Source organism: Notamacropus eugenii, chromosome 7 (assembly GCF_028372415.1).
Source record: "Notamacropus eugenii isolate mMacEug1 chromosome 7, mMacEug1.pri_v2, whole genome shotgun sequence".
In the NCBI taxonomy this organism is placed as follows: domain Eukaryota; kingdom Metazoa; phylum Chordata; class Mammalia; order Diprotodontia; family Macropodidae; genus Notamacropus; species Notamacropus eugenii.
Window position 1 is genome coordinate 76,062,350 of NC_092878.1, and position 254,676 is coordinate 76,317,025.

At 37.1% G+C, this 254,676-nt stretch overlaps 2 protein-coding genes and 1 pseudogene across 2 annotated transcripts; 1 reads left to right on the forward strand and 2 right to left on the reverse strand.

Moving 5' to 3' along the window:
* Positions 1-9,688: 9,688 nt before the first annotated feature.
* KCNK10 (potassium two pore domain channel subfamily K member 10) lies at positions 9,689-203,695 on the reverse strand. Its single transcript, XM_072622666.1, has 7 exons — positions 203,564-203,695; positions 140,451-140,779; positions 104,709-104,826; positions 79,036-79,196; positions 27,478-27,664; positions 18,797-18,939; positions 9,689-10,593 (listed from the first exon to the last, which is right to left on the reverse strand). Exons 1-7 carry the CDS (start codon positions 203,613-203,615, stop codon positions 9,970-9,972), a joined length of 1,614 nt encoding a protein of 537 aa, XP_072478767.1. The 5' UTR covers positions 203,616-203,695; the 3' UTR covers positions 9,689-9,969.
* LOC140513909 (12S rRNA N(4)-cytidine methyltransferase METTL15-like) lies at positions 38,039-39,569 on the reverse strand (annotated as a pseudogene).
* A 14,559-nt stretch (positions 203,696-218,254) lies between the features above and the next one.
* On the forward strand, positions 218,255-220,064 carry LOC140514234 (14-3-3 protein zeta/delta). The gene has a single exon (XM_072624363.1). The coding sequence runs from the start codon at positions 218,339-218,341 to the stop codon at positions 219,074-219,076; it is 738 nt and encodes a 245-aa protein (XP_072480464.1). The 5' UTR covers positions 218,255-218,338; the 3' UTR covers positions 219,077-220,064.
* The last annotated feature ends 34,612 nt before the right edge of the window (positions 220,065-254,676 follow it).

Below are 254,676 nucleotides of genomic sequence, written 5' to 3' on the forward strand. Positions count from 1 at the left end.
GCATTATTCAGTTCATGTGACCTACTTTCCGTCAGCAGTCTTTCCTCCATAGTCAATTCACCACTTTCTATTGAAATGGAATTCTGCAGCAAACTTAAAAAGAACACTCCATAGCAACCTGATACCCCAAGATCTGTAAGTGCTTATGACCCTAGAATACATTTGATGTACCCTACAACCAGGGGTATGCTGCAGCCAGCTCTAACCTTTGGAGATTCAATTGTCAAATTTTCAGTGTGAGCATTTATACCTCCAAACTCAGCAAACACTGCAAATTAAGGTTTGATTTATTGTTTTATTGGTTATCACTTATGAAAGTGATCAAGAAAATGTTAATAATGCAGATTAAACTTAAAAGTGTATCATGTGCTGTGCACACCTCTTTTTGAGAGTCAGCTCTTAAACATTTATCAGCACAACTTTGTCTAGAACTCATCAATGCCAGGGTGAGGACAATGATCCCCATGACTAGCAAATATCTTGACATCTTCCATTCTATTCTGTAAGATTAGGGGTCTTGCTCAGATATGGCTGCCCTACTTTTGACTCTGAGACAGAGTAATCCCCTGACAACTTGACTTTTATTTCCTCCTCTTGGCTCTCATGTGGGCCTTATGTAGAGAGCAGTGCCACAGGGAAGGGTGCCATAGCAGAAACACGGCTATGATGGGCCTGGTATCAAGATACAAGCTATAAGGATCAGGATCAAGGGAGTAGGGACATGGCTATCACAATGCCACCATCTCTGGTTGTGACCTTGGGCAAGTAATGGGCAAGTCCATCTCCAACTCCTGGTTTCATTTGTTTAATGAAGGAATTCTAAAGTCTCTTCCAACTATGATCTTAAGGCCAAATGAAATAAAAGAAAGATGTCATGATCTTACAACTATATAATCTCCCCCATTAGAATGAGTTTCTTGAGGACAGAGATGATTTTTGCTTTTTCTTTGCATGCTCAACACTTAGCACAGTATCTGGAGCATGGTTAAGTACAAAATAAATGCTTGTTGATTGACTAATTGGTTGATCAAAGATGTGTAAAATCCAGTCATGTGCCAAAGTTGTTCTCTTTGTAATGGTTTTTGCTTGCTTGTATGTTTTTCTCTCAGATCTACTCAATATTGACTTAGCCCTAGCTTGGAGCACTGAGATAATTTCAGAATTCTTTCCTAATGCATGAAACTTAGTTGTCACCATCAACTCTGGATTGCCCTGGCACTGCATTCTAGTTATCATCTTTGATCCTAGCATGGCCCATGTTCTTTTTTTTCCCCCACAGGAGAAATACCTTCTTTAGACCTTGTTAACTGCTATTAATCATGAGCATGTGCTTGACTATAACCTGACTAAGAGGTTAGGATCTCACAGCCTTCTGAAACATTCACAAATGCTTTTATTACACCTCACTCATTTAGTTCCTGTCTTTTCCCCAGCTGTAGATCCTGATGATTTTGGAAACATTCCTTACATAAGTGACCCAGATAAAAGATCATGTTTATAAGATCTTAAAGACTTTTGGTGCTAAAATGTTCCCGACAACCCTTCAGTTTCTGTCTGAGTCTATTTTTGAAGGAGGTGGTGTGGTTGTATTAGAAAGGCACTGGTTTTGAAATCAGTGGAGTCCTAGCTCTTCTACTGTGGGACCATGAGTAAGTTCATTCTCCTCTTCGGTCCTTGGTTTCCTCATTGGGAAAATGAAGGAACTGACATGGTGGATATTTTAGGTCTCTTCCTGTTCTAACATTCTGTAATTCTGTGACTGAATATTTCATAAAGGACCTGATTTTCCTATCCAAGCATGCCAGAATTCTGCAGCATATGTCTCTGTTATCAGAAACCTAACACAGCTACTGTATCTTTTCATTGTTGAAAAACCAAATATTCCTAGGAACTCAATTCAATTAGACAAATTTTACAAAGTCCATGAAGCTCACTGGCTTTATAGTTAGAACGCCTAGTTCAAATCCCACTTCTGTTACTGACTACCTGTATGACTTTGGGTAAGCCATTTAACTTCTATGGGTCTTATTTTCATCATTTGTTATATGAAGAGCTTGATACAGCTAGTTTCTAAGGTCCCATCCAACTCTAAATCTATAATCCAATGATCCTGTCACATGCCAGTAATTGTGCTAGATGCTGAAAAGACAAAAATAAAATGAAAAAAAAAAATGGCCCTTGCCTTAAAGAGTTTACATTCTACTGAAGCATTTAAATTCTTCTCAGACCAGGAATACTGATTGTCTCTATCCACCCAACTAATCCATAGCAAAATTGTATACTTAATTATGAGACATTCAGGAGCTGTTTCATTCCAGTAACTAATTTCAGTCCAGTAACTCTCTCAAAAAAGAAATGAGATTCATTTGCCATGTCCTGTTCTTGATGAAACTATGCTGGATCTTTGTGATCACTTCCTTTTCTAGATGTTTACTATCCTTTTAATTATATGTTCTAGAATTCTTCCTTGAAGAATTGCATTACCTTGCAGACAAATGCCTTCACCGATTCCAGGGAGAATATAATAGAAGTATAATAGAAGAGCACAGTTGCTCAGGGAGTTTCACCATAACTCACCAGGAAAGAAGGCCACCCTGATGACTTGAATAGGGTGGTTTTGTTGGAACCCCAGCTATGCCAACAGGATTTGCAACTTTCAGACCAGCTACCCCCACAAGTGGAATACCTGAACAAACCACCAAAGTCAAATTGGAAAACCCTAACCATTGATGACTTAGTAGTAACTCGCCTGAACTGTTACAGAATCACCTGTTTGATAATTACAAACAGCTAGGTGACATGAGTCAAAAAGACCTGAGTTAAAATCCACCCTCAGAAACTTACTAGCTACATGACCCTGAGCAAGTCATTTGCCCTTCATTTCCTCCACTGCAAAATGGAGAAAATAATAGCATCTGCCTTCACATCTGCTGTGAAGATCAAATGAGATATTTGTAAAGCAATTAATACAGTGCCTGGCATGTAGTAGGTGCTTAATAAATGCTTATTCTCTTCTCTATTACAGAAAATTGGTTCTACTGAACCACAACCTTAGTCTCCATAAGTTAAGAGCTGGAGCTCATCAGTGGTCATGATCCTCCTGTTAACTGATTAGTTCCTTGGTACCATCCTGTGACCTATCAACACAAAGATCTTACCTAGATCCCATGTATCTTCCAAATGAAGTCATATTTCTGAGGTACATCTGACCATGTCACTGCCCTAATGATGGCTTCCTACTGCTTCTATGATAAAATACAAATACTCATTCTGGTATTTAAAATCCTCCATAATCTGGCTCTTGTCTACCTTTATTTCACATGATCACCACCACCACCACTTCACAAACTCTATATTCCACTTAAGCCAGTCTACCATCTGTTTTCTAAATGTGATATTTCATCATCTGCTTCTGAACTTTTGCAAGAGATGACCTCCATATCCTGAATCCCATTTCCTTTTGAAATTCATCTCAGGTCCCATCTCCTATAGATGATTTTCCTGATCACCATAGCTCCTATCCCAACTGGCCAGTTATATGTTCTTTCTTCCTCCTCCTCAAATTATACTGACTTACCTGTCTGTATATCTTATCTCTGTAGTAGAATGCAAACTTTTTGAAGACAGAGATTGATTTACTCCTGCTTTTGGAGATGCTAGGCCCAGCACAACATTGTAAGTGCTTAACTTTGTCAATTGAATTGAATCAGAAGATCTACCCTCCCACCCAGTGACCATGGTAATCATTCCTATGATTCATGAAGAGTGATCTGTTGCTGTTTCTCACTGAGTGGGAAAGATATTATTTGATTGAAAGAGAGGAAAAAAGGAGAAAAGTGGTATAACCAAGAAAGTATTAAAGCCCAAATAAAAGCCTTTTCATTATATGTTATGTTATTCTCTATTAGCACAGTATGTGGCAGACAGTGTTTAATAAATGCTTTCTCTATCTCTGATTTCATGTAAGAAGAAAAACTCCCAACCCCAGTTATTCAAGGCATTATGGGAAGAAAGGACAACAGAGAAGGCAGAAGGTCTTTGTGGCAATATTTTTTCCATCATTGAAAAAAATTACATCATTCGAGAAAGACAATAGCAGCACAGCTTATTGAAATGTTACAAGCAATTTTGCTTTATACTCTTCCTAATAACATTATGAAATCCTCCCTTTTCTGTAAATGCCTTTTTAAAGCACCATGAAATCCTACAGAGAGAAAAAAATATGTAAAACATTTCCATACATGGTTTGAACATCATCACCATCATTTGATCATCTTTCATGTGGTTCTGGGACTTAAGCTCATTAAGTAAAAGGACTGAAGGCTGGTATGTTTGGTTTGCATATCACTTTTAGGCACCAGTGCACTGCCCCTCTTTAGATATGTAGCTGTTACAGCGAAGGAGAGGTTTTGCAGTCATCCCCTGCAGCATGGGTCCACTGTTGGAGATGGACTGTGATGTCTTTCCCAAAAGAATGCACGGAGACCTCTTGGAGATTTCTGATTTAGGAACCCAAGTATGGAAAGTAAATTCCAACTCTCTTAGGCACCTATGAAAAGAACGCTCACTTTCAGTCAAATTAGAAGCATCTATTATTTATCTGAAGACTACAACACTGATATGTGACTTTCATACTGACACGGGAGTACCTAGATTTAAAGGGAAATGTATCATTTAGGCAAGGACAACCCAATTAGTTTTCCGTGCAAAGACTGAGTACATGTTTCCAAATGAAATGTGTGCAGAGTTTTATTTTCAATCATGTTAAGTGCATGTGATTCCCTAGTTCCCACAAGCAGAGTTAATATCTCTGTGTGAAGTCAGATTAAAGTGACTTCTTGGTCAGAGATTTAGCATTTTTCCAATTTAAGACTGTTGCTGATGAGCTCGAGTATTGTATCATGAGCAACTTCATTCATGTTGCCCCAATATTTGTCATTTCCTTCATCATAGTAGTGAGAAAGGGTGACATGTCAATGGTCATGTGCAAACAGTATTAGAAATACAGTTGACCTTTTTCATTGTTTTCCTTTTTCCAAGTGCCCTTTTTTTCATTTTTGTTCATAGCTTTATCATATGGTTAGGAAATGTGTGGCACATGAAGTAGCCTAGGATACTTAGATTTTTATTTGATGTGTTGAGTGAGAACTTGTAGCAATCCAACCTCCATCCACAGCATCATTAATACGAGAAACCAAACATAGACAAATAAATGAGTTGCACTGATTTAGAAAGGAATTAATGCCATTTCAAAAGAAAGGAAAGGGAATTTGAGAGGGCCACAAATAAAGAAACATCTGCCAATACTTTCTCCATGGCATTATATTCCATGGCATTCACCACAGGCTGCTCTTTTGTGTGTGTTTCTATGCTTTAATTTGAGCGTGTTTATAGTACACAAATTAACTGTAGTGTTAAACTGAATTTTCCACTCATTGGGCTGCCAATGAGCTCAAGGTCAAATGTCTCAGTTTAAATCCAAGCAAACGTATGTCAACATGGCATGAAGTCATCTGACTACTGTCTTCTTTAGAGAAGGAGTCATGAGCCCAAGGAAGGACATTATCCTTATTTCGAGTTGGGCCTCCCATATATAGGGGTGGTTTCCATCCATATGCCATATAACAAGTCAAGAAAGTTAGGAAATTGAATCCTTAAGATCACAGAAAATATATCAGAATTACTGCATATTTCCAGATTAGAGCAGTATGATTCATGAATTAGTAGATTAGCCTGTGAGCTCCTTGAGGGCTGGGACTGTCGTTTGCTTCTTTTTGTATCCCCAGCATTTAGCACACTGTCTGGAACACACAGCATTTAATAAATGTATATTGATTGATTAATTGATTGCTAGTAGACCAGGGAAATTTCCCTCATACATTCACATAGCTAGAAGGGACCTTTGGGCGCATCTTTTAGTCCAACCTCCTTATCTTACTGGTGGAAACATTAAGTATAGAGAAGTAACTAATTTGCCCAAGGCTATATAAGTTGACTAGGGACTGAGTCAGGGTTAGAGACCAAGTCTCCTGACTGCCATGCTCAGGGATCTTCCCACTATATTTCTCTAATATTTACTTAGTCAGTGAGGTCATCTGTGCCATCTTCTCCTCCATTCCCAAACTATCTCCTCTAAAAACAGCCATGAATACTCAGTTCATCTGCTAAGGAATATGCCAGTGTACAATCTGCAAAATCACTTTTGTCTTCTGTCTGCTTCTTGCAGGCATATTGGAGAGATTTAAAACTCTAACATATTGGAGGGGTCTAACACGCAAATAAAAGGGGAAGTAAAAATCACTTTGTGGGTGGCAAGTCTAACCATGTGCTTCGTCAAAGTCTCTAACTAAAAGAAATGTCTCTTTTTTTTAGTAAAGGCAAATGACCATTCAGTAACTTTGGTCATTGTGCACAATTTGTGTGTGTTTGTCCTTTGTTGCCAAAGAATACCATGCCAACAGAGAAATAATGACATGACTTTGCTTTGAGTGAGGGAGGGCTGTGCGGGTCACCAGCCTCACTTCTCCTCCAGAGCCATCTGAATCCAGTGACCAGACATTCATCAGAATGACCAGAGATAACCCAGGATAAGGCAATTGGGGTCAAGTGACTTGCCCAAGGTCACACAGTTAGTGAGTGTCAAGTGTCTGAGGTGAGATTTGAACTCAGGTCCTCCTGACTCCTGCACTGGTGCACTATCCACTGCACCACCTAGCTGCCCCTGTGCACAATTTAGCTTGATCTTGAAAAGAAATCATCCTTCACTGACTGTCTCCTTGCCCCACCCCCAAGTCTCCAAAAGAAATGTTACATGTACTTTTGCTAAAGTGTTGTCTTGTGTGAAAAGGAAAGAGATTAAGCCCCTTATCTTGTTTTCAATCTCAGAAAATCTTCTAAAATTTGCTGAGGGCTTTGTGTCTCACAAAGCTCTTTGATATGTAAACTTATTGAATCTATCTACACTGTAGGACTTGTCTTGGTTCTTTTTTTTCCAGGCATTTGTATCTGAGGATTACTTTATGTATTGAGGAAATTTTATATATATATGTATATACATATGTATATATGTATGTGTGTATTTGTGCACATACATATACATACACATACACAATTTTTTCCTATTGCTATACAGTAACTGCAGTTATTTGGGATCTGATGCAGTTAGAAAAGTTTATATTTAGTACTCCAGCAAATGTACATGTTTCATTTGGTGCAAAATGCAATTTTGTATTTTGTATTGTTTTGCTCCTTTCATATACTGTGTTTCTGCAAGGTGAACGATAAAGTACTTGATAGTGTATCCATATGATATTTTAACAATCAGGTGGGCAATATATACAGCATTTCAAGAAGATAAAATATACACTCTGGAGTTTGGGGTAAAATGCGTTAGGCTGGATCTACACAGGGTTAGCACTGCCACATTCCATATTTACCCTCAAATATTAACTTTGTGCTTTTCTCTTGTACCTTTCTTGGTGCCAGACTCTACCTTGTCACTAACACCAATCTTGGTAGCTAGAGGCACATAGTGATAATTGTGTCCTTCATGGCTGTCTTCAGAGACTAAGGTTTGCCTTCAGAGAAGGGTAGAAGCCTCCAAGATGCTGCAGTTTAGGGGACATCAAATGGAGAAGGGCCATTACCAAGAATTCAGAATTTAGATTGTTTAGGAACCTAAGCAATAATGATTCAGGAGGCCTTTTTTTCAGAAAACTTCCCCTGGGCTTAATGTGAATTCATGAATCAGAATTACAAGGTCATCTTAAAACGGTATATGGATATACATAGTAAGAAACTATGTCTATTCTTGTATAACTTTATGTACAACTACATAGTGTTGCCATTGTATAGAGAAAGGGTCTTATGAGTCAAAGTCTTTTCATTTAGACATTTATTTGGGTTGATCATAATCCTATCTGGGGTTGATAGGGCCACTTGGTTCATAGCCATTCTCAAAAGGTCCAGAAGCTTCTCCCATAATTTAACCACATAACCAAGGGAAAACATGAAATGATGCCTAAAGAACAGAGGAGGTAAATTTAGAGAAAGATAACACCAAATTTGGAGAAGGAAAAAACCACTGTATGTGGTACATCTGCCCAGCCAAAATGGTCAGGGAGATTTCCACCCTTAAAAACCTTACCAAATAGATACCCATTGGTCAGGAATATTGCAGTTGTGTCCCTGGTCTAAAACCAGGAAATGGACTAGATCATGCCAAGAGGTCCCTTCTAGTACTATGATCCTATGGAAAATCATCCTCCTAGGTTAATTGATCACACATCCCCAAGGCAATGAATTGAATTGAACTAAATCATGGAAACCATTAACAAAGAATCCTTGTTTGATCTTCTCAAATATTAGAGGATCAGTGACAGCATGCAATTAAACATACTTCATTCTGAGTATATAAAGTTGACAAAAGACAATAGAAAGGATTGAAGTGCAAAGAGTGCTGGGACCTCAAACTCACTAGCATTTCCTTATTTATAGCAAAAATTGATTTAAGTGGTTGTCTCAAGACACTAGCTGGGCTATTTTCTTCCCCTACCCCAAGGGCTTGTGGAACATTCAAGAACATCACATTTTGGTTATTTGTTCATCATTTGGCTTGACATCACCAAACAAGTCCAGGTTCAGGTCTAGGGAAGAAAGTGTGAGATAAAGGGAAAGAAAGGCTGGAAAAAACAGAGCTCTTCAGTAAAGAAGGACAGCCCAAACTTAGAAGTTAAAAAAAAAAGAAAACACTTCTTTGATGGATAACAAAATATAACGAATGGTATTAATGGCACTTAAACTCTAAGCACTTAAAACATGTTGTTCTTAATTGACTAGATTTGGTTGATGGACAGGTTTTCGCCTTGTTTGGAGACATCAGGGTTGGATCTCATATCTCCACCCTACTCCACCCAAAAGTGACAGAGAGCCCTGAGATGCTAATGATGCATGGTCCTCATCTACCTCTAGGTATCAGAAATGGATGATATCAGTTTTTTGTAAAAAGTCATATTCAGCTATAAGTCAACAGCAGGATGTGACAACATGCAAGGCAGTAATTTCCCACCCCTCCCCTAACCCCCACATTAAAAGCAAAGTTCTGCCAGAAAGCATGAAAAGGGAGAATTTAAAACCAGTTTGCCTGACACTGGACACGCTAAGGAAAACACAAGGTTTGCCATTAAACAATACATAGTTGAAGCTAAGCTTTTGCCTATATTATCCAGTTCATCTGGGCTACCCCTCAGAGAATAAAAAGAAATTCAATATATTTTTTGTCATTGGTTAAGGTGAAATCCACAGTGTGATGTTTTTTGCTGTTCTTTTCTTTCTTTTTTAATGAGAAAAGTAATTGCACCTTTTAACATGTTTGCTCTGATCTGCTTCCAACATCCAGCTGGTCTCAGGTTCCATGGACATTCTTTTGGAGTTTAGAAAGACTAGGCATTAGATGATTTAAAAAAAAATCAAGCTCAGAGCACTTGCCAAAATGTAAAATGAATTTCTAATAAGTTACCAGTTCACCCCAATCATTTCCCCTTTTCCTATGTATATACATATCACTATGTATATTCAGGAAACATACAAGATGTTCAGGAAACCAGACTCCACTGATAAGATACATAATTCTCACCATTTTTTTTTTCTTTCAAAAGGCTGGTCTAAAAAATAGCTGCCCTTTTTTTCCCCCCAACTATTATGCCGGGGTGTTAACCTTCCAGTTGTATTGCCATGGTAACTCTCTCCCTTAACATTTCACCATGGTAACCTACTTGTCCAAACTCCCGGTGTGTGTTCTACTGTCACTATTTGAAGTACTGTACTTTGATTCATTTTGGCAGAGCCAGCTTTCAGTCATTTATGGCACAGTGAAATATTCTTCAATGCTATGTAATCAGACTAATTAAAGAGGTTCGTATAAGGCACATGTCTCAATATGTATATAAAAACACTAATATCACATTACATTTAATTTCTGTCTTCAAGTAATGATTTGTTTTCATGTTCCCTTTCTTTGGTCTCAGAAGGTATCACACCGTTCTCCATCTCCGAGTGCTGTTGGATACAGTTAGTCAAAATGGCTGTACTCGAGTTGTCCGAGTTGCACGTTTTTTCTGAATCTTCTTCTTTTTTCTCCTCATCCAGGGAATAATTCCGGAAGGTCTTGTAAATTTTCTGAACATCCTCTGGGACACTCTTTTTAAGATCTTTGTTTTTCCTCTTGGTGAGCTTAGAGGAAGAAGACCCAAACTTATTGATGATGTTATCCTCAGATGCTCCCTGCCCATGTTTGTTCAGATGCTCCGGCCCCTTTAGGCGCAAGTTGTTGGGTCGGTTATTGATGCTTTCCTGAGATGAAGCTTTGAAGCGCCCAGTCTCCAATGCTGCAAAGACTGAGCGCTTCTCAGGAGACAGCATGTCCAAAGAGTGAGCCCTCTGATCCAGGCCCAACCGCCTGCGTTCCATGCTCCGGATTGTGGCTGCCCTCTGAAGCTTATCATGGATCTCCACACTCAGGCGTCTCCGTGTCTCCCTGAACTCAGCTGTCACATTAGCTTTCCACTCGGCTGCATGGGCTTTTATTTCACCAACCTGGGCAAAAACAAAATTCAAAATGTCATGAGTGAGAGAAGGTTTTATTCTAATTATACATTAAACCCTTCTTTCTGGGACACTGGCTTCGCATCTGTCGTCTATGGATAATGGGAGGGGGTTTCAATTTTACAAATGGAGAATTGTGCTAGGGTAACATTAAGGACATATACCAAGTTAGTGATAAAAACCATAATAATAAAAAAGTATGTAGTTGTAATGGTCCTTTTGTGCTGTTTAAACAGGAGTGTCTTTCCAAACAACCCTGTCAGGAGGTGGAACAGAATGCCCTTGAGGACAGGGATTGCTTTTCATTTTTATCTTTATAGTGCTTACATATAATAGGCACTTAATACATGCTTTCTGAATGAATGAGTAAATGAATGAGGGCAGATAGTAATATATGTAGTATTTCTTATTTATAAAACACTTTCAGGTTTACAGAGCACATTCCTCACAAGATATAAGTTAGGCAGGAAAGGTTATTCACACTTTACAGATAAGGAAACTGAGACTCAAAATAGCCAAGTAACTTTCCCATGGTCACATAATTACTTTCAGAGTCAAGATGAGATTATAGGATATGGAAGAATATATTATAATTTCAAACAACTACATCAGAAGGTCAGGATAATTGGGTTCTAATATTTGCTCTGCCACTAAGTAGTCAGTGCAAAGTGTTGGCAAGTTTCCAGATCTCTCTGGGCCTCAATTTCCTTAAGAAGGGATTGGATTAGATGGTCTCCAAGATCCCTTTCAACTTTAAGACTCTAGGAATTTATATTCTTTCTATGAAACCAGAAACTCTCAAATGTAGTAGTTAGTGTGGTTCATAAAGTCATGGGAACTGAAATCTGAAGAGCTCTTAGAAATATTAGATTCAGCTTCTCATTATTGGTTGCCTCCCAAGAGATAAATATAAAGTACATTAGAGATGCATCGTAACACTGTTCATGGGGTCCATGCTATGGTAACATATATGTAAATCAGACTTTGCTATAATTCCTTTGTCAGGATACAAAAACTACCCATTCTAGAAGTAGCATAATACAATTGAAAATAGACTGAGCTAGAATCCCAGAGACGTAAATTTTCGTGTCATTTTAACAACTTTTTATCTCTGTGATCTTAATCCCCATTCACGTATAAAATGAAGATAAATAAACCTCACAGGCCTAGTATACAGCTCAAATGAGAGAATGTATAAAGCAATGCTTCAGAAACCGTAAAGTACTAGAGAAATGAAAGGTTATACATTTGACCTTTCTTTTAATAAACATTAAGTGCCTATTGAGCACAGAAACAGTATGGTAGCTTGTATAAGGGAAGATATAAAACTGAGATAAGACACAACCCTTGCCCTCAAGTAACTTAGAATCTAGTAGAGGAATAAAATATGGATTCTTTGTTATATACAACACTATCTTGGGCAAGTCACTTACCTCTGTTTGCCTTAGTTTCCTCATCTGTAAAATGAACTGGAGAAAGAAATGGCAAATCACTCCAGTATCTTTGCCCCAAAATCCCCAAATGGGGTTATGGGGAGTCAGAAACGACTGAAAATAACTGAACAACATCAACAAAAGATTTGTGAGGTTTAGAGAGATAAAGCGACTTGCCCAAGGTGACACAGGCAGTAAAATGTTAGAGCCAGGTTCTAACTCAGGTCCTCAGGTTTCAACTCTGGTGCTCTTTCCCCTGTATCATGATGCTTCATGCTACAGCAGTAGAGTGAAATTCAAATACATAAAGACAAAGGCTTAGAATTTAGTGAGCCTTGATCAGTAGGACAAATAACATGCTTCCTTAAGTAGACAAGTAACTTGAATCTTTGCTGACAAGAAAGTCGATATTTATACAGTTCCCTTTTCTCTCTCCAGCAGCAGTTTCTGCTGATCTTGTTAGATAACTGGGGATTCCAAATTGAAGTGACATTGACACAGCTATTTTTGCCAACCAGGAAAATGACTTTGTGCCCAAAGCTAGTAAAAATGAAATGGGGAATTCATCTCCTCCGTACTTATCACATTTTATTTTGCATTAAACATATCAGAATATATTTGCATACCTCTATTAGATTGTAAACTCCATTAGGTCAGATGCCATTTCTTATTTAATTTTTGCATCACACAAAGCACCTAGTACTCAGCACAAATTAGGTATCTAATAAATGACTGAATTGAATTTATTCATTCAACAACCATTGGCCTATATAGCTCCCTGTTGATGAGCCACCCTCTTCCAGTCCTGGTTACATTTTCACTCACTGTCCTCAGCTCACTGGAGGAAGAAAGCGGGTTGACTACTGCTTGCTCCCTAGAAATTGTCATTTCTGGGTTCTTTCCCTACTTCCATAATTCATTAATCTCTCCTGTCTTGGAGGTTCATGCTTTTCATATCTACCACTCAATCCTGGCAGCTGTTGCCTATAGACTCCCAGGTAACTCCTCTTCCTTCCCAAATGAATTCAGTACTGGTTCACCATTTTTCTCTCCTCTCCACTTCCTGCCCTCCTGCAACATACATATTGACTCAAACACTAACCAATTCAACCCACTTATATCCCAATAATCTACTCCTTCACCCCACCTCAGTCACACATAAAGATGGTCATACCCTTGATCTTATCATCATCCACAAATGTACCACCTTCATGTTCAAGATTTCTGAAATCCCCTTATGCAACCATAATCCATTGGTTTTTCACCTCTTCCGCTTTCCTTATCAAGCCCTAATCTTCATCTGCACCATGACCTCTAATCCCCTGACCCTTCAGTTCTCTCCCAAACCATCTCCCCTACACTAGTCACTCTCCTCTTTTCCCCATCTTGATCCCTTGGTGAAGTAACTCAAGTCCACATTGTCCTTCTCTCTTGAGTTCTTTATGAGCCTTTATCATTTCTCAGCCTTGGGTCACTTTCATCATTTGCCTCCTTTACTCCTGCGTGGATCCTATTGAAATAAAGGTGCTAAAAATCATGCAAACATTTGGAATCCATTCCAAATTTGCATCACAGAACCTCAACTTGGCCTCACTGCTACTAAGCAATCCTGCTACGCCTCTCTTATCAACTTACTATCCTCCTCTCCATAGCAGCTCTTCCAAACCCTTTTATCTCTCCTCAAACCTCTCATAGTTCCCCCTTCCCCCACTCTCTCAACTGAGAAATCTGTCTCATAGATTTTAGAAAAAAATTATGCTGTTCAGTGAGTTCCCTCTTTCCCCCTCTTCCTCATCTTACATTACTCATACTGCTCCTTCACTAGTAACTCACATGATGAGATAGTTTTGCTCCTTACCAAGGCTAACCTCTACTCATCCAGAAATCTTATTCCATACCATCCCTTCCAATAGACTGCCCCCCTCTTTTGCCCTACTCTATCACTTGTTTTCAATTTGTTCCCCTTCTACTTGCTCATTTCTTACTGCCTACAAACATGTCCATATCTCCCCCATCCTGAAAAAAAATTTTGATCCTTCCATTCCTGCTATCACCCAAAATCTGTTCTGTCCTTTGTGGCTAAACTTAAAAAATTCATTGACAATCAGTGTCTACAGTCACTTTCTCTCTTCTCACTTCTTTTTAACACCTTATAATCTGGCTTCCAAACTTACCATTCCACCAAAACCATTATCTCCAAAGTTACTGATGTTACTTAGTTGCTAAGTCCAATCTTTTCAACCTCTCTGCAGCTTTTGACTCTTCTGATTGATCTCAATAATCTCTTCTCTCTAGGTTTTTGGGACACTACTCTCTCCTGGTTCACCTTCCACCTATGTGATGGATCCTCATCCACATCATGGCTTCTAACTGTAAGTGTACAATAGGTTTGTATCTTGGGCCTTCTTCTCTTCTCCCTCTTATATTACTTTAGTTTGGTGATCTCATCAACTCCCAGGATTTAATTACATCTCTATGCCGATGATTCTCAGAGCTACCTATCCTGCCCCAGTTTCTCTGGTGACCTACAATCTGGTATCTCCAACTGCCTTTCAGATATCTCAAACTGGATATCCAGTAGACATAAACTCAACATATTCAAAGCCTAACTCATCTTTTCCCATAAATCCTGCCCTACCCACTGCACTTTACCTTCCCTAGTATTTTCCAGGGCAACACTGTCCTCTTAGTCCCTCAGGCTTGCAAGCTAAGTGCAATTCTTGACTTCTCACTATCTCCTTCCTCACCCCTCCATAACTGAACTGTGGCCAAGGCCTATGGATTTCACCTTCGCACCACTTCTCAAATATACTTCCTTCTCTCCTTTGACACTCTCAGCATTCATGTACAGGCCCTCATCACCTCATGACTATTGCAACAGATTGCTGGTGGGTCAGCCAACCTCAAGCCCCAGTCAAATTCATCCATTCAGTCATGAAAGTTATTTTTTTTTTAAAGTGATTTTCTTATAGCATTGACCATATTACTCCCTTACTCAGTAAACTTCATTTTCTCCTACTCACCTCAGATCAAATACAAAATCCTCTATTCGGCATTCAAAGACCTTCATAAACTAGCCCCTCCTATCTTTCCAGTCTTCTAATACCTTACTCCTCCCAAGTACTCTTCAATCCAGTGACACTGGCCTCCTGGCTGTTCCATAAATAAGACCCTTCACCTCTGGACTCTGAGCATTTTCACTTACTGTCCCCTATTCCTAGAATACTCCCCCTCTAAAGATCTCTACCTACTGCCTTCCCTTGGTTCCTAACTGACAGGAATGAAAAACCTGAGAGACAGAATTTCTGGGTAATTAATCATCAATTTATTAATCAGGCTAGCTAATAATCAATAAATTGATGGTCAGTGGTTTCTCTGGGCACCCAAAGACACCTAATGGAGACACTGAATGCCTTAAATATATTTTTTAAAGGAAAGGCCCCTGACAGGAGAAGTCAACCCTGGCTGGTAGACATTTAAAGAAGGAGGTGGGCTAAAAGTCTTCAGTTCCTCCTGCTGAGAGCATGGCTTCATCATGAGACTCAGTAGCCTCCAGCAATCTGAACAAAGGAATCCATCTCTACCCAGACTACTCTGGTTGGTTTTCTCCTTTATGAGATGGGTTATCCTAAACTTCAGTGGGAGTAGCGGTGTGGTACAAGGGCATAAACACAATGCTTTGGGGCTGGAATTCTCCTAGATTAGATTCTATTTACATTCTAAACAGAAATAAGGTCTCCTAGTTAGGAAGAGAGTGTTAGAAGAGTTGAGCAGTCTCATCTATCAACCTTGTCCTTCAGAGACTGCCTGACTGGTTTACAGGGGTTGAGTCCCAAATGAAGAAATAGAAAAATAAAAGCCTGGATCCCAATTTAATAATGGGCTATTAATATAATAGAAAATAATAATTTTTCTTATAACTAAATACACATTTTAGGAAGCCTCTTCCAACCTCTCATAATTCTACTGCCTTCTCTCTCTTATTTATTTCCTATTTTTCCTATATATAGCTTGTTTGTACATATTTATTTGTTGTCTTTCTCTTTAGATTATTAACTCCTTGAAGGCAGGGTCTGTCTTGCCTCTTTTTGAATCCCCAGTGCCACGTGCTTAATAAATGTTTACTGACTGATCAACTAACTATAAAGTGCTGTTCTTGGAAATAATGGAGCAGTTGAAAATAAATGAATTAAAATGTCCATTCTCTTTGACTCTGTTATCTCACTGTTACCTACATACCACAAAGAAATCAGTGACTCAAAGAAAAGTTCCAAAAACACCAAAATATTAATAGTAGCACTTTTAGTAGTAGAAAATAACTAGAAATAAAGCAAGTGACTATTGATTGAGGGATAGCTCTTTTAAAAAAAATATGTACATGATGTAATATTACTACTCTTCAAGACATGATGAATATGGAAAAGATAGAGATTTATGGGAAGAACTAATACAGAGTGAAGCAAACAGATCCAGGAAAATGGAATACAAAATAACTACAACAACATGAATGAAACAAAAAAATTGAAACTAAATGCTGTGAAAATATAATGACCATGTTTGTTCCCAAAGAAGATGTATGAGACCGCACTTCTTTCTCTTATTTTTTTAAAATTTTTATTTATTTTATTTTAATTTATGAAATCAAATAGCTATTCGCAGAAGTGAGCAACTCTGGGTGTGCAACACTGCATTTAATAGTTGGTCTTAGATGATGTGTTATTTAATTTTATTAATATGGATTCCTTTTTCTCTCTTTTTGTTTATGAGATATCTCTCTCAAAGGAGGAGAAAGAGGGATATTTTAGAAAATGAAAGTCACATTAAAAACAAGACCTTAATAAAATTTTAGAATAAAAAAGTGATGGGCTTATAATTTTTAAATTAATATTGTCATTATCCTTTCACTTTGAATACTTTGGCTTCTCTTTACTTCCTTCTGTCTGTCTCCCCTTCTCTTTACTCTGCCCTTCTCATCAACACGTAGACTGTTGCAAATGGAAAGGTCTTTGGTGATCACCTAGTCTAAGCTAGACATTCAACAGATAAGAAAACTGAAACCCAAAGAGGTTAGGGAATTTGTAGAAGAGTCACTCAGCAAGCAGGTGGCCAGTGGATACAAAAACTTGTGCCTCCTGAATTCCATGTGTTCATATACCTCAAACTGGGAAGCACCATCTATTCCACTGATTCCCAAAGTGTGTGATACCACCCCCTGGGGGGCACTGGAACAATGGGGGAGGGGGAGAAGCTTTCGGTGCAACTGAAGGGCATTGAATAAAAATAAGGGAGTGGTGGAAGCATAAGGAAAGAAGAGAAAAAACTTTTGAAAAACCATTCATATATATTTCATCTGTTATATGATAGTTAAAGTTGTAGTGATTACATTATTTTCCAAATAAACACACAAAATGCAAGTTATAACTGATCAGTAGTCAAGTCCATGAACAGATCTTAACAAGCAAGTGTTGGTGGGCAAGCATGTAGCAAGCACATTATCAGAAAGTCCAGCTTGCATTGGCAGTTATATGTGTCTGTAATGACTTGTTTACAATATAATACTATATGGTTACATGAGGCAATATTGCATCATCAAAATTTCAATGCAAGAAAAAAATTCATAAATTTAGAACAAATTATTAAATTTAAAATGCATAATTTTAAAAAATTATGTATTTTTTAAAATGATGAAAATTATTTTTAAAAAACATTAAAGGGTTAAAGAAAGTTGATTTATCAGGGGTGCTAAGTAACTTTTTTTTGAAAAGGGAGCAGTAGGTCAAATAAAGCTGGGAACCTCTGATCTATTCCAACCCTCTCATTTTAGATAAAGAAAATGAGACCCACAAACGTTAAGTAAATTGTTCAAAGTCACATAGCTAATAAACATCAGAGGCTTAATTTGAACACAAGTCCTCTGACTCCAGACCCACTGGTCTTTCCATTGTAACATTCTCTGCAACCACCACCCCCATTTAGTGCTCTTGCCTCTCTACCACCCAAAAGACCCCATTTTACTTCTTTCTCCTTTTTATTCTTAATAAAAACATGCCATTTTTAATCTTTTTAAAAATTTTTTATTCATGGCATGGCTTTCTTCTTTTTTTGCCTTAGAATAGGTTTTCCCAAGAAATGATACCATAGGTAAACTATATTTAGCAATTGGAACACATTTCTCTCTACTGATCTAAAGCACAAGGGAGAGAATGAGACTGCTTGAACTTTTAACTCCTCAAGACTGATCATTATTGCTTGACTTGGCATGCAGCATAGTAAAGATTCATAATAACAAATCAACAAAGAGTTTATTTATCATAGCATTGCCTAATCACATACCCGTAAATATAACTGAAGGAATTTTTTTTTTTACTGGGCTTCTTTCTGTCCTCCAGATTTCTTTCTTCGACTACAGATAGAAGACAGTCTCACATATAAATCAACCATGCTTGATCCTGACTCATGCTCTGCTATTCCTAAAGTTTTTTTCTCCCTTTTTCACTGTTGGGAGTGTAGTATACCCAAATACTAGGTAGTCAGTGATAAAAGATTAATAATTGAGTCTCCATCTTTTCTCCCCTACCAGCAAACAACTTAGAGATTACTACTCCATTTGGTATGTTGGTTAAAAATATCATTTTTAAAAAAATGCAGTTTGACAAAGCTTAGTGAGAAGTACTAAGACCAGTATAAGCACAAACACGAGATTAAGAGTATGTTTTTGGTCTGATGTTTCTTGAAATAGCAGGGGGAGAAAAATACCATACCTCTTCTTTTGTCTTTTTGGACAGAACCCGGAGCCAGTCTCCAATCATACTGAGGACAGCAGCGAAGTAGGCAAGGCCCACCAGGATCCAAAACCACACTAAGGGTTTATACCACTCTCGATAATTGATACCGGCATTTCCCCCTGAAAAGAACGAAATGTTAAGTGTGTAACTTTTCATATATATATAAGCCTTGGAGCATCCATGTATTTTAGTCCATCAAATAAAGTACAGTTATCCCTTTCACATTGCAGGAATTAGAGGCAGTGCCCCTGTGACCTGGAAAACCCATATAAAATTCTTTTGGCCCTCCCTGAGTACCAGAGAAGAAGTCTGAATTATTTCTTTCTTTTATGGGGTGTTTATATTGTAAAATTTTGGTTGATATTATACAATATTATTCATATATCTTATGCATTTCTGAGTTTAAACTTTTTCTGTATCGTTTACTGGTCTTTGTTTGTCTTCTGCAGTTTCTGCAAAACTCTCAAAAAATTCCATTTAATTTCTTACCCCAACCCACAGACCACAATATATCAAAACCTCAGTGAGGAAAGTTGTGATGTGGAAGGAATAACTATTACCAAGAAGAGTACTGGACCCTGGCTAATGGAAGTATCCAATGCTCAAGACTCTTCTAGGATAGAATATATTTGTCCCCTAGAAGGATTCAATTTGTGGCTGCCTTCTCATTCATACTTGATAATGTCACAGAAAATTGGATAAGTGACTTTATTATTCACTTACACCTCTTCTTAAATTATTATTATAATAATAAATTAAGCCAAAGAGAGTAATCTGGGCCATTATTTTTAATTTCCCTAATTATTTGAATGTAAAATGAACACTGTGAAATAATCTTAAATGGCTTGAAATTCTTTAATAGACCAATGGAATTCACTTCTATTTTTCCATTAATGCACTTAGCCAAGAAGGAAGAGTATGACTTAAGGTGAAAAATAGTTCCTCAATCCTCCATTCAGGTAGATGTGAGTTAGTATTAATCCTGCCAATTGTGACCACAGAATGTTAAAGATAGGGAAGGAGGAGGGAAAAAAGGCGTCGGCTCGAGAGAGGAAGGGAATTGGAGATCACGTGTTCCATCCCTTTCTTTGCCAATTAGTTAGGAGAGTGAAAACAATTTGACAAATTGAACCAACTAGCTGTATAGCTATATTGACCTTAAACTGATCATTTGATAGGACCAAATTAGCTCATTCAATAATCCCAGATAGTCCCAGATTTCTAAATAGATGTGTAAAATATACACAACCTACTTGCCTGACTTGAATTAAGGAGGGGGTGAGGATAAAGGATTTCACCCAAACATTCAAATGGACCTGTGATTTCATACATTCTGGTGTTGCCTCCAATGATGTGGATCAAAGTTCCTCCATGCTTATCTATTACTATTGAGCTCTTTCCCATGCCTTCCCACACCAGAGAGTCCATTCCAATAACCTGAGGGCCTTTCTCATTTTCTCTCAACACTGCAAGGATAGCACTGGAGCACTCAAGGTGTCCACGTACAAACTCTCACCATGTGACCAGCTCATCTTTTTTCGATCATAGATTTTCCTGGTTCTTCTTTAAAGTTTACAGTTACTCATTGCAACCTGTTCACTATCACTATGAACCGTCTTCTGTGACACTAATTTTTCATTAATTTTTGGAAGGTTGTTTTTGATATATTTTGTGTTTATGTTACTTTCATTTCTGAATAAATACTTTCTTCCATTCTCTGCTCACTGAGCCATCACTTTTAACAAAAATTTGAGAAGAGGAAAAGAAAATTTATTCACCAAAGGCAAACAATGCTGTGTGTTGCACATCAACTGGCACCTAATAGTACATGTAATATTTCATATACTATACAAAATATATGTAATTATTATATAATTACGTTCATAAAATAAATCTCTCCCCTTTCCAGTCTGTCTTCCACTCAACCATCAGATCAATCTTCCTAAAGTGCAGTTATGTCCATGTCATCTCTCCCTATTCGATACACTCCAGTGGTTCCCTTTAACATAAAATGCTGTGTTTGGATTTAAAGCTCTTCACAACCTGATCCCTTACTACCTTTCCAATCTTCTCATACATTACTCTCCCCTACATACCCTGAAATCCAGGGACTTTGGCTTTTTTGATGTTCTTCACACATGGCACTCCATTCCTAATTCTGTGCTTTTTCATTGGCTGTCCACCATACCCAGAATGTTCCTGTTTTTTAATTCCACATCCTGGTCTCCTTAAAGACAAAATTCAATTTAAAAATAATAATAATAAAGACTAAGCCCAAGTCCCACCTTCTACAAGAGGTAGTCTAAACATGACATCTATGTACAATGATTACTGAAGGAAATGAATCTTGACATTTTCCCTCTAAACAGAACCTGACAGAAGAAGAAAATTGGAGTCAAGTGACAGAAAGACTTCAGGTTCTCCTTGGAAAGTCAAATAAAGGAGCTGATGGAGTTAGTTTTTGTTGTGTCCAATGACAGTGAGCCACACATTTCTTAATCATTTGATCATTTTGCATTGTACTACTTATTACAAGTATTTGCAAAAACAGAAATAATTTCAGCCTATGTATCAACATCTGACACAGGAGATGGAGAGGTGGGAAAATTCTAAGAAGAACTCAGTAAGTCCCTCTGAATTAAATATATGTACTTCAGTGCAAAAGGTGGAAACAGTAAAGATGATTAAAATTATATTGTCAAGAAGATGCATCAGGAATAAGGAGTAAGCCAAGTCAAAGATGTATAAACTACACAGAAGCTTCATGACTCTGCATCATCAGCACTTTCTTTGAGGCAGAGAGTGGTTAAATGATTTGACCAGGACCTCATGAACAAAGGTCAATGTCCAAGTCTGAATGGAACTCAGGTCTTCCTGACTGCTGGTTCAAAGTTCTATCTATCTACTGTACCTTGTATGTAGAAAACAGTGAGTAGGCCAGCTTGGTGGAACTACAGAATTCATAAAGGAGAGTAATGTATAATAAGTCTGGAAATGTATAGGCTGGAGCCATATTGTGAGGAATTTGGAAAATCAAACCAAGAAGCTTGCTTGGTATCCTAGAGGCAAAAAAAAAAAAAAAAGAAAAAGAACCAGAAGAGCTTCTTACTCAGAAGGGTAACATGATCAGAATTTAAGATTTTAATTCTGAATTATTCATACAACTTATGAAGCATGAAAATTGAGCACTGGATGGAAGGATTTTAAAATAAATAACATCAGCCATCTTTACTCTTCTTGCTGCAGACATCATTACTCATCACATAGAAGTAGAGAAATTATCATTTCTGGGATAGCATATGTGGGTAATTGTAGAGTGTCTTCATTGTAAGCTTCATAATTATAATTTCCATCATATGTTGGTAATTAAAAAATCCCCAAGGGTCTGGTCACATCTAGTGCCATTAAATTCATGTTGATAGGGATAGAGACTAAACCTGTGATTTTACTGGTGTAGGGAGGGAACTCCCTGGTGAGGAAACTCCTTCTACCAATGCAAGTTAGCACTTGCTCTGTAACTTAGAGACTTTGGGAATTGTCTAGAGCACTGAGGAGTTAAATGATATAACTAGGGTCACCCAGCCACTATACATCATGAGAGGACTTGAACTCAGTTCTTCCTGGCTTTGAGATCAAATGCCTATCCAGGACACCATTTTAAGGGGTGGAGAGTTTAGAGGGTGGTAAAATGAGTGGGGGAGGGGATAGGGAGTAGGGTTCAGTCTGGGATCTTATCTGTGTAGGGAACTTCACTGCAATTTACAATCTTACAGAGTTGCCTGGGGCATCGAGGAGGTTAAGTGGCTTTCCCATGTTCCCTGAGCAAAGCAGAAAGAGCTCTGGACCTGAAATCAAGAAGACATGGTTCAAATCCAGCCTTAGACACTTAACTATTTGTATTACCGTCATCAAGCCATTTAACTCCTGTCTGCCTCAGTTTCCTCAGTAGTAAAATGGGAATAATAACAATGATAGCACCAATAATAGCTCCCAGGGTTGTTATGAAGTTCAAAGGAGATAATATTTTCAAAGTGCTTAGCACTGTACCTGGCACACAGTAGGTGCTTAATAAATGATTGACTGATTGATGCTTCACTTTATACTGGGAAACAATTCTATAACTGCTGCCAACTTTCTAAAAATTAAACATCCAAGCATCCCAGCCAAAAGCCAGAAAGATCAAACAATTTATTTCATCACCTTTTCCTTTTCCTACAACTTTCTCTTTAAGCACTAATCTCAGAAGCACTTGCCCCAGTGAGTAATTCAGCTTCTTGTACTTCATGGCCTCTCCGAGATCCTTCTCTTTGGGGCCATCCCACTCTGACAGTAAACATTGACTTTTGCAGGCCATTTACCCAATAATGAAGGCCACTAGGGTGTGCTAGAGAATAATGCAATTAGTGGCCATTTTCACTATGTACCTATCCTCTAGAATTCTGCAGAGTAGTGTCCCCTCAAAGTCAGGCTGCAGGATGGAGTAACAGCAGCACAGCTCAGCTGGGAATAAATTCAGTAGATAACAAAATCAACCAGCAATTAAATCTATTCAGCCCAGTTAGCAGATGTAGTTTTCATGACACAGCTTAGGTGTGGAGCAGTGTAGTAGACTGGCTACCAGGCCAAAGCAGGCAAGCAATCAAGCATCTGCTGGATTTTTATTTTTAAATGATGTGGTTCCCTGGTGCACTTGTGGTATTACTATAAACTGGCAATAATTAAAATCCAGCCTTTATCAGGCATGTGTTTGTTCTGATAAGTCTGCAGGAACTTTTTAATGGACCCTAGAGACAAAAGGGGTCTTTGTCTATTTAGCGCTAACAAGAGGAACTAAAGTCAACCTCAATCATTGGAAGTTTTCAGAACATAAAGGAAATATGTTCCTTATAATAGTTAAAATGTATATAGTGTTTTAAGGGTTGTAAATTACTTTACATACATTATCTCACTATAATCAGTGCCATGTGTTATTTTCATTAGCTTAAGACCACAGCCCAGGGACTTTTAGCCATGTAAAGCTAAACCTTTAGAGAGCGTTTGAAATAATCATACCAAAAAAATCATACCAAAAAAGAGTCACCAAAGCATAGGTCACCACATCTGTGTCAGCCCACCTGAAAACAGTAAGCACTTGATAAATGCTGGTTGCTCATTTACGTATCTGAAGTTCATGAATTTTAACTGAGGAGGGATTTTTTTTTTTACATTTTTTAAATGTGCATTTGTAGTCATATTAAAAATTAAGCATTTTAAAATATAGGTCACCTTGGTTAAAGAATCAGAGATGTGGGACTAGAAGGACCCTTAGAAGCCTGCTCCCTTTACCTATGAGGAAACTGAGACCAAGGGAATTGAAGTGACTCGACCAAGGTCACTAATCATCAGACAGAGTATTTAGATCTAGTCCCACTCATTCTAGAACCAGCATTTTTTTCCAATGTGACATGTTGCCACTGGCATAGATATATGGTACTGGATAATATAAATACAGGAAGGAAAATAGTTAAGGTAGATGTGTTTAAAGATAGTTATGGAAAAAGGGAAATCTTCCATAACACTATAAAAATGATTTTCTAAAATGATGGGTTGAAGTTCCAAGAGTAAGTTATTTGTATCCTCAGCATTTAACACAATGCCTGGTATTTAGTAAGTACTTAATAGATGCTTGTTGACTATGAACTATCTGATTAATTCATTTCTATTTTGTCAGTGACCCCCCAAAATTTTTAAGACATGGAGGCACCCCTAACATGCACCTGTATTCTCAGGAGAACAATCATTCTAGATTTATTCCAACCATAAATATTGGTCCAACCCATCAACTTAACGATGTTTGTGCTACCATATAAATTGGCAAGTTATTGATATTCCAGAAAATTCTAATCAGAACCACACTCTAGGGTTCAGCTGCTTCGAATCTGGAGACAAAACTGTTATAAGGATCTGTCTTTATAGCCCAATCTCATGCAAGTTATACTTTCTAGTACTTCAACACATTTGTGGGACCATTATAAATTCAAAAGATTGTTAAATAGCTGCATTTTACCTTTTGTCAGGGACATTGATTTTCTTCCCCTAGTTACAAGTACTTATAATTATGAAATCATACTTACATTTATAGTAATTGAAATCAGGCTATAACATTCACAAGCTTTTTTTTTTATCCCGTGCACATTTTCTACCCACTCCACCCCCAGCTTTTTACTATTTATTTCTTATATCGGCAGCCTGGTCCGTATTTTCACAAGTGGATGCTTTCAAATGGATGCTTACCCTGGATACACAAAAGGAAAGAATGGACAAGGGTCCAGATGCCAGTTTAGTGTTAATCACCTGACCTTTCTAATTTTTAGTGATAGACCTAGGCAATTAAGATAAAAGACTGTTATTTATGCAGAGTGGCCTGAAGCTCCATGCAACTCAATGGGAGTAACAACAAAGTAGACTTTCCTGGTGGCTACTCTTGGTCAGAGAATTAGAAAGCAGGCAACAGTGCCATTATTTATTGTCTGGCCTATGGCAGCCTTTCTATAATTCCTTCTGGATAGCTTTCCATAGAACAGATCATCTATCACTGAGTTTTCCATACTCTGTGGAGAAGCCAAATCATTCCTGAAGTCATTCACAAGCAAGCAACAAGCATTTATTAAGTATTTATGTCAGTCATTATCCCAAGTTCTAGGATACAAAGAAAAATTTTACAAGTGGTCCCTGACATTCTAATGAAGGAGACTATATATATATGTATATGTATATGTATATGTATATAAATTGGTATATACAATTAAAATAGGGAGACAGCCTTTGAATTTTCTGCCCAATGTTTATCCAAGGACCAGTAAGAATAGTAACAAACAACATTTGACCAAATAAAAATAAAAATTTAAATCATGTCTATTTTAATGCTGAAAAGTTTCATTTTCTAGTGTGAAATTAATTAACCAACTAGCTGGGTTACCTAATTAGTTAACCAGTTACCTAGTTTACCTAATTAGTTAACCTAGTTAGCACAGGTGATCCCACCCCTGTGGGATGAAACTGAAAACAGAAAGAAGGAAGTAGGTCCAATCCTCCCACAATCATCTTCTAAATGATACTTATGGGAGATTGTAAAGAAAAGAGGTTAAAAATCCCACTTTGTTATCAACCTCAGCATCCCACTTCACTCCCACCCCTGCACTCCCCCCAAGGAAAACCTGATGATGACCTTTTTTTAAATTTCTTTTCACCAGACCTCTTAATAATGGTATTTGATTATGAGAGTCTTCCTGTCCTGCCCACCACAAATGCATATTGGCTTGTAATTCTTTCTTGCTATGACACCTAATGCCAAACAGTCCTCAGAAGTCTATGAGCTGGGTCAGAGAAACCCTCAGATTTTTGTTCATAATAACAGGGAGCTGCTAAAACCAGTCCAGAAGTCTAATGATCTATTGCAATCCATCCTGAAAGAAAATATCTTCCATATATTGTGTCAGCTACTGGCATAGAAAATGAAGGCCATTGTTAATTGATCCAAGGAATACCGAAACATCTGACTTCCAGATATCTTATTCACATTATATCTATATTGAATGAGACTTTCTCTTTCTTATATTTCAGCCTAGATTTGATATTGTCATATAGAAATTCTATTAACTTTGTAGGTTAGTTTGTATTCTGCTATCTTCCTGATGCTATTATCTAAGTTAACAAAATTGATTTATTTGCTGATTCTCTGGAGTTTTCTGAGTAAATCATCATGTCATTACCAAATGCGCACAATTTTATCTACTTTTTGCCTATATTTTTGCCTTTCATTTATTTTTCTTGTCCTATTACCATCTCTAGCCTTTCTATAACTATGTTAAATAACAATGGAGAAAGAAAGCACCCTTACTTAATTACCTATTTTTACTAAGAAATCTTTTAAGGTTTCCCTATTGCAAATTATGGCAGTTTTTAGTTTTCAATGTATACATTTTACCAAATGAAAAAGTGATTCTTCTAGGCCTATGCTTCGGAGGGGGCCAGGGAAGGGTTTCAACATAAATGAACATTGTATTTTGTTAATGGCTTTTTCTGTATTAATCATGTGTTTTCAGGTGTTTTTGACAATATGATTAATATAATTAATTCCAAGAAGAATGTTTTTGCAGATGTTGAGCCATCCTTGTAACCTTGATATAATTTATTTCTGAATAAATTGCTATGGTTTTTTTTCCTGGAATTGTAAATTTTTTAAACAATATTCATTGGTAGTATTCATCTACAGTGTACTAATAGAGCTGGGAATTTAGTGTTTGGAAGGAAATTTATTTCACTCATACATAATTCAGACAAGTATAAGAGAAATAAGCTTTATAAATGTACAAAGCTTACCTCCCTTCTACTGCAAGGACTTAGTACTGTTTGTATCATCCAAACCTATGGATTTTAAATCAAACTTTGGCCCGGTGTGCCACTTTTATTGCTAGCCACAAAGAAGCAATGATATTCTAAGTCACTTTCATTCTTGCTCTCTAGAAAGATATTTCAGCAGACAGGCTGGAAAAACCTCAATATTATAGATGTTTTCATTCCTTCCCTTTAATACATATGCATACATGCATCTACACACACACACACACACACACACACACACACGCACATGCTCACTTGGATTCTAGACTTCTTACCTGCCACATAATCACCAAAACCAACAGTGGTCAATGTGACAACCACAAAGTATATGGATTCCAAGGCTGTCCATCCCTCAATGTACTTAAAAATGACCGCAGGAATTGTTACAAATACAATGCAGCCTGCCAAGATGAATAGTATGGTTGAGATCACCCGGATCTTCGTCTGACTCACTTGCTTTTTCTAGAAGAAAGGAAGAAGGGTAGAGGGTAAATCACTTTCATCCTCCTTGATTCAGATGTCAGATAGATCATGTCTTGCAAATACCCTGAAGCCATCCCACAACTGCTTCCTTTCCCTTAAATCAGATAATTCAGGAGTTAAAAGGGATATTAGAATTCATTCAACCCAACCCTTATCCAATATATTAATACTCTCTCCAAGGACTCTGACTAATCTTTATTCAGTCAATCCTTGACTATTTTCAGTAATGGAAAACTCACAAGGAAGCCCATTCCACTTGTGGACAGTTCTAATAATTAGAAAACTCTTTTCAATCATGCTAACATCCACCACCAATTAGTCCCCTGAGGGCCATGGGGTGTAAATCTAATCCAGGCATGCGGAACCTGCAGCCTTGAGGTCACATGTAGCTCTTTCACTCAAGGGCCTCATTTGAGGACCCAGAGGGCCAAGTATGGCCTTGAGGCCACAGATTCCAGATCCCTGAAATCTACTGACACAATAACTTTTCAAGTATCTGAAAATAGTGAATAAGTACCTCCTTTTCCCCTTAATTCTTCTCTTCTCTGGGGTCTCTCTAAGTTTCAACATTTCCTAAAAATTTTCCTTTGACTAGAAGAATTTCAAAAAGAGAGAGTGTTGTATGTGTGCTATGTATTTCTGTGTTCTTTTTGTAAAAATCAATCCATCATTGATAATAAACAACATTGCATTTATTAACACCTTCTATGAATCAGGTATTTATGTTAGGGGCTAGAGATAAAAAGACAAAAATAAAATTACTTGCCTTTAAGGCATGTGCATTCTATTGGGGAGACAACAGACACATATAAGTAGATAAATACGAGATCATTTTAAGAGAGAGGTACTAAGCAGCTAAGGAAATCACATATAAAAGGTGATAAAACATAAATTTTAGTTTTATTATTTTTTTTTAATCTACGGTAATGGATTTATACTGATCCATCCACCCTCTCTTGACATCTCCTTTGAGACTAATGATGTGAGAAATCAGGACACGTTTAGGTGCTGCCAATATCAATGAAAGAAAAAGGGGCATATCATCTCTCTTGGTTTCAAGCACTTACCAGTCAGTTGTATATATATTTTCTTATGCCATCACTGCCACTTTGCACTTTAACATTAATTTTGTTGAAAGAGAATTCAATGAAATGGTTCATGAGTGTTAATGCTAGTGATATATATATATATGTGTGTGTGTATGTGTGTGTGTATATATGTGTGTGTGTGTGTGTGTGTGTGTGTGTGTGTGTGTGTGTGTATATATATATAGTCAAACATGGTCTGTGTTTTGAATGATTTTGCTTTGTCACAAGGAAGGGTTGACTCTAAAGACTGTTGGTGTAGAAAATAATATATAGTCAAAAGACATAAGAAAACACATTTTAAAAAGCAAAGTAGGGGCAGTTAGGTGGAGTTAGGAGGACCTGAGTTCAATTTCAGCCTCAGACACTTGACACTTACTAGCTGTGTAGTCTTGGGCAAGTCACGTAATCTCAACTGCCTTGCCTTCCACCCTCAGAAAAAAAATTTTTTTTAAACCAAAGTAGAAAAATAGTGACTTGGTATTTGAAGTGAAAAAATAAAATAAAATGAAATGAGAGACTTGTATTAGGTGATTTCCAATATTCTTCCAAGCAATTTTCTGTGGTTCTATTGGAGAGAAAAGCTTAAAGAAATGCCTGTCCAGATAAGACTATGCCTGTTTGGCTAAATTCATAAATCTTTTGCAGAAAGGCACAGGAAAGGTGTTTTATGATTCTAAGAGCAACCAAGTAGTTCAGCAATCAAAATTCTTGCTGAGAGGATGACTATCTCAGAAGCATAAAGTACTAGGAACTGATTTTCTAAAATCTCTTTTCCTTCTTTCTTTCCCTTTTCTCTTATTCCTTATAAAGAAGTCTACCTAATATTTTTACGATGAAAAGATTTACTTTAAAAAGCATGAGTTTTAAAGAGTTTTCTGTACTCATTTCACAAAAGCATCTTATTTTATGCAACAAATTGTAAGTTGTACTTTCTGTAGATAACAATCAATATTGCAATGAAGATGGATATTTTCAATCAGTAGCTGAAAGTAACAGAATATTTGTGTGTTTGACCCATATCAGTTCTGCAAATTCTTCAGTTCCTTGATCTACATTCCTAAAATGATATTTAAAGGAGAAAAAAAGAAATGCTCATCTCCATTAAAAAGATGTTTATAAGGCTTAATAAAGTACTCAACATTTATTAAGGTTCAGGGAAAATAATTTGTCACAAAGAATTTGTCATGGTTGTTGTTCACTTTTTTCAGATGAGTCTGACTCTGTGACCCCATCTGGGGTTTTCTTGGCAAAGATAATGGAGTGGTTTGTCATTTCTTTTTCTGGCTCATTTTATAGATAAGGAAAATGAAGCAAAGAAGGTTAAGTGACTTTCCCAGGTTCACACAGCTAGTAAGCGTCTGAGGCCAAATTTGAACTCAGGTCTTCCTGACTCCAGGTTCAGTCCCCTATCCCCTGCACCACCTAGCTACTTTATCACATTATCTAAAATAATATATTATTTTATTATATTACATATTATATTATAAAATAATATAATACATATATATATAATATAAAATAAACACAAACCCATTTAACATGGCATTGTTATTGTGGATTTAAATTTTTTTGGAAAACAATACTTACCAGAAGTAATAATACCTTATTTTTTCATGGTGCTTTAATGTTTCCATAGGGCTTTTATATTTCACTCGAACCTCACAACAATCGTATATGTAAGTCAGAAAAGGACTATTATCCTCATTTCTAAAAGCTATAACCAGGATGAGGTAAACAGGACTTTGCTCCTAGGCTCAACGAGATGGAAGAGGCAGATTCCCCACCCACAAGGAACACCATCCCTACACTTGGTCCTATACCAAACAATGAAAACTCCACTGGCCAATACCAACATAGCAATACCAACAAACTATTCCACACCTGACCCCAACCAGGGTACCAATGATACTCTGAGGACTTGCTTTCCACCTCATCCTCATGGGGGAAGGGGATGTTAATGGTGAAACCTCCTTCCCTTGTTATTACAGCTTTCCATTGCAATGATGCCACCCATGGATGACTTCCTTCTCTCTCTCTCTCCCAACTTTTTGCCTATTCAACTCTTTTTGTCCGAGTTAAAAATATTCCATGTTACAGTTCTACCTATTACACAAATCAAGAAGCAAGACCCAGAGAAATATAGTGATGTGCCCCAAATCGTGCAGCAAGGTAGAGTTAAGACTTGAGCCACCAGGTCTTGTGATTCCAAGTCCAGTGCTCATCTCACTAGAACACACTATGAAATATGGTAGTGTAAAAGACATAGTAAACACAAGAGAATTTTTCTCCCTTTCAGAAGGTTGCTGAGTCTGCTTAGAAATATGGATCTTCTTTATTTGACCTTAACAAACACACACACACACACACACACACACACACACACACACACAACTCTAGCCAGAGACTTCATCATACTAAACCACAGTATTTATTTACTAAGTGAACTCTAATTATTAGCAATGGGAACATCATCCCATTTTCCTCTATAAATCATCTTCAAACACATAATGAAATTAAAATTAATTAGGTGTTTGGGAGATACTTGCTAAGTAATAAATTAGGACCTGAATGCAATCAAAATCCAAATTAAGTTGAGGCTTGCAAAAGAGAGTTGAAAGAATGGAGGAAACTAACATTATTTCCAAAACTCATCAAGACAATAAAAAGGAAGACCACAGGGCAAAACAGTGGAGGTAATTGTAGCAAGAATTAGGATGTGGTGTATAGTCTGGATTTTCCATTTTGTAGTATATTATCTGCTGAGAACTAATAGCTCGTATTCGCAAAGCATTCCTCTTAGATGCAGGTCGTGCAAGTATTCTTCAACTTTGCAGATAAGGAAACTGAGGTTTGGAGAGATTAGGGAACTTATCCAATGGCACACACCTAGTAAGTGTCATAGCCGATGCTCAAACCCAGGTCTCCTAATTCTGAGTTTGGTCTTTTCACTAGGCAGCAAAATGTTATCATCACTATGATGCTTTCTCCCCAATATCCAGAAAAATTCTAAGCTAACAATGGTTAGTTCAAATGATGTCTGCTCAGGAAAGTTTGAATAATAGTGTGTTTTAAAGAATTACTAAGTTAAATCTCCTGTATATACTACACATTTCTGTTGTTAATACCTGCAAGATGCTCATATGCCCACTATTACCATCCTAATTCAAACCCTCATTTACATTTCAGCTGACTATTGCAATAGCTTCCTAATTATCTTCCATGAGTCTAGACTTTCCTCTTTCTAATCCATCCTTTAGAGTTACCAATTTATTTTCCCTAAAATATAGCTCTGATTATATTATCCCCTCTTACCACTTAAAAATTTTCAAAACCTTCCCATAACCTACTGAACAAAGTCCAAACTCCTCAGCTTGATATTCAAGGCCTTTTTCTTTTTTATTTGTTCTAGCAGAACCATAACTAGTCATTTCTGTGCCCTGGGCTAGGAGCTCAAATCATACTTGGATTGACCAGGATAAAATGCTCCTGCCAATCAATTTTTAAGACAAATTTAGTAGAGGAAGGTACAGGGAAGTAACTGCAGGCCACAAGACTTCATGGAAGGAAGTCGGACAGACAGACACCTTGGGGTTACTTACTGGTCCTGGACTGGAAAAGATTACTGCTGGGGAGGGGCAGAATAGGGCAGTCCAAGAAGGAGCTAAGACAAAGGTGCCAGGATGAGGAAGTTGAGAGCTTTCTATTTTATTTTTTGTTTTATTTTTTATCTTTTTTAAACATTCATTTAAAAAATTATTTATTCTGAATTTAAGAAATAAAACAAGCATTTCCATAACATAGTAGAATAGAAAAAAAGATGCTTGTACATGAAACTGCCCATCTATTATGTACAACTTGCTATTTCTTTTAAATATATAATAAAGTTGCCACGTAATTTTCTTTTTTCCCCTTCCCCCTACTCCCATCCTAGAGACACAGATATGCATATATGTGTAAAATCATTCTATACATATTCCTATTTATCAGTTCTTTCTCTGGATATAGATAGCATCTTTCTTCATATATCCTTGTAATTAATTTGGGCATTTACAATAGTCAAAATGACTTAGTCGCTCAAAATTTTTCTTAAACAACATGGTTGTTACTGTATACAATGTTCTCTCAGTTCTGATTATTTTGCTCTTATTGTTTTGTGCAAGTCTATCCATGTTTTTCAAAGATCATCAAACTCATTATTTCTGGTAGCACAGTAGTGTTCCATCCCACTCATATACCACTTGTTCAGCCATTGCCCAACTGATAGGCATGCCCACATTTTTCAGTTCTTTGCTATCACAAAGAGAGCTGCTATCAATATTTTAGAACGTAAAGGTTCTTATCCTTTTTTTCCCCTAATCATCTTGGGAAACAGGCCTGGAAGTGATATTGCTTTAGGAATATTCATTTTTTAAATTTTGTGTTCCAAATTATCTCCCTCCTTCTAGCCCCTCCTTCAGTCACTGAGAAGGAAATCAATATGATATCATCATACAAACTGACTACCCAATCCAACACAAAAGGCATTGTACTAGGCACCAGAGATCCAAAGACAGAACCAAAAAAGGCCCTTGTCTTCTAGGTTACATGTATAAATACTGTAAAATAAATGAGGATCAAATGAAAAAACAGGGGTAAAGCACTTTGCAAACCACAATGTGCTATATAAATATAAAACATAAAGTGCCATTATTATTATTATTAATTTGATTATCTACTTCTCTAGGTATCCACATTTCTGCTCTCCTCCATAATGCAGAAAGAGCTGATAAGATTGTTAGAGGCTTCATGAAATTTTTTTTTAAGATAAAGCAACAAGTTTATCTCAAAAATCATTCTCAGTATCATCTAGGTGGCACGTTTACATTGCCTCTATAATGGTTTAATTTCCACAGTGTAATACTGTCTAAATATTTTTTCCAATATTGTCAGTCCTAGAGTCAATACCAATATCCGCTTCTGAGGAATATTTCCTGATATCCAGCCTAGAATTTTACCCCTTTGTTTCTGGGTCACTGTTCCTTCTCTAGCCATCTTTCCAATAGACACATCCTCCCCTTTCTTTTGATTCCCTCATTTTCAGTGAAAAACCATGGTTCTTTTTCATCCTTTTTTTTCCTATTATTCTGGCTGTATCAATTGAGACTATGCACAATCTCAGCTCACAATCTCTGAAGCATTTCTCTTTGCCCTTCTATTAATTTTCTCTGCCCCCCTCCCTCCAGCTTTTCATTATCCTGAAACTACAGGGAATTGCAGATGATATACTAGATATTGGCATCTGACTAAAGCATTGCTCTGATAAGCCATGAGCTTTCATCTCATCGTACCACCCATCCCTCTCACCCCCACTCTCTCTACTTCCCTCACCACATGCAGAACTCTGCTGTTTTCTGTGCAGGGATATTGCTAGGCAAATTCACCTCCATTTACTAGCAGCCAGAGCAGGGAGATAGTTTCTCAAAAGCCAAGATACGATTAAGTTTAAAGATCCCTGGACTAACAATATAAAATGTATGTGTTCAAAGATGACCTTTTGATCTTTTCCTGGAGATCTGTCACTCATCTGATTTCATTGTTTATGTCAACAGCACCACCAGGAGCCCAGCCTTCCACAGGAGCATAGATTTAGAGCCAGGAGGGGCTTTAAGGGACATCTAACCAAACCCCTCATTTTATGGATAAGGAAACTGAAGCAAAGGTAATAAGTGATTGCTGATTGGTCACACATGTTCAAAACACTGGTGTTTTCTTTAACCTGCTCCTCTCCTTCACCTTTCATATCCAATCCATTTTCATGAGAGGTGGATTCTACCTCCATCACATTTGTAATATGTCCCTTCTTCTCTCTTCCCAGTGTCATGAACCTTAGCCTATTCTGATAGCCTCTTGATACAACCTCACAAAGAGAGGGACGATGCTGTATCTAAACTCTGAAACTCCTATGCCTCTAGTGTGATTCTCTACACAGTATGGGCACCAAATAAATGATAAATGAATGCATAAATTAGAGGTGACTAGGTGGCACAGTAGATAGAGAGCTGGGCCTGGCATCAGAAAGATTTGAATTCAAATCTAGCCTCAGATACTTCCTAACTGCATGACCCCAGGCAAGTCACTCAGTCTCTGCCTGACTCAGTTTCTCAAAGGCAAAATGGGGATAATAACTCATCAACTTCACAGGGTTGGGAGGATCACAAGAGAATATTTGTAAAATGCCTTGCAAACCTTAAGGGACTATATAGGTGTTACATATTATTATGAATGTGTGTTCATCCTTTGCTGCCAAAGAAGACCATGCCATCAGAGAAATAATGACATGACTTGCACTTGACTTTGTTTTTTTGAGTGAGGGAGGGCTGTATTATGAATGAACGAAGAAGGGAGGGAACATGCATTTATTAAGCACCTACTATGTGCCAGGTACTGTTAAAAGCTTTACAAATATTTGGTCCTCACAACAACCCTGGGAGATGGGTATCATTGTTATTCCCATCTTACCATTCTGCACGCAGGGGTCAAGTGACTTGCCCAGGGTCACACATATAGTAACTGTCTAAGAAAAGTCTTCTAGTTTCCTCTTTTTTCCTTTTTCCTTCCATTTATTCTTTACATTGCTGCCATGTTCATTTTTCTTGCCCATTGGTCTGATCGTATACATCCATTGCTCAAAAATCTTCAATAGCTCCCTATTATTTATCAAGTAAAATTCAAACCCTTTTGTCTGTCATTCAAGGCCCCCCACTCTTTGGTAGCACTCCATCTTTGCAATCTTTGTTATCCCACCAACACCACATAGTACTCTACTATCCAGGCATACTGAAATATTTGCTTTCCCTTAAACATGACTTGCTCTTTCCTATTTCAACGATTTTGGATTATGTTATTCCCCATGCCTGGGATGTCCTTGCTCCCCTTTCTGGTCTGTTGGATTTCCATGCGTCCTTTAAGTTAAATGCAATCAAAAAAAAATTTGGAGGGATGCATAGAAAGTGCTGAAAATGTCCATACCCTTTGACCCAGAGATTCCATTTCTATGCATGTACCCCAAGGAGTTGATAAGAAAAAAATCCACATATATCCCAAAATATTTATAGTAGTACCTTTTGTGGTAGCAAAAAGTCTAAACAAAGTAGATGTCCATCAATTGATAAAATCCTAAGAAAATTGTAGAACATGAATGCAATGGAATATTACTAAGCTATAAAAATACAATGAATACAGAAAAGCACAAAAAGACTTATATGAACTGATGCTGAATAAAGTAAATGAGGCCAAGATTTTAAAAAACGCATAATGATTTCAAGAATGTAAATGGAAAGAACAACCTCAAATTAAAGTGAATTCTGCAAAATTACAAAGAACAAATATGACCACAAAGAAGAGATAAGACATCTTCCCATCCTAACTACCATATTCTGCAGAAGTAGGAGATCCATAGGTGTGGAACATTATATGTATTTTCAGACATTTTTGAGGTATTGATTGATTTTGATATTTGTTTTTTTCCCTTTTTTCCATTAAAAAAATTATTCAGTATTATATTTTTCCCAATTACATGTAAAAAAATTTTAACAATAGTTTTTTAAAATTTTGAATTCTAAATTCTTTCCCTCTCTCCCCACCACCCTCAATGAGAAGGAAAGCAATTTAATATGTAGGTTATAGGAAGGGGAAATTTTCTAATAGAGCTTTCTCAGCAAGTAATAAGTTGCCTTCCACCTCCTTCTCTTCAGTGGTTATCTTCAAGCACATGCTAGATCAGGCCTGCACAACCTGTGGCCCACCAAAAGACTTTGGCTGACCATGAAGAATGTAGAGTGGGCCTCAGGTTGTGCAGGTCTGGGCTGGATGAAGACTTGCCTTGTATATGGTAGAGGAGATTATTATTTAGATATGAATTGGACCAGAGAGCTTGTGAGGTCCCTTTCTATTCAAGATTCTGTGAGTCTCAGGAAGACCTTTAAAACCACTCTTAACACTATGTTTACAAACAAAGATAAACCAGTTTAGACTATTCATTAAAGCAGATTACCAGGGAAATTCTATTTTGCATTTTGCTAGTTTACTAGCAAGTTACTATACTTGTTTGAAAGTAATACCTTATATCTGTATATTTCATAAATCAGACTTTTTTTTAGTAATTAAAAAAGTTTCAGTCTATTTTCTTGGATCTGTAAGAGCTAACATTTGTGTTGTTGTTTAAAATTTCAAAAGCACTTTGGGTATACTACTCTGTGAGGTAGGTGCTATCATTATGCTCATTTTATAGATAATGAAACTGAGGCAGGGAAATAAAGGGTCATAAAACTAGTAGGTACCTGAGAGAGGACTTTAAATCATGTGTTTCTTCCTGGCTTCGTTAGGAGCTAACTATGCTAATGAGCTATCAAATGATCTATGAAATGAAACAGTCAAAAGATAAGCAATATCATACCTTAACAAAGCTTTTCTCTGTTAGTTAAAATACATATTCAGTATTGGCTTGATGAAATGTTTATTTTTCCCAATTCATGAAACTGACATAATAGAAATGATATCATGCCTCACTCATAGTAGGTGTTTAATATAAATATTTGTTGACCTGATATAATAAAAATTTTAGTTTTGTATCATATGGACTAAGTAATACAAAACCTTTATTAATCATTGCAATCGCAACAATGAAATTCATCAGTATAAGGTGATTTCTTAATGAAAGATACTTGATGATTGTTAATTAACTGTTAAGCCTAATACTTGTGTTTGAGAAAGCTAGAGTAATAATTCTTTATTCCTAGTGAGAAAAAAAATAAGTTTTCTCTTACAGTTAGGTCCATTTAGTCATAAAAAGACCGTTGAAGAATTTAAATTTCTAAGTTGAAAATTTAGAACATAAAGATACAGTTATAATTTCCTACTCTTTTGACAGTTTGGGTCTACATATTTAGATAGGTATAGTATTTATTCTCCTTTAAATTGCATTCCCCTACAATTTATTAACCTTATCTGGATTAGGGGACTACTTAAAAAAAAAAGCCCTCGCATGACTTTTTTTTTTCACTAAAACCAAATCATTTTCCAGTCTTGAAACACAAATTCTTGCACTGAATTTTTCTTGTCATGTTTATGTTTCTTGCGTCTTACTTTCCACAAAGAGTGATACTAAGTACCCTCAAATCCTGGGTTCTCTTACATCACTAACATTTTATTTGAGCTGTTTCAAAAGTTCATTCTTTTAAATGATATAGACAGAAATGAGGGGAAAGAATAGGCAATGTTTGTGTTTTTACAGCTTGATAGCTGCCCAGAACTTGGCAGAATGCCCTCGAGGGTTGTCCTGGACCTCCTGGCTTTCCGGAGTCACCACCTTCTTGGGTATCATTTCCCATTCCAAGAGAGATGAGCTTCGAAAGACTTCTTCATTTTCTAGATTTAAACACAGTCCTGAGACTTGGGCTATCTTCTGTTTCCTTTTGGGACTAAGTTTTTCTGCCATGTCTATTCCACGCAAGAAGCACTTGCCAATGCAGTCTTCCAGTGAGTAAAAAGAAAGGGCTACAAGGCGGCCCCCGGCCTCAGGAACTTCTGAGCTGTCTTCAGTCCTGCATAGAGTTCATTCAGCTCATTGTTTACAAATATTCGGAGGGCTTGGAAAGTCTTGGTAGAAATATGGGTGGATCTCTGGAGTAAGTCTTTCCTGTCATACAAAGCAGCAGCAGGAAAAGCACCTGCCACAATGCTGGCAAGCTGCTGGGTTATGGTAATAGAGTAGATCCTGCCTGCCTGAACGATTGCTGAAGCGATTTTGTTGGCATACTTCTCTTCCCCATATGTTCTCAGGATCAACGTGAGTGCCTGTTGATCTAAGACATTCACAACATCAGCGGCAATGGGCATGGTGGGTACCTGCCACGATCCATCCTCATGTCCAAAGGGTCATCCTTTAGAAGGGAAAAACTTTCAGGAGTATCAAGTTGCATGGAGGAGCACCCAAGAGTTAAAAGAACTCCATCAACGATCCCAGGTTGTACTCCAGCTTTCATTAGCATGGCCTCAGCTTGGCTAAACTGGCCTAGCAAAGCTCGAATCTGTTTTGGATATAATTCTGAAAGCTGCTCAGCTATGGCATAAGTTGTTGGATCTCGGTCTAGAACATATAAAGTAACATCCACTTCTTTCTGTAGAATGGCTCGAGTGGCCTCCTGAACCAAATGTCATATCAAGAATATTCTGCCCTTGCTGTGGTGCTAAAAAATTAATAACTTCATTGACCATCACAGGTATGTGTAGTTGTTTTACAATTTCATGATTTCCACTTGGAGAATTATGCATTTCCTGATCTTTGGAAACACTTGCATGTTCTCCATCTTCAAGTTCATTGTGCCTGTCGACTGAAGAATGTATTTCTTTTGGGTGTATGCCTCTATTAAATACGCCAGTTTCAAAACTGTACAGGAAGAATCCTTTGTAGATTCTGCAAAGGTACTGGTATCAAAGAATACCTGAAAGCTCATATGATCTGGTAAAGGCTTTGATTGGGGGGTCGAATTCAGGTTCTGCTCCAAACCCTGGTTTGTTAGCTTCTCTTCTCTTTTTCTTAAAAAATATTCTTTGTTATATAGGACAGCTCTCTGGGAGAAGGGTGGGGTGGAGAAGAATACATGAGGAAATCTAGGGAATGCAAAAATTAAAGATATCAATAAAAATTTATTTTTAAAGAATCACTCTCCCCTTTGTCTCTAGTTCCGTCATTTTGCAGATGAGGAAAGTGGAGCTGAGAGGGGTTAAATTACCTGTCTAAAGTCACATATGTTCATTGTGTGCTCATTCCAACACTAAATGCTCATTCCAGTTCTAAATCTATGGGAAGGCATTAGAACATTAATTTCACTGGGATAGGTAACTCCTTGGTGAAGAAATTTACTTTTTCAATGCAGGTAAGCATCTTCTTGGCAACTTATAGTCAAAGAGTTGAGACCAATATGCATCTGAGTCAGGACTTGAACTCAGGTCTTCCTGACTAAACCTAGCACTCTATCTGTCATGACTACTCAAGTATAGAAGAACTTCCAGGCTCCAAGGTCAGGTCTTTATCCACAATACTATGCCAGACTGACTCTCCTTAAGTCTATAACTACAATATATTCTCCTTCATTCACTCCACATGAAGAAGGTTTTGCATAATTATATATCCATTCCCTATAAAGATAGCTTGTAGGTATTTCTGAAGAATTCAGCACATATTTTCATTTAGCTGTCAAAATTCCATCTTAATATTTTATAGAATCTTTCAAGGAAATTAAAAGGTTACACAAACAAAAGAGGGGAAATTAGCTCCATGAAATGTCTCTTACAGAAGAAATATGAATATAATAGAAATCCTGCAAAAATCTACATTTTCATGGGAAGAGAACTGGTCTGAGAATTAGATGAAAGCTCTCCTCAAATCCTAACCATGCTACTATGTGAGCTTGGACAAATCATTTAACCATTTCAGGTCTTGGTTTTCCTGAATGTTAAATAAATCTAAATCCCCTGGAGGCTACTGAAAATTTCCTCAAGGATGTTTAAGGTTGTTTCCATCTCTAAATGTTATGATCCTAGGACTGAATGACAAGTCTAAGCTTCCTTAAGTATGTTGTCTTTGTTATCTTTTTTCCTTTTTGGTGAGAAATACATAGAATGATTTTTTAAAAAATCAAACCTGAATCTAGGTCTTCCTGCCCCTATGCAACACTGCTACTTTAGATTAATAATTTTATTATTATTTCTTAGATTTATGACTTTTGGTCCTCTAGGTTTTTTTGCTTAATTTTTTATGAGCCATATATTAACAGACTTTGATCCAGGCCCTGGATCTGTGTGTGTGTGTGTGTGTGTGTGTATGTATGTGTGTGTATGTCCATGTGCGTGTGCATGTGTGTGTGTGTATGGTGTTATGCACTTGCAATATCAATGAGATTAATCACAATAATAGCAGTCTATTGTGGACAAGGGGACATAACATAAGAAGCTCAGAGATAATCAAATCCAGACCCTTCCTTTTACAAATGAGGAAACTGAGGTTCAAAGTTGTTAAGGCCATTCTCATAACAAGTGGCAGAATCAGGATTTTAATTAACTTCCTATTAGTCCAAGATTAGCAAGACAGGTCAGCACTCTTTACACATTTATAATAAATCATATTTCCATATCCCTTTACTTTTTAATAATAAAGACCTGGCATTTAATAGAGTATTTAAGGTTTGTAAAGAACTTTATTTCAAATAGGTATCACAACAACCTTGTAATGTAAGGCAAATATTGAAGGTGTTATTAGCCCTCTTTTACAGGTGACTAAAGGTGACTAAAGCTAGTAATGGGTAAGTTACTTGCCCATGGTCATAAAACTAGTGCCAGAAGTAGGATTTTGAACCCACATCCATTTTTCAATTACACTACATTCCTCATAGCAACTCTATGAGCTAGGTTATACAGACTATTACAATTTGAGGGGATCAGACCTATGATTTCATTGATATACAAAATTCCCAAACTTGAACACAGATCTTCCTGACTCTGAGGCCTTCTTTCACGTCCAATAAGCCATGGCTACAGATGCCTCTTAAAAAGCACAAAATACAAAAGCATTATTATCCCACAATGTTCATTATTATCCCACAGTGCTCTTATTGTTTAGTCATGCCTAACTTTGAATGACCCCATTTGAAGTTTTCTTGGCAGAGATACTGGAGTAGTTTGCCATTTCCTTCTCCAGATCATTTTACGGATGAGAAAACAGAGCCAAATAGGATTAAGTGACTTGTCTAGGATCACACAGTTAATTAGGTGTCTGAGACTGGATTTGAACTCAGGAAGATGAGTTTTCCTAATTCCCAACCCAGTGCTCTGCACACTATGGCACCACCTACCTGCCTAGCTAGATAAGGAAAGCAAGGTTCCAGTTCAAACTACTTTCCCATAATACCACAACTAATAAATGGTGGAGTCAGAACTCAAACTGAGGTCTTCTGATTCCAAGGCTAGAGTTCTTTTTACTATAATACATTACCTCCCTTTTATATTGCTACAGGGGGGAAAATCTCTAGGACCTACTTTGGACATTCAGAGCTATGATTTATGGTTTTGTTGAAATGCAAACATATCACCATGGTAATGTGGCTGAACTGAAGATGATTCTTCTAAAAGGAATGGTAATGAGAACAGCCTCAGAGAAAGGTTGACTTTCACCACCATCATTATGTTTACTGAAAAGATCCAAAGATCTGGTTACTGTCTCATTTTCTCAACATCACAAAGAATAACCAAGTAGCACCTGCAGTTCTGTACACTATTAATAGTGCTTTTTAAAGCCTGTTTGCTTACTGTCTCCATGGCAAGGATACTTGCTCTGAAGTCATATTAATAGGAGTCATGCAGTTAAATCCCCATGGAGGCTACTGAAAATTTCCTACTCAGAAATGCAGCACACAAAAGGGGTGCCCCATACTAAGCAAAACCTGCAATCTCGATTACCAGGTGAGAATCTGCAACAGCAACGGCAACATCTACATGAATCTAGGCTTTTCCATTTATTTTCCATTTCCATTTGTGTGGATTTAGACAAATTACTTCATCTCTCTGGGCTTCAATTTCCTTAACTATAAAAAAGAGCGGATTTTACCCTATGACCTCTATGCTCCCTTTCAGCTCAAAATTCATGATATTCTGATCTTTCACCTTGGCAAAAGTTGAGATATGCCATTGTTTTCCCCCAGGAATGTCAAGTAGGTAATTCTTATATCTGAATTACACTGAAATTACCAGTGAAGACATACCTGGTGGAAAGAAACCCAGAGTTCATGGATGCTATAGATTTCCTGATGTCGCTATGCAAGAAAACATAAATGTTTTAATGTATTTAGAAACCTCTTAGAACTTCAGTGAAGGTACAGAGAATAACATTTATATTGATTTATGAATATATTGATTTATGTTTAGGGTACTTTGCATACATACATTCTCTCTCTTTTTCTCTCTCTCCCTCTCTCTTTCCCTCTCCCCTCCATTTTTCTCCCTCTTCTCTGTCTTTTTTTTTTTTTTTTTGAGAATGATCTCCCTTTCTTGCCTAGGTAGAATCTAGCAGTGTATATTCTAATACTGATCAGCATGGAAGCTTTAACCTCACTCCATTTTTCTGACCTGGGTCAGTTCCCTTAGTTAGCTTGGGCACCCTCTGCTCCCAGGAGGTGACTATAGTGGTGCCAGACAATGCATGTGTATACCCTACAGGCATTAGCTCTTCTACAGGTCAGAACTCCCAAACTAAAGCAGTCCACCAATCTCATCCTCCCGAGAAGCAGGTATTATAGAGGTGTTCAACCACATCTGGCCATTATCTCATTTAATCTCCATTTTATATAGGCAGAAATAAAGTCTCAGAAAAGTTAAATATCTTTTACCAGCTATCTGTTATGAACAGATAAAGAAAATATTCATAGAATCATGTGAAGTTGGAGCTGGAAGAATTCTTAGAGATAATATAACCCTATTCATTCATTTTATAGTTGAGGAAACTAATGCCCTGGGAAATAAAAATGGCTTTTTCAAAATCACATTACTTACAAGTAACAATATCAGCATCAAAGCCAATTCTAACTCCAAGTCCAGTACTCTTCTATTCCACTACTCTAAAGCATAATCTGTTCTTTTTTTCTACATTTGTATCCTAAGGAGATAAGGAAACAAGCATTTTTTATGTACCTACTGTGTACCAGACACTATTCTAAACACAAGTATTATTTTATTTGATTGTCACAATAGTCCTGGGAGGTAGATGCTATTATTATTGCCACTTGCAGTTGAGGAAACTTAGGTAAAAAGACTTTAAGTGACTTTCCCAGGCTCACACAGCAGGCAAGCATCTGGGGCCAGATTTGATATCAGGTCTTCCTGACTCCAGGTTATATCCTCTGTGCCATCTCCTGCCTCCAAACTCTAGCTCTGAAGACAGAAGACCTGAGCTGGAAACCCAAATATTCTATTTACTAAGTGTATAGTCCTGGTCGAGTCATCCCACCTCTTTCATAGACCTCAGTTTCCTAATCCATAAAATAAAATGTTGGACTAAATGATCTATAAATTCTCCTCTAATGCTAGATCCTATAAATATTGTATCTAGTCTTGATAATTAAATCATTACTTTTAACCTAAAAATAGGCAAGATTGAGAAGAAGGCAGATGAAAACATCCTGACCATAAAAATCACTTGGGATTAGGGAGGGGAAAAGGAAGAGAAAAGGTTTTGGACTTGAAATATAAAGATAGATCAAATGAAAAGCATGGAAATTTGGCTCCTTGTTATCAGAAATTAACTAAGCATATGTCCAGAAGGTCAAAGAGAAAGAAATTATTTCATAAATACAAGGGGAAATTTTCCCATTTATTTTACCCAGATTTGGGCAGTAGTATTGCTGTTGTCTACAATGATAATTTAGATGACCATCATGGCCTGATTCACTCTTCTCTCTGTGTGAGCAATGGTTCAAAGTCACAGTCTTAACTTGGCACAGAAAGAGACTAGATCAAGATCTGATGACCCATGTAATTTATCCCAAGCCCAAATCCCCCTTTATTCATGTCTTTTATTTTTGGATGGAAGGAATCAATAATGGCTCAAATATGATGAGTAAGACAGGAGTAAGGCCATCTGTTATGGAAGAGGTTTGTCCCAAGGGCATAGATAGTTCCTTCTTAGAATGTATTGATCTCACGGAAGAAAGAGGAACGAAATATGCATATGTGCTAAAAATACAAGTGTGTGGGTAGATTTCTCGTGTACCCTCTGCTGTGTGTGCCTCATGCCAGATGTTCCAAAGCAACAAATAAAAGGGGAGAAGGGGTATTAATTTTGTTATCACACATTCAAGTGGTCTTATCTATGTAGGGACAGGAATTAAATAACTGAATAGTCTTAACATCATTTTGGGGTAGCAAGCTCTATATTCAGAGGACCTGGGTTAAACTCCCATCTCTGACAAACCCTGTGTGAACTTTGGAAAATCATTTAACTTCTCTAGGTCTCCTCAAGAGGGTTCCCTAGGATTCCTTCTAGGTCTAAATCTTTATGCCTATAATAATTATTAAAAGAAGAAAAAATGATATGGTGCTTCTTAATTATCCAGAGTTCAAATGCCTAATTTATGGATCATTCTGGTAACTGTTGTCCCTGACTCCTTGTTTTTCACTTTCTCAGAAATTATCTTGTTAGTTTCTATCTGAGATAAGAAAGGAAGAAAGAAAGAAAGAAAGAAAGAAAGAAAGAAAGAAAGAAAGAAAGAAAGAAAGAAAGAAAGAAAAAAAGAAAGAAAGAGAGAGAGAGAGAAAGAAAGAAAGAAAGAAAGAAAGAAAGAAAGAAAAAAAGAAAGAAAAAGAAAAAGAAGGATGGATGGATGGATGGATGGATGGATAGGTAGATGGGTAGATAGATAGATATACACACTTGCACACACACATATATTCTTGTAAGTGTACATGTTGTCTCCATCAATCAATGTAAGCTTCTTGAGGGCAGGGAGTGAATTTTTACCTTTGTACCACCAGTAGGTCCTTAATAAATGCTCACTGATTGATTACCTGAAAGCAACTAGGAAGAGGGCACAGAAAAAAACTTGCACCTGTCTACGATGTTGTTCTTACTATCAGCTCAAGGGTAAATGTTATATGGTAAAAGTGATTTATCCAGGGTGCAGGATCCTGATACCTAGACCAGAGCTTTATCTACTGCAACACTTAGCTAAAGTGAAGGTTTCTCCCAGATTCTCCATGTCAGAAGGAAGGTACCTAGGACAGCTATCTCTTCATTATCTCACTTGACTATACTCCCATGGACTTTCTCATGCCCTGGTCCCAGGTACCCCTTTTTCTAGCCCCTTTTTATGTGTTGTCTACCCCCTTTAGACTGTGAGCTCTCTGAGGGCTGGAACTATCTTTTGCCTTCCTTCGTATTCCCAGACCTTAGCACAGTTCCTAGCACATAGTAGGTGATTAATAAATGCCTACTGACAGACTAAAAGGGCAAACACAAGTCTTATGTAGCAGTACTAGTCTTAGTTATCAGTTAGTTAGGACAGTGGCCTAGGATCATCCTGTTTTAGCCCAATAACTTCAAAATCAGTTTGAGTTTTCTCATTGTGGGATGAGTGGTCTCTTCTTCAAACTATGGGTGTTTCATTTGCACCATTTGCTTCCTTTTCAGCTGAGAACAAAAAAAAATGTTTTACAAGTGGAAATGGGGCTGATACTGTTTAACCAGAAAAGAAAAGCAATGGAGTAGATAAAATAATGTTGAGAGAAATAAAGTAAAAAAGGCTGAGAAGGATGAAAATATACAATTAGTAACAATACCAGTGAATTTGAGTAGGATGAATTCACCCATGAAAAGAGAGGCTAAAATGGATTAGAAAGAGGAATTGAGCAATATGTTGTTTGCTAGTAATACACTTGAAACATACAGATTTATACAGTTAAAGTCATGGGCTAGAGGAGACTTTTATGCTTTTGGAAAACAAAAAAAGTAGGGATAGTAATCATGATCTCAGGCAAACCAAGAGTCAAAACAGACAGGGTTAAAAACGATAAATAGGGAAAGTAGAAGTTGAATTATGTTTAAAAAAAACATAAATAATGAAATCATAGCAATTCCTAATATACATGTACCAAATGCCACCAAATGTATTTAAGAACTTAAAGAAAAGTTAGTAAAATTAAAGATAGAAATAGCAGAACTATAATAATTGGGAATCTCAGTGTATCTCTTGCAAACAGACAAATCTAACAAAAAAAGATAAATAATAAAGTACTTAAAGACGTATAGAGTTTTAGAAAAGTTATATATGATAGATCTCTTATGAATACTGAAAGGTGAGTTGAAAGGAATATACTTTTTCTCAGCTGTGCATGTCGCTCTGACAAAAAATAACCATGTGCTAAGTTACAAAACCTTCATAAACAAATGCAAAAACACAACATGATAAAACAGTAAAGGACTTTTGGAGAGAGGAGTCAAATGTGGAAATGAAATAATTTAATCAAAGAACTTTAGTCAAAGAACAAATCATATAAATAATAAATAACTTCATTAAAGAAAATAATATGCACTATAAGAGCTGACAAAAGGGAACATTTCAGAGAAAAATGTGAATTTATGTAATAACAAAAATATTATAAATAATAACAGCTTTAAAAGGCTTAAAAACTATATGCAATGCAATGATCAAGCACAGTTCCAGAAGATTGATGGTTCAATATGTTACCTTTCTCCTGAATGAGAAGTGATGGATTCAAGCTGCAGAATGAAATATACATTGTCAGATATGTTCAACGTATAGATTTCTTTGGCATGGCTATACTTATTTGTTATAAGGGAAGGCTCTTTTAATGGAAAAGGATAAACTGAGTGACAAGGGGGGTAATGAGTATGATATTCTTTAAAAGAAAAGGAAGAAAGAAAAAGAACATAAGTGAATTATTAAAAAATAAACACAAGAAAGCATGAAGATTTCAGAACAAAACAGACAAGTAGGACAGTATTGAAATACCTACCATGTTAAAATGAAATATTAAAAGAAATAAAACAGCCATACATAGTGAAAATTAATGGCTTTGTAGCAACTAATACTTATTTATTAAGTGTTCATGGTGTATCAGGCACTGGGCTAAATCTTGAGGATATAAATAAAGGTAAAAACAAGGTCTCTGTCCTGGAGGAGCTCCCATTCTAATGGAGGTGACAATATGTAAATTACTCTGCACATCATGAGATTTATACAGAGAAAATAAGAAGTAATGCCAAAGGGAAGGACAAATAGCAGTCCTCCTTTTCTTTGGATAGGGAAATCTTAATGTTTGTTGATGCATATCAAGTTCATAATAATTAAAAGAGGTTTGTTTTTTTTTTTTGCCTAAAAGAAAAAAACAAAGGAAACTGAAATTAGGCACCGGGGTCTTGTCTGAGAATTCAGAGCCTCAGAAGCATTTTACATGAGTAGAAACATCAGCTGGGGGTGTTCTGGTTACATTCCAGCTTGGATAATGACATTCTGCCTGCTCTAATTCATCCTACAGTTTTTCTGGGGTGCAGTGCTGGTGCTCACTTCCTAAGGAGAGGTACTGCATAGCAGTGCTGTTTTCTAGCAAACAATAACCTTCCCTGTGACTCCTAGTTAGGTAGTTATAATCTGTACAAACACTGATTCTAAAGCTCAGATTAGTAAGGAGAGCAACATCATGGGGTGTTTACAGCAACATAAACATGAAAAATTTACATGAAAATAAAAACAATAAATATGTACTCTAGAAACACATTTTTTAAGTTAACTTGTTTTTGGTTATTCTCATTAAGCACCATTAAAAGAATGTTTATTGAAGGGTTCTGCAGTTTGGCAAGTATGAAGTTTCCAGGTGAGCTAAAAGTCCTTATGCAGTACCATAGATGGCAAGTACTTTTCTGACTTACTAACCACTGTCACATCATCAATACTTGAGTTTCAAGGGACAAAATCATTTTCCCCTCACTTGCTTATAACAAGTCTTTCCATTGCTCCTCTAAGTCATCTTTCACAGTTATGTCTAGGGAGCAAATGAAGGACAGAAGTCATCAAAGATAAAATAATATCATTTATGTTGTTGAATCATTTCAGTCATGTCTGACTCTCCATGACACAATTTAGGGTTTATTTGGCAAAGATACTGGAGTGGTTTGCCATTTCCTTCTCCAGTTCATTTTACAGATAAGGGACTGAGGCAAAAAGGGGTAAGTGATGCCCAGGGTCACAGTTAGTAAATGTCTGAGCTCAGAAAGATGAATGTTCCTGACTTCTGGCCTGGCATTCTATTCACTGCTCCACCTAGATGTTTTTACACTAACAACATCAATGCAGTGAGACTAAAAAGACAACCAATCAAGTAGGGGGAAATATTTGCATCCAATATTTCTAAAAGTCTGCTACACAAGACATATAAGAAATCAACAAAAATATATAAGACCAAGAACTGAGATCCAATGGATAAGTGATCCAAAGATATGAACCACAAATCATCAATAACCATATAAAAATACAATGAGAGAAATTCAAGTAAAAAGAGCTTTGAGGTTTCATCTCCAACTCTGTAAATTGACAAAAATGATAAAAGAGAACAATAGCCAATATCCGAAGGGGCTGTTGGAAGATAATCCCACCAATAAGCTATGAATTGATCCAATTATTCTGGAAGACAATCTGGAAAACAAATGCAAGAAAAATAATTAAACTACTCAGACTCTTGAACCCAGCTGTCTTAGACTCTCAGACCCTAAGGAAGTCAAAGACAGATACACCAAAATATTCATAGCAATAGCTTCCATGATAATAAACAAAAACAACTAATCACAAAGCAGGTATTCACCGATGGAACAACAGATAAAAAATTTTAACATATGTGTAACCTATGTATACTCTGAGCCATCCTTATCCCAACTAGGACTTCCGCTGATGAACTGAAACCTATAGAACTTGGCCAAATGTCACTGTAAATATTCTAAGCATAGATTCCTGAAGTATGATATTACCTTCGGTGGGGCACTGGAATGATGGGGGAGGTAGTAGTAGCCTCAGGTGTGACAGGGAGAAATTGAATAAAAATAAGGGGGCAGTGGAAGCATAAGGAAAGAAGAGAAGAAAATTTTTAAAAAAATATTTGTACATGTTTCATCTGTTGTGTAACAGAGTTAAAGTCATAGCAATTACATTATTCTCCAAATAAACACATGAAATACAAGTTATAACCCATCAGTGGTCAAGTCTGCCAACAGGTCTTAACAAGCAAGTGTTGGCAGGTGAATGTGTCATGCTTTGCTGTAAAGTCCAGCATGCATTGGCAAGAACATAGGTGTGGAATGACTTATTTACAATATGATACTATACAGTTATGTGATGCAATATTGTGTTATCCAAATTTCAATTCATGGGGGAAAACTCCACAAATTTACACTAAATTATCAAATTTTAAATGTATGACTTTTAAAATATATATACATATATTTAAATGATGCAAATTTTTAAAAAACCATTAAAGGATTAAAGAAAGTAGATTTCCAGGGGAACACTGAGTAATTTTTTAAAGGGGGGTGGTGGTAGGGCAAATAAGTTTTGGAACCTCTGTTCCTTAGGGTGGTCAGGCATGTTTCTCTAATGTCATTGACTTGAGCCCATACCACTGTGCTTTCCAACAAGATTATTCAGATGAGAATCAAGTAAGTCATCAAATCCATTTAGCCAACAATCTTAAGTAGCTTTTAGAAAGGGTTATTTATTAATGTGGCAATATAATTTGGTATAAAATATCCTCCAAAACATCTTTAACACATTCTTCCACGAGTATATAAGAGCTCAGGGGAAGGAGGGCTCAAACTTAGCACATGTGGTAAAAAAAAAAAAAAAGTAACTTGTAGCTGTTGGTTGCTAGAAGTCTTTTCATCCTATTTGAGCAATGATAGAGGAATTCTCCTTAAACATAGTGAATCTGTGTTCCTCTGCTCTTAGCTCCCAAAGCAGACATCGTCTCTCATTGGTCTAAGGATGTTGCATGACACCAACGGGAAGAGAAGTTCAATATTCTCTGGACCCTTTGAAGCTAGAAATTCCTATGATCAAAAGTGGGCAGAGATATCTGGGATGGAAAGAGGGGGAGACTAGACCCCTCTTTCCCCTCTAAACAGTTCCTTCTCTAATAGTTCAGCTAGAACTCCAAGCTCATTCCAATTTTTCACATTCTTCCATTCCAGCTAACTCAACCTAGTTTTTTTAAGTGGGTTTTACTAAGGAAGAGATCATGAAGAGGAAAAAGTATTGAGAAACAACTGTGGTATATAAAATAAAAATCATTAATAAAGCATTGTTTAAAAGTTATTAGAGACATTTTTCTGAATACAGACTTTAGGTTCCTCCTGAGAAAGCTGAAATTTCTTCCCAAATGGGAAAATATCATCAGTTGTAAAAATATCTCATGTTAATACAGTGCTTTAAGGTTTATAAATACCTTCCTCACAATAACTATGTTAGTTACAGAGTACAAGTATTATCATACTCATTTTACATATGATGAAACAGAGGCTCAGAGAAATGAAATGAGACACATTTTTACACACCTAGTGAATTAGTTAAGGATCAAACCCCCTTCTCCTGTCTTAAAATAGTCATTTCTCTACAAATACTTGCTTCAAGAAAAATACTACCAGTGGCACATTAAAATCCTTTGACTAAAGGAAACTTTTCAGTAAAGTTGGTGACTGTTTATTTTTAATTGCCATCCCATGAGTCAGGAAAGCTTAATTTGAATGTATTTACAGGATGGTTTAGGAGGTCAATGTGTAAAGGAGCATTAAGACAATTTTATCATGTCCTGGGCAATCTCTCAGTTTTAATGACAGAGTACCCACAGAAGGAGCTATCTCATACATAATGCCATCTGGACAGGTCCTCATTTATCCTCTTTTCCTGGGACCATTGAAGAGTAGACAGGAAATAAAAATAACTAACATTGTTCAAAAAATGATCACCAAGAATTGTTGAAATTTTTTAGAATGCCAAATGAAAATAAGTATAGCATAATAAAGAGGATGGTATCTGGAAGCTGAGGATGCTGATTTGAATTCTGGCTCTGCCACTTACTACCTCTGCCTTAAATTCCCAAGTTATAAAATGAGGGGTTTAGATTAGATGATTTTAAAAAATCCTTCTAAAATTTGAAATTCTTGAAAATCAAAAAGGAAGTTGCCCCAAAATACCATATGACACACAAACATATGTATATATGCATGTGTATATCACAGAATATATTTTACATTCTAACATTTCCTATCTTGACATTAAAAACATTAAATCCTTAATAAAAGAGCTATATATTTTTTAAAAATTCTCTATTATATTACTAAATATACAAATGGATCTTTTTTCTAAAAAAAGTATATCCTATGTCTACTTCTCAATAGCAATTCCTGTCACTGTTAACAGATATCAGAATTGGAAAGGAAAGGACTGATATCTAACTCAAAAAGAGGCACCATCCCCTCATTTGCATATACTCAATGGGAGGAAACTAAGGGAAACTAGAAACCAGGGGAAAGCTTCAGGAATCAGAAAAGGATCATCTGTCATCCTACATCTGCCCTTTCTAGAAATACTTTCCCACACATATAGGTTTGCAATACCTTAGTGCCATAAAATGAAAAACAGGGGGGAAAAATAAAAAGGAACATTGTGAATACATATTAAGTTGAACCAAATTTAATAGCCATATGAATAAGCCCTTTTATTGCTCTGGATCTCAGTTTCCTTATCTAGAAATAGAGATTGTGTCATTCTTTGCATTTATTTATATCCCTAATGCCTAGCACAATTCATGGCACAAAGTAGGCACCTAATTCATGCTTATTGATTGATATAATAGTGAGTATTCGTACATATATGCAAACCAATAATAAAATCTGAAACTTTTATAGTATTATAAAGTTTACACAGTACTTTACATATATATGTATATAAATATATATACACATATAAAAATGTTACATATGTGAGGTTCATTTGAACCTTACAATAACCTATAAGGTAGTTACCATTACCCTCATTTTACATATGAGGAAACTGAGGCTATCAGAAGCTAAATGACCAAACCATGGTCACAGAGCTATTAAGCACCAGAGGTGGAATCTGAACCCAGGTCTTTCCAAATCTAAGTATAGTTCTCTATCTATTTTGACCACACCACCTCTAACAGGACTAGATGATCATCCCTTTGTCACTTACTGCATGGTGACCTTAGACTTATTACCTCATCCATAAAATTATGGAATTGGTCTATATGGCTTCTTGTCTCTTTCACCTTTATACCTACAGTAATACTCACACTTCTGAGGTCCCTTTCAATCCTGAGATTCTGTGATTCTATGACTTGAAATTAAGAATCAAGAAAATAAATTAAGAAATTAAATCAAGAAATTAAATAGACTTCATAGTTCTAGTGAAACACCTCACTGGAAGTGTATGAGATGGATAAATATTTGTCCAGGATCTTGTAGGGAGGCTTCCTGGGTGAGTATGGAAGTTAAGTTATAAGAGATCTTAGAACCCATTTAGTGTGCCCTCAGAAAATAAGGTCCCTTCCAACTGAGCAAAACCAACAACAAAATTAAGTCTAACGAGCATGAATTTGTAAGTGGACAAGGTAAAGCACAGCTCTGATCTTTGCAGAATTCCTCTGCAGTTAGGATTAAGAGTAAGAGCAGAGGAAGCTAAAAGATCCAGGAATATAAACTGTCCCAAAAAATCTTAGTGCAGTTTTAAACTTTAATAGCTATTTAAGTTGTTTAAAAGCTATAAATTAATTAGAGCTATTTAAGTTGTTAAATAGCTATTAAATTAATTTAAGCTATTGAATAAGCATTAATAGCTGCTTCAGTTATTAAGGTTTAAAACTGCACTGACTTTTGGAACATCCTGTATCAGAGCAGAAATGAACCATGGAGGTCATCTAGTACAAACCCTTTATATTACAGATTAAATTAAATGAGACTCAGAGACAAAACGTGACTTGCCCATGTTGGACATGATTGGGATTTAGGTATTGGCAGGTCAGTAGAATACAGAATCCTTCCTACAGGGGAAGCAATTTTCTACCTTCCCCCATCTCACTCCAAGCATACTCCCTGATGGAAGGGAAAATACCAAGATGCTGTCTCAGTTCATTTGTGGGCTATAATTCTGGCTCTCATTATCTCTTGCCTAGACAATTGCAACAGCTTTCTAACTGGTTCCTTCTCTCCAGCCTCTCTGGGTTCCAATCTATCCCTAACATAGCCATCAGTGATTTTCCTTAAGTACAGGGTTTACCATGTTCTTCTTCTTACTAGTATACTAGTGTGTCCCTATCACCTCTGGGATTGAATGTAAACTACTGCATTTGTTATTCAAAGCTCTTTGCAACCTGATCTTAATCTATCTTTCTAGATTTATTAAGCATTAATTCCTTTCCTGTACTCTATGGTCAAGCCATGCTTCTTGCACTTCCTCACACAACACTCCATTTCCCATCTCCATGTCTTTGCATCAGCATTCTCTTTGATCTGGAATATTCTTCCTCCTCACTTTCATCTCTTAGAATCCCTATATCAAGTTGTCTTCTTTGGTTGAATGTAAACTTCTTGAAGTCAGGGACTGTTCAACTTGTATCCACAGTGCCTAGCACAGTACACAGAAGTCATATAATAAATGTTTGTTGATTGATTAATCGATATTCATACATTAATTTATCAACAAATGTCTGAATAAGGATTAGTGCAGTGTCCAAAAGTGCTTGGTTTACAGCAGTTAGGTGACACACCTGAGAGAGCACTGGTCCTGGAATCAGGAAGATCATCTTCCTAAGTTCAAACCTGGTGTCAGATTCTTACCAGCTGTGTGACCATGAACAAGTCACTTAACCCTACTTGCCTGAGTTTCTTCATCTGTAAAATGAGCTAGAGGAAGAAATGGCAAACCATTGCAATATCTTTGCCAAGAAAATTCCCAAATGGGTCAGGAAGAATTAGACACTATTGAATAACAGTAAAAACAACAAGTAAAGGGAAAATCTATTTCAAGAAATGATACGGTAGGAATCACAACTTTACATTTCATTAAAGATGCTACCAATAGCAGAACATGATATGCCCCAGACGTGAAATACAGATAATATTAGCAGGGCTGGTTAGAGGAGGTACTAATAATTTTCACTCAAAGGAAATTAAAATTAGGCAATAATCTTCCAAACAATAAAGCAAAAAATTTCAAGTCCAAAGATCATAATGTGCAGCTATGCAGACAATTTCAGAAAAACAGGTGCCTATGATATTTTCCCAAAAAAATATTAGTGTAGCCTACATTTACTTTTGTCTGAAATACATTAGGCCTTATTGACTTCAATTTTGGAAAGTGTCTTTGGTGTGAAATAAATTTACAGAAGCAGGGGTTGTGAGATATTAGATTTTGAACTAGAAGAGACCTTGGAGGTCATCTAGCTCAGCCCCTTCATTTTACAGTGAAAAAATTGAAGTCCAACGTAACTGGCACAAGGTCATATTAGTAGTCAACGGTAGGGCCAATTCTCTGACTCCCAATCCAGTGTTCTTTCAATTAAGGAAATCAATCAAAACCTAAGAACTCTACAGTATATCTTTTATAATGTCATATCATAAATATTTTTTTTATGACTGGTGTACTCTTTCTTGCCTTCTCAATAGATGGAAGAAAAGAGAGAATATGGAACTAAAAATAAAAACAAAAGTCTTTTTTAAAAATCATAATTTCATACCATTATTTCTCCATGTGAACTGATTGCATTATCTATACTGTCATTTAACTTCTCTGAACTATTAATTGCACATTTTCAATTGATCACTGTTGTACAAATAACAATGAATATATATACTTTTTAGAAAATAAATTAACAAGGTAAGTGTGTCATTAGGATTATCAGAATTGTGAGGATACTCAAAAGCATAGCATTAGAAGATCAAATGAAGAAATTAGGAATATCTATCCCAGAGAAGTATTAGAGTGGAAATATGATAACATTCTTCAAATATCTGAAGGTTTTTCATGTGGAAAGGGAATTATACCTATTATACAGAGGACAGAACTCAGAGCCGTAAGTGGAAGTTACAGGGAAGCATGTTTTTGTTCAACAGAACAAAAACTCTAATAATTTTATTTGTCTAAAGGTATAATGGGCTGCCTCAGGTGGGAAATGAGTTCTTGGTCACTGCAGGGCCTTAACTAAAGCCTTGCTGACCACTTTCCAGAGATATTACATTAGAATAGTGATTCATGTATGGGTTGTAACTAAAGAAAAATTTTTCTAATCAACTCTATGAATCTATGGAACAATAAATTTTCATGTTTTCCAAGAAAATTATAGCTAGGTTTTATACCAGCTGTGCCGTTGATCATTAGAGAAATTCTGAACAAATATCTTGCCCTTTCAGTGACAGACTAATAACTAAAACAGATGTGCTATTATTTGCTTGACTCATAGAAGTGTCAGAAGTTTTACATGATAGATGTAAAGAACTTTTTGACTTTCCAGTAAAGAGTTCTATAAAAGAGGAAAGGATCATTATTCTATTAAATCAGTACATTGTGAGAAACCAAACTAGCCTTGAAAAGCTATGGTTAAAAGGTTGAGAGTGGATGGAAATGATCTGCCCATTAAAAGGGACTTTATAATACTAATAAAACATATAAGTGCTCTTAAAACTCATATTAAATTCATAACTCAAAATTACCCAAACAGTTTTATATAGATGTTACTATATGGCATTACTAAAACATCATGAATTCCTTTTCCCTATATTCCCCCAAATCCTGACAGATAACTTTTAATTGAATGTGGCACAATCCATATACCTACTTTCCCAACTATACAAAATGTTTGTGAAAATAATCTACACATATTCTGATAAAGGTCTGATTTCAAAGTTATGTGAGAAGTTGCCACAAATACATATACATAAGTGTAAATAAGTTATTCCACAATAGATAAGCCTTCAAATATATGAATACTCAGTTTTCAAATAAAGAAATATAAACTATCAGTGAACACATGAAAAACGTTCAAATCATTAACAAAAGAAATGCATTTTGAAACAATACTAAGATTACATGTCACACATTCCAAACAGTTGGAAATTGCAAAAGATTAAATTAGCAGTAGTTGGAGGGGCTATAAGATGATAGGTACACTAATGCACTGTTAGTGAAGCTATGAATTGCTCTAATTATTTTGGAAAGCAACTTGAAACTATACTCAAAGGCAATCATTCAATGAATTGACAAGTATTTATTGAGTGCTAGTCACAGGCACACCACAACCTCTGGGTACTTACAATTTCCTGAAGGGAAATGTGGCTGTGTGTGTAGGCTTAGAGAAAATAGATAAGAAATTTTTTGTTGTTCAGATCCAAAGCAGGATCAGAAAAACTCTACATAAAATGCCTACTACAATGTAAATGGAAAAACTAATAACCACAAAATAATCAAAACTGAATGCTACAAAATCATAAACAAACTTGGCCACCAAGAATTAGAGTCAGCAGGGATGGTACATGACATGAAATCTCAGGTTTTAAGAGTCAATTGGTTTTAAGGATTTTTTTTTTTGTCTTCTTCCTCTTTTTCTTTCATTAAAAAAACTCTTTGTTGCAAAAGACTGGTTTCTAGGAGATAAGATGAGGAAGGAAATGGGAAAATCTAGTTAATTTTAAAACAAATTCTATCAATGAATCTTATTAAATAGATGAAAGGGATTAATGTATGAACAAATATAAAAATTTAGATTAACAGAACAAGAAATAGATAACAACTCAATCTCAGAAAAAGAAATTGGTCAAGCCATAAAGGAACTCCCAAAGGAAAAAAAAACCAGGACCAAAGAGATTTACAAATAAATTCTTTCAAAGATACAAAGGACAGTTAATCTCAATGTTACACATTATTTGCAAAAATAGAAAGAGATTCTACTAAACTCTGGCTATCAGGCTTGATTCTAGATACCTAAGCCAGGGAGATATAAAGCAAAGAAAACAATAGGTCAGTATCCCTAGTGAGCATAAATGAAAAAAAAATGCAATAAATAATAGTGAAAAATTATAACAACACATTAAGAATATTACACACTATGACCAGTCTAGTTTTATACCAAGAATACAAGCTTGGTTCAATAGCAGAGAAACCATTAACATAATATCAATAACAAACAACAAAAATTATTTGATTAAAGTAATAGATGTAGAAAAAGCTTTTGACAAAATACAATGCCACCTTATGTCAAAAACATTTAAAAAATCAAGAATAAACGTACCATTCATTAGTATGATAAATAATATCTACCTCAGTCCAAGAGCTTTCATTATCTATAACACAGAAATGCTAGCGGCCTTTCCCAATAAGGTTGGGATAAAATAACATGGCAGGTGCTTAATAAATGCTTATTCTCTTATTACGCACATAGAATGGTCATTGTAAAGGCAAAAAGATGGTATTGTTGTGTGAAACAAGTAGGCCAGTGTAGCTAAGTCGTAGAATGTATAGAAAGGGAAGTAAGATCTAATGAAGCTGAAAAGATAGGTTGGGCTAAGACTATGAAGACTTTTGAGTTTTATCCTAGGAGCAACAAGAAGCCACTGGAATTGACGGAGTGAGGAGAAACATAGTTATATCTGCATTTAAAGAAAATTGCCTCAGCAGCAGTATGGAGGATGCCTAGAGTGATGAGACACTTGAGGCAGGGAGGCTAACTTGGAGTCTGTTATAAGAGGCAATGAGGACCCAGGGTTCTTGTGAGGACCAAATGAGATAACATTTGTGAAGCACTGAGCCCAGTGCCAGGCACATAGTAGGCACTTAATAAATGCTTGTTTCCTTCCTTTGGAAGAAAGAAATTTAATAAGGGAACACAGACAAGCAAGAAAGGATTGGAACTACAGTGTAAAATTTTAATCATTTTTTAAAAAACTAGCTATATCTAGTAAAAAAAAATTCTAGACAACAAGTTTAAATAAAAATTTCATATAAAGTCTGTTTTTATTTGTACATTTTATTGATATTTATTAAGTTCAATCAATCAATATTTCTTAAGCACCTGCTCTGTGTCAAGCACTCTGTTAAGCACTGGGTAATAAACTTATTAATTAATTTATAAACTAATTTTAACTAAAGTTAAAGAAGTTTTAAGTAATTAAAGTTAAAAATAAAGATTTTTTTTCAAGAGGGAAGCAACTCTCTCCTGAGGCAGCTCATTCTATCTTAGCATACCTCTAGGTATTAGGGAGTTTTTTAGCTTTTCCTTACATGTAATCTATGTCCTGCTAAATCTAATTTTCCCCCTATTGCTCCTAGTCATATCCTTTTGACCAAAATCAGACATATCTAATAATTCATTTAACTGACATTCTTTCAGAAACTTTGGAGACAGCTTCAAGAAATTGTCAAGAAGTATGGTCTCCAGCGATCTGGGTCACTCTCTTGTTTATATAAGGTACTTTATGTACCTCTATAGGTACAGTGACTAATCCTATGATTTTGTTGATACAGGGAGCTTGCTAGTGAAGAAAATCTTTCTTCCATAATTGGAATTTATAATCTAGAAAACTTCCTAGAGCACTGAGAAACCGAGTGGCTGGTTCAGGGAAACACTACCAGTACAAGTCAGAGGCGACACATGAACCCAGGTCTTGTTCAGTCTCTATTCATTGTAAAACAAGCTGCCTGGAACTAAATCCATTGCTGACAAACATCATTAAGACCAGTCAATCTAACTTTCCAAGTGCCTTTTAAAACTGGAATCTTTGTCAATTCTCTCTCCAGTTGGCTCTTCTTTGTAAGTTTTGAATAATCTGGGCTTATTTTAAAATATGGTTACTTGGCAAGGCTTAAACCAGCCAAGTTCATAGCTACAAGAGACTTTCAAAACAACCTACTATAAGGCAGTACAGAGACACTTAGAACCATATAACTTTCAAGCTAGAAGAAATAGTAGACATTATCATCCAGAAAGAAAAAAAAACCTCTGGTTTTCAGACCTAGTTTTTCTCCAGTAAACTGCCTCTTTCTAACCACACCCTCTTTTCTACTCTCGCCTGGCACCTTGTCTTTTTTCTGGTATCTGCAAGGCTAGAAACTTGTACATTTCATGTAACCTTGATGATAGGTGTACATCTCTGCTTGTGATATCAGAAAGAGAAACCCAATTTGACCTTCCTGTGTAATTGTAATAGTAAGCACCCTGGCACCCAAGATGACCTGGGCACCAGGTTCTTGGATCTGCTTTTCTAAAAGGAAAGCAACTTTTTAAGGGGTCAATAATCACTTTAATCAAACACATACATCATTCACTTAGTTCAGGGGAAAAAATCAGCACCCTGAACTTCAAATAAAATACAAACAGAAATTACAAGCAGAAATTACACACAGAAAGACCAACAAACAGGGCTTCCAACTGTCTGACCCTAGGCAATATATCCATCATTGAAAGAGAGAGAAACACCAGCATCTGGATTTTCAAAGCTGGGGGGAATGTGGGGGCTCCTTAATGGCTACCCAGAGTCTCATCTGGTACATGAAACTTCTTCTAAAAACTAAGCCTCAAAGCAAAACCTTACATCAGAGTATATATACATTTTTCAGAGCTGGAAGGTCCATCTCTCTGGACTGAGGTCTATTAATGTGTGGGGAAGATCTTTAACTCTAATCAACATTACAGTAATTCATCACTCCATGTAAAATATCTGGCCCTCTTCAGCACTAGAGAGTTGTCGATGCTGGAGGAGAAGTGTCTAGAGTTTGTTTATTTATTTATATGTGAATTTATAAAGACACTAATTTATATCAAAACTACCTAAATTCTTTAAAATAACAAACAGAGAAATATATTAGTACACAAAGTTGAAGTCTTCCTTCCTATTATATTGTCTGGTTCTCAAAGTACATCTATAAGGAAACTGACCAAGTTTCTTCTAGAATGATTTAAAATGCTTTCTACATTCCTGGACTCCCATGCACCAAGCTCATAAAGTAGTTCACAAAGAACTCTATCATGGTGATCTCTGTTCCCTCCTCTTCCCATAGCCTGAATACTATTCAGGAAACATCTCCAAATTTGGTCTCACAAGGATAGAATGCACTTCTCTCTTACTTCCACCTCTTAGCTTCCTTGAAAACTAAGTTCATATACCACCTCTTCATGAGACTATTGTTGAATAGGCTTGATTCAAGCCATTTTGGTGCTTCAGTTTAGGACTGTAATAAAATGAGATACTTGTAGATCATCTTGATGGTCAATCATGTCAGGAATGTTTGATTCTTTTTGATCCCATTTGGGGTTTTCTTGGCAAATATACATCTCCTTCTCCAACTCATTTTATAGATGAGGAAACTGAAACAAACAGAGCTAAATGACTGCCCAGGGTCACACAGCTAATTAGTATCTGAGGTCAGATTTGAACTCAGGAAAATGTCTTCCTAACTCCAGGTCTGGCATTCTAACCACTGTATTACCTACTGCATATAGACCATCTAACAGTTAACAAAAGGAAGCTAACTTAAATGTAGAAAGAAAAAAAAAGATATTCAGCAATGTTACAGCAATGATAAAATTTAGTACTGCTTCTCAGGCTGTGGCCATGTTGATAGGAAAGTTGAGGAAAAGTAATTCTTGCTTCTTCGAGGGCCTATTTAATTGCATTTAGGTCACCAAGAAGCAATATCAATTGCCTGAGTCCTAGTTTCTTGAACCAGTTAAGTCTTGCTGATGGTTTTAGTGCATTTTAAGGAAAAACTAACCTAGCTTACTAGCAGATCTTGTTCTTAACCAGAGGTACTTCTTGATCTCTGTAGTTATCAGCTCTTCCATAGACCAAAATTACTTTTTCTTATTTGATATAACCTTACATATATACATATTCTCTCACCCAGCAGAATGTATGCTCCTTGAATGCAATTACTATTGTGCTTTTATATTCATAACCTCATTTACTGGCACAGTGTTTAGCACACACTAAGTCCTTAATAAATTCTTGTTGACTAATTGACTGAGCAACGACTGACTTCTAATTCTTCTTTAAAGTCTTTTAGTATTATCAATGGACCCTAATAGACATTATCTAGACCCAACTCTTTCATTTTACAGATGACAAAGCCAAGCCTCATATATGTTAAAATACTGGACTATAGTTTCATGTTTTATAATTTCTTGGTTTCTCATAAAGTCATTAGCTTCCATCTGCTCCATTCTAATTTTTAAAGGTAGTTTTAGTGGCAGAACTGTGCTTTACTCAGATTATCACTATGAATTTTTTTAATAAACTAGGACAAAAACAACACCAGTAATGATACAGAGGACAGTTTGATGGGGAAGAAAAGAGCTGTATTCTTCAATGCAGGTGGTACAATGCAAGAATGACAGTCTTTTCCAATTGTGAAGTGCATGGCTAGTGGTCTCCAGATTGCTATAGATGGGATGCCACACACCCTCCCCAATGCTAGTATCCTGGATCAAAGTCCTACGGTCAAAGCCCTAGTTATAGTTCTGCTCATGATTCAAACTATATGACTAATGAGGAGCAATCTACATGTCCTGAAATCAGAGGTTGGCTAGAAGAACTTCAAAAACCTTATTTAGAAGACATAAAACACAACAGTCAATTAGCAAGTCATGATCAGCATGATATGAAAGGTGCAGCAAATATTTCTCCACATTCAATTATACTGCAGTAATGGCTGGTTTTTTGTTTTTTGTTTTACAACCCAAATAATGCCTGCAGAGTTGTTGGGTTTTTTTGCTCACTGAAGGCAACCAACGCAGAAGCAGTTGTTAAAATAGCTCTCAAGGGGCTATTTGAAAATGGCAGGTAACTAAATAAAGACCAGAAAAATCATGAGTTTATATTCAGGTTATTACTAAATGGTCCTTGAAGGGAGGTGGAATTGAAATCTCTCTCAAACCTTCAGGTTATACCTATTTTTTTTTCCCTCATAGGAAATTTAAATCTGTGTGTCTATGCATTTAAATTTTAAATTCACACATAGTAAAGGATAGAATTGAAGAAATTATCCAGATATATCACAGAATCACATATTTAGACCTGGAAAGGACCACAGAAGTCATCAAGCCCAAAGCCCTCATTCAAGAAATGAATGAGTCTCTACAGTGTTAAGTATCTTGCCTAAGGTCACATAGGCAGTAACAGCAGACATGAAATTTGAACAGTGTCCTCTGACTCCAGAGCCAGTACTCTTTCACTCTACTATACTGCCTCCTTAATACAATGAAACAAAAAAGTGTTTCCACAGAATGCTCCAGATATGAAAATTATTCTGTCCAACTCTACCCTCTATTTTCAATATGGGATAGATCACATAAAGTATGGAGATGAGGCAGATGAATGAAAACTATAGGATGTATACCTGGCAATTCCTTCTTATTGCTCATGAGCAGAAAAGGGGAAAGACAAAGGTCAAGGAGCAGCATGAGCCTACATCATGGTACATTTGTATATTAGGCATCTTGCTTGACACAATGCCTAAGGACAAAATGGAAAAAGGGATATTTACTAATTTAAGTCATGACAGGAAAATAAATCACAGTTAGTCAACAAGCACTCATTGTTCACTATGCTAAGTGCTGGAGATACAAATTAAGGCAAATATAGACCCTACCCTCAAGGAGCTCACATTCAAATGAAGGATATAACAATAACAGTTCTATACAAGATATTTATAGAATGGAAGGTAATCTAAAAGGGGAAAGCCCTTACAACTGGAGAAAGCAGGGAAGGTCTCCTCTAGAAGACAGGATTTGAGGTGAGAAAGGGAAGCCTTCTAGGCAGTGCAAAGGCACCAAGATGGGAAATAAAGGGTTATGTGTGAGAAGGATTAAATAGACCAGCATCATTGGATCAAGGAGTATGTGGAGGGTAATAAAGAGCAAGAAAATTGGAAAGATAAGATGGGCTCAGCTTATTTAAAGCTCTTCAAATGCCTACCAGACTATGTTGTATGGTATCTGGGTGGAGGAAGGATTAGAGTTGGGAGAAAACTGAGAAAGTGAGACCAGTTAGGATATTATAATAGCTAAAGTGAGAGGTCATGAGGGTCTAAGCTATATCTCTGTGTCTGTCTGAGTGAGAGAAGGAAAAAATAAAGGAGAAAGATAGCTGGAGCCATTTTAACTAATATATTAATATATGAAGAACTCATTGCCTGCAGAGAACTGAGCTAGCATAAAGGAGATTTTATGAATCTAGAATTTAGATACAAAATCTAGCCTTTCCAGAGCCTACAGTGTAGTACAGGACATTACGCATACGCAAATAATTATCATGCCAAATAAAAGATAATAAGTGCTACTGTGGGTCAGGATACTGGTAGAATAGGAGCAGTGTATGATTTAACCCCTTACACTCCTCCAATACCAGCTGACATAGTTGTGAACAAGTATGCTGTGATTCAGATCTGGCCCAGAATGAGTTAACTTTACTCCCAGGTAAACTGATCTGGGTCACAGTTATGGACCCTCTGGGTAAAACAGATGGAAAAAAGTTTTTAAAGGATGGAAGAGAGCACTTGAAATCTCAGGAAATCTCCCTATCAACTGTTTTTAACCTCTTTGCTGGTAGCTTTTACTACTTTTTAACTATCTTGGGAACTGCTTTTATTTGAAGTTATTAGAATATATTTTTTTTTTGTTTTTATTTGGTCCTGAAGAAGTCAGATTTTGTGGTGTTCTATTATAGCAGAGTTAATCAAAGAACCTCATTGCTTAAAAAAAGGTTCAACTGTCTTTTAATCCAAAATAATTTGTTATGTTTTCCCCCCTTACTGTCCCAAACAGAAAATGGAACAAACAAATTATCTTCTTGCATTCCCTCTTCACTATTATTCTGGAACAGTTGATTCTAATTGGGCTTTTCTGTTCCTAGGAGGAGTTATTTGTTTTGGGTGATAATTTCTTCATCATCACTTAAAAATGTTATATGCTTTTTTTTTTAATTTAACTTTTAACATTTATTTTCACAAAATTTTGAGTTACAAATTTTCTCCCCTTTTATCCCCTCACCCCCCCAAACCCAAGCATTCTAATTGCCCCTGTGACCAATCTGCTCTCTCTTCTATCCTCCCTCTCTGCCCTTGTCTCCGTCTTCTCTTTTGTCCTGTAGGGCCAGATAGCTTTCTTTACCCCTTAACCTGTATTTCTTATTTCCTAGTGGTAAAAACATTACAGGTGATCCTAACACTTTGAGTTTCAACTTCTTTAGCTCCCTCCCTCTCCACCCCTTCCCTTTGGAAGACAAGCAATTAAATATAGGCCAAATCTGTGTAGTTTTGCAAATGATTTCCATACTAGTTGTGTTGTATAGGGCTAACTATATTTCCCTCCATCCTATCCTGTCCCCCATTACTTCTATTCTCTTATGATCCTTTCCCTCCCCATGAGTGTCGACCTCAGATTGCATTCTCCTCCCCATGCCCTCCCCTCTATCCTCCCCCCCACCCTGCTTGTGCCCTTGTCCCCCACTCTCCTGTATTGTGAGATAGGTTTTCCTATCAAAATGAGTGTGCATTTTATTCTTTCCTTTAGTGGAATGTGATGAGAGTAGACTTCATGTTTTTCTCTCGCCTCCCCTCTTTATCCCTCCACTAATAAGTTTTTTGCTTGCCTCTTTTATGAGAGATAATTTGCCCCATTCCATTTCTCCCTTTCTCCTCCCAATATTTCTCTCTCACTGCTTGATTTCATTTTTTTTTAAGATATGATCCCATCCTCTTCAATTCACTCTGTGCACTCTGTCTCTATGTATGTGTGTGTGTGTGTGCATGTGTGTGTATGTACTCCCACCCAGTACCCAGATACTGAAATGTTTCAAGAGTTACAAATATTGTCTTTCCATGTAGGAATGTAAACAGTTCAACTTTAGTAAGTCCCTTATGACTTCTCTTTGCTGTTCACCTTTTCATGGTTCTCTTCATCCTTATGTTTGAAAGTCAAATTTTCTTTTCAGCTCTGGTCTTTTCATCAAGAAAATTTGAAAATCCTCTATTTCTTTGAAAGACCATTTTTTCTCCTGAAGTATTATACTCAGTTTTGCTGGGTAGGTGATTCTTGGTTTTAGTCCTAGTTCCTTTGACTTCTGGAATATCCTATTCCATTCCCTTCGGTCCCTTAATGTAGAGGGTGCTAGATCTTGTGTTATCCTGATTGTATTCCCACAATACTTGAATTGTTTCTTTCTAGCTGCTTGCAATATTTTCTCTTTCACCTGGGAATTCTGGAATTTGGCCACAATGTTCCTAGGAGTTTCTCTTTTTGGATCTCTTTCATGCGGTGTTCTGTGGATTCCTTGAATAGTTATTTTGCCCTCTGGTTCTAGAATCTCAGGGCAGTTTTCCTTGATAATTTCATGAAAGATGATGTCTAGGCTCTTCTTTTGATCATGGTTTTCAGGTAGTCCTAAAATTTTTACATTGTCTCTCCTGAATCTATTTTCCAGGTCAGTTGTTTTTCCAATAAGATATTTCACATTATCTTCCATTCTTCCAATCTTCTTGCTATGTTCTGTGATATCTGTCTTTCTCACAAAGTCATTAGAGTACATCTGTGCCATTCTAGTTTTGAAAGAACTATTTTCTTCAGTGAGCTTTTGAATCTCCTTTTCCATCTGGCTAATTCTGCTTTTGAAAGCATTCTTCTCCTCATTGGCTTTTTGAACCTCTTTTGCCAATTGAGTTAGGCTAGTTTTCAAGGTGTTAATTTCTTCAACATTTTTTTGGTTCTCCTTTAGCAGGGAGCTGATCTGCTTTTCATGCTTTTCTTTCATATCTCTCATTTCTCTTCCCAGTTTTTCCTCCACCTCTCTAACTTGATTTTCAAAATTCTTTTTGAGCTCTTCCATGGCCTGAGCCCATTGGGTGGGCTGGGACACAGAATCCTTGATTTCTGTGTCTTTGCCTGATGGTAAGCATTGTTCTTCCTCATCAGAAAGGAAGGGAGGAAATGTCTGTTCTCCAAGAAAGTAGCCTTCAATAGTTTTATTTCTTTTCCCTTTTCTGGGCATTCTCCCCAGCCAGTGACTTGACCTCTGAATATTCTCCTCATACCCACCTTTCCTCCTGGTCCTCCCAGCCAGCGTTTGGGGACTGAGATTCAAATGCTGCTTCCAGCCTTAGGGCTTTTGGCGGGGGCAGGGCTGCTATTCAGTGTGAGAATTAAGTTCAGGTGGTCAGGTCAAGGCAGGGCCGCCTCTCAGGCTCAGTTCCCTCAGGGGGTTTATGTACAGACCTTCCACAATGGATCCAGGCTCCTGCCCGCTTGGGGAGCCCCTGTCTGCAGCCGCCTCTCAGCTTCTATCTCCCGGGGGGACCCGAGCCTTGGGGGCACCCCACTCCCCTCTCCACCCCCCAAAGAGACTCTCTCACCGACCCCCATCACCTGTGGGTGGAGGGGCTTGTGCCGCCACTGGAGATCCCGTCCCTGAAGCCTGCTTGGATCTGTACCTCTCAGAGCTGCGGCCGCCGCAGGTCTGGGCTGGGCTCCGCGTCTGCAGCGCGACGGACCTTTTGCGAGAGGTTTGCAGGTCCCTCTGTGGGTGGAGGGACCCGCGTGGCCGCTGGAGATCCCGTCCCTGTAGCCTGCTCGGATCTTTTCCTCACGGTGTTGCGGCCGCTGCAGGGCTGCCCTCTGCTCCCAGTCCCAGCGCTCAGTCTGCAGAAGGGACCCCCCGCGAGAGGTTTGCAGGTCTTTCCAGAACAGAAATCTCCCTCGCTCCAATATTCCGTGGCCTCTGGGTGCAGAATTCACCATGAGTTGGTCCCCTCTAGCTGTTCTGTGGGTTGTGGGTTCGGAGCTATGTGTATGTGCGTCTTTCTACTCCGCCATCTTGGCTCCGCCCCTCAGAATATATTTTTAGTAAAAGGACTATTTGTCTGATTCCTCAGGTTTATATCAAATGTGGAACCACAATCCCAACAGTAAAAATGCTACAGGAAGTCTGAGGAGGCAAAGGTCCTTGTTAAATAGAAGGATAAAGAGAAGATTCACTAAAGAAAGAGTACCTTGTAGGGTATATAGCAGAGAGAAGAGAGTTGTTTTATGTAAAACATCTATAAAGATTTCAGAATTCAGTACTTTATGGAAAGATCTAAAACTAACAAGACAAAATGTAATAGTGATTGATTTTTATTCAAAGACATATCAAATACTATGTACAAGGCACTGTGCTAGAGCTAGGAAGTGCAGAAAACATCTATCAGTAGGGTATACTATGTGTTAGGAATTGTTCCATGCACTAGAAAAAAAAGAAAAAAAGGAACACAGTCCCTCTCTTCAAGCAGATACTGTGGGAAAAGTGCTAGACTTGAAGTCAGAGGATGTGGGTTCAAAGCCCGGCTGTGCTATTTATTCTATTTAGATCCCTATGATTTAAAAAAAGAGAAGGCATAACTTATAACATATGAGATGTCTTGACTTTTGTCTTATCATTAGACTTTAATGACTCTGGAAGACAGAGTAAAGCTGATGACTTCAACTGCAACTCTGTCCCTGGTCCTCCTTGAAATGGAAGGATGAAAAGCAAGAAAAATAATGTGTACACAAAAAAATACATAATACAGCAAAAGGTATTTAAAGAATTTGAGGTCAGAGAGATTATTTTCAATTGGGAAGATTAGGGAAAGTTTTATAAAGGAGCTGGAACTGAGCCTGGAACTGAGCTGGAACCTGGAAGGGAGAGAAGGATTTCAACAGGTGTTGAAGTAGTGCATTACAAGAATGGATTCTTGGGACTCCTACAGAATGAAGTCAAAGAACAGCTAACGGTCAAGTTGGCTGATGTACAAGATATCTGGAGTGGTGCAAAATTAAGGGGGAAAAAAGAGCTAATACATGAACCTTGAGGGAAGGGAAAAATGACAACAGGCAGCAATGAGGGAGTATATTCTAGTCAAGAAGGATAATTATCTCACAATACTGTGTGCTAATCAAACCATACTCTTAGTGTTGTATTCTCTCATGTTATACCTGCAGAGGGGCATAGACAACCTGGAGCACATGCAGAGGTGGAATCAGAGAAGTCTCAATACAAAGTCCCATAAGGACTGGTTGAAGAAACTGGGGTTGTTGAACCTGGATAAGAGAAGGCTTAGAGGAGACACGTTAGCTTTATTCAATGAATATGAAGAGTGATCATGTGGCAAAAAGAGAAGACTACTTTTATGTGACTTTAAAGAGCATAATGAAGATCAAAGGGTATAAATGAAATATTTAGTTCAATATAAGGAAGAACCTTCTAGAAATCACAGCATCTCATCAATAGAATGTCCCCCTGAGATTAGTGAGATGTTGAGGGTTGTATTACTAGACACGTTCAAGCAAAAGGTAACTAGGCAACTATCACAGAGGTTGCAGATGTTATGAAAATTTCAATCTAGCCAGACTCTAATCTCTTATTGGATAGGTAACCACAATGAAGGGTCCCTACCAAAATCAGTATATTCCACTAAATCAGAAGTGGGGAACCTAAGATCACATGTAGCCTTCTAAGTTTTGGAGTACAGCCTTTTGACTGAGTCCAAGTTTAACAGAACGAAATCTTTTATTTAGGGGATTTGTCCTGTGAAGTTTTGCATTCAGTCAAAGGGCCACATTTGAGGACCTAGAGGACCATATGTGGTCTCAAAGTCCCAGGGTCCCCACCCCTGCAACTCACTCCCACAAATGATAATAATAAGGTCTAGCAATAATACCACACCTCAAGGTATACAAAGCACTTTAAATGTTATCTCACTTGATCCCTGCAACAGCCCTGTGAGGTAGGTGCTATTATTATCATACCCATTTTACAGATGAGAAAACTGAAGCTTAATAGACATTAAATGATTTTCCCAGGGTTACATGGCTAGTATCTGGCAAGATATTTCAACTGAGGTATGACATGAATTTAGGATTTCCTGAGTCCAAATCTAAAAATCTATCTACTGTACCACCTGAATGCTCTAAGACCAACCTTACCCCAAGCTTACCCCAAGGCAACAATCCTGGATCCAGATCATTTCTTCAGTGCAAAATTGCCACTAATAAAAGAAAGGTCTAGTAGGGCCATCCTGAAAATGCCATCCCTCCCATTTAAATGTTTTGATAGAAGGGCAAATTCTACAATTTCCAATTCTGTTTTAGATCAGCTGCATGACTATTTAGAGAAGGGTGGGGGAGACTCCTTTTAAAGACCAATAAAATCACTTACAAGTATTTTAGTCTTTACAACAAAGCATCAAAGGTGCACTACTAATCAGTCATTAAAGATAAAGCTATAAAGAGGAAATAATAGCAATATTAGATTACTTCCTGTGTAGCTAAATTTGGGGTTGTGCTGAGATCATATGCTTGTGGAATGGATGGAGGTTAAAGTAATTAGGTTTCTTTTTAAGTGTGTCTCAGAACTAAGTTCCGAGAAATTTCTTATAATGATTACAAAGTGAACTTATGCCCACTTAAAAGAGACCCCAGCATCTATTTTTAAGAAGCTGTCTGAGAGTGAAGTAAGCCGTGAGTAAGAAAAACAATGGGGAATAAGAGTCCTAGATGAAAGATGGAAAAATGGTCACAGAAAACCAAGTCTTTCACCTAGAGGCTTAAGGAGTAACAAGACATTTTATTTTGTTGGAAAGAATGAAAAAAAGAAGCAGAAATACTGACTGTCTATCACTGTTCCCAATTTCAACCCTGGAAACTGTTCTATGGCTTGATAATATGGGATTTTCAGCAGTCTGTTTCTGTATATACAGTTTAAACCAAAATGCAGAAGAAAGATTCTACTATCTGAAGCCTGTCATTTGCTCCCTGATAACATCGCTACAATAATTTAGAATAGTTTTGATTACTAATACAGGAACCTGTGCAGTTATGTGACTTTGGCTTTGTTCCTTCCTCCTCTAGTATTTTAATGCTTCCTTGAGGCTCTCTGAGGTTCAGGGCAATTTTTATGGCCTGTCAGTAGTAGGATAGATGGCAAATGATGGAAATTGGAACAGGAGTGTGAGTAATTCCCCCCTCAACCAAAAAGTCTTAGTGGGAGATGCAGAGAGTGGTAGAGAGATCCTGGGAGTGACCCTGAGGCAGGGAGGAGAAGAATGGAATTTATCTGCCCTAGAATAGCTAGAAGACAAGATTGGGAACCACTGATTGGGATGGGCCAATTGGAAGCTTTTGACAATTATATAAATATCCCTTATATGTGCTGGCTGAGCAAAGCTGCAAATCTGACTAACAAAAGAGTAGGAAATATATGAAAACTTACTGAGGCATGTTAGCCCAAGTGCTCTCATTTTAAAAAAGGAGGCAGAACCTGTGGCAGCAGCACTTTACTGCACCTGCACATGACAGCTATGGAGAAAGTGATTTAGTATAATATGAGCAGAATGTTATGGAAATGTACAAGCTTCAGGAGACTGGGCAATGTTGACTTACATGTGGCTGATACCACATGGACCTGAACAAACTAAGAGGCAGTGACAGCAGGATGAGTGAGTGTCAAAAAAGAAAGAGAAGCACTACTGGGAACCTCAGACCTAAGGACCAGAAAAGGGACAAGAAGTAAAGAGTAATAAGACATAGAGTCACACAATTCATGTGAAGATCCAGGAAGAGAGAGTCGGAGGGGGAGACAGAGAGAGAGAGAGAGACAGAGACAGAGACAGAGACAGAGAGAGAGACAGAGAGAGAGGAGAGAACACTTCTATAATAATTCTGGATTCTTTTTCATCTTGGGCCAAAGGACCTCAACCCTGTGGGTAACAATGTAGATGTCTGCAGGTCAAATCCCACCAGATGGAAACATTTTTTGACTGTTCATGAACTCAGATATGTCTTTTTCATATTCTTTGTTATCTATAATAATTTATTCTATATCAAATGCCTTGTTTGTTAGCTTGATACTTGCAAGGAAACTGAATATACCTAGTCAAGAGCTAAAAAAAACCTAACATGGATATCCCCATGGGAAATTCTAAGTGAAAGAACCATCTAAAAAGTGTAGTCATTGAAAAGTCTTCAAGAAATGAACTTAGGTCCATTTGGTCCACAGTTGCTTTCGGCCACAGGGTACACGACCATTTATCTTCTTTTCTTATTTTATTTGCAAACACACACACACTCACCCTTTTTAGTACTTCAATTTGACTTCTGGTCATATCCTTCAATAGAAACTTCTCTCTCCAAAGTTGCCAAAAATATCCTAACTGCCAAATCTAATGGCCTTTTCTCTACCCTCCCCCTTTCAATCTCTCTGAAGTATCAACCACTGGACCACCTTGTCCTCCTGGATATTCCAACCTCTCTTGGCGTTCATGATACCTCTTTCTCTTGTTTCTCCTCCTATATCTGATTCCTCTTTTGCTAAAGCATAATTCATGTCCCATCAACTAATGCTTCATGCTCTGTCCTAAGTCTTTTCTTTCCTCTCCCTTCTCTGTCTCTGTCTCTCTCTCTGTCTGCCTCTCTGACTCTATCTGTCTCTCTATCTCTGTCTCTCTCAATCTCTCTCTGTCTCCCTATGTGTCTCTGTCTTTGTCTGTCTCTCTCCCTCTGTGTCTCTTTCTCTCTTTTTCTCTCTCTCTCTCATCAGCTTTGTCAGATTCAACTATCATCTTTATGCAGATGACTCCTAGATCCCTAGTCTCTCTATGTCTTGAGCACCAGTACCGACTGGATATTTCCAATGGATAGTCAAAAGGCATCTCGTTTTACACAAAACTCATTATGTGTAAAAACAGACCTTGTTTTATTTCCCCCTAAAAAAACCCCACCCCTCATACTAACTTTCTTATTTCTATCAAGGATATCCCTATCCTTCCAGTCACCTAAATATACAACCTTGAAGTGATCCTCAACTCTTTCTTCTTTCTCTCACTACACCCCCACCCATTCAATCAGTTAACTAATATAGTTAAGTCTAACTCCTTATGGTCTCTCATGGTTCAGCCCTTCTCTTCACTTATACAGTGACCCCTTTAATTCAGGCTTATTACCTTTCACATGGAATATTACAAAGCCTCCTAATTAGCCTCCCTGCCTCTATTCCTTCCCTGCTTAATTCTTCCTTTACATTGCTACCAAAGTGACATTTCTAAAGCACAGGTCTATATCACTCCTCCACTCAAAAAGATACAATGGCCAAATACAAATTCCTCTGTTTGGCATTAAACATCCTTCATAATCCGACTCCTGCCTCCCTTTCCAGACTGAACACACATAATAACTACCTTTACACATTTTATTTTTCAGTCAAACTGACTTATGTGCTGTTTCTCACACACAGGATCCATAGCATTGGAGCATCCTTTATATAAAGCTGCAAGATACTTTCAAAATCATTTAGTCCAACTCCTTTAGTTTATAAATGGTGAAAATAAGGAGATTAACTGGTTTGCCCAAGTCTAGCCAAAAAGTAACTTCAAAAACAGAATTTGAACACAGGTCCTCTTAATCTATCTCCTCCATGCTTTTTCTCAGGCTATCCCCTATACCTGGAATGCATTCCCTCACCTCTACCTTTAGAATTCCTAACCTCCTCCAATGCTCAATAAAAATGAAACTCCTTAGTGATTCCCCTCCTAATCCTCCATCAGTTTTTATGCCTTGTCCTCCACTAGAAATTTTCTTGTATGTATTTCATATTTTTAATGTGTTGTTTCCCTGAAAGAATTTAAGTTTCTTGAAGGAAAGGGCTATTCTGTTTTGCCCCTGTATTCCCAGAGCATTAGCACAGTGCTTGTGTATTCCCAAAGCATTAGCGTAGTGCTTAATAAATGCTTGTTGACTGGTTGATTAATTAAGGGGAGGGTTCATTAAACTGGAGCCATGATTCTCTCTATCATGAAAACAGTCATGTTATTATCTAACTCTAATTGTATTATGGTGTCTTTCAGGATTTTATAACTCTACAAGTTCAATGGACATATACATATATAATATATATACACATATATACTTACACACATATTACATATATGCAAACTACATATAGTGTGTGAGTGTATATATATTTATATAAATATATATACACACACACACATATCTGTATGTTTCTTCAGGTAGTTATAGATACTTTGCAAAAATGACTATTGATACTTTTTTCTTCCACCACTGAAAGTCAGTTATCTCTCAGTCTCCACCAAAGTACACCCAATGCCTATTTGGGTGTAAGATTGATAGTGGTAACTAATATCTGATGAACATTTTTTATTGCTAATGGGAACTAGCAGTTGAAGTCACATAAATGGAGCTGAAAATAACACCCTCTTTCCAAAAGAAAGAGTTTATTTCCATGGAAGAGTAATTAATTTAGGTTAATTCCTTCACTCCTGTGTGCCAGTCCAGAGGTACATGTGAAGAAACTAAAGATTCTTTCCAAGTTCCAGTTCTCATTGTATACCCATGCTTTTCTATATCAAGTATGCCTGGTATAGAGTCTGGAATCCAGCACCTACTCCCTCTTAGAGAACAAACGATTAATACGGTAATTGACTATTAGTAACAGATTGGAATTTTGTCACCATCCATAAGGAGCTGGCAAATTCTGAGGTCTCAAAATAATTATGGCACCAATAAATCTGGTATGATTTATCATTATTATTATCATCATTAGTCAGTCACACCCAGTCCTTTGGCTCAAACAGCAAGTAAACATCTATGCCTCACCCTTGGAGAAATAGAAGAAGGAAAGAGAAAAGGTATCTCTTGGTTTCATAAGAAACAGTTGAAATAGTTTCTCTAATCACTGTGAAGAAGCACACAGCTGCTATTGAATCGAATCCAAAGCCCAATGATGATCAGCAGATTAGCCCAGGAAAGAACACCATCTAGTTCTGTTGGGTTTCCATAGCATGTGATGGTCCACATATTAATATTAAGTCAAACAGATTCAACACTAACACATTAGCTGTTGCCAAACAGCATTCCATCACATGATCCTTCTTTAGAAGAAGTGTTTATATTTTCCCAGGAAATTTGAGGAGTCTTATTTTGATAATTTCTGTGATATAATCATGAATTTCAACAAAAAAAAAAAGTTCCCAAGGTTGTGTTAAGCAGTATAAATCAGCACTGACAGCAGCAGCTGTATTCCAGACTCATACTCAGAGCTAAGAAGTTGATATCGATGACACAGTAGATAAAAGAAAAGCTTTGGACATAGATCTGATTTCAAGTCCTGCTTCTAACAGATACTAGCTGTGTGATCCTGGTCAAGTCTCTTGATCCCTGAGACTGTAAGTTTCAGAAGAATTGCTAATTAACATGAAAAAAAAAGAATTTCCATTCCATTGCAAGAGATCTATGTAATTTGGAAAACCCAGGTCTAGACCAAAAACAAAGTAATAAACCAAAAAACTCAGGACTACTGGGGGCGACTAGTCAGGAAATTGTAGTACTCAACACACTAGCTAATTTTATGGCTTTGGATAAGCCATTTCCCCTCACTGGTATTTCACTTCCTACTCTGGAAAAGGAGAAGGTTGAACTAAATGATGTCTAATCCTGCTCTAATCTATGGTTTTGTGACAAGAAGAGAAGGCAGATTAGGAAATAGTCTTTATTAATAGTGCTTTGCGGTGCAGGCACTTGACCTCCCCGGGCTATTCCTTAAAACTAGGAGCATATTGGCCAAAGTTGCAAAGACAGGACCTTAGATTATCCCAAAACACACCTTGTAGCTCTACTTCATATTTTCTCTAGGTCAATACCTTTTTTCCTGAGATAAAATAAGATTTCCCAGTGAAGTAAATGTCTTCTTACTTCAATTACTGACCAAGTGGAACCAAGTTCTTCTTCCACCCTTGTAAAATCAATATCATGAGCTTGTGAAGATCCAATTAGCATGCATTTATTAAGTAACTACTACGTGCCAGACCCTGTGCTAAGGGGTGAGAATACAACAACAAAAATAAAATAATCCCAGCTCTCAAGGAGAATGAATTCTATTGAGAAAAACATGAAAGTAGATGCAAAATCTATGCAGTTTAAGGGATAGGGGCTGAATCTATGAATTTATCACTATAGGGAACTCTCAGATGCATAAATTCCTTCTACTAAGGAATGTAGGCACTATCGCTCTAACTTATAGTTTTACAGACTTGTCTGCAGCAGAAGTGGCAAATACTATGAACCATACGGCACGTGGACTACTGAGTGAGGCCTCAATTAGATTAAAATGCAATTAGAAAATATTTAAAAACATAACCAAAAATACAATGAAACATAAATAATATTACATTTTAAAACTAAGTCAATCTGCTGCCACAGGAATCCTTATGTGACTCATTTTCTATTTGAGTTTGTCACCACTGGTACAGTGCAGAGGTGAGTGACAAAATCCCCCAATATGGTAGACCCAAGTTATAATGGAATTGGGAAATGTTTAACAAAACAAATAAAAATACAGTAAAGATAATAATTTGTGGTTTTCTAAGTCAATATACAGCCCACAAGGATCTGTTTCCATTTAAATTTGATATCACTGGTCTGAGGCACTGAAAAATAATGAAGTGAACTGCCCAGCCAGAAGTGGGATTTGAATGCCAGCTCTCTATGTGTTACCCTACACTCTCTCTCCATAAATACTGAGTAATTGGAGGGAAGGAAAGGACCCAGTGAAGGGATTAGCAAAGGCTTCATCTAAGAGGTGTCACTTTAGCTGAGTTTTGAAGGAAGATGAGAAAGATAAGAGGCAGAGATGAGTAGGGCTTCATACATTACTCAGTTGTTATTTGCCTTCACCCATATGTGTAGTGGGTAGACAGGACAGCATAATGTAATGAGAAAAGTCCTGAATTTGAAGTCAAGTTCTTGGTTCAAGTCTTGACCCTGACACTTAACAGTTACACAAAGATTTGCAAATAATGGAGAAACTTTCCCTCAAGTCTTCCCTGTGACACTTACTAGCTGTCTGACTGTGGCTAAGTAACTTTCCCAAGTCTTAGTTTCACCATCTCCCTAAAATGGGGATAATAATATCTGCACTACATACTTCTGAAAAACATTTGTGAAGGAAACCTTGAAGTGCTACATTATTATAGAGTTACAACACACCTAGTCAAAAGTATTGGGTCTCATTTTTCCTACCAGAATTCCATATGCCATAAGCATATGTTAGGTGATTTTTTATTTGCATAGCCAGGAAACATACTATTGCTTCTCTCCAATGTTAATCACCAAGTGAGGCCCAACATAATGCTCAAGCATTTTACAAATAGATGTGCTTTATTTATATTAGCAAAACCAGTTTAAGAATGTGAGAAAACCTCATCCTTGTAAATTAATTCAGGTTTTTCAGTAAAACTTCATTTCAACTAGGATGGACCAGTTACTGTCCATACTGCTAGATTGTAAACTTCCATCTCAAATATCAGTTGAACTAGGTATTTTTAGAGGGTTGGGTTTAAGGGGAAGGAGATAATTATTACTAGTGTTTTTTTTTCTTCAAAAATATACTATGGGATATACCATAATATTCACAGAAAAAAAGCAGTTTCATAATTCTTTGAGAGTAGGAATTATTTTACCTAGTGTGTTTTTATTCTAATAATTTAGTACAGTGCCTGACACACAATAAGGCTTAATAAATACTAATTAGCTAACTAAGGAGATGTATTGTTTAGTGATGATTTTAAAAACTGAAAGGGATCTTAGAGTTTATCTAAACTCCTTATTTTTACAAGGAAGAAGAAAGGAACAAGCATTTATTATGCACCTATTATGTATCAGTCACTGTGCTATAAGTACTTTACAAATATTTTCTCATTTGATACTAACAAAACCCCTGGAAAGTGTGTGTTATTATTATCCCCATTTTTGTTTTTGTTTTTTACAGCAGAGAAAACTGAAGTAGACAGAGTTTACATGCCCTGCCCAAGATCATATCGTAAGATAAGGAAGAAAAACTATGAACATCATCCATGTCATATTGAGATTTATTTTGTAGGTATCTGAGGTCACATTTGAACTCATATCTTCCTGACTCTAAATCTGTTACTTTATTCATTGTACCAACTACCTGAGAAAATATAAGACCTGGAAAAAGTAAATGAAAAAGGGGGAGGAAATGGTGGAACCAGTTGAGATGTTTAATTTCTTCCATTTAGAACTCTGATTTTCCAAGTGTTTGGTTACAACGACACATTTTCCAAGTTCAAGATGATTTATGAGTGCTATTATTTGACAAAGAGATGTTTCAAAGGAGTTCAAAAAGACTCATAGATAGTGTCACCATCTATAACTTAGGAAGCTATAAACATCAATAAGAAGGCTTTTAAGTTGAGCTTTACACAGTTTGCACAGTGACCCACTGCAGAGACCAGGTGCACCCCTGATAAGAGCAAGCAGCCCTTCTGGGCAAATACTTTGAGATTTTTTACAAAGCCTCTGTACTGCTCAGATGAAACATGAATGGATGACACACTGAACCAAAAATCTATGCTTAGCATCAAATTCCAAAGCAAGTTCAATCTGCAGAGATTGGCCCAATTTAAAGAAACTGTCTGCGGTTAGTTCTAAAAATAAGACAAGGCCCTAAACTCTAGTAACAAAATGCTTCAGAAAAAAATACAGTATTTCAGCACATTCTAGTATTCTACTATTCAGCACATTCAGAAAACTAGATTTGGCTGCAGTGGCAGAAAACTCTAGTCACAATGAACAACCATTGGTACTCAACGTCAAGACACTGATGGATTCTTGTTAATATCTGAGATCATTTAAAAATCTTGGCTAAGTACAAGAAAGAATGCTTTTAAAAGAAATCCAGAATTATGGTAATAATGGAAAATACAGTAGATTAATAAAATTTAACCTTACACATAAGCAGCCACCTACATAGTGTGACTTGAGGGGCAGTAGGAAGGATCTTATTCTAAAAGATCTATCCTACTTTTCTGTCACTTCAGGAAGTCATTCCCATCTGGAGTTGTCATGTTAGATGAATACTGTGCTCACTTTTGTGTGCCCAGGAATACTACTTAGTGAGAAGGTTGTAATAGGTCCAGGCTTTTTAACATTACTCCCTCACCACCACCACCTCCATTTAGGTTAGACTAGTTCTTTTCTTAAAAGCCAAGAAAGCTGTCCAAAAAGATTTGACTGCCTAGGGAACTAAGGCTCATTGGCATGGTTTTCTATTTCCTGAAAGGTATAAAAAGCCCCTCCTGCAAGATGTCATGGTCCTTCAGATCTGGCTGATGTCTCAGTGATGGGAATCATCATACTCTGCTCGACAAAACAGATAGATGCCTTTCAGATAGAGATGAGGCAAGGCTAAGCAAAGTAGCTTTGTTGAGTATCCTTTCTATATTATGGCTAGGTAAGACTCCTTTTTTCTTGGTTAGTAAAAGCCCTACCACTGTCTCATTTCATTCCAATATCAGACCAAACTTACCAAGAACCTGCCCTGAGTCAGGTTCAGATCATTATGAAATTATTTCTTGAAATGTGATGTTACTCAGTTTCCAGGGTCACAAATATATTGCATCTATTGTAACATCTGTAACCACGTAGGATAAGATTATAAAATTAAATTACTCAATTAAAAACATAACATGCCACTTAAAATTCCTTCTGGATTCTAGGTATGGCAAATAAAAGAGTTGTCATACCAATAAGTAATTCAGCCATAGGTCTAAGAGTACTTACCCGAAAGACCTGCTCCACTCTTGCAATACTTTTCCCAAAGATAGTTCCAAGCTGGTCTCCAATTCCCGCCAGTAAGAAACCAAAAAGTGGAATTCCAAAGATGGCATACAAAATACAAAAGATTTTGCCTCCTTCAGTGCTTGGAGCAATATTTCCATATCCTAGTGTTTTAATAAAAAAGAGAGGGAAATATAAGGCATCAGAGAAATTAAAATAAGGAAAAAAATAGTATTATTCTCTTTGCCCAGTTCTATATTCCTCCATTTTTAAGAGCTTCAGAAATGGCCAATGTCATTTAAAATGTTTAACGTAAAAAATAACAAAACAACATACTGTTTGTGGTTTTCCAAGTCAATACATAGCCCACAAGGATCTGTTTTCATTTTAATTTGACACCACTGGTCTAGAACAGAAGTGGGTGACAAAATTATACGGTACAGTGGAACCAAGCTGACATGCAATTAGGAAATGTCTAACAAAATAAATAACAATACAATATAGATGATGTTCATAATTTTTCTTCCTTATCTTACTTAACAACACAACGTATAGAGTACTAGTTTTAGAGCCCAAAATATCTTGTTTTGGGACCATGGGCAATGTACTTCACTTCTTTTCTTAGTTCCCTCCTCTGTAATTCTGATAACTGTGAAGGCTTAAATGACTTTTTTCAATCAGACATTGGTATAGGGAATATTCAATGAAGAAACACCCTCTTGCCAATGTAGATTGGCACCTAATAATAGGAAAAAAGATGACTGGAGCTCAGCAACCTGTGAAGGACCATAACCAAGACATGTTAAAGGTGGGATGGAAACCAAAGCCTTCCTGACTCTGACTTTGTCCTCTAATTTACATTTCCTCTCTTAGAGATTCAAAAGAGTCAATGTATGGAAAACATTTTACAAATCTTAAAATGCTTTTTAAATGTCAGTTTTGATTATATGTTATCCATACAAACCAAAAGAGATAACATGAAAGAGTATGATGAACTGGTTCTAAATTTGGTGAATTTGAGATTTCACTTCTTTAGCTAGATTATTTAGTGCATTAGTAATAAAAACTTACCTATTTAAGAAATTAAAAAAACAACAACAGAAAAGAATGGTCTCTATCCAGAGTTCTTAACCGTTTTTGTGTCATGGAGCCCTATGGTAATCTGATGAAGACTACAGACTCCTTCTCAGAACACTACTTTTTAAATGCAAAAAATAAAATACATAGGATTACAATGAAAATGAAATAAATTGACATAAAGCTATCATTGTTCCCATCCAAACTCATAGATGACCTCTAAAATCTATCCAAAGACCCAAAGTTCACATAGATTCAGAAGTTTCCTGTCAGTCCTATAAGATGGGCAGCAAGGAGTAAACAGCAAGGAAAATAAGTATTTTGATCCTTAAAGCGGTAAAGAGGTAAATCCCTGTTAAAAACTCAGTTACCAGTACATGCACTGTTAAAGAATCTTTTATGAATAATTCCAAATACAACACTTTAAGATGCTACCTCTTGAAATATAACTAGATCATAAACACCTTGAGGGCAAGGACTGCCTTTAATTTGATCCAATTTGAAAAGCATATATCAAGACCTAAACTATATTCAAAGTACTGTGCAAGGTACTCTGGGGAATGCAAAGATGAAGAAACAGAGTGCTCACCGTTAAGAAGCAACACATCATAGAGACAGACAAGACACATGTGTGTTGTATCCCCTACTAGAATCAGAGTTACTTAAAAACAGAAACCTCTTATTTTTCTATTTGTATCCTCAATGCTTAACCCAGTGCTTTGAACAGAGTAAGCTTAACAAATGCTTTATTCTTTCATTCAGAAGCAAATATCTAGAATTGCAAAACAAGAAGCAGTAAGTTGAGGACAAAGGATCAAAGTGTACTTTTAGCCTTTATATCTCTAATGCTTCTGCTTCACACAGTACATTGCATGCAGTAGACATGTTATAACACTTACTGTTAAATTGAATAATAACTTGATTTGTAAAAAACCCTAATATTCATCTGTTTATATGGTTGGGATCAAATAAGACAATATTTATAAAGAGCTTAGCATACTGCTTGGCACACAATAGATGCTATATAAATTCTAATTCCCATGCTTTCCCTCCCCCGTAGTACTAATATTTGTGTTTTCAAGGAGTAACACTGCATATTCATCTCTATAATTAGCAGAAGTGCCATGAATGCATCAGTCCCCAGGGAAGTTACATGATTTGCAAAAGATCACAAGGTATTAAAAATCAGAGGAGCAATTTGAACACAGAACCTAAGACTCTGGAATATTTTCCACTGCACCATGCTACCTTTTTTTTTTTTTGGTATTTTTAATTACTGTTTTTACTTCTTTTTACTATTTTTTTTATCATTTTGGAGAGCAATCTGGAATTATGTCCAAAGAATTATTAAATGGTCTATACTCTTTGACCCAGCAATATCACTACTTGCTCTATTTATGAAGATAATTAGGGGAAAAGGAAAAGAACTTATTTGTTGCAAAATGTTTATAGCAGCTGTCTTCGTGGTGGCAGATTGCATGGATGGCCATCAAATGGAGAATGGCTGAGCAAGTTGTGGTATATGATTGTTATGGAATACTACTGTACTATAAGAAATGATGAGTTCAATGATTTTGGAAAAACATGGAAAATTTGCATGAAAAAATGAAGAGTGAAATGAACAAAATCAAGAGAATATTATATACAGGAATATTAATATTGTTTTAAGAATGATTTTGAGCAAATAAGCTATTTTGATTATTATAAAAACCCAAAATAACCATAAAGGACATACGAAAAGAGATGCTATCTGCAACCAGAGAAAGAAATGGTAAATAGAAGTATGTATAAAATAAGTTTACACATATATGCCTCTTTGCAACTAATGGTAGCCATCTCTAGGGTGGGAGGAAGGAGGAAAAAAAAGAAATTTACAAGATAATTTTGTTTTATATTTAAAAGAAATAGAAAGTTGTACACCATAGATTTACGGTATCATATGCAATCATTTTTTATTGTACTATGTTAGGAAAATGCTTGTTTTATTCCACAAATTAAGACCAAAAATTTTAAACACAATCATTGTCACTTCTCAGTGACCCTATTTCCCACCATAGAACTCTGATTTATAAAAAGTAGAGTTAAGCAAAACAATTCAACATTTTGGTCATGTCCAAAGAAGCATGTTTCATCCCACACCTATAATTCACTATTCTGTTGAGATGTAGGAAGTATGAACTATTATTGGCTTCCTTAAGAAACCCACCCAAATCCCAGGGGAACCAAGCAGCTGAGTCTAATCTCTTGACAAAGGATTCAGAAGTCAAGTAACTGGCTGGGAAAATGCCCAAAAAAGGGGAAAAAATAAGACCATAGAAGGTTACTTTCTTAGGGAACAGGAGTCTCCTCTCATCTTTTCAGATGAGGAAGAACAAGGCTTACTGTCACAGGAAGTTAAGACCCCTGCTTCCAGATCCTCCAAAGTGAACTTAAATTGGGCTCAGGCAATGGAAGAGCTTGAAAAGCAAGTTAGCAGCTTGCTAAAGGAGAACCAAAAAAAATACTGAGGAAAATAACACCTTTAAAAAGAGGCTAACTCAATTGCAAAAAGAGATCCAAAAAGCCAATGAGGAGAAGGAGACATTAAAAGGCATAATTAGCCAAATGGAGGAGAAGGTTCAAAAGCTCACTGAAAAAAATAGTTCTCTGAAAGACAGAATTCAGTTTAGGGAAATGAATGACTATGAGATAAACCAAGCAGTTAGAAAACAAAAACAAAGTCTGAAAAAATAGAAGATAATGTGAAACATCTCACTGGAAATACAACTGACATAGAAAACAGATCCAGGAGAGACAATTGAAAAATTATGGATCTGAAAGCCATGATCAAAAAAAAAGCCTAGACATAATCTTCCATGAAATTATGAAGGAAAACTGTCCTGATATTCTAGAACCAGAGGGCAAAATAAATATTGAAAGAATTCACCCATCACCTCCTGAAAGAGACCTGAAAAGAAAAACTCCTAGGAATATTGTGGCCAAATTTCAGAGTTCCTAGGTCGAGGAGAAAATACTGCAAGCAGCTAAAAAGAAACAATTTGAACTTTGTGGAAATACAATCAGGATAACACAGGATCTGGCAGCTTCAACAATAAGAGATCAAAAGGCTTGGAATAGGATATTCCAGAAGTCAAAGGAACTAGGATTAAAACCAAGAATCACCTGCCCAGCAAAAATGAGTATTATACTTCAGGGGAAGAAAAGGTCATTCAATGATATAGAGGACTTTCAAGCATTATTGATGAAAATACCAGAACTGAATAGAAAGTCTGACTTTCAAACACAAGAATCAAGAGAAGCTTGAAAAGGTAAACAGGAAAGAGAAATCATAAAAGACATTCTAAAGCTGAACTGTTTACATTCCTACATGGAAAGAAAATATTTATAACTCTTGAGACTTTTCTTAGCATTTGGGTAGGTGGGGGGATTGTACACACACACACACACACACACACACACACACATACATACACACACAGTACAGGTTGTATTGAATCAGAAGAGATGATATCCACGAAAAATATAAAATAAAAATTAAGGGATGAGGGAGGAAAATATTGGGACAAGAAAGGGAGAAATGTAATGAGGCAGGCTATAACTCATAAAAGAGAAAGAAAAACCTTGTTCAATGGAGGAGAAAGGGGAGAAGGGAAAAATGAAGCTACTCTCTCCATGTATGGCTTAAGGAGAGAATAATATGCTCACTAAATTTGGTGCGAAAGTCTATCTTGTAATACCAGAAAGTGAGGGAGGAGGCGACAAGTGGGGTGAGGGAAATGATAGAAGCGAGGGAAAATGGGAGAAGGGAGTAACTAGAAATAAACACTTTTGGAAAGGGACAAGGTCAAATGAGGCAATAAAAAAATAAGGGGGCATAGAGGAGGACAGAGGGCAATATAGTTAGTATTACACAGTATGATGATTATTATGGAAGTCTTTTCCAAAGTGATACATATATAGCCCGTATTGGGTTGCTTGACTTCTCAGTGGGGATGGGTGGGGAGGGAGGAGGGATAGAGGGTGGAATTCAAGGTATTAGAAACGAATGTTGAGAATTGTTGTTGCATATAACCGGGAGGTAGGAAACATAGAAAATGGGGTGTAAAAGTTTGTCTTGCCCTGCAGGAGGAGAGAGAGGATGAGGATAGGGGAAGGGTGGGGTGTGATAGAAGGGAAGGCTCATTGAGGGAGAGGGTAATCAGAATGTAGGATATTGGGGTGTGGGGGAGGGGAGAGGTGGGGAGAAAAATTGGACAAGTTACAAAGTGATGTAAAAGCAATTAGTATTAAAACAACTGACTGAATTAACTACTGAGACTAAATCTGAGACATCTTTAGTTTGGGGAAATGAAGTTTAGTGTAAGTGTCATAGAGGCAGGTAAAATTTGGCATTGATGGAAAAGTTAAGGTTTTAATGGTAAATTTGATTTTATGATTGTTATTTAAGCAGGTATAGAAAGGCATGTAAGCCACTTAAGACTTGCCTCAAAAGATGTTCATTAGCCAATGTGAAATTACAGTCATATCTGAAATCTGGTTATTGGAACTTGCTATTTTAAGATGCTATGGGACTATTAAGGGAGTGTTCTTCTGACTCTAACTCCAGGCATGGATAGCAACAAAGGTGGTCTGAGCCTCCAATCCATGATGCCAGTAAGCCTGTGAGATGCTGGTATAAACTGCAAAAGGTGATCTCACAGGAAGGGTGGGAGAGCGACTGTTCAGCCTGGGCTGAGGTAGGATTCTCCTGACTCAAATTCTCCACTGACACCTGGCAGACTCTAAGCCTCACTGAATGCAAGTTGATAATCTACTCCTGCCCGAAACTGATATGAAGCTGGGGAGATATTGCTTCCCTGCAATGTCCCTACTCTTAGTGGCAATTTCCTATAGTCAAAAGGTTTGTAAGCTTAATACAAGATCTATTATATTATAGATTGTTGGTAGGGGAACATCCGAGATCAAGTCTAAATTTAAGCTATTAGGCTTAGGACTTTAGACCAACAACAATAAGGTAGGGTCCTTTAATTCTTAGTAATAGTGTGGAGACAATTAGGTCAAGAGATTATGATGAAGTCAGCATACATAGTTATTATTTGTGTCTCAGTTGGTTAATGTTAAAAAAAAATCCGTTTGTGGTCTATATTGTAAATGCTTTAAAAGAAATATCACCTGACCAAAAGTTGGAATTGTGTTATGTGATATGAACTGTGTTAAAAAATGAAAAATAAAAAATAATAAAATTCCACTTTCCACAAGAAAAAAAATTTTAAAAATTGAAAAAAAAAGAAACCATTGGTCACTGCAATAACTGCAATTCTGAAATCTTTCATCGTTTTCCTTTTTGTAATTGTGATCATCATGTAAATATTGTTCTCCTAGTTTTGCTTACTTTAACTCTTCATTGGTTCACTTATATTTGCATTATTAGCTGGATTAATAGGATAATTAATGCAATTTTCACCATGATAAATATCATCAATATTTTTTCCTCTATATTCAATACCTATAGCCTTCAGTCATTTGGGATTCCCCTTCAAAGGGAGGGGAAATCCTCATTTAGAGCCTAGAAGGTAGCATGTGTCTGTTTCCCTTAAGCTGTCCATTTAGGGTGTTCAAAGCTTGCGTGTATTTGCCTGTGTCTGCACTTGGTTTCTTCAAGAAATATTTAGACTGAAAAAATAAATATTCAGCAAAATAGTCACGCAGTGGAAGTCTGAAATCTTCCCTTAAATTAGCAGGATGATTCTGGGAGTAACTTTAGTCTTGGGTTAAATAAAAAATATAAAAGTGTGTGTATTATATTTTCAACGGCATTATTTACATTTAAATAGTATCTGCCTAAAGGGAATGTCCAAAGAATCTTTTAGTACATACTTTTGAAGGATATTTTAAAACATAATTTAGAAAAGAAACTCAACCCAGAACTTATGACTAAACTGAAAAAAAACTGACTGAAAGAAGTGGAACAATTATGAAGACTCTTTAAAACTCTGCTTAAGAAATGGAAGCTATAATTCAGAGAATTTGTGATAGGTTTGAATAATTTTGAATGGAAAATTGAATATGAAATAGCCAAATGAGCCAACCCCTAGGCAATAAGAAGTGGCAATTAGTGAGTGGAGGGGGATAGTAGAAACTTCCAAAGTCAGTTTTTGCTATGAGGCTCACATGCTGATAACTAAAATCACCATCAAACACCTGTTTGCGTCAATTAAGAGCTCACTCCAAAATGGAGATTAGTGTTGCATAGTGGATAGAATGCTGGGCATGAAGTCTGGAATGTCTGAGTTCAAATATCATTTCTGACACTATACTGACTCTTATATTTTGCTTAACCTAGGTAATTTTTTAGGAATTGTCTGCTAAATCATGGAGAGGTTGTGATCTGAGTTGGTGGAGGGATTTACCATACTAGGAGGGCCTATAGTTTTAAAGAATAAGGAGGCATTTTAAAATGTTTTTGCCTGGTGGCTTCAAATTCTAGCTAATATCCTGCCTAACACCCATAAAGCTCATTTAAGGTAGTCTTTAAGTAAAGTCCGGAAAAACTGAAAGAATGAATTAATTATTCTGTCTTCTAAGCCTTATCTGTCTTTCTGGCAACCATCTTTGTGAAATAAGTTTCCAAAGGAGTAGCACAAATTGTGAATTTGGTTTTCACATCATTATTCCTTTTGGATAATCCTAGAGAATCCCTTAAGATTCTCTATTGTTATGGCTTCATAAACCCCTCAAAGATTACTGTACATTTGCATTTGTTCCAACCAAAAGTGACTCATCCTAGAATCAGAGCCATAACTAGCAATTTTGATGATCAGGGAAAGTAGCATAAGTTATGGACTCAGCAACCTTTTAAAACAAATGCAGTTGAGTGGAAGTGAAAAGTAACCCAGAGCACTGATCCCCAAGTGTGAAGGGCCAAGGATACCACTATTGGAGACATCATTGCCAAAGGAGAAAGGGAAAAGGTGTTATTGGGAAAGATCTCTACCATGATGAAGTATGGTATTTGTTAGCTAGCCTTCCCCCCTTTTAAGAATTATGAGAAAATAAATTATTTCTACTTTGTCAGCATCCTCTAAATTTCAGTACTCTGTTTCAAACCTATAGTCACCCCCATCCTGGCTATGAATCTGCCTAGAATATGCCCAAAACTTAATTTTAAAAAATAATGCTAAATTTTTTTTCTAGTCATTTCATTTTGCTGCTGTGAAGCAAGTGTACTAGAAAGGTGACATCAGGCCTTCTAGTTATTTTGGCAAGAAAAAACACCTTGCTGACTAACTCTTGACACTGAAAAAACTCTTACTGGAATTAATTGGGGGAAGAGGAACCTCCAATGGATAACATGATTAATTTGTGCCAAAAGCATAAACAAAATGATTTTTATGTCAGTCTTTAGTAAAGTCTCTATTATGGTTCAGTGGGGAAAACAACGTTGCATTTGGATTCAGAACACCTATATTTGACTCCTGGCCTCTGTCTGTGAGAATTCTCCCTCATTTATTGCAACTGAATTTACTTTAAAGGAGTGGATTTTATCCATTTGCTCTGAGAACCAAAATGGGTACTTAAGATTCTATTATTCCAAGATGAGCCATCTTTCGGTTGGTCCAGATTTAAAGCAAGAGTAAATATGAAGGGCCAATGCAAAGTCATGAAAACAGAATTCTAAGGGAAATGTTTCACAATCCAAATAGCAACCATATAATACCTTGTAAATGTTACATACTGACTTAATGGTTCCCATACTTGAGAGCAAAAAGATAGCAAATTACAATGTGAAAAAAGAAGTAGACTAAGGAGTAAAAAAATTCCTTGGGTCACTTAAGCATAAATATTGTGGTCTATTTCACAACTACATATTACTTGTGTAAAAAGACAAGGTATTTGATTAGTGTGAAGGTAAAGCCAAGACAGCAGATTGGAGGCAGCAACCCAGCCAAACTCTCCCAACATTCCCCTCAAAACAACTTTAAAATAGTCCTTCAAATGGAATTTTGGGGTGGCAAAGCCAATACAAAGGTGGATGAGACATTTTTCAGCCTACAACAACTTAAGAGGTTATCAGGAGAAGCCTGTAACACAGGGTGGGCCCAAACCAGAGCACATGGGGTGTCATTACTAGCAGTGGGCCTTGGATGGCCGCCTTTGCTCAGAATCAAACCACTTTGGAAACACCAAAAACTTACAGACCCTCAAAACTAGCTCTGAAAACAGCAGTACAAAAAAAACCCTGAAGCTTGGGACAGTACATCCCAACACCCAGGTGAGCAGAGCCCAATTCTAACATAAAGTTCAAAGTCAAGAAATATGCTGAAAAATAAGCAAACAATAAAAACAGATTTTGACTGTAAAAAGGTACTATGGTGGCAGAGAAAATCAAGACACAAATTCAAAAGAAGATATCAATGGGGAAAATAACTACAAGCTAAGCCTCAAAGAAAATTGCAAAGTGGACACAAGCATAACAAGAATTCCTGAAAGAGTTGAAGAAAAAGATAGGAATGGTTGAGAAAAAAACTGAGAAAAAAGATGAGTGACACAAGAAAATTATGAAAAAAGAATTAACAGCTTAGTAAAGAGGCACAATGATTTACTCAAGAAAAGCAATCCTTAAAGAGCAGAATAAGCCAAATTGAAAGGAGGTACAAAAAAATCACTGAAGGAAAAATCTCCTTAAAAAGCATAACTACACAAATGAAAAAAGGCACAACATCTCACTTAAGAAGCTAACTCCTTAAGAAACAGAACTGGGGGGTAGAGCCAAGATGGTAGAGTAGAAAGACACACATATGCTGGCTCTCCTCCAACCCCAGCCCATAAAATACCTGTAGAGAGGGACTCTCAACAAATTCTGGAGCAGCAGAAGTGGAGAACAGAGTGGAGGAGATTTCCAGCCCAGGGTGACCTGAAAGGCCAACAGGAAACGTCTGTTGCACCAGACGTGGAGCCCAGCCCAGGCTTGGCAGTGGCGCAGCTCTGGGAGGAGGACGTGAGCAGTCCTCAGGGGTGGAATCTCCAGTTCCAATAGCAGTTATTTGCAGATCCCTCAACCCACAGGCGCCAAAGATCAGTGACAGGGTTTTTTTCAGCTGTCCAGGAAGGGAAAAGGGCCTTCTCATAGCTCTAGCCTTAGGCAGTGGCACACAGAGGCCACATGGGGCAGGTGCAACAGTTCTCACAGCAGCCACTACAGCAGCCCTCATCCATTGTTGAATCGTAAAAACCCTGGAGACACTGAGCAGCTGATTCTTACCTCAGCCCTATGTAGAGGCCCTGCAGCAGCTGATCTTTATCTCACACTGAATGGTGTCCCTGCCTATGCAGCTTATCTGAATCTCAGCCCCCAGTGCTGGCTTTGTGTATCTGGAAGCCAGGTGGTTGCAAAGAGGAAACTGCTAAGATTCTGGGCACAAAAATCTCTCCTCCTCCCAGACCCAGTATACACGCTTAATTGTGCCACCTTGGAGGAACTGAGATCTTACAAATTCCCAGAGTATACCCTACTCTTGACAAAGTACCCAAAAGACAAGTAAATGGTTGGGAAAATACCCAAAAAGGGGAAAAAAATAAGACTATAGAAGGTTACTTTCTTGGTGAACAGATATCTTCTCCCTTCCTTTCAGAGGAGGAAGAACAATGCTTACCATCAGGGAAAGACGTAAAAGTCAAGGCTTCTGTATCCCAAACATCCAAATAAATATTCAATGATCTCAGACCATGGAAGAGCTCAAAAATGATTTTGAAAATCAAATTAGAGAGGTGGAGGAAAAACTAGGAAGAGAAATGAGAGAGATGTAAGAAAAGCATGAAAAGCAGGTCAACACCTTGTTAAAGGAGACCCAAAAATATGCTGAAGAAAATAACACCTTGAAAAATAGGCTAACTCAATTGGCAAAAGAGGTTCAAAAAACCAAGGAGGAGAAGAATGCTTTCAAAAGCAGAATGAGCCAAATGGAAAAGGAGGTTCAAAAGCTCACTGAAGAAAATAGTTCTTTCAAAATTAGAATGGAACAGATGGAGCCTAATGACTTTATGAGAAACCAAGAAATCACTAAACAAAACCAAAAGAATGAAAAAATGGAAGATTATGTGAAATATCTCATTGGAAAAACAACTGACCTGGAAAATAGATCCAGGAGAGACAATTTAAAAATTATGGGACTACCTGAAAGCCATGATCAATAAAGAGCCTAGACATCATGTTTCATGAAATTATCAAGGAAAACTGCCCTGATATTCTAGAACCAGAGGGCAAAATAAATATTCAAGGAATCCACAGATCACCGCCTGAAAGAGATCCAAAAAGAGAAACTCCTAGGAACATTGTGGCCAAATTCCAGAGTTCCTTGGTCTAGGAGAAAATATTGCAAGCAGCTAGAAAGAAACAATTCAAGTATTGTGGAAATACAATCAGGATAACACAAGATCTAGCAGCCTCTACATTAAGGGATCGAAGGGCGTGGAACATAATATTCCCAGAAGTCAAAGGAACTAGGATTAAAACCAAGAATCACTTACCCAGCAAAACTGAGTGTAATACTTCAGGGGAAAAAATGGTCTTTCAATGAAATGGAGGACTTTCAAGCATTCTTGATGAAAAGACCAGAACTGAAAAGAAAATTTGACTTTCAAACACAAGAATGAAGAGAAGCATGAAAAGGTAAACAGCAAAGAGAAGTCATAAGGGACTTACTAAAGTTGAACTGTTTACGTTCCTACATGGAAAGACAATATTTCTAACTCTTGAAATTTTTTTCAGTATCTGGGTAGTTGGTGGGATTACTTACACACACACACACACACACACACACACACACACACGCAGAGAGAGAGAGAGAGAGAAACAGAGAGCACAGGGTGAATTGAAAAGGATAAGATCATATCTTTAAAAAATGAAATTAAGGGGTGAGAGAGAAATATATTGGGAGGAGAATGGGAGAAATGGAATGGGGCAAATAATCTCTCATAAAAGATGGAAGTAAAAGCCTTTTCGGTGGAGGGAAAAAGGGAAGAGGTGAGAGAAAAAACATGAAACTTACTCTCATCACATTCCACTCAAGGAAGGAATAAAATGCACACTCATTTTGGTATGAAATCCTACCTTACAATACAGGAAAGTGGGGGAGAAGGGGATAAGCAGGTTGGGGGGGATGATGGAAAAAAGGGCAATGGGAAGAGGGAGCAATTAGAAGTCAACACTCTTGGGGAGGGACAGAGTCAAAAGAGATAATAGGAGAAATGGGGGGCAGAATAGGATGGAGGGAAATATAGTTAGTCTTCCACAATACTATTATTATGGAAGTCATTTGCAAAACTACACAAATATGGCCTATACTGAATTGCTTGCCTTTCCAGTGGGGATGGGTGGGGAGGGAGGGAGGAAGAGAAGTTGGAACTCAAAGTTTTAGGAACAAATGTTGAGTATTATTCTTGCATACAACTAGGAAATAAGAAATACAGGTAATGGGGTATAGAAATTTATCTTGCCCTACAGGACAAAAGAGAAGACAGAGATAGAAGAGAGGGAAGATTGGTGATAGGGGCAATTAGAATGCTCGGTGTTTTGGGGTGGGGGGAGGGGAAAATGGGGAGAAAATTTGGAACTCAAAATTTTGTGGAAATGAATGCTGAAAACTTAAATAAATAAATTTTTAAAAATATCCTAAAAACCCTTAAAAAAATAACAAGAAGAAACAGAATTAGGAAAGATGATGACTTCATGAGTCATAAAGAAACAATAAAACAAAGTCAAAACAAAAAAACCAAAGAAGAAAATGTGAAATATCTTTTCAGAAAAACAAATGACCCAGAAAACAGGTCCAGGACAAATAATTTAATAATTATTTGACTACCTGAAAGCCAAGATTTAAAAAAAGAGAGACTAATCATAATATTTCAAGAAATTACAAAGGAAAATTACCCCAATTTCCTAGATCCATAAGGTAAAATAGAAATTGAAAGAATTTACCAATCTTCTCCTGAAAGAGATCCCAAAATGAAAACTCTCAGGATATTCCTGATATAGTCAAATTACAGAGCTCTCAAGTCAAAAGAGAAAATACTGTAAGCAGTCAAAAAAAAGCAATTCAAAAATCATGGACTTATAGTCAGGTTCACACAAGATTTAGCAGCTTCCATATTTAAGAAGTGGAGGGTTTGAAATGATATTCTGGAAAGCAGAGTCAGGAGTACAATCAAGAATATTTTACCTATCAGATTTATGGAGAAGGGAAGAATTTTTGACTAAAGAAGAGACAGAAAACATTATGAAGTGCAAGATGGATAATTTTGATCACATTAAACTTAAAAGTTTTTGCACAACCAAACCCAATGCAACCAAAATTCGGTGGGATGTAGTATACTGATGAAGGAATATTTCATATCCCTTGAATAAAGTAAGTTCCCTCTGTCCTTTTGGTGACCTCTCAAGGAACATAACATGCGCGTGTTGGCCATGTATTAATGTTTTGGGAACTAGCCACTCCCGGAACACATAGATAATACTTGGAGGATCTGGCTAATCCTCCCACTATATGATTAATTAACTTATATTTTGTGGCCCCTGTATGGTATCTCCTTGATGGACAAAACCTGTATTCCCATGGCCATGTGCCTGAACATCTTGGAACACTGTGTGGAGCCGTTGGCAAAAAGCCTTCTTTGTCTAGATCCCTATAAAGTCCCCTTGTTTAGTGTAAGTCCTTGGAATCTCACCCATGGAGAGGATGCTCTGCCTGGGACCACTTGTCCGCAATTCAGACCCTGAAAGCTGTATCCCGGGATTCCCCAGCTGAAAAAATTCAGGTGTTGGTGCTTCCCTGAACTGGTGATGCTTTTCTATTTCCTCTTATATCTATATTAGTATTGCTATAATTATATTAGTATTAGGCTACATTAATTATTTCTGCTATAGCTCTAAACTGTTCATGCATTTGCTTTTTCTGTAAATCAATAAAATATCCAGCTTTTCCTTCTCAAATGTGTCTTGTTGTAGGTGCGAATCTGAACCATAAATTTCCTTAATCATACAACTGGGAAAAAATTTTTATAGCTAATATCAGAGATAAAGGCCTCATTTCTAGAATATACAGAGAACTGCGTCAAATGTACAACAATACAGGTCATTTGCCAATTGATAAATGGTAAAAGGATACTAACAGGCAATTTTCAGAGGAAGAAATTAAAGATATCTATAATCATATGAAAAAACACTCTAAATCACTTTTGATTAGAGAGATGCAAATCAAAACAACTCTGAGGTACCACATCACATTGATTAGATTGGCAAACATGACAGAACAGGAAAATGATAGATGTTGGAGAGGATGTGGGAGAGTTAAAACACTAATTCATTGTTGGTGGAGCTATGAGCTGATCCAAGCATTCTGGAGAGCAGTTTGGAACTATGCCCAAAGGGCTACAAAAATGTGCATACCCTTTGACCCAGCAATATCACTTCTAGGACTGCATGCACAAGAGATCATAAAAAATGGGAAAGGGTCCCACATGTACAAAAATATTTATAGCAGCACTCTTTGTAGTGGTCAAAAACTGGAAATCAAGGGGATGCCCATCAATTGGGGAATGGCTGAATAAATTATGGTATATGAAGGTAATGAAATACTATTGCATCATAAGAAATGATGACAAGAACACTTCAGAGAGGCCTGCAAAGACTTATATGATCTGATGCTGAGTGAAAGGAGCAGAACCAGGAGAACTTTGTGCACAACAACGACCACAGTGTGTGAAAGTTTTTTTCTGGTAGACTTGGATCTTCATAGCAATGCAAGGCCATTAAAAAAAAAAATTCCCAATAGCCTTCTAAGGCAAAATGCCTTCCACATTCAGAGAAAGAACTATGGAATTCAATCGCAGAATGTAGCACAGCATTTTGTGTGTATGTGTGTGTGTGTGTGTGTGTGTGTGTGTGTGTGTGTGTGTGTGTGTATTATGTTTTGGCTTGTTATATGAGTTCCCCCATTTCTTTTAGTTCTTCTACACAGAATGACTATAATGAAAATGTGTTCAATAGGAACGTATGTGTAGATCCTATATAGAATTGTATGCCGTCTTGGGGATGGAGAGGGTTGGTGGGGGTTAGGTAGGGGGAAAAAAATCTAAGTTTTATGGTAGTGATTGTAGAGCATTAAAAATAAATAAAATGCATATATACATATATATACATATATATATGTATATATAAAAGAATAATCTACCCAGCAAAACCAACTATGATCCTTCAGCGGGGGGGGGGGGGGGGGGGGGAGTAGGGGAGTGGGTTTTTAATGAAATGGAAGATTTTCAAGCATTCCTAATGAAAAGACAAGAGCTGAATAAAAAATCTGACATTTAAACACAAGATTCAAGAGAAGCATGAAAAGGTAAACATTAAGGAGAAATCATTAAAAGCCTCAATAAATTTAACCTTTTTATAAAAATACATGTAACTACTAAGAATTTTATCATTATTAGGCCAGTTAAAAGCAGTCTACATAGACATAGGCATGAGTATGATTCAGTTATGTTGGGAAAATTGGAAAACAAATACAAAGGGATGGGAAAGACAGACACAGTGGGAGAAGGGGAAAATAAAATGGGGAAAATTATCTTACATAAAAGAAATATGCAAGGAAAAGCTTTTACAATGGAGGGGGAAATGGGGACAGTGCTTGAACCTCACTCTCATCATGACTGGGTTAAAAGAGGGAAGGGAAAAATATATATAGACACACTCATTTGAGTTAAGAAATCTGTCTTATGCAACAAAGAAATAGGAGGGTTGGGGAGGAGCCAAGATGGTGGAGTAGAAAGATACACATATGCTAGCTCTGAACCCACAGCCCATAAAATACCTGTAAAGAAGAACTCCCAACAAATTTGGGAGCACCAGAAGCCAACAGAACAACAGAGTGGAGGAGGTATCTGTTCCAGAGAGCCCTGAAAAACCGACATGAAGTTCCATTGTCCCCCGGACCAGGACCCGGAGCAGAGTCCAGCCCTGCCTTGGCCACGTGGCACCAAGAGGAGCAGATCCGAGCAGGCTTCAGGGACAGAGTCTCCAGTGGTCACACAGGTCCCTCCACCCACAGGTGCCAAAGGTCAGTGAGAGGGTCTTCTCGGCTCCCCGAGAGGGGAGCAGGGTGTCCCCATAACTCAGGCCCCCTCAGGAGACAACAGCAGAGGCAGCAGCTGACAGGGGCTCCCAAAGCAGGCAGGAGCTTGGATCCATTGTTGAAGGTCTCCACATAAACCCCCTGAGGGAACTGAGCCCCAGTGGTGGCCCTGCCCCCACCTGAGCACCTGAACTTAATCTCACACTGAATAGCAGCTCTGCCCCCACCCAAAGCCCTGAGGCTGGGAAGCAGCATTTGAATCTCAGACCCCAAGTGCTGGCTGGGCAGATCTGGAAGCAAGGAGGGTGTGGAGAGGATACTCGGAAGTCAAGTCACTGGCTGGGAAAATGCCCAGAAAAGGGGGGGAAAATAAGACCATAGAAGGTTACTTTCTTGGTGAAAAGATATCTCCTCCCTTCCTTTCAGAGGAAGAAGAATAATGCTTACCATCAGGGAAAGACATAGAAATCAAGGTTTCTGTATCCCAAATATCCAAAATAAATATCCAATGGGCTCAGGCCATGGAAGAGCTCAAAAAGGATTTTGAAAATCAAGTTAGAGAGGTGGAGGAAAAACTAGGAAGAGAAATGAGAGAGATGCAAGAAAAGCATGAAAAGCAGGTCAACACCTTGCTAAAAGAGACCCAAAAAAAGGCTGAAGAAACAGGAGGGTTACAGGACAAGAGAAAAGGGAAGGAAATGATAAAAGAGAGAACAGATTAAGGGAGACAGTGGTCAAAAGTGAAACAGACTTTTGATGAAGGATAGGATACAGAGAGAGGATAAACAGAAGAAAATAGGATGGAGGGAAATACAATTAATAATCATAACTGTGACTGCAAATGGAGGATGAGCCCATCCATAAAAAATGGAAGTGGATAGCAGAATGGATTAGAAACCAGAATTCAACAATACCCTGTTTACAAGAGACATACTTGAAACAGAAAGACACACAGAGACAGGGAGGAGAGAGAGAGGGAGAGAGAGAGAGAGAGAGAGAGAGAGAGAGAGAGAGAGAGAGAGAGAGAGAGAGAGAGAGAGAGAGAGAGAGAAGTTAAAATAAGGAGATGGAACAAAATCTATTATGCTTTAAATGACGTTAAAAAGGCAAAGGTAGCGATCATGATCTCAGAAACAGCAAAATCAAAAATAGTCTTAACTAAAAGAGTTTATCAGGGCACGTACATTTTGACAAAATGTAGACAATGAAGCTGTATCAAAAAATTTTACAGCAAATATCTCTGATAAAGGTCTCTTGTCTCCATTACATAGGGAATGGAGTCAAAGACATTCCTCAATTAATAAATTGTAAAGGAAGATGAGAGGCAGTTTTCAGAAGAAAAAAATCATCATATGAAAAATGCTCTAAATCACTAGTAATTAGAAAAATGCAAATTAAAACAACTTTATGCTATTCCTCCACACCAATCAGAAATGACAAGTGCTAGAGGCATAGGGAAAAATAGGTACACTAATGAACTGTTAATTGAGTTGTGAATTGATCCAACCATTCTGGAGAACAATTTAGAACTACACCTATAGGGCTATAAAACTGTGCATACCCTTTGACCCAGCAATTCTACCATTAGTCTGTGCCCCCAAAGAGATCAAAGAAAAAGGAAATGAATCTATGTACAAAAGTTCGTGACAACTCTTATGGTGGCAAAGAACTGGAAATTGAAGGGATGCCCATCAATTGAGGGATGGCTAAACAAGTTGTGGCATATGATTGTAATGGAATAGTAGTATTCCAAAATTTACAAAATGATGAGCAGGATGTTTTTAGAAAAACTTGGGAAAATCTATATGAACTGACGCAATGTGAAGTAAGCAGAACCAGGAGATCATTGTCCACAGTGACAGCCAAATTGTAATGATGATCAACAATGAAAGACTCAGCTATTCTAATCAATACAGTGATCCAGGACAATTCCATAGGACTTATGATGAAAAACACTATCTCCCTTAAGAGAAAGAAGTGATGAACTCTGAGTGAAAACTGAAATACAGTTTTTTCATTTTACTTTTTTTTCTTTTTTGCAATATGATATGGATAATATGGAAATGTTTAGCATAATTTCATCTATATAACTGATTGCTATATAACTATTGCTCACCTTCTCAGTGGGTAGAGATGGAGTAGGCAAGAGAGAGAATTTAAAACTCAAAAATAACTAAGAATGTTAAAAATAAATAAATAATGGATTTTAAGAGAGACAGACAGACAGATTGACACAGACAGAGAGAAGCTACTTGAAAATAAATTAAGTTCATATGAGATTCACTAAGGCCAAAGTAATTCACTTCTATTTTAATTCAACACACTCAACTAACTGTACAGCACTGTGCTAAGTGCTTAGGTGTAGTGTTAATATAATATTAATAAGAGTTAAAGATCTCCACCCTTCCATTAATAGGCCTCAGGTGGAACTCATTAAGGGCAGCTTGATTAGGAGAGTCTTGTTTTGTAGGAAGGTCCACACCTTTTGTTAAGTGTTAATAAGGCACTGGGTCACAAGAGTCATGATGCCCTCCTGCTCTGAAAAGTGTATATATACTCTGAGTTTGCTTTGGGGACTTACTCTTTGGAAAAAGGTTCATGTGCCAGATGAGACTCTGGGTAGCCATTAAGGAGCCACTGGTCTTTGAAAACGCAGATGTTGGTGCTTCTCACTCTGGTCAGACACCTGGATCCGTCTATTGATCTGTGATGTATGCATTGCTTATGATCAACCAATTAGAAGCCCTGCCTGTTGGTCTTTATTTCTCTGTTTGTATTTTCTCTGTGGGTATGTGTGATTAAAGAAGATAGTTGACCCCTCAAAAGTTGTTTTCCTTTTAGAAAAGCAGATCTAAGAACTTGTGCTAGCAGAATATGTCAGGGTGCTTGCTGCTACATTAGGATATACAAAGATGAATAAGACATTATTATACAATTACTATGTGCTTTATAATTAATGTTTTGCAGTGTATCAAACAAGTGAAGAGTAGTGATCTCATAAAACATGAAATTTAAGATTTTGCTTTTCCTTTAACTAGTGGTTACATGTAATGTAAACGCATATGCATTTAGCAATCTTAGGAAATGGTTCCAATTTTCATTTGATTTTAATCATTTGTGTTAGAAATATACGCTTTCCTGAAAGTCAGCATATTTTAAGCTCTAATATATTGTTATTTTAAACTATTAATTTTAAGCTATTAAAACTTAAAACTGCACTAAGACTTTTGAGAAAGCCTGTATTTCTAAAATGAATTTAATATTCCCCTGACTTAATAAACAATACATTAACCTTTCTCTTGGTAACTCAGGTACCTAATTATGGATTTCAGTTATTATACTACTCCATAATAAAATATTATCTTCAAAAATGTATAAGATTTAGAGGATTGTTTGCCCCTAAATAAATGACCCCAGAGTACTGACCTTTCCTAATTAGTATTTCTGAGGTCTTCTTCCTTGTGATCAGCTATCATTTTATGCTATGGTAGCTGGGTTTCTTTCCTAACAGCCCTTACTACTTCTCTTCTGTTACAAACTAGGTCAGAATTTATAGCTGCTGGATAACCCAACTTGGTCTTATTCTGCATATCTATGGTATTTTAGGGGTTCCTTCTGTCTGAAACTATGATTTCATTTATGTAGGAAAAGTCTTGTGAAAATTCCCTCTATTAATATATTTCACAACTCATATGTTAACATATAGTCTTAGAAGCAATTGACAGTTGCCTAGAACACCAAGAGGTTACATTACTTGCTACTATGTAGCATACACACTGTACACATAGCTAGTATGGAAGTCTTCCATCCACTGTTGACCTCACTGTCTCTTGCTATGTCAACTAACTCATTAAATCTGTTCAGTTTTTAAAACACTCCTAAATCTCATAGAGCCACTCATTCTCACAAGGGGCAGCTAGGTGGTGCAGTGTATAGAGCAGGAGTCAGGAGGACCTGATTTCAAATCTCACCTCAAACACTTGACACTCACTAGCTGCATGACCTTGGGCAAGTCACTTAACCCCAACTGCTTCATCCTGGGTCATCTCCAGTCATCCTGATGAATATCTGGTCACTGGATTCAGATGGCTCTGGAGGAGAAGTAAGGTTGTTGACCTGCACAGCCCTCCCTCACTTAAAAAAAAAAACAAAGTCAAGTGCCATGTCATTATTTCTCTGATTGCATGGTCTTCTTCGGCAACAAAGAAAAAATAAGATGGTTGAGTTCTAAGTTCATTTATGCTGCCCTTCCCCTACCCCTGATGTTCTATTTTTTCTAACAAAAACTTAAAAGAAACTTAAAATGGTGCCATGTCATGGCTTTGTCATCACTACTAGACACAGACAAGCTAGTCATGTAGGCTGGGGTTATTTTGTCTCTGTATGATCCTCCAATCTCTCCAGAGATTTAGAGTCAACGACACCCACAAAACTGTCAGGAACCCACATGGAGACTCAAGCACACACAGATTCTATGTACATCCATCATTCTTTCTTCTTGTTCTCAAACTAGTGTTCTCTTTCCATGTGCACTCAAAAACTGATTGACATTCTATCACAAACACCCACCCCTACTCCACCAGTTACCAACAGCAAAATAACATCCTAACCATGCTTTATGAGGGGCAGGAGGCTGAGAGAGAGAGAAAGTAACAAGAGCTAGCAAGATGCTGAAAGTCTCTTCGTCTCAGTTGTCCATTGGCTATCTCTTCAGAGTCTATTAATTAGGACATGGTCTACTCCTTTTCTTTCACTTAAATGATTGGATTTTGTGACATCAGTTTTTCCTCACTGTTCAAATTTCTGTGCTTATTCCCAGGTTCATGTCTTCCAGGGAGTTGTGGTTGCTAGAAGTTCCTATCTGATAAGTGATGAATTAATTTGTTTACTTTTTTAAATTTTATAATTAAAAAAGAGAGGAAAAGTCTAGCATCAGACAGAAACTAAGTTCCATCTCTTAACGTCAAATGCTTTCTAAGAATGTGTTTAGGGAAAGAGAATTCAAAGATCCTCCAAATTTTTTACAACTTCCCACACTGTGTAAGGCTTGAGTCCCTGCAGTGTGAACTACAGGGTGACATAAAGTTTTATTTCCATTTGAACTCATCAAAACTGTTTTATAATCCCTGCTGGGCAGCTTTCCACAATTTCTGGAGTTCACCTTGGATTTTAGCCAATGGCAATGTACTACCACCATAATCTACAGGGAACAAGAAGCTTTCTAGTGAAGGATATCTTTTTTTCCTTCAAAATCCTCCATGCCCATGTCAAAATCGCCATGTCTTCTAACTGCAGCAAGTAATGCTCTTAACTTGGCCGTTGAAGGCAGAGGTCATAAATCCTTCAAGGCTTTTCTCACCAGACTCAGAAACTTAGAATTCACAAACAGAAGAACTTGACTGGGTCTCTGAACTAGCAAGAAGGCCAACCTCCCTCCATTAGTCACTGAAAGGAAAAATATGAGCAGTGTCAGAGGTGATGTGTAGACCCTCTCTTGACTAACAGTGAACTAACAGTGAAGCCTCTGCTGGTGGTACAATGTGATACACTTCAACGTTAAGGCTGCACATGGACCACAAAATGATTGGTAATGTATCTTCCTCCTGCAGGAATTTCAAGGTTTTAAGTTCAACCAAAATCTTTGAGTCTGAATGATTGTTTATACCTATAATCTTGGAAGCAGCTAGGAGACATAGTAGATAAAGCACTGGGCATGGAGTCAGGAAGACCTGAGTTCATGTCTGGCCTCAAATACTTACTAGCTGTGTGATCCTGGGCAAGTCACTTATCCTCCATTTCCTCAACTGTACAACAGGGAAAATAACAGCACCCATCTAGCAGGGTTGCTGTGAGAATTAAATAAGATGATGTTTATAAGACCTGGCACAAAGTAGGTACTGTAAAAATGCTCATTCCCTTCCCTTGTTAGAAATAACTGTGAGGAAAATACTCCTTTAAAATTGTGTTTGCTCTTATTAAAAACTTGACAAACACCAAGGAACATGAACATTTCTATATACAAGGAATAGAAAAGCAGAATTGTATATAAAACTATTAATCTCACAGATGAAAGTATATATTCAATTAGACATGTTAGTTCTAGATATGTCTCGCTTCTTTACGTTGACCTCTAAACTTCTCTCTGATCTCCTTTGCATTTTCTTTAAATATTTCATGAATACCATTTTCTTTCTTCTTTTTGACATTACCATTACTATTCCTCCCTTCTCCTTCCCAGGTCTCCCTCCACAAAAAAAGAAATTCACCTTCCCTTGTGAGAAACTTGCAGTGTCAGGCAAAACAAGTCTCTACATACTGGTCATGTCTGAAAATGTAAACTCATACTGCACCTCTCTTTCCAAGAGGTGGGAATCATGCTTCATTATGAGCCATAATTGTTGTTGATCAGAATTCTTAAGTCTTTTTTTTTATCTTAGATACAAAATCTTTATCTGATCAATTGTACATAAATTTTTTTCTCCATTTTCTGTTTTCCTCCTTCTCTTGGTCACATTTTTTACAAAGTCTTTTTAATTTCATGCAATGAAAATTATCCCCTTTACACCTAACTTTGGTCTCTATCTCTTGTTTCTTCAAAAATTGTTTATCTATCCATTAGTCTGAGAGGTAATATGTTCTGTGTTCTCCTAATTTTCTTCTAAATTCTCCCTGTGTATCTAGGCCACGTATCTATTTGGACCTTATCTTGGTGCATGGTCTAAGATATTGATATCTGCCCATACTGCTTTCCAGTTTTCCCAACAATTTTTTTAAACCAAATAATGAATTCATCTCCCCAAATTGTAGGTCTTTACACTTGTCAAATACAAGCTTATGATGTTTGCTTGCTGCTGTCAATTGTATGTCTTCTCTATTCCACTGATCTACCTTTCTATTTTTTAGCCAGTACCAGATAGTTTTTGACAATTACTGCCTTATTATACAGTTTAACATAGGGTACTACTCAATCTCCTTCCCTTACATTTTTGTTCATTATTTCCTTTTATATGCTTGACTCTTTTTCCAAGTGAATTTTATTATGTTTTTCTCACTTACATTCAAAGTTAATAATTACTATTTGTGAATTACCCTCCATCTTATTTTTATTCACTATTTTCCTTCTCAGCTTACCTTATGGGGTTGCCTTATCTTCTCCCCTTACCCTCTTATTCTAAATTTTAGCTAAGCCTCTAAAAGTCCTAACCTTATAGATTCACACACCCCCATTAATCTAGATACACTTCTAAAAGTCACTCCCTCACCCTATCCCCCAGTTTTCTCCACTCTCTACATGTTCAGAAGTTTTCTCAACCTCTTTAGATGTATATATGGTTTCTTCTTCAACTCAGATGAGAATTAGATTCCAATATGAGCAACCCTCCACCCCCATCTCCTTCCTCTGTATTATTTCTTCCTTTTATGCCATTTTCATGAGATTGTTTCACTTTTTATCTTTTTCCTAGTCAATTTTCTTTCTTAAAATCACTTCATCATACACAACTCAGCACCAACCTTTCTTTCAAACTACCAGTTTTCAGAATTGCCCTCCTCCCCTACTCCTTTTGCTTGTATGTATTCATGTCTTCTCTGCCCTTCAATCTTTTCTTTCTGTCACTTTCTTTTAGCTTTCCTATGTCTGGGCACATCCTGGAATCCTTGAAGTTCATCATCAATCTGGATTTCCAGGATTAGGTTTCTATGCCATGCTGGATTTGGTTGTGGATGGTCTATGACTTAAATGTGTCCACAAGACTGAGACATCTCATCTTCAATTTGTGGGGCTCTTGATGGAGATCAAACCAGAAGGAGAGGAAGGAGCCCTGAAGGCTAGGGATGAACCTTGGGTGGGCAGGCTGTTCTCCAGCTTCCAAAACCCATCTATGCAGGGGTATGCCACAGCATATGTAGCCAAGGAGCCACACACCCACTGAACTCCTTGGCAGGCCTGACTGGGACATGGTGAGGAGCATTGCAGATCTCTCCAGTTCAGAAAGGGTCAGGGGGAGCAGCTGGAGAAGAAAGAGAGATGAGGAAGCCTAGTCTCTTGTATCCCTCCAGATGATCTCTCCCCTTCCTTCCAGGGAGAGAACAGCTAACAGCTGGCAGTCCTTAAACCCTTCCCTTAGGTCTTTCAAAGTTGTTTTTCTTTACAAAGTTATACTCATTGCAGTACAGTGGAAAGATCATTGACTCTGGAGTGAGAGGACCTGGGTTCAAATTCTATCTTCAAATGTTTTACTACCTGGGTGATTTTGGACAAATCATTTAGTCTCCTTTGACCTTACTTTCCTATAAATCTATAAAACCTATAAAATTAGGAGATTGGACTGGACGGCCCCTGAGGTCTCTTACAATTTTAGTATCATGATCTGATATTCCCCTTGTTTTGCATCAGTTCATACAAGACTTCTCAGGTTTCTCTGTATCCTTTCATAGCTTTTGCAGTGAAATAATAATCTATTCAGTTAATGTTCAGTAATTTGTTCAGCCATTCCTCAATTGATGGACACCTCCTTAGAGGAAAGTGTCTAATAAACGGTAAGACATTTTACAAGAATAAGCTATTATTGCCATTGTAATTATTACTCATTCTCCTCTTCATCAGTCTCTTTCAAGTCTTTCCCAAACCCTCTTAACACTACTATCTTCCCTCTGTTGATTTTCAAATTCATCCTACACATAGCTTGTTTGTACGTAGTTGTTCATTGTCTCCCCATTAGACTGTAAATTCCATTCAAGCAGGAAGTGTTTTGTTTTACTTTGTATCTTCAGTCCTCAGCACAGTGCCGAGCACACAGTAGGTGCTCAATAAATATTCACTGATCAACTGATTGAATGTTTTCCAGTTCTCCCTTCTAAAAGGCACATTCCTTTTGTTCTGTTTTTAACTTTTACTGCAAGACCCCACAAAGAATAGGTTTGAATATGTCACACATTTATTCTCACGTTTGATTTGCATAAAACTGAAGTGTGAGCTTGCAACTTAGATAATTTTTTTTGATACATACACACACATAAACATACATAGACAAGTGTGTATATATGTGTATGTATACACACACGCATTTTGGGAAGTATGGTGAATATGTAGAGAATTATGGATTTATAATTAGAAAAAACTGGATTCAAGTACTGTTTCTCTCATTTGCCAGCTATGTAACCCTGAGAAAATTACTTAACTCAACAAGTTGCCTGCTGTAGGGAAATAAAATGCGTTGGCAGAAGGAGTTTCCACAATGGAGAGTACCTTTCACTGATGAAACTGCAGATCATGTATCTATACATTGTTTTTCCTTTCACATATATCCCATTTTAGGGTTGAACCCCACATCTGAGTATTGGTAGAGTATGACAACTCAATATATCTTGGATGACTCAAGGTTTCATGTTTTCATGCGAAACATGAAGGTGGCCAAACTTTCTGTGGTAGCCTGTCACTTGCATCAATAGTAATTTTAATCGAAAAAGGAGTACCTATGGTGGTGATGACCGTCCCAGCGAAGAAAAAGGCACTTCCAAGGTCCCAGTGACTACTGTTGTTGGAAGAATTTCCTATTGGACTGACTCCAGCATTGTCTGCATCAAGTGCATGCTGCAAAGAAAGAGAGACAGAGTAAGCTTTGCTTCACAAAACTATTTCTTCTACATTACATTTTCATTATGCCATGTCAGTGATCCAGAACTCTTAGTAGTTCCTCACTGACTATTAGATCAAGTGCCATTTTTTTCTCCCATCATTCAAAGCTCATTCTGAAGTGGCCACATTTATCTGTCCAACCTCATTTCCCACTACCTCCCCACATGAACCCTCCATTAAAGTTGGGTTGATTTCTACACAGCTTCACATTTATGCTCTATCTGTCCCATCTCTTTATTTTAGCTTATGTCATTTCCCCTGCCTCAGGCTCAGCATGGTCCTTTGTTTGAGCCCTGGACTAAGAATCAAAATATGTGGGTTCTAGCCCTAGTAAGGTTCTAGCCCTTCTCTAGAGAGGCTTCAGTTTCTTTATTTATACAATGAGAGAATTGGATTAGATATTCTCTACAGACCTTTCTAATTATACCATTCTATCTATACATCTAGGGGATGGTTATTTCCTCTCCTCTGTAGCTTTCCAAATCCTACCCATCATTCATGTCTTCTACAAAACCTTCCTTAAATATCCTTAACCCATAACTCCTGTTCCTCTCTTCTGTGGTGCTTAATCTATACCATGACATTATCATTTAATCACAGAGTGTTGATTTCTAATAATTTTGTGTGTTTATAGGGTCCTCAATTTCTGAATCTGTAAACTGTAGACATTGAACTAGATTATCTCTATAACCCTTCAGGTATTAATGTAATACCAACAAGATATAAGATCTTTGGGAATATGTACTGTGTCTCATACTATTTTTGGAACCTCCACAGTATACAGCATAGTGTTCAATGAATGGGTGGATGGATGGATGAAAAAAATGTATTAAGAACTTACTATATACCAGGCACTATGCTAAGGGATGATCATACAAAAACAAAGAACAAGAAAGTTCTTGCCTTCAAAGAACTTATACCCAGTTAGGGGAACACAATACATGTAAGGGAGTGCTGTGCTAGGGTATAGTGTTTTGGGCAAGGAAATCACAGAGATGGTGAATGGAGAAATATGATAGTTGGTTGACAAGTTCTTTTCAAGAAGGACAGTGTTAATTATTGTTCAAATTATAAAGATAATAATTCTGGGAGTAACAAACTCATAAAGTACTCATGAGATCACATAAAATAATGTATATAAAGTGCTTTACAAATTGTAAAGCTTTATGCATCAAGTAGACAGTATGGTATAGTGAGAACTGGCCATAGTCAGAAATAATAATAATAAAAATAATAGTTAGCATTTCTATAGCAATCTAAGGTTTGCAAAATGCTTTAAAAATATTATCATTTGATTCTCACAACAACCCTAGGAAATATTATCCCCATTTTGCAAATGAGGAAACTGAGGCAGAAAAGGTTAAGAGACTTATCCAAAGTCACACAGCTAATAAGTGTGCAGGATTTGAACTCAGGTCTTCCTGACTCCAACTCCAGAGCTCTATCCAACTCACCTGAAAAACTGGTGATGAAGTCTAAAATCTGACACTTAACCTCTCAGTGCCCCCAAGTAACTCTTTAAGACTATAAATTTCAGAGTTGTTGCAAATCTGCATTAGTCAAAAAATTTCCTTATTGGGAGTTCTCTATAGCTATGAAATCAAAAATCTACTTTTTAAAAGTGCTCAGTAAATGTTTGTTACTGAATGGAAGTTCATGAGTATGGGGAGAGCAGATACGATACAAATAAAAAAAATCAAGAAATACTCACTACCCATGAGTTGAAAGTATTATAGATGGAAAATTAATGGGTGCAATCAGGTAAGGATCAAAGAGAAAGATGAAATTTCATCTTTCAATCTAAGTAGAGATTCCTGAGAGATTTCGTTTAGGTATTAGGGAGGGGGGTGGGAGAGGAAAATAAGGATGGAAAGAGAAAAGTGGGAGAAGGATGGGAAGAACAATTAAATTATTAGAGAAAAGAGAGACTTGGGTAGAAGAGGATATGATGCAACCACTGAGCATAACCAAAGAAAACCTATATAATTAATGAATGTAATTAAATGTTGCTGAAATGAGTATTTTTGTACCAAGTGGCTCATAATATTAACAGCTAAAAAAACTATGTATGGTGGCTATGTCTGCATGGTATCAAAACATCTGGGCTAACATGGAAAATTTCAAACTCCTGTATATTTTGTTTATGTGACACTGAATTTCCAGATGTTTGGAAAAAGCCAGGCAATTGACTAAACAGTTTTAAAAAAAACTATGATGGTTAAGTCACTTTTCCGTTGCTTCCTGATTTTAAAAATGTGTGAAATATTAGAAAAGACCATAACCAGCCACCCTTAATAGCATAAATCCTGACTTCCTGAAGCTCACAGTGCAATCACTTAAAATTGCATCAGGTTGTGATTTTTTTTTTTTTTTGTACAGCCTATAAGCTATGTTTTTACTGATAAGAAAGGGCAACTAGGTGGTGCAGAGGATGGAATGCCTTGGCTAGAGTCAGGAAGACTCATCCTCCTGAGTTAAAATCTGGCCTCAGATGCTTACTAGTGTGACACTTGGCAAGTCACTCAACACTATTTGTCTCAGTTTCCTCATCTGTAAAATGAGCTGGAGAAGGAAATAGCAAACCACTCTGGTATCTTTGTCATGAAAACACCAAAAATGGGTCACTAAAGGTGACAAAAATGGTCCCCACAAAATGGGGACATGATTGAACAACTGATAAAAATGATTTATTTACAGAACACAGTTTAAATCACCTTTATGACATAATGCCTGGCACATGGTAGGTCCTTAATAAATGTTGATTGACAAAGATCACTTATTCAAATGGATTACCAAACTTTATTGTTTAAGAAGAAAAGAATGATACGTCTTTTGGCTAGGAAATTAACATTTTTCTCAGTGTAGTCAACATGGCTCTGTGGCAAAGAGAGCTAGATTTGGAATTAGAGGGTCTAGATTCTAGTAGACCTAAATTCAAATTCTGAGCCTCCTGGTGGATACCTTCATGACATTAGGCAAGTCATTTCATCCTTGTGGACTTCAGTTCCTCATCTACAAAATAAGAGATTTGAACTAAATTACCTCAGAAATCCTATTCATTCCAAAAGCTATGATTTTGAGTTGCCAGACAACGAAACACCAGTGCTAGAATCAATATTTTATTGTATTGTGGCTCACAGTACCATAGATAATAGCAGGTCTCTAGGAAGAACCTCAGAGGCCATCAATATCATTTTATTTATGATAAAACATCTCAATTCCTCTTCAGTTTTTATAATTCCATATGTTCAAGTGTGCAAAGCACTAAATGCAACAACCCTGTGAGAGAGGTAATACAATGCCCATTTTACAGATAAAGAAGCTGAAGCTTGAACATTCATATAGCTAGTAAATAATTATCAAAGGCAAGTTTTTACTCCAGGTTTCCCTGATTCCAAATCTAACACTTTACAAACTATGCCATAATGTTTCTCACAAAGGCTCTTGGGACTGTCTTGGGTGTTTGTTCTCTGATCATGGGATCATTACCTATTTCTCTGAAACTGAAATGAATACCTTAATTCCTATGAATTTCTAAGAACTACAACTGTACCTCATAGTAAAAATATTCCTATATGTAAGTCTATGTTTAAAGAAAAAATCAGTTAGAGATATTTATTATGGCTACCATAATATTCCTTCATGTGGTTCATTTTAAAATATTCAAATTAAAACTATTTAATTCACACAACTCTTAAGAAAAGGCATCATAGTACAATGTAAAGAATATTAGATTTGGAATCAGAGAAACTGCATTTGAATACTATCTGTACCATGTATGACCTTGGGCAAATCACTTAAACTCTATGGGATTCTTTTTCCTCATCTGTAAAATGAGAACATTGGACTAAATTAACTCTAAGACCCCTTCCAGTTCAAAATCTGATTCTATGACCCAGTGTCTAATGTATGTATATATGTACTAGCAAATGTATGCACCCAATAGAACATAGTACAACTTAAACTCCTTTAGTAGAGGAGAGAGTAACCAAGAGAAGAGAAGGTAATCAATTGTATCAAATGAAGTAAACAGGTTGAAAAGGATTAGGACTGAGAAAAGCCAATCAGATTTGGCAACTAAGAGATCATTTGCAACTTTGTAGAGAGTAGCTAAATTAAACAAGGTTGAAAGCTAAATGACAAAGGGTTGAGAAGCGAGTAAGAGGAGGTGTAGGAGTTTGAACAAGAGAGGGAAGATATATCAGACAATAATAGTGTGATAGGATGATAAGATCTAGTTAAATTTTCTTTTTTTAGGGATGGAGGAGACGAGCATGATGGAAGGCAATAAAGAAGAAATAAGTTGACAGAAGAAGCTGAAGATTCCACAGAACAGGGGAAGATGACGATTTGAGCATATAATTGGCTGGAGAAGAATGAAAGGGATGGAATCAAGTGCAGATGCACAGGAGTTGCTTTTGACAAGGAGGAAGACTGCTTCTTTGTCAGAGGCTTTGTCAGAGGAAAGGAAGTCATAGGGAAAGAAGATTTCATAGGTTTTAAGTGAAATAAAATAAGAGGAGTTTGTGTAGAGGCAGGCTTCCAATTCCAGTCCAGTACCAGTGGGGGTTGTTTGCTTCTATGCCACATTATTTCATTCATACGGTTGGATAAGTCTAGTGTAACCTACTCCTAAAAGTCCATTTGGATGAGTATTTCCTCAGTGTTTGAGACTGATTATTCAATATTCCATGGCTGAAACCCCACATGGAGATGACTACAGCTTGGAAGAAGAGTATTTTTGGCTCCCTGTTTCAAGAGGGAAGACGTACTTAAAGGCTCTCTTCAGATCCCTTAAGGGAGAGAAAGACGTTGAAAAGAAGCCAACACATAGAGGAACTGGAACCTCAATCATGGTCCCTTATCCCTATCTTACTATACCAGTGACTTCAGGGAATTTCCCTTTGAGTGAGGTTTTCCCAATGGGAATGCTAATTCACTTTGTGTATCATCTGGTATACATTCTCATCTGTATATCGTCTCTGATTTCGATTTGGTATTAGCTTGGATAAATGAGTTTATCTGCTAAATGTGTTGACTGGAAAACTAGAATCTGGTGGGAAGTGAGTCAAGTCTTAGATAAATAGCTTGGGGCACTCTTTCCCCATGAAGGGGAAATTGATCAGGAGGTCAATTTGAACTTAAAAATTATTTCTCCTAGACTAACAATATTTGGAGGAGTAGATAGATATAATTCTATTCTGGAACCCTTCCTCTGAGTAGAGCAGAGCTGTCAGGCTCTGTTCGCAATCTCATGACTCTTTTCTTAATAAGGATAAAAACTCCCTTAGAGAAAGGTGAGCAAAGGAGATACTAGAGATATCTATCTATTCATGCCACTCTGAAAACCACAACTAGACAGACCCATGTGGACACATATAATCTACACAGACAAATACACAATCTTAGACTATCAATAGGTCTAGCTGGTTTCAGGGCAATGAGTCGTAAAAATGCCTCCTAACATCCCTGTTAATTCTACTAGTTCTAAAAGTTACCAAAAAGAAGTTTAAACCTACACTGAGTGAAACATTTCTATAGTTGATTTGAAAATGTCAAGGTGGGGGGAGGAGCCAAGATGACAGAATAGAAAGATACACATATGCTAGCTCCAAACCCACAGCCCATAAAATACCTGTAAAGAAGAACTCCCAACAAATTCGGGAGCACCAGAAGCCACAGAACAAGAGAGTGGAGGAGATTTCTGTTCCATGGAGACCTGAAAGACTGACACAAAAGGTCCGTTGTGCCTGGACCCGGAGCAAAGCCCAGCCCTGCCTTGGCCACGTGGCACTGAGAGGAGCAGATCCGAGCAGGCTTCAGGGACAGAATCTCCAGTGGCCACACAGGTCCCTTCACCCACAGGTGCCAAAGGTCAGTGAGACGGTCTTCTTGGCTCGCCGAGAGGGGAGCGTGGTGTCCCCATTAACTCAGGCCCCCTCGGGAGACAACAGCAGAGGCAACAGCTGACAGGGGCTCCCAAAGCAGGCAGGAGCTTGGATCCATTGTTGGAGGTCTCCACATAAACCCCCTGAGGGAACTGAGCCCTGTGTGGCGGCCCTGCCCCCACCCAAGAACCTGAACTTAATCTCACACTGAATAGCAGCTCTGCCCCCACCCAAAGCCCTGAGGCTGGGAAGCAGCATTTGAATCTCAGACCCCAAGTGCTGGCTGGGTGGATCTGGAAGCAAGGAGGGTGTGGAGAGGATACTCAGAAGTCAAGTCACTGGCTGGGAAAATGCCCAGAAAAGGCAGGGAAAAAATAAGACCATAGAAGGTTACTTTCTTGGTGAACAGGTATCTCCTCCCTTCCTTTCAGAGGAGGAAGAACAATGCTTACCATCAGGCAAAGACATAGAAATCAAGGCTTCTGTATCCTAAACATCCAAAATAAATATTCAATGGTCTCAGGCCAGGGAAGAGCTCAAAAAAGGATTTTGAAAATCAAGTTAAAGAGGTGGAGGAAAAACTGGGAAGAGAAATGAGAGAGATGCAAGAAAAGCATGAAAAGCAGGTCAACACCTTGCTAAAGGAGACCCAAAAGAATGCTGAAGAAAATAACACCTTGAAAAATAGGCTAACTCAATTGGCAAAAGAGGTCCAAAAAGCCAATGAGTGGAGGAATGCTTTAAAAAGCAGAATTAGCCAAATGGAAAAGGAGGTTCAGAAGCTCACTAAAGAAAATAGTTCTTTCAAAATTAGAATGGAACAGATGGAGCCTAATGACTTTATAAGAAACCAAGAAATCACAAAACAAAACCAAAAGAATGAAAAAATGGAAGATTATGTGAAATATCTCATTGGAAAAACAACTGACCTGGAAAATAGATCCAGGAGAGACAATTTAAAAATTATGGGACTACCTGAAAGCCATGATCAAAAAAAGAGCCTAGACATCTTTCATGAAATTATCAAGGAAAACTGCCCTAATATTCTAGAACCAGAGGCCAAAATAAGTATTCAAGGAATCCACAGGTCACCGCCTGAAAGAGATCCAAAAAGAGAAACTCCTAGGAACATTGTGGCCAAATTCCAGAGTTCCCAGGTCAAGGAGAAAATATTGCAAGCAGCTAGAAAGGAACAATTCAAGTATTGTGGAAATACAATCAGGATAACACAAGATCTAGCAGCCTCTACATTAAGGGATTGAAGGGCATGGAATATGATATTCCAGAAGTCAAAGGAACTACGACTAAAACCAAGAATCACCTACCCAGCAAAACTGAGTATAATACTTCAGGGGAAAAAATGGTCTTTCAATGAAATAGAGGACTTTCAAGCATTCTTGATGAAAAGACCAGAGCTGAAAAGAAAATTTGACTTTCAAACACAAGAATGAAGAGAAGCATGAAAAGGTAAACAGCAAAGAGAAGTCATAAGGGACTTACTAAAGTTGAACTGTTTACATTCCTACATGGAAGGACAATATTTGTAACTCTTGAAACTTTTCAGTATCTGGGTAGTGGGTGGGATTACACACACCGAGAGAGACAGAGAGAGAGAGAGAGAGACAGAGACAGAGAGCGCAGAGTGAATTGAATAGGATGGGATCATATCTTAAAAAAATGAAATTAAGCAGTGAGAGAGAAATATATTGGGAGGAGAAAGGGAGAAATGGAATGGGGCAAATTATCTCTCATAAAAGAGGCAAGCAAAAGACTTTTTAGTGGAGGGGAAAAGAGGGGAGGTGAGAGAAAAACATGAAGTTTACTCTCATCACATTCCACTAAAGGAAGGAATAAAATGCGCACTCATTTTGGTATGAAAACCTATCTTACAATACAGGAAAGTGGGGGAGAAGGGGTTAAGCATGGTGGGTGGGATGATGGAAGGGAGGGCAATGGGAGGAAGGAGCAATCTGAAGGGGAGGGACAGGATCAAAAGAGAGAATAGAAGCAATGGGGGGCAGGATAGGATGGAGGGAAATTCCAAGAGAAGATGGGGACAAGGGAAGGGAGGGATGATAGAAGAGAGGGCAGATTGGTGATAGGGGCATTTAGAATGCTCGGTGTTTTGGGGTGAGGGGAGGGGACAAGTGGGGAAAAAATTTGGAACCCAAAGTTTTGTGAAAATGAATGTTAAAAGTTAAATAAATAAATTAAAAAAAATAAAAGAAAATCACAAGGTGGGAAGGGAGGGGATAATTCTTCACTCGGGGGCCAGAAGGAATTGAATAATTCCATAGTGCAATAAGACAGTATTTCATATATCAAGGTCCTGCATATTCAAAGATGACCCTAAAGTGTTTCTGCTATGCTGGGATGAATTATGATGCTCAGGGGAATGCTAACTGTTTCAGGCTTTTCTTCTATGATCTTGTGCATCCTATGAGGTAATTTATTTCTATTACACTCCAAAAAAAAAAAAAAAAGAAGGCTCCATCCCATGGTCAGTTGGCATCAGGTTGACTGAATAATCAAAGCTGTTCACACCACAGGAAAGTGCCTTAATAGCTTTTACTCTAGGGACAAAAGGCAAGAATCTCATTTTGTCAATGAAATTAGAGCATGAAGCTCACAGTGTGGTTTTTCTAAAGAACTCTTGGGAATTCATAATTTATGATTCAAGTATTTTTTTTGACTTGTGGTTTCAACAACATCCTAAAAATGAGAAGATTCTTTCCCATTAGTGAGGAACAAGAATACAGCATTCTCATTGAGGTGGGAAAAGATAATTGGTGAGCTATATTCACCACAACTCAGAAATATGATTAAAGGATCTAAAGGTGGTTCCTACAGATTCTGTGGATCCCCAAGTTCCTATTGATCTCTGGGCCTCCTCAGTGCAACCTACTTAACTATATCATTGTGAGTAAAGGACTTTAAGTGAGGGATAGAGGACTACAGTATGTATAGGAAGCTCAATATTCATCTATTGACCACAAATAGCTTTTCAATAGCTTTGCTTCAACATTATTTCAGTTACAAATAATCCACAAGAGACAAAGTAAAGATCTTCAGGGCTCCATGGCACTAAATTTCAGGCTAAGTTAACAAATGTGTTTGGTAATTGTGTTCAATTCAGTATAATCCAAATCAATTCAGCATTAAGGACCTTTTTTGTACAAGATGATTTACTAGATTATTGGGATACAAAGATGAAGAGCTACTTAGTGTTGTCCTGAAAAAGTTTATAATCTAACAAGGAAGATAAAATGGATTATTGATTCAGAGTTGGAAGGGACATGAGGGATCATCTGTTCCAACCTTTATTTATCAAATGAAGAAATTGAAGCCCAGAGAGGGGAAGTGATTTTCCCAAGGTCACATGCACAGGAAGAAGTAAAGGCAAAATATAAAATCAAGTCCTCTAACTCTCAATCTACTACATCACCTACTCCAATGTTATAGGATAGACCTAGGTACTGGAATTATCATTTCAACTGACAGAGGGAACTCCCAAGTGAGGAAACTCATGCTGCCAATGGAAGTTGGCATCTTCTCTGAATGGTATAGTCTTAGTGAGTTGCCAAGAGAACTTAAAGGTTAAGAGGTTTGCCCAAGAATCACATTTCCAGTATGTGTCAGAAGCAGGACCTAAACTCAGCCGTTCCTGGCTTCAAGGACAATGCTCTATCCAGTATGCCATACTTACTCTCACAAATAAGTACTGTTCTTGCTGTTCAGTCATGTCCAACTCTCCATGGCCCCATTTGGGGTTTTCTTCCTTCCTTCCTTTCTTCCTTCTTTCCTTTCTTCCTTCCTTTCTTCCTTCGTTCCTTCTATCCTTCCTTCCTTCCTTTCTTGTCTTTGCCAAAACCTTAAACCCAGTAAGTGTCTGAGGCCAGATCTGAACTCAGGTCTTCATGACTCTAGGTCCATCACTCTATCTATTCTACCACCTAGCCTATACATGAGAATATACAGAAGTATAATAAGAGGATAAGATGAGATAGAGAAACAGGATATAATCCAATGTGGCTGGGATGTAAGAGGTTCATAAAAATGAATACTATCAAATAAGGCTGGAAAGACCTTCATCTTAAATGCAGGAGACTCATGCTTCAACTTCTCTTTTCCTTTCTTTCCTTCTCAAAAGACTGAAACATTTAGTCTACTCCTACCTATGGCAATGGATAGGCCAACATATACAAATGCTGGGATATCTGAAGAACTTACTGTGGACCAGGAAAGGAAAGAATCACTAGTTCTCACCATTCCCACCCTCATTTTACTCGTTACTCAGGGCAGAGGTGGGGAATCAGTCAGGCCAGCTATTTAATTAAATTAACTAATCTGAGAGGGCCATCTAGACCTGGTCTTTGAGAATTTCATGAAAAATAGACAAACAGGAGGTAACATGGAGAAAGAAAGAAAGAAGACACAATTAAATTTATTTTAGGTTCACTGACCAATTTTATTAAATGATGAATAAAAATATACATTGCATCTACTACTGTCTTGTTTACTGTGGAATTCTCAGTGTATATTTCTACTGTCTCCAAGTTAATATTTGGAATGATAAACACAGCCAACTAAGACTTACCCTGTATTTCTCTCCCTACCCCTATAACCATGTACTAGAATAGAACAGAACACCAGTGTTTAACTGGACCAGGGTATTTCCTGAGCCCTCTTAGAAAAAGGAGAAGCAAGGATATCGAGATGGTACCAGAAAGACTCAGAACCTTTTCTTTTTTTTTTTTTTTGGTCAGAAGAGAAACTATGTAACTAACTCTGTAAGAATTTTTTCAGTGAGATACAGAATGGTCAATGTGAACCGAGGTTCAAATCCCATCTCCAGCCGTAATATTTATTAGCTGTTTCACTATAGTGAAGTCCTTTAATCTTAGTGTCATTTTACTTATCTGTAAAATTGGGCTAGTAGTACTCAACTTAGAAGGTAACTATGAGACTTAAATTATACTTGAAATCACTATATAAATGTCAGCAAGTTAGTTCATCTTAATTTGTAACATGTAATATCTGTTTTCCATATGAAGATAAGACAATTTTAAATGCCACAGCATAGGTAGTATATCTCACCTCCTGGCTTCACTAAGGAAAAACTAAAATTTCACTAAGCCCATGGGAAAATTAACCTCTTCTTTAAGCATTCCTTTCATCTTTTTAACTAGTTTGCAAAAGAAAAATACAAATTTACAAATATAAAAAAATACTGTACTCACAAAATAGGTCATATTTTGTCATAAAATATTAAATTTTAAATGACAGATATTACATATGCTACATATAAGAAAGAAATGCAATGCAACTATGAATAAATAACATGAATCAAATTTATCAGGTTCATAGAAACTGTAAACTGTCTAAGAAATAACAATTGAATTGAATACTTCAATAAATATTTCAATTCCTCATAAAAGGTGGTACTCTATCCAATGGTGCAGATCATGCTTTCTCATCCCATCCAATTCCTGTTCACGTACTTTTCATACATCCTCCATAGTGAATCTACCCAGTGCATCACTCTAACTTCTTTGAATATTCCATGGATACTATATACCAACTGTTATCCTTCATTCTCACTCCATAGTCCCCTTATCCAATTATAAATTCTTTAGCAATATCCCTTACACTATTTTGTGCACAAATCATTTTCAGCAATTTGCTACAGCCTATTGATCTTCTACTTAGGTTTCTCTGTGGCCCATTTGAATCTCAAAATTTTATTCTTGGAAGATTTTGTTGTTCATGATTTGTGAATATATTAGTGTTAAGTTGCTAAATGAGTGTGTATTGTGTGTATGTGAGACAGAAAGTGACACAGACAGAGAGACAGAGACAGAGAGAGCAGGACAATTGAAAGTTCTGCATAATTTTCCAAATGCAAACCAGAATGTAAACTCCTAGAGGGAAGAAATTATTTTATTCTCATCTGTTTTCCTGGAACATAGCAAAGTATATAACATATAGAAACTTTTAAGTAAATAACTGCCTAATTGAATTTTATTTTTAAAAAACTTGTTCTCTTTTTCCTATTCAAGTCTAAATTCAACTTACACTCCAAATGTAATACCTGTTGAAAATATATGTTGCTGCTGTTCAGTCATTTTTCAGGTGTATCTGAATTTTTTGTGGCACCATTTGGAGTTTTCTTAGCAAATATACTGGAGTGATTTGCCATTTCTTTCTCCAGCAAAAAAAAACCATGCTAATAAACTAACTCAGTGTGGCACCTGTTCAATTATATGACATAATCCCACAATATTCACCCAGTTTGGATTTTCTTGTATGTATTTAGGCTAATCTGTTTTTAGCAGCCATGAGTCTCAATGAAGAATTTCTGCAGCCTCAGGATCATAGAACCACAAAATGTTGGTGTTCAAAGAGACTTGAGTGGCCTTTTTGTCCAACCTATACCCAAAAAGAATCCCCACTATAACATAAACAGCAAATAATCCTTTATTCTCTCTGACTAGAGACCTCCAATGAGAAGGAACTCTATAGGTAGCCCATTCTACTCTTGGACAGCTCTAATGATTAAAGTTTTCATGATATCAAGCCTCTTTGTAACTTCCACATATAGTCTCTGGTTCTATCTTCTGAAACCAAATGAAATAAGTCGAATCCTTCTTCCATATGGTGGCTTCTCCAATATTCGAACACAGTGATCATGTTCCACCTTCATCTTCTCTTCTCCAGGTTAAACCTTTCCAATTTCTTCAACAAATCTTCCTATGACATGAACTCAAAAGCCCTTCATGATGCTGGATGATATCCTCTAGATGCTCTCCAGTTTATTAGCATCTGTTATAAAGTGTGGCACACAGGACTGAACACAATCACCTAAATGTGGTATGACCAGGGCAAAATACAGAGAGACTAAAGCCTCCTTATTCTTGGAAGTTATGTCTCTCTCAATGCATCCTAGATTGTAATAGCTTTTTTTAACTGTCATGACATACTACTGACTCACGTTGAGCTTGAAGTCCATAGGAACCCCAGCTTTTTCAGATAAACTGTTAGCTATGTCTCTTCTATCTTTTATTTGGAACATTTTTTTTAAAAAACTGTTAATCTAGGATAAATTGCAATTGGTGCAACAATATTCCAGGAGAATCTGGAGGACCTCCCCATCTACAGATTGGCCAGCTATAGGACTTCCTACATAGGCTATCTTTCATGACAGAGCTGGCCTATACCCCATATGTCTACATTCTTATCTTTACAAAATCTTTAAGAGAAGAATTTATATAGGTATCGTGGATATCTTTGTTGAATATGTGGGAAGGCAAGAACCAGGCTTTACTAACCACTTTTTAACACCATATTTTTATAATCATACAATTAACTGAAAGGAATTAAGAATACAGATATCCCTATGTTTATTTTTCTGGATTTTTAGCTACTCTAAGCAAGCAAAATGGAACTTTAAAGGCACTCCTTCAACAAGTTGTCCCCCAATAAGTCTGTTATGATCATGCAAGATTTTCTGATGGATGCAATAACAGAGAAAACCAATCATCTGATTATCAATATCATGCGAAAAATAAAATTTGATCATTTTAAAGCAGAATAGTTGAAAGATGAGCATAATATCAATATCATATCACTATCAGGCTATATGGGGTACAGTCAAAGAAGTTCATGGAATTGAATTTATAGTATTGAGTGTCTATATTAATAAGAAAGGGGGAAAGGAGACTAAAGGAATTGTCCACAGATAAAGATATTAGAGAAGGAACGAAATAATAACCCAAAGGAAAACAGAAAAAGAAGAGGTGATAAGAGCAAAAAAAAAAAAAGTTGAATAGAAAATTGCTTAAATATTAAAAAAAACATAAACCCTATGAATAAATAAATATGGTGCATTGTCAAACACACTTTGTATTAATTTGTATTAATTCATTTTGATTTAAGAATTAAACACCTGCCTTCTGGGGCATAAAGTAACGGGAAAAAATTAGACAATTATGTATAGTCTAATTTGACTAGAATATAAGGGATGAAGAGTAAAAATGGGAGATAAGCCTAGAACTATAGAATGAAGCTATAGCATGTAGACAATCAAATTAATAAATAAAACCAAGAACTGTTTGTTCAAAAACTCCACAGAAATTAACAAACCATTAGCAAACTTTAAACCACCAAAATCAGAAAGGAAAAAGGAGAGATCACAACAAATACAAAGTAAATTAATAGTATCCTCAGGGAATACTATACACAGCTTTATGCTAATAAATCTGAGACCTTAAATGAAATGGATGATTAGTTGCAAATTATATATTATATATATATTATAAATTATATAAATATATAAACTGACACAAAAAGAAACTAAATTAACCAGTCTCAGAGAAAGAAATTAGATCAATTTTATAAATTTAAGTACCATACCAGAAAAAGTACCTTGACCATAAGAATCCAAAGGGGAATTTTTCCATACTTTCAATGAAAAAATAAACCCTGAAATAAAAAAATGCAGGTTCATACCAAATATTTTTCAATTCAATTCAATTCAATGACTATTTAGCATTTGCTAAGTGGAGGAAGTCAGTAAACATGTATTAATTGTCTACTATGTGCAAGGCACTCTAAGTAACAGGCATACAAAAAAACAGCAAAAGACAGTCCCTGCTCTCACGTCTAGTGTATAGAATGCTGGTGATAAAAAAGATAAAACAAGACAAAAATGCTTTCCTAAAAAAAACTTACAGTCTTGCTAAGGTGATAAGTATCACAAAATAACTACAATACAAAGTACATTATAGTCAATACATTGGTCAGGCCCAGAGAAAAATTAGATGTTCAAAAAGGGAGAGATCTTTTCACTCCTGGAGGATTGTGGGAGACTTCATGGAGAAGAAGACACCTAAAATTGGCCATGAAAGATGGTGGAACTATGGAGGGAAGACGACTTCAAACATTTAGGACAATGTACCCAAAGGTACAGAGGTAGAAAATTTCAGGACAAAATTCAGGACCTGTAAATAGCCTTATTTGACTGAAATACAAAAAAGCAATAGAATGAGATAATGCGATATGTATGGAAGAGCTAAACACATTATGAAGTATAAAATGTTTGCATTTTATTATAGAAAATGTGGTCTTTAAGAACCTACTCCAGAGGCTAAGAAATCAAATGATATGGACAAAACAATTGTCAAAAGAAAAAATTAACAATCCATTAAAAACCACATGAAAGACTGCTCCAAATCACCATTAATAAGGTGCCTCCTTATCCATGAAGCCTTCCATGATCTTCCAGATGTCAAAATAACTCTGAACATTTATTCCACATCCAGCAAATTGGAAGGAATGACAAAAAAAATAGAAACAGTTCATATTGAAGGGGCTGTGGGGAAGAAGTTCCACTAATAAAATGTTAATGGAGTTATGATTTGTTCAACCCACTCTGGAAAACAATTTGCAATTATGCCAAAATAATAATAAACAAGAATTTTTAAAGCACTTACTATGGAGGAGTCACAAAAGAACAAAGGTTCATATCTTTTGACTAAGAAGTTGCACTACCAAGATTCACTGTTGTGTTTGTCCTTTGTTCTCAAAAGAGGACCATGACATCAAGATGATATGACTTTGATTTGAATGAGGGAGGGCTGTGCAAGGTCACCAACCTCACTTTCTCCTCCAGAGCTATCTTGGTCCGGTGACCAGATATTCATGAGGATGACTGGAGATGGCCCAGGATGCAACGTGAGACCCTGGCCTTTTTAGGCTAAGGTCTTATCATATTCTCACTTTAAGTGAGATACATGCATTCAATGAATAGACTTCTTTAAGTAATTACTCAAGGGATGGCCCCTTTAATCAAAAAAAAAAAAATCGGACTGGGAGGGGAAGACCCTCAGGGTTCTTGGGTAAAAAAGAAACAGTTACTATTTAGAAAGGTCCAGTGAGTGAGTAAGTGAATTAAAGTATTAAGCACCTATTATGTGCCAGGCACTATGCTAGAGACTGAGGGTCCAAATACAAAAGTGAGACAGTCCTTGCCCTCAAGGAATTTATATTCTAATGGAGCACAGGGACAGCACACATAGGAAAATGATGACCAAGGAAGGGAAATTTAGTTTGAGGAGTCACATGGTTTGTTAATGGAGTCACAGAATGATTGATTGCCATGACCCTTCCACAAGCAATGACAATATTGATTTGATTACTATTCCCCAGACAAAAGGTAGAAAGGGAGAGAGTGGTGCTGAAGTGACAAAATAGATTGATGGCAAGATATCTAAAGTGGATGATTAGATGGGATATGATCCAAAACAGAAGGGTCTTATATAAGACCCTTATAGCATTCATAATAGCATTTTTTCATGCCAGCAAAGAACTGGAAACAAAGTCAGTGCTGGTGAATAGCTACGGGAGGGCCAGAGGGGGGAAACCTGCGACCTCAAGGCCACATGTGTCCTTCTGAGTCATCGGGTGTGGCCTTTGACTAAGTTCAAGTTTTACAGAACAAATCCTTTTATTAAGGGGATGCATTCTGTGAAGTTTGGATTCAGTCAAAGGGCCACACTTGAGGACTTAGAGGATCACATGTGGCCTCAAGGAATCAGATTTCCCACCTCTGGACTAGACCAACCATGGTCTATGAAAGTAATGGATCATTACTATTTTGTAGGAAAGGACAAATATGAAAAATTCAAAAAAAATCTGATGATTCATATGAACTAATGCAAATGAAGTAAGTAGAACTAGGAAAATAGTATGTATAATATAAACAGAAATAATAATAAAATTGAATGCTACATAATTGTAATGACAAAAACTAGCTCCACAAGAGGAGAAATTCAGCTCCTTTCCTTCATCTCAAAGATGAAGTGGAACTTTATGGGCATGCAATATTTCATATGCTGTCAGAAATGCTCAATATATTGGTTAATTCTGCTGAACTGTATTTTTTTTCCTTTCTTTTAAAATTCTGTTATAAGGAAAGGCTCACTGGGTACAGGACATAGGAGGGTCATATTCAGAAATAAATTAGATTTTTTAAAAAGTGTCAATAAAAATGAAATAAAAAATGTAAAACCATATCTTGACTTTTTAATGACAAAGACAAGATTTTAAAAGACAATTATAAACAAATTTCCCCATTAATGCAGGTGCAGAGCTACTGAGAATATTACCTACAGCAATTCATCTTTTAAAAAAATCCTTTAAGAACAACTAAAGTTTATTAAAAATTAATTGTGTGGTAATAGCAATAGATTCAGGAAAGGTCTTTGACAAGATGTAATATTAATTTATGAGGAAATTTATGAAAAGAAAAGAAATAGAGGAGCTTTCCCCAATACAATAATAAGGGTTTACTTGAAGCCAAAGTCAATATCATATTCAATTAAGTAATATTAAAAATATTCAGATCATAAATAGTAATGCAACAAGAGAGTCTAATTTCACCACTTCTGTTTTATATAGAGTCAGAAACACTAAAAAAATTATGCTAAATTGGAAATGCTAACAATCATATTAATGAAGTAAAAAGAAATTAATATGATTAACATAGAAAGTAGGGGATGAACATATCATTATTTGAAAATGATGCAATGATTTACCTAAAAAATGCTGCTCTCAGTAATAAGATTATTTAAACTAATAAATGAGTTCATTAAAGTTAAAGGATACAAAATAAGCCACAAGAACAATTTGCATCTTTATGTCTATGATTTTACTTGTATTAATAATTTGTCTACCAACATAAATTGCAATTCTACTATGACTTAACAGACAACCTTCATGATTTGATGTGGCCAAAATATTTATCACTTTTTGGTAATGAATCTATGCAAAGTTCACTAGGCTGGTCATTGGAGTCAGATACAGTATCTGCTGATGGACCTGTACTCAAAGCTTTTCCAACTTGACAAGTCCTGCCAGACCTTGAACTCTGTTGGAATCATTTCCATGTCACCATAAAGCACTGAAATAGGACTCAATTGGAGGAATCCTCATACAGTACCAATATTCACCAAGAACACATAGCAATAAATAGATAGGTAGGTAAATAAACAAATAAAAACTCCTTTACCACAATGATAAAACATTAAATATTTGGAAATTAATTTACCAAGACATACACATGATATTTATAGACAATGATAAAACTGTATTAACAGAAGTATGGGACATTCAGTGTTCACAGATCAATCAGGTCAATGTAGTAAAACCTTCATTTCCCTCCAATCAATTTATAGAATTGATGTAATATCAACAAAAAATAATAATGGGTTATTTTTTTACATAGAATTTGATTTAAAAAACAATAGCACAATTTAGGTGGAAAAATGTATTTTTTAAATCAGATTTGTGATTTCATCAATGTGGAGTATTTCACATTGACCAGTTTCATCATTCCTAGTAAGGAACTGCCTCTACCAATGTACATTAGCAGCTATTCTGAAACATAAAAGCCTTTGACCTAAAGAGTTGTCTGGGATACGGAGAGTTTGAATGACTTACTCAGATCACACAACTGGTCTGTGTTGGAGGATGAACTTGAACTCAGGTCTTGTTAAGGCCAACTTTATATTCCCTAGGTCACACTGAATGGACAAGGCATTATAATGTTCTACGACTTTAAACCTTAACACAAAATAGTTGCCCTCAAAAATATTCAGTACTTGAGAGAGAGAAAGGAAGGAATGAAGGAAGGAAAGAAGGAAGGCAGGGAGGGAGGGAGGGAGAAAGAAAAGAAGAAATACAGCAGGATCAGAGATGTCAGAGATACAAAAAAGTAGGTACAATTCAACAATTCAATTCAATAAGCATTTATTAAGTGCTTACTATTCTCCAGGCACTATGCTATGCACTGGGGATGAAAAAGAAAAACAAAACAATTCCTGACTTCAAGGTATTTATATTCTACTGGGGAAAAGAGTAAGTACACAGATAAATAAATGCAAAACATACAAAATAAATATGTAGTAATTTCCAGGGGAGAGAAAGGGAAGGTGGCACTTCAGCTGAACCTTGAAGGAAACTTTGCCAAGAGGCAAATGTCAAAAAGAAAAGCATTCCAGGTATGGAAGGCAATCTGTTCAAAAGCATGGAAGTAAAACAAAAGTGCAATGATATAACAGAAAACATCAAGTTGCACTTTACTGTAAGTAAAATAGTTTCAAAAATAGTTTCAAAAAGGCAAAGTATTGTGTAATCAGTCATCCCTTCTGGAACTCCTATTCTGTGGTTAACTAACAACAGAGATTTCTTTCTCATTCTAGACTTCTTTCTCACTCTTTTCATTTTCTGGCACTCAGAAACTTGGTTGCTCCAGAAAACAATGAATTCCTAGCCACTCTGTCTGGCACTGGATGCGCAGTCTCCTCATACATCCTAAAGCATTTGGTCATAGAGAAAAATAATCATACTCATGGATTTTCACTGACATTTCCAGACTCAGCAACTAAAGAGCCATCCTTCCAGAGAGTCAATCCTATTCAGAGCCTGGTGGCAGTTAACTACTTATTGGCCCTCAAGTTATTCTCCTTTTCTTATGAAATCAGTACCTAACTCAGGGTTGTCTTCTTTGCCTCAGCCCCTTTCCTTTATACTAGGGAACATCTAGGTGTATAGAGCTGTTTCCTAAGTTCATCAACCTCCTCAGCTCCCATGTTCTACATCTTTAAGTCTACTTAAGTCACATATAGGAATGGTCATATCCCTGACCTAGCCATTATCCATAAGTATTCTGCTCCCATGATTCAGAATGACTGAGTGAATGAATGGGAAAACATTCATTAAGTGCTTAGTATTTGCCAGACTATGTGCTAGCTGTTGTTTGTGCTTCCTTCTCAGAGGACCAATGATGTCAGGAAAGTGATATCTTGACTTGCAAGTGAGTTGGCTTTAAATGAGGCAGGACTGTGCAAAGTCATCAGCCTCACTCTCTCCTCCAGGTCATCTGAGTCCAGTGGCAAGACACAGGTCAGGACCGCTGGAGATAACCTCACTTGCAGTAGGAGACCTTGGCCTTTTTAAGTTAAGGTGTTTCCCAGGTCTCAGTTTGTCTGAGGCAACACCCATTCAGTGATTTAAGGCTAGGTAAGAAATAGGCAAAAGATGGCCTAATTTGTTTACCACCCCCTCCAAAAAGTACCCAACATATTGGGAGGGAAAGGACCTCAAGATTTCTGGCCAGAACATTAACAATTGCTATTTCAACTTACTCTGAGTCATCTAAACCCAATGACCAAATGAGGCTACTATTGGCCAGTCAGTGAAAATCTGAGTGATTTGGATTTAAAGGTAGAGTCAAGTAGCTCTATTTGAATTCCAATGGGCTTTATCAAAGGCTAGCTTTTCAGAGCTCTATTTCAAGAAATTACAAATAAAACTATGGGACAAAAGAATTAATTGTTCCAGTTTTTTTAATAACAGCATTAAATAAATAGGGAAGAGAAAAAAATCTACCCCCCAAACCTCAAGACATCTAGCAAGGTTTCAGTGATCAAAACTTGTGTTCCTTTGGCCTTTCTTAATACTCTCTTGAGTCTTGTATATGAAGATCAAATTTTCTGTTGAGCTTTGGTCTTCTGATTAGGAAGGTTTGGAAGTCCCCTATTTCAGTGAATGTCCATCTCTGAAAGATTATGCTCAATTTCACTGGGCAGCTGATCATGGATTGTAATCCAAGCTCCTTTGCCTTATGAATATCATATTCCACACCCTCCAATTTTTTCACATAGAAGCTTCAAGGTCCTGCATAATCCTGACTGTGATTCCATGATATCTAAATTGCTTCTGTCTTGCTGCTTGGAGTATTTTCTCTTTGACTGGTAATTTTGAAAATTGGCTATAACATTCCTTCTCCTTCAAGAGTTGATTAGTGGATTCTTTCAATGCTTATATTACCTTTTGGTTCTAGGACCTCAAGGTAGTTTTCCTTGATGATTTTCTGAAAGATGCTGTCTAGACTTTTTTCATCATAGTTTTCAGGCAGATCAATAATTTTTAAATTATCTCTCCTGGATCTAATTTCCAGGTTAGTTGTTTTACCAATGCAGTATTTTATGTTTTATTCTATTTTTTTCACTTTTATTTCTGTTTGGCTGATTCTTGATATCTCATAGAATCAATAGTTTCCACTTGCCCAATTCTAATTTTTAAGGAACTGTTTTCTTCTATTAGATTCTGCACTTCCTTTTCCATTTGGCCTATTTTATTTTTTAAGGTGTTCTCTTCAGTGAGTTTTTGTGCCTCCTTTTCTATTTGACCAATTCTATTTTTTGAAGAGTTGTTTTCTTACTGGGAAAGAATTTTTGCAACTAGTGTCTGTGATAAAGGCCTCATTTCTAAAATACATAGAGAACTGACTCAAAGGTACGAGAATACAACTCATTCCCTAATTGATAAATGGTCAAGGGATATGAACAGGCAGTTTTCAGAAGAAAAGGTTGAAGCTGTCTGTAGTCATGTGAAAGGGTACTCTGAATCACTATTGATTGGAGAGATGCAAATCAGGGCAACTCTGGGGTACAACATCACACTTATAGGGTTGGCCAACATGACAAAAAGGGAAGATGATAGATGCTGGAGAGGATGTGGGAGAGTTGGAGCACTGGTTCATTGTTGGTGGAGCTGTGAGCTGATCTGACCATTCTGGAGAGCAATTTGGAGCTATGTCCAAAGGGTTACAGAAATGTGCATGCCCTTTGACCCAGCAACACCACTTCTGGGACTCTGTCCACAGGAGATCATGAATCTAGGAGGGGGTCCCACATGTACAAAAATATTTGTAATGGCTCTCTTTGTGGTGGCCAAAGGCTGGAAATCAGGGGGATGCCCATCAATTGGGGAATGACTGAATGGGTTGTGGTATATGAATGCAATGGAATACTATTGTGCTATAAGAAATGATGAACAGGAGGACTTCAGAAAGACCTGGAGGGACTTATGTGAACTGATGCTGAGTGAGAGGAGCAGAACCAAGAGAACTTTGTACACAGCAACAACCACAGTGTGCAAGGAATTTTTCGGTAGACTTAGTACTTCATTGCAAGGCAAGGACTTAAAGAATTCCCAATGGACTCTTGAGGCAAAATGCCTCCTACATCCTGAGAAAGAACTATGGAATTTGATCACAGAATGAAGCAGACCACTTTCTTTTGCATTATGTTTTGTTTTGTTGTGTTTTATGATTTCTCCCATTCATTTTAATTCTTCTATGCAACTTGACTAAGGTGAAAATATGTTTGATGGGGATGTATGTGGGGAACCTATATAAAATTGCATGCTGTCTCAGGAAGGGAGTGGGGAGGGAGTGGGAGGGAGGGGAAAAATCTAGGATATATGGGAGTGATTGTAGAACATTGAAAACAAATAAAATAATTTATTTAAAATAAATAAAATATAAAAGTAAAAATAAAAAATGAAAAAATAAAGTTGTTTTCTTCAGTGTACTTTCTTTTCCATTTGGTCAATTGTATTTTTTAAGAACTTGCTTTCTACAGTCAATTTTTGTTCTTCCTTTTCTGAGCTATTGACTCTCTCTTTCATACCTCTCATTTCTTTTCCCAATTTTTCTTCTACCTCTCTTATACAACTTTTAAAATCCTTCTTGGGCTCTTTCAAGAAGACTTTTGGGGCTTGAAACCAGTTCACAGTATTGTTTGAGGTTTTGGATATGAATATATTGACAATGTTGTCCTCTTCTGAATTTGTGCCTTGATCATCTCCATAATTAGAATCTATGGTCATCGTCTGTTTCTGCTTTTTGCTCATGGTATTCCTGGCTTTTAAAGTTGAGTTCTCCTACTGGAGTGCTGTGTACACTGACTCAAGCTTCTTGTGCTGAGAGCCTAGGACCTAGTCACTGGCTTTATGTGCTGGGCCCTCAAATGCTGGCAGCTGGATACTGTAGGGGTCTGGCAGCTTACCTGGTGCTAAGCTAGGGTCAGCAACACTAGAGGTCTTGGAGTGGGGTGGGGAGTCCAGCCCCTGGGGGATCCCTGCTCACCTAGGCACTTTTGAAAGCACTCAAATGTTTGGCTGCTAGAGGATGTCTACTGGCCTGGAGCTGTGCCTCCGGGAGTTGCTGGAGAACAACACCAACACATGTGGTGGTTCTCCAAGCTAGTGTCTACCAGTAACCCTGCCTGTGCTGAGGCACTGAAGGTCCTAGTATTGGCGCTTGCCCACTCTACCACCCTACAGATCAGGATCTCCCCTTGATTTGCTGAGGTGGGGCTTGCCACTGGTTTGTTGGGATGCCTCCCATCCTGTACTACTCTCCCTCCTCAGAGCAAGAGAGGCCTTTCCCATTAATCCCCCTAGCTTCCTGGGCTACAAGACTGCTGTACCCCATATTTCTACTGGCTCAATTGTTCCAGGGTTATTCCTAGGATGATATTTTCTGGATTTTCAAAGGTCAATAAGGGAGGGTGAGAGCAACCTACTTCTTATTCCACCATCTTGGCTCCTAGGAAGCAGAACTCCCTGGTATATTTATAAAAATAGAATTCATACAGTACTTTACTATTTACAAAGGACTCCGCATATGGTAAGTCATTTGATCCTCACAACTTACTAGGCCCATTTTACAGATGAGGAAATGGAAGCTGAAAGAGGTTAAATAACTATTCCAAAGTCACACAACTAGGAAGTGTCTGAAATAAGACTTGAACTCAGGTCTTCCTGACTCCAACTACCAAGATCTATCCACGGCATCACCTAGATTTCTATACCTAAATTTGTATTTATATTTATTTGCTTCCTTCCAGTAAAATGTAAACTCCTTGAGGGCTCCATTTTCTTCATTGCCTTTGTATGCCCAAAGCATGGTTCAGTTCAGTGTCCATGACAATGTAAGTACTTAATAAATGCTTGTCCAATTAAATTGAATCAGTAAAAGAGAGGGGACTAGATGACCTCTGAAGCCCCTACTAGCTTTGATGACTTGAAGATTTATGCATTTATACAGAAAGATGAACACAAGTATAATTATTTTTCCTGCCTTGATTCCTCATTTGCAATTTCATTTTCCAGAACCATGACCATTTTTCGTATTACCTTTTTAATTTCTGACTTAAGGAGATTTAGTTCTTCTTGACTTCCCAATGACTCAATCAACAGGCACAGGGACCAAGATAATAAGGCTCCTGATGCCACTGGGGACCTAAAAACCACTACAGGCTTAGTCTTGTAAAATACAAATAACTTTCTGCTTGATCACTTCACTCATGATATAGCAATGCTCCTTATTTTGGGAAAGCAGTTAACAGGCATTCCAGCATTCTCTGAAGGCTCAGTCACTTGAAACAAACAAAGCCCCAACACAAGCAGTGGTGTACAGCATGACATACTGCACATCACCTGCTGCTGCCGTATCTGTTATTGAAACTTCCTAAACAAAAGATAATCCACTTAATGTGACACAGATCCTTCCTGTGAGGGGGAGAAAGGAGGACAGAAAGGGAGAAAAAGGAGAAGCAAAGAGAAGAGTGGGATTGTTCTCCCACTATTCTTCCAAAGTATAGGGATTTTCAGTCCAATTAGCAGTGACCTAATGTCATGTTAATTGCTAAATTATTACAGTTATAGGATATTAAATCTATAGAGATCATATAATCCAGAGGTTCTTAATCTTTCTTGGATGCTATGGATCTTTTTGTCAATCTAATGAAGTATATGGACCCCTTCTTAGAATGTTTTTAAATAGATGAAGTAAAATATTCAAAAAAATTCAACTGAAAGACAGCCATCAAACTATTTTTAATAACAAATTCACAAACCCTATGTTAAGAACCTTAATAGCATTCCATCTCCTATGTAACCTTGGGCAAGACATTTACTGTCTCTGAAGTTCAGTTTCCTCATAAATAAAATGGATATGGTGACTGTTGACCTGAAGAGGTTGAAGAATGCAGAACAAAATCAGAAAGCACACACCAGTCTAGCTTGACTGGAAAATAGAGGTGAGAAGAGGAACAGAGTGATATGAGGTTAGATATGAGGCTGAAGTCAGAGGGTAGAAGGTTTTAATGAATTCCATAGATCCAATCCTTGCCATTCAATGAAGAAAAGAACAATTAATTATCCACCATTTATTAAGCACCTACTTCATGCAGGACACAGAACTAGCTGCTGTGAATACAAAGTGCATGTATATATAAACATATACAAAGTAAATACAAATTAAATGCAAGGTATTTTGGGGATACAGGATGCTAGGAAGTGAAGAGATCAGGAAAGGGTTTGAATAAAAGATAAAATAAGTGTAAAAAAGAAATAAGGGATTCTTCAAGGTAGAAGTGAGGAGGGAAAGCACAGGAAAATGAAAAATAACATATTGTGTGTGAGGAACTGACTAGTTTACAGACAGAGAGAGTCAGAGTGATACATAATGAGGCTGAAAAGGTAAGTTGGAGCCAGACTGTAGAAGGGCATTAAAAGTTAAAATGAGGAGTGCAGTGTATGTTTTATCCTAGAGGCAAAAGGAAGCACTGGAATTTATGAAGTAGGGGGATGATATGGTCAGAGTTATGCTTAAAAGAAATAATTTTGACATCTCCATGGAGTGTAGATGGGGAATGGAGAACCTTGAGTCAGGAAGATCAATTAGGAGGCGATTGCACTAGTCCTAGCAAGAAGAGATGAGGGCCTGAGCCAAGGTGGTGGCTATGGGAATATGACGAGATAGATATGAGAGGTAGAGTGAAGGGATAAACAGGAAAATTTGGCAACCAATCAGATATGTGAGATGAATAAGAGTAAGAAATTGATAATAAATGCCAAAGTAACAAACCATTCAATCAGAAAGTTAGAAAGAAACCATTAGTTATAATTTCAATTTTGCCACTTGCTAGCTGCATGACACTGACCAAAAAACATAATAATATTAATAGTAACGGTAACACCAACAACAAACATTCATATAACATTTTAAGATTTGTAAAGCACTTTATAAATATTATTTCATTTATCCTCATAGCAACCTTGGGAGATAAATATCATTATTATCTTCATTTTATGTTTTTCCAATGAGATATTTCACACTGAGAAGTCTTATAGAGCAGCTCATTCCAATTGCTGGACATCTCTAATTGTCAGGTATTTCTTACATTATGTACATATTATGTACCGTGTTAAGACATACACAATATTTTATGTGTAGGTGTGGGTGGGTTGGGTGTGTGGGGGTGTGTGTCTCACCAAGAGTCTTATCACCATTGTCTTTGACACTGCCAAATGGTTCAACATCAGAAACTCATATGATTTTATCAGTGAAAATGATGATTAAAGCTATTGAGGTTTTGCCATCAGCTATGCTTAGAATCATGGGACCCTTCTTTCTGACTGACAGCTGAAACTTTCATGTATTTTATCTCTCTCATTAAAATATGAGCTCCTTGAGAGCGAGGACTGCCTTTTCTGTTTTTATCTTCACCACTTGGCACAGCATTTTTCACACAGTAAGCTCTAGAAAACTTTCCTGATATTCCTTAATGCTAGTGCCTTCACCTTATTATCTTCAATTTTACATAAAATGTATATACATATATTGTTTTTACCTTTCCAAGGTCACAGGCAAAGGAATAAAAGAAACGGTCCCTGACCTGGAGGAATCAAAAATAAAACACTAAATCTTAAAAAAAAAAAAAAAAAACAAACAAACCACAAGAGCATTATTTTAAAATTTTTAATCATATAATGTTGTCACAATCACCTAAGCAACATTAGTTGCCCATAACTTTGGAGTGGTTATTAACCTCTCTCTGTTTCTAAAGTTGTATGTAGCCAGCTTATACAATCAGTTAGCCAAGGCTTCTTTGAGCCACTATTTCTACACTGAGGCAGCTAGGTGATGCAGTGGATAGAGCACCAGATCTGGAGTCAGGAAGACCTGAATTCAAATCTGGTATCAGACACTCATTAGCTGAGCAAGTCACTTAACCTTGCTTGCCTCAGTTTTCTCATCTGTAAAATGATCTGGAGGAGAAAATGGCAAACCACTTTTCTTTGCCAAGAAAACCTCAAATGGAGTTACAAAGAGTCAGACACAATTGAAATGAATGAACAACAAATTTCTACACTGGTCTTCATACTGGAGCGATGACTATATTTTCATGAGAGAAAGAGAGTAAGAGTCAAATGATGCCTCTGTGTGGCAGAGCAGTACAGCTCTAGGGAATCTGGTTACACAAGTGGCTTTTCTTGTGTGTCTATGTTTCTATTCCCCTGTGTCATGCATGTTCCTGAGGATAGTCTTGTGCAGTAAATGTGTTTCAGGTCTTAACACATAATAAACATCAACAGTGTTAGTGATGACTATGCCATGAAGTCCTTGATTATATCTTCTGAGTCCCTACCTATTCTCTTAGGTAACTCTATGTCAAAGCTAGTAGGACCCTTACAGGAATAATATATAAGCACTACTTGTGCTCTGTTTCTCAAGACCAGTATTGTCTCTCTTACACCTCCTGAGGCCATCTAGATATCTCCATTGCCTGGAGATTTACCTGGAGGCACCATCCCATAATAATCCAATTTAATTCAAATCAATTAATTTAAAAGTATTTATTAAGCCCTTACTGTTTACAAAGGACTCCTGTAAGGAAATCTAAAGAGAAATAAGAAATAGATACTACTCACAAAGAGTTTGAAATTTAAAGGAGGGTAAGGTAAAGATACATGTATACAAAAAATTACAATCCAAAAATAAAGTGACAAAGGCAAAAGAAATGTCCAGCCAAAGTACTTTAGAAATTTGAGGACACTGAGATAACTTTCAGTTGAATGGAAGCAAAAACATGTCAGAGCAGGCTTCACAGAGAGGCGGCACATGAATATGGGATTTAAGAGAGGGGGTTCAGAAGGCAAGGATGAAAGAGAGTTTATTCTAGACACTGAAATGGGATGAACAAATCTCTGTTCATAGCTGAAATATGACAAGACAAGATAGAAAATCATAAAATATATAGTTGAAAGTGCTCTTTAAGATCATCTAGTTCTCCTATGCCTATAAATATGCGTGTCTTCTCATCTATAAAATACCTTTATTTCACCCTTAAAGCACTTGTCCTATATTTCTTCTCTTTTTCATAGCCTAACTCCTTAAAAATGTTGCCTGCTCACAGCCTCCACTTCCCCACTTCCTCCTCCCCTACTTACAATCTGACTTCTAATACTACCACTCTACTAAAACTGTTCCTTCAAAGATTATCAGTGGTTTTTTCAATTGCTAACTATGAAGACCTTTTCTCAGTTTCATCCTTCTTGACCTCTCTGTAGCTTTAGATATTGTTAACAACAACAAAACCCTCTTCCAAGATAATCTTTGATTTCAAGGATTTATCACTGCTCTTTCCTAGTTTTTCTACCTCTGTAATCACTTCTTCTGTCTCCTTTGAATTAAAACACTAGATTAAGAGTGGTATTTGGGATGCCCTAATTTTGAGTATCATTCAAGACTTTCCTGTGCCCTCTTCTCTTTTCTTCATCCTCTCCCTTGATGATCTTCTCTGTTCTAATCTGCTCTGTTCAGTGATCATCTCTCTGCATATGCAATCCTAGTCTCTGAATTCCAGTCCCACATTATCAACTGTCTGCTGGACAGCTCCATCCATATGTCCCATAAGGATCTCAAACTCCTTATGTCAAAAACAAAGGTCACTGTCTTTCCCCCTACATCCACCCTTCCCTCCAACTTTTCTATTTTAAGGACATAACAACCCAGGTTTATAGCCTCAAAGCCATACTTGACTCTTCCATCTCCCTCACCACTTGTCAATTTCTACCTTCACAGCATCTCTCATCTCTATCTCCTCTCCTCTTACAAAACTACTGTCCTACTGTAGTCTCTCAACACCTCTTACCATAGCTGTTTTTGCAATAGGCCCATAATTGTTCTCACTGCTTTCATTCTCTCTCCTTTCTAATTTACCCTCCTCAAAGTTTCCAAAATCTTCCTATGGCATACTAGTATCTGCTTAAAAAATTTCAAGGATTTTCCAGATAAAAAATTTTCCTCAGCCTGACATTTAAAGTCCTCCACAATCTGACTTCATCCAATCTTTTCAAAGTTTTTTCATATTGCTCCCTTTTTATACTCTGTGTAGTAGCCAAATCATACTTCTAGCTACTGCCTAAATTCAACATTCCAGTTCCCATCCTTGTGCCTTGGCATATGCTATCCCTCAAACTGGAATGAATAATTTCCTCCTTTACTTCCATCTTTTAATTTTTAAGTTCCTTTCAAGTCACAGCTTAGCAAGTGTCTGAGGTCAAATTTGAACTCAGAGAGGTGAGTCTTCCTGACTACAGTCCTGCCACCTAGCTACCCCTCTTAAAGTATATGTGGAAATTATTCAATTACCAACTGCAAATGTCACACACACACACACACACACTCACCTATACACACTCACCTATACACACCTATACACAGATACCCTCACCCTTGAGTTCAGGTCTGAATTTTCAATACATCAGAAAAAGAATAACTTTTACCTATAGGATGTTGGAATGAATAGTGGCTTTGGAGTTGTAGGATATGGATTATAAAATGTCAGCCCTGCCACTTGTTAGCAGTATCATCACAGAATCACATATCTAGAACTAGAAGAGACCTCAGAGATGAGATTTTTCACACAAGTCCATGGCAGATGAAGATCATTTGAAAAAACTAGAGATGTTTAGCTTTGAGAAGATGTGGGCTAGGAGGAAGATGTGGAGCAGGAGAAATGGGACAAGATAGTTGTTCTCAAAGATTTAAAGACTTGTTCGCATGGAATCAGAAGTAGATTTGTTCTGTTTGGCTCCTAACTAACAGAAAATGGATGAAAGCTGGAAAAGTCCAATTCAGGCTTAATGCCAGGAAAAATTTTTAAGTTATAGCTATCCAAAAATGGAATGGGTTGCCTCAGGCAGCAATGTTCCCCTTCATTGGAGAGTTTCAATCAAAGGATGGATATCCTTGTGGGGATTTTGTAGTGGGGATTCCTTTTGAAATATAGATTGCTGAGGTCCCTCCCAAACTCTTCTTCCTGTGATTCTGTGACTATATTATTGAAATAGTCTTGGGAAGGAAAGATGAAGATCTAAATAAGCATGATTGTAATGGGAATAGAAAGAAGTTGAGGAAATTTGGGGGATTTTACACATGTGAAAAATGTGCTCCTAATAAAAAGAACTCTACCCTGAAGCTTAACTTTGAAAAGAGTATATTCAGCAGAGCTAAGACCCATATTCATGCCATTGTTCTCAATTTATTATTTGCCAGTCACCTCAGAACTTGGTGCATTGCAGTAAGACTATTTTGCCAGCTTAGGAAACATTGAATTGGAAAGTCATCCAAATAAAAAGCCCCAAAGACATTTCAAACTCCACAAAAAGTATTTTAAAGTGCTTTTTTTCTTATGAGATGAGTTATTGCTCTTGTACATGATTGTGCACACATATATCTAGATATACATATACACATGTATATATACATATTTAGAGTTAAGGTTGAAATTGCATTAATGTTAATTATGATATAATTTAATGTATATATTTATGTACTATGTAAAATAACATTAAATAATACAATTGTTTTAAGAACATGTGGTCCTCAGGGAAGGTGCCATGTCCTAAGAGCTATAAGAAACTTCCCATAGTCAGTGATAGCCAGATTATAAAATTTTCAAATCTTGCACAATACCATGCCCCTTTAAATAAAAGCATATATTTGTGAAGATATGAGTGTATATATAGCCATATTCTTGACAGTAGTCTATGAAAAGAGTCATTTAAATTCCTATGAAGTTATTCTTGAATTGAAAACAATAATGATACTAACTCCTTGATCAGTTTTATGGTGTAAGCTTTTAAATCATCTGAATATACATTTTAATAGTCCCTAAATTAATGAAAACAATTCTTAGAATTAGAATCAAAGTGATAAGGGATAAAGGACCCATAAAGAATTCCTAAAAACCCTAAGGAATTATTTTGTGGCTCTAGGGAAAATGAATTAAGAAATGTCCTTTCTACCTGTTAGGAGGGGAAAAGACTTACTTCTTTTTTCCCTCCCCAAAATCTGGAAATATTTAAAGAAGAGGTACGTCTAGTTAGGGAACTCACAGACATATAAGACTTAGAGATCATCTATTCCAACTCTCTCATTTTACAGAAGAGGAAACTGAGTCCCAAAATGGTTACACACAGTAAATGCTTAATAAATGATTACTGATTAATTTCAAAACTGACTCTGCCAGAAAAGTGATAAGATAAGTGATATTAGTAGGGAAAATATCTAGGTTCACCTAATGAATTAGTTTTTCATAAAAGAGAAATTTAGAGCATTGGTCTTAGAATTTAAAAGAAAAAAGTTCTCTCTTTTAAAAACAGCTGTGTAATATAGTTATAAACTCATGTTTAATTCTATGGCAGAGAACATACATTTTAAAGTTAAAGATGCAATTGCAAGTAATTAAGAACTAATGCAGCCCCAGGAAAGGTGCCATGTCATGAAAGCTGTAAGAAATTTCCCATAGTCAGTGACAGTCAAACAAATTACAAGATTTGCAGATATTGTGCAATAATATGCAGATAGTATGTGGAATTTCCAAGTGATGGGCATAAAGAGTCAGGAAGACCTGAATTCCAACCTGCTTCTAACTCATAATATCTATGTGACCCTGGGCAAGTCATCCAAATAAAGAGCCCCAAAGACATTTCAAACTCCCAAAAAGTACTTTAAAATGTATTTTTTCTTATGAGATGGTATGTATACATACATATTTAGAGTTAAGGCCCTGGGCAAGTCATTTAATTTCTAAGTGATTTAGGCAAACTCCCTAAGACTTAGCTACTAAATCACAGATGAAATGTTCTGTGTTGGTAGACAAGGCTCCCATACCAAGAGTTCTCTATGAATAAATAACAGATTTTTCTCATATTCACATATGTGAATTTTTAATATATATGACCATGGGGCCAGTAGGCATTGTAAGCTATCATCTAGTCCAGTGGCGTTAAATTCAAATAGACATGGGGACCACTAAACCATGTGTAAAAATCACTGCGGTCTGAATGCTGACTTAGAAAACCACATTAATATTACTTATGTTCTATTACATTTTTATTTTGTTAAATGCTTCTCAATTAAATTTTAATCTCATTCAAGTTGTACTCAAGAGTGTTGCTGGCTGTATGTTTGACACCTCTAATTAATCTATGAGGTAGCTAGGTGGTAACGTGGATAGAAGTGCCAGGATTGGAGTCAGGAGGACTCATCTTCATGAGTTCAATACTATTCTCAGACACTTCCTAGCTGTGTGACCATGGGCAAGTCACTTACCCCTGTTTGCCTCAGTTTCTACATCTATAAAATAAGGTAAAGAAGGAAATGACAAACCACTCAAGTGTCTTAGCCAAGAAAACCCCAAATGGGGTCATGAAGAGTCGGACATGACAAAAACAACTGAAAAACAAATCTAATCTATCCCTCTGCCTCCAGATACACCCACATCCAGATCCTCCTAGCCTATCTGTAGAGGAGATTCCAAAACCACAACTCCTTCCAGTAAAAGGAATCACTTTTGGGAAATGTATCCTTGCCTCTAAAATCTGAGCTTCTTAAACTACAGCTGAGGTCCACTTCCTCTTATTCCAAGATGAACTTATCAACTTATGGTTTGTTGTCTATTTGACCAATGCCAGTCACTGCAGGGTGATCTTCATATACCTGAAGATTTATATTGAATTGTCCCTCCTCCTGCCAACTTTCCCTTCAGCATATTATTTCCTCTGTCCTTTCTGTGTAGTTATTATACTTCAGTCTCCTTAAGGATCTTCACAACTCTTTTCACATTCCTTAGAATTTCACTGTAAAAATTAAAGAATACTGGCTTGGCAAAAGAGAGAGAACAAATATTTATTCAATCTACCATATGCCTGGTACTGTGCTAAGCACTTTACAAATATTCTTTCATTTGATCCTCACAATAGCCCTAGGAAGTAGGTGCTATTGGTAGCTCCATTTTCTTTTAGAGTTGAGAAAACTAAGGCAAACGGAGATAAAGTGACTTGCCTAGAGTCACACAACTAGTAAGTGTCTGAGACCAGATTTGAACTCATCTTCCTGACTTTAGACTTGGAACTCTAACCACTGTGCAATGTCTGTGAATGAAAGGGTCTGGGTCCTATTTCCAGATCTGCTATTAACTAGCTGTGTAACCTTAGGTTCAAATGAGATAATGTATATAAGCATTTTGCAAAACCTAAAGGACAATATAAAATACAAACTATGATTGTTATTATTTTTATTAATTCAAAAATCACGTGACTTCTATGGGCTTCAGTTTCCTCATCTGTAAAATAGAGGAGATGGGTTGGATGAAACAATCTCTAATGTCCCTTCCAGGTCTAAATCTATGATGCTATTATCCAGTTTCAGAAGCACAACTACCCATCCAGCTATGGGTTTTTCCAAAGAGAACAAGCAACTCATTTCTATTTTGTGCCAAACATCATAGCTGAGATTCCTGGTAGAATAATTTATTTGTTCAGTAAAGCATTTCCCTAAATGCATTTTTCTGCCTCTGCAGTCTGTGTCATTAAGATGCTGTCTTAGTTTTCAAACAAACACCTCAGTGTGGGGCCAACCTCAGGGAAAACTACACTCTGTGAAGACTTTCTATTTGATATCCCTGGAGTTTTACTTCTGCTCCCTGCTCTGAGGTTGGAAGCAGCTGGAGCAGAAGGATTTGCTTCTGGAGAAGCACTGACAACCCCATCACATCAGCTTAAAAGTGTCAGCATAAGAAATAAAGCTCTGACAGCAGCAGTGCCCCTATAGCAGGGGCCCTTAACCATTTTAATAACATAGATTTCACTGGCTATCTAGTGAAGCCTACTGACTCCTTCTCAGACTACCATTTTTAAATGTATAAGATATACACAGGATTACAATGGAATCCAATTATATTGAAAAATAGTTACCAGAATATTAAACGAAATGAGTTCATGGACCCCAGGTTAAGAACCTGGTTCTATAGGATGGGTTCTGGAGGCACATGCTACTATGCCTCTGTTCTTGACATGCCACTATTCAAAATTAGACTTCAGGAAAAGAATAGGTGGTGTATTTATCAAACTGGAGGGTAACACAAAGTTTGAAGGAACTGACAGAATGCTGGATAAGAGAACTAGGACTCCAAAAGATCATAAAAATCTATAATAATTATCTGAACTTCATACAGCAAAATTTAGTAGGGCTTCTACACTTGGGTTCAAAAAAATCAAAAGCACAAATACAAGATAGGATCATCATGACTAAGCAATAGTTCATGTGTAAAATGGGTTAAGAGTCATGTATGATGCCTCAGTAAGGTGGATGAAACATGAGAGAATATGTATATGGCCATAAAAGAATAGATCAATCATAAAAGACAAGAATGGCCACAAAATTGTCCGGGAAAGTAAAAATATCAAAAACTAGGATAAATTAATCAGGCAAGTTAAATTTATGTAGCATTTAATTGTTGCGAAGTGATTTCCAGACATGATGTCATGATTAGAATGAAAATAAATTAAAAGAGAAGGTACTCTCCAGAACATCAAGAAGAAAAGTCTCTACCCTTTGACCATTGATTTGACCCTTGACTTTTCTGGATAGCTCTAGTTCTTCCTGTTAAAACATAGTACTGCAACTTGGAAACAAAGGACCTAAACGTAAGGAGACTCAGGAAAAAGGAAATCACAGGGAAAAAAGAATGGAGGAAGGAGGTAAGGGTCCCATGAGAGAAAAACTTGTACATTCTCTGCATTTCTAGGTAGTATATTGCCATGTAGAACCAGAAGTCAAAATCCAGTCTCAGAGAAAGACACTCCTCCATCTCCTTTTCAAAGTAAACTACAGCACACATGAATTTGAGTACATCCTTTCCCACTTCCTCTAGGGCCTTGGTGGTTCAATTTTTTCCTTCTAAATTGCAAATGACAATTGCAAATATTATATAAGCAATGATTCTGATTTCTCTTTCTTCCAACATGTACAATTCTCCCACATCTTCAAAATAACCTCCATTTTATTCAGATGCCTTCATTTAACTGTCCTAATTTTCTCTTTACTTTCCAAGACTTTTCTAACAGTGGCTTACACCCATTGCTTCCATTTCTTCACTACTTATTGCTTCTTTGACACTATGAATCTTGGCTCTTGTCCCCACCACTTCAGTGGAATTGCTTTCTCAGACATCACTAATGCCAACCAAATCCATTCTCAGTCTTTTTCTCTCAGTCTTTCCTAAGCTCTAAAAACTATTAACCACCCCCCCTTTTTCTTCACAGTCTCCCTTCCTTTGGCCTCTAAAACAACATGCCAGCCTAACCCCAAGCACAGAACCAGTGTTCAAAAATTTATTGAATTAAAAATCTAAGATAATCTTGAATAATATACACTGTTTGGTTATCATAGCCACCCTCTAAAGATGCACAATAGAGTTGACTGACGTTTCCAGACTTGGCTTAGGAAGACAGCACCAACAACAGACATGGAAGGTTCTCTAACATCAAATCCTACCAGATCCACAGCCCCTCCCTCCGCCCAAAAATATCAATCCATGAAATGCAAAACTTAATTATCCAGAAAGTTGACTGCAAAGACCCCTTTCCTTCAGTATAGTTGTTTTATAGCTGACAAACAGAAGAGTCTGTTAACTCACAGCTCACCTGAATCAGTGTATCTAATTCCTGTGGGCCCACACACTTATGATCCTGAAGAAACTCTGCCTTCTCCAAGGCAATTGTATTTTTCTGGCTGCTCTCAAAGGGCTGTTCAAGTGCCCGGAAGACAAGACCTCCTGTGACCAGATAGACCACCACAACTACAAAGATGGCCACAACTGTTTTCCACTTCATGACAGTCTGTAAGCCCTGGGAGGTATTTTCCATGCTGGCAACCACTGTGGCTCGAGAGGAAATCGAGAGGCGTGGGGCTGTGTAGTGCCCGTTAGTGACACTCTTGGGCTGACAAGCCGGTGCTGCCGCAGGAACAGCCACTGAAAAGAAAAGGGAAAGAAAAATAAAATTTGTTTATAAATACAAAAATCAAGATGTGCCTAAAACAAAGCACAGATGTCTTTCTTGGGACAGCTTTCAAACTTGGGAGATTAAAAATTGACTTGACAGTTCTGCAATTAAAGCATCAGATCAGTTACTAGTTGTCTGAGTAGAAGAATGAGAAGTCAGGAAATCTAAGAAAAAATACACACATGTATATAAAATATATATTCTTTATTTTTATGCATCCTCCTACATTAAAACTTTATAAAGCTATTTCTCTGATTTTCCACATTTTCTCATCTTTGGATTTTTATATGATGATAAGCATAACATACCCACAAAAGTATCTCCATATTTGAAAAACCTGTGCCTTTGAGCTCAATTTGATCAAGCAAACACCTGTGAAGAATAAGCATAATGAAAATAATCACCTGTATAGCTGGTCTGCACCGTAGCAAGTATCAAGAGCTGATAGTGAGTAAGAAGTAAGAATAGTTAAAATTCAAGACAAGCTGAATATTCAGACTTTATCCACAAATACAGGTGCATTGTCAAGGAGAGCAAAGGAAATAGAAATCCAAACACAATAAAGAGACGTTGCCCATCTCACAGCAGTTACAAAGAAGGAAGAAGAAAACTGACCCTGGTGAGTGACCTTCATGACCCTTTTCTGAATTCTTCCCAGGGGTCCATGACTGCATACATGTCAGGAACCATGTCTTGTGAAAAGTAGGTAGGCCTTTAATAAAAATTCTTGAACTGAGAAGAATTGTAAAAATGTGAAAATATAGATGCAAATTCCTTTCCATCTATTAGTAATAGTTTTGGGGTTGTTTTGTATTTTTCTGATGTACTATTCCTGGATTTTTCCCCAGATTTAACAGATCTCATGATAGCCTCTAAAGTAAATTATTCCTTGTAGGGACAACTTCATATCTTGAAAATAAACCAGCTCTCCCTAATCCTTGACTATAATGGCAGGAAGTTCATAATAACCTTTTATACATAATTTTATAATGCATTAAAGAAAATTACGCTGATATAGGAATCAATGCCGTGCCTCCTCCACCCAAATTTCAGCCTTTCTTCATTTTTCTCATTCTTTGTAAAATGACTGTCAGAGCCCTTTCATGTTGCTGTGTAAATAAGGTATTAGGAGATGGCAAATATGATTACCCAAAAGGAACACAAATAATTTAACTCCAATGAGAGCTGAGTCGAAACTATCTCGTGTTCTAGAAACTTGACTGGGGCAGATGCTGGGTTATTTGTCATACCGTAAAGACTACCAAAAGGTTGCAAAACCATTCTTGGTATTGTTGGGGGATTTTTTAAACTTCATCAACATAGTAACAAGTAGCTATGTTTCAGAGTCAAGAAGATGGTCTAGGCAGTACTGTGCGTAGAGCACTGAACCTGGAGTTAGAAAGGGAAAAAAGAGATTCAGAATTTATATGACACCTACTATGTGTTCTTGTATTATCTCTTGTGATCTTAACAACCACCTTGGGATGTAGATGCTATGATTATCCCCATTTTAAAGATGGGGAAATTGAGCTTTGTTGTTACTGTTTTGGTACAGTCATTGTATCTGACTCTTCATGACCCCATTTGGAATTTTCTTGGAAAAGAACCTGGAGTGGTTTGCCATTTCCTTGTCCAGCTCATTTTACAGATGAGGAAACTGAGGCAGACAGGATTAAATGACTTGCCTGGGATTATACAGCTAGTAAGTGTCTGAAGCCAGATTTGAATTCCTGAACCACCCATGTGTCCAGGAAGTGAGCTAGAGAGCAGTTAGGTGGCTTGCTCAGAGTCATACAGCTAAGTCACTATCTAAGGCAGGATATGAACTCTTCCTGACTCCAAGTCCAATACTCTATCCACTATGCCACCTAGCTGGACTGATTACCATCTAAGGTACCTCTTAACTCTAAACCTATGATGCCACCATCTTGGGCAAGAGACCTGACTGAGCATGTACTAGCCTCATGACCTTAGGTACTTGCTTAGCCTCTCCAAGCCCCAGTTTCTCCATCTGTAAAAATGGAGGCAAAAATAATGTTACTCGTTCATTTTAAGAATTAAATAAGACAAAATAGTCAAACCCTTTGTTAATCTTAATGGGATATATAAATGTCAGATATTAAGATGCAGGATATTTCAAAGGTATTTTAATCGAGCCACTCAGAATTCTTCAATGTACTGCTATTCCCACAGTGATTTGCTGTGTGACCGAGGCCCCTTTATTTGATGTCTCTGTACCTTAGGACTTTAGATCAAAGATCCAGAGCCAAAAGGTACCTCAGAGGTCATTGACATGGGCAAAATCTCACCTCTTTCTACAAATGAGAAGAACTTTTTCTCAAGTTGGTAAACAACACTTCACAGAGCTGTGAGATCTTTTTCAGCCTTGAAGAAAGCCGATTACTACAATTTTCTTAGCAATTACTTTTTTTTCAGTAAAATGCCTTAATAACTGATGAATCATAGGAAGTGATTATGGCCTATCATGCTTCATGGCCTCAAAAAGCAAAGTGTTTGCTAGAAGCAAAAGTGATGGTAAGAAATGAGCAGAGTGAAAACAATAGGAAATAGCCTATTGGCTAATTCACTTAAATACTCTTTCATTGCCAGGTATTTACCAAATTTCAATTTTCCCTAGCTTTGGAGTGGGGATGGTACTATTCCTGCTGATAGAGTAGTAATGATTTTAATAGATTTGCCTCATCCTAAAACACCATTCTCTTTTTAATAATCTATCCTATTCTCCTTTTGACGCTATCACTTTCATATGTAAAACATATAAATGGGCCTCTTTTTCCTGATTCCTGGCTAGAGCACCACCATCTACAAGAGGGCCACAGTTACTCAGAGGGCATACAGGCAGAGTACAAATAAACCTGCCCTGCAGTACTGGGAGGATAAATTCACTTGCCTACCCTGAAATGTGGCCCGGAGCAAATTGAGAGTTAAGGTTTCCTATGATCAAGACCTCCAACTAGACATTAGTGAGAAGATGTAGGGGGAAAAAAGCTGCACTGTATATAGACAAATTTAGGCATAATTGACTTGGGAGACGGAGAAAGAACAAAGACAGTGGCGAATAAATCCCTAATTTACTCATTGAACAGATATTTATCAAAGATGAACAAATTCTGTACCAGGGTTAGGTGAAAGATTTGCCCAGAGTCACATAGCTAGATTTCCCCAGAGGTACCTCTTCCTGATGTGGGAAGGGGGAGAAAGATGCAAAGCAATCATCTGATTGTCCACTATGTCTAATTTGTCAGTTGCCATAGCCAGAGAATCCTTCAGCGGGTGGTCAAACTTGTGGGATTAAGTCTCTTCATACTTCACTAGGCTGGTATTACAGGCAGCATACAGAGTTGATCTGGGCCTGTACTTGAAGCCTGTCCAACTTATCTGACTCTGCCAGAACTTAGGTTCCAGTGGCACAGACTGCCAAACCCCAGGATCACCTCCACACCAAAATGAGCCATAGCAGAAAGAGACCACGTCAAAGAAATAAAGTCCTGAGGTGCTGTGCTAGTCAGTGGAGGTGTGAATTTCTTCCATCACACATTTCTTTAATTTCTATCCTAATTAGAAAGAGAAGGGGGAGTCTGGAGGAATGAAAGAGAAGAAGAAAAAGGAGGGAGAGGGAAGAAATGGAGGGGAGAGGGGATTGGCTTTGGAGTCAGAGGGCCTGGGTTTCACATTGACCTCAGACACTCTCTACTCGGGTATTCTTGAGCAAATTCCTTAACCTTCCCAGACCCTAGTTTCCTCAATTATAAAATGAAGGGGTTGGACTAAATCGCCTCTGAGGTCTCTTCCAACTCTAAATCTACGATCCTGTTATCCCATGACATTCTCACTCCAAACGCTGATTTTCTAAATCTACCACTTTGCTTTAATATTAAGGGTGGGTTTTCTTTTGTTGGTTTTGGTTGTTAGGTTTATTGGGGGGGCGGAGTGGAGGGGTTGGTTGTAAGGATAGGAGTTCTCATTTAGAGGAACAAGTGGAATGATAATATGTTAGATGCTCAACCCAAGGCTATACCTCCCATAGGCCATGAAGTACAGCTATAATCTTGTCTGTCTTTTCCACAAAGTCTCCACCTTCATAAAGTCAAATAAATAAATATTCATTGCACGGTACAACATGGTTATCTAAGTAAATGATGGCATTTGGTCATAATTGTGAAACTTCAAGAAAGCTGATTTAATGGAATTTGTTTTGTTTATGGGAGAGGAAGCATGGTATACTGGATAGAGGATAGGCCTCAAACTCAAAAAGACTTAGAGTCCCACCTCTGACATATACCAGTTAGTTATATGATCCTGGTCAAGTACCTAACTCATAGTAGCCCAAGGCAGAAGATGTTGTATGATTCAAATAAGATGATGAATATAAAGCACTTTGCAAACCCCAAAGCCTTTATAAGTACCAGTTTGCCATTATTTTTATCATTATTATTATTAATCAGGTGATGATGCATTGCACAAACCTTCTAGTGTAGTCCTGCTGATCTCAAACAATGTTTACAGGGCGATACAAGGGCGTGCTATTCAATATTTAACGAACAGGTTGGTGGGAGACAGAAAATGTATGCACATACTTTTAAGTTTCTTCTATATTATTAAAACTTTCTTAAGTCTAGATAATCAACAAGACAATAAATCAAACTGACGGGTAGCAATTGATTTCTGAGATGTAAATACTCACACTGAAAATTTAACAATCCTGGAACAATCTAGTTAGAGCCGGATCCAGTTCACCATGGCCCAGGAGATTTCTTTAAAACCATATATTATCAGTATTGAACAAGATTCAGTTGAGAGTATGTATAAGGCATGTCCCAAACTTCACAGCTATACCCATGTCAACAATTATTTGAGCAAATTAGGTCATATTGTTCATGCACTCCTCCAATCTGGAGAACTTTCAAAATCTTGATTTGGGCCATTTGTATCAGGAAAAAGGTTAACGGCCTTGGCCTTAAAGCTGCTAACCTTTAATTGCTGAAGGAAGGGGATTTTTTTGTTTTAAAGATTTGGGGATAAAAAGACAAAACCAGCCTTATCCTCAAAGAATTTACATTCTCTCAAAAGAAAAAGAATATGTTGATAAGTAAATAAACAAAAATATATATACTAAATAAATAGACATGGTTGGGGAAGAGGAGTGCCCCATAGGAGTGTCTCTTGCTCATTACACATTACTCTCCTTCACAAATGCCAAAATCAAGCTCAAACCATCTTATTGCCATTCCCCACACACTGTTTTAGGTTCCTCCCTGCCCCCTAGCCTGAAATACTCTCCCTTCTCATTTCCAGCCAGATGTTCTTAATGCCCAGCTCAAAAGCCACGACGCTTTTCCCAACCCAGTTGTTAGAACTCTTCCCCTACCCAATCCCAAAAAAGACATTTTGTATTTACTTGGTATATATTTCGTATTCTTTTCTCTACCCATATTCTTTTCTTTCAAGAGAATGTAAACTCCTTGAAGGTAGGATTGCTTTGTCTATTTATTCCCAGAACCTCAAACAATGTCTAGCATATAACTGAATGAACTTAGTTACGGGAAACATGACTGTGAATTTGGTGTATCTCCATCTTGGGCTCCTCTGGGTTTCACATGAGATGAGGATGCTAGAGGGGGGTGCCTACTGATTCATGCGGAAATCTCCCAGCATCCTCAAGGACCTCTTCCCCTCCCTCACTTCTCAAGATTTGCCCTGACCTTGGGACTCTTGGAGAGGGATGGTTCTGACTGGCAAGTTCTCCCCTTCCATCCTTTGGAATTGGAGAAAGAAAAAAGAGTAAGATGCTATGGGAATTAGGTAGGTGGACGCAGTGAAGGCACTGCTCCCATGAGGAGGAGTCACCCACAGACTTCAGATCCAGGGTGGTGGAGGGATGTCAAGCATCACACCTATCTGGGCAGATACTTAGTTGGTGAAAACCCTTCAGAATGCAGGCTAAAACCAGTGATTCACCTTCATCCTCCCTTTTCACTCTCTCCTAAGAGAAAAAGTGCCCACTTTGGAACCTGATACTTGTTCCAAGAGTATTGGAGTTTCATTATTTAGTCGTAGAGGCCAATTTACTATTTACTTTTCTGTGTTTAAAACTTTGCTTTATTTTCTTAATCCAGTAAATGTGATATAGGTATTAACAACTGCATTCACAGGTGTTATTAAAATTCCTCCTTAAGAGGGGGTGATTAGGATGCCTGAGAGGAGAAAGACTGAAAACTCCCATATTTTGCCAGAAGATGGTTTCTGGCTAGACTCGGAATTTAAAAGAGCATTGTTTATTCATTTTTACAACTTTCTAGGGCAGAGAGAACACATTTACCAGAATTTTTCTAGGCAAGTGAGTCAGCAGCAAGGACTAAGCAGCTGATTGATTGGCCTGTCATTGAGGGAGGTATCTGCCATTACCATAGAGATTGTTTTGAAAAGAAAAGAAAACCACTCCTCCAAAAAGTGGGGGTTGAAAAGAGAGAAAGTCACCTCTCCAGGGTGGAAAAAATAGCCTGACCTGCAAAAAAGAATGGAGAGGGGAGGGAGAAGTGAGATTTGTTGGTGCTTGCCAATTTACCAGCTCCAGAAAGGCATGATACTACATAGCTATGGTTGGTTTTTAGCTCCCCCCTACTATTCCATTTCCTGAACTACCCCCTCTCCCCCTCCCATCACTTCAGAGTACATTCTCCACTATTTTGTAGTCATCTCATGATTTCTTGGTCTTTCCTATCAGGAGGGGAATCTTTGGTAAACGCAACCATATCCATATGCTATCAAATTAATGAGTCATCCTTTCCAAGGAGATTTACTATTCGAAAAAGAATCATGGAGAGAGAGCAATCATTAACACTGAGGGATTATTCTAGAATGATGGAATTTCAGGTAACATGACTGGCACCCAACCAGACAAAGATATTTTTAAATAGCAGGTCGTGGTCTCTGTCAAATCATACCCTGCAGCTGACCACCTGCTCTGCTTATGAATAAAGCTGGCACTGGTCCTTTGTTTGAGAGGCAGAATACTATACTTTAAGAGATTAAGTTTCTGAGTCAAGAGAAATAGGTTGAAATACCACCTCTTACACTTTCTAGATGTGAGACCCTCCATAAATCACTTAGCCATGCTGAGTCTCAGTTCCCACATCTATAAAACAGGGGTGACATCTGTAAAATCTACTTCACAAGGCTATTATGATGATCCAGTGAGATAGTACATAAAAAGCCCTTTTGCAAACCTTAAAGTGTTATATAAATGTTAGCTATTAGATAAATGTAAGCTGTTTACAGTTTTACCCTGCAGTTTCACAAAACAGTCTCTTAACATCTTCTCCCCATTGTTACCCTCTATGGAGAGTTACTTTTGGGAAAAGGTAACCAACTCTAGGAAACCCTGGTGATGAGAATCCTCAGTAATTTTAATGAGGTAAATGAACTCTCCACAGCACAGGCAGCTGCGTGTTGTAGAAAAAAGAAGAAAACCATATCTAATCAGAGGAGCTGAATTCCAGGCCTAACTAAACAGTTGATGCAACAGAGCAGAAAGAGCTTTGGAGTCAGGAGAAACCTGGATTCAAACCCTAACCATTAGCACGTCAGTCCATGTCTTGAAGTTTAATTTTTTTTAATCCTTGAAAATAGTAATAATAACATCAAGTATTTATCCTATACTAATAAAGGGCTTTATAAACCTTAAGCTACAATATAATGGTATAGTACTATTAGCTCTGTGACACTGGACAAGTCACATAGTCATTTTAAACCTACTTCCTACTTCAAAGCCTCATGAAGCTGTGGAAGTGACCATGTGTTCTGAAAGGTTATGTCAGCCCACACAAACACTTGTGGGTCCTCCCAGGCTGGAAAGTTTTCAATCATCCCCTGTCAATGGATAGTATCTTCTGTCTAATGATTAGCCTAGCTTGGGGTCCATTTGTCACAGTTCAATTACCCCATCTTCTGAAGGATTACAACAGGAGACCTGAAATCTCACCACAGAGCATCCTGCTTTGCTTTAATTTCCTATACGGTAGCATCATCCTACTCCATACTTCATCCTAAGAATTATTGTACTTTGAATTTCTTTTCCAAAGGCTTTCACCTAAAGCTCTCTACTCACATCATCCTTTGTGTCTGCTACCTCCTCTGATTCTCATAAGAATCTATGAGATAGGTGGAATACATGTTGCTATCTGCATTTTACAGAGGAAGAAACTGAAGGTCAGAAAAGCAAGTGATTTGGCCTAGTTCCCATTACTAACAAGCCACAAAAGCTAGAATTGAACTAAGGTATTTTTGCTCCTAGTATAATGTTTCATTGTCCTACACTGCTCTTTCAACTATCAGCCTGGAAAGACACAGTAAAACAAAAAATTAAAATGGCATATTTTTTCATATTCAGATTTAACAGAAGCAAAAGTGAATAAGAAGCTTCATTCAGAAAAAGCCATCATGTTTCCATACAGTATCTTGCAAAATGGCTTTTCATTTCAGGAGAATCTTTCCCTTCCTCCCCCCCCCCCACCCCAATAGTCTAACAATTCCGATTCTCTAATGCAGTATTGGCACTGCTGACTTCAGCAGCATTCCTGTGATTTACTGCAAATGCAGTCATCAGTGGCTAGGGATATAGGTTGGTATAAAGATGAATGTAAAAGGAGAAAAGAGTTCTCATGGTATTCCTTAGAGAGTGGAGGGGGGTAGGTAAAGAAAATTAGTACTAATTCACCTATCCAAAATCAGGGAAGAATTCTCAAGGCATCTTTTAACATCTTTCATACAAGTACTGATGTTGTTCAATAGTTTCAGTTGTGTCCAATTCTCCATGACCCCATCTGGGGTTTTCTTGACAAAGATACTAGAGTGGTTTGCCATTTCCTTCTCCATGTCATTTCACAGATGAGGAAACTGAGGCAAACAGGGTTAAGTGACTTGTCCAAGTGACTTACAGCTAGTAAGTGTCTAAGGTTGGATTTGAACTCAGGAAGGTGTCTTCCTGACTATAGCCCTGACACTTAGTTGCCCCTTTTGTAAGTATATGTGGAAATTATTCAATTACTGACTGCAAAATTTGCGCACAAATACACACACACACACACACACACACACACACACACATGTGCGCACACGCACACACAGAGTGGAGACAGCAGAGGGCAAAGATCAAAGCCAAAATCATCTCCAGGAAGTCTGGTTTAGGTTCACAGAACCATTAGAAGGTTCTGAGATTAATGTAGAATTTCAGACACTCTTAGGAGAGAGATTTTAGGATCAGGTTTCATCAGAAGTCAATATTGCTGACACAACTCTAGGACTACGGCTCTATGAAATTTTAAATTCTATGAGAGCATGGACTATGTGTTTATATCTTTGCTGTATCTGAATACACAGGAATGGCTAACTTATGTTATTAGACACAAGGGAAGATTACTGAAGATTAATAGAATTGTGATACATATACATATATTTTTATGTATACATATGGAGGGGGAGTATTGGATTTAAGCATATATGAGGATGGGATATGTAGAGAAGCTGATCTGAGATTCTCTGATTACTTCAGGTGATATAAATGCCTCAGCTCAGTGTTGACGTGTTCTCATTTGGGGATGGTGCTGCTGTTCCTTATTGATCCCTGTGCACTTTAACTTTGGGATGATGACGAAGTCATCTTACTGGCCCCTCCATCGCATGACCCTGGTGCAGTGGATGAGAGACTGATAAAGATGACTGGTGACTGATCAGGAACAGCCAGTCAATCAATAGACTTTAAAAGGATAGGGAATGCCTGCTCTCAGTCTTCTTCCTGTCTGTGGAGCACGTCAGGTGTCTTTGAGGTTTTCCTTGAGATTTCCTTCAAGGTAGAAGAAGGTTTTTCCCCTCTACTCACTCATCCTTTCCTCCTAAGGTAGGACATAAGCAGGAGGGGAAAGTAACAAACTTGATATCACAACCAAATGTGTCTTTTGGAGGAATCCTTAGAGATACCTTATGAGGCCCCGAGATTCCGTTGAAAAGCTTTGACTTAGCACAGGCACTCAACTTCTTTTTATGCCCTGAAACTCTTTCTCAAAATAGTGTTGTTTCGTTTGGGTTTTTTTTTTGAGGGGGTTGGTCATAATTAAATGAAATGCTAAATTTCAGTTAGAGTTTAGTAAAAAAAGAAAAAAAAGAAGATATTATTACTTAACAGTATGTTATTATACTACAATAAAATATATTTTACATATCTTAATATATTAATAAAATATGTTATATTATTTTTCTATATTAATAAAATGTATTATTATATTAAATATATTTCAATAAAGTATTTTTTCCTATACAAACTCACAACCCCCCATGAAATCTAATTTTAGACTTTTTGGGGCTCTATGGAGTTGAATTCAGAAACCACTGGCCTAAATTATTAGATTGATACTTAACATCTTATCACAGAAAGAATACTGAATTTGGAGGCATGGAACCTGTGTTTGAATCCCATGCCTGACCATTCTAACTTCTATGAACTTAGGCAAAATACTCTTTTTAGGCCTCAGTTTCCACCACACACACCCCCCCCCCCCCCGTAAAATGTGGGGCCTACATGAGATGACCTCTAAGGTCCCTTTCCAATGCTATATCTATGATCCTGGGATCATCAATCATCCAGAACTCAGTGATCTCCAAGGTCCCTTCTAGCCCTATATTTGAGGTACCTCGAATATAACTCCTGCCAGGCACAAGATGCATGGCTTTGGAGAATGCCAGGGAAGAACTATTCTGCCTAGCTAATAAAGTCTGATGCTGCAGTTTGTTTCGAGCCAAGAAATATACTTGCTCATAACCGCTTTTTGCTGAAGTGAAGTCAGTCCTGCATCTTGGATTCAACCCATCCTTAATTGCTTTAAAATTATCTGGAAAGAAGAAATTTGAAATATGCTCTTGTGGTTACATTTCTTCATATTGTTTTTTTTGTAACTCTTTGGCAGAAAACAGGGCAAAGGAAAGAATGAAGCAGAAATAAATGAATGTAGCAATAACAGCTGACATTGACAAGCTGATTTAGGGTTTACAGAGCACTGTCTGAGTCTCGCAAGAACTCTGGTAAGGCATGAAGGTATTATTATCCACTTTCTGCTGATGGGGAAATTCTACTAAGAAGAGACAAAATAATTTACCCAAGGTTGTAAAGCTAATAAATGGCAGTCAAGACTCAAATCAAGATCTTCTGGTTTTAAATCAAGTAGTTTTTTCCCCTCTATTTTATGGTGAAGTAAGTTCATTGATTTAACTCAATGTTAAATCATTTGATCAGATCACAGAAAAAGAGGATCTCTAGTCCAAACCCTCAATTTTTGCAGATCATAGGAAAGAAGGAAGAAAACATACATTTATTAAACACCTACTATGTACTAGAAATTTTTCAAATATTGTCTTTGATCTTTACAACGCTGGTAGGTAAGTGCTATTATTAGCCCCATTTTACAGCTTAGGAAACTGAGGCAGACGGAGGTTAAATACCTTGCCCAAAGTCATTTAGTGAGGCCAGATTTGAATTCATTTCTTCCTGACTCTATCTGTACTATGCCACATTGCTTCCTCTTGATCTGCCAATGATAGATTTTAAACAGAAAAAGACAACAAAGCTGAGATGCTGGGAAGTTAAATAATTTGTCCAAAGTTACACGTACTGAGTTATCAGAGGCAGAATTTGAACTCAGGACTTCAGATTTCAGAGCCAAATCTCTTTCTACTATTCCATGCTCTTTTCCATGAGCTTCAGGGGTGGGGTGTGATCCTCTAGTTCCTCAGGTGTGGCCCTTTGACTGAATCCAAACAGAACAAATCTTAAGATTTGAGTGAATGGTCTAGTGGAACGATGCCAATTCAGTTGGATGGCAACCACAAGCGCTTAATGGTAATATAAATATGAGAAAATAGATACAGGTCAAAATTTGCAGGAAGAGTTGTGTTTCAAAAGATCATTTGCAAACTAGCTGTATGGAACTCAGAACGCACCTGCCCAAAGATAATTTAGTTTGCTTCTCAGGCTAACCTAAGAAAGTAAAAGACCTTTAAAATAATCTCATTCATTCACAATCACTCCATTCCCACTGAGGACTCTAATCACCATCTGGGTTACCATTCTTCTACCCAATCCTCCCCACCTTCAGTATCTCCCCAAAAGCCTATCAATAGCACAGTTCCATCCCTAATGCACAATTGTGCTCCCATTTCTCCTCTGGCAGTTACGTGGTACAGTGAATCATGTGCTGGGCCTGGAATCTGGAAGACCTGAGTTCAAATTCAGCCTCAGAAACTTTCCACCCATTTGACCTTGTAAAAGACATTTAACCTCTGCCTGCATCAGTTGTTGCCTGTAAAATGGGGATAATAATACCACCTAGCTCCCACAGTTATTTTGAGAATCAGATGAGATAATATTTGCAAAACACTTGGTGCCTGGCACATAGTAGATCCTTAAAATTTGTTTGCTTTCTTCCTTGCTGTTCAAAAATACTGAATGACCCTCCAGCACCTCCTGTATAAGCATTTAAGTTGGCTTTCAAAGACCTTCATCATTGTGCTTCTAACCTACCCTCTGAATTGTATTTAATGTTGCTCCCCTTCATATGCCTTATGATCTTGCCAACTCAGATTCATAGATATTTGCCAAATACATACTGTACTTCTCCATCGCTGCACCATTTCTTACAGCTTTCTTTGCCCCCATATCTCCATGAAGAGAAACCCTGCTCAGCCTTCAAAATCTAGTAGAAATACCACCTCCTTGATGAAAATTTCCCTGATCCCTGCCTCTTTCCCCAGCCAAAAATGTACTTTCCCACATTAAAACTTTCATCGCGTTTCTTGTGTAGCTCTCAAGCACTGTCACCCAGTTTTACTTTAGTTTTATGTTAAGTTCATGACTTTCTTTTTGACAAAAATAAAAAACTTTTATGCTTTCTCATACTGCGTGAATCTTGTCCATATCTTTCCATAAATCCTCCATAGAAGATGACCCAATATGCTGCATGTCTATCTTGCTTTCAATTATATATACATATATATACATATTTTATTCCCCCCTAATTACATGTTAAATTTTTTTATCATTTAGGTGTTTTAAGTTTTGAGTTCCAAATTCTATTCCTCCTTCCCTCCTTTCTATCCTCCCTCCCTGAGATGGTAAGCAATCAGAGATAGGTTATTCATGTGCAACCATGTAAAAGGTCTCCACATTCATCATTTTCTGATAGAAGACTTGAATAAAAGAAAAAAATGAAAGAAAGTGAAAAATAAACTCCTTATCTATTTTAGTTTATAGCTATGCCATCCGTGTTTTAGGGCAACTAGGTGACACCATGGATAGAGTGCTGGGCACTGGAGACAGAAAGATTCATCTTCCTGAGTTCAAATCTAGACTCAGATACGTACTAGCTGTGTGACCCTGGACAAGACACTTAAACCTGTTTGCCTCAGTTTTCTCATCTGTAAAATGAGCTGGAGAAAGAAATAGCAAACCATGCCAGTATCTTTGCCAAGGAAACTTCAAATGGGGTCACAAAGAGTCAGAAAGGACTAAAAAATGACTAAACATGTCATCCATTCACATAAGTTTGGTCATCCATGTCTTTGATGGTGTCTCTTATTCTACTTCTCATATTCTTATCATCAGTGGTAATGTGCTACAATCAATTCATACCGCCCCCGCCCCCCTGCCAATTTCTTCCGTCACCTTTGGTTTCTCTGTAATTGTGATGATTCTCCTGAGATTTCCATATCCCATGTTTTACAAGTAATTGAGCATCACTGGGGAAACGCTGATATTTTAAGAGAATTTACTTTTGTGGTAAAGAGCACTTCAGGATTACTGAGGATGCTGTGCAATTTCTCAAGTATGTTTTAGCATAATCTCTTTTTCCTACTTAATTCCAAACCCAGTCTACTGTCCACCTTAAGCATTTATCCAAAGTATTTATACTGATACTCACTTGGCAGCTGTGTGACATAATGTCAGCAATACTTGCACTTTATTTTCCCACTATGGTTAGTTGGACCAATGTCTTTTAAACTGTTGTATTACATTGAAGAGGAGTCTTTGTAGTAATGTGGTGCTTGATGAAATTAGGAAATGCTATCCATGACTAGAAAACCTGGAGAATCTCATTATCCATAAGGATTCTTTCTTTCTTCAGTTTTGTGTAGTTATAATTCTCCATTAAATTGGTGAACACAACTCTCCCTGTTTGACACCTCATTCGACATCAATGTATAGAAGATTGCTGCACAATTATCTCTGCAGTCATATCTGTCATAATCTTATATAATTTTAATGTATATATGGAAGATAACTTGAGAAAAGCATTTAAGGTTATGTTTTTCTGTAGTAAGTCAAGTGAGATCAAATAAGAATAAAGTGTCTTGTAAACTTTAGTGTCAAAGAAATGTTAGTTTTATTGTTATTGTAAATGCTGTTAAAATAATATCTTACATTTTTGTAGGACTTTAAGGTCTGTAAAGTTATATATAAATATATATATGAATATGTGTGTGTATATATATATATAAAATCTCATTTTATTTTCATATCTTTCCTGTGAAATAAATGCTACAAATACTGTTTTCATCCCCATTTGATGTGAGGAAATTGAAGTTCAGAAAAGCTGTGATTATTGTTTGTTAAATTCAGCATTTTAAAAATGAATTAAAAATGAGAAGCAAAAAGAAAGATAGTCCCTGTTCTCAAGACACTCATACTATAATTGAGGGAGAAATCATATAAAAGAAATTTTAACATGAGGACCAATGAAAAAGGCTGGAAGCCTTGAAGATTCAGGGTTGATGGTAAGAAGAATGGATCTTTAGGCAGCAGCATCAGTTTATATACAAGTACCTGGGAATCTTAAAGGCTTATCAGCAGGGCAGATGGTAAAAAACGGAGAATCTAAGGAAGTATTGGCAGAGTAAGTGATAAGATTTCCTGGTGGTCCTCCATAACACATGAAGGATTATGGTTGGTGACTCTCAGGGGATCAACCAAGAAGGAAAAAACAACCATAATCTCATTCTGCCTAGCTGTCCCTACAGGTTTTAGGTGGTGGGTAGGAGTAGAGGTGAAAGGAAGGAATGGAGGAACAGAAAACTATCCCTTCACCACCTGCTTGGAGCCCCTCTTCAATTTCAGGTCCTCTGATTCCACATAGGTAGAAGGTGATATTTAAGCAAGATCCTCCACCTTCAAATCCACATTCATTCATGCTGAAATTTTATTGCTTCATAGCAAGGATTAAGGTTGATAGCTAGGACCTAGACTACATGATGTCCCTTCCCACCCTAGAATTCCAGAGTATTGATTTTCCTATTTCCCATATCAATCTCTGAATTTTACTTATCTATATTATTCTCCTTTCCTATTATCCCAAACAACCAAAAGCTGAATATTATAGTCAGTTAAGTGTTTGCTTGCTTTTAAGGAAAAAAATAATGATTATTATAATTCAAGTTTCACTTCTTTTTGTCACTTGTCATCAAAGAAATAGTGTGAAAATGGTAAAGAGAACAACTCAAGACATGTGATCATTTTTTCTGAAACACATTTGCATACTAATTCAGTCAGGTAATCCAAAACAGGCAAAGGCTATACCTGAGAAACTGAATAGACTGTTCTCTTCCTTTCTACAATCTTTCAGTTCTGAAGAACTTTTATTTGTAGGACACCAAGAAGGGTATTTTGTCTATAGCACCAGTAAATGTTTAAAGCAAATTTGTTAGGCCAAGAAAATTTTGCCTTCTTCAATTATTGACCCTAAGGCAATATTGATTACCCTGACACTGTTTTCTAATAAATATTCATGAACATTTTTAAAGACATCTGAAAGCAGCATGATGCAATGGGAAGAAGACTGGACTGTAAGATAAAAACTTAGGTGTTCTGGCTTTGCCATTAAACTAACTGTTTGTTCCTCCCTTAGCGTAAGTTAAGCAAGTTACGTTTGGGAACATGACACAATCATCCTTCCTTCCTCTTTCTTTCTTTCTTTCTTCCTTCCTTCTTTTCTATTCTCTCTCCTTTTCTCTTTCTTTTCTTCTTTCCTTTCTCTTCCTTCCTTCCTCATGAATTTTACTAAAAAGAAATCTCCTAAGAACTTCATACACTCTTCATCATATAAAGCATTTTAGAAGTGCCTTCTAGAGCCTTCCCTTTATTAATCAATAAATTCAATCTCCAATTTACTCAATCTCCAATTTATCTTGTATATTACTTTGTACATAGTTGTTTGCATGTTGACTCCCGCATTAGAATATGAGTTCCTTGAGAGCAGGAAATGTCTTTTACCTTTCTTTGTATTCCCAGCACTTAGCATAGTACCTGGCACCTAATAGGTGTTTCATAAATGTTTTTTGATTGACTGACTAAGTGATTTCCAGAAGTTAGCTAGTCTTGTGCATTTTCTGCATTTTATGCACATTTAGAGCCAGGCTAGACCCTAATCTAAACCAGCCTAGATAAAAGTTCATAAACTGAACCAATGACATAACTGAAAACAGAAGTAAAGAATTCTTTCTATATATGGATCAATATCATTTCAGTTGTTTCATTCGGTCCCTTTGCGACCTCTTTTGGGGTTTTCTTAGCAAGGGTACTAGAGTACTTTGCCATTTCCTTCTGCAGCTCATTTTACAGATGAGGAAACTGAGGAAAACAGGGTTAAGTGACTTGAATCACACAGCTAGTTAAGTGTCTGAAGCCACATTTGAATTAGGGTCTTCTTGATTCCAGGTCCAGTGGTCTATCCACTGCACCACCTAATTGCATTTCTGGATATTGAGAGGAAGTCAATTATAGTGAATAAAGAGTTGACCTTAATGAAGAGAACTCCTGAATTTAAATCCAGTCTTTGAAACCTACTAGTTATGTGGCCCTGGGCAATTTATTTAACCTCTTGATGCCTCCAAATGACTCTCAGATGATAAATTTTCAGAAAAGGTACCACCTAGCAAGTGAAGAGAATTTCCTCATTCAGGAGTTCTCTACATTAATGAAATAACAGGTCAATTCTTTGTCCTTATACTGACCAATAAGCTCATCTAGACCTACTTATAAAATACAGTGCAGTAAAACTGCTACGTAGTACTTTATTCTGTTACTTAGGAATGTTGGGTTGTAGTAAAAGGAAGTAAGTAGACTTCACCTGAGGGACATAGGAGCTCTCCTTCAAATAAAGTTCATGAGGAAGGAAGGAAGGAAGGAAGGAAGGAAGGAAGGAAGGAAGGAAGGAAGGAAGGAAGGAAGGAAGGAAGGAAGGAAAGCATTTATTAAGCACTTACTATGTTCCGGATACTGTGCTAAATACTTTACAAGTATTATCTCATTGGATTTTATCTTTGTCTCCTAACACCAGTACCATAATGTAGTTCTGTTGTAATTATAGTTTTTTATCTACTAGCTTATCTGTAAACATTTCTTATTATTAGAAGTAAAACTGGATGATTGGGAAAAGAGAATTTTCTCCAGGGGAAACTAGAAAATGGGATATTCATGGGGAGCCTCCAATGCTACTCCACCAACACCACCACCACATTGTACCAAACTGTGGTGGTAACCTAAAAAATCATTGCTTGTATACACAGGCATCAGAACATTTCTGGTTTCACATCATAAGGTGAGGAATTAATGGTCCTTGGTTAGTCCCTTTGGAGTTGAAGGAAAAGTCTCCTTGACCTACCCAAGTGTAGGGCATTCTAGTATGCAGCTGCTTGTGATTTTATGATGTCACAGAAAAATTACTGAATTTGAATTCAAAAGACCTGGGTTTGAGTTACAGTTCAGGCTCAGAATGAATGTTTTCATATAAGCAATGGTTTTTTGTTTTGGCCAGAAACATTGAGGGTCTTCCCCTCCCAGACCTATTTATTTAAAAGTCATTTTTTGCCTCATTTGTTATAAAGCATTAATCATTGAATAGGAGTTGCCTCAGTCAAATTGAGATCTGTTAAAGACCTTACCTTGAAAAGGTCATGGCCTCCCACTGCAACCTGGGCTATCTCCAGTTTTCCTGATCCCTATCTGATCACAGGATCCAGATGGCTCCAGAGGAGAAAATGAGACTGGTGACTCTGTACAGTCCTCCCTCACTTAAATCCAATTCACTTTCATGTCATGGCATCACCTTCCTGATGTCATGGTCCTCTTTGAGAACAAAGTTACAAATAACAGCACCAGCAACTTGTTTGACTAAGTAACTTTAAGTAAATCATAAGAACTCTTCTGAACCTAAGATCCCTCATCTGTAAAATGAGGATTGTTGTAAGTTTGAAATGAGATAATATACAGAAAGTGCTTTAGAACCATAAAGCAGAATACAAGTATAAAATATTATTATTATCCAATAAGTGGATTATTCTTTTCAGGCAGCTGCTTAATCTGAAAGGTAGCCTTGATTCAACCTTTCATGCAAATTTTCTTATATCTCTGAAGAAATTCTGGCAAAGGTCAAGAATAATCAATGGTCTTGAAAATGAAAATACTTTTACTCCATCTACACTCAACTAAAGCCATATTTTTAGAAATTTTTAACCATTTAATGGGGCGGCAAATGAGCACAGTGGATAAAGTGTGGATAAAGTCTTCAAGAAGACTCATCTGCCTCAGTTCAAATCTAGGCTCAGATGCTTAGTAGCTGTGTGACCCTGGGCAAGTCACTTGCCCCTGTTTGCCTCAGTTTCCTCATCTGTAAAATGAGCTGGAGAAGTAACTGCCAAATCACTCCCGTATATTTGCCCCTCAGATGGGGTTGAGAAAAGTCAAACATGACTGAAAGACAACAAAACCATCTTAGGTGATGATGAGATGTTTGGCATACTGGAAAGGCTTAAAAAAGGTTGAATATCTATTTGCAGTTTTGGTTATTTTTGAAGTTCAGAGAGAAACAAATTTAATGGACTCTTTTCAGCCCTAGGTTGAAAAAGTGTTAGAGCGGTCAGTAATTCAATTTAACAAAATTTATTAAGCAGTTAGGCCTGGCACTAGTTGTTGGGAACACAAAGATGAAAACTACACAGTTCCTGCCCTTAAGGGTTAAATTTCATAGAGTTTTTGAAGTAAACCAGGAAGATAACCAATGAGAATGAGAAAGGTACACAAGTAGGGTTGAACAGAGGCCTAAGATGGAAAAAGAAAGCATCTCCTCTCTTGATGAATATACTGGGTTGTATAATTAATCTTTAGCTTCCTTCAAGGATGAAATTAGGTCCCACCTCCTATGGGAAGCCTTTCTTGATCACCACAAGTTGTTAGTGATATCTCCCTTCAAAAATAATCTTGAATGTACTAATTTGTGTAAATACTGTCTTCTCCCAAGTAGAATATAACCCCCTTGGAGTCAAGGATTGTCTTACCTTTTGTCTTTCCTTTTGTCTTTTTATACCCCTCAGTTATCACAGTGCTTTGACTATAGTGGTTGCTGTTGGTCCTTCATTTTTGAGGAGGACCAATGACATCATGGGATAATGTCTTGCCCTGAATTGGATTTAATGAATGATTTGGATTTGAGTGAGGCAGAGCTGCATACAGTCATTCGCTTCATTCTCCCAGAGTCATCAAAGTCCAGTGGCAAGATGTAATGTTAATAAGATTTATGTTAATGAAAGATCTTTCCCACACATTAATGGACCCCAGATTAGGGGAGGCTTGTTTTGCAGTGAGATCCACACCTTTTGTTAATTGCTAATGAGGCACAGGGTCAAGAGGGTCATAGCCTCCAACTCTGAAAAGTGGAAATATACTCTGAAGTGAGATTTTGCTTTGGAGAATTGGAAGAAGATTCCTGTGCCAGGTGAGACTCTGGATAGCCAAGCCACACCACCCCCTCTTCCCCTTTAAAACCCAGATGTTAGACCATGGTGGAGTAAAAGCACAGACTTGCTACAGCTCTTCCCTCAAGCCCAGCCAAATACCTATAATAAATGATTCTAAACAAATTCTGGAGCTGCAAAACCCATGGAATGATAGAGTGAAGCAAATCTCCAGCCCAAGACAGCCTGTAAGGTCAACAGGAAGTGCCTATCATGCTGCACTGGGAGCAGAGCACAGTACAGTGTGGGCCATGCTAGCACAGACGGGACCTGAGCAGGCTTTGGGGGAGTGAATCTTGGGAACCTATGGCAGTTTCCAGACTTCATGACCCCAAAATTCCAAGGATAAATTAGAATATAAGTGGAAAAAACCTGTGGGATCTGTGTGAGAAAGTGGAGTGGTCAGGCCCCAGCTCTGGGGCAGCAGAGGGGATGGAGGAGCCCACAGCAGTTGAAGCAGGAGCAATTACAGTCACTGTTTCTGGAGCTCTAGGTCCCCAAACTGTGGGGGATCCAGCAGCTTGCAGTACATCCTCCAGACCTACTGGAAGCAGATAACTATCTTGACAAAGAACTCAAAAGTCAAGTAAATGGTTGGGGAAATGAGAAAAACTGGAAAAAGAATCAGACTATAGAATCTTACTTTAGAGACAAGGATGACCAAAGTATACAAACAGAAGACAATAAAATCAAAACTCCTGCATCTAAAGCCTCCAAGAAAAATATGAATTGGTCTCAGGTCATGGAAGAGCTAAAAAAGGATTTTGAAAATCAAGTAAGAGAAGTGGAGGAAAAATTGAGAAGAGAATGAGAGTGATGCAAGAAAATTATGAAAAATGAGTCAACTGCTTGCTAAAGGAAACCACAAAAAATGCTGAAGAAAATAATGCTTTAAAAAATAGACTAAACCACATGGCAAAAGAGATCCAAAAAGCTAATGAGCAGAAGAATGCTTTAAAAAGCAGAACTGACCAGATGGAAAAGGAGTTCCAAAAGCTCACTAAAGAAAATAATTCCTTAAAGATTAGAATGGAGCATGTGGAAGCTGATGACTTTAGGAAAAATCAAGAAATTGTAAAACAAAACCAAAGGAATAAAAAAATAGCATGCAATGTAAAATATCTCATGGGAAAAACAACTGACCTGGAAAATAGAGCTAGGAGAGACAATTAAAAATTATTGGACTACCTGAAAGCCATGATCGTAAAAAGTACCTAGATATCATCTTTCAAGAAATTATCAAGGAAAACTGCCCTGACATTCTAGAATCAGAGGGTAAAATAGATATTGAAAGAATTCACCAATCATCTGAAAAAGATTTCAGAAGGAAAACCTAGGAATATTGTAGCCAAATTCCAGAGCTCCCAGGTCAAGGAGAAAATACTGCAAGCAGCCAGAAAGAAACAATTCAAGTATTGTGGAAACATAATCAGGATAACACAAGATCTAGCAGCTTCTACATTAAGGGACAGGAGGGCCTGGAATATGATATTCCAGAGGTCTAAGGGGCTAGAATTAAAGCATTCTTGAGGAAAAGACCAGAACTGAACAGAAAATTTGACTTTCAAACAAAAGAATCAAGAGAAGCACAAAGAGAAATCACAAGGGACTTTAGAGTTGAACTGTTTACATTCCTACATGGAAAGATAATATTTGTAACTCTTGAGACTTTTATCAGTATCAGGGTAGTTGAAGGGATTATATGCATATAGACAGAGGGTCCAGAGTGAGTTGAATATGAAGGGATGATATCTAAAATAATAAAATTAAGGGGTGAGAGAGGAATATATTGAGAGGAGAAAGGGAGAACTAGAATTGGGCAAATTATCTCTCACATAAAAGAGGCAATAAAAAGCTTTTCAAAGGAGGGGAAGAGGGAGGAGGTGAGAGGGAAAGAATGAACCTTACTATCATCACATTTGGCTTAAGGAGGAAAAAGCATGCACACTCAATTTGGTATGAAAATCTATCTCACACTACAGAAAGTGGGGAGAAAAGGGATAAGCAGGGGAGGGGGAGGGATGATAGAAGGGAGGGCAAATGGGAGGAGGGGGTAACTAGAAGTAAATACTTTTGAAGAGGGACAGGGTCAAAAGAGACAATACAATAAATGAGGGGACAGAATAGGAGAGAGGGAAATATCGTTAGTCTTTCGCAACATGACTGTTGTGGAGGTGTTTTGTATGACTACACACGTGTAGCCTATGTCAAATTGCTTGTCTTCTCAGTAGGGGTGGGTAGGTGGGGAGGGAGAGAGGAAGAGAAGTTGGAACTCAAAGTTTTAAATATGAATGTTAAAAAATTGTTTTTACAAGCAACTGGGAAATAAGATATACATGCAATGGGGTATAGAAATCTATCTTAACCTACAAGAAAACAGAGGGGATGGGGATAAAAGAAGGGAAGGGTATGATAGAAGGGAGAGCAGATTGGGGGAAGGGATAATCAGAATGCATGCTATCTTGGGGTGGGTGAAGGGGACTCAAAATCTTGTGGAAGTGAATGTTGAAAACTAAAAATAAAGAAATTATTTTTCAAAAAATAATAAATAAATAACAAAAAAGAAAAAGAAAAGAAAACCCAGATGTTGGTGTTTCTCTCTCTGGTAACTATGTACGTATATAATGGTCAGGCAGTTGGATCTATCTGTTGATCTGTGATATATGCATTGTTTATGGTCAGACAGTTAGAATCCCTCTCTGGTCTTTATTTCTCTGTTTGTATTTTCTTTGTTGGCAAATGTAATTAAAGTAGATTGTTGACCCCTCAAAAGTTGCTTTCCTTTTAGAAAAGCAGATCTAAGAACCTGTACAGCAGGGCCTCCTGTGCATGCTGGGGTGTTTGCTGCTTCACAAGACAAAAGTCAAGACAACTGGCAATGGCCCAGGATCCATTGGATGACCTTGGCAACTTCAATGTCTGACCAAGCTCTAATTGCTCCACAGCCCCTGCTTCAGCCACCTTGATGGCCATTGGAACAAATTGTTCTCATCTACCCATTTCATTGGGAGAAAGTCACCACATGATGTTAGACATCCTCCTAATTCACTGACTAGTTTGAGGCCCATCAGTTACCCTCAGTCCAGTTTAGCCTGTCTGCCAAAGTGTGGCTACTGGGCATGCTTCTTAGAGGCACAGGTGAGAGTTGAGTGGCAAGTAGGCACCAAATGTAGATGAGCAGCCTTGACAATAGTAAGTGATTAATAAATGCTTAGGATCATAGATCTAAATTGGAAGAGACTTCAAAGATCATCTAGTCCAGGGTTGGGGAACCTGCAGTCTTGAGGTCACATGTGGCCCTCTAGGTCTTCAAGTGTGGCCCTTTCATTGAGTCCAAGTTTTATAGAACAAATCCTTTTATTAAGGGGATTTGTTTTGTGAAATTTGGATTCAGTCAAAGGGCCACACTTGAAGATTTAGAGGGCCACATGTGGCCTTAAGACCACAGGCTCCCCACCCTGAACTAGTTCAACCCTGTCATTTTACTTTTTAGTCTTACCTTAAACATTGCCTTTCCTGATGCCAACCCCAAGTTCTCTCCTTCACTACCTTGAATCTATATTGCATTTATTCTGCATGTTCTTTATGTACACATTGTCTCCCCTAATAGATCATAATCTCCTTGAGAGCAGGGAATCTTGTGGGTTTTATCTTTGTATACTCAGCTTGTAGCATGTAGCTGTTGTTGTAGTTAAGTTGTTTCAGTCATGTCCAACTCTTCATGATCCTATTTGGGGTTTTCTTGGCAAGGATACTAGAGTGATTTGCCATTTTCTTCTCCAACTCATTTTACAGATGAGGAAACTGAGGCAAATAGGGTTAAATGACTTGCCCAGGGTCATACAGCTCCTAAGTGTCTATTGTCGTTTGTTCTTCATTCTCAAAGAGAAGTGAATTGGATTTAAGTGAGGAATAGCTGTGCAAAGTCATCAGCCTCACTGTCTCCTCTGGAGCTATCTGGATCCAGTGGTAAGATACAGATCAGGACGATTGGGGATGGCCTTGGATTCAGGAAAAGAGGTGTTTCTTTACTTCCCTTCTCACCTAGCCTTAATCACTAAGTACTTGAGGCCATATTTGAATTTGGGTCTTCCTGACTCCAGGCCCAGCACTCTATCCACTACACCACCTAGCTGCCCATCTGGCACACAGTAAGTGTTTAACAAATGTTTTTTGACTGTCAAAGTTCACACAGGGGGTAAGCAACAGAGGTAGAATTTGAACCATGTCCTCCAACTCCAGAGCCAATGTTCCTTAATGAGTGAGTGAACGAAGTACCAGAAAACACAGAAACACTTGTTCTCTTCCATGATTTATGAGATATGTAAAATAAATAAATAAATTTGTGATTTCATTTACATGGGGACTTCCTGTTGAGGAGGCTCCTTTTATCAACATTAACACTTACCCTGCAATTTATAGTCTTAGACAGTTGTCTTGGTTTCAGAGAGGTTAGCTGACCAGGTACCAGGGTCACAAAACCAGTATGTGTCAGAGGCAGGATTTGAACTCAGGTCTTCCTACTCTAAGATCAATTCTCTACCACTAGAGTAGAAATGTTCAGCTCTAGAGAACTGAACTTAGAGTCAGAAAGATGGGGCTCAAGTTCCACATCTGAAAATGTAAAAATCATTCTTAGCAAATGGGCTATAGAAAAACAGGTAGCAGAACATTTTTGACCCATGGGCCATAGTTTGCCTACTCCTGCACCATGATACCTCTCATAGAATCCTATCGAATAATTCCTCTTCTTATACTACTGCAGGAATGACAAGCAGTAGACTGGCTCCCCTGAAAACCCTTCCAAGTAGGCCTACATCATGGGAATTTGCTAGACCAGCTGTAGGAAAAGTAGTCTGATTTTCATGGCTGCTTATCTATGTGGCAGATTAACAAGAATAACAAAAGGAAAACCATTCACATTGCTTATGATAATCCCAAACACCGTTGGCATGGCTTTAGCTCTAATGGATAGACTACTGGACTGGACTTTGGAGTCAAGAAGATCTAGGTTTGAGTCTTCCTTCCAGCACATACTGATTGTGCGACCCCAGGGGAATTCATTTAATCTCTTGGTGTCCCAACAACTCTTTAAAAATAGAAATTACAGAGCAGGCAGGTGTTGATCTCTATTGGTAGAATTTTTTCCCTAGGCTTTCTATTGTGATCACAGGTCCAGGCCAGGAAAAAAAACACGCCTTCCAGGTACAAAGACAAATTCCTGGGCTCATGCCCACTATTTTTACAGAGCTGGTAGTTTTTAGGTGAGGTACAAGGCACCAGGGAATACCAAGAACTGTTGCCTTTTCTGATTTCAGGTGCAACAGGCTGCTGCTACTTACTGAATCAATTTTACCTTCAGCTCCATGAATCTTCACTGGCTGTCTCTCATGTCTGGTGTGCCTTCCCTTTTCATCTCTACCTCCAGTCTTCTTGACTTCCTTCAAGTTCCAGCTAAAACCCTACCCTCTACAAGAAGCCCTTCCCCAGCCCCCTTAAAGTGAGTGCCTTCCCTCCGCTGATTATCTCCAATATATTCCATCTATATCTTATTTGTACATAGTTGTTTGCATGCTGTCTCCCTCATTAATTGTCAGCTCCTTGAGGACAGGGACAGTTTTTTACCTGTACTTGTATCCTCAGTGCTTAGAACTGTTTCTGGCATGAAGTAAGGCACCTAATAAATGTTTGTTGACTGACTGAGCTAACAGCTAATCATTTAATTCACAGAGGACAAGAACACACCAAAATTATGGTGGAGTTTACATAGAAGCACCACCACTGCATGTGGCTTCTAGTTCAGTGAGAGGGACTGAAACCCAACCAACTTCTACTGACTAACTCGAGGACTTTGCATCACTGCCCACGTAGCTCTGGGATTGTTTTCCATCCCACGCATCCTCAGCTAATGGATTGTTTTCACCAGAAGGTCATGAACACTCAGAACAGTTTACCATCAAACTGCATAGCTATAAACCAAGGGCAAAATCCTCCTGGTTGTGGGTAAATTAATATTCAGAATTATAGCACATTAGAGTTTTTAAAAAGCCCTCAGAGATCACATAATCCAGGCCCTTCATTTCGCAGGGAAGGAAATCGAGGGCCAGAGAGGTGGAGTGGTTTACCTAAGATCACATAGCAAATTCGTAGCAGAGTTTACACTAAAACTTTGGGCTCCTTATTTGCACTCCAGTGTTCTTTTCTCTTCACCTAGATGTTTTTTTTCAGAGGTAACATCACTGCAGAAATCTGACATTTCTGAATACCTTAAAATGTCTTTTTTTTTGTATTTATGTGTATTTTTTTGAGGAAAATTATACACTCAGCTTGTTCCAGGGCAGAGGAGGATTGGATTGGATTGTAAGGTTTTCTGGTATGAAACTATTTCTGTTGCAATGAACTGTCATTTCCATGTGGATCAAAACTACAAAATACCAAATCAATTAATTATTGAGCAAGTATAGTAATGCTTCATCTATCCAGAGATCACATATATTAGTAATCCAATTATCTGGCATTCTAACAAAAACCAGAAAATGAGCAAAAATAATTCTATATTTGTGTATATGTGTATATTTGTGACATATGTGAATCTATACACATACATATTTGTATGTTATATATGTGTGTACACATGCAGATAAACATACATTCACATATATGTCACAAATACAGTAAATAAAGCTCATGAGGCAGCTCCAGGTGTCACTGAGATAAAGTATAGGTGCAGGAGTCAGGAGGATCTGAATTCAAATATAACCTCAGACACTTACTAGCTATGTGACCCTGAGTAAATTAACCTCAGTCTGCCTCAGCTTCCTCCACTTTAAAATGGGAATAATAATAGCACCTACCTCCCAGGGTTGTTGTGAGGATCAAATGAGATAATAAAGCAAACCGAGCACAGTGCTTAGCGCATAGTAGGTACTTAATAAATGTTAGCTCTTTTCTTTCTATCTATCTTTTTACCTAAACAAGTTCATAGATTTGGAAGGAAGGAGGAAAAATAGAAAGAAAGGAAAGAAGGAAAGAAAAAGGGAGGGAGAAAGGAAAGAAGGAATGAAGGGAGGAAGGAAAATTACACATGGCAGGTGAGGATACAATAATAAATAAAACAGCTGACCTGCTTTTTTTTCTTTCTTTTTAATTCTTCATAATAAGGAATGACTTACTGGGGAAGAGAGACAGAGAGAGAGAAAGATGGAGAGAGATACACTCCAAATCAGATTAGCGATATTTCTTATTTTTTCAGTCAGTTGTGAGATATTTCCTTTGTAGCATCATCTTTCTTTATCCAATGATTCAAGCACTTAAATCTTCTCAAATTTATTAAAAACTTGTTTACACTTAGCTTATACTTATGGTTGATTGATTTGAGTCAAGCTGTCTGAATCTTCTGTGATTATATAATTTGGGAAGATCTCTGAGGTTCCTTTCAATCCTAAATAACATGATCCAACCTCACAGGTCTCCTTCCCAGGTTCCTTTTACTGGTTTTCATACTCAACAATTATCACTAACATAGCTACATCCCTTGAATTTTAGTAGAGGACCAGAAAGCAAAAAAATGGGGCAAAAATACAGGGGAAGGAAGACCTGGTCCCTCCCCATCTTGTAGGAACTATGTAGCCTAGCTCCATTTCTCCCCGTTACCCTTGTGTCGTATTTAAGTGTCCAGGAGTCAATAAAATTCTTACTGTTACAATTCATCCCATGGTGTCTGACCTCCATAATTCTAGATCCCTGTTAGATCTCTGTTCTCTCTCTATAGATGGATAAATTGATATAGATGTATAGATACACACATATATATATATATATATACAGACATATGTATAAATCTAATGATATGTAAATACATAAACACATATATAATATAAAATTATGTATGTGCATATATATTAATATATTTACTATTTAGGATTTTTATAACTGCAAGTGCCAGCTTTCCTCAGTGAATATAAATAAATTTATATTATTTGCTGAAGGACGATGCATATATATTTGTGCGTATTTATATTGGTAAGTTGAAGTCTTTTCTCTCTAATATTAGAATTTTCATACATTTTCCTCTTCTACTCCTATGTAGGTCAATATTCATAAGTAAAAACTCAATGCAAAGTCATATGTTCCCCAAGAAGTATTTTCCTTGGCAATGTAAGACACTTTCTGTTCAGTTTTTCCAGTCATGTCTGACTCTTTGTGACCCCATCTGAAATTTTCCTGGCAAAAATGCTGTATAGTGCTTTGCCATTTCCTGCTCCAGTTCATTTTATAGATAAGGAAACTGAGACAAACAGGTTTAAGTGACTTGTCCAGGGTCACACCTCTAGAAAGTATCTGAGGCCGCATTTGAACTCAGGAAGATGAGTCTTCTGGACTCCAAGAACAGCACTCTATCTAGTACTCCACCTAGCTGCTCCAAACATAAAATGCTAGTTAGAAACAAAAGAAAGTTCTAGAATACTTAATACTCATTTTGTACTAATCTATGCAATTTGTTGCAATTTCATTATTTTGTCTTGCACCCCTAAACTGCTGGGAAGACCTCTCCCTGTTTCCAAAATCATGATAATGCTCAGCCTGAGTAAAGTAGGTCTTCTCTGGTAGTCTGTTCTATAGATAACAGATGTCCACATGCTAAGCACATATGAGAAAGACCAGCCTTCTGTCCTATGGTTATATGTCTCACTTAGCCAGTCATTGCCCTAGAATCCTTAACAGCTATTTGTTTGAAACATCTCTTGGTGTGTGCAACAGAGATGATGCCTTTTTGTGTAAAAAGAGGAAGCTTCTGAGTTATTTTTGGTGATGCTAACACCCAGAGGTGTTGGTACTCCAACTGAAGTGTTACCACAACCCCTTAGACATTTGGGGAGCTCTTGCTTTTTCCCCTTCCCTGAGACTGCAGTATGACTTGTCTCCAATCTTCCTAATACTTCCAGTGACTGCAAAATATATCCTTCACTAAGACTCAGAGTTTATTCTATGTAATGTTCTTTTTCTTCCCTCTCTATGGCAATTATTTTGTTGTGGTTATTCAGTTGTTTTAGTCATGTCCAACTCTTTGTGATCCCATTTGGGGTTTTCTTGGCAAAGATACTGGAGTGATTTGCCATTTTCTTCTCCAGATCATTTTACAGAGGAGGGAAAGTGTTACTAGCAAGCAGAGTTCTAAGTGACTTGCTCAGGATCATCACCCAGTTAGTGAATGTCTGAGGCCAGATTTGAACTTGGATCTTCCTGACTCCAAGGCTGATGCTTTATCCACTTCACCATTTATCTGCCCATGGCAGTTGTAGTTTATCACAAAATCACTCACAAAGAAAATGAATGATATAGCTAAATGTAATAAATAATATGAATAGATAATCTGATCAGTTCCCCTTTTCATTTATTTTTGAACCCCAAAAATAATTCTAACAACATGTATCCTGAACTTTCTCTGCACTGGCCTTTGGGGTTTTAATCTAATTAAGCCAGTGACTTGGGTTAAAAATCAGAACTCAGATGACACAAAATGAAAGTTTCAGGAGCAGAAACACTTCATTATAAAATGTCTTTCTCTGCCAGAGATTTGGTTAAACAGCATGTCCTGATCAATTGAGCACCAGACTTTGTCCAGTCAGGGAGCTATGGGTTCAAATTCTGCCTCAGACATTTAGTAGTTATATGATCCTGGGTAAGCCACTTAACCTCAACGAGTTTTGGTTTCCTCATCTGCAAAATAAGTGGTTTGAACTGGATAGCCTACAGGCATCCTTGTAGCTCTAAATCTAGGATCTTATGCCACTTATGTAATAATACTGGACACTTAGCAGTGGAAAAAGTACAGGGCAGCTAGGTGGTTCAGTGGATAGAGCACCAGGCCTGAAGTCAAGAAGATCTGAGTTCAAATGTGACCTCAGATACTTAGTAGCTATGTGACCTTGGGCAAGTCACTTACCCCTGTTTGCCTCAATTTCCTCATACATAAAATGAACTGGAGAAGCAAACTACTCCAATATCTCTGCAAGAAAATCCCAAACAGAGTCACTAAAAGACTGAAATGACTCAACAGCAACAAAAGTGTTGAACCTGGAGTAGGAAAGACCTAAATTCAAATTTAGCCTCAGATGTTTCCTAGCTTTATGACTTTAAACAAGTCACGTAACTTGTTTGCCTCAGTTAGTTCAACTGTAAAATGGGGATAATAATAGCACCTAATTCACAGGATGCTATGAGGTTCAAATGAGATAATATTTGGAAAGCACTTAGGATAATGCCTGGAATATAATAGGTAGTAAATAAAAGCTTATTTCCTAAAAAAACTTTTTGAGACAGGCAATAAAAGTATTATTTCCATTTTTAAAGCTGAGGAAACTGAGGCTTAGAAGACCAATTTCCCAAGATCAGAAGACCTAAGTCTGACTTGTGCCACTTGCTACCTGTGTGACCCTGACAAATCACTTTATCTCTCTGGGCCTCACTTTACTTATCTGTGAAATGAGAATTGATCTAGATAAGCCCAAACCTATTGCCTATGACCTCCTTCCAAGTCACCTTCCCCTCATTCCCACTTCTGGCTTGATGTTGGGACAACCTGTAGGATCAAAATACAAATTCTTGAGCATGGCATTTAAAGTCCTTCATAATCTGACTCTAGCCTACCTTTCCAGGTTTACTACAAAATAATTGCTCCTGTTCATGGGCTCTATACTGATCCAACCAACCTCCTGGCTCTTCCCCCAAACCAGTACTCCCTCTCTAGCTCCCATCACTTACTATAAAAACAGTCTTCCTCCCACTAAAAACCTTTCTGAATCTCTTTCTTTGTTAGCACTCTCTCCCTCCTTAAAATGATCATAGACTGTTCTTTTACATATTGCATCCCTGCTCCAAGTAGACCATCGGATCCTTGTAGGAAGGGTCTTTTTCATTTTGCCTTTGTATCCTCAGTACCTGTCACAGCACCTTATATTTACAAGACCAGGCACTACACAAATAATTATTGGACTGGTCACAAAGCTTGCCGAGTTATTTGAACCCAACCTGTACCCTCTTCATTTCCTCATATGTATACAGTACCACAGACAATCTATAGAAGGTCTTCTTGACTGGTAGGTTGGCATAATGAATAACAACACTGGACTTGGAGAGCACAAATCCCAACTTCAGCTTTACTGGGTGTGTAACCATGGACAAGCTACTTAACAGCTGTGAGACTCAGTTTCCCCATTTATAAATTGCAAATTATAAGAACACTTACCTCTCCTTGGGGCTTTTGCAAGAAGCAAATGAGTGATGAAGAGTGCTTTGCAAACTGTTTCAAAGGTTAATTATTCCACAAAACAACAAGGAAAGGTTGATTTTGTAGGAAATAGGGATTTCAGCCTAACAATTAGTGGTAGCATCAACAAAATAAAGGCCTTACATACACAAAGAAATGCTGAAAGTTTAGCATCTGCCTAACAGGTGATTTTTGCATTGGATACAATTTTTATGTGTGCAATATTTAGGGCCATAAATGTACCTATTTAAGAAACATCTGGGATGATCCTTTGGGCATTTTCATTCTTTTTTGCTGGAAGGCATTATTGAACTCTTTGATATTCTGGATTCGAATTCACTTAACAAACTTGTTTTCCTTCTCCTATGGTACTAAGTTGGCTGTAGACTTCCAGTGTCTTCCTGAAACTCAACCAACCCTCTGTGTGGTGCTGAAAATGAACAGAATGAGTCACAGTTTCCTCCACCAACTTTCAGCTAAGAGAATACATCCTCCGCTTTCTGCCCTGAGTTGCTCTGAAGAGCTGTTGTACCCTATTCATTTCGGTTAAAATTGGTGCGTTTCATCCTAGACACTACAGTTAAAGGCACTATATAAATAGATGGATGAAAGAAAAGGAGAAAAACACTAAGACAGAAAGGAAGATGGGAAGCATTGTATTTCAGGGAATAAAGATTTTAAGAAAGTCATCTAGGAAATTTACAGGTTGTCACATACATAGATGGGGAATCATTAGCTTCACTCTGCCCTGAAAAGCCAGGTACCAGATTTTATCCAAGTTAAACCTGAATCAGTTCTTGATTTTTTTCAAGTCTCCTTCACATCATTATCTCTTTTTTTTTTGTAACAGCAAAATGATTTCTAGAGTAACTGTAGTAACATCACTCCCAGAGCTTTCCAAGTGGGAAACACAGAACCTAGGAACCCAAGGAAACAAAGACTTCCTTGTGAGAATCCTTAATTTGAGATTATATATTAATACACTGTATATATTAATATATTATATATCATATTATTATAATTATATTATGTGTGTGTGCATATGTGTTTGTGTGTGTCTGTGTGAGAAGGCGGGGGGAGAGTTATAGAATTGGTCCATGGCTCATTACCAGTGATATTGAAAGACTAATAACTTAGATGCCCTTAAAAAGAAAGCTATAGGTCCACTTTCTACTCCTGGTAATCCCATCACCTTGATCTTCAACAAGTCAAAAGCAATGAAGTTTCAGGCTAACATTTGGTTTGAGACTTAGCATGGAATTTGAATCCAGATTCAATTTCTGGTTCTGCTACTTGCCACCCCTATGATCTTAGACAATTTGCTGAACTTCTCTGGACCTCAATTTCTTCATCTGTAAAATAAGGAAGTTGGATTACATGACCTCTAAGACACTTCAGATATAAATACATAATCTTGAATAAGCGATGTGACTATTCTTAGATAATTTAGAGGCAGACAAATAAACAACAGAAGATCCATGGTGTTTTTCTTCAAGAAATGTTTCCTACAGAACAGGGAATCAGAATTTCAGAGTTGGAAAGGATTTTCAAGATCTAATCCATCCCTCCTCATCTTATGAATTAGGAAACTGAGGTCCACAGAGGTGAAGTGACTGCCACATTGTCAACAAGTCAACAAATGTTTTATTAAATACCTACCAGGTGCCAGGCACTATGCTAAGCAGTAAGAATATTTTTTAAAAAGATGAAAACAGACCCTACTTTCAAGGAACTCACAGTCTAATGGGGACAATGTGCAAACAATTACGTGCAAATGAGACATATGGATGAATTAGATAAGATCTTCGAAGGAAGGCACCAGAAAGGCTTCTTGCAGGAGGTGAGATTTTTAGCTGAGCTGCACATAACATGTACTTGTAAGGCAACTTTCCATGGTTGCTCCTGGTTGAGGTGGGGAAGGGTGGCAGTAGCCTACTCTTTATTACAAGATATGGAGAAATGTCAAAGAGCAAGTTCTCAAGAATTAACAGTCCTAGAGTTGCTTGCTTATCCAACATCCAACTTGCTTATATAGGCCACAAGATTGGCATATGCTCCTCAATTAACCAGCCAGAAATTCCCTGTGTCCCATTATCTGGGTCCACCTTTAACATTCTTCCTCCAGTTAAGTATTTGCTAGCTTAACAAGCTAAATGAGGGTTATTTGGGGGCATATCAACCCATATTCACAATTTTAGAAATGACTTGAGCAGGATCCAGTAGTTCATTAGACATCGTTCTTCATTGCCTCTTCCAATGCCATGCACTGAGTCTCAATAATGTTTTTGTTGAGGACACAGCTAGCAACAAAACCTAGATTAGAAACTAGATTATTTTATAACCCACAGCATTTTCTCCTACTCCATACTAAGTCTTTAACATCATGAGCTCTCTTTCTAATTAGATATCTTGTCATCTAATCCTTAATTTATTAGTAAAGCTTAAAACTACACTAAGATTTTTGAGATACCTGTGTATTAAATATTTAACTCATTGTCTCACCTTTCCTTCTAAACAAAAACCTTTTCCCAATATCTGAACATCATCAATGGCGCCATCATATCTCCTTTCCTTTATACTTATAAATTTATGTATTTTAAACTAATTTTTCATATTTCCCCATATATTCTGTCATTCAAAATCCTCTTCATGTTACCTCAAATTTGGTACTTCTTAATTTCCTCAGTGATCACTCTAGTCCAAGTCTTAGGCATGGAGTACTGCAAGAGTCTACTCATTGTTCCCTCTGCTCAAAGTCTCTCTCTCTCTGCTCCATTTGGCTTACTCTCATTGCATGATGAGTCTCCCTACAATGTGCTTTGATAAGCAAATGCCCAAATATTTGATACATTTTTGTCATTGTCAAGGGCATTTCTCTTTCCATCAGTTTTCTCTATAAGTTGCTCACAAATATAAATTATTTTGAAAGGTTTATCTTATATTCCATTACTTTACTAAAATCATTGGCTATATAAACTAATTCTGTTGTCTGTCTTGCTTTTCTACATGTATAATAGTGTCATCTGCAACCAGAAATATCTTAACATCTTCATTAATTAATGTTAATTCCTTTAATTTTCTTCTAATGATTTAACAATATTGCCAACATTTCAAAGACCATGTCAAATACGAATGGCAAGGATGGAAAGCACTATTTTATATCTGCTTATAACTTGAGAGCTTCTCATGTCTTGCTCATGTAGGTATACAATATTAGCTCAGGATCTGAAATGCATATTTTATCATATTAAAGAAATTTCTCCTTATTTCAATATACTTTTATGTTTTAACATAAATGTTATATTTGACCAAGGGTTTTATCTGTTTCTACTTATATATTCATCCAGTATTATATCAATCATACTTGAATTAGCATCATACAGTAAATTCTGTTTGAGAATAATTGTTAATGTACTGCTAAACTTTTTTTGACAGAAATTTTATCTAGTAGTTTTACATTTATATTTAATGATACTAGTTTATAATTTTTTCTCAACCTTATCTTTGTTCATTTTGGGAATCAATACCATATTTGCCTCATAGAATGAATTACATGGTAGCATCTTTACGTTTTAGAAAAGTATATCTGCATTACTTGTTCTTTAAAAGTTTGGTAGAATATCATTATGAATCCATCTTTCCCTAGTGCTTTTTTTAAATAGCTTTTTGATGATCTGTCAGATTTCTCCTAAGCTCTCTCTGTTTTATCTGTCTACTTCTTTGTTAATTGTAGGGTTTTGTATTTTTGTAAATAACCATCCTTTTAGATTCTCCAACCTATTAACATGTATGTGTCTAACAATCTCTGCAATTTAAAAATATACATATATTTGCCCTTATTCTGATCTCCTACTTCTCATTGTGGTGATTTATGCTTGCAAATTATTTTTGAAAAAAGTATACTAAATGCCTATAAATTTGGTTGATTTTTATTTAAAAATTTAGGATGTATTTATCTGTTTAATTATTTTCTTGCTTTCAATTGAATTGGTATCTCCAAGGACTTTAGTTAATCTTCTTTTTACACTGGCATGTAATTTTGTTATTTTTCCCTAAATTTTTAAAGTGAAAACTCAGTTTAGGTTTCAGTCCCTTTCTTGTTGAAGTAGGCATTTAATCCTATGAATTTGCCTCTGAATACTGCATTAGCTATATCCAATAGATTTTTATATTCAGCCGTTTTGTGTTGTGGCTTGTTCTTTTGTATTCTATTATTATTATATTTTTAATTTTACACAGGATTTAATAAATCTTCACATGAAACTATCCCTTTACTCATATCATTATTTATTGCTAAATTTATTGCCATTATGATCTGTAAAGGTAGTATATAAAATATATGCTTTTCTTTATTTACCTATTTATATTTTTTGACCCAGTGATTATTTTTATTCTCCATGTCTCCTTAAAAATAATGCATATTCTTTACTTTTTCTATTGAGTTCTCTTCATTTAACTATTAGATGTTATTTGTTTAACACTCTCTTTAGTTCTGTGATTTCTTTCTTGGTCATCCTCTTGTGGGATTTCTCATATTCTTATCATGTGGTTCATAACCCACCAAGATGAAAGCATTCTAAATCTGACATCTTAAGAGTTTTTACTCTTCCCTGCAATCATGGAGGCTCAGAGCAGATCATTAAACCTAGGGGGAGGTTCTTTCCTGGGATCTTCATTTTTTTTTAGCTGTTTCTTGTTTTAAACCTGTATGATTTTCCTACCAGAATTTTGCTATAAAATTATTTAGTATATGTATGTGTGTATATATATACATATGTAATTCATGTATAAATTTAAATTGATTTACTCTCATTTTAAATGTATACTTTAATTGATTCTAATCTAAACATGATTTTGACATCATTAATGCCATTTCAACTTTTCCTGAAATAGTAACAGCATGGTAAATTTTATACCACTTTTTTCATTTGAATCTATTTTAACTTAATTTAGATATTTCTGATTGAATATGTTCCTTGTAAAGAGTATTGTTTTTAATCTATCCCATAAATAATTCTCCTCCTTCTTCCCCTTCTTCTTTTTCCTCTTCTTCTTTTCCTCCTCCACCTCCTCCTCCTTCTCCTTCAAAGTTCAACCCACTTACATTGACCTTACAATTAGTAGATATCTTCCATCATTCTTTTGGGAGTGAAATATTATTCAATTTATCAGAAAGAAACATAAGCTTTCTTATTTTATTATTAGTATTATTAACCCAAGTATAACAAAAGCAATATGAATAAATTCTTTTATCTATAGTAACTATATAAGACTCTTCGACTTGAACTTCCTTCTATGATAGATGAGAATTTCCCCTTTGAGATTATTCTGTCTCCATCCATTATTTCTCTTATTTTTTTCATCTACCCATATATATTATACATATATATGTATATATACATGTATATGGACCCTCACAATCATTCATGATGAATTATTTTAAATACTTATGAATTATATATTATATATATAGATAAATTATTATAAATTACTCATTTATCTTAGTTTGAAGAGTGTGAGTTATTTTAATTACTTTTGCTCCTTTTCTTTTCTTTTTGAATGTTCCCTGACCTCCTTGAAGTGTATGTCCCACTTCAGAATGTTCAAATTCCAAATGCTTCTTGAATTTCTATCCTTGCCTTCATAGAGCATAATAAATTCTATTAGGTAGTTAGTTCTGGATTCATGGGTCATATTTCCTAATTTTGTAAATTATATCTTCCAGTTTCTCTGATTATTCCTTTTCTTTCTGGAGAGGTTCATTGTGATACATTTGTTGGGATGTTATTCCTGTCCTTATTCTTGAAATTTGCAGGAGTTTTTCTTTATCATTATGGTGTTGAAATTTAATTAGAATGTGTGTAAAAGCACCGATTTTTGTTTTCTTCTTTGGGCTCTATGGATTTTTACTATTCATATATTGTTACTCTTTATTATTGATTCTAGAAAGTTGATTTTTAATGATGTCCTGCAAAATATTTCAGACTTTTTTTTTTTAATTTTATAGGACATCAATCATTATGAGGGTACCTGGACTCATCAGCCATATCTGTAACTTGAATCTCATGTTTTCCAGTTGTTCTACATTATCTGCAATTTAGTTTCCCATTACAGTAACCCTGATCTGGTTGCTTTCTACCAATTCTTTTGTATCTTCTATGATTCTTCTGTCTTCTGATTCTTTCATATCTTCTATATCTTTCTAATGGTCCATGTTGGTAATTATCTTCATCATACCCTCCTATTATTTTGGTCATGTTTAAATTCTAACTTTAGTTCTTGGAGAGGAAGTTCCTATAAGCTCTTTTTAGATTCACTTTTTTAGGAATTTTTTGTAAGTTTTAATTCTTGATTAGGAGCAGTTAGGTGGTTCAGTGGATAGAGGACCTGAGTTCAAATCTTACCTCAGACACTTGTCACTCACTAGCTGTGTGACCTTAGGCAAATCACTTAACCCCAATTGCCTCATCCTGGGTCATCTCCAGTCATCCTGAGGAATATCTGGTCACTGAATTCAGATGACTCTGGAGGAGAAGTGAGCCTGGTGACCTGCACAGCCCTCCCTCACTCAAAACAAAGTCAAGTGCGAGTCATATCATTATTTCTCTGATGGCATGGTCTTCTTTGGCAGCGAAGGATGAACACACACAATTCTTGATTAACTTCTTTTAATATAACAATTTTACATTTAAAGATGATTTGAAGATATTTTCCATTTTTTCTTTCTTATCTGCCTTCTGTTACTTTACTTTTTCAGTTTCCCCATAATACTTTTTAAATTGTTTTAGTACTCTTCTTTGATCTGCTAATTTTCTGTTTTGGTTTATTTTTATTTTCTTGTGTAATTTTATATTGTTAGTATTGTCAACGGGTTTTGAATCTCATTGAATCGAATGAGATGATATTTGTAAAGTACTTAGCACAGTGACAAGCACATAGTAGATGATTAATAAATGTTTGTTTCTGTCCTTCCTTCCTACCTTTTTTTCTGGTTTGAGGGCTACATGAAGAGTCTAACACCTTTTAAATATCTCCCTTTTCCCTCCAGTTTTGACGAAAACCTACCTCTATCTTTCCCCTGCCACACCCAGTTGACAAATAAAGAGAACAGATATTAAAATTAAGAAGAAAGAAAAGAAACAACCTGTGACATGAATAGGAAATCAGGAGACTAGGTTTAAAATGCAAAAATACAATGAGAATTTCTTAAGAAGAGAATGGAATGAAGAGATCAAGAAAAGGGAAAGAGATGAGCTCCTTTGTCAGCTAGATGGTTACGTGAAATATTTATTCTTTATCACACTAAAAGCAGAACATAGACATTCATATATTCTATTCAAAGACCAACTGTAGATCTTTTAAATGTTTTTTTTTTACCAAAACAAAAGCAGTAGACCATGGATATGGACAGGACAAGCAACTCCTTGGAGACCATCAAAGGCCCTTTAAATCCAATGGGGACCATTAGGCAATATCTTCCCACTCTGAGTATGAATGACTCCATCCTAGGGCTGACTAGATGATTAGTGAATCCTTGCCTAGAACTGCCATAATAATCCCATATCAAAGCCATGTTGTTTACTTCCCTCCTGGCTCATTTTGGCATCTGCCCTGCCTACATACCCCTGGGTGTTTTAGAAGTCTCAGCCTCATCTATCACACTTCCTCCCTATTCAATAATGTCACTGTGACCTTGCACTGAAGGGTGTTGGAGCTTTCTTTGGGGGGAGGGGAGAAATCTGCTGATAGTGTTTGTTGATCAATTGAGGGGAAAATACACGCCCATATAAAATAATTCATTCATAGAGAATTATTTCCCTGTGGCTTCTGCAGACCTTCAAGCTAATTCTGAGGCCAAATCCAGAATTTAGGCATGTCATGTTGACATAATGACACTAGCCTAGGTGATGTTGAAGTCCATAAATCACTTCACGGTTATATAGAAATTTTTTCATAGAAATAATGAGGAAAACACATTTGCATATTAAATAGATTGAGACAAAGATAAAACAGTAAATCTCCCAGCACAGACCAGAACAGTACAGGAGAAAAGGAGACTTATTACAGGGTGGAAGATGACGGTATCATTTTACAAGATGCACTTGCTTCTCTGTGAATGGTCTTTCATACCCTGGTTAGTGCCTGCAATTGGCAAACAGATGCACATCACAGGCCAAGAGCCAACTCAAGTATCCTAACTTTTTTCCTTCACAAAGTGCTTTTATTCATCAAAACAAATGATGTTACTCTATGAAATTTACAGCCTGCTGTAGGAAAAGAGATTGGTAGCTACAGAGTCATTTGAAATGTATGATTGCAGTTCACCAATGGAGGAGACAAGGGAAAAGTAATGCTTGTTTCATATCTGTTAAGTGAATTGCTAGTTTCAGACTGAAAATTTATTTCTCCCATAATTTTCGTTTATGTAACTCTCCAAATTTATGTGTAAAGGAACTGGACTACATAAACTTTAAAGTTTCCTGGCACTAACATTCTACATTTCTTCCTTTTCTTGGCCATGACCTTTGAAGGAAATAGTCAACAGAACTATACTGGTCAAGATGAAGCACGTAATAGTCCACATGTGTATATGCTCTATCTTCATCATATTTGTCATCCTAAGATTTAATGGAAAACATTAGAATTCCTGTGATCAAGGCACCAGTCCTACCTAGGTCAGTGGTCTAGGTCATGAACTCAAATCAAACCTTTTTTTAGGCCAGGCCATTGGTGGGGAAACTTTGGCAGTATGGGGTAGCAGATAGAGTACCAAGCTTGGAAATAGAAAAAAACTAGGTTCAAATTCTGCATGGCCTTTGGCAAGTCATTCTTTATGTTTCAATGCATCAGTTTTCCCATCTGTAAAAGGAAGGAATTGGACTTGATGGCCCCTAAATAAGTTATCTTTTTTGTAACCCCCATCTACCAATGTATATATCTAGGCAATTTATAGTGCTAGAAAGCTGCCTAGATCCCTGAGAGGTTAAGGGAGCTGTCCAGAGTTACCCAAGCAGTGTGTGTTGGCAGACAGATGCAAACCCAGGCCTTCACACTCTGAGACCCACTCTCTGTGCACTATGGTATGTCTGGGCAATAATGCTAGAAACTTGGTGTATAAAGATGAAAAAAATTATATAGATGCTGCTCTCAAGGAGAGAAGCTTGCGGGCTTTTTTTTTTAAATCAGAGTAAGTGTGATCCGAAGTAAAATGTGACAAAGGCAGAGGAAAGATCCAGTCAAAGAGCTAGGAGAAAATGGGAAGAAGGAAAAATTTTTAGTTTCAGGGATGAAGTAAGTCTTCCTTGATGAGATATCATCTGAACTGGGCCTTAAAGGAAGAGAAGAATTTTAACAGAGATTCAATTTCCATTCAACAAGCATTTATTAATCACCTACTGTGTACAAGGCATCGTGTTAATAATAATAGCTAACATTTATATAGCACATACTTTGTGCCATACTTAGCACTTTGTGCTAAGAGCTTTATATTTATTCTCTCATTCAATCCTCCCGATAACCCTGGAAGATAAGTGCTACTATTAACCCCATTTTACAGATGAAGAAACTACGGCAAACTGAGGTTAAGTGACTTGTCTAGGGTCACACAAGTAGTAAGTGTCTGAGACTAGATTTGAATTTAGGTCTTCCTGACTACAGTCCTACTACTCCATCCGCTGTACTCCTGAGATTCTAGACTCTAGGAAAAAAGAGGAAAGGAAAAAAGAAAGAAAGAGAAGGAAGGATTGAAGGAAGGAAAAAGAAAGGAAAGAAGGGAGAAAGGAAGGAAGGAAGGAAGAATCCTTAATAAAATGGAGTTTGCATTCCACTGATGTGAGGGATTTAAGAGATGCAGAGGGAGCACATTTTCAATACAGATCTTAGGGTCATGAGATATAGAATCATTCCCTTTTGTGGTTAGATGAGATAGAGTAAAGATGAGAAAAAATAAAGATGACAGAGTAAAGATGGGATATGGGAGGCTAATAACTTGAGAGGTGTGGGTGTTATGAGTCATTAGCATGAATACTGAAGTCGCTACAGATGACAGAAGGAGTTGAGGTAGATATAAAGGCTATAAGTCAATTGTTGAAATTACTGAAAAAGGTGGGAAAGTTTCCTGAGATCAGTATATGACAGAGCCAATGATAGAAATAATGTCATACAAACATATGGTGTGAATTTCTGAGAAGAGATTGTTGTGTAAAGGTGGCAGAGCAAACATCTGGAAGCCACAAGGAGTACATCAGTGCCTCCTCCTAGGCTTGTGAATTATGGGGTACAAGAAGGGTTGATCAGCACTAGGGAGAGTAATGAGGGATGTAGGATGTCTTCAGGGAAAAACCAGAGATGTTCAGAATCAGCTGCCCAAATGAACAAGGGTCATGTATTTGACAGTTTTGTCTCCAGTCACCAAAGTTTCTCAAAGTTGCTACTGCCTTTTAAGATAAATAGCAGCTCAGCCTTGGGGGCTTAGTTCTATCCTGTCTGGATTTAAAGGGTCCCTGATAGCCTCTAACCAGGACATGGCTCTCAGGCTGCATGTGATCCACCACACTCCTAAATGCCACCCAAACCAGATTAAAATGCAATTGGGAAATATTTAACAAAATAAATAAAAATATAACAAAACATAGATAATATTACATTTAAAAACTAAGTTAATCTGTGATCAAGAGGGGTTCTTATATACAGATTAGTTGCCTGTTTCAACTTGAGTTTGATACCACGGTTCTGAGCAATTGATCTCTCTGGGCTGTCATCTTCAGGTTGTAAAGCACTCTCTTTCATTAACCCTTCATCCTAAGCCCCTAACCCTGCCAAGCAGACCTTTCATAATTCTATTTCTCCTGACCTTTCTATCCGAATTCATGGTGATTCACTCAGCTTTGCAGTTCATTCAACTAGCAAGTCAGTAATCACCAACTATGTGCCAGGTACTGCATTCATTATGTGCTGGGGATGTAACTACAAAGAAGAGCACCATGTTTACTCTCAAAGAGCTTACATTCTTCCCATTCACAATTGTCTTACTCATAGGACCTAAAATCTTAGGACTACAGATCAAAGACTTGGCAGTGCATTGGCATGAGTTAGCACCACTGACCAGATAGCTCAGAAGGAACAGAGAAACTTCTATACACAACAATCAACAAAAAAAATCTATTCCCCTTTACCTTAGGATAGACAAACTTAAGCACATGGAGTTTTGTGTGGTAAAAATCTGAAACCCAAGACTATACTACCAGAGATTTCCATATGGTTCAAACATTTTAGCTATATATTTAGCTTCACAGTTGAATTTACAAACTATTAACACAGAGGAGAATCAAACTATAAAATGAGCAAATCTATTATTCCCAGCTTTTAACAATATAAAACAATATAACTAGAGCTAATGAATGAAAGTTAAGGGAAGATGAATTTCAATACAATGTAAGTTAAAATTTCATAGTAACTAAAGTTGTCCAAAGATGAAATAAGTTAACTCATGGGAAAGTGAGTTCTCCATCAGTGGAGGTATTCAAAGGATGCTTTGTAAGATACAATATAGACAGGATACATACAGTTCATTGACTGCTTATCAATTCTTGCTTTAGATTGGAGTTTTTTAGATGACTACTAAGGTAATGTCCTGTTCTGTAATTCAATAATGTTAGAATTCACAATGAATCATGCTTCATCAATGACATATCTGCTTTGCTGAGATTACCTAGGATCCATCAGAACAAAGATAAATCTTACCCAGAGTCTTAAAATGCAAGTGCTCCTAATAAAATTTTAAAATAAATAGTGTGGATCCGTCTTCCTGTTTGAAATCCATGGACCTCACATCTAACTATAACAGTTTTTTGTTAATTTTGACAGAGACAGCATTCATTTCACAGGGGGCAGTCAAGTGAAGCACTTTTTACAGGCTAAGGAATAAACACCAAATTTATTTTAACCTGTAGGTCTAAGTTTAAAACAGAATCAAGAAATGAAAATAACATTAAACTTTGTACATTGTCAGTAAGATATAACTACTAAAAACTATTAACATTATGTGACATTCAAATCATGAAATCATAGGATCATAGCTCCCAAGTTGGAAAGGACCTTAGAGGCCAACTCCCTCACTTTACAGATAAAGAAACGAAGGCCCAGAGATTAAGTAGCTTGCCCAAGGACAGACAGGTCAGAAACATCATTATCAAGCTACGAACCCAAGTCTTCTGACTTCTGAGTCAGTGCTTTGAGTTACTTATCTCTCTGCGCCTGATTTCATCATCTACGAAACAGAGATAATACATTCAAAATATACTGTACAGGGTAGTTGTGGGGAGAAAAAAACTTTTCCAAAATTTATAGTAGTATACAAGGAGTCCAAAAAGTTTCAGTCATAAGAATGAGCTGTCATTAATAAAAGTTATTATTAATGATAATAGTAGCAAATGAGATAATACAAATTAGCTCTTTGGCTTACAACACTATGTAAGCATATTAGTCTCTATTAGCCAAAATTTTTTTCAACTAAATATAATTTTCCTCAAATCTTTGGAAAAAGAACAACCTGATACTGAGAAAAAGACCTGCCTTTAATAAAACAAACTTTGGTCAGGAGCCTCCATCAATAAATCAGTCAACATTCATTAGGCTCCTACTATGTCCCAGGCACAAAGGGCTAAGGATACCACCCCCCCCCACTCCCCCACCCCCGCCAAAAAATGCAAAAGACAGTCTGTGCCTTCTAGGAGTTTGCAATCTAATGGAAGTGACAACATGCAAGAAAATATATGCAAAAAGGCTTGATCAGGGATATGCTAACCATGATTTTCAATAGGAGGATTTATACCTCAGAAATCAGCACTTGCTACAAATAGGGCTTGACCTATTGTCTTGCTAATTGCCTAGACTTAAGAAAGTTTTAATAAACGCAGATTACATTTAAAAGTATGTGTGCCTACATCCTCTCCTCCCCACACCTTTACTTTACCATTTACCAGCACAACCTTGAACTTGGCAAACAGCAAGTTTGCTACATCGGTTCGCCACAAATATTCATCCAAGAGTTAAACAACAACAAAAAAAAAGCAGAGTTGAGAATCTGGCTTCAAGAAAATGTGGAGAACAAGGAGAATTGTTGAGTGATCAGCACAGGTTGTGAAATTTTGGTCTTTCTATTCAATACCAGGAACAACTATGCATGCACAGATGCTTTCCAAGCTAAAGAAAAAAGTGGATAGAATAAAGGGACTTATCTCTACTGTCCAGATTATCAGAGAGAACAAAGTGATTTTTGAAAGAATAGAATTTCAGGTGGAAAACAGCAGAGAAAAGAGATGTAAAAAAAGGTAGATGGGGAGGATTCTGGAAAGATGGAAGAGCAGATCAAAAAATTCCAAGCTGTCCAGATTTCCTCCACAAACAAGACAAAATAGTGTGTCAGGTGGACGTAGAATGGCAAAAATAAACAAGAATTGGGGCAGGACTATGATCCTCCTGGGACAACTGGAGAAGATGCGAAGAAAGATTCCAGGACTGAGGTTCAGCCTGAATAAAGTGTAAACATCTCCAGATGTTAGTTCTGCAGAAACAGCAAGTGATGAGCACTGGAGCTAGGTGGGTTGGGAGGCAGCCTCAGCCCTAGCCACCTCCAGGACGGTGTGGAGAGTAGGGTTTCTGAGAGAAGGAAAACTGATGGAGCCCCTGCTGACAAGGGATGCCAGACCCTGGGTGAGAAGGAACCAGAATATGCCCAGTGAGTGCAGAAACAGGGGGTGGGGATGCGGCTGACTGTGAGTACTTACAGGAGAGCTGAGTTCTTGATCTCTGTTCCAGGTCAGAAGTGAAAAATGTAGGTCTTAGTCACAGTTCTTAGGGAGTAAGAGTATTTCCAGCATAGTGTGCCAAAGAGCCTCAGCTGCAGCTTAGAGGGAGAAAGGAGCACACAGGTTGGACCCAGGACAAATCTCAAAAAATAACAGCAAGAAGGACCTGAGGCCAGAAGCATCACCCTCACACCCCAGGATTAGAGGTGATTATAATAACAAGAGGCTATTTTTTTTAACGAGCAGGTAAAGGAGACAGAACGAAACCACAGACGGCCACTATGGGAATAGGGAAGACTGGGGTTCATTGCCAGAAGAGGACACTAAGGAAAAAGAAAAAGCCTCTCCCTGTACAAAAATATTTATAGCATCACTCTTTTTGGTGGCCCAAAACTGGAAATCAAGAGGATGCCCATCAGTTGGGGAAAGGCTGAACAAGCTGTGGTATATGAATGTAATGGAATACTATTGTGCTATAAGAAATGTTGAAGAGATGGACTTCAGAAAAACCTGGAAAGACTTATATGAACTGATGCTGAGTGACAGGAGCAGAACCTGGAGAACTTTGTGCACAGCAAAGATCACAGTGTGCAAGAGTTTTTTCTGGTAGACTTCGAACTTCATTGCAATGCAAAGACTTAAAAAAAATTCCCAGTGGTCTTTTAAGGCAAAATGCTTTCCACATCCAGAGAAAAAACTATAGAAATCAGTCACAGAATGTAGCAGATCTTTTTCTTCTGTATTACACTTTGGTTTGTTATATGATTTCTTCCATTCATTTTAATTCTTCTACACAGCATGAAAACGTGAAAATGTACTTAATAGGAATGTATGTGTAGAACCTATATAAAATTGTATGCTGTCTCAGGGAGGGAGGGGGGAAGTATGGGGAGGTAGGGAAAAAAGATCTAAGTTATATGGTAGTGATTGTAGAACACCAAAAATAAATAAAATTTTTAAAAATTTTTAAAAAAAGAAAAGAAAGAAGAAAAAGCCTCTTCCACCCCAAAGAGTAAAGTCAAATGGGCACCTGCCCAAAAAGAATTCAGAGAAAAACTCAAGAAAGACTTCAAAAATCAAATAAGAGAAATTGAGGAGAATTTTTTCTTAAAGTAAGAAAAATGCAAGAAAAACAATAAGATTATGAAAAGAAAGTCAACCAACTGGAAAAGGAGATCCAGAATCTTAAGGAAGAAAATGACTCCTTGAAAATTAGAATTGGGCAAGGGGAAGCCAGAGAAGTTATAAGAGACTAAGAAAAGTATAAGGTAAACATCAAAGGCTATTATCAAGGGATTCAATAAGGATTAATTGTTTACTTTTTATACATGGAAATGTAAACCATATGTCTAAGGTTGTCATTAGTAATTGGATAGTCTGACAGAAAGAGTGAGATAGAGCTCGGTATGATGTGACTCTAAAAAGCAAAATGATGTAGGAAAAGGTAAAAAGAGTAATTATCTCATTCAGATGAGGTAGGAGAGGAAAAACTGAAACGAATTAGATGGGGGAGGAGGGCAGGTAGTTCTAGAATCCCACTCTCATCAAGAATGGGTTAAAGAGGGGGAGGAGCCAAGATGGTGGAGTAGAAAGACACACATATGCTAGCTCCAAACCCACAGCCCATAAATTACCTCTAAAGAAGAACTGCCAACAAATTCTGGAGCAGCAGAAGCCATAGAACAATGGAGTGGAGGAGATAACTGTTACAGAAAGAGCTGAAAAACTGACACGAAAGTCCGTTGCACACCAGACCTGGAGCGGAGCCCAGCCCTGCCTTGGCCACACAGCACCAAGAGGAGCAGATCTGAGCAGGCTTCAGGGAGGGAATCTCCAGCAGCCACGCAGGTCCCTCCACCCACAGATGACAAAGGTCAGTGAAAGGGTCTTCTTGGCTCCTCGAGAGGGGAGTGGGGTGTCCCCATAACTCAGGCCCCCTCGGGAGACAACAGCAGAGGCAGCAGCTGACAGGGGCTCCCAAAGCAGTCAGGAGCTCAGATCCATTGTTGAAGGTCTCCACATAACTCCCTGAGGGAACTGAGCCCCAGTGGCAGCCCTACCCCCACCTGAGCACCTGAACTTAATCTCACACTGAATAGCAGCCCCATCCCCACAGAAAGCCCTGAGGCTGGGAAGCAGCATTTGAATCTCAGACCCCAAGTGCTGGCTGGGTGGATCTGGAGGCAAGGAGGGTGTGGAGAGGATACTCAGAAGTCAAGTTACTGGCTGGGAAAATGCCCAGAAAAGGGAAAAAAAATAAGACCATAGAAGGTTACTTTCTTGGTGAACAGATATCTCCTCCCTTCCTTTCTGATGAGGAAGAACAACGCTTAACATCAGGGAAAGACATAGAAATAAAGGCCTCTGTATCTCAAACAAGCAAAATAAATATTCAATGGGCTCAGGTCATGGAAGAGCTCAAAAAGGATTTTGAAAATCAAGATAGAGAGGTGGAGGAAAAACTGGGAAGAGAAATGAGAGAGATGCAAGAAAAGCATGAAAAGCAGGTCAACACCTTGCTAAAGGAGACCCAAAAAAAGGCTGAAGAAAATAACACCTTGAAAAATAGGCTAACTCAATTGGCAAAAGAGGGTCAAAAACCCAATGAGGAGAAGAATGCTTTCAAAAGCAGAATTAGCCAAATGGAAAAGGAGGTTCAAAAGCTCACTGAAGAAAATAGTTCTTTCAAAATTAGAATGGAACTGATGGAGGCTAATGACTTTATGAGAACCAAGAAATCACAAAACAAAACCAGAAGAATGAAAAAATGGAAGATAATGTGAAATATCTCATTGGAAAAACAACTGACCTGGAAAATAGATCCAGGAGAGACAATTTAAAAATTATGGGACTACCTGAAAGCCATGATCAAAAAAAGAGCCTAGACATCATCTTTCATGAAATTATCAAGGAAAACTGCCCTGACATTCTAGAACCAGAGGGTAAAATAAGTATTCAAGGAATCCACAGGTCACCGCCTGAAAGAGATCCAAAAAGAGAAACTCCACGGACCATTGTAGCCAAATTCCAGAGTTCACTTAGTCCAGGAGAAAATATTGCAAGCAGCTAGAAAGAAACAATTCAAGTATTGTGGGAATACAATCAGGATAACACAAGATCTAGCAGCTTCTACATTAAGGGATTGAAGGGCATGGAATATGATATTCCAGAAGTCAAAGGAACTACGACTAAAACCAAGAATCACCTACCCAGCAAAACTGACTATAATACTTCAGGGGAAAAATTGTCTTTCAATGAAACAGAGGACTTTCAAGCATTCTTGATGAAAAGACCAGAGCTGAAAAGAAAATTTGACTTTCAAACACAAGAATGAAGAGAAGCATGAAAAGGTAAACAGCAAAGAGAAGTCATAAGGGACTTACTAAAGTTGATTTGTTTACATTCCTACATGGAAAGACAATATTTGTAACTCTTGAAACTTTTCAGTATCTGGGTACTGGGTAGAATTACACACACACACACACACACACACACACACACACACACACACACACACACACACACACGCCCCACAGAGTGAGTTGAATAGGATGGGATCATATTTTAAAAAATGAAATTAAGGGGTGAGAGAGAAATATATTGGGAGGAGAAAGGGAGAAATGCGATGGGGCAAATTATTTCTCATAAAAGAGGCAAGCAAAAGACTCATTAGTGGAGAGAAAAAGAGAGGAGGTGAGAGAAAAATATGAAGTTTACTCTCATCACATTCCACTAAAGGAAGGAATAAAATTCACACTCATTTTGGTATGAAAACCTATCTTACAATACAGGAAAGTGGGGGCAGAAGGGGATAAGCAGGGTAGGGGGATGAGGGAAGGGAGGGCAATGGAAGGAGGGAGCAATTTGAAGTCAACACTCTTGGGGAGCGACAGGATCCAAAGAGAGAACAGAAGCAATGGGAGGCAGGATAAGATGGAGGGAAATATAGTTAGTCTTATGCAACATGACTATTATGGAAGTCATTTGCAAAACTACACACATATGGCCTATATTGAATTGCCTGCCTTCCAAAGGGAATGGGTGGGGAGGGAGGGATGAAGAGAAGTTGGAACTCAAAGTTTTAGGAACAACTATTGAGTATTGTTCTTGCATACAACTAGGAAATAAGAAATACAGGTAACGGGGTATAGAAAGTTATCTGGCCCTACAGGACAAAAGAGAGGATGGGGACAAGGGAAGGAAGGGATGATAGAAGAGAGGGCAGATTGGTGATAGGGGCAATTAGAATTCTTGGTGTTTTGGGGTGGGGGAAGGGGACAAATGGGGAGACAATTTGGAACCCAAAATTTTGTGAAAATGAATGTTAAAAGTTAAATAAATTAGTTAATAACAAAAAAGAGTGGGTTAAAGAGGGGACAATATATATACATATATATATATTTCTTTAGAAGGGTATAACAGTCTTCTAAATTCAGAAAGAAGTAAGAGGGTAAGGTGTTAGGTAAGCAAAGAAGATAAGGAAGGGATAGAGAACAGGATAAGAGTGGTATTGAAGGGTGTGTAAATTAATGGGAATGAGATAGAGAGGGAACAACATACATATTTAGAAGGGTATACAAAGTCTTCTAAATTCATAAAAAATAAGAGGGACAGTATGGAAGGAGAGGATAAGGGAGGAATTCTTGGAGGGGTGTAAGTTAAGGAATAGGAAGGCAATGTAGCAGGTGTATATGTATATATATATGCATGTTTATTAATATCTGTGTATATGTATATGTGTGTGTATGTATGTTTGTGTATATATGTATATGTGTATACGTATGTGTATATCCATGCTCAATTGTAGCCTTTGGAGGGAGGGATGAAGGGAGGAAAATAAAGTAAAAAGTGCACAGCAGAGGACAAAAGAAAACACAAGGAAGCAAAGAAAAGATGGAAAGCTTTGAAAATAATATGTAGTATTCATTATATAGGTTTTCTTGAAATGGAAATTTTTTGCTTTATGTTAACTCCTCTTTTATGTTCAGCTGTGTACATAGCAGTGTTTTTCTTTTCTTATTTTGTATTTAGTAGAAAATAAATTTTAAAAATTAAAAATTAAAAAAACAGGTAGAAGGGTGTTAAGAAAGTGGAGGGTAAAAGAATGTGACCTAAAAAAGGAAAGGAAGAAGGACAAGTAAACATTTGGAGCTAAAAAATGGGAATGACGCACTTCTCATACACATTCTCATTCTACCTCCAAACTAAATCATCTTAATAGAAATGTGCTCTAAGAAATAGTGACACATATCCACAGATGCCAGAAGGTGAGAAGTTGCCTAATAATGGTCAGAAGAAGAAATTAATGATAATAGTTGGTGATTCCCTGCTGATAACATCCACGGCAGTTATTTGTCAACCTGATGTATACAACAGAATCTAGGATGTGATAAAAAAAAATCTGAAGATCTCTTTCTACTTCTGGTTATTCCCTGCATGAATCACTTCCAATGATCATGTAGGGGAAAATGATACCACCAGAAGAAACTCATAATGCATTGCTAATCACAGTCTTAGACAAAGAACTAACGAACTCAAGGGCATAGATGATGTTTTCACCACTACTGTCTATTGAAGGTAGGAGACTCAGAATAAAATAGCCTCTGGATAGTCTCTCCCCTATGCCTGGAATGCTCTCCCAATTTTCCTCTGCCTCCCAGAATCCCTATTTCCCATCTCATACCATCTTCTACATGATCCTTTTCCTGATCTTTCAAATTAATTACTGCTCTCTCTCTCTCTCTCTCTCTCTCTCTCTCTCTCTCTCTCTCTCTCTCTCTCTCTCTCTCTCTCCCCCTTCTTCAAAATTACTTTGTATTTACTAATATTTCTACATGTTGTACATAGCAATGAGAAATAATTACTGGATTGTTTGTTTTTTGTTTATTTTTGTTTTGGGCAGGGGTGTGATGTGGCCAGTGCTCTGCGTTAAGATCCTGTTATCTATGGTCTAAGATTAATTTCATAATAGTACATAGGATAGGTACTATATTATTTGTTTTGTAGTCTTAGAACCCAGCACAATGCCTAAATTTATGCGTTTGTTTTTATTTAAGATCATTCTTTATTTCTTTAAAATATTTAATTGGTATATTTTGTTTTTATATTGCCTTCATTTCTGAATATATTTTCCCTTGTATGTAGCAAGGCATCTCTTGTAAGAAAAAATAAAAGGAGTTAAGATACCATCACAATGGCCCAGGCAGGAGGCCATTAGGACCTGATGGACAAAACAGACACTAACACCTATTTTGCTTCATGGGAGACAGTATCCCATAGTTGAAAGAACATGAGGAGCCAAGAGATCTAGATTCTAGGTCTAGCTCTGCTACCAACTCATTGTGTGATCTTAGGCATGACAACAATTCAACAAACATTTATGTGTGAAGTTCTGTGCTAGGCTAGGTAGGCATGATACAAAGGTGAAGAAAAGACAAGATCATAGCTTTAGAGTTGGAAGGAAGTTCAGAGTCTCTCCGTCTCATCTTACAGATGAAGAAACTGAGTCCCTGAGAGGTTTGTGACCGCAGGGTCACAAGGTTGTTAAGCATGAGGGATGGTGAGAGGGAGATTTCAAACCTGAGTTTCCTATATGCCTAATCCAGAATTCTATTAAAAATACTATGCTCTCTATCCTTAGAGACCTTATAGTAGGCAAGCAGCTTCCATCCTTTGGACTTTGATCTCTTCATCTGTAAAATTAAGATATTGCCCTAGATTATCTCTAAGATACCTTCCATTTTGAAAATTCTATCATTCTATGTCTTCCCAACACACACACACATATACAGAGAGAGAGAGAGAGAGAGAGAGAGAGAGCCCTCTGTCTTGCACAGCACCATATATGTGTTCTTAGGTAACCAAAAAAAGACTAACCTCCTCTACCCTGATGTCTATCGTACAAATTCTTCTTTACTACTAGACACCCCCAGGGAATACAATGATAGATTTTGCTGCGTTCATTCTAGACCTGTGGTTTTCTCTTCCTCTATAACTGATAATCTTAGGAAGCTGCCTGGGGCATTGAAGGAATAAGTGATTTTTCATATCTAATTGAGCCTTTTCAGGAGAGTGGAACAGTCTTATTTCTGGTTTGCATCCCCAGAACCTAGCACAGTAACTGAATATGCTCTCATTTGTTTTTTGTTCAAAATCATTATTTCCGTTTTAAAAATTTTCTTTAGTTTTTACTGGTCTCTTGTCTTCATTTCTGAATGTATCTTTTCCCTTTCTATACAATCTCTTTCAATCCAATAAGCATTTATTTAGTCCTACTACGTGCCAGGCACTGTACTAAGTGCTGGCGATATAATTAATAAAGAGAAAGGCAGCCCCTGCCCTCCAAAAGTTGATGATTTGAGGGGTGAGAGGAGGGAACACCAGGGAGTATATTGTTCCCTGGTGTTGAAACCAGGCAGAGGACAAGATACAAAGTGGAATGATCTGCCCTTTATAAAGAAAGGCATTGGAAGGAGTTTGGTACACTCTACCCTCTAGCCCTGCAAATCAGAAGAGAGATGAAGACTTGAGTTAGCAGCATGGTGATGAGGTCAGAAGTGATGAACTTAACCTGGAAGGGGCACAGAAGGAGATTCACAGGCAGACTAAGGCTGGACACATTGATCCAGGAATCATTAGCAAAGAGACCAGAGCTGGTAAGATCAAGAGAACAGATCCTTGGAAGACTCCTACAGTTAGCTGACTTGTCATTAATGAAGAGCCCACAAAGAAGACCAAGTAAAAGAAGCTAGACTAAGCTTATCATCATCACAAAGTTGGCCACCAGGTGATAATTTTTTCCCCACTAAGCAAAATTGGCTAATAAAGTATAAAGAAATAAGTGCCAATACCTCCCCCTCACCTCTAGAACAAATATGAAATCTTCTATTTAATATCCAAAGCCCTTCATAAGCTGCCCCCTCCCTTTCCAGTCTTTTTACATCTTACCCCTTATCTCCACATCTTGACCCTATCATATACTCTAAGGTCCAGTGACACTGGCCTCCTTGCCATTCCTTGAACAAGACTCCATTTCTAGACTACTGGCATTTCATTTCATTGACTCTCCCATGCCTAGAACGCTCTCCCTCTTCATCTTCCCTTCCTGGCTTCCTGCAAGTTCCAACTAAAATTCTACCTTCTAGAAGAAGTTTTTTCTGATGCTCCTTCTTGTAGTGCCTATGTTCTATTGATTGGGGCAGCTAGGTGATGCAGTGGATAGAGAACAAGTGCATGAGTCAAGAGGACCTGAGTTCAAGTCTCACCTCAGACACTTGACACTCACTAGCTGTGTGACCTTGGGCAAGTCACTTAACCCCTATTGCCTTATCCTGGGTCATCTCCAGTCATCCTGATTAATATCTGGTCACTGGATTCAGATGGTTCTGGAGAAGTGAGGCTAGTGACCTGCACAGCCCTCACTCACTCAAAACAAAGTCAAGTGCAAGTCATGTCATTATTTCAGTGATGGCATGGTCTTCTTCAGCAATGAAGGACGAACACACATCCTCTATTGACTGTCTCTAAATTACTCTGCATGTACCTTGTTTGCACATGGGTATTTTCATGTTATCTCTCCCATCAGACTGTGAGCTCTGTGAAAGTAGGGACCACCTTTCCCTTTTTTTTTTTTTGCATCCTCAGTGCCTATCACAGTGCCTGGCACATGGTAAACACTGGAAAAATACTTGTTGACTAAGTGCATTGGTGGGCAGATTCTTGAAGTTTCAAAATGTTTATTTTCTGACACTGTATTATAGTTGATGTGACAGCATTTAGTGAATAAATGACCTTTTCTTTACCCCAACCCAAACTGCCCTGAAAACCACAACAGGGAGTAAGAGGGTAGAACCCACAAGATCATATCCCATCTCTCAACAGCACTATCCTAACCTGGCCTATGCAGATCCCATGTGAAGGTGATCTCCCCTTCTGAGTAGTGCACCCTAAGTACTCCTAGACCTCACCATCAAGTCCTACCTTAGTGCTATAAGGACCTCTACTTTTTCCAGCTGCCCTAGGGTTGATTTATCCCATATGTTATCTCCCCCTAATAATGGTATGAAATCTGAGAAGAGATGATCTCCTTTTCTATTTTTTTCTATTTTCCGTTTTCTTATTTTCTTTTTTTCTTTCTAATTTCTTATTTACTATTCCTAGCACTTAGCACAACACTAAATAAATGTTCTTCCATTATGAAGAAGTGCCTCTAGAATATGACAGAGGCAAATCCTGTCTTCCCAGATCAAAATAGAACACTGCTGATGTTGCTGGTACCATCACATCCACCATCTCCCAGTCCTGGGTCATCTCATTTTAAACAGGAAAGTTGCACATTTTTAGCCATGTCTAATTTTGTATCATTCTTTAGAGTCACTGAAGTTGGAAGTTTGGGAGTAAACCCCAGAGATCATCTAGTCCAATCTGAACAGAAATTCCCTCTTCAACATCCTTGACAAGTGGACATTCATCTTCTCAAGGAAAGACTGCCAATGATGGTCAAGCTCCCAGAACACCTATTGACTTTTGGACTACTCTGACTGTTATGAAGTTTTTCCTTAAATTGAAACAAAATCTATCCTTCTGAAACTTCTCTTCCTTGTTCTTAGTTTACCCTCAGAGGTCAACAGAACCTAGTGAACCCCTCTTTCATAAAGAGCTTTTCAAATAATGAGCAATTGTAGAGAATAATTATATATGATATTTATACAATAGAAACATCTTATATAATGTATAAGCATATAATATAGATTATAAAGTACAATTTTAGAGTTAGAAGATCACCTGGCCCAATTCCATCATTTTATAGAGAGCTTAAGTCATCTGCTAGTAAAGAACTAGAGAGCTTAAGTCATCCTCTAGTAAAGAACATATCTAAAACTATAAGATAACAACAATAACTCACATTTCTATGGTGCTTTAAGTTTTACAAAGTTCTTTCCTCACACACCTAGAAAGAAAGTAGTGCAGATATTACTGTCCCTGGTTTATAAATAAAGAGTTTCGGAGGCTCAGTAATTTAGGCCATAGATTTAAGAATCAAAACCTCATGACTCTCTACCTAGAGCTCTCTCCATAGCATGACACTGTAGCTATGAACTTTTTAAGTTGGCTATGTATTCAGCATGAATAATCAATGAAAGCAAAGGCCAAGCCTGATATCTTTGGAAATTTACAATCCTTTGGAAAACCTCCAGAATACTGTTTTCTGGGGGGGAAAAGCACCCTATAAGATAGGCAGAATGTGAAAAATTCAGAGGAACATGCATCAAATGCTAAAATGTAAAACAGTCAAAACTAAAAGAATAATATGATGATTGATTAAAATAATATAAATGAAAACAACACAATATGGCATCAAAATTCAGATTAATTGCAATGACTAATCTTGGCTCCAAACGACCCATAATAAAATATCCATTCCTCCTCTCCATAGAACAGCTATTTTCTGCAAGTGTGAACTGTTGTGTATAAAGTCAGATGTTTCTTCTGGGATGGTTTATTTTGATTAACTGTTTCTTAACTGTGTGAAGGAAGTGATATTAAAAAGTGATATTTAACCTAAAAAAACAAAAAGTATTAATAAAACTTAATTAAGAAAAGGAGGAAATTGCTTTACATTTGGAATCAGAAGACCTGGATTCAAATCCTATCTCTGCTACTTATTAACTGTAATCTTAAACAAATTACTGAGCCAGCACATCCCAGTGCTTAACATAGTGTCTGCCACATAGTAGGTGTTTAATAAATGTTTACCAAATTAAATTTCCTTATCAACAAAATGGAGATAGTAGTTTCTGTGCTACCTACTCTACAAAGTTGATGTAGGATCAAACAAGGTAATATAAAATACTTTGCAAACCATAAATTGTTATGTTAATAGCCATACTTAGAGCAGTATTAAATGAGGAAATAATCATATTGAATGATGACAGATTCTAGAAAAATATTTACCTCAAAACAGCTTAAGGAACACTATTAATTTGTGACAGGAAAAAACTCAGTTCAGGTCATTAGGGAGAAAGACAGGGCCTGGACATGCACTCTGTGAAGCACTGGGAGCCATGACAGGAGAAGGGCCAACTCAATACCTAGGCACAAGAACAGGGTGAGGAATGAGGGATTTGTAGGAGGTCAAAAACCAATGTTATTTTCAACATCATAGTAGGCCTTATCAAGTTTACACAGCAAAGGACAGAATCAAATCTTGGCACAGAATCACGTTAAGAGAAGACAGAAACTGGCCAAGGCCAGAACCCACACTGGACAATCAGGAAATTGATACAGAAGATAGGCACTTAAGCACAGGGTAGGGCCTAACACAAGATGCTTTATATAAACTGTCAATAAGAATGGCATTCAGAATACATAGTGGAGCAGTACAAGGGGTTGGGGGAAGATCAAACCTTCCAAAAATGCCTGAGAGGACTGGCAAGAGCACATGATCTAAATCTAAAAGCTGAGGTTGGAAGTATGAATACACAGAAGAAAACAAGAAACAAAATTTTAAAAAATGTTATGGGCAAAGAAAAGTTTAAAAGATAAACCCAGAAAAAGAGTACAACAACTACAAGAAAAAAATGGGAAGAAATGGTTTAATGAGTAAAAGAATGATCCAGAGAAATGAAGCAAAAAACAATAAGTGAAAAGAGAAAAGAGAGTTCAGAAAATAAAAACTGAAGGGAGCATAAGAAGCTTATAACAGATAATAGAAAAATGTGCCCAAGTAGTGGACTCCCTGAAAAAACAGAATGAACCAGACAAATCAATGACTCCATGAGGCAAAATGAAATATTAGAACAAAGTCAAAGATTAAAAAAAGTAAAAAGAAAAAGGAAAGTATGTACTCTCAAAAGCAATTGACTTAGAAAATAGTTCAAGGAGAGATAGATTAAGGATCAGCAAACTCTCTAAAAGCCATGACCAAGCAAAAAAATCCTATATACCATATTTCAAAAAATCATCACAGAAACTGCCCAGATCCATTAGAACCAGATAGAAAAGTCCAAAATAGAAAGAATCTGTCAATCACCTCCTAAAATAAATCTTAAACTGAATGTAATATCAAATACTCAGAGTTTCCAAATCAAAGACAAAGAAAAACTGCAAACAGCCAAAAAGAGTTGAAGTATCAAGGAACCACAATTATCATCACAAAAGATTTTATGGAATCACAGAATTTGAAAATTGCAAGGGATTTTAGTGACCCTCTAAAGCAACCCATACTATATCATATTCAGCAAATTATATCTAGCCTCTGCTTGAAGTCCTCCAATGAGGATCACCTCTCAAGGCAGTCTATTTGATTTTAGGACAACCTGAATTTTTCAGAAGTTTTCAGAAGAAGAACAACTATTGTAAAGGAAAAAAAAATCTTGGAATATAATATTCCAAAAAGCAAAAGATAAAAGTTTGCAGCTAAGAATGATTTAACAATAAAACTAAAAATGACTCTACAAGGCAGAAACACACATATTATAAAATTAGAGAATTACTGATAAAAAGACAAGAGTGGAATAAAAACTTTGAAATACAAACATAGGAATCAAAGGAAACCTAGAATGAGAAATACAATTGAGCAACTGAAAGGTCCTAAAATGATGATAAAGAACATATATTATAAGATGAGGGAACAGAATACAAATTCCCTCAGAATTTGTCAAGGGTCATAGAGGAAGCCAAGTAAGGCAAACACAAGACCTGGGTATGGTTTCATTCTATTACGCCTGTTTTAAGAGAAAAGATAAATTGGTTTCTCCCACTCGTTTTAATTCTTCTATGCAACATGGCTAATGTGAAAATATTTTTAATAACAATGCATGTGTTAAACCCATATAAGAGTGCACACCATCTCAGGGACAGAGGGGAAAGGGAGGGGGAGGGGGAGAAAATTTAAAACTTATGGAAGTGATTATTGGAAACTGAAAACAAATTAATTAAATGTTTTAAAAAAGAGAAAAGAAAAAGAAGGGAAAGGCAGTACACTAGGTAAGAAAGGAGGAAAGCAGATTAAAAATGTGTACTCTCAAATATAAGGCATGCATAAAAAGAATATGAAGACATAGAGGAAGTGGTAGAGAGAAAAGTAAAGTAAAGTAAAGGGAAGGTTACACATACACACATTTTGGTATAGAAAGTTATTAAACTCAAGAGAGGAACATGCTGACATAAGGAAAGGAGAACTGTAGGAAAGCACATAAAAAAGGGAATAGACTTAGCAAGGGAATAATCACAAACAAAACAAACCAGAGAGTTGATCAGAATAAGGAAAAGCAAAGGAGCCAGAGATCAGGGCCTAAGGTTGGTGAAAAGGGGGGAGGGAAAAGATTACTGTAACTATAGATTTCTAGTGTTGATCAGTTTCCTTCTCTTTTTTCATTCCCTTCTCTTTTTTATAAAGGGGGAATATAGAGGGAAAGGGAAAAATAGAAAAGATTGTGACAGAGGGAATTATACAACTAGCTATCATAAAGGTGAATATAAATGGAATGAAGTCACCCACAAAAGAGAGGAGAGCAGCACAATGGATTATGAAGCAGAAAACTGATATGTTGTTTATAAGATGTACACTTGAAATAAAGATTCACTCAGTTAAAATGAGGGACTAGAGGAGAATTTATTGCACTTACCTAAAGTATAAAGGTGATTTCAAAAAACCAATCATGATTTCAGATAAGGAAGTAGTAAAAATAGAATAACTGAAGAGATATATAAGAAAACTATATGATATTGAAAGAGACCATAGACAATGAAATAATACAAATATATGCACCCATTACCATGACATCTAAATACTTGAAAAAGTAAATTGAATTACAGGAAGAAATAAACAACAAAGCTATAATATTTGAGGTCCTCAATGTGCCTCTGTTATGACCTACAGAAATCTAACAAAAAGTTAAAAAAGAAAGAAGCTAAAGACTTGAATAGAATTTTAGAATATGATAGATCTTTGTTGATTACTGAACAGGAATATAAAGGGATATATATGTGTGTATGCATGTGTGTGTTTCTCTAATGTGTGTAACAATACTTATGCAAAAGCAGACCATGTTCCAGGACATAAAAAAATCTCATAAAAAGGTAGAAAAGCACAAGTATTAAACACATCCTTTACTGACACAATGAAATATAATTTTGATCAATAAAAAAATTTGAAGGCAGGAAGCTAAATAATATAAAGAATTAGCAGGTCAAAACAAAGTATATAAACAACAAATAATATAAATAAAGAAAATTACAACAGTGAGAAAATATACCAAAATATTTGGAATGTAGCCAAGACAACCTTAGGAGGAAATTTATATCTTATAATCAACAAAGGAACAAATAAATAAATGAATTTTAAATGCAACTAAAAGAACTGGAACAAAACTGAAAATAAAACTAGAAGCTTTTTTTTTAATCTAATAAAATGGGTAAGTTATATATTAAGAGAATTACAAAAATGTGACCCAAGAGACATGAGATAAACACATGCTGTTTGAAAAATTGCAATAATAGACTTGCTTAACACAGGGTTGTCAAAACCTTTCAATTTGTAATTAAACAAACAAAAAACCCCTAAATATCTGTGAAGAGCAATAAAACAAAGTGTAATGAAACTATGTATGCCTGTATAAAGTATATCCTTGAAACCAGGAAAATTAGGATTCCTGTCCTACCATGGACATATTCTGGCTATGTGACCCAGGGCAAACCTTCTTTAACTTCTCAATGTTCCAGGAATCTCTTCATGCATACAAGTTGTGCAAAAGTTGACAACCTGAATCAATAAGAGGAATTTCCTCACCTAGGAGTTCCCTACACAAAAAAAAAACCTTCCTATTTCTTTATTTTGTATACATTTATTTAGATACATAGTCTCCCTCAAAATAATACAAGTTCCCAGGAATGTTTTCATTTTTACCGTTGTATCTCCAGCACAGTACTTGGACCATTAATTGGCTGATTGCAACCATTTTTTAGTTTAATTTAACTAAACAATGGTAAAGAAAAAAAAATCTTCATGAAAACCTGTATCCTTGAACTACCAGTTTTCCCCTCCTTATGACCATCTGTTTCCACTTCAGTCCTTTGAGAATTCTGAATGCTAGAAAACTGAGTTTCCCTGGAATTTATCTCCGCAGTGTCCCTGATAGGCCTTGGCCTCCAAGTTAGTTAAGCCATGTCTCTTATTTATGAGCAAAGAAGACTCAGCTTGTCCTCTACTGCCAACTCCTTGAAATGGAAAACCATCACACTCCACTCACCTCCACTTTATTTACAAGTGAGTAAATGAATGAAGGGCGGTTAGGTAGAAATGGAGTTAGGAAGACTCATCTTCCTAAATTCAAATCTGACCTCAAACACTTTCTAGCTGTGTGACCCTCTGCAAGTCACTTAACCCTGTTTCCCTCAGTTTCCTCACCAGTAAAATGAGCTAAAGAAGGAAATAGCAAACCATTCCTATATCTTTGCCAAGAAAATCCCAAGTGGAGTCACAAAGAGTGAGAAACAATTGAACAACCACAACGAATGAAGAAAAGTTGAGTATGACAAAACAGTTACTTGCAATGTTGGCCTCTACAGAAAGAATACAAAAGAGCACCTTAAGAAAGTACCACTAAATGCTCCCTCGGATCAGTCAGAAGAGGGAGACTGCTGGACACTGGAAGTCTACTGCTATGCAAACCACTTCCTGGGAAGAAGCAAGACAGAGCTGGACCAGAGAAGAATTTTTCTGGCATTCAGCCACAGCCCATGTATATGGAGGAAGCAGGGAGGGGAAGGGAGAGGAAGGAAGAGATGTAATGATACAATCTTTTGCCTTCCTGTTCAATTATTGATTCTTGCTAATTAGTTTCTCTGTTGCTGAAGAAATTAAGGTGCTATCAAAGTGTAAACAAAATTTAAAACCACATTAAAGTTTTGAACCTCCTACACTTCAGCACCGTAAGGGAAAATGGCTATTCACCCAACTGTAGTTACATGTCTGGGGCATGCCACTGCAGAAAAGTTGCCTACCTGTGGCCTAGCATTTATTTCCCCACCAGACTCACTTATGGTAAGATAGATAGATATAGATAGTTAGATGTATGTATGCATATGTATATATGTGTGTACATGTATGTGTATATATGTATATGCATGTGTATGTGCATGTATTACATATTTGTGTGACCATATATACACATGTACATATACACATATTGCAAATATATATTTGTCTCTATATTTATATATGAAAATATATTCTACATAACAGTCATGTAAGCACTAATATATAGCATATGAACATAACATATCAAATTCTATATTAATATTTATATTGCTTTTAATGATTTAATGTTATGATTATATGCTATATGATGCTACATATTACATACTATAATGTATTAATATTTATTTATATAATACACATATTGCTGGATGCATGTAAGCGTCCCACTTAAAGTTTGTTTCTGAACATATATAAAATGGAATATCTACCTACTCCACTGAATGACTAGTCACTAAATATTAATTCAGTACCTACCATGTGTGAGATACTATAAGAATTCAACTGTGTTTATTAGTATCATGGGAACATATAGGACACTGATAATCCATAAATGTATTTTAAAAGACATATTCCAATTTCTAGGGTCAATTTGAAGATCAATTGCTAGGTTTCCATTTATTAAGCTTCCAGAGGAGTTGGTGTAAAGAAAACAATCCCCAAAAGTCAACCAGTTCATGAGATACTTGTTGAAGAGATGAATGCTTTTTTTCTTCTTTACCTCCCTTCTGGAGGAAAGTGGAAATACACTTTTACATGGTGGGAAAAACAAACATCAACAAAAAGCCAACTCTGCTGCACAAACCAAACCCAAAATTAGACCTGGAATACAGGCTAATTGTCCAGATTGTGTCATCTCTCAGACTTCCTTGAAGAACCACTAAAAAGCATTCTTGATGCAAAACTGGACATATGGCTTTAACTTATTCAGCTCCCACACTAATCACTTACGAAGAGATTAAACATCTGTATGTTAATTTCAGGGACAGTTTCCCTATACTTATCAAACACAACTGCGTTTTTACCCTTTCCTTCTTGGGCTGAAGAAGCATTTTGCAATCTTAGTAGTAGCACTTGCTGAGTACACATTTCCACGCCCCACCCTATCGCCTCTTTCCTGAGTGGAGTAGGAGAGGCAATGAAACTAGCAGAACGATAATCACTGCTCAAACATTAATAAGATTGAGTCAAGACTTGGAAAGGTCCCTTTGGGTTCCATTATTTAACGTGTCCTGAGCAGTGAGCCATCCCTGAGGGAAGTGTTACAGCAGATTTTTTTATCCCTGCTTGCTGCCAGGATACCTTGCCCACTGAGGACACCCTAGGCAGACAACCAGATCTGACTCCAAGTAAGTATACCACCCATTTGCCAGAGAGACAAAGATCACCAGAAACAAAGGAGCCACACGAGATCACACACAGAAATGTTAAAAATAATATATATTAGCAGCCATCATTATATACTTTGTTGCATTTCATTCAACTAGCCCTCTACATCTCTGACTAATTCATCTATAAAATATATGTTTTAAACCCTAGAACTTAAAATGCGTATAATTACGGTGTCGATTTTCAGAATGAATACACTCCTGCTTCCTTCCCCCACCTGCTTGGCAATTCCCAAGAGCATTTCCAAGCCTAAGAACACACACTGACAAGAACAAGATTCCTTCCACTCACGGCGCAGGGCACATGGAGAAAAAATTACTCCAAATCCACATGCTGTCACCAATCACTAGGAAAGAGAGAGGAGTTGTGGATGGGGGAGTGAAAAGTAAGCAGCACCAACCTTGAGGATCCCAGTTCACCTGTTTTCTTGGAGTCTCGATTGGAAATTTCATTGCTCCGTTGCCCGAAAGGGAGAGAAAATGAAATAAGGTCCCCAACTTCTCTGTCTCGGTGCTGCAGTTCAACGAAATTAATTTCAAATGATAGGAGAGGCTGCACTGATTTGGCTCAGCAACCTCAGGGAAAGCCCACCAAGAAAAAATGTATACGCTAAAAAGGGACTCCAAAAGGACTTATTCTTTTTAGTTGTATTTATGTGGAAGGCAGCTGCACCCTGGACGGAATCAAAAGTAAGATCTGCAGGGGAATTGTTGGAGAGGAAGACCCCAGTAAAATGAGCCAGGCTGATCCAAAATGTGATCCCGTCAGGTGCGAGGTTCTGCAGCCTGGATGGTCTAGTCCATGTGCTGAGAGGATAGTGAGAGGGAGAAGCCCACTGCAGTATTACTACACACATCGAAGGCGTGTGAGCACACACATACATGCGCACGTCAGCCTGGCACACTGACGAGCACAAATGCAGTCCGTACTCCTTCTCCACCACTACACCCGCCCAGCATCCTCAGCACCAGCCATTAGATAGCCTTAGCGCAGAAAGCTGCACCAGCCCCCACTTTGGGGAGGTCGCAGGGGGCGGTGCAGCCCTGGGCTGATGAGAAGGGAGACCATCCCAGCCGAATGCAGCAGCAGCGGCAGCATCACCACCGGCAGCAGCAGCAGCCCATTTAGCCATGAGAGAGGAAAGGCACGTTAGCTTTGGAGGGAGTTCTCCAAACTAAGGGCTCCTTTGCCTTGACTAGGAGAGCTATTTGGTAACTTGTAAAGGGAGGGTCGTGGGGGGGAGGGGGACCCGAAGGGAGTAGAACCGTGTTATTTGTGCATTTAGAAAAGAGACAAGTTCGTGGGGGAGACTGGACGAGAGACATTAAGAATTAGAGAGATTGCAGGCTGCCTGGAGGGTTGGAAACTGTATCTACTTACTGGCTTTGATATCTGGGCTGAGTGAAGGAGGAAGAAGAAGGAGAAGGAGGATGCAGTGTTGTTAGGCAGTTTGCAGTCAGCTGGAGACACGGTTGGCTGGCTGGTGGCAGCACCAGCAGCAGCTAGAGAAGACGCCCTTCCTTGGGATAACCTCTTTGCAATGGATTCTGCCCCAGGCCCTCTAAATCGCCTCCACCTCAAGCCCCCTTGCTCCTATTCCCTTGCTCGGGATGGTAGGTAGAGTTTCTCCACCTCCTTCTTTCGAAGGAGACCAGAAGAAATCCATGAGCCTTTTGTTTGCTGAGACTACTCCCATATCTGGCGGGCGTGATCTCTCTCTCTCTCTCTCTCCCTCTCCCTCTCCCTCTCCCTCTCTCTAGCCTCTCTCCCTAGACACAGCCCAAGCTCCCTTCCGAAGCTACATACCATATGGCTGGGGTTGCTTCACCTTAAGGACAGGGAGGGGAGTTGGAGAGAGAAAAAAACTCGGGCAGAAGGAGAGAGGAGTTCTCAACAGCCTGGCTACCCCAGGAACCAACAGCTCCAGCTGGCTTCAACACAGCAGTGGAGGCTCCTTCCTTAGGAACTGATGGTTCTTATACATTTCCTCCTTGTAGGTCATCATCTTTTGCTTCCCTGAACAGGACTCGACAGGACATTTGGCATCCACTGCTACATTCTGTTCCACTGACACAACCTAAAGCCAAATATATGATGGCAAAGGTTGAGTGGGTATAGGTATGGAGAAAGGTGGCAGGGCCTTGACTTCTGACAAGAACCTCCCTTGAAGGTGATAAAATGGTCTTGAACTGGATAATCTCTAAGATCTCTTCTAACTCTAATATTCTATAAATCTGAAAGATTATTCACTAGGGAAAAGTTCTATTAATAAGCAGTCTCTTGCATGGAGAGGCAACCTGGGGAAAGGGAAAGAGAAGCTGGCCTCAGAAAAGGTACACTTGGATTCAAGTTCCATCTCAAACACATACTGGTTCTATGACCCTAGTCTAGTCACTTAAGCAGATAGGGCTTTAGGCAATTATTTAAGTTTATTAAGTTGCCTTGGTAAAGTTTTCCTCATCAGGAAGATCCCTCTCTCAATGAAATCACAGGTCTAGTCCCTATCCCTATTTTATCCACTACATGAGGAGGGAACAATTTAAGGATGGATTCTGGGTCCTAAGACTAGATTTCTGAAAGTCTCTTACAGAATATTCAACCTGGAAGGAACCATAGAGATTATTTAATCCAACGTCTCACTTAACAGAGAAGGAAGTCTATTGACAGCAAGTGACTTACGTGTGGTCACATAACTAGTAAGTTATAGATCTGGGACCAAGCTGCCTAACTCCCAGGTAAGTGCACTGCATAGGCTACTATTGGTTATTTTGGTTATTTTACAGAAAGTTACTCTGTTTTTTATTCTGATGTCTCTCTGATGGGACCCTAGAGGTTTGCTTGACTAGAGAAGCTTGAGGCTCCTGGGAAGGTTTCTGTTAACCTAGGACTTACTCTTTTTTTATATTCCAAGTGAGATACTGAGCCTTCTAACTCTGATCAGAAAAGATATCCCTGCAGAAAGTCACCTTGATCTGTACTTTGTCATTTATCACCAGGTTTGGTTTACACTGGCTGCCCATGTTGGAGTCAAAAGGTCTTTGTGGCAAGGGTTCTTAACCTTTATGTAAAATGGATCCCTCTTTGGCAATCAAGTGAAATGTATGGACCCATTCTCAGAATGTTATTAAATGCATAAAATAAACCAGTTACACTGACATGCAGTTATCAAAATAGTAAGAAATAGATAAGTAGTAAGTATATGAAAGTATAAATAAGTATATATCAAAATAGTACCATTTTGAGAACTCCTGATCTAGAGATATGATTGCTGGTCTGTCACCTCTTGGTGGAATAGTAATGTTGGATTTGGAGTTAGAATGCAAATTTACAGGATTCAAATATAAGCTCTTCTCTGAGTGACTTTGTCAAGAGGAAACCTCTCTGGGCTTCATTTCCTTCATCTGTAGAAAGAAGGGTTTGGACTAGTATTTCGATTATCTTCTAGCTTGTGACTCTGTGATTAGATGGAGCACTTCACTGTCAGTCAGGAAATAGATATGGCAATAGCATAATATAAAAGAAGACTAAGTGCAGAATCAGAAGACTTAGGTTTGAGTTTTGGTTCTGGCCAATTACTTATGATTCATGTGACCTGGGTGATCATTTCCATCCCTTTGTGCCTCAGTTTCTTCCTCTATAAAATATAAGTAGCAATACCTGCACTATTTACTTTACAGGGGTGTTGTGTCAAAAGTACTTTGTATTCATGCTACTGAGCCATCCTCTTAATCCAAGTTTCCTACCTATTCCCCCTTCCACATAAGAATACTTTGAAAACATGAGAGATTACAATGGAAAAAAACAAACACAACCTATTATTACTATGACACATAGAGATCCTATGTTCAAATTTATAAGGAGGTGTTCCAGAGGTCCTTTGGAAGGAATATTAAATTCATACTCTTCTCCCTCTCTCCATCTTCCAGTGTCCTTATTGTCTCTATGCAGAATTTGGAATCCAGCTAATTGTTTGACTTATGTTGGGACATTAGACTGGAGGAAGAAGGAAATGTCAGATAAACAGAAGGAAATAATCAAGATGGAACACTGATGGGAAGTGTAATGCTGGCCGCTAGTATAATAGTTACAGACAGGCAAGTTGATGTAGATTATGGAGAGCCGGCCAATGCATCATCCATATGTTGAAGTGTAGTTGAAGGAGCATTGGATAAAGAATCAAGAGATCTAGATTTAAATCCTGTTTCTAACACTTCCTAGGAGGCAAGTACTTCACCTTTTTAAACCTCAGTTGCCTCATCTATAAAATGGGAATGATAACTACACTGTATGCCTCATGGAATTTTACTTTTGTGCACTGTGAAATTGCTGAGAAATAAGTTTTCATTTGATTCCCTTCTTTTTTGGCATAAAGTACGGTGCCATTCAGGTACTCTGGGCTCTTGAAGTCCTAAACTATTTGTGTCAAAAAAAGAGAAAGAAACTGCCCATGGCAAAATAATACCCAAAGATTTGTCTACTGAATTAGAGCCTGAGGAGAGGTAATCATAAAGTTGAAGGATCTTTAGAAATCATCTAGTACTTGGTATCATGGTATAGGGTTCAGATCCTCATAAGAAACCCTTTCCAAGAATCCACTGCAGTGTACGGTCATAACTAATAGTTTAGGAGAGTCAGTCATTTGAGATAGACTAGATGAGATTGAAAAGAGAATAACAGATTGCTGAATAAGGGGTTCAAAGAAGCTCCTACTTTATTTGGCAACTAGACCTTCAAATGATCTTTCTGTTCTCTTCTTGGGCATCAGCTCTGCCAAATCATTCATCATCTCAACTCCTCCTGATTCCCTCCAACTCTGTATATTTCCTTCAGAAGCTAGACAAAGCTAAGTTAGTAACAACTCCATGGATTGAGTCAAATAAATCTTAGCCCCCTTTCATCAATGACATAAAGTCCAAGTCTTGAACTATGTATATGAAATGAAATGTACAAATCCCCCTGGAACTGGAACAAAAACTTAGGGGATTCACCCTTTGTGTTATTTGAACTCTCCCCTTCTCCTCTCCTGCCCCAGCTGCCTCCCTCCCTCTGTCCCACCTTTTATCCACCCCCTCCCCACTTCCCTTTTGTTACTGGTAACTTAATTTCACTTACCCAAAGTAAGAAGAAAGTGGTGGTCTGTACTGAGTAATAACATCCAAAAAAGATGCAATACAGAATGATTCCCTCCCCAGCTGTTCTGCAAGTTCCATGGTCATTGCTGCTGGTGTGTTAAGTCTTGTGGAAAGAAGAAAAAAGGCAGTCTGGGCTTCATGCGGTAGGAAAACAAAGCGCGGTGGAGCCAAGTATCCCCCAGCCTTTCTGCAGCTGCAGTTCTCTTTCAGGCATCCAGGATCTCAGAGTTTTGCATCCTCCCCAGTGAAGTCTCGATTTAAATAACGCTGTCCCTCTCAGGAAGTTATTTCCTATCATCCAAGTCTTTTCTGCAGTTTAGTACCTTCTGTACCAAGAGTAAATCAATATTTGCGGCACCGCTTTAATTGACGTGTTGTGTTGATCTAGGAGGGGGAGGGGGGAATCCCCAACATAACAGTAATCTTTACTGTCTGAGTTAGAAAGGCAAGTTTTCTTGGAGTTCATTTGCTTTCTTCGCCCCCCCCCCCCCCATTTCAACCCTAACACTGCAGCCGTGGGTTTGTGTGTACAGAAAGAGGGGGTTGCTGTGCAGGGAAAACATGGACTGAATGATAATGAGCTGCTCAGTCAGATCAGAATTTAACATGATGGCAATGATGAGGCAGGAGTATTTCCTAAGAAAGCAATTCCCAAGGAGTGATAGAGAGGCTTCAGAATTCCTGTCCAGTGTTATTTCAGCAAACACAAGAAATGGGGGGAAAAGAAAACTTCATGAGACTGGAGATTTAACTTGCTAAAAATCATAACAAAATATGCCTGAGGTAATACAATCTTTGATGCACCGTTTTGATTTATTCATGTGCCTATGGAGTCTACGAAGGATGCTAATCCCTCATATGCTACCTGACCCCATGCTTTCTCTCTGAGAAGCTGTAGAAGGTTTTCAATAGCATTTTCTCAAGACTTTGTATATGTTCCTGCAAGTGTGTATATGAACAGGGTTAATGGTAAAAATCAATAGATGTTTATATTGGTGGTAACTTCAACCTATAGTGCTAGAAATATTTTCTTCGTCTCATGAAATTTCTACATTTTTTCTTACTTCTATGTAATTCTATGTAATTATATTTTGCTACTTCTATTAATTAGAATTAATGAATTAATTATATTGATTTCTTCTATGCTTCATTTTTAAACTGGGCATCTACAAACATGTTTTTTTATGTATATACATATACACACGTGTGCGTGCCTATGCACATGTAGGTATAGATAGATTCCTAACTTCAGGGTTTGAAAAGCTAGAGACACATCAGCAATATTCACACACCAGGAAAGGGCAGAGAGATGGCCTGGTACACCATTTACCAAGTTATCATTCTAATAATATTATCAATTTATATAGTGCTTCAATATATCTTTTCACAACTCTGAGACAGGTAGAACAAGGACTATTATTCCCATTTCACAGATGAGGAAACTGGGGCTCTAAGAGGGAAATGACTTTCCCAAGGTCATACAAATAGTATCTGACAAAATGAGGACTTGAACTCAAGTTGACCGATTCAAATTCTAGCACCTTATGTGTTCAGATCCTTTGCATTTATTTCAGTGACTCAATTCTCTAATTCCAGATCAATGGAAGCAATATACAGGTTTCATAGAAATTAATATAAAAACATCTAGCTGATTGATGTCTTATCACTAAGAACTACCCCTTTACTTTGTAAGTTGTTTTTTTATTCAGTCACTCAGAAAACATTAAATACCTAATGCTCAAGGCACTGTGCCAAGAACTGTACAGGGAAGGGGAAAAATACACAGACAAAATCACTGCCCTGTGGGTAATTATAGTAACTTCTTAAAAGAAGTCCAGTCTTGCTCTAAAGTGCTTTACTAAAGTAATATCTCAGGTTGACATAGAGGTCATTTTACAGAGCATCAGTAAACTGAGGATAACTTGAGTAAAAACAAAATACAGCTGCCTATTATAATAGCATAGTGCCTTGCACGAAACATAACCCACCCCCTCTGATACCCCTAGCCACAGTTTAGTAAAAGTCAGTTGCATTCATTCTCAGTCAAGTCGTCTTTCATGAGCACCTAGAGGAAGATTGTCTTTGCAGTTCATTCATCCTAAATGTAGTCACGTTTCATTGGTTTGTGAGCAACTTCATAAATATTCACCATATTGGTATGTTTAGATTTTTGTTGTTCAGTCATTTCAATCATGTCCAACTCTTTGTGACCCCATTGAGGGTTTTCGTGGCAAAGATACCAGAATTGTCATTTCCTTTTCTGTCTCATTTTACAGATGAGGTAACTGAGGCAAACAGGGTTATGTAACTTGTCCAGAGTTACATAGCTAGTAAGTGTCTGAAGCCAGATTTGGACTCAGGAAGATGAGTCTTCCTAACTTCAGGCCTGACCCTCTATCTACTGTGCCACCTAAAAGCCTGGTATATTTAGCTACTGTTTTACTAAAACTAAAGATTTGTCCAATTGCTCGTTGCCTGTAAAGAATAAGACCTTGTTTTCATATCATTATAGGAGAACTCATTTGAAATATAATTTGATTTTAAAATGATAAACCACTCTGGGAAGCTTAACTGTTTTCAAGGACTTATCTTTGGGCAGCTTGTAACTTAGCATGAATCTCAGTCTGGCAAATATCTTGAAAAGCACTTAGGTTGCCCCACTGCATAGGAGTTTTGGCAAGTAACTCAGCCAGACCACCAATGAAAACCTGGAAGTGTCTGACCAATAGGAAAGCTTCCTGGGGTAGAATTTGATCAGTTGCCACTCTGTTAGTATCATTTGAAATAAACTTGCTTCATTTCTTATGTACTTAGCCAATGTTGTCTTGCTAAAATGATTGAAACAAACAAAATTTGAGAACTTTTATCAGGAAAACTTTGTTGCATTGTGGTATGCTTCCATTCTAATCTTTCTGAAAACTTAGCTTTCTTCAATATTCTCAGGGCTGTTTCCTCCACAAAATCATGTTATTAATGAAATTATCTATCTTCAAATTGCCTTATATTTCCTTATTGTGCTCATGTTTTATTTCCTCAGTAATTTCAATTCCTTGAGGGCAGGAAATATTTTTTTGTCTTTATATCTCTAGGAGCTAGGACAGTCAGTTACACACAATAGGCATTTAATAGATGTTCTTGGAATTGAATTGAAATGAAATGAATTTGAACTGTTAAGGAACAACTGAGTATGGCATGGGGGAAAACTATTAGATCTGGAGTCATAGAACCTGGATTAAAATCTCTGTCTGCTACTTACTGCATGTATGATCTGTGAATGCATCTTAAAATTATCTCTATCTAATCTGCAGGCTCATGATTCAGCAAACAAATGTTTAGGGTCATCCAAAAGAATTATGGGGCCATGATGTGAAGAATTAGAAAAGGTCATGTCAAGATACTATCTAATTTAGGTTTGTTCTGCTGAGCAGGTTTACAGTTATCCAAAAAATATGAGAGTGAAATACACCTTGAAATTTTGAAGAAAAGAGATTCCAAAGTCTCAGTAGCCTGTGCCAATATTCAGCAAAATATTCTCTAAAAATACTCTTTCACCCATTCTAAACCTCTCCCTCTTGTATTTTCGTTGTTTGGTAGAAATGGAGGATAGTATGCTTCTTACAATAATAGTTCACATACTCGTAGATTGTTGAATAATTTATCAGTCCTCTTCTCTACATGAAATAATTTCTATTCCTCTTATGCTAGTCATGAAATTATATACAAAGTATTTGCCCTGTTGCATGCTTCTTTTAAAATAACCATTTGTTCACTTAGCTAGGAGGGACACAGATAGTAAAAAGAAATTTTATTACGGGGTTTTACTATTTGCTTCATGTAAATTATTCATTTTGACTAGCTGGGTACTTGAAAGACTGGTTTAACTTCATAAGGCCAAAGCAAAATTAAGTAAGCTAGGTGTGTCTCCAAAATACCTACTTGCCCATCTCTGTGCCATTTCTCCCCAACATGGGCTTCTTTCCACCTCCACATCTTCCTTTAGAGACTATCAATTCTGTCACTTATAAAAAGTTGTCTTTAGAAAAGAGTCATACAAAATCATTCATATTAAAGTGTAAATGATTAATAGAGCTCCATGTGCTTTACATTTCAACAGAAATAAGTGCCTTCAATCAAATGAATAAATTTCTACTCATGCAATTTAAAGCAATTGTAAACCAGTGAGAGAGAGAGGCAGAAGGCACAAAGCATCCTTCCTCACCCTGAAATCATATCACAAGGAAAATTTCCCACTGTGATTACTCAAAGCTCTTTTCTGACTTATCCAGTATCTTCACTTTCTTAAGTTGCGCTTGTCCTGTAATGGTGTAGTTTATGATGAATACAATCTCTTTTTCCCTCTTTATGCATTATTTCCATATTACTTTCTCATAGTAATAGGATATCAATTCTGATTTGTACTTGGATTTTAGGTAACTAGAGTTAATGATCATGTCTGTGTTTTTTATCAGATCAGTTGACTCTATGCTAATTCTTTTCAATTTCTGGTGTGATAATTTTCCTTTTTCTGAAAATTTTTTTCTAATTTGTGAAATTTATTTAGTCATAATTTTTTTAAATACTTAAGGAAACATTCATAAATACGTTAAGGAAACAAATTCTTGGGTTCTTAAGGGTTGCATACCACCAGATCCTAGTGATTTAAAGGGAATGGACTTTTAAAATGATCATTTTTTTAAGATTTAAATTTATTTATTTAAGTTTTCAACATTCATTTCTGTAAGATTTTGAGTTTCAAATTTTCTCTTCATCTTTCCCTTCTGCCACCTGAAGATGGCATGATTGTGATTGCCCCTTCCCCTAATCTGCTCTCCCTTTTATCATCCCCCTCTTATCCCCTTCCCCTTTACTTTCTTGAAGGGCAAGATAGATTTCTATACCCCATTGCCTATATATTTTATTTCCCAGTTGCATGTAAAAGCAATTTTTTAACATTTGTTTTTAAATTTTGAGTTCCAAATTCTCTCCCTTCTTCCCTCCCCACCCTCCCACATTGAGAGGACAAGCAATTCAATATAGGTTATACATATGTAATTATGCAAAACATTTCCATAATAATCATGTTGTGAGAGACTAACTAGATTTCCCTCCATCCTATCCTGCCCCTCACCTTATTCTGTTTCTCCTTTGACACTGTCACTTTTCTAAAGTGTTTGCTTCTGTATACCTCCTCCTTCAATTTGTCCTCTCTTCTTTCATTCCCCATCTTATCCTCTTCCCTCTTACTTTCCTGTAATGTAAGATACCCAAATGAATGTATATGTTATTTCCTCCTTAAGCCAAATCCAATGAGAATAAGGTTCACTCATTCCTTCTCACCTCCCCATTCTTCCCCTCCATTATGAAACTTTTTTCTTGCCTCTTTTATATGAGATAATTTACCCCATTCTACCTCTTTCTTTCTCCTTCTCCCAATATATTCCTCTCTCACTCCTTAATTTTATTTCTTATATATCATCCCTTCATATTCAACTCATCTTGTGCATCTATCTATCTGTCTGTCTGTCTGTCTGTCTATCTATCTGTCTGTCTGTCTGTCTGTATCTATTTCCTCCAATTACCCTAATACTGAGAAAGGTCTCATGAGTTACAAATATCATCTTTCCATATAGGAATATAAACAGTTCAATTTTAATAAGTCGTTTACGGTTTCTCTTTCCTATTTACCTTTTCATGCTTCTCTTGATTCTTATATTTGAAAGTCAAATTTTCTATTCAGCTCTGGTCTTTTCATTAAGAACACTTGAAAGTTCTCTATTTCATTGAAGAGCCATTTTTTCCCCTGAAGGATTATACTCAATTTTGCTGGGAAGATAATCCTTGATTTTAATTCTAGCTCCTCTGAACTCCAGAAAATCATATTCCAAGCCCTTAGATCCCTTAATGTAGAAGCTATTAGATCTTATATTATCCTGATTGTCTTTCTGCAATACTTGTGTTGTTACTTTCTGGCTGCTTGTAATATTTTCTCCTTTATCTGAGAACTCTGGAATTTGGCTACAATAGGCTTAAGAGTATTCCTTTTAGGATCCCTTTCAGGAGGTGATCAGTGGATTCTTTCCATTTCTATTTTACCCTCTGGTGCTAGAAAGTCAGGGTTGTTTTCCTTGATAATTTCTTGAAACATACTGTCTAGGCTCTTTTTTTGTTTATGGCTTTCAGGTAGTCCAATAATATTTAAATTCTCTCCTGGATCTCTTTTCCATGTCGTTGATTTTTCCAATGAGATATTTCACATTGTCTCTTATTTTTTCATTCTTTTGGCTCTGTTTTATCATTTCTTGACTTCTCATAAAATCATTAGCTTCCATTTGCTCCATTCTAATTTTGAAGGAATTATTTTCTTTGGTGAATTTTTGGATCTTCTTGTCCATTTGACCAATTCTGTTTCTTAAGGTATTTTTCCCCTCATTGACTTTTTGAACTTCTTTTACCATTTGGGTTAGCCTATTTTTAAGATGTTATTTTCTTCAGTATTTTTGCAAGCTGTTGACTTGATTTTCATGATTTTCTTACATCACTCTCATTTCTCTTCCCAATTTTTCCTCTACTTCTCTTACTTGATTTTCAAAATCCTTTGAACTCCTCCACGACCTTCTACCAATTCATATTCCTCTTGGAGGCTTTTGATATAGGAGCTTTGACTCTGCTGTCCTCCTCTGGTTGAATGCCCTCATCTTCCTTGTCACCAAAGTAAGATTCTCTTGTCTGAGTTCTTTTATGATATTTACTTATCTTCCCAATTAAGCACTTGACTTTCTAACTCTTTGTCAAGGTAGGACTCTGTTTCCAGTGGGGGTGGGGGTGGAAGTGGGGGTGGGTGTACTTTCCCAGGCTTCAGGGATTGTGTGTCAATGTCTCAATCCCCCACTGTCTGTGGACCCAGAGCTCTGGAAGCAGCCTTTGCTGCTGCTGCTGCCATCACCCCCACTGCTCTGGGCCTGGGACCAGATCCAGCCAGACTTTCTGCTCCTCTTTCACTCAAGTCCCACAGAATTTTCCTACTGACCTTTTTGGTGTTCGTGGGTTGAGAAGTCTGGAAAATGCCATAGCTGCCAAATGATTCAATCCCCTGAGGCCTACTCTGGCCCATCTGTGCTAGTGTGTCCCACACTGGACTGCACCCCCGTATGAAAGACCCCTCCTGTCAACTTTCCAGGTTGTCTTGGGCTAGAGATTTGTTTCACTCTGTCATTTTGTGGGTTTGTAACTCTAGAATTTGTTTATAGTATTTTTACAGGTATTTGGAGAACTCAGGGAATTCCTTGCTTTTACTCCACCATTTTGGCTCTGCCCCCTGAAATGATCATTTTTAAAAGATAATTTCCACCAATCAGTTTTCCTTTAACCAACTTAACTAGAGAGCAAAGAAACCTCAGTTATCCAAACCGAGACAAACTGGATTCCTCTTATTCTCCATACATTTTGCTCTTTGAGAAAAGAGGCCTGACTTTGACCCTTATACTCCATCCAGCTGCCATCTTATCTCTTTCCTCCTCTTCCCAGGAAAGCTTCTTGAAAAATTTATTTTTACCTTTGACTCTACCTCCTCACCACTTACTCTTTTCTCAGTCTCTTACATGACTCCCATTCCCACAGTTACACTGAAATTATTCAGTCAAGAGCCACAGAAGATGTCTCAGTTGTTAAATCCAATGACCCTTTTTCAGTCCTCATAGAAACATAGATCATAGGATTATAGCCTGAGTGCTGGGGAGGACCTATAAAGTCATCTAGGCCAAACTCTTCATTTTATAGGTGAAAAAGCTAAGGCCCAAAATCAAATAGTGAATTAAGTGGCAGACCTGAGATTCATACCTAGTTGCTTCAACTCCAAATCCAGAGCTCATTCTACTACATGATGATGTCATCCTCCTTAATGTCTCTGCAGCATTTGACACTACTGGTCACTGCCTCCTCCTGCACATTCTCTTGTCTTGGTATATGAAACTGATCAATCTTAGTTTCCTTTTCTCTCTCTCTAAGATTGCCACTGCTAGTTACTCATCCTCTTCCAGATCCCTTAGTATGAGCTTCCAAGGTTCTGTCTTCAACCCTCTTCTCTCTGTATAATCTTTCATGTGGTAATTCCATTTACTCTCATGGCTTTAGCTATTTTTTTGTTATTCAGTCATGTCTGATTCTTTATGACCCCACTTGGGGTTTCCTTGGGAAAGATAGTGGAATGGTTTGCCATTTCCTTCTTCAGTTCATTTTTACAGAGGAGAAAACAGAGGCAAACAGGGTGAAGTGACTTGTCCAGAGTCACACAGTTAGTAAGTGTCTGAGGCCAGATTTTAACTCAAGATGATGACTCTTCCTGACTTCCTGATTCTAGCCACTTCATCACCTAACTACTGGCTTCAGCTATTTTATCTATGCAAATTACTCCCAAATCTGCATGCCTACTTCTTTTACGGGATCCAAACCCATATTCTGTCATTATTTTTTTTTTTTAAGTTTTCTAGAACTTAAATACACAACAGGAAAAGAAAAAGAAATATGCTATAAACTTAAATATTAAAACAAATATAAAATAAGAAAAAGCATGTCATGTACACAGCAGAACATAAAAGAGGATTAAAAAATATTTAACAATAAATTTCCATTTCAAGAAAGTCTGTGTAATAAATACTAGGAATTGTGTAGAGAGCTATCTAAACCAGTATTTTCAATTGCTTATAAAACAAAATTTCCACTTGCATGTCCTCCTACCATGTCTGCCTCAATATGTTCAAAACTAAACTTATCTTCCCCTGCAAGCCTGTTCTTTATTTTACTTTCATTATGTATCTTGTAGTATCCCTATTCGTTTGGTTTCTCATGTTCAAAATCTTAATGTTATTTTCCATTCTTGTCTCTCCCTTTCTTATATCCAGAGGCAGTTACAATGCATTCTGTTCTATTCTCACTGCCTCTACATTAGTAAATACCCTAATTACCACCTGGCACTTAGATGATTAGCATACCTTCCTTATACATCTTCATACTTCAGCTCTCTTCTTTCCATACTTCATATCACTGCCACCTTAATTTTGCTTATGCATGGTTCTGATCACATCATTACTCTGCTTAAAACCCTGAAGTGACTCTTTATTGCCTATCCAATAAGTTTAATCCCCTTAGATTGACATGGAATTCCCTCCTCAGATTGGCAGCATCCTACCTTTTCACCTTTACCTCATATCACTCCATTCCATATTTTCTAGGTTATTTGAACAATTATCATGTTCCTTCATCACACTCTGTGTATTCCTGTCACTGAGCCTTTGCTCACACCATTCCATATATTTGAGGGCCCTCTGTCTCCCCTTTCTCTTGATTACCATCCCTTAAAGCCCAATTCAAATGCCAACTCTTCCATGAAAACTTTGCTGATAATAGGAAAATCCACCCCACATAGGCTAGCTGGTTTTTCCTTAAAAGGTGTACTTGCTGAATTGTCCTTTCCATACTACTGTCAAGTAAATTTATAGTAGTTAACTATTAGATGGTCACAAGTATCTCATTTCATTCTAATTCTAAGACTGGTCTGAATTAGACTCAGCCTAGAACATTTGGCATTAGTCAGAAAGATTGGATTGGTATGAATTTGTAGCCTCATGATAGAAATGGGGGAAGAATAATAAAGAAAATTCAGGAGCCTCACACCCATCTCTTCAGATAGAGTTTTTGGACCCATATCATGAGGGGGTCTCCACTGACCCTGAAGGAATTAGAAAGTAGATTGTCAGTGGGAATTCAGCAACTAGAGATAGAAAGGAATATGTTCAAGGTACTTAGGAACCATCTCTGAAGATTATGTGTTTTAAATTGACATTTGCTTGGCTTGAATAATTTTATATTGGAGCTAATAGTGATCTCTAGGTCTATCAACTTTGGTAGACCTGGGCCCTCCCTGAAGACTTAACAGAAGAATTGTTTTAAAAACTTAATGCTGGCCACTGCCGCCGCCCAGAGACCGCTGAACCCCGCGTCCGTCCGTCCGTCCGCCGCCACTCACTCCGGGCACAGAACATTCAGTCATGGATAAAAATGAGCTGGTGCAGAAGGCCAAATTGGCTGAGCAGGCTGAGAGATATGATGACATGGCAGCCTGCATGAAGTCTGTAACTGAGCAAGGAGCTGAATTATCCAATGAGGAGAGGAATCTTCTCTCTGTTGCTTACAAAAATGTCGTAGGGGCCCGAAGGTCATCTTGGAGGGTTGTTTCAAGTATTGAGCAAAAGACGGAAGGTGCTGAGAAAAAACAGCAGATGGCCCGAGAATACAGAGAGAAAATTGAGACCGAACTAAGAGATATCTGCAATGATGTACTGTCTCTATTGGAAAAGTTCTTGATTCCTAATGCTTCACAAGCAGAAAGCAAAGTTTTCTATTTGAAAATGAAAGGAGACTACTACCGTTATTTGGCTGAGGTTGCTGCTGGTGATGACAAGAAAGGAATAGTGGATCAATCACAACAAGCATATCAAGAAGCATTTGAAATCAGCAAAAAGGAGATGCAACCAACGCATCCTATAAGATTGGGTCTGGCTTTGAACTTCTCTGTGTTCTATTATGAGATCCTGAACTCTCCAGAGAAAGCCTGCTCCCTTGCAAAGACAGCTTTTGATGAAGCCATTGCTGAACTTGATACATTAAGTGAAGAATCATACAAAGACAGCACACTAATAATGCAATTACTGAGAGACAACTTGACATTGTGGACATCGGACACCCAAGGAGATGAAGCTGAAGCAGGAGAAGGAGGGGAGAATTAACCAGCCTTCCAACTTTTGTCTGCCTCATTCTAAAATTTACACAGTAGACCATTTGTCATCCATGCTGTCCCACAAATAGTTTTTGTTTACGATTTATGACAGGTTTATGTTACTTCTATTTGGATTTCTATATTTCCCATGTGGTTTTTATGTTTAATATTAGGGGAGTAGAGCCAGTTAACATTTGGGGAGTTATCTGTTTTCATCTGAGGTGACCAATATGGGGATATGGAATTTTTATACAAGTTTTACATGTTTGGCATATACATTGTGATTTCACAAGGCCAGTGTTAAAACAGTTTCCATGTCTAAGCAAAGAAAACTGCCTACATATTGGTCTGTCATGGTGGGGGGATAAAGGGATAATTGGTTCCAGCCACAGGTGTAGTTATTGTGGGTACTTTAGGGTTGGAGCACTCATGGCTGTGGTAGAAACAGATGTCCCATAGATATTACATGACCATTCCATGTGTATCTGTGGAATACACAATCTCAACGTCTACACCTTTATGATTGCAGTTGCAAAAGTGTTCCTTAAGACAAAGTTTTAACCCAGTCAATTTACTCTGGAGAAGGGCAGAAACGGTTCACATTCCATTATTTGTAAAGTTACCTGCTGTTCGCTTTCATTATTTTTGCTACACTCATTTTATTTGTATTTAAATGGTTTAGGCAACCTAAGAACAAATGTACAAGTAAAGATGCAGTAAAAATGAATTGCTTGATATTCATAAAGTCACTGTATATCAAGCACAGCAGTAAAACAAAAAACCCATGTATTTAACTTTTTTTAGGTTTTTTGCTTTTGTGATTTTTTTGATACTTGCCTAACATGCATGTGCTGTAAAAATAGTTAACAGGGAAATAACTTGAGATGATGGCTAGCTTTGTTTAATGTCTTATGAAATTTTCATGAACAATCCAAGCATAATTGTTAAGAACATGTGTATTAAGTTGATGTAAGTGGAATAAAAGTTTTATGAATGGACTTTTCAACTAAAAAAAAAAAAAAAAAAAAAAAAAAAAAAAAAAAAACTTAATGCTATGAACCAACTGCTTAGAATTTTTTTCTATTTTATTTATGATGTCATTAAGACTCATTTAGCACAAAGTTCTAGGAGAGGCTATTGAAAGGATAGTGTATGACTCTCCCCTGGAACTCTAGAGGTCTTTCTGAAATTGTTGGTATGAACAAATGTACCAACTATGCCCCCTCCCCAGTTAATTTGATGAGGAAGGAAAGACTGTGTCAGTATTAAATATGATATTTTTAAAGTGCTTGGCACAGTACCTGGTATGTAGTAGATGCTTAATAAATGCTTTCCCCCTTCCTCTCTTTTAAAGGATAGGGTATTGCTGCTTTTACCCCAGAACCGTAAAATGTAATTGTCATTCATATTAGGACTTCTACAAAAAAGGATAAATTACATCACATGAAGAGGCGTAAAAACCTATTACAGTAGAGGGAAAGAAGGGAGGGAGATGAGCATTGTTTGAACCTTACTCTCATCAGATTTGACTCAAAGAGGGTATAACATAATCAGATAGGTATAGGCATCTAACTTACTCTATAGGAAGTAGGAAGGAAAAGGGAGGGGTGGATAGAAGGGAGGGCAGACTAAGGGAAGCAGTGGCCAAAAGCAAAACTTTAGTGAGGAGGGAACAGGAGAAAGGAGAGAGAAAAATCTAAAATGAGGGGGAAGAATAGGAAGGAGAGAAAGTAATCATATAGTAATCATAATTGTGAATGTGAATGGGATCAATTCCCCCATAAAATGGAAGCAGATAGCAGAGTGGATTAAAAACCATAATTATACAACATGTTGTTTACAAGAAACACATTTGAAGAAGAGGGATACACACAGAGTAAAGGTAAAAGGCTGGAGTGGAACGCTTCAGCTGAAGTAAAAAAAAAAAAAAGCTGGGGTAGCAATCCTGATCTCAAACAAAACAAAAGCAAAAGTATATCTAACTAAAAGAGATAAGGAAGAAAGCTACATCCTGCTAAATGCACAGCACAGGCTCTGGTCACCTTCCAGTATTCCAACAGAAAAAGCAATTAGTAGACTGACAGCCAGATCATACTGGCCTTAGGGGAGACTGAGTCTGGACTATCTTTTATGGTTTGTGCCTCTTTTTCTTGAGAAGTGGGAGAACAGTAATCCTGAGATGGATTATCATAGGCTTTAAGCCACTGCTGAGCCCAGTATAGTGGTATGGTAACAGCACCTATGCCCATCCCCTGGCCCTGACATTGGAGGTACCAGTTGTCCTAGGCCCTGGCAGAGGGGGCAGAGGCAGCACTTAAGGCTATGGAAGTGGGATAGTGGTGCAATTGGCATAGGGGAGAAGGTAAGGAGGGTAAGTGGCAGACAGTGCCTCCTTCCCTCCAGACAAAGGCAGAATTAGTACCCATGCCTATAACAAGCTGCACTTGGCTCTGGCACAAAGGGCTAGCAGGTATATTGTAGGTCAGGCCTGATTTAGACCCATCTGTGGTTGAGATTCAGAAATGGAATGAAATGATATACTCTTAATCTGTTCAGTTATTTTTCAGTCATGTCCAACTCTTTGTGACCCCTTTTGGAGTTTTCTGGGCAAAGATCCTAGAGTCATTTTACATTTCCTTCTCCAGCTCATTTTACAGGTGAGGAAACTGAGGTAAATGAGGTTAAGTGACTTGTCCATGATCACACAACTGATAAGTGTCTGAGTCCTAACTTGAACTCAGGGAGATGAGTCTTCCTGCCTCCAGGCTCAGCACTCTATCCATTGTGTCACCTAGCTGCTCCTACTTTTGGTCTACCTAACAGTTAATAAAAGAAGGTTTACTTAGCAAGAGCATGGAAAAGATATTAAACAGGGATAACACCGATTCAATTGCATCTGCATTTAACATGGTGCTATGACAATCAGAAACATGTACAAAGTGTTGGGGAGAAGGTAATGACTCCATATGCACTGGATTTTGTACTTAAGCAACCAAGAAATCATGTCAGTGTTTTTAGCCATGACCTCTTAGACCAGTTATGTCTCGAAGGAGGTTTCAAAACATTTTAAGGAAAATTTAGCCTAACTTTCATGAAGTAGATGTTAATTTTCATCACATACATAAGTGGGAAATGATCTTCCTTCTCATACTTCACATGATAATTTACTTGTACTTCTCTTAGGCACCCTTCACATATTCATTTGTGTTATAATTAGCTTGGTGTATGTCATATCATCCTCCTGAGCTGTAAGCTCAGGTAAGAGATTATTCATTATCAGTTTTTAAGATGTAACCCTGTAGTGAAAACTTAAAATCAAATGATAGAACTAAACTTTCTAAATAATTTTATATTTACATTAATCAACTTAAACATATAAAATACCACAACTTTTCATAATGCATTTATTAGAAAGAAACTTTGTGACTTTTGCCCAGCTAATAAGTATCTAAGACTAGACTTGAACTCAGGTCTTCCTGAATCCAGACCCAACACTTTATCCATTGCCTTATCTATGCTTGCATCTATACCTCCTCCTGCATTGCTTTTGATTACATTTTCCAGTTAAATGAGTGTGAGGTGATACCACAAAGTTATTTTAACTTACATCACTGATTACTATTGAGGTCAAACATTTTTCAAAAAATTATAAATAATTTATATTTCCTCTTTTTAAAATAGTTCACACATCTCCTTTGGCCATTTACCTGTTTAGGACTAGGGGCTATGTTTGTAAATCTTTTTCAATTCCTTATATTATTAAAGTTGATACCCTTGCTACAGACAACTTTTAAAATCTTATTTTGACTTTTGTTTCTAATCATTTTTATTTCTAAATATGTTCCCCTCTCCTCCATTAAGCTATCCATTTAAAGAGAGATTTAAAAAGAAAAAGAAAAAAAATTCCAGTAAAACCAACCAATACTCCAACAATGTCTGACAGTATACACAATGTACCACACCTACTGTCCTCACCTTCACAAAGGAAAAAGTAAATTTTCTCAACTTTTCTCTGGATTCAAGCTTGATCATTATGAATACACCACGAAACCATTATATTATCCATGATTTTCCTCATCCTTAGTTACTATTACAGTTCTTGGCAATCAGTAGAAGCTAAGTGTACAATTGCCTGTTATATTCTCCTTGTACCTTTTAGTTAATTATTCTCCTCTCCTTCAACATCTTTCTTAAGACAATTTACTCATGAAGTGTTAACTGCTCTACCCCTGTTTGGTTGCAATCAGTCCATTTCCTCCAAAATTCCATCTTTATTCATGGACATACTGGGTTTCCCAAAAGGCTTAGTGTAGTTTTAAGCTGTTAAAGCTTATTTAGGCTATTAAAGCTTAAAACTGTACTGAGACTTTTGGGGCACCCTGTACTTCTGTGCTGTGTATTAGTATGTATTTGTTTGGGATGTGGAGGGAGTATATATCATTAATTTTTTGGTATGTGTCTAACTTGTTAACAAAGAGACAGGATTGTATTTTCTGTTTCCTTTTTCATACCCTCTCTGAGTTGATAACTATATAGGCAGAATACTCAAAAATACTGACAACTCCTTCCCTAATCTAACTTATTCTCACTACCACCATCACCACCACCATCCCTAGTAACAGATGTTGCATGCATGTTCTGAAAATCTGATCACAGTTGACCTTTTTTGGTGCAAAGCCAGCAGTTTTCAAAAAAGGGTACAAAATGTGTGCCTCTCTAGTTTCACCTTTCCCTTCTTATGAAATGGAACATCTTATCCTTTGGCTCTACTCTTTTACCATTAAAATGAAAGATAATATCCCTACTGTCCTATTTCTCTTTCAAGTAACATGCTCTCTTTGCTTTGGAGCTTCCAAAAGTTGGTATTTTTTGAACCAAGTATTTCTCTCTGTGTTAATGACCTAGCCTCCTTATTGAATTTTCCTTAGTGAGTAATTTCATATTCCTGCTTGCAGTTAAAACTGTGGCTCTGTTTTGGTTTCTGATCTGTTTAGAAAATATTTGGTCATGTAGTCATGGTTATAGTCAAATTTATTTGTTCTTCAGAAAAAAAAGATGGTTCTTAAAATATATGGCTATCTAATTAATGTAACACTAGCCTATTCATTTATTTAACCAAATTTTGAAAGTATTAACTTCAGGTAAGTTCAGAAGGCAGAAAAATTTCAGAATCAAAGAAAAGAAATTTCAGAATTATAAAAATAAATTCTGGGTTCTAATTTTAGTAGTAGCTAATGATAATACCATTATTTTTCTCCTCATGGGCTAAATAAATGCAATCCAATTCATTCATGGAAAGTAAAAAAAAGCAAAAATTTTCTGGGAATTTTCAGGACCCTGGACAGCTAAAAATAAACTTGAATTGTATAGTGATGGTGTGAATATGTAATACATTTCTATTTAAACAGTCCTTGTCATGTTACAAATTGAAAGCAATAATGAGGGTATCAGTCTGGATAATTCTGATAGGACTTGAGAGATTTCTACACAAATGAATGGAAAGTTAAATAATTTATCCAAAAGTACCTAACTCAGGTACAGTTTCCCTCTAAATTTCTTTCATTTAGTTTATAATACTTCCCATAAACAAAGCTAGCAAGAAATGCTATTTCAAAGTATACTACCATATATACTTGAATTTAATATGGCAACATGAAGAGGATCACAACCTTATATAATTGTGGTACCAAATTTTGACATTTAGGTGCTAAATTTGCACCCTTGAATCACTTCCACAAATGTGTGTAATATTTAGAACACATACTAAACCAAATTTTTATAGGACCATGAAAGTTGGAACCATGAGTTGGTTTGATCACTCTGAAGAACAGGTGGCATTCACTTAGTAGGACTTTCTGGAAAAGTTAATTTAACCCAGAAATTTTACTATTGAGATTTTATCCCATGGAAATTGCAGACTAGAAGACACACATACACACACACGCACACACACACACACACACGTTTGGCATATTTTATTCAGAAAAAGATAGAAACAAAATACATGATAAAAACTAAAGAATACATGGTAAAAACTAACCAAATCATGATATATACATGTAATGGAATATTAGTGCTCCATAGGAAATTATGGAGAATTCAGAGAAACTTGGGAGGACATGTATGAAGTGATGCAGACCAAGAAAAGTAATGCCAGGAGAAAATAAAAGCAGTGAAATTGTTAATCTGTCACGATATAAACAGAATCAACATAGAAAGGCTGTAAAATGTTCAATATTTGTACCATACTACCATCATTGAAGGCCACATCCCTGTTTTCTGTTAGTAATTGATAATCATTTTTTCCGACAGACAGTACTTTGATGGGGTTGTTACTGTCCCAATGTGGAGACTTCTTCAACCAGTCCAACTGAGCATCTGCCCTGCAATGTATATAGTCTGAAAGATTTATCTGTGACATTGAGAGGTTAAGTGACTTGCTCATGGGCCAAACAGTCAGCATATGTTAAAGGTGGGAATTAAACTTAGGCCTCTCTCACTCCTATGCAAGAGAGAATATAGTTGGTTAGTAAACGAGGTTTATGAAGGTGTTTGTGGGGAAACACATATATACTGGTATGTCAAAATTAAGTGCATCAATATTTTTTCAATAGTGACCATAGATAAATTAGATAATGGAAAAAAATTACTCCAAATGACACATGGAAAATCTATGCTATATGATAAGTTATAATACAATGAATAAAACCCCATTTTTGACATTTCTGGAAAGGTGAGCTAATAAGGGATAATTAGGAGTCTACAGTGTGGCACAAAGCATTAACAAGAATCCTTTCTTATGAAAGTCAGTGTTGTCTTACCTTATATTTAAGCAACCACTTGACAAAAACACAATTATTCTCAGTCTCCAATTGCATACCTACAGTAGCAATTACCTGGAGTCTGCCTATTCAGTATCTACAGGCAATGCTAAGAAGATTTATGTTCATGTGTCATGTGTCTGCTAAAAAAACAAAGGGCAATCTACCTGGCTTCCTACTAAGTCTTTTTTGATGTGTGATCAGGATATCCAAATGGATTTAAATCTGTACTATATAAAGAAACTATAATGAGGCAAGGTTTTATCAAGACTCAGCCTGGTCTTTAAATGATTAGTTCTCCATTTTCCAAAGAGAGTAAAGGACTGACAAAACAATATGGTGGCCCTCAATTTCAGTATTTTCCCTTCTGATCAATTATGGAGGTCATCAGAACTAGAAAATAAATGATAACAACAATAATAGTAATAAATATTTATATTGCACTTCAAGATTTACAAAGTACTTTCCTCTCTATAGCACTGCAAGGTAGGTACTACAGTGCATGTATTAGTAGCTCTATTTTATAGATGAAAAAACTGAAGTTCAGATAAGTTCAATGACTTGCCTACAGACCTATAGCTAAGTAAATAGCCAATGTGAGAATTGAATACCTCTCTTTCTACTGCCCTTCTATAAAATGGGGTGGTAAAGGGAGATTTTTGTTTCCTTTTTACCAGTGGGAAAACAAGTATCTCATGTCCTCCATGATGCAAAGAGATGAACTAGAGTGAATAAAATTAATTTCTATAAGGATTTGATATCCAGTAGAACATCTTATGAGAAAATGTGTTACTGGACAAAAATTAGATATTTCCAAATCATTAGAACCCTGTAGTTAGTCATTTTCCATTTTGAAAATATCTTTATACTAACATATGTTTGTTTTCCTCCATATCTAAAACTTCATTTTGTTCTGCAAGCCACCTACAGTTATCGAGGAGTCATTGATATGAAATAGGCAGTGGGTTTTATATATGCCGTCCGCAGACCAAATCACTTCTCTGAAGTGATTTCAGAGAAGTTCATAAGTTGGTTGGCCACAGAATGACAAAAAGAAATTTTTTTTGGCCACAGAGACTCTCAAAGACTTGAAGAATGATTGCATTTTGCTTTGATCGAGAGAGTGTTCATACTGCCAAAAAACGTCTTCTTGAGGCATATTTGCCTCAGATGTTAATAGTTCTAGTTAATAGCTACTTCTAGGTACATTTTTTAAAGTTTCCTCTTGTGTCCTTAAAATAAAAAATGAAACCTCTTTTTAACCTTAAAAAAGAGAAGTACTTCATTAAGGATAAATTTCCTCATGCCAGATTCCTCTTCTTATAAAGAACCCAAAAAATTAATATCACCACTTAAAGAAAATAATCTCATGTTACACATATATGCAGGAGCATGGTCTTGTTACTCAAAAGCTATGCCAGTAGAGCACAAAGTCTGATAAACTCTGACAGACTAGAAAGACTTCAAGTCAGTGCCTGGTACCTGACTGTATTTTTGTTCAATTTAACTCAATTTCTATTAAGTGATAATTTTCTGTAAGAAACTGTTCCAGTACCCCCCAAAAATGTAACTCCTATCCACATGGAGCTTATGCAGGGTGAGAGGATGGCAGGTTATGATATGGGCACAAATAATATTACATAAAGTGAGAAGTGATGAAGAAAAAAAGTGGTCTAGTGATATTTTAAAAGGAAGGGAACACTTTCAGCAGAGGGAAACAGGGAAAGCTACACAGAAGAGGTGGTAATTGATCTGAGCCTTAAAGAAAGATAAGGATTCTAAATGATGAAGTTGGGGTAGGAGGGTAACATAGTTATGGAAGATGACTCCTGTAAATGTATAGATACAACAGAGAGAATGCTTAGTTCAGGGAATGGTCTAGTTTGAGCGAAACATAGAATACATGACAAGGAATCTTTCCTTTTTTTTTTTTTTTGCTCTATCTCCACTTTTCAGAACTCCCCCATTCTCCCTTTTCCTTGTGCTTTTTTCCAGAGTGTAGCCAAGAGTGAAAATTTCTCTCTCTCTTTCCCAGGAGCAGTAATGGCACTTTATAACAGAAACACATGGGAGTAGTAAACATATGTTTGTACATTGCCAGAGATTTTAATTCAACAGCAGTGATCAGGGGCTTCAGCTTCTCTGGGAATTTTCTGTTGTAGCTTTGGAGAAAGGTATTTCATACACTGGGTACTTGGCAAGAGTTAAGAATCTATTAATCAAAATTAGGGAAACCTAGATACAAGTTATACCTAAATTTTATTTTGCATATTTCTCTAGAATAAAACTCTCAGATGGGAGCAGTGAGCCAGAGAGAGAAATAGTCATTCATTCTCCAGGACTGAACTTAGTTTATATGCACCTGGGGTCTTTTGGGGAGCCCTGGGTCATAGATTATATGTATATATTTACTTATCCTTGTATTTTACAAATGTAGATAATTGTGGCACAGAGAGGTTAAGTAATTTGCCCAGGGTCACAGAGTTTCTGGGTATTTATGGTAGAATTTGAACCCAGACCTTCCTGATTCCAAGTCTAATGCCCTGACAATGCCTCATTACTCCTATATCTCTTTACTTTGTATCCTATATTCTTTTTTTTACCATGCCAAGAACTATAAGTGTAAGTTATTAGTATATCTATCTTTCCAAAATTTATTAAAATTCATTGTGATGGCAAAATATGATTATGACCTTCATTTAAATTCTGGCTCTGATACTCACTGCCTGTCTGAGTTTGAGCAAGTTATGTTACCTCTTTGGACCTCAGTTGTCTCATCTGTAAAATGAGAGATATGGACTCTCTAAGGTCCTTTCCAACTTTACATTTATAATACTATGATTATTCTAAAGAACAATATTTGTTCTTTGTTGTATGACTTATGCCATGATACACGAGACAATGTTGAACAGTGCCCTGACACCTCATATGATGTTAGAAATGGAGTCTTACAATTTTTAAGCTGGAAGGGATTTGAGAGATCATCTATTCCAGTGAGCTCTTGCATGTGACAGACTAAGAAACTGATACTTGGAGGGGTAATTTGACTTGTCCAAAATTTCATGGTAGTTAGGGCCTGAACCAGAATTAGAACCCAGGTTTCTGGACTTCTAAGCTGTTTTTTTCCTACTGTTTTATGATGCCTCTCTTTAGATGACCATGCAAAAATTCTTCTTTTAACTAAAACTTAAGATTTAAGTCATCCATTTTGTTCAGTATATTTGATCTAGCTTCTGAGTAAGCACACTCACAATTTATAAGATTGATTTTTAGAGACTAATGGCTATTTTGCTTTTTCATATATAAGAAGTGATATGAGACTGGATAAGAAAACCGATAACTTCTCAGCTGTCATACCATAACAGAAATTCAAACCAATCCCTACATTGATTGATTTTGATTTGAGAGAAAGATAGTTTGGATGATATTTGAAAAGTATTTTGATTTAAAAAATTATCTAAATTTTTCAGAAGAACATGGAAAAGTAAAATTGGGAATCAAATTCATGCCATTTGTTCTATCCTAAGTATGGGGGTTTTTTGCCCATTGCATTCACAAATCTATGTTGCCTACTAAGCATTTAAACTGATTTATAGCATAAAATACAACAATATGCAATGTGGGATTTTAAATACAGTGGAATTATGATGATTAGTGTTATTGTTCATTCCTTTCATTCATGTCCAACACTTTTTGATCCCACTTGGGGTTTTTTTGGCAAAGATTTTGGAGCGGTTTGCCATTCCTTTCTTGAGTTCATTTTGCACATGAGGAAACTAAGGCAAACAGGGACTTGCCTAGAGTCATACAGCTGGTAAGTGGCTGAGTCAAATTTGAACTCAGGTCTTCCTGACTCCAGGCCAGGTGCTCTTTCCACTGAACCACCTAGCTGCCTAGATGATTATACCAATTCAAAAATTTCATAAGTCAAATCATATATATCCAACCCACTCTCTTTCAATTCTTAACTACTACAAAGTGGAGATACCTAATATTAAATCTTAAGGCAGGGTCTCAGTCATATCTCCTAACATTGATTCAACTGAATGAAAATGTATTAAATAGTTTATTTTAGGGACAAGAGTGAAGTCATTTCATAGGAAAAAAACTATTGTGCCTTATATTTTAACATAATAGAAAAAAGATGTGGCTGGTAATCCAGACCACAAAAGGTTGAAAATCACAAACTAAATAAATATTACAGTTTCAGAAAAACACAACTTCTAGTCCATGCCATGTATGTTTGTGGCTATGTACATAGTAGGTACATGTGTGACATCTGTTAAAATGGCAAGTGTCAGTGCCAAAATCAGGCCCTCCTTACTGGAGAAGACTTGAAAAACTGGCTGCTCCTAGCATTGTATCAGCTTTCAAACCACCTTTCCCCAGCCTCAGGACCCATCTCACTCCCCATAAATTCTGTGTTTCCTAGACCTGAGGGAAGTTAAGTGACTTGACCAAGGTCACAGACATTGTAAACTTAAGAAGCAGGATTTAAATCCATATGGCTTGAATCTAGAGCCAGTACTGTGTCCACTATACCACAATGCCAGCTATGAAGGGGACTCTGGATCAGGATTAGAACAGATGCTTTCTAAGAGCCATTCCATACCTGAGAGCCTGTGATTTCATGTTGATTGCTTTCTAATCCAGTTAAAAACATTGTCTACAAACACCAGTAGTCCACTATCAGATTAAAGCAATCAGCACTATCTTTTGAGCCTGATTGCTACTTGTTTGGGGTGCTTCTTCTATCTATCTCACAATTTGTCACTAGCAAACAGGTCTATGATGTCACCTCAGGGACTTGGAGCCTGCACTAATGCTACCAGAATCCTTAGGGCCAGTATCATTACAGCATCCATGTATAGCAATGTTGACAGGGATGGCAGGAGCTGTCCAGCACAAGAGCAAATTAACAGTGTACTGGAGAATAGCCTGGCCTCATAGGCACATGCCCAAAGAAAGCTGAATTAGCCAAAAAACAAAACAAACAAACACACAAAAACTATTGCATATTTCACTTTAAAACTACTGCATCCCTGGATAATGTCTATTCATCTTGGTCTGGTCTTCAGTATCTGGTCTTCATTTTGGTACCGATTTTTACTGATTCTATCTACTTCCACCCTCGAAAACAGTAGGGTTTTTTTCATTCTTTGTATTTGCATCTTCAATCCCTAGCACAATGCCTGGTATATAGCAGATATTTATAGGAAGTTAGTTGACTGATTCTGCCTGTACCCTCTCAACCAAGCAATTATATTGCTGCATACGTTGCAGAGAGAGAGAGAGAGAGATGCTAACCAAACAGCATCTGGAAAACTGTCTTTAGTTCTGGGTTCAGTACTTTAAAGATCTTTGATGAGCTAGAACACATACAGAAGAGGGCAACCTGTATGGAAAGATAACTAGATAAAATTACATACAAGGAACAATTAAAGTTACTAGGGATGTTTATCCTGGAGACTTGGGGGAAGATGATAACTATCTTTAAACATTCGAAAGGCTTTCTTGTGAAGGAGGGACTTGATTTATTCTGTTCTTAAAGAGCTGAGCTCAGAACAATAGGTAGAAGTTGCCGAGAGGCAGATTTTGCATCAATGTAAGAAAAAACTTCCTAAAAACTAAAGCTACCCCAAAGTGGAATAGACTGCCTTAGAAGACTGTTGGTTCCCTTTACCAGGGGTTTTCAAGAAATGGTTGCATGACCACTTGTCACTATTGTCATATGACATATATTGTCAGCTTTAGTCACATATGAGTTGGACTACTCTGTGACTAGACAAGAGAGCAATTTTTCTTGTCCTTTAGAATCTATATGCTGCTCAGAGACTGTTTCTTGAAATCCCATAATAAGAATTTCAGCCATTCTAGCAATAATTTCCAGACACCATAGCCTCTTTAATAGGAGATGGTAAAGCACATCAACAATCCGGAGTTCCCATGGAGACTGAGACTGGCCAATCTCTTGAGCCTGAGCTCAAGTTCTGAGCTGCAGTAGACTAAACTGATCTGATATCCTGTATCAATAGTGAGCCCCCAGGAGTGGGAGAGGGAAGCCCCATAGACTGCCTAAGAGGGTTCAAACTGACCAAGGTTGGAAATAGAGCATATCGAGGCTTGTGCAGCAGTTGGTAGTGAGAATGGACCTACGAATACCTCTGTAGTTCTGGCCCAGGAGAAATAGTCTAATTCTTTATTGAAAAAATAATAAAAGTAAAAACATATAGCCCCAAGTGTCAGAGCTTAAGTGCAATGAATTGTTGATCCTTTAAGAATGTAAGAAATGATGAATAGAATGCTTTCAGAAAAAAACCTGGAAAGAATTATATGCACTGATACAAAATGAAGTGAACAGAACCAGGAGAACAGTATACATACTAACAGCAATACTATGCAATGTTTAAATGTGAATGACTTAACTTTTTCCCAACAATACAAAGATCTATGGCAGTTCTGAAGGACCTGTGATGAAAAATGCTATCCACCTCCAGAGAAAGAATTGATGGGATCTGAATGTAGATTGAAACATACTATTTTTTTTTACTTTATTTTTCTTGGGGTTTTATTTGTCTGTATTTTTCTTTACAACATAACTACATAACATGAAAATGTGTTTTACGTGAATACACATGCATAAGCTTTATCAAATTGTGTGCTTTTTTAATGAAGGTGAAGGGGAGGGAGAGTGGGAGAGAATATAGAAGTCAACAGTATAAAAAAAAAGGTTAAAAATTGTTTTTATATGTAATCGAGGAAAATAAAATATTAAAAATTAAAAAGAATGTAAGGAATTTATGACCTCAGCTGAACAGAAATGGCCTGCTCTTAGTCATTGCTACCCGGCTGTTCTGGTTTCACAGTCTCTGCTGTTTTCTGACCTTCACCTATTCTTTAGTTTGTGGTTTCAATTACTCCCACCTAGTTTTACTGTCTCTGTACTCAGAATAAGTACTCATTTCCTTGATTATTTGCTTATGCTTTCACTATTTCTGACATCCTGATGCTACAGTCCTCTTCTTTGACCCCTTAACCTGAGTCCCATGGCATGAGAGTTGGTTTGTAAGCTGTGGACTTCCTTCCCCACAGGAACGAAAGTGTGCCACAAAGTGGGCTACAGTGGAACAAGGACTGAGTCTTATTCAAATCTCACCCTGTGGGATCTTGGTAAGTCACTTAACCTTTCTGAGCCTCAGTTACCTCATCTGTAAAGTTAAGGGGATTTGGTTAGATGGTTTCAGAGATTCATTCCAGCTCTAAATCTTTTATCTCATGATCCTCATACCTTAATGCTCTGACCACCAAGGCCACTCTCAGATGTCTCAAATACAACCTTTGAGTTTTTGTCAACCTTCTAAAGTTCCAGTTAACTGTCCTGATATCATACATCATATTAAAACAATATTCATGAAGTGGACACATGATCAACATTTTAATGATAGTGACTGATGAAAATAGAAAAAACAACTTGGCCCTACACCTAAAGTCTTATAATTTTAAAATAGATAGATAAGCCACTTTGCAGATGGTGATAGGGTTGATGGGAATGGGTAAGGATATCAGATGCAGATGCACTAAAGCATTATTTTAACAAAATAAAGTATGTTTGGAGAGAGGAAAAATATAGTCTGTTTTTCTCCTGAAATAGCTTTAGTGGGGCACTTTACTGTAATTATACATGATCTCTTCTTTCCTATCCCTTTATAAACACATTATGGTTTCGTGGTTTGTTCATTTGTTTTAATAGTATTACTGAAATGTTGACGCTATCATCTAACTCTATACTCCTCAAGTAAATTCTTAAAGCACTTCATTGCTAATGCCAGAAATCAACAATTTGAAAGGCTGACTGTTTGCTAGTGCATCTGTGTGGTGCTAACTAACCAAGCAGAATATTGGTCTGAGTCAGTTTCAATTCTTGATGTGTGACCATACATGACTGAACAACCTAGTCATCTGGCTAAGATTTATAATCACAGTAGGATATGATCAAAGAAAAACTGAGTAAATGTAGAGCTCCTTGGCCAAGAAGAATCTCTAGTAAGTTGCATACATAGCCATTACTCAACACTGAATTTAATGTGCTTTGATATTATGTGTACACTATGGACAATAAAATATTGTATAGAAGTAACCCTACCTTTTACGCTACAGGATAGTCTGTTGTTGCTTGTTTCTTCAGTTGAAGGATGTAGGAATAAGAAGAAGGGGAGGAGAGAACTTATAACAATGTTACCATGACAAAAGTTAGGATGTTCTCTAACTCCAACCTCCTTTTGGTCCTAATCCTAGTTCCCTAAGGGCACATAAAGTCCTTGTTGCTGAATTTTTCAAATGCTGTCAGAGCCTTCTTTAGAAAAAGTACAATCCTTTCAATACAAATTATATGCTTAAAAGCCCCTAAGATAGTGGTAATGTTATTTTAAAGCCTAAAATAGCAACAATGTGCATCCAGGCATATTGTAGACATATCCTAGCCAAGTCTCAAATAAGTCAGTTTATATTCCCTTCACATGTTCTTAAAAGGAATAAATAAGCTTCCCATTCCGTATTTCCCCTCTGTTTTTTTGGATATCCCATTCCTCAGTTCCCTTCACTGTTTTATAAGGTTGCTTTGGACTGTTTAAATAGTTTCTGAATTTTAACAAGTGGTGGGTGGTTGATGTGATTTCCCTATATTTTATAGAGTAGTTTGAAACGTACCTGGGGTAGAAGACATTGTATAAGTAGAAAACCCTGGCATTTTAGTGTATCCACAGTATTTTTCTTATAGAGATCACGTTTAAGGAATCACATTTAATCAGTTCATGTATGTGTACATGAAGAATATCATGTATTACACATATATTACATATTCTGAGATATCTTTGATGTAGGTCCCCAAAATAAAGAAGCACCAATTTCAGAAGATTATGTCACACTTGTTCCTTAAATAGATTGTGCTATTTATTAGTACCAGTACATGAAGGCAAGAATAAAGGCCTTTACATTTATGTCTTTGGTTTCTGGGTAATTTTCTTCTTCCAAAAATCTCTTGCAATAATGAATGGAATTAAAATTATATCCCTATCACTTTTATTGTATTCATCAATTTGGTATAATTAATCAGTGTAAAATACAACCTCAGAAACTTAGTGACTATGTGACCCTGGTCAAGTTACTTAACCCTTGTTTCCTTCATTTCCTCACCTATAAATGTACATAATGATAACAATGACCTTATAGAGTTGTTGTGAGGGTCAAATGAGATAACACATGTAAAGTACTCTGTAAACTTTGAAGATCTATATGAATGTTACCTGTTACTTTTAATTTATCAAGCAAAAAGCATTTATTAAGAACTTACTCTGTTCCAGGCACTGTAATAGTTACTGGTAAAAAGACAAAAATGAAACAGTACTTGACTCCAAAGAGCTCACATTTTATTGGGAAGACAATTCTAAATGTAGGGATATATGCATGTATATGTATATATGTGTGTGTATGTATGTATATATGTACATACACATGTGTATATACAATGTATACACACAAAAAAAACAACTTTAGGGGAAAAGAATTAACATCTGGGGAGACAAAGAAAGGATTCATGTAGAAGGTAACCCCCAAACTAAAGCTTGAAGGGAGAGAAGCAGAAATGAGAAGGTAGTGCATTGCAGGCATGGGGATGAGGGGCAACCAGTGCAAAGGAAGGGAAATAGGGTATGCTCTGTGTGAGTAAGAAGGTCAGTTTGGTGAAACTGTAGGAGGTAAGAAAGAGTATAATGTGCAAAAGGACTGGAAAGACTGGAACCACATTGCTTCAAATGCTAAACAATCAATCTACATTTATTAAGGGCATACTACTTATCAAGCACAGTTTGCTAGGTGCTAGGGATTCAAAGCAAAAGTAAAACAGCCCCTACTCTCAAGCATTTTACAGTCTTTCAACAGGACAAAAATAACTACTATTGTTCCTTTTTTATAAAACCAGCATATTCATTGATGATATAAAATTAGGTTTTATCAAGAATCACTGCTTTCATGTTCTGTTTCGTCTTCATCAACATGAAAGCACAGGTCCTTTTTATAAACAGAGCTATTCACATGGGACAGCAAGTTCTCTTATATTTAGAAGAGAAAGAGTTATGAGTAAGAAGGTAGACCTATTATTGAGAATCAATAAGGTTAGTACCATAAATAGCTTTCTGTTATTTGAGATAATAGAGGATCACTGGGGATGGGTTACCTCAAACTATGGGGAAGAGGAAGGAAATCAAAAGAATATGCAGGTTAGATGCCAATACGTTCAAGTTATTTGATGTCTCACTCCAGCGGCTAGTAGAAGTACCTTTATTCATTTATAAATGGTGAAACTAAAGCACGGCATAGTTAATGACTTTCCTGAGAGTCAGAACCAACTAATAAGTGCTATAGATGAAGATTATGTCTAGTCTCCTGATTCAGGGTTCCTGGTAATAAATCGCTACATCAAAAATAAGGGAAATTGAAACTGCAAGATCTCTTATATCGAATGATCTAAAGCAGGGGGAGGAATCTGCGCCTTAGGGTCACATATGGCCTTCTCAGTCCTTAAGTGTAGCCTTGATTTGGATTCAGTCAAAAGACCACCCTTAAGGAAAAAAGAATCAGAAAAAAAGGGAAAAACTATGAGGAAGAAAAAAACAAAAAAAAAGTGAAAATAATTTGCTTCAATTTATGTTCAGACTCCATAGTTATGTCTCTGGATGTAGATAGCATTTTCCATCATGGAATTATCTTAGACTACTTAATTACTGAGAAGAGCTAACTAAGTCTATCATAGTTGATTACTGCATAATGTTTCTGTCACTATGTCCAGTGTTGTCCTGGTTCTGCTCACTTCACACAACATCAGTTCATGCAAGTCTTTCCAGGTTTTTCTGAAATCTGTCTGCTCATCATTTCTTATAGAACAATAGTATTCCATTACATTCATGTACCACAACTTGTTCAGTCATTTCCCAGCTGATGGGCATCCCTTCAATTTCCAGTTCTTTGCCACCATAAAAAGAACTGCTATATTTTTTTCCAAAATACTTCTTGAGATAATTATAAATCCTCTGAAGTATGCTGAAAACAGCTATTCTAAAACACGAAGTATTTCTTTTATCATCACTAATTTATGTTTTTAATATTTAAGGTCATTGTAAATAATGCTTAGCACATATATTAAATAATATTGATAATAGAATGAGAGGCAACTCCTAAATATCAAACTGCTGCTTATATCAATGTGTTGTTCACAAATGGAAGAGAATCCAGCTGCTCAAAACATTAAAGATAATGGTCCAGGAGACTTCACAGTGAGGCTGCCATGGGAACCTAACAGACAAATTTTAAAGCTTAAAAATAAACCCTATTCTACCAGATTTCCTTGCTATAAAAGATTATACCTTTAATCAGTCTCCCCTCAAAGCCCACAATGTTCAGATTATATAATTTCAATTTTCACTTCTTTGCAGGTATTCTTATGTCATCAATCAACAAACATTTATCAAGCATCTACTATGTTCACACACAGTGGGGAAAAACTACTGGTCTAGGTTTAGAGAGTAGCACTGTAAAACCCCAGATTTTATAGATAAGGAAATTGGGGAACAAAAATAGGCTAACATCAGTCAGTCTGTCAATTAACATTTATTAAGCACGTACTATGTACCAGGTGCTAAGTATTATGTAAAGAAAGACAAAAATTCTTTGAAGAGCTAAACTAATTTTGGTTTGTCATGGTCTGTCAATTGTTAGTTATGTGCACTTGGTCAAATTCATTGCTCTAAGGTTCATTTCTCAATGGAAAAAAGATGAGGTTATAGAGGATAAAAGTTGGAGCTCAAAGGAACTTCTGAGGCTATCTCATTTAAGTACATCATTTTACAAGTAAGAAAACTGAGATCCAAAATAGTAAAGTGAATTCCCCAAGGTCACACAGCTAACAGCCCAAAAGTGATCCCAGACCTGCTGATGTAGACCTAGATCTCCCAATCGTACATGTGTCATTTTTACTACACATATGACCTGTAATCTATGAAGCCATCTCATTCCAGCATTCTAAGTTTCTAAGAGTTAAATTTAATTCCCTGCCCTCAAGAACTTTACAGTAAATTATCTGGGCAGTTAAGATAGATACATAAGAACATATTTCATATATTCTCTCTCTTCTAATTAGATTGTTAAGCTCCTCAAAGGCAGAGATATTTTCTACTTTTTTAAAATTATATTTCCCATGGCATCTGGAATATGTGTTGGGTACTAAATAAGTGTCATTCCTGCATACCTGCCTGTCTACTTTCCCCCGTGTGTGCATAGCTACCACTATCTTCTGAAGCACAGAGCAACCCAACAGTTAGCAACCATGTTGTTAATAGCCTCTTTGCCCATTGTTCCCCAAGCCATGAACCAGAAAGAAGCACAGGCAAAGTAAAAGTTCTAACATAACTACGACAGTTCCAATGAAAAATTAAGATTTCTTATATCCCTTATACTTCAATCAGAAAGAAAATTGAACTAACATTGCACAAGGTCCCTTCCAATCCATTTTCATTAGAAACACATGCACATAAACACCAAATTTATACTTATATGCAGTGAAAGAACTGCCAACATCCCAAAGAAACTGTTCTACAATACTATTCAAAAGCAGAAGATGATGAGTATTAAGTCATTTGTGCTTTGATTTATTTTAGGGAGGATTCCTTTCAGGAAACACTCAGCGTCAGTATCTCTCAAGTTAGAAACCTGTTCTGATAGTGGTAGTGTCAAGAGTTTCCTGGAACAAGAGCCACTTTAATCTCTTTTATGTATATTTGCTCTGATGTGGGTCTCTGGAAACTTTGTTCATACAGCAAAGGAACACGCAAATAATATAATGCATTTAGAGCAAATTAGCAATAGGAAATAGGTGAGAGATCTGTCTCCATCTAATGGTTAGGATCAGGATTGGTTGTCAGCACTTCTATTTTTAGTTTTACTGTTAGGATGATAGCTAGAGTGTGAAAACCAGTCTGTTCCTGCAAAATATTTCATGTTATTGATACATGAAGGAGCTAAGGGAGAGGCTAGAATCTGGGTGAGGTTCCAGTACCCATATTTTGCCTTCACTATCTGCTTGCGCTATGGTATTACTGAGAGAGACAGACAGAGACAGAGAAACGGAGACAGATAGAGAAAGACAGAGACAGAGACAGAGAGAGAAACAAAAATAGAGAAAGAAATAGACATATAGAAATATATTGATGGTAGTATAGGTAGATAAATAAATATATATAATGTGTGTATAGCCTTCCATGGGGATTGGTACATTGATGCCAACTTATTGATATACATTGATGAGTTGATATATCCACACAATGAGACAGATATTTATCTCCATTTGACCGATGAAGAAAGTAAGATTCTGAGAAACAAAGTAAATTGTTCAAGGTCACATAAATAGCAGGTGGCAGAGCTATAACTTGAATCCAGATCTTCTTAATCTAAATTCAGAATATGCTGGAAAATTGAATGTTTCCTTAGAAGTAGAAGTGAGGAGGTGGGGAATAACAATGCCAACTTCGATATATAAAGCACCTTTATATAGTGCTTTAAGGTTTCCAAAAAACCTTCCTTAAAACGACCCTGTCGAGTAAGTAATTAAGTAGTAACGACAATAACGATGATGATGGCAACAACAAAAGCAACTCCTAAACTCCTTCTATCTCAATCTGTCAACAAAAATTTATTCAGAAGTTACTATGTAAGAATTATTATGAAAAGATTGTTAATACAGATTGGTCAAGACTTGATTACTGTCCTCATGACACTTACAGTCTAGTTGGAAAATCAGGCCACAAACATTAAAAAGAAAACAAGGTATACAAAATATCCCAATAATGCAACAAAAGGAACCTTCCTTATCCACAGATCTGATCATGACATTCCCTAACTCTAAGCTTTAACATACCATCAATGTCAACTGAATAAAATCTTAGCTCCTTCATCTGACATTCAAAATCTTTTACAATCTGGTTCCAACCAAACTTTCCAGCCTTATTTTCCACTATTGCCCTTCAGTGGCTTGGCAAACTACAATGTTCAGCATTCCCTAAACTCAACTGGCTCTATCCTTAGTGGTTAAATCGTTCACATTCCTTTATGGGAAGATGATATGTATAACTCCTAATAACTTTATCATTATAGAGGCAGTTAAATATATAGAGAGAGTGCTGGTATAAGTTGATTACAAGGGGATGATTTCAAAAAAGTAAAATTAAAAGGTGAGAAAGAGGGATGCACTGAGAGAAGGAAAAAGGAGGTATAATGGGGTAAATGATCTCACAGAGAGGCAGGAAAGAAGTTTTACAATGTAAGATGGGGGTGGAAAATGCTACACTTGAAACTTTCTCTCATTGGAATCAGCTCAAAGGGGAAATAACACACATTCAGTTAATTATGGAAATCACACCCTACAGGGAAGTAGAGGGGAAGAAGAAAAGAGAAGTGGGGGACTGATAAAAGGTAGAGCAGAAGAGGGGAGGTGGTAAGAAGTGAAACTTTTGAGGAAGTATAAAGTGGAAGTAGAGAGAGAAGAAACATGGAAAAATAGGATAGAGAGAAATATACAGTAGTCAAAACTGTGAATTGGAATGGGATGGACTCACTCATAAAATGGAAAAGGATAGCAGAGTACATTAAAAACCAGAATCTTGCAATATGTTGTTAACAAGAACCACACTTGAAACAGAGAGACACACATAGAGTAAGGTAGAGGACTGGAGCAAAATTTATTATGCTTCAGCTGAAGTTAAAGAAAAAGCAAGGATAGCAATCATGGTCTCAGACAAAGCAAAAGCAAAAATAGATTAATTAAAAGAGATCAGCAGTAAACTACATTTTGCAAAAAGGTACCATAGACAATGAAGTAATAACAATATTAAACATATGCATGAAATGGTTTAGTAAACAAATTCTTAAAAAAAAAAAAAGGTAAGTGAGTTACAAGAGGAAATAGACAATAAAACTATATTAGTGGGGGACATCAGCTTTCCCCTCTCAGAACAAGGTAGATCTAACCAAAAAGTAAACAAGAAAGAAGTTAGAGATGAATAGAATTTTATAAAAGTTAGATATGATGGACCTCTGGAAAAAACTGAATGGGAATAGAAAGGAATGTATCTTTAGCTCAGTAGTACAAAGTACCTCCACACACAAAAATTGGCTATTATTGGGGCATTAAAACTTCACAACCAATTTTTTTTTTAAAAAAGCAGAAATGTAAATGCATTTTTTATATCATAATCCAATAAAAATTGTATTCAATAAAGGTAACATAGATTCCTAATATAAATCCCACCTGGTCATAATATATGATCTTTATGATATACTGCTATAATCATATTGCTAGTATTTAATTAAAAATTTTTTGCATCAATAGTCGTATAGTCACTATACTCCTATAGTTTTCTTTCTCTAGTTTTGCACTTCCTAATTTAGGTAACAGCACCATACTTGTGTCACAAAGGTATTTGGTAGACTCCTTTATCTATTTTTCCAAATAATTTATGTAGTTTTAATAGTTTGGGAATTAATTGTCTTTTAAATATTGGGTAGAATTTACCTTTGAATCTCTCTGGTTTGGGAGATTTTTTTTTTCCTAGGGAGTTCGTTTATGGCTTGTTCAATTTCTTTGTCAAAGATAATATTCTATTTCCCCTTCTGTTAATCTGGGCAATTTATATTTTTGTAAATATTCATCCATTTCACTTAGATTGTTAAATTTATTGGCATATAATTGGGCAAAATAACTCCTAAGAGTTGCTGTAATTTCCTCTTCATTGTTGTTGAATTCACCCTTTTCATTTATGATACTGGCAATTTGGTTTTCATCTTTTTTTTTTTTTAATCAAACTAACCGATGATTTGTCTATTCTATTGCGGTTTTTTCCCCCATAAAATCAGCTCCTAGTTTTATTTATTAGCTCAATGGTTATCTTACTTTCACTTTTATTATTCTCTGCTTTGATTTTCAGAATTTCCAATTTGGTATTTAATTGGGTATTTTAAATTTGTTCTCTTTCTAGTCTTTTTTTTGGTTACATACCCAATTTATTGATCTGTTCTTTCTCTATTTTATTAATGTAAGTATTTAGAGGCGTAAATTTTCCCCTAAGTACTGCTTTCACTGCATCCCATAAGTTTTGATATACTGTCTCATCATTGTCTTTGTTGAAATTATTTGTTATTTTTATGATTTATTCTTTGATCTCATTCTTTAGGATTAGATTTAGTTCCCAATTAATTTTAACATATTTCCATGACTCTGTATTGAATATAATTTGTATTGCAGTGTGGTTTGAAAAGTATTCATTTAATATTTCCACTTTTCTGCATTTCATTGTAAGGTTTTTATGCCCTAATACATGGTCCATTTTTGAAAGAGTGCTATGAACTAGTTCTGGGAGGATCTGTAAGTTTTTAGTTCTTCCATGGTGATATGATCTTGGGAGAGATATGGTCACTTCTTTCCTGGCCTATGCTCTAGTCATTCTATGGGTGACCACAAGCACTCTTCTCCACCCTGGAACTGTGATCAGTACCCCAGCTCCCAGGTAGTAGCATGTGCTGATGGGCTAGTGCTCCTCTTTACCCTGAGCCTGTGACCCAAAACTGTGGGTGGGCAATGCAAAAGGGTCCCAAACCCAGTGCCAGCAAAAGATTCCCTCTAATATCCTTCTGACCAGTAGTCTGACTCCATTACCATCTATGGACTGAGCTCTCCAAGCTTCTGCTGATTCTTCTACTTCCCAGGCCTTCTGGTAGGTTGCTGGTACTCAGCCTTGGAAGCAACTGCATGGATGTCCAGGGCCAACTATCCTCTCTGTTACTTTGCTTAGTACATGATTGCCACCCATGGGTTGTTGTGTTTTTTTTTGTTTTTTTTTTATCCTAATGGATTCTATCCTAGACTCTTGTTTTAACTCTATCTGAATATTTAGGTTTCATATGTTTGGGTTTTGTTTTGTTTTGTTTGGTAAACAAACAAACAAACCTGATTTTCCTGGATTCTGGTTTTTAAACCACTTTGTTTCCTCTTATGTTTTATGAATGACTTTGTCCCATTTACATTCATGGTTGTTTATTATTGTTAGATTTGCTTTTAACTGTACTGTATTAATTATAATGCCTCCTCATTCCCCCACCACCACCCCTGTCCTTTCACAAAGAAAAAGAAAGTGGTAAAATAAAGTGAGTAGGATCAACACTAATCATCTATAATTAGGATTAGCTAATCCTATTCCTCTGGTTTTCCTCTCTTTATCCTATCAAGACCTTGGTTACAGTTTCTTGCCCTTTCTTCTCTTCCTTATAATTCTTCCCCCTTCATAATTCATCCCCTGTGGTTGAAGTTTGTTTGTGATTATTGCCTCTCCAATTCTATCCTCTTTCCTAATTTCTACCTCTTCCTTCTTGTCCCCATTCTTTTCAATGCATTTCAGTACTAAATTCTTTGTATGTTTGTATGTGTGTGTGAATGCCTATGTAAGTTCAATCTTCTTCCTACTGTTTTAAATAAATGAGGTTCATGAAATACCTGCTCCCCATCTCATCCCAATTCCTATCTCCATATTTGTATATTATTCTTCTGACATTATGAGAAACAAAAAGTTCTGGTCTCTTTTTTCTCTTTTCTTTAACCTTTAAAATCAAACACAGCATAAAATCCCAAGGCCCTAGATTGTCTTTGTTTGCTCCAAGTTTGACTACTGAAGTCTTCAGGATTTTGAAGTCACAATTTTCTTTTTTCCCATTGGAAAGTAAACACTTGATCATCATTTCTTCCCTTCAAACTTCTAAAATGTAACTATTACCTTTTTAGGTTTATCTTATTTCCATTTCAGGATTCCACTCAGCTCTGGCAAAAGCACTCAAATATATTAAAGATCTATTATTTTCCCTGTAGAATTATATTTGGTTTTTCAAGATTTTACTCTTGGTTTAGTACCTTTTATTTTGCTCTTTGTTCTGTCATATTACAAAATTTCATTTATTTTATAGTAGTCCTGCAAAATCTTGTGTGATCCTGACTGGTTCCTTAGAACTTGATCTCTATCTTCATAGATATTTACAGTGTTTTTTCTTTTTCCTAAAACCTCTGAATTTTGTCTCTAACATTTCTTGATATATTTAATTTGTATTTTCTTTTAGCAAATGACTTGTGGATTCTTTCCATTTTTTACTTTGCCTTTGTCTCTAATACTTCTGAGTGTATTTCTTTTATGATTTGTTGATATATCTCATCCAGTTTTTATATTTGGTTATTTTTTTTTAGCAAGTACAGTGATTTAAATATATCCTGTCACAGCCACTAACCATGGGTGTCCTGCCCCAAGATTCTATCCTCTCTTTTCAGTCTTTACATTCTTAGTGGGTGACCTCATCAGCTCATGTAGATTCAATTGTCATCTCTGAGCAGGAGTCCCATATCTTTTTATCCATCTCCAGTCTCTCTCCTGAGCTCAAGTTCAGTATTACCTACTGCTTATTGAACGTTTTGAATTGTATGTCTGATAGGGATCTCCAACTCAACAGTCCAACATTGAATTCATATTTCCCTCAAACCCATCCCTCTTCTTAACTTTTAAAGAAGTCATTATTCTTCCAGTCACCACAAATTTTAACCTTCATGCCATCCTTAATTTTTCTCTTTGGCTCACACTTCATCCAATCAGTTGACAATTTTTGTGCCATATCATCAAAGGTTACCTTTTATGTATCCTCTATTTATCTTGTATGCTTTGATTCTTGTATTCTGTCTCCTTACTAGAATGTAAGCTCTTTTAGGGCAATGACTATTTTTGCTCTTTGCATTCTTAGCACTTAGCACAGTTCCTATCATATAGTAAACACTTACTAAATCCTTGCTGAATATTAATGAGTTATGTATTTACAGATTATTTGTAAATGAGGTACTTGGAACTTGAAACATTTTTCATAGAAGAAATGTTACAAATTTCTGTTAGGTTTCCATGTTGACCTGTAAAAACCTATTTAGTGACAATGCTGTTGATACATTATATCTTTGTAATGAAAAATAGCAAAACCATTGATGGTATTAGTAAACAAAACAAAAAAAAAAAACAAAATTGTTGCTCCATATAGACCAGGCTTTGGGTTATATCCTGAGATGAATATACTTTCTAATTTCAGAAGTAACTTTTAAGCTTCAATATCCTTAGAGAAAATGGTAGAAATTCTCTGGAACACAGAGATCTATTGATGAGAGACCTTTAATTGAGCATTTGCAGATGTATTTTATTATTTGCATAATGTCACTCAAAATTTATACCAAAATTTTACTTTTTATGATGTGTGAAAATTTTTAGATCTATATATATATATATAAGTGATCCTTATTTTTTATAATACAACAGATTATTGGAAACAACATATATAATGTCATAAAATAGATTGATTTTTTTACTATTTCACTTCTCTGGTCTAACCTGTTTGGTACCATCAGTAGAAACCATCTAACAGATGGGCAAAGGAAGTGTGGAGACATGACCTAAAATGGTAGTATCCAAAATAGGTAATAGGGTGTGGGGGATGGGGTTGAGTAGGAAAAGCTTGACTATGGAGCCTATTCATCTGAGATTTCTTTTGAGTGTAAATAAATTAACTCTAAGTTTGTGAGAGATACAACCAAAACCCATTTTCCCAGCTTGAGGCTGGGAAAGTGTTCTGTAGGGTATAAGGGTGGAGGACAAGGAAGGGAAATGTGAATTCTGTTTTCTTCTTCAAAAGGTGAGCAAGGTTCTGAGAGAGTTCATCTACAGAGGGAAAGAGGAACTATCAATTAATCAAAAGTGTTAAGTGCTTTTCAAGTGGCAAGCATTGTGATAGCTAGAGATAATAAAGACAACTGTCCAAGACTTCAAGTAGCTTGCATTTAACCAGAGCCTTAGATACACACAAGATTAGGAAGAATGAGCTCAATTTGGCAAGAATGAGAGAATCACGGATTAAATCCTAGTTACTAGTTCATTTGGCACCTAGGAACAAGATTATCTGATAAAACCTCTTCAAACTTATAAATTTTATTTTTGTTTGTTATTGTAACCCCCTATATGCAGGAGCCACAACTACAAATTGTTATGCCTGGGTCAAATAATACAAACTGTTACAATCCCTAACCCTGTTCTTCATCCTCACCTTCTATCCCTCAGTTCTTTCTCAGGCCATCATCCTACTTCTCCCTTTCCCATCTTGACTCTTTGATAAATCACATCAATTCTACACTGTCCTCTTCAATCGAGTCCCTCGTTCCTTTATCTTATTGCTGATACTGCCCTGTCAAGACCCAGTCTTCAATTACTACTGCCTTCATTCCTATTCACATGTTGCTAAATGATACTGGAGAAACTGAAGAAATGATGTTGACTGAGACCACTACAAATTTTGTTACAAAATTTCAACTGGGTCCTCACAGAAGGGAGTCATTTTTACACCTTTGTAATTTAATCAGTCTTTTTCACCTAAATTTTTATCCAGACCATGCATACTAATCAAGATATGTCTTCCTCTACACTATTTTGCTTGATGATCTCATCATCTCCTACAGAACCAACCATCATCTCTATCCTTATGACTCTCAGATATGTTTATCCAACTCTAACCTTTCTCCCAACCTCCAATCTCTCATCTTCAACTGCCTATTGGCCATTTTGAACTAGATGTCCCATAAACAACTTAAACTAAACATATCCAAAGCTGAACTCATTATTTCTTTCCCCAACCCCTCCTCTCTTCCTAACTTTTCTATGATTGTTGAGGGTACCACCATCCTCCCAGTCCCCCAAACTGGCGAGCCAAGTGTCTTCTTTGACTCTTCATTCTCTCTTCTTCCCCTCTCTTCATATCCAATTTATTGCCAAGTCCTGCGAATTCTTCCTTTGCAGTATCTCTTGTTTATGCTCTCTCCTCTGACACTGCCACCACCCTTGTGCAGTTCTTCATCACCTGACTATCATCTGGCCTACTGCAGCAGCCTTCTAATCAGTCTCCCTGCCTTGTCTCTCCTCCACTAAGCTAACAAAATGAATCTTCCTTGGTCTACCTGTATCAGATCTAAAACTATATTATAACGCAGCCATCATCAAAAGTACTTAGTACTGACTAAGAAATATAGTGGTGGATCAGTGGAATAGGTTGGGTACATAAGACACAGTAGTCAATAACTAGACTGTGAAAACCCAAAGACTCCAGCTCCTGGGATAACAGCTCACTATCTGATAAAAACTGCTGGGGAAACTGGAAAATAGTATGGCAGAAGGTAGGTATAGACTAACATCTTGCACAGTATACCAAGAGAAGGTCAAAATGGGTATATGATTTAAACATAAAGGTGATATTATAAGCAAATTAGGAGAGCAAGAAACAGTTTATCTGTCAGATCTATGAAGAATGGAAGAATTTGTGACCAAACAAGAGATAGAGAACATTATGAAATGTAAAATGGATAATTTTTATTATATTAAATTTAAAAGTTTTTGCACAAACAAAAACAATGCAACCAAGATTAGAAGAGAAGCAGAATGCTGGAAAACAATTTTTGCAGCCAGTCTCTTTGGCTGTTTTCAAAAATATATAGAGAACTGAGTCAAATTTATTAATATGATAAAACAGGAAAATGATAAATGTTGGAGAAGATATTAGAAAATGGGAACACTAATGCATTGTTGGTGGAGTTGTGAATTGATCCAACCATTCTGGAGAGCAATTTGGAACTATGCTCAAAGAGCTATAATATTGTGCATACCTTTTGATCCAGCAATAGCAATACTAGGTCTGTATCCCAAAGAGAGAGTTAAACGACTTACATAAACTGATGCTGAATGAAGTGAAAAGAATCAGAAGAACATTGTACACAGTAACAGCAACATTGAGCAATGACCAATTTTGATAGACTTAGCCCTTTAATTCCAAAAGACTCATGATGGAAAATGCTATCCACATCAAAAGAAAGAACTATGGAGTCAATGCAGATTGAAGTTTAATATTTTCTTCTTTTTTTTTGTTTTTTTCTTTCTCGCGGTTTTTCCCTTTTGTTCTGATTCTTCTTTCACATGAGTAATGTGGAAATAAGTTTAATATGATTGTACATGTATAGCCTGTTTCAAGATTGCCATCTTTGGAAGGGGAATGAGAGGGGAAATTTAGAGCTCAAAATCTTATAAAAATGAATGTTGGAAACTGGAAAGAAAGGAAAGGAAAGGAAAGGAAAGGACATTCCTAAAGTAGAGGTCTGACCATGTCACCCCATCCCCATTCAATAATTCTGATTCAATAAATTAATCCCTACAGAATAAAATATTAAATCCTCTATTTGACTTTTAAATCCCTTTATAACCTGCCCTTTTCAGTCTTCCTATATCTTACTTCCTTAACTCTATAATTCAGTGACACTAGCTTCCTCGCTGTTCCACACACAATACTCCTCAAACCAATTGTCCATTTTCACTGTCTGTCCCCCATGCCCAGAATTCTCTCCCATTTAATCTCTGCCTCCTGGTTTTTTGCAAGAAAAGTCTTTTCCAATTCCCTTTAATATTAGTGCTTTCCCTCTAAGATTATCTTCATTATATGTATGTGTATATATATATATAATTTGTATGTAAATATCGACATAATGTCTTCTCAACTGAATTTTGAACTCCTTGATAACAGGGACTGTTTGTACCTTTTTTTCATCCTCAGCTCAGTTCCTGGTACATAGTATGAATTTAATAAATTATTGTTTACTAAACTTGACTTTAATTCTTATCAACTGAAAAGCACCATGAAATACACAGGAGGATAGAGAGCTAGGTTTGTCAGGAAAACCAGTATTCACATCTTCTCTAAGACATATGCTTACTGACCCTGGGCAAGTCACCTCATTTCTTAGCATAATTAAGTAACTCTCTAAGACAATATGTGGCAGTACAGGTTTGGTAGAGAAAGCATCTTCATTTGGAATTCTCAGTTCAGAGAAGATCTATCTTGTCATCTAGGTGCTGAGTTCACAGTGCTTAATGACTTCAAAATGTTGTCAACATCCTATAAATTTTTAATACCCTGAGACAAATCCTGGTCATTCTGTCCTTGTTAAAACTCTAAATTTTCATGAATTTGCTAGCAAAGACATTTTTGAAAAAAATAGCCCTAAAGGACTATATGCTATTTTTAAGAGGGAGAGAAAAGTTCCTATCCTTTTCTAAGGTATACCTGGTGGCAGGGAAATTTAGCCAAAAGAATGTGTATGATTGTCAGTGAACCAAGTTGTCAGTGTTTCATGGGGGAAAGCAATCTGCAAGTAAGGTATGAAACAATGCCCCAGTACAGTGAGAAATACAATAAAGCTGTTTATTCATCTGTGTTGAATGTCAAGTAAGTAGTGAAATTAAATATGAAACTATAAAAAAAGACTACCTGTATTTTGCTTATGATACAATTAATACCCTAAATTTGTTTATGTTGTTATATGTATTCTTTATTTTAAAACTCTGAAGAAGGAAGTCTTGACACTTCATGCTAGCAACAGGAAGAAAATTCAGTGACCTGAGTTGTTTTTTTTTTTCTTCAAGGAATATTGTCTTAACAACATACTAAAATCAATTGAATTTAATTGCCTTCATGCAAACTCATTAGTGAGTGCAGTCATGAAACAAAACCTTTTTGGACTTAAGGGCTGATGAGATAATATGTGCTCCACTCTTAGAGACCTGGTCACATGCTGCTCAGCTGTCACTCAGCCAGAGTAGTTACTGGCACATTTGATAATTAGGTAATAGGTGTAAGTTTTGAATTTTATATCACTTTGAATCCAAAGTTACAGATTAATTTATTACTTATCACAAGCAATGAATACTCACACTAGAGTGGGCCTTATGAAAATTTAAAAATTGTATCCCTATGAAGAAGGAAATAATCTTAAGCCATCAATTCATCTGACTAAAAGAAAACAATGAAACATTGAAAAAAAAATTTAATATATGCCTTCCCAAATTGGAGTTTTGCAGTTTGTACATTGTACTAGTTACACAGTTCATTTTTGCTATTTTAGTTTTCAAATGTTTTGTATGGGTAGAAAGTATCATTATTTTCTACCTATAATTTGCTTTTCTGTAACTTCAGCGTTTAAACAAGCAACAAATGTAGAAAAATATAAACATCTAGAAACTGAGTAAATAAGAAAAATAGCACAAATGATAAAGAACCAATATGATACACAAACACTAACTGAAAGTCCTCGAGTTGTATCAATCAATGGAGAAGACACTAATATTGGAACACAAGTACAGATTTTTCAACTGAAAAATGGCAATTTTTACCAATGAGAGATCATACATTGTTTTCTCTGCAAGTTAATATGCTACATCCTGACTCTTTGTTTTTATTTTGCCTACAGCTGAAACTAGGATAACACTAGCATTTGGGCAGCTTAGATGAATCCCTTTTATTAATAAAACATTCCTAAATCTTCTGAAAATTAGGGTGAGGTCTCAGGAGGAATCCTATCTATTAACCACATCAATCACTTGAAATCATCTCTATCTCTCATCTGTCTTCTCCAGCCATGTTCTTTTAAATCTCTTTGTCCAATTAAGAGAACATTCTCAGTGAATGGAATGTAGCTGTTCTGTGGTTACTAGGTAACCCATCACTATAGTTTATAGAATAGCAGTTTCTACTGTTCTGCCAATCAGTTGCCACAATTCATTAGAGATGATGCTCAACTGAAAGGTTTGACAGTCCCCACCCAGGGTGTTGCTTTATAAGCACTCTTAAACTTTGTTTATGCCATGATATCCTTCTCTAGTAAAAATCTTCTTCTTTTATTTTTTATGAAGAGGCTGAGAGTCTTAACTGTGAACAGATTTCTGTATTTTTAATGAAATTCTGACTAAATATAGAACTGATATATTGCATACATCATACACAGATAATAGTAACAGCTCACATATATATTGATTCGCAAATCAGTTTCCCTACAACATTCCTTTGAGGCAAATGGTACAAATATTATATCAACTTGATTGACAAAGAAACAGATCAAGAGAGGTCATTTGCCAAGTTAATAAGTGTAGGAAACGGTTTTCAAATTCAGGTTCTGTGACTCCAAACCCTATATTTTTTCACTTTAACTACTCTGTCTCCATAGAACAACAGAATATCGAGAATGATTTGTACAAGCCACACACAAAAATCAGATCTGTGATCTTATCTTCCTGGGTAATTCTTCTACCAATATGTTATTGCAGTCCACATTCTCTTATTCTGTGCAATTTTATCTTTCCACGGATCTTCCATTAAGGATTCTCTCTGTGTGTCTCTGTCTCTGTCTCTCTCTCTGTCTCTCTCTCTCTCTCTGTGTATCTCTCTGTTTCTCCATTTCTCTATGTATATATGTACGTGTGTGTGTGTAGTGTTGTTTAGCTGTTTCAGTCCTGTCCAACTGTCCAACTCTTCATGACTCCATTTGGGATTTTCTTGGCAAAAATACTACAGTGGCTTGCCATGTTCTTCTCTAGATTATTTTACAGATTAGGAAATTGAGGCAAACTAGATTAAGTGATTTGCTCACGGTCACACAGCTAGTAAGTATCTGAGGCTGGATTTGAGCTAAGGTCTTCCTGACTCCAGGCTTAGCACCCTATCCACTGTACCACCAAGCTGCATATACATGCACACATACATATATGTATATACATGTATATCCATAAATATGCATATATTCATATATATCCACATACACACATAGGGATAGACTACATTTACAAGTATATTTTTAAGTTAGAAAAGATGTTATAAACAATCTAACATAAATTATCTGCAGAAAGTGACTCTCAAATTGGTACAGAAGTTTTATTTTTATTTATTTATAAATTCAATTTCATTTTGTTTTCAGTTCCAAATTCTCTCCCTTCTCCCATCCTCTCCTTCACCCACAAATCTCAAAACAAATACTTATAGTCATGCAAAACAAGTTTCTAAGTTATTTAAGTCCAAAAAAAAGCATAGAAAAGAGAAGAAAATATGTTTGAATCTACATTTTGAGTTGATCAGTTCTCTTCTGGAAGTGAGTAGAATGTTTTCTCATGAGTCTTTTGGAATTGTGGTTGACCATTGTGTTGATTAGTCTTTCAAAATTGAGTATTTTTGCTATATTTATGTTAAATATTAAATATATACTGATATATATACTTATACCTTTATTATAATATTGCTATTATTGTATAAATTGTTCTGATTCTACTCACTTAATTTTGCATCAATTCACACAAGTCTTCCCAGTTTTTCTGTAACCATACTCTTCATCATTTCTTATAGCACTTATAATAGTACTCTCTCACATGTATATACTATAACTTGTTCGGTCATTTTACAGTTGATTGGTGTCTCCTCAGTTTCCAATTCTTTGCAACCACAAATAAAACTGCTAGAAATATTTTTGTACATATTGTACAAAAAGGTCCTTTTCCTCTTCCTTTGATAGGGAAGTGAGGTACAGGCCTGGTTCTAGGCAAGATACATTGAAAAGTCATTTCTCAGAACGCTGAGATCCTGGGCAGAGTTCACATTTTCAGTTGGACAGACATAGGGAATGATGAGCAAAGTGCCTCTATTATGGAGGATCTCCTGAGAACATTTCAAATGGAAAAGGAATTCCCTTTTACATGATGAAATTCTCTAGAATCAGTGCTTAATCCAAAAGCTTTTAGAACACTTGGAAGGCATCCTCAATGAAATGACTGCTTGAAAGAGATTGGTTTATAAATTCACATAGGAAAAACAAAACAGTTGAAAATTACTTATTATTTAGACTATGGCATACAGTGACTGGAGAGTATCAAATAAGTCCATACTAATAGTAGCTGACACTTATGTAACACTTTTAAGGTTCGCAAAGCACTTTTCATATATTAACTCATTTGATTCTCACAACCACCCTGGGAAGCAGATGCTATTATTATCCACACTTTATAGATGAGGAAACAGACAGATAGAGATTAAGTGACTTGTCCAGGGATGGACAGCTAGTAAGTGTTTGAGGTTAAATTTGAGCTCAGGTTTTCCAGATTCTGTCAGTGATCTATCCTCTGCAGCACATAGCTGCCTCTAAAGTACTGCCATCAGTACAGTGAGACATTATAAATGGACAATGAATTGATTCTAGAATTTAATAGAAGAAAGAAGTCAGATTGGAATGCTTTGGGGTAATTTCCAAATGCTTTCAGTGATCCAAGATACAAGAAAACAGTTCTTTATCACCAATTTTCTCCCAATGATGTCATATGGCTCTATATCCTAGACCACAGCTATCCCCAAAGAATCAAATTGCAGTTGGACCAAAGGGCATACTAGTTATAAATAAACTCTAGCACATGAATTCAATTTGTTTTAGCAATGTTGAGTTTCTGCTATGTAGACAGCACTCTGCTAAGTGCTGAGAATAGGGATGGAGACCAAACCTGTGATTTTTATTGATAGAAGAAGCTTCCAGAGGAGGAAACACAATTTGCCAATGCAGGTCATCACTTATTCCCTGTAACTTACAGTGTTAGGGAGTAGTCTAGAACACTGAGAGGTTAGGCAATTTAAATTCAAGAGAAGCAGAATAGCAGAGTTAACAGAGAGCTGACCTCAAAGTCAGGAAAATCTGGTTTTCATATCCTGTCTCTGATGCATAATAGCTGTTAGACCCTGGGCAAATTAGTCAGTTAACATTTATTAAGCACCTGCTACATGGTGTGTATTGTGCTAAGTGCTGGGGATGCAAAGGAAGTCACTTTAGTCACTGAATTCAATTCGGTTCAACAATATTTTACTGAGTTTCTACTATCTGTATGTGAGGTGCTACAGATATAAAGACAGCCTCTGTCTTCAAGCAGCTTACATTTTACTAGGGAAATGTAAGCACAATATTAAAGAGGAAGTGAACCCTAACAATAGATAGTAAAAGAGGTTTGGGAAAGTCTCGCCCAAGAAAATTGCTTCTGAGTTCAACCTTGAGAGAAGACAAGGTTTCAGAGAGACAGAGATGAGTCAGTATGTTACAAGCATGAAGAACAGCTTCTATAAATTTATGGAATCAGGAGAAGGACTCTTCCTCCTCCTCCTCCTCCTCCTCCTTCTCTTTCTTCTACAACTACTAGAAGTAGTACTACTACTACTACTAACACTACTAGTAGTATTTATATTACACTTGAAGATTTCCAAAGCACTATACAAAAATTATCTCATTGGATCCTCACAACTGCAAGGTAGGTGTTATTATTATCCACAGTTTTACAAGTGAGGAAACTGAGTCAGACAAATGTTAAATGACTTGTCCGGGGTCATACCATCAACAGTCAGTAGGGTCACTAAGAAGTACGTGAAGCAGGATTTGAATTTAGGTTTCCCTGACTCCAAGTCTAACATTCTATCTACTGTGCCACCTTGATCCCTAAGTACCAAGTTCAAGGAGTTTCTTGAAATCTGGTTTGGTTTGAACACAGATTTGGTGAAGGGGATGTCATAAGAAAAAAAATTCTTACTAAAAAATAAAGCTGTCTAAAAGTAGAATGGCTTACTTTGAGACAGGGGTATATTCTACCTTCTTGGAGGTCTCCAAAAAGAAATTAAATGATGCTTACCAGATAGGTAATGATGAGGAGATTCCTTTCTGTATGGGGTAGAGGAAGTGGCCACTAAGTTCTCTTCCAATTCACAGAAGGCAGGAAAATACTTGGCCAACTGGTAGTAA

What these genes read in the sequence shown, in the direction of transcription:
- KCNK10 (XM_072622666.1), bottom strand. Translation starts at nt 203,615, where the DNA reads ATGAAATTTCCAATCGAGACTCCAAGAAAACAGGTGAACTGGGATCCT. An exon ending in AATTAGATACACTGATTCAG is followed by an intron (nt 104,827 to 140,450) that starts GTGAGCTGTGAG and finishes CTTTCTTTGCAG; the next exon opens with CATGCACTTGATGCAGACAA. An exon ending in GAGTGGAGCAGGTCTTTCGG is followed by an intron (nt 27,665 to 79,035) that starts GTAAGTACTCTT and finishes CCTTTCTTCTAG; the next exon opens with AAAAAGCAAGTGAGTCAGAC.
- LOC140514234 (XM_072624363.1), top strand. Translation starts at nt 218,339, where the DNA reads ATGGATAAAAATGAGCTGGTGCAGAAGGCCAAATTGGCTGAGCAGGCT.